Source organism: Ranitomeya imitator, chromosome 4 (assembly GCF_032444005.1).
Source record: "Ranitomeya imitator isolate aRanImi1 chromosome 4, aRanImi1.pri, whole genome shotgun sequence".
In the NCBI taxonomy this organism is placed as follows: Eukaryota; Metazoa; Chordata; class Amphibia; order Anura; family Dendrobatidae; genus Ranitomeya; species Ranitomeya imitator.
Window position 1 is genome coordinate 401,541,780 of NC_091285.1, and position 288,358 is coordinate 401,830,137.

Sequence of the window (288,358 nt, forward strand, 5' to 3'; positions counted from 1 at the left end):
GACAGGATGGGGACGCAGGATGGAGCAGCACATACCAGGATGGAAACCATATACCGATATAAATGCTCACCACCCAGGCGTAGAACGGGTTCAATAGCTAGTATATATATATATAATATATATATATATATAATCCCCTGTGGCATTGGCATATGGGGTAATAAGGGGTTAACGTCACCTTGCTTTTGTAAAGTGACATTAAGCCTGGTTAATAATGGAGAGGTGTCAATAAGACACCTATCCATTATTAATCCAATAGTAGGTAAGGGTTAAAAATACACACACACATTAAGAATAAAGTATTTTAACGAAATAATCAAACACACAGGTTTTAACATCTTTATTGCATGCTCAATCCAAGCATAGTTCTCGTTCTTCTGTAAAAAAAAATCCCCCCAAAAAAGCAACAATATCCCATACCTGTCCGCAGTAGTAGCATACATGAGTTGTGTAGTGTTTGTCAGGTTGTCATACGTCAGTTGTGTAGTGTTTGTCAGGTTGTCATATGTCAATTGTGTAAGTCATTAATTAATTTAGTAGTGCATGGAGGTGTGGCACAGTTTGAAGCAATCTTTCATACACAGGCCAGGTTTGTCATGGCAAGTGTCGCATTGATAAATGGAGTCCTTGCGTATTCCTCTTTTGTAATACCCCCGGCACCTGTTTTGCAACCTTCCTTTTTTTCCAGTTTGAGGGACCCCCCAGGAAATGCTGACCTGCTACGATATGAGCACCTTAAGTTCCGGAAGTACTGGGGCATTCCTGATTTCCAAAGATTAAGTTCTTAATCACTATCTCCTTGAACTGAAGGTATGACATAGCGGTCTGGCCTGCACATCTTGACAGCAGGAAAGTGTTGAGCATTGCCTTTGTACGATATGCATGGCCATCTTTTTGTACCACACATTGGCCTTTTTCAAAGCACTGTATGGCTGGAAGAGTTGATCAGAAAGATCAACACCCCCCATGTTTTTGTTGTACCCCAGTAAACAGTCCAGTTTGCTGACCTGTGCAGAGGTACCTTGTACAGTGCTGAGGGTGCTGCAGTTGCCGTGTTTGGTGGCCAAGAAAAATACATCCCTCTTGTCCTTGTGCTTGACCATCAGCAGGTGGTCGCTACATTGGGCTCTGCTGTCACATGTTCTGAGCATCTGTCCAAGTAGCATTTTCAGGAGGCCTTTCTCATTTTTGCGGACAGTACCACAGGCTACAAGATGCGGTACCTTGTGCAGAGAGGGTTTTATAGAGTGGGATGCTGGTATACAAGTTATCCGTGTAGAGGTGATAACCTTTATCCAGCAATGGGTGCACCAAATCCCAAACAATTTTACCACTCACTACCAGGACAGGGGGGCATTCAGGAGGTTCAATCTCGGTGTCCTTCCCTTCATAAACTCTAAACCTGTGGATGTACCCTGAGGTACTCTCACACAGCTTATAGAGTTTAATTCTATACCTGGCCCTCTTGCTAATGTGGCACCCCTAGGGGTATTTGCCACAAAAATAGTTACTGACAGTAAGTACAAATACTAAAATAGCAAGACTGCACTACCACCTCCGGCCAGAAGGGGGAGCTCCAGAGACTCCCCTTGATCCATTCTGGTCTGAGAGAAGAAATGGCAGTTGGGCCAAGGAGCTGATAGTGAGAGGTCATACAGTTGAATCTCTAACAGCCCTGTGACTGTTACCAGGCCTAAATCACCGGCCTGAGGAGAAGAGGGATAGAGAAAAAGGACATTGTGAGAACCGGGTAGCATTAATCACTACCCAGAACAGGCGCAAAGACGGATACCGGATCCGTGGCTGTATTCATTATATATAATACAGCAACCGGAAAAACGTGAGGTGATATCAGCTTCACTAGGGTCGGATGCAGCAACAGACACAGAGTTCAGCGGTACTCCCAGAGGGGGTAAACCGATAAAAGGACTCGGGTTGCCCGTCGAACCAGGACCCGGAGGGGACAGATTGGGCCGGCAGCCAGTTCACATACAGCAGCAGGGCCACACAGAAATTGCGCACAATAAGAGGCGAAGACCCCGGCAGGGTCAAAGTAACTCAGAGTTCCCATACAGACTCCGGTGACAGGACTGGTTGTAAATCCTTTTATGTTAAAGTAAACTGGTTAAACGTTTCAGTGCCTCAGTCTTTCATTTGGACAATAGCCATCTATCCAGGATCAGGATCGTCACCGCTGGGAGAACCTGCTGCTGATCAAGTAAGTGCCTGTCCCCTCATGATACCCCTTACACTGTGCATTGCCTGAGGCCACAGCACCGGGTCAAGCCACCCGTGACATCCCCCTCAAGAGACAGACTCCATTGGTCCGGTGCTGGGTATCCCGGTCTCCTGGGCGTCACAATATGCAGGTACTGACGGAATTTGAGCCTCCCCTTAAAATGAATAAAGGACTCATCCACATAGATGTCCCTTTGGGGCACATACACTTCAGCAAACTTTTTGTTGAAGTGTTCAATGACCGTCCGAACTTTGAACAGACGGTCAATGTTGGAGTAATTTCATTGGGGAAACTGTGCATTATCCATATAATGCAGGAATTTGTGGATGCCCTCAAAATGTGTCAGGGCCATGGCCATTCACATCAGTGGAGTGTTGTATAAAACATCGTGACAGCAGGAAATTGTTGTGCATTGCCATCTGTATGATGTACATGGCCAGCTTCTTGCACCACATCTTGACCTTTCCAAAAGCACTGTATGGCTGGAGGACATGATCAGAAAGATCAATGCCCCACAGAATATTAGAGTGTTGTATAAAACATCAAAACTCCATTATTGCTGAAGTTCTGGCTTCTTCAGGATCCCCATGTGAAGGATAAGGCCCCAAAACTGCATAATTTTAACTGTGTCTACAGGAGACCAGTTAGAAAATGATGAATCAGGGTTTTTTTTTGCAAAAATTGATGAGCATACATATTAGTTTGGCCCACCATCAGGTTAAAAAAATCCTCAGAGGAAAATGTGGGATCTTTTCCTCGCTATCAGTGTCGAAAGCAAGGAAAGCATATGCCTCTACCACTGAATAGCGTTGTTGGTATAAACGGAGCAAGATGACGAGCAAGATGACATTTTTTTATGAATATGGTGATTATGTCAGTACTTTATTTAACTGTTTGTGTGTGTGTGAGATAGTGCTTGGTGTAAACTTATTTGTCTCAAAATAAACCGCTAAAAGATGTGTGCACGGAGGTGACGAAAGAGAAAAATGTCTAAAACAGCAGGCATGAGCTCTGATGAGTGAACTGCATCACTTATCATTGTTCGGCAGTTGCTGGATGTGCGCACAGGGGTGGCGCAAGGGTGGGTGATAAACAAAAATTAAAGACAGCAGGCACGATCTCTGATGAGTGAACTGCATCACTTATCAAAGTTCAGCGGTTGCTGGATGTGCACACGGGGCTGGCGCAAGGGGGTGAGAAAGAAAAATGGAAAACAGCAGGCACAAGCTCTGATGAGTGAACTGTGTCACTTATCAAAGTTCAGCAGCTGCTGGATATGTGCGCAGAGGTGGCACCAAGAGGGGGTGAAAAAGAAAAGTGGAAAACAGCGAGCACGAGTGTTGATCGGCGAACTGCACCGCCAATCAATGCTCGACAGCTGCTAAAGATGTGCATGGAGGCGGCACAATGGGAGTGGAGGGGGTAAAAAGAGGGGGAAAGGGAAGGGGGAAGAAGGAGATCAAAACACTTGCAGTTGTTGTCTCTCATCTTTCATGTCTTCCTTCGTCTCTGTTCTTTCTTGTTTCTTCAGCAGGGATTGTGGTGTCACAGGCTGCTGTGTCACCACAAGGCCCAGCACAGCACAGATCCTGTAGCGTGACCGCTCTGCAGGAATCTTCAGCCAGTGTGAGGACCTGCAGTGCGGTCACAGACAAGTCACAGAGCAGTCATGCCCTGTCATTGCTGCGATCAAAGGTGACATCAATTGCACCAATCAGAGCTGGCCCTGGTGATGCTAGCATTGCCAGGCAATAGCAGAGGATCGGAGCTCACAGCCAGGTCACAGTGCGGTCACACCACCACTATGCCCTGTGATTGGCATGATCGATATAATCGTCGATCGTGCCAGTCAGCGGGTCCAGGCGATGTCTGGTGTTGCTAGGCACTGGCTTAGGATCGGTACTCTTACAGCTCTGATCCTAGGCAGGTCACAGGCAGGGCACAGTGCAGTCAAACCGCGGCTGTGCCCTGCGACTAGTGTGATCGATGTAAAGGATAATCGCACCAATCGGAGTCAGTTATGGTCATGCCTGGCGTTGTCATGCTTCAGCTTAGGATTGTTGCTCACGGAGCACTGATCCTAGGCTGGGACATCAGTGTTTCAGGCAATCTAATTGGCTGAAACACTAAGAAATGCTGCGATTGGCTGATCAGAATTGAAAAGCCAATCAAAGTGATCGTGGTTATAGGAGGGCAGCGACATCCCCTAAGATGATGGCACCATCTAGCCAGAGGTAAAATGGGGCTGGAATTTTAATGCGATCACCATAACGATCCATTCATAGTCAAATAGGCCCAGGTCACATAGACGGATCATTACGTCCGATGTCAGAAAGGGGTTAACCTAACTGAAGGTTCTGCTCATGTTGCAGGCTTCATGTATTAAAGTGGCTTCCTGACTATTTTGTATCAGCCCTCTTTACTAACTAGCAGATAATTTCTGAACCCAACTCAAGGGTACCTGTGTAAGTCCAGATCCTTGTATCGGTTTGAAAGAGTTAAAGCCCGGGTATCTTCTGGAATCATGAAGATAAAGTGGCTAGTTCCTTTCCAAAGAAGCCATAAGAAGATCTGCCAGGCTACCACGCACAGTGTCAGTGTGAAAGTCTAGACTTGATTCTAAGAGTTGAATCTGCATTTGATAGCTATGCATGGAAACTCTATAGGTCAAAATCAACATTTTGCTAAGTTCCTAATGGGATTGGTCAAGAGATTTAAAAAATGTTGAGAAAGCAGGGAATACATTATACTATTAAGAAAACTTTTAATCAACTGCTAAACCAACCATTTTTTGAGCACTACTGCTCCAGTAGTCACTTCTGTATTGCCTACAGTCACAGGATGACTGCAGCCAATCACTGAGATCAGCAGTGAGGACAACATAGTCAGAACATGACTGTTTAGGCTAATGATTGGCTACAGTGGGCCCCTGAGATTGTCACCTAACCTCAACTTTATTGAGCATGCTTTTCAGTGAGCATGCTTTTCACTTAGCATAGTCAAAACTAAAGGCAAAAATTTGGAGATGCTCATGGCAGACATTGGCTGCCCTTGGTTTATGTCCAAGTATCTAAAATTACACATATTTATTATCTTAGTTTGTCCCATTGCATTTACACCTGTGAAAATAGAGAAGCCATGATAAAAATGAGTGTGTAGTAATTTCTAGGGAGTTTATGCAATATTTTTGTCAAAACCCTTGAAACTTTGATCACATCTTGTTACTTTCAGAGTCTGGGGGTTTTCATGTATACCAAAGGTATTTTTGTGTTCCTTTCTTTTCCTTCTGTCTTTCATTTATGACTGTATGGACTCAGCTTTAGCCCTGTGTCTCACCATCTGTCAGTGGGCACTCTGTTCTGTTGTGGTTCTGGGTTACACTTGGTGTATAGTTGAGGGTGCAGTTAAGGACACTCAGGGTCGGCCTTCATTGAGTGGGAGCGCCATCGCGTAATTTTAGGGTGCCAACCTCCTCTTCAGGCAGGGACAAATCAGGGTCAGGTTCAGGATTTTCTAGTACGTATACAAACCTGTGGTGTGCAGGTTTAACATGTCCCCTCATTTGTTGATCCCCATGTGAGTGTTAGGGCTCAGTCATAACACATGCCATGAATACCTCACCAGAACCACTATCCATACATAAATCCATGACCAGTCCAGAACCGCTATCGGTGCATAAACACAAGAATCTAGCTTAGCATAACCATCAATTGTAATGTCAAGTCAGTCACATATACACTTGTATTGCATGAACCTACAACTCCGAGTATCTTCTTAACAATGGTATGGACCAACTGCGAGCTGTTGTAAGAGCCATTATCAGACTGTGGACCATCCTGGAACCACAGAAATGATGACCGGCATTCTCGTAAACATTTACGTCTAGGTACCTTATTAGTGACATCCTCTCTGATAGAGTTGTTCTCTTTCTCATTCTTCTTGTCTCTGTAGGTTTCCTCTTCTCCATTCTTCTGCAGAGCATCACTACATGGTGCCTTTAAAAATGAGTGTTATTAAAATGTCCATTGCAAACAATATCTGTCCATACTCTGCCTAAATATGCCTCCTGTGGTTTATGACCTCTGTGCTGTCTGCCCTTATGAGCAACACCTGCAACACTGCCGGCTTAATGAGCTATAAACACCATTCTGTCTGCCAGTATCAGCTATAACCACCATACCTTCCACCCTTATGAACCACAGCCTATACAGTAGCTGTCCCCTTTCAACTATTTATTCTTAGACACTCTATATCTCCACACTGTCCACCTACCATCCCTACCTCTCTCCGTACTGTGCTCCCAATTTCACGCTGCCTCCTTTCCATATCCATTCTGTGCACCCTCTTCACAATATGCCCTTATACTGCCATGGTGCCCTCTCCACTGCGCCTTGTACACAGTATATGTATGGTTGCCACCACAACCCCATATATAGTATGATGACTCCCACAGAGTACCCCATACCGTATGATGGCCTTCCAGTCCTCGATACAGTATAATGTCTCCCACAGCCCATTACATGCAGTGTAATGTCACCCATAGCACCTCACACAGTATGATATCCACTACAGCACCCCAATGTACGGTATGATGTCCACCACAGCCTTCTAATCAGTATGGTCACCACAGCCCTTATACAGTATAGTCTCCCTCGCAACCGCCTATACAGTATGCTTGCCACAGCTCACAATTTAACGTCCCCCCACAGATCACTATACAGTATAGACACCACAACCCCAATATAAGGTCCCCAACATCCCCCAAAACAGCATGATCACCAAAGATCAAAGTATAATGTCGCCCACAGCTCCCTATACAGTGTTGTTATTATAGCCCCTTATACAGTTAATAATTTAAGAAAGAATAGAAGTACAGAGAGGAACATCAAGTGCATGTATACTAATGCCAGAATCCTCGCCAACAAAATGGACGAATTAGAACTAATGTTGTTGGAGCATAATTATGACATGGTCGGGATATCTGAAACATGGCTGGATGAGAGCCATGACTGGGCTGTAAACTTGCAGGGTTATAGTCTGTTCAGAAATGACTGAATGGATAGGCGAGGAGGAGGGGTGTGTCTATATGTAAAATCATCCCTAAAACCCATCCTGCGTGATAATATAGGGGAATCTGTTGTGAATTCTGTTGTCGAACTCCCTCCTGTGGTCGTGAATGGTACTTCGGCGAGTTCTGTCTATGGGCTCCCTCTGGTGGCTGTGAGTGAAGCTGCTGCTTCTGAGGTTCCTTACACAGGTGACGTGGTTTATCCTTTGGTTGACTGCTCTATTTAACTCCTCTCAGATCGTTACTCCATACCAGCTGTCAATGTTTTTGCATTCGTTCAGTTCGCTCCTGGATCTCTCTGGTGATCTGCCTTCTCCTGCAGAAGCTAAGTTCCTGATAGTCATTATTTGTTCATTGTTTTCTTGTCCAGCTGGTTTTCATGATTTTGTCTTGCTAGCTGGAAGCTCTGGGATGCAGAGTGGCCCCTCCGCACCGTGAGTCGGTGCGGAGGTCTTTTTTGCACACTCTGCATGGTCTTTTGTAAGTCTGGCCTCCCTTTGCTGAAACCTGTTTCATTTCTGCGTTTGTGACTTTCATCTTTACTCACAGTCAATATATGTGGGGGGCTTCCTTTGCCTTTGGGGAATTTCTCTGAGGCAAGGTAGGCTTTATTTTCTATCTCTAGGGCTAGATAGTTCTTAGGCTATGATGAGGCGCCTAGGTCTGGTCAGGAGCGCTCCACGGCTATTTCTAGTGTGTGTGATAGGAGTAGGGCTTGCAGTCAGCAGAGCTCCCACATCCAAGAGCTCGTCCTGTATGAGGTTTAACTATCAGGCAGGGGCGGATTATAAGAGGGTCAATCTGGGCGGTAGCCCAGGGCCCAGTGGTGTGGGGGGGCCCTGGGCTACCGCACAGATTGCCCGCCGGCCGCCGCCATCATCAGGGCATTACTCGCAACTCGCAAGTCGCATCATCATATGACAGCACACACACAGTGAGTCACTGACACAGTCGCACCCCCGGCCGTGACCCACCCACCCAACCGCCTGCCTGCCCCTGTCAGAAGACTGGTGTGTTGCCGCCTCCGGCGCCGCGGTGGCGACGCGCCGACGCGTAACCTCCTCCTCCTGCTGAGTCCTGATTTATGTGCCGAGTGCCGGGCCCGTGCGGCCGGCCGCCGTGCCCCTGCCGTGCTGTCACTCTCATTGCCCATGCCGTGCCGGGAGCCCCCCCCGGACCCGGTGGGCAGAGAGAGGGGGCCCGCATCGGGCCCCGTCTCATCTGCTCACCGGGCCCCTAGCGGCGCTGCCTGCGGCGGTTAGTTTCCTATTGCCGTGCGGGCGCGCCCGCACGGCAATAGTTAACAGCCGTCGGCCGCAGGCGCAGCGCACACGTCGCCGGCGTCTGACGTCATTCTCAGTCGCTGGCGAGTGCGCGCTGCTGGAGGGAGCTCACCGCCTGGATCGTTGGTAAGGTGAGGACTGGAGAATTATTATTATTATTTTTTTTTTTTAATAATCTGGAGTGGAGATATAATTATAACGGTGGAGAAGTCGGGGGTGGGGGTGATGGGGGGGATGGGGGGGATGGGGTGGCAGGTGCAGAATGCTGGGAGCAGGAGGACACAGTCTGGGACTGGGGCAGTCTGATATCTGGACACACTGGGTCTGGGGGGGCAATGATGCTGGAGGAGGGGACACAGTCGGGACTGGGGGCCTCAAATGATTGCATTGCTATTGCTGGACACTGGGGGGGGCAATGCAGGAGACACTGGGGGGGAATGCTGGAGGACACAGTCTGGGGACTGGCTGGGCAGATGATTGCTGGACATACTGGTGCAATGATGCTGGAGGAGGAGGACACAGTCGGGACTGGGGGCCTCAAATGATTGCATTGCTATTGCTGGACACTGGGGGGGGCAATGCAGGAGACACTGGGGGGGAATGCTGGAGGACACAGTCTGGGGACTGGCTGGGCAGATGATTGCTGGACATACTGGTGCAATGATGCTGGAGGAGGAGGACACAGTCGAGACGGGGGGCCTCAAATGATTGCATTGCTATTGCTGGACACTGGGGGGGCAATGCAGGAGACACTGGGGGGGAATGCTGGAGGACACAGTCTGGGGACTGGCTGGGCAGATGATTGCTGGACATACTGGTGCAATGATGCTGGAGGAGGAGGACACAGTCGGGACTGGGGGCCTCAAATGATTGCATTGCTATTGCTGGACACTGGGGGGGGCAATGCAGGAGACACTGGGGGGGAATGCTGGAGGACACAGTCTGGGGACTGGCTGGGCAGATGATTGCTGGACATGCTGGTGCAATGATGCTGGAGGAGGAGGACACAGTCGGGACTGGGGGCCTCAAATGATTGCATTGCTATTGCTGGACACTGGGGGGGGGGCAATGCAGGAGACACTGGGGGGGGGGGAAATGCTGGAGGACACAGTCTGGGGACTGGCTGGGCAGATGATTGCTGGACATACTGGTGCAATAATGCTGGAGGAGGAGGACACAGTCGGGACTGGGGGCCTCAAATGATTGCATTTGCTATTGCTGGACACACTGGGGGGGGGCAATGCAGGAGACACTGGGGGGGAAATGCTGGAGGACACAGTCTGGGGACTGGCTGGGCAGATGATTGCTGGACATACTGGTGCAATGATGCTGGAGGAGGAGGACACAGTCGGGACTGGGGGCCTCAAATGATTGCATTTGCTATTGCTGGACACACTGGGGGGGGCAATGCAGGAGACACTGGGGGGGCAATGCAGTAGACACTGGGGGGGGCAATGCAGGAGACACTGGGGGGAATGCTGGAGGACACAATCTGGGGACTGGCTGGGCAGATGATTGCTGGACATGCTGGTGCAATGATGCTGGAGGAGGAGGACACAGTCGGGACTGGGGGCCTCAAATGATTGCATTGCTATTGCTGGACACTGGGGGGGGGCAATGCAGGAGACACTGGGGGGGAATGCTGGAGGACACAGTCTGGGGACTGGCTGGGCAGATGATTGCTGGACATACTGGTGCAATGATGCTGGAGGAGGAGGACACAGTCGGGACGGGGGGCCTCAAATGATTGCATTGCTATTGCTGGACACTGGGGGGGGCAATGCAGGAGACACTGGGGGGGAATGCTGGAGGACACAGTCTGGGGACTGGCTGGGCAGATGATTGCTGGACATACTGGTGCAATGATGCTGGAGGAGGAGGACACAGTCGGGACTGGGGGCCTCAAATGATTGCATTGCTATTGCTGGACACTGGGGGGGGCAATGCAGGAGACACTGGGGGGGAATTCTGGAGGACACAGTCTGGGGACTGGCTGGGCAGATGATTGCTGGACATGCTGGTGCAATGATGCTGGAGGAGGAGGACACAGTCGGGACTGGGGGCCTCAAATGATTGCATTGCTATTGCTGGACACTGGGGGGGGGGCAATGCAGGAGACACTGGGGGGGGGAAATGCTGGAGGACACAGTCTGGGGACTGGCTGGGCAGATGATTGCTGGACATACTGGTGCAATAATGCTGGAGGAGGAGGACACAGTCGGGACTGGGGGCCTCAAATGATTGCATTTGCTATTGCTGGACACACTGGGGGGGGGGGCAATGCAGGAGACACTGGGGGGGAAATGCTGGAGGACACAGTCTGGGGACTGGCTGGGCAGATGATTGCTGGACATACTGGTGCAATGATGCTGGAGGAGGAGGACACAGTCGGGACTGGGGGCCTCAAATGATTGCATTTGCTATTGCTGGACACACTGGGGGGGGGGGCAATGCAGGAGACACTGGGGGGGCAATGCAGTAGACACTGGGGGGGGCAATGCAGGAGACACTGGGGGGAATGCTGGAGGACACAATCTGGGGACTGGCTGGGCAGATGATTGCTGGACATGCTGGTGCAATGATGCTGGAGGAGGAGGACACAGTCGGGACTGGGGGCCTCAAATGATTGCATTGCTATTGCTGGACACTGGGGGGGGGGCAATGCAGGAGACACTGGGGGGGGGGAATGCTGGAGGACACAGTCTGGGGACTGGCTGGGCAGATGATTGCTGGACATACTGGTGCAATGATGCTGGAGGAGGAGGACACAGTCGGGACTGGGGGCCTCAAATGATTGCATTTGCTATTGCTGGACACACTGGGGGGGGCAATGCAGGAGACACTGGGGGGGCAATGCAGGAGACACTGGGGGGGGCAATGCAGGAGACACTGGGGGGGAATGCTGGAGGACACAGTCTGGGGACTGGCTGGGCAGATGATTGCTGGACATGCTGGTGCAATGATGCTGGAGGAGGAGGACAAAGTTGGGACTGGAGGCCTCAAATGATTGCATTGCTATTGCTGGACACTGGGGGGGGGGGCAATGCAGGAGACACTGGGGGGGGGAAATGCTGGAGGACACAGTCTGGGGACTGGCTGGGCAGATGATTGCTGGACATACTGGTGCAATGATGCTGGAGGAGGAGGACACAGTCGGGACTGGGGGCCTCAAATGATTGCATTTGCTATTGCTGGACACACTGGGGGGGCAATGCAGGAGACACTGGGGGGGCAATGCAGGAGACACTGGGGGGGCAATGCAGGAGACACTGGGGGGGAATGCTGGAGGACACAGTCTGGGGACTGGCTGGGCAGATGATTGCTGGACATACTGGTGCAATGATGCTGGAGGAGGAGGACACAGTCGGGACTGGGGGCCTCAAATGATTGCATTTGCTATTGCTGGACACACTGGGGGGGGGCAATTCAGGAGACACTGGGGGGGGAAATGCTGGAGGACACAGTCTGGGGACTGGCTGGGCAGATGATTGCTGGACATACTGGTGCAATGATGCTGGAGGAGGAGGACACAGTCGGGACTGGGGGCCTCAAATGATTGCATTGCTATTGCTGGACACTGGGGGGGGCAATGCAGGAGACACTGGGGGGGAAATGCTGGAGGACACAGTCTGGGGACTGGCTGGGCAGATGATTGCTGGACACACTGGGGCAATGCTGGAGGAGGACACAGTCTGGGGCAGATGATTGCTGGAGACACTGACTGGGGCAATGCTGGAGCCTGGAGGACACAGTCTGGCTGGGGCAGATGATTGCTGGACATACTGGGGCATATTGCTGGACAGGACACACTGGGGGCAATGCTGGACATACTGGGGCAGATTGCTGGATACACTGTGTGGAGGTAATATGCTGGACACACTGGGGGTAATATGCTGGCCACACTGGGGATAATATGCTGGCCACACTGGGGCAGATTGTTGAACACACTGTCATGGGACAGGATGGAGACAGATGGGGCAGGATGGGGAAATCATATGGGGCAGGATGGATATTCATGAGTGCAGGATGCGCGAACATATTGCAGGAGCCAGGAATGAGATAAACGGGGCCAGGGTGGGGAATATTATTTCCGTAGGGGCTAATTAAGGGATATTATTACTGCAGTGATGTATTTATTTTATTTTTTGAGTATACTTTTTTTAAATGGGGGGGCGGTCCTGTTACTGTGCAGAGTGACACTATATTGCCTTTTTTTCTTCATGTGGTGTAATGTTGAAATTGGGAAAATTTAAGTAATGTGTTCTGCAAGCGGAGCTCGAGATAACTGTGTTATTTCCTGCAGAAACAACAAACAAGCCCTGGCTGGAATAAATGATGGCAGTCTGTGCTTCATGACAGATGAAGGACTTCACCGCTAGAGACGTCACTGGTGAGTCAGTGTTATCTATACACTGACACTATACACTGTAAACCAGGGGTGTCAAACTGCATTTGTCGAGGGCCTCAGCTCAGACCGTGCGTGTTTTCAAGATTTCCTTTGCGTTACACAAGGTGCTGGGATCATTCTGTGCAGGTGATTAAATTATCACCTGTGCAATACAAGTAAATCCTGAAAACATGACCTGTTTGCGGCCCTCAAGGAATGCAGTTTGACACCCCTGCTGTAAACCATATACAGAGCTCCTGTGTATAATGTCGCCAGTGATCGCTGTATAACCTCTACACAGACACTGCATACCAATTACAGATCTCCTGTGAATACTGGCAGTTATGGTGACAGTATTTTGTTTTTTTATTTATTTATTACTGTCAGTATTGTAGTATTCAGTCACTATGTGGTGGTAATATGTGGTCTGGAAATGGTGTTGCGGTATTTGTCCCTTGTGTGTGCTATTTGGTCACCAAGTGGTGGTAATATGTGCTCTTGACATGGTGTAGCGGTATTTGTTCCTTGTATGTGATATTATTCGGTCACTGGTGGTAATATGTGGTCTGGCATTTGTTCCTTGTATGTGATATAATTTGATCACTGTGGTTGTAATATGGTGTCTGGTCATGGTGCGGTGCTATTTGTTCCTTGTATGTGATATTTTTCATTGTAAAAATTGAAAAATAAATCAAAATATACCTAAATTGTATTACATATTTTAACAAGTATATAATAGGTTACAGTACAGTTGGGCCCGGCCCAAAGTGTCTACCGTGTTATGGTGGCGTCTTACAAAATCTTTTGGCCAAAACAAAAGCTGCCGGCTATATGTGTGATCTGGTGATGGAACTGTTAATGTGTGATAGGTGAGAAGTGGAATTTTTTCAAGAGAGAGCGGTGGGACTGTGGACAGTTCAAGGGGTGGAGCAGTCTAAAGGGTGCCTCAAAAATTTAGCCAGTATGGGGCCCTGAAATTTCTAGTGGCAGCCCTGCCAGTCCAGGGTAAATTGCCTGGGTACACACACCAAATGCATTAGTTGTTAGAAACTTATAGTTCTTCCTTTCTTTTAGGTATTCAAAACTCAAGTACATACCATTGTGCCGCGCGCTTCCTCTTGAAAGTACCATCCAAACTGTAAGTTCTTTACAAAACACACACAGGCTGACACAGCAACCATTTTTAGTTTACTAAATTATTCAATTTTTCTCTGTTTTACACCGTATCATCCTATGCCCCTAGATGCATTCTTTACAAAAATCCGGTGCTCAGAAAAGAAAAGAGCAGCGACAGAGAACTCAACAAATACATGAAGAGGTTTCTAAAATTTCCAAGTTACAGAGTTTCTTTAAAAGAAAATCTGCAGAATCTGATGGGCCAAGTCAAAGTGATGACAATAACAAAAGCTGTGATAAAGATACATCCCCATGTCACTCATCTGATGACACAAATTCTTTAATTATATTGCCCCAAAAACCTGATGCCGAGCCAGAAAACGTAATTGAAGAACTGGAGCATGCTCAGGAAGTGGTGGAAGCTGTTTCCGAGTGTTCATCAGATATTGGGCTGTGGGGTGAAAAAATTTCAAAAGAAATGCAAGAATATTGTATTGCTAAAAGGAGCTACTTTTTTCCAAAACTCTGAGGCAGACTTCCACAACTCTGCTGTGCTTACCACTGCTAACTATCATAGGTACTGTAATAAAAAATACTTCACATATGTCAACCCCAAAACTAATGAGATGTCCTCACGAAATTGGCTATGCTATTCACCATCTCAAGGCAAATTGTTCTGTTTTCCATGTAAACTGTTTTCTAGCAAGCGTTGTGCATTTACTTATGGTTTTAATTACTGGAAACATGGTGAGGACAGGCTAGTTACGCATGAATGCAGTGAGAACCACAAGCAAGCTGTCCTGTCAGTAGTGAGCAGACAACAGACAACATGTCGGTTAGACAGTCAGATGCTTTTGCAAATGGAAAGCGAAAAACTATACTGGCGTAAAGTGTTAAAGAGATCCCTTTCAGTTATAATGTTCCTTGCTGAAAGAGGGCTTCCTTTCAGGGGGAAAAATGAAACAATTGGTTCTTCTCACAATGGGAATTATCTTGGGTTCATGGAAGTAATGGCGAATGTGGATGAATTCCTAGATGAACATATAAAACTACATGCAAATAAAGGCAGGGGGCATACGTCTTACTTGTCTTCTACTGTCTGTGAGGAACTAATACAGATTTTAGGAACCAATGTCCTATCACTTATTGTGCAGGAATTGAAGAAAGCTAAATTTTACTCAATCTCTGTGGATTCTACACCAGATGTTTCAAACTGACCAACTAACATTTATAGTCCGTTATGTTTTGCCTTCTGGACCTGTTGAAAGATTTTTATAATTCATTCCTGTTATTGGTCACACTGGCAAACAAATAGCGGAGTTGATTGTTGGTATTCTTTCAAAAAACGATATCGAGATTAAAGATTGCCGTGGCCAGTCTTATGATAATGCCGCCAATATGAGTGGAAAATACAATGGGGTCCAAACACATGTCAGGAATGTATGTCCTTATGCCACATTCATTCCCTGTGCGGCCCATTCCCTTAACCTAGTAGGGAAAAATTGTGCTGAAAGTATTCCAGAAATTTTCAGATTTTTCAATGTTTTGGAACAAATTTATGTCTTTTTTTCATCATCTACTGGTAGATGGAGAGTACTGGTAGACAAACTAAAACCCCTTGGGCTACCAGTTTTGAAACAGCTTTGTACCACAAGGTGGTCAGCTAGATATGAGGCAGTTTTAGCTTTGTACAAAGATTACTAGCCAATATGTGATATATTACACAGCATGACTACAGATCCAGACTTCAGTTCATGTAAAAATGAGGCCGAGGCTTTGGGTGAGAAGTTAAGTGAACTTGATTCTACTTTTATTCTCGTGGTGTGGCATACAATTTTGGATCGGTTTCATAAAACCAATTTGTCCCTACAAGAGGCAGGTTTAAATTTAAATACTGTTGTGGCTTTACTTCAGTCTTTGTTAGACTTTGTCAAGAGTCTGAGAGAAGAATTTGAGAAATATAAAAATGAGGCTGTCAAGATTTGTGGCCATAATATGTATAATTCGTCTGTACGTCGATTTCGGCAGAGAAATCGGCGCTATGATGATGGTAACTCAGAAGCATTTGTCTCAACCCCAAGGGATAAGTTCAAAATTGAAGTTTTTATAGGTCTCATCGACAACCTAATGAGTGGCCTGAGTCAACGTCTTGGAGCATATTCAGATGTTTGCTCCAAATTTGGCTTTTTGTCACATTTGTCAAAACTTTCTCCATCAGAGATTAAAGAGGCTGGAAGCATTCTTGTTCATTCATATCCAGAAGACCTAATGCCAGGTGTAACTGAAACAGAGTTAGTTCAGTTTTCAAAATTTTTATCCACCTCCTTTGTAAGAGAGAAGACAGGAAAAAACCAATTGTCTGAACTGAATTTGTTTCTACTTCTACACGAACATAATTTAACTCAGACATTTTGTAACACTGAAATTATACTCAGGATATATTTGAGTATGATGGTGTCAAACTGTACTGGCGAAAGGTCTTTTTCAAAACTCAAAAGAATAAAAAATGAGCTTAGGAGCCAAATGGGCCAAGAACGGTTAAATCACCTTTCTCTTTTAAGCATTGAATGCAAACTTTTGAAAACCCTTGACGTATCCCAAATAATTGATGAATACAGTGCAAAGAAATGCAGGAAAAAATGTGTTAATTTTGGCTTAAAAAGTCTCATTTAGGGTTTTACATTCCGATGAGACATAAATTCAAAGCGTAAAATTACCAAATTATAGAAATAACAAGGATGGAGGGGGATGCTTACTTTTGAAAAAAATATCCTGATAATATATTTGAATACTGTCTTTCATCAGACTTTTAGGCTATGTTCACACGTTGCGGTTTTTACCGCGGAACCGCGGCCTATTTTGATGCTGCGAGTCCGCAGCAGTTTCCATTGCGTTTACAGTAAACATGTAAACCAATGGGAAACCACAAACCACTGTGCACATGCTGCGGGAAAAACCGTGCAGAAACGCAGCGGTTTACAACCCGCAGCATGGCATTTATTTGTGCAGAATCGCAGCGATTCTGCACACATAGAAATGCATTGATTCGGTTACTTCCCGCATGGGGCTGTGCCCACCATGTGGGAAGTAAGCGGATAATGTGCGGGTGGTACCCGGGGTGGACTCTCCTCCAGGCCCTGGGAACCATATTTGTGGTAAAAAAAAAGAATTAAAGGGAACCTGTCATCTGAATTTGGCGGGACTGGTTTTGGGTCATATGGGCGGAGTTTTCGGGTGTTTGATTCACCCTTTCCTTACCTGCTGGCTGCATGCTGGCTGCAATATTGGATTGAAGGTCATTCTCTGTCCTCCATAGTACACACCTGCACAAGGCAAGATTGCTTTGCGCAGGCGTGTACTATGGAGGACAGAGAATGAACTTCAATCCAATATTGCAGCCAGCATGCAGTCAGCGGGTAAGGAAAGGGTGAATCAAACACCCAAAACCTCCGCCCATATGACCCAAAACCAGTCCCGCCAAATTCAGGTGACAGAGTCCCTTTAAAATAAAAAATAATGATATACTCACCTCTCAGTGCTGCACGCGGCCATCCGGTCTTAGGTGTGCTATGCGAGCAGGACCTGCGGTGACGTCGCGGTAACATGACCGTGACGTCACGAAGGTCCTTCCCACACAGCATCTTTGGAACCGGACAGCCCCGAGGAGATCGGGACGTCAGAGGGTGAGTAGAACCATTTTTTTTTTTTTTTTTTACATTACTGTTGATGCTGCATATGCAGCAGCAGCATCAATAGTAAAACCAGTGCAGGAGTAAAACCCGCAGCGGAAACCACAAGACAAAATGTGATAAATCTGCAGGGATAACCGCAGCGGTTTTGCCCTGCAGATTTATCAAATCCGCTGCGGGAGAAGCTGCAGGGACCCGAACCTACGTGTGCACATAGCCTTAGTCATTTACTTTAACTTATACCAAACACTATCTAGTGGTTGGTATATTTTGTGTACCATATTATAGCTTGTCTCATAAATAACTTGATATAGACAGAGAGCTTATGCTTCAGATGAAAAATAACAGCTTGTCATTTCATATACTGTATCTCATTCAGGGTGATACATTTAAGGAGGGGTTTTGAAGAGGATCCGGATAGGAGTCTATCCAGCAGGTCCAAATATTATAGGCTAATTCCAGAATGTCAGCCTTTGTGACTTCAATGCCCTACATCATCATCTAATTTTCTTTTGACTGGAGATAAGAAAACAATGAGTTTTACATTGTGCAGCAACGTGGATTCTATTACATAGAAAAAAGGCAAGTTTTGCCTAATCTGGAGGTGTTTTCTAGTTGTCTTGCATGTTGTCTCCGGGTTAGGATTGGTCTCTTGGAGGCAGCGTCGCCTTTTCCCCGTGTTTGATGTTGACCAGTCTCTATTAACACCCCTTGGTTGAAGGTTAAATTAACATATAGCATTTAGTACTGATATGCCTGAAACTATTGGTGCTGTGGTTGAGTTTACATTTTTGGAGAAGATACTTTGATCTATAGTTTCTGGTTCTGGCAGCTTTTGAAATGTGCGTGTATAAGTAATATTTAATATTTATATAAGTTGTATTTCATATTTATATAAGTTATGCATTTGACACTTTTGTCATTGATTTGACTGTATTGTAATGAAAATGTGATACTTAAGGGTAAGTTAGTTCACACAGGGCTTTTTTGCTTTTTTTTCTGCAGGAAAACCTGATCTTATAGGCAGGAAAGAAGCTGCCTCAAAAACGCAGGTTTAGGTGCATTTTTGGTTCCTTTTTTTGTTGCGTATTTGTTGCGTTTTTGGTGCGTTTTCTTTTTGTTTGTACATGCTAATGTCCTTGGATTTTCAGCAACACATATTGATACCTGCTTTTTTGCTGAGTTTTTTTCTATACCCATTCTAGTCAATGGGTGAAAAAACGCAGCAAAAACGTTGAAGGAAGTAACATGCTCTATATCCCAAAAACGCTGCAAAGCTGAAACTACTGATCACACAAAAACAATGTGTATGTATGACATTTTTGAAATCTCATAGACTTTGCTGGTATTCTAAAAAGCAGCTGAAAATTAGCATAAAAAAGGCTGAAAAAACGCCCAGTGTGAACTTACCCTAAATGTTTTTTCAACTGTTTTGCGTTGCACTTTAGATGAGAAACTTGCAAAAATTTACAACAGTCTTGTTTACAGATTAAAATTGGACTGTTCAAAACTATGGTTTAAAGTGTTTTTATTTTTGTTTTGTTTTTCTTCCTAACTGAAGGGTAAGTTGACTACATCAATGGATGTTTTACAGGTTATAGTTTCACACAGCAACTATTTTTCTTGAATAATCAGGTTCAGGTATAACATGTTGACCACCCACCCCCCGTCACATGACCACCCCCCGTCACATGACCACCCCCGTCACATGACCACCCCCGTCACATGACCACCCCCGTCACATGACCCCACCCCCATCACATGACCCCACCCCGTCACATGACCCCACCCCATCACATGACTCCACCCCCGTCATATGACCCCACCCCGTCACATGACCGGGGGGGCCCACAATCTCTGAACAGCCCGGGGCCCTGGCTACCCTTAATCCACCCCTGCTATCAGGTCATTCCTGGTGCTCCTAACCACCAGGTCATAACAGTACAGCTGGCCCAAAGTATTAATGCATCTCAATAGAGGGATAAGAGGACTTCTGAGACCATTTTTTTTTCTTTGCACTGTGTTTTGTCTTTCTTTTCCCCTAGGCCTTTGGGTGGTTCAGGACACAGGTGTAGATATGGACATTCAAGGTCTGTCCTCTTGTATGGATCATCTCTCTGCAAGGGTACAAAACATTCAAGATTTTGTGGTTCAGAATCCTATGTTAGAGCCTAAAATTCCTATTCCTGACTTGTTTTCTGGGGATAGATCTAGGTTCTTGAATTTCAAAAATAATTGTAAACTGTTTCTAGCTCTGAAACACCGCTCCTCTGGTGACCCCGTTCAACAGGTAAAAATCATTATTTCTTTGTTGCGTGGTGACCCTCAAGACTGGGCATTTTCCCTTGCGCCAGGAGATCCGGCATTGCGTGATGTTGATGCATTTTTTCTGGCGCTTGGATTGCTTTATGATGAACCAAATTCAGTGGATCAGGCAGAGAAAATCTTGCTGGCTTTGTGTCAGGGTCAGGATGAAGCGGAGGTGTACTGTCAGAAGTTTAGAAAGTGGTCTGTGCTTACTCAGTGGAATGAATGTGCCCTGCCAGCAATTTTCAGAAAGGGTCTCTCTGAAGCCCTTAAGGATGTCATGGTGGGATTTCCCATGCCTGCTGGTCTGAATGAGTCTGTCTTTGGCCATTCAGATCGATCGGCGCATGCGTGAGCGCAAAGCTGTGCACCATCTGGCGGTATTCTCTGAGCATAGGCCTGAGCCTATGCAGTGTGATAGGACTTTGACCAGAGCTGAACGGCAAGAACACAGACGTCGGAATGGGCTGTGTTTTTACAGTGGTGAATCCACTCATGCTATCTCCGATTGTCCTAAGCGCACTAAGCGGTTCGCTAGGTCTGCCACCATTGGTACGGTACAGTCTAAATTTCTTTTGTCCGTTACTCTGATTTGCTCTCTGTCGTCCTATTCTGTAATGGCATTTGTGGATTCAGGCGCTGCCCTGAATTTGATGGACTTGGAGTTTGCCAGGCGCTGTGGTTTTTTCTTGGAGCCCTTGCAATATCCTATTCCATTGAGAGGAATTGATGCTACGCCTTTGGCCAAGAATAAGCCTCAGTACTGGACTCAATTGACCATGTGCATGGCTCTTGCACATCAGGAGGATATTCGCTTTTTGGTGTTGCATAATCTGCATGATGTGGTCGTTTTGGGGTTGCCATGGCTACAGGTCCATAATCCAGTGTTGGATTGGAAATCTATGTCTGTGTCCAGCTGGGGTTGTCAGGGGGTACATGGTGATGTTCCATTGCTCTCAATTTCACCTTCCACTCCTTCTGAAGTCCCTGAGTTTTTATCAGATTACCGGGATGTATTTGAAGAGCCCAAATCTGGTGCCCTACCTCCTCATAGGGATTGCGACTGTGCTATTGATTTGATTCCTGGTAGTAAGTTTCCTAAGGGCCGTCTGTTTAATTTATCTGTGCCAGAGCACGCCGCTATGCGGAGTTATATAAAGGAATCCTTGGAGAAGGGTCATATTCGTCCGTCGTCGTCACCGTTGGGAGCAGGGTTCTTTTTTGTGGCCAAGAAGGATGGTTCTTTGAGACCTTGTATTGATTTCCGCCTTCTTAATAAGATCACAGTCAAATTTCAGTATCCTTTGCCACTGCTGTCTGATTTATTTGCTCGGATTAAGGGGGCTAGTTGGTTCACCAAGATAGATCTTCGTGGTGCGTATAATCTTGTGCGAATTAAACAGGGTGATGAATGGAAGACGGCATTTAATACGCCCGAGGGCCATTTTGAGTACCTGGTTATGCCATTCGGGCTTTCTAATGCTCCATCTGTGTTTCAGTCCTTTATGCATGACATCTTCCGAGAGTACCTGGATAGATTCATGATTGTATATTTGGATGACATTTTGGTCTTTTCGGATGATTGGGAGTCTCATGTGAAGCAGGTCAGAATGGTGTTCCAGGTCCTTCGTGCGAATTCCTTGTTTGTGAAGGGGTCAAAGTGTCTCTTTGGAGTTCAGAAGGTTTCATTTTTGGGTTTCATTTTTTCCCCTTCTACTATCGAGATGGACCCTGTTAAAGTTCAGGCCATTTACGATTGGACTCAGCCGACATCTGTGAAGAGCTTGCAGAAGTTCCTGGGCTTTGCTAATTTTTATCGTCGCTTCATCGCTAACTTTTCCAGTGTTGCTAAGCCGTTGACTGATTTGACCAAGAAAGGTGCTGATGTGGTCAATTGGTCCTCTGCGGCTGTAGACGCTTTTCAGGAATTGAAGCGTCGTTTTGCTTCTGCCCCTGTGTTTTGCCAGCCAGATGTTTCGCTCCCTTTTCAGGTGGAGGTTGATGCTTCTGAAATTGGAGCAGGGGCTGTTTTGTCGCAAAGAAGTTCTGATGGCTCGGTGATGAAACCCTGTGCCTTCTTTTCTAGAAAATTCTCACCTGCTGAGCGCAATTATGATGTGGGCAATCGGGAGTTGTTGGCCATGAAGTGGGCATTCGAGGAGTGGTGACATTGGCTTGAAGGAGCTAAACATCGCGTGGTGGTCTTGACGGATCACAAGAATTTAACTTATCTCGAGTCTGCCAAACGGTTGAATCCTAGACAGGCTCGATGGTCGCTCTTTTTCTCCCGTTTTGATTTTGTGGTTTCATACCTTCTGGGCTCTAAGAATGTGAAGGCTGACGCCCTGTCAAGGAGTTTTGTGCCTGACTCTCCGGGTGTTCCGGAGCCGGCGGGTATTCTTAAAGAAGGGGTAATTTTGTCTGCCATTTCCCCTGATTTGCGGCGTGTGCTGCAAAAGTTTCAGGCTGATAGACCTGACCGTTGTCCTACGGAGAAACTGTTTGTCCCTGATAGATGGACTAGTAGAGTTATCTCGGAGATTCATTGTTCAGTATTGGCTGGTCATCCTGGAATCTTTGGTACCAGAGATTTAGTGGCTAGATCCTTTTGGTGGCCTTCTTTGTCACGGGATGTGCGTTCTTTTGTGCAGTCCTGTGGGATTTGTGCTCGAGCTAAGCCCTGCTGTTCTCGTGCCAGTGGGTTGCTTTTGCCCTTGCCGATCCCGAAGAGGCCCTGGACGCATATTTCCATGGATTTTATTTCTGGTCATTTGGGTGGTTTGTGATCGCTTCTCTAAGATGGTCCATTTGGTACCCTTATCTAAACTGCCTTCCTCCTCTGATTTGGTGCCATTGTTTTTCTAGCATGTGGTTCGTTTGCATGGCATTCCAGAGAACATCGTCTCGGAAAGAGGTTCCCAGTTTGTTTCGAGGTTTTGGCGGTCCTTTTGCGCTAAGATGGGCATTGATTTGTCTTTTTCTTCGGCTTTCCATCCTCAGACTAATGGCCAAACCGAACGAACTAATCAGACTTTGGAGACATATCTGAGATGCTTTGTTTCTGCTGATCAGGATGATTGGGTGTCTTTCTTGCCTTTGGCTGAGTTCGCCCTTAATAATCGGGTCAGCTCGGCTACTTTAGTTTCTCCTTTTTTCTGTAATTCTGGTTTCCATCCTCGTTTCTCTTCAGGGCAGGTTGAGCCTTCGGACTGTCCTGGTGTGGATGCGGTGGTGGACTGGTTGCAGCAGGTGGTGGACTGGTGGACTGGATGCGGATTTGGACTCATGTGGTGGACAATTTGACATTGTCCCAGGAGAAGGCTCAATGGTTCGCTAACCGCCGGCGTTGTGTTGGTCCCCGACTTCGTGTTGGGGATTTGGTTTGGTTGTCATCTTGTCACGTTCCTATGAAGGTTTCCTCTCCTAAGTTTAAGCCTCGTTTCATTGGACCATATAAGATTTCTGAAGTTCTTAATCCTGTGTCATTTTGTTTGGATCTTCCAGCTTCTTTTGCCATCAATAATGTGTTCCATAGGTCGTTGTTGCGGAGATACGTGGCGCCTATGGTTCCCTCCGTTGATCCTCCTGCCCCGGTGTTGGTCGAGGGGGAGTTGGAGTATGTGGTGGAGAAGATTTTGGATTCTCGTGTTTCGAGACGGAAACTCCAGTACCTGGTCAAGTGGAAGGGTTATGGTCAGGAAGATAATTCCTGGGTTTTTGCCTCTGATGTTCATGCTGCCGATCTTGTTCGTGCCTTTCATTTGGCTCATCCTGATCGGCCTGGGGGCTCTGGTGAGGGTTCGGTGACCCCTCCTCAAGGGGGGGGGGGTACTGTTGTGAATTCTGTTGTCGAACTCCCTCCTGTGGTCGTGAATGGTACTTCGGCGAGTTCTGTCTATGGGCTCCCTCTGGTGGCTGTGAGTGAAGCTGCTGCTTCTGAGGTTCCTTACACAGGTGACGTGGTTTATCCTTTGGTTGACTGCTCTATTTAACTCCTCTCAGATCGTTACTCCATGCCAGCTGTCAATGTTTTTGCATTGGTTCAGTTCGCTCCTGGATCTCTCTGGTGACCTGCCTTCTCCTGCAGAAGCTAAGTTCCTGATAGTCATTATTTGTTCATTGTTTTCTTTTCCAGCTGGTTTTCATGATTTTGTCTTGCTAGCTGGAAGCTCTGGGATGCAGAGTGGCCCCTCCGCACCGTGAGTCGGTGCGGAGGTCTTTTTTGCACACTCTGCATGGTCTTTTGTAAGTCTGGCCTCCCTTTGCTGAAACCTGTTTCATTTCTGCATTTGTGACTTTCATCTTTACTCACAGTCAATATATGTGGGGGGCTTCCTTTGCCTTTGGGGAATTTCTCTGAGGCAAGGTAGGCTTTATTTTCTATCTCTAGGGCTAGATAGTTCTTAGGCTGTGACGAGGCGCCTAGGTCTGGTCAGGAGCGCTCCACGGCTATTTCTAGTGTGTGTGATAGGATTATGGCTTGCGGTCAGCAGAGCTCCCACATCCCAGAGCTCGTCCTGTATGAGGTTTAACTATCAGGTCATTTCTGGTGCTCCTAACCACCAGGTCATAACAGGAATCTAATGAAAATGTAGAGTCCATGTGGGTGGAGATAAGGGGAGGGGGAAAAAATAATAAATTACTGATAGGGGTTTGTTATAAATCTCCAAAAATAATGGAAGCAATGGAGAATATCCTCGTAAAGCAAATAGATGAAGCTGCAACCCAAGGAGAAGTCATTATTATGGGGAACTTCAACTACCCTGAAATAGATTGGGGAACAGAAACCTGCAATTCCAGCAAAGGTAATCGGTTTTTGAGAACTATGAGAGACAATTACCTTTCACAACTGGTTCAGGACCCAACAAGAAATGGGGCACTGCTAGACCTAATATTAACCAACAGGCCAGACCGCATAGCAAATATAAGGGTTCGGGGTCACTTGGGGAATAGTGATCACAAAATAATAAGTTTTCATTCATCCTTTAATAAGATGTGTAGTAGGGGGGTTACAAGGACACAAAACTTCAGGAGGGCAAATTTCCAACAGATGAGAGATGATCTTGGTGCAATTAACTTGGACGTAATCCTGAGACATAAAAATACACAAAGAAAATGGGAGACATTTATTAACATCCTGGATAGGACCTGTGCACAGTATATACCGTATGGGAATAAACATACTAGAAATAGGAAGAAACCAATATGGCTAAATAGAACTGAAAGGGTCGCAATAAGTGACAAAAAGAAAGCATTTAGAGAATTAAAGCAAGTAGGTAGTGATGAGGCATTAAATAAATACAAAAAATTAAATAAATTCTGTAAAAAGCAAATCAAGGCAGCAAAGATTGAGACAGAGAGACTCATTGCCAGAGAGAGTAAAAATAATCCCAAATTATTCTTTAAGTACGTAAATAGTAAGAAACTTAAAAATGATAGTGTTGGCCCCCTTAAAAATAGTCTGGGTGAAATGGTGGATGAGGAAAAAGCCAATATGCTAAATGACTTTTTTTCATCAGTATTTACACGAGAAAATCCCATGGCAGACAAAATGACTAGTGATAAAAATTCCCCATTAAATGTCACCTGCTTAATCCAGCAGGAAGTGCGGCGGCGTCTAAAAATCACTAAAATTGACAAATCTCCGGGCCTGGATGGGATCCACCCCCATGTACTGCAGGAACTAAGTACAGTCATTGATAGACCATTATTTTTAATCTTTAAAGAGTCCATAATAACAGGGTCTGTACCACAGGATTGGCGTATAGCAAATGTGGTGCCAATATTCAAAAAGGGGACAAAAACTGAACTCGGTAATTATAGGCCAGTAAGCTTAACCTCTACTGTGGTTAAAATCCTGGAGGGCTTTCTAAGGGATGCTATACTGGAGTATCTGAAGAGGAATAACCTCATGACCCAGTATCAGCACGGGTTTACTAGGGACCGTTCATGTCAGACTAATCTGATCAGCTTCTATGAAGAGGTAAGTTCTGGACTGGACCAAGGGAACCCAGTGGACGTAGTGTATATGGATTTTTAAAAAGCTTTTGATACGGTGCCACACAAAAGGTTGATACATAAAATGAGAATAATGGGGATAGGGGAAAATATGTGTAAGTGGGTTAAGAGCTGGCTCAGGGATAGGAAACAAAGGGTGGTTATTAATGGAGTTCACTCGGACTGGGTCGCGGTTAGCAGTGGGGTACCACAGGGGTCAGTATTGGGCCCTCTTCTTTTTAACATATTAATGACCTTGTAGGGGGCATTCAGAGTAGAATTTCAATATTTGCAGATGACACTAAACTCTGCAGGGTAATCAATACAGAGGAGGACAATTTTATATTACAGGATGATTTATGTAAACTAGAAGCTTGGGCTGATAAATGGCAAATGAGCTTTAATGGAGATAAATGTAAGCTCATGCATTTGGGTAGAAGCAAAAAGATGAATAACTATGTGCTTAATTCTAAAACCCTGGGCAAAACCATCAATGAAAAAGACCTGGGTGTATGGGTGGATGACAAACTCATATTCAGTGGCCAGTGTCAGGCAGCTGCTACAAAGGGAAATAAAATAATGGGATGCATTAAAAGAGGCATAGATGCTCATAAGGAGAACATAATTTTACCTCTATACAAGTCACTGGTTCGACCACACTTAGAATACTGTTCACAGTTCTGGTCTCTGGTGTATAAGAAAGACATAGCTGAACTAGAGCGGGTGCAGAGAAGAGCGACCAAGGTTATTAGAGGACTGAGGGGTCTGCAATACCAAGATAGGTTATTACACTTGGGGCTATTTAGTTTGAAAAACGAAGACTAAGGGGTGATCTTATTTTAATGTATAAATGTATGAGGGGACAGTACAAAGACCTTTCTGATGATCTTTTTAATGATAGACCTGAGACAGGTACAAGTTGGCATCCTCTACGTCTGGAGGAAAGAAGGTTTAAACATAATAACAAACGCGGGTTCTTTACTGTAAGAGCAGTGAGACTATGGAACTCTCTGCTGTATAATGTTGTAATGAGTGATTCATTACTTAAATTTAAGAGGGGACTGGATACCTTTCTGGAAAAGTATAATGTTAAAGGGTATATATACTAGATTCCTTGATAGGGCGTTGATCCAGAGAACTAGTCTGATTGCCTTATGTGGAGTCGGGAAGGAATTTTTTTTCCATAAAATGGAAATTACTATTTGTGACATGTTTTTTTTTTGCCTTCCTCTGGATCAACATGTTAGGGCGTGTTAGGTTAGGCTATGGGTTGAACTAGATGGACTTAAAGTCTTCGTTTAACCTTAATAACTATGTAACTATGTTACAGTGTGATGTGCAGAGTGCAGGCAGTTTTAGTGACTTACTGACACTGCTCACTTTTGGAGATGGTCGCAGGCACAGCACCGTCAGCCAAATTTTTTTTTTCAGGGAGTCAACCGTTATTGCCATAGGTGGCTGCCTACCCTTGCCTGCCCATCGTTCCGTCCCTGGTTGCATGGTCTGCGTATAAATTGTTAACATTTTTTTCATGATACTTATGGTGTCTCATAATATAATTTTCCATTTAAAGCAAATAATTACTTTTCATTGAGCTCTACCTGGAACGGGTAAACCTTTAGTTTAGTTCACAGCATTAAAAAAGTGTCCTCCTTTCATGAAAATGTTATATATTATGAATTACAGTATGTTCACAGCACACACATTTCTATGGTTATATTGATGTTTGCTCAGTGCTATATATCACCCTGCATCCAGGCATGGGCAAACAGCAGGTTTTCCTTCTAATTCCATTTTACCTGCAGACCACATATTTCAATACAATTATTTAAACTGTTCACTTTGATTAAGAACTAAATATTTACATACATATTGCATATAACAACACATTTATCTTTATTCTTCATCACAAGACCCCATCTGTGTACTGAATAATTTCACAGGACTATACCAGCAAGCAATTACCTAGTGAAATATTTTGAATTCTAACATTATTAGCCAATAGCCATTGTTTAAAATGAGATTAGAGGGAGAGAATTTACAGGCATCACATTCTATTATCGCAGGAATATAACTGCATTTATCTCTTCTTGGTATATATTTAGATATATTCTCAAAGGCATCAAATAATAATCATGCTGTATTATACTGTATTATGTTATATGGTGCAGAGGTATAATCAATGACATGTAATGTAAAGTTATAAAATTATGGATTATAACATTCCCACTTTTGTGTGTGTGATTTGGAAAACTAACCTCTATTTTGAAGGCGCTAACAGCAAGATTATAAGCAGATCATATTATACTATGTATTAGATATTGGTGTATTAGAGGAAAGATAAATAATGACTTTACTTATGTTGGATTTTTTTTCTTCCGAGTTACAAAACTGTTTCTGTACTCATAAAATAGTATTATTTGTTTCCTTGGAATTCTTGCGTTTTAATATATAATTGAATGTAGCTGATGATTTAGTGGATTTAATAGATGTTTAGACATAATTGGGGCATATGCATTGTCATGTTGCAGCTATGCAGGTAAATGAAACTTCCAGTAGATGGCAATAGAGTGGAAGGATAGTAACAAGTCTGCGAGAGCAAACCTGCATTGCTGCAGTGAAGCTACCACCAGGTGGCAGGAGAATAGTCAAACAAGCTGAATCAAAATCTAGACCGTCACACAGTACAAAGGGAAAAAGCAAGCACAGAGTCAGTGGAGAGCAAAAGGGCCAATACCAGACAAAAGGCAGAAGTACCAGGGACCAGAGACAAAGTCAAGTCAGAGTCAAAGCTGAGTCAAACACCGAGAAATCCAACAGCAATCAGGAAACACAAAAACAGGATGGGCAGGGAAGGAAGAATAGACATGGGCAAGGTCAGAAAGTGCAGCAGGACCAATCAGGGTACTACCAGAGTCAGATACACATGCCGTAGGCAGAAAATATAACTGACACTGCCTGCAGGATACAGCAGAGCTAAAAAAGAAGGTGAAGAGCATGGAAGTAGTGAAGCATAAATATCTGACTAAATATAAAAAATCTTAACATAGTCAATATCTTTGTATCTCTGAACGTCTTAAAAAAGAAAAAATTCCTGCTATTCCATTTGATTGGGCTAAACCTCTATGCCTCTAATGTCTCCTCCACCTCCCCAAATACATCCTACATTATTCTTAGTTGTTTTCCTTCATGTAGAATTAACCTACAAGGAAAGAAAGGGTTTATTTTAATTCCGATATTTTTGTCCCATTGACTTGCATTGGTATTGGGTATCGGTATCGGCGATATCCGATATTTTTTGGATATCATAGTAACATAGTAACATAGTTAGTAAGGCCGAAAAAAGACATTTGTCCATCCAGTTCAGCCTATATTCCATCATAATAAATCCCCAGATCTACGTCCTTCTACAGAACCTAATTGTATGATACAATATTGTTCTGCTCCAGGAAGACATCCAGGCCTCTCTTGAACCCCTCGACTGAGTTCGCCATCACCACCTCCTCAGGCAAGCAATTCCAGATTCTCACTGCCCTAACAGTAAAGAATCCTCTTCTATGTTGGTGGAAAAACCTTCTCTCCTCCAGACGCAAAGAATGCCCCCTTGTGCCCGTCACCGTCCTTGGTATAAACAGATCCTCAGCGAGATATTTGTATTGTCCCCTTATATACTTATACATGGTTATTAGATCGCCCCTCAGTCGTCTTTTTTCTAGACTAAATAATCCTAATTTCGCTAATCTATCTGGGTATTGTAGTTCTCCCATCCCCTTTATTAATTTTGTTGCCCTCCTTTGTACTCTCTCTAGTTCCATTATATCCTTCCTGAGCACCGGTGCCCAAAACTGGACACAGTACTCCATGTGCGGTCTAACTAGGGATTTGTACAGAGGCAGTATAATGCTCTCATCATGTGTATCCAGACCTCTTTTAATGCACCCCATGATCCTGTTTGCCTTGGCAGCTGCTGCCTGGCACTGGCTGCTCCAGGTAAGTTTATCATTAACTAGGATCCCCAAGTCCTTCTCCCTGTCAGATTTACCCAGTGGTTTCCCATTCAGTGTGTAATGGTGATATTGATTCCTTCTTCCCATGTGTATAACCTTACATTTATCATTGTTAAACCTCATCTGCCACCTTTCAGCCCAAGTTTCCAACTTATCCAGATCCATCTGTAGCAGAATACTATCTTCTCTTGTATTAACTGCTTTACATAGTTTTGTATCATCTGCAAATATCGATATTTTACTGTGTAAACCTTCTACCAGATCATTAATGAATATGTTGAAGAGAACAGGTTCCAATACTGACCCCTGCGGTACCCCACTGGTCACAGCGACCCAGTTAGAGACTATACCATTTATAACCACCCTCTGCTTTCTATCACTAAGCCAGTTACTAACCCATTTACACACATTTTCCCCCAGACCAAGCATTCTCATTTTGTGTACCAACCTCTTGTGCGGCACGGTATCAAACGCTTTGGAAAAATCGAGATATACCACGTCCAATGACTCACCGTGGTCCAGCCTATAGCTTACCTCTTCATAAAAACTGATTAGATTGGTTTGACAGGAGCGATTTCTCATAAACCCATGCTGATATGGAGTTAAACAGTTATTCTCATTGAGATAATTCAGAATAACATCCCTCAGAAACCCTTCAAATATTTTACCAACAATAGAGGTTAGACTTACTGGCCTATAATTTCCAGGTTCACTTTTAGAGCCCTTTTTGAATATTGGCACCACATTTGCTATGCGCCAATCCTGTGGAACAGACCCTGTCGCTATAGAGTCCCTAAAAATAAGAAATAATGGTTTATCTATTACATTACTTAGTTCTCTTAGTACTCGTGGGTGTATGCCATCCGGACCCGGAGATTTATCTATTTTAATCTTATTTAGCCGGTTTCGCACCTCTTCTTGGGTTAGATTGGTGACCCTTAATATAGGCTTTTCATTGTTTCTTGGGATTTCACCTAGCATTTCATTTTCCACTGTGAATACCGTGGAGAAGAAGGTGTTTAATATGTTAGCTTTTTCCTCGTCATCTACAACCATTCTTTCCTCACTATTTTTTAAGGGGCCTACATTTTCAGTTTTTATTCTTTTACTATTGATATAGTTGAAGAACAGTTTGGGATTAGTTTTACTCTCCTTAGCAATGTGCTTCTCTGTTTCCTTTTTGGCAGCTTTAATTAGTTTTTTAGATAAAGTATTTTTCTCCCTATAGTTTTTTAGAGCTTCAATGGTGCCATCCTGCTTTAGTAGTGCAAATGCTTTCTTTTTACTGTTAATTGCCTGTCTTACTTATTTGTTTAGCCACATTGGGTTTTTCCTATTTCTAGTCCTTTTATTCCCACAAGGTATAAACCGCTTACACTGCCTATTTAGGATGTTCTTAAACATTTCCCAATTATTATCTGTATTCTTATTTCTGAGGATATTGTCCCAGTCTACCAGATTAAGGGCATCTCTAAGCTGGTCAAACTTTGCCTTCCTAAAGTTCAGTGTTTTTGTGACTCCCTGACAAGTCCCCCTAGTGAAAGACAGGTGAAACTGTACAATATTGTGGTCGCTATTTCCTAGATGCCCGACCACCTGCAGATTTGTTATTCTGTCAGGTCTATTAGATAGTATTAGGTCTAAAAGTGCTGCTCCTCTGGTTGGATTCTGCACCAATTGTGAAAGATAATTTTTCTTGGTTATTAGCAGAAACCTGTTGCCTTTATGGGTTTCACAGGTTTCTGTTTCCCAGTTAATATCCGGGTAGTTAAAGTCCCCCATAACCAGGACCTCATTATGGGTTGCAGCTTCATCTATCTGCTTTAGAAGTAGACTTTCCATGGTTTCTGTTATATTTGGTGGTTTGTAACAGACCCCAATGAGAATTTTGTTACCATTTTTCCCTCCATGAATTTCGACCCATATGGACTCGACATCCTCATTTCCTTCGCTAATATCCTCCCTTAAAGTGGACTTTAGACAAGACTTTACATAGAGACAAACCCCTCCTCCTCTCCGATTTTTACGATCCTTTCTAAACAGACTGTAACCCTGTAAGTTAACTGCCCAGTCACAGCTTTCATCTAACCATGTCTCAGTTATTCCCACTATGTCAAAGTTACCTGTAGATATTTCTGCTTCTAGTTCTTCCATCTTGTTTGTCAGGCTTCTGGCGTTTGCGAGCATGCAGTTTAGAGGATTTTGTTTTGTTCCAATCTCCTCGCTGTGGATTGTTTTAGAAATGTTCTTACCTCCCTTCTGAGTATGTTTTCCTGGATCTTCTTTGTTCAAGTCTAATGTTTTTCTTCCCGTCCAATCTTCTTCTAGTTTAACGCCCTCCTGATGAGTGTAGCGAGTCTTCTGGCGAATGTGTGTTTCCCAGGTTTGTTGAGGTGTAGTCCGTCTCTGGCGAGGAGTCCATCGTACAAGTAATTCACACCGTGGTCCAGGAATCCGAATCCTTGTTGTCTGCACCATCGTCTTAGCCAGTTGTTTGCATCAAGGATCCTGTTCCATCTCCTGGTGCCATGCCCGTCTACTGGAAGGATAGAAGAAAAAACTACCTGTGCATCCAGTTCCTTTACTTTCTTCCCCAACTCATCAAAGTCTTTGCAGATTGTCGGTAGGTCCTTCCTTGCCGTGTCATTGGTGCCAATATGTATCAGAAGAAATGGGTGGACGTCCTTGGAGCTGAAGAGCTTTGGTATCCTATCGGTCACATCCTTGATCATCGCACCTGGAAGGCAGCATACTTCTCTTGCAGTTATGTCCGGTCTGCAGATGGCTGCTTCTGTGCCTCTCAGTATTGAGTCTCCCACCACCACCACTCTTCGTTGCTTCTTGGCTGTACTTTTTGCTGTCACTTGTTGCTGTGTGCCCTTTTCTTTTTTGTTTGATGGTATTGCTTCATCCTTAGGTGTGCCATCTTCATCCTCTACAAAGATTTGATATCGGTTCTTCAGTTGTGTGGTTGGTGATTTCTCCATGGTCTTCTTGCTTCTTTTGGTCACATGCTTCCACTCATCTGCTTTTGGAGGTTCTCTGACACTTTTTTCACCTTCTGTGACCAGTAGAGATGCTTCTGTTCTGTCTAGAAAGTCTTCATTCTCTTTGATGAGTTTCAAAGTTGCTAATCTTTCTTCCAGACCCCGCACCTTTTCTTCTAAAAGGGCCACTAGTCTACACTTCTGACAGGTGAAATTTGATTCTTCTTCTGGTCGATCTGTGAACATGTAGCACATGCTGCAGCTCACCATATAGGTTGTCACATCTGCCATGTTGCTCCTAGATCCTGCTGACTTGCTGTGTGTTATCCTTCTTTTGTAATCTACTCAGCCAAGCTCTCTTGCAATAATGTCCTACAGGCAAAAATTCGCATTACGGCGCGCGGTTTGGTGATGCTTTCCAAGCAGCTGGTCCCGGCTGTACCCAACGATCTTCTAGCTTAGGGAGACTCTTCGCTCTTCCCAGAAGGCACCTGGAATATGCAAATTAGCCTCTTCAAGCTTGAATCCCTGGTTTGGTGATGCTTTCCAAGCAGCTGGTCCCGGCTGTACCCAACGATCTTCTAGCTTAGGGAGACTCTTCGCTCTTCGGCCGATTCAATCCGATACCGATATTTTCGGAAGGTATCGCTCAACACTAGTCTGCCCAATTCCTCAATGTGGGGTCCATTTTTAAAAAAATAAGAGTGCCATCACAGGACCCTTGGCCAACATGCACCATACAGAGCATGTTCACCCTGGAGATCTACTGGCAGGTACAGGACAGATTGCAGGAGACAGAGTTAAGAAGTCGGCCCAATGTAATGTCATGCCCAATTCCCCAATGCAAAATCCTTTTTACAAAAAGAGAGTGCCATCACAGCACCCTTGGCCAAAATGCACCGTACAGACCATGTTCACCCTGGTGATATAGTGGTTCTGGATGAGGAGGATGAGGATAAGGAGGAGGATAAAAACAAACAGACCAAATCTGGAAGCGTATGCCAATGTGTGGTTGTGAAGAGGTGCATGAGAATACACCTCCCCAAAAGAGAGAATGTATTAGAGGTTATGTTTCGCTGTTTTCACTTGGTGGTGTACAGAAGTCTTTCTCAATGCAGGAATTGTTCATTTTGATAAGAGTCAGCCTGTCAGCATTTTCAGTTGACAGGCGGATGCCCTTATCTGTAATGATTCCACCAGCGGCACTAAAAACCCTCTCTGACAGAATGCTAGCAGCATGGCAGGCCAGGACCTCCAAGGCGTAGAGAGCCAGTTCATGCCACCTGTCCAGCTTGGATACCCAATAATTAAAAGGCACAGAGGAATCACAGAGGACATTTGTACGATCTTCAAGGTACTCCCTCACCATCTTCCCAAGCATTGCACTTCTTCTGACAGCACCCCTTGCCTCTGTGCCGCCACGATGGGAGTGTCTGAGTAAACTGTCCCAGAACTTGGCCATTGTTCCCCTGCCTGAGCAGGATTATACTTCTGTCTCTCTCGCTTGGAGTCCTTCGTTGTGCAACAAACTCTGACGTCTTCTGCCAGGGTTCTCACATGGGAATTTTCTAAGTAATTCCGCTACAAGGGCCCTGTGGTACTGCAACATTTTAGTACACCTCTCTGCCTCAGGCAGAAGAGATTGAAAGTTCTCCTTGCAGAAGTGTCACAACTAGTAATGAGTGTCACCCATAATTTTGATAATCTGAGAGTCACGTCAAATGCAGTGCAACATAAAGTCAGCCATGTGTGCCAGACTGCTAACAGGCAAGACTTCCGTGTCCTCATCAACAGGATGACTGACCATGCTGTCCTCCTCCTCCTCATACTCATCCTCCTACTCCCAGTCTTCAGTCCATCCCCGCTGAACAGAAGCTAATACAGATGTGTTTGCAGAACCATCTATAGTGCATGAAAGTAGCTCCTGTTCTTCCTCCTTCTTCTCCTCCTCATTGCCTACCAATCCAAATTGAGAAGACATTAGGCTGGGCTGCGTGTAATCCTCCTGTATGTTTCCTTGCTTCATGTCCTCGTGCTCCACCTGCAATGCATCCTCTTTGATTTTGAGCAGAGAGTTTTTCAGAATGCTGAGAAGCGGGATAGTGATGCTAATTATGGCGTCATCGCTGCACACCATCTTGGTTCAATCCTCAAGGTTTTGGAGGATGTTACATATGTCTGACATCCATGTCCACTCCTGAGTTCTTATGTGTGGAGTCTGACCTGAAATTCGACCTCCTTGTTGATGTTGGTAGTCAACAAGGCCCTCTTCTGCTCACAAATCCTTTCCAACATATGCAGCGTAGAGTTCCAATGCGTGGGGACATCACACAACAGTCGGTGAGCTGGAAGCTGAAACCACTGCTGAAGCATGGCAAGGGCAGCTGAAGATGTAGCTGACTTTCTGAAATAGGCAGACAGATGGCGTACTTTCACTAGCAGATCCGGGTAGCTTTTCAGAAAACGTTGAACCATGTTGAACCACAAGGTTAAGCATATGGGCCAAGCAAGGTACGTGTGTGAGCTCACCTTGCCTCAGAGCCACCACCAGGTTACAGCCATTGTCACACACGACCATGCCTGGCTGTAGGTTCAGCGGTGTCATCCAAACACCTGACTGCTCTTTCAGCACTGTCTACAACTCTTTTGCATTGTGCAGTTTGTCACCTATGCAGATTAGCATCAGCACAGCCTGTTGCCGCTTGGCTGAGGCAGTGCTGCAGTGCTTCCAGCTTCTGACTGATGTGTTGATTTCAGACATGGAGGATGAAGAGGAGGAGGAGGAGGCGCAGAAGCTGTAAACTGTGGGGGCAACCTGATTGATGTAGGGCCAGCAATCCTCGGTGTGGGGAGGATGTGTTCCATTCCAAGGTTCGACTGGGTCCCGGCTTCCACTATGTTAACCCAGTGTGCCATCATCGAGATGTACCATCCCTGCCCACAAGCACTTGTCCACATGTCCGTGGCTAGGTGGACCTTCCCTGTAACAGCATTGTTGAGGGCACGGGTAATGTTGTGGGACACATGCTGGTGTAATGCTGGTATGGCACACCAGCAGAAAGAGTGGCGACTGGGGACTGAGTACATTGGGATGGCCGCCGCCACCAGGCAGCATTTCTAGCGCAAGCAGAAGAGAAATATTAGAATTGAGGACTGTGGCCTGTGGCGCGTTGGCTGGGTATTTCAGCTTGCGTTCCAAAGACTGGGTTACAGACAACTGAATGCTGTACTGGAACAAGGACGTGAACGTGCTTGCTGATGGTGCTGCTTGACTGTGGGCAACAACAGGTGCAGGGCTAGAGGCATCTTCATATGCACGGTGTACTGGGGATTGGCTTCTTCGCAAAACAGTGGAAGAAGCAGTGGTGTGACCAGCAGGCAGCGGTCCTGGAGCCTTGGGTTTGGCCCACAAAGTTGGGTGCTTTGCTTGCATGTGCCTGATCATGCTGGTGGTGGTCAGGCTGGTTGTTTTTCTACCCCTGCTGATGCGGGCATGGCAGGTGCTGCAAATGGCTTGCTTGGGGTTATTGGCTGAGTCTTTAAAAAATAGCCAGACTCGAGAAGATCTCACAGGTGGAATGGCAACTTCACTCATGTTGGTGTTACCTGGAATGGATGCATGCCTTCTGTCTGTGGCCACCACACTGCTTCTTCCTGCCTGTTGGGGGGATATGCCTCCTTCCCCATTTGTGCTGCTGTCCTCGCTATGCATGTCCTCCTGCCAGGTTGGGTCAGTCACTATGTAATCCACCACCTTGTCTTCCACATCCGCACTCTGCTCCTCCTCCTGACTGTCTGGCAATTGTGTCTCATCATCGTCCACCTCTTGTGACACTTTCCTACCATTGCCTTCGTGTGACCGGGGCAGGTAAAAGCTTTGGGCAGCTCTACATGCGATCTCATCTTTCCCCACTTCAAGATGACAGGCAGAGATTTCTGAATCTTGAAATGGAAAACTGAACAGCTCTTCAGAGTGTCCAAGTGTGGGATTAGTTGTCTCAGGGCACTCGGCATGGTGGGAGGAAGGAGGATCAGGGTGAGGAATATCCTGGCCACACTCACGGCTACTCAGACTTTACCATGTGGAAGACAAGGTGGTGATGGTGAATAAGTGACTGGAAACATTATCCTCTATCCAGCCAACCGTTTCACACTGCTCTGGCTTCAATAGTGGTGGGCTGCAGTCCCACAGAATCTGGAACAGGAAGGTCGAGCGAGAATATGTGGGTCTATGTTGTTGCCCATTTTCACCTTGCCCACGGCCTCGTCCTCTGGATGCACCATCAGCATCACGTCCACTTCCCCGTTCCTTGCCCCTTGCATTAACCATTTTAAATGGACTACTGCACTATTTCAAATGCTCAAAACAAATGTCTTTATTACTAGCGAAATAATATGTGATCAGTATGACTGCAAATTTACAATTTTTCAAACCCAAACACCAGGCAGGCCTCAGCCAGACCAGCAGACTGTATTAAATTAAAAAAAAATGTTTTTAAACTTAATTGATGCTAAATAGCGCTGTATAGAATTTGAGTATCACACAGCCACAAAATAAGTACACCGACCTCCAATGACCTAACTTGGAGCACAGAGATATATGATGGCTGTAATGGAAATACCACACTGGCAAATCTGTGGCCTTTCAATTTTTTGGGAGACTAAATAGCACTGTATAGAATTTGAGTTTCACACAGCCCAAAAATAAGTACACTGGCCTCCAATGCCTAAACTTGGAGCAGAGATATATGACGGCTGTAACAGAAATACCACACTGGCAAATCTGTGGCCTTTCAATTTTTTTTTAGGCTAAATAGCGCTGTATAGAATTTGAGTTTTACAGAGCCAAAAAATAAGTACACCGGCCTCCAATGCCAAACTTGGAGCAGAGATATATGAGGGATGTAACAGAAATACCACACTGGCAAATCTGTGGCCTTTCAAATTTTTTTAGGCTGAATAGCACTGTATAGAATTTGAGTATCACACAAGCCCAAAAATAAGAAAACCGGCCTCCAATGCCAAAACTTGGAACAGAGATATTTGACGAGTGTAACAGAAATACCACACTGACAAATACGTGGCCTTTCAACTTTTTTTTAGGCGAAATAGTGCTGTATAGAATTTGAGTATCACACAGCCCAAAAATAAGAAATCCGGCCTTCAATGCCAAAACTTGGAGCAGAGATATATGACAGCTGTAACAGAAATATACTGCTGTATAGAAGGCAGTAAATAAGCTGCAGCAGCAGGCAGTTATGGTGCTTTGGGAAGGATGCAGTGGGACCAATGGACACACATACAATGCCTGCAGGCCTTGCACTGATGTTGATATGCTGTGCCCTGCCTGCCTAGCGCTGCAATATCGGGACCCACGAATTAGCCCTAAAAAGGACTGTTGGTTTCTCAGGAGTTGTGGATGGAAGAGTTGCAAACCTACACTACTTCTAAAAACCACAATTCTGACCCTTTTTCGGCACCAGCTCTCCCTACTCTCGTTGAAACCGGAATAGAATGCGGCGAGCAGGGCGGTGCCAGGTCTCTTATACTCGGGATGATGCTGCGTGGCCCAGCCAATCACTGCACGACCACAACAAAGATGGCTGCGGTGTTTCATGGCCTGGCAGACAATCCCTGCACCATGATTGGGTCTCTAAAGTCCGCCAAAACTGCTGGGTGGAGACTGCAGTTACCGCCGAATAATTCCAGAAATGCTCCCTGCTCGCTGAGTACGCCGAGCATTGCAATACTCGGGCAAGTAACGAGTAGTGGCGAGCGCGTGCGCTCATCACTAGTAGCGATGTACAGTAAGTCAATGACCTGTGGGGTCAGAAGAGAGCACACAGTGACTGCACTTTCTGCAGCAGCGTATCTAGGCCGGGATAGTGAAGAAATTGCTGTACTAACATAGAGCCCATAGAGAGATAAGGATGAAGATATGGACAAACGCATACCACCCTCTCATAAGTATAGAAACATCCATATCTACATATGCATAGAATACAGTTCCCATATAGCATAATAACATTATAGGCATATGTCAAGTGCAGCACACATATTTGAAGGGAGTATATATAAAACGTTGTCTTCCACTTCATCAATATCCCGGACATCCGCTGAATAGGCTCCAGATTCGTCTTTAACAATAGGATAACCCTAAATGCAAGAGATAAAATAAAAAAATTCAAAATTAGAAAAGTCCATATCTTCATCCTTATATCTCTATGGGCTGGTAATATCTGTACTTCATATAATGTTGAGCTAAGGGATGAATTTATAATACAACAATAACTTGGGGATTTTTTGACTTGTTCATGATATTTATGTATTATTTGACATATTTATTCTTTGCTCCCTTATTTGTAATTTTGTGTGTTGATGTCCATTCTATATGACTCTTTGATACGTGGTATTGACCTTTTGGAGTAATGGGGTATTTATGGTATGGGCATGTCTGATGATTGGATTATATTGCAGCAACGGTTATGTATTGTTGCTGCTGCTCCATATATCCTTGTTGGCCTGTGACATAATATGGGGATGTTCAGCTCTGTCCCATAAATGCACTATGACATTGCATAGATGTGTATCTAAAACATCTGACACGTCACCTCTTATTAATTCAGGTGCTCAGAAAAGGGTTACCAACCCCTATATCCAAAAATTAATACAAAATCCGGCACTCAAAAAGTCATGAATAACTATTTTTCAATTTTTATTATCCCACGTAGTTAGTTATAACGTTTCGGTCTTTATGACCTTCATCAGACTGGGATATACAAGGAAACAAATATAACAGAAAATTATAATCCATATCTCATATACAAAATTACAGAGAGATATAATAATACTAGATGGTGGCCCGATTCTAACGCATCGGGTATTCTAGAATATGCATGTCCACATAGTATATTGCCCAGCCACGTAGTATATTGCTCAGCCACGTAGTATATTGCCCAGCCACGTAGTATATTGCCCAGTGACGCAGTATATTGCCCAGACACGTAGTATATTGCCCAGCCACGTATTATATTGCCCAGTGACGTAGTATATTGCCCAGATACGTAGTATATTGCCCAGCTACGTAATATATTGCCCAGTGACGTAGTATATTGCCCAGCCACGTAGTATATTGCCCAGTTACGTAGTATATTGCCTAGTGACGTAGTATATTGCGCAGCCACGTAGTATATTGCCCAGTTACGTAGTATATTGCCTAGTGACGTAGTATACAGCACAGAGCCTAGTAGTATATTGCCCAGTGACGTAGTATATTGCCCAGTGACATAGTATATTGCCCAGCCACGTAGTATATTGCACAACGACGTAGTATACAGCACAGAGCCACGTAGTATATTGGCCAGTTACATAGTATATTGCCCAGCTACGTAGTATATTGCCCAGCCAGGTTTGTCACAGGTTAAAAAATAAAAAATAAACATATACTCACCTTTCCGAGGGCCCCCACGGCAGCTTCCGGTCCCATGGTTGGTATGAGCGCAGGACCTGTGATGACGTCGCAGTCACATGACCGTGACGTCATGGCAGGTCTTTCTAGCGCAGGCACGCAGGGCCTGTGATGACGTCACGGTCACATGGCCTTGACGTCATGGCAGGTCCCTCTCGCGCAGGCGCGCAGGGCCTGTGATGACATTGCGGTCACATGACCATTACATCATGGCGGGTCCTTCTCCCATACCATCTTTGCCACCAGAACCTGCAACGGAAGATGTCGGCGAGCGACTACGGAGGGTGAGTATAGCAGTTTTTTATTTTTTATTATTTTTAACATTACATTTTTTACTATTGATGCTGCATAGGCAGCGTCAATAGTAAAAAGTTGGGGACACACAGGGTTAATAGCGGCGGTAACGGAGTGCGTTACCCGCGGCATAATGCGGTCCGTTACCGCCGGCATTACCTCGTGTTAGCGGTGACCGGAGGTGAGTATGCGGGCGACAGGCACTGACTGCGTGGAGTAAGGAGCGGCCATTTTCTTCCGGACTGTGCTCGTCACTGATTGGTCGCGGCAGCCATGACAGGCAGCTGGCAAGACCAATCAGCGAATGAATAACCGTGACAGAAGGACAGACAGAAAGACGGAAGTGACCCTTAGACAATTATATAGTAGGTAGCCAAAAAAGTCATAATGTAACAGATTTACTTTGCCGTATTAACAATAACATACAGTTAGGTCCATATATATTTGGACAGAGACAACATTTTTCTAATTTTATTTATAGACATTATCACAATGAATTTTAAACAAAACAATTCATATTCAGTTGAAGTTCAGACTTTCAGCTTTCATTTAAGGGTATCCACATTAAAATTGGATGAAGGGTTTAGGAGTTTCAGCTCCTTAACATGTGCCACCCTGTTTTTAAAGGGACCAAAAGTAATTGGACAGATTCAATAATTTTAAATAAAATGTTCATTTTTAGTACTTGGTTGAAAACCGTTTGTTGGCAATGACTGCCTGAAGTCTTGAACTCATGGACATCACCAGACGCTGTGTTTCCTCCTTTTTGATGCTCTGCCAGGCCTTCACTGCAGTGGTTTTCAGTTGCTGTTTGTTTTGGGGCCTTTCTGTCTGAAGCTTAGTCTTTAACAAGTGAAATGCATGCTCAATTGGGTTGAGATCAGGTGACTGACTTGGCCATTCAAGAATATTCCACTTCTTTGCTTTAATAAACTCCTGGGTTGCTTTGGCTTTATGTTTTGGGTCATTGTCCATCTGTAGTATGAAACAATGACCAATCAGTTTGGCTGCATTTGGCTGGATCTGAGCACACAGTATGTCTCTGAATACCTCAGAATTCATTTGGCTGCTTCTGTCCTGTGTCACATCATCAATAAATACTAGTGACCCAGTGCCACTGGCAGCCATGCATGCCCAAGCCATCACACTGCCTCCGCCGTGTGTTACAGATGATGTGGTATGCTTTGGATCATGAGCTGTACCACGCCTTTGCCATACTTTTCTCTTTCCATCATTCTGGTAGAGGTTGATCTTGGTTTCATCTGGCCAAAGAAAGTTCTTCCAGAACTTTGCTGACTTTTTTAGATGTTTTTTAGCATAGTCCAGTCGAGCCTTTTTATTCTTGATGCTTAGAAGTGGCTTTCGACGTGCAGTGAACCCTCTGTATTTACTTTCATGCAGTTTTCTCTTTATGGTAGATTAGAATATTGATACGCCTACCTCCTGGAGAGTTTTGTTCACTTGGTTGGCTGTTGTGAAGGGGTTTCTCTTGACCATGGAGATTATTCTGCTATCATCCACCACTGTTGTCTTCCGTGGGCGCCCAGGTCTTTTTGCATTGATGAGTTCACCAGTGCTTTCTTTCTTTCTCAGGATGTACCAAATTGTAGATTTTGCCACTCCTAATATTGTAGCAATTTCTCGGATGGGTTTTTTCTGTTTTCGCAGCTTAAGAATGGCTTGTTTCACCTGCATAGAGAGCTCCTTTGACCGCATGTTTATTTCACAGCAAAATCTTCCAAATGCAAGCACCACACCTCAAATCAACTCCAGGCCTATTATCTGCTTAATTGAGAATGACATAACGAAGGGATTGCCCACACCTTTCCATGAAATAGCTTTGGATTCAATTGTCCAATTACTTTTGGTCCCTTTAAAAACAGGGTGGCACATGTTAAGGAGCTGAATCTCCTAAACCCTTCATCCAATTTTAATGTGGATACCCTCAAATGAAAGCTGAAAGTCTGAACTTCAACTGCATCTGAATTGTTTTGTTTAAAATTCATTGTGGTAATGTCTATAACCAAAATTAGAAAAATGTTGTCTCTGTCCAAATATATATGGACCTAACTGTATATCACTGAATATAAATGCTGTGTGTTTTTCCTTTCAATAATTATGCAGCCTTCATGAATGATAATATATACTGTTTATTCTGATCATAAACATAATCCGTGTTATTGTTAATATGACAAAGTAAATCTGTTACATTATGACCTTTTTGGCTATATTATTATATCTCTCTGTAATTTTGTATATGAGATATGGATTATAATTTTCTGTTATATTTGTTACCTTGTATATCCTAGTCTGATGAAGGTCATAAAGACCGAAACGTTATAACTAACTACGTGGGATAATAAAAATTGAAAAATAGTTCTTCATGACTTTTTGTATTAATTTTTGGATATAAGGGTTGGTAACCCTTTTCTGAGCACCTGAATTAATAAGGAGTGACGTGTCAGATGTTTTAGATTATGATTGGCCTTTTTACACGAGCACCCTTATCTAGATCCAATTTTGCGGTATAAACTCTATTTTTCTATAAATTATTTTCTTGGTCCTTGGATTATGTCTACCATCGGTTTTTCATACAGTGAGACAGAAGTAGCTAACATTGTCTCACAGGTTACGGCCTCCAATGATTTTTTACAAGTCTCGGGCAGTGAATTCAAGTCACGTGACCTAGAGAGAGAATCCTGACATTTGGTCAGTTTTGAACTACACAGCATTACTATTGCTGAGTATATAAAAACTCAACGTATTCCAAGAGGCCTCCGTGTGTCATTACGACCGACCTTATTTCAGGATAATTCTGAGTTCTGCTCTAAATTTGAACAGATATTAAATAAATGCTCAGTGGACCTAGTGACTTTAACTTTGGATCATCTCAATAAGGAAATTAAGAATAGTCATGAAAAAGTCTCCAGTATTGAAATCCAATTAAAAGATTCATTACCGAAAGAAGAATTCAACACAGTGAAAACTCACGCTAAGGAAAATGTAGACAATTTTAAGAAGGAAACTGAGAAACGTAAACGACAGAAATGTATACGAGATACCCAGGATTATTTACAAAAAGAGTTTATAGATGGCAAGGATCCTCCCTCCATCCGAAGTTTCGAAACTACAGATATACAGATGGTTCGTCAACCTCAAGTTCGGACAACGAAAATATGGACTACAATCGATCTTTTTTAGGTTCCGGTCGGAGGTACAATCCAAGAAAAGGATGAGAAGGGGGGGGGGGGGGGCAGTGCCTTAGAGACGAATTGTCATGCCATGAACACAAGATCTCAGGTATTCAAACTAATCTAGTCGTTAATATATCACAGAAATCCTTGAATTCATCCCAGCTACGTTTGTTACAGAAAGGCTAATCTTTTTGTCCGACGTATAAATTTAATTCCTTTCAGTTGGATATTGACTCACAGAGATTCTATAGAAACATACGCTTGAAAAGCCTATTTTTATGATCAAACACTAATTGTCACAAATCCACTAGTGAATCAGATGACACCTATTAATTTGAAGGATTTAGGTTTGAAAATCCGAAGTAATTCTTCCCCCCAAAAAAACAATCCACCTGTACAGACGTTTATTGCTTTGATTGAGAGGGAAGTCTCGAATTATCATAAATGTATTATACGAGGTGATCTGACATTTCGACCTAATTTAAAAAAAGCTGAACACATGGCTCTGAAAACACTCATGAGTGACAAAGATATAGTTATAAAGTCAGCAGACAAAGGGGGCGCGATAGTAATTATGGATTATTCCATTTATCGTTCTGAGATCCTGTCCCAATTAGCCAATAGGGAGGTATATTTACCCCTTGAGAATAATCCAACATCTTCCATTAGAAATAAGATTGGATTAAAGGTAAAGGGAGAATTATCCTCACATAATATAGAAAAAAAGACTGGAGAATTTTTGACAAATGAACATCCAATAATCCCTGTATTTAATGTTTTGCCCAAAATTCATAAGAATTTAGAGAAACCCCCAGGTAGGCTGATAGTTGCTTCGACGGACTCCATTCTATCGCGACTTTCAATTTTACTTGAGAAGGTTTTGACACCTCTTGTTAAGAACACACCTGCTTTTTTACTAGATACAGGAGCTTTCTTACAAATCATTCGCAACTTGGGCAAAGTACCAGAAGGTACTCTTTTGGTGACATTAGACGTAAACAGAAAATTTTTTGATTGGACACTCAAGGCTCAAAATCAAGAAAACCAAACCAGAAAACCTTGTACTTAGCCGATACTGAATAAAACTACATTTTTATTTCTTCACTTAAAGTACTGAACACAAGACGAAAACAATTTATACACCTCCATTCAACACATAAAGGGGATTAGAGCAACTGAACAACTTTTAAGGAAATCGCAAAAAGATCCGAGAGTGATATCTTTTTTATTAGACTTATTGAGGCTTGTTTTGACAGAGAATTTTTTCATCTTTGGGGATACTTTTTATGTCCAAGTACAGGGCTCGGCAATGGGGTCTAATGTGGCCCCGCCGTATGAAAAATTGTTTCATGTCCACCTTTAAGTCTGACTATGTATATAGTAATGGGACAACTCATAAGGTCCTATGGCTTCCAGTACCATCTATATGCCGATGACACTCAGATCTACCTCTCTGGCCCAGATGTCACCTATCTGCTCTCCAGAATCCCAGAGTGTCTATCAGCCATATCCTCCTTCTTCTCCTCTAGCTTCCTCAAGCTCAATGTGGACAAATCTGAACTCATTATTTTTCCTCCATCATGCATATCTTCCCTACCTGATCTATCTATCAAAATAAATGAAATCACACTTTCCCCTGTCCCCAAAGTCCGCTGCCTCGGAGTAACCCTTGACTCTTCCCTGTCCTTCAAACCGTACATCCTGTTCTCGCCACCTCCTGTCGCCTCCAGCTCAAACATATTTCCAGAATCTGTCCTTTCCTCAACCCACACTCTACCAAAATGCTCGTGCATGCCCTAATCATCTCCCACCTCGACTACTGCAACACTACTACTGTGGCCTACCTTCTAACACTCTCGCACCCCTCCAGTCCATCCTTAACTCTGCTGCCCGACTAATTAATCTCTCTCTTCACTACACTCCTGCTTCACCTCTTTGCAAATCCCTTCACTGGCTCCCAATTTCCCAGCGTATCCAGTTTAAAATACTAACACTGACCTACAAAGCCATCCATAACCTTTTTCCCCCGTATATTTCCACGCTAATCTCTCAATATCTTCCCTCACGTAATCTCCGGTCCTCCCAAGACCTCCTCTTCTCCTCCATGCTTATTCGCTCCTCACTCAATCGCCTCCAAGACTTCTCCCGAATATCACCCATCCTCTGGAATTCAGTGCCCCAACACATCCGGTTATCCACTACTTTTGGATCCTTCAAAAGAAACCTGAAAACACACCTCTTCAAGGAAGCTTACAGCCTGTAAAGACCACACGGCCAGCTCAACACCATTGGAGCTACTGCAACTCTCGACCTACTGTCTCCTTCCCCATAATCCTGTAGAATGTATGCCTGCAAGGGCAGGGTTCTCTTCCCTCTGTACCAGTCTGTCGTTGTTAGTTTTGTTTACTGTAAGTGATATTTGCATTTTAATGTAACCCCTTCTCATGTACAGTGTTAGGGTTGGCGGAATGCACCGAATATATTTATTAGCTGAGATAGGTGCGTTCGCAACCCGGGATCCACCATGCAGGAAAGAACCTGCTGCTAAGCAAGGCGGCGAAGCAAATTAGTACAAACAAACTCTGTTACTTCACAGAGCCCGTAGTAAAGAGAACGCTGTGCCCTGTTTAGCTCACAGGGGACACAGCTACTGTGTAGAGCCGACAGTGGTCATGCAGTCCAACCAACACGCAGCTCCTCTCCGGTGGAGCCGGAATTCTAATGGCTTATTTCAGTCGGGTCCCTGACTGCATACACAAAACTCCTCGCCGGAGGTGCCAGCATTCTAGGGGCTTATTTCAGCCGGGTCCCTGACCACACACACGACCACACTGGCGCAGGGCTCGTACATATTTGATACTAGCGCATGGCCGTGTGGTCATGAGAACTTTTTATAGCTGTAGCACCTACAGGACCTTCCAAGAAAGGACCAATGGAAGGCTGCCACAGAACTTGATCAGGTACAGGACCTTCCTGGAGGACCAATGGAAGTTGCAGCAGTACCTGAGCATGTGACCCTTGATCTCCACTGGGAGATCTTACCCTGGGCATGCTCAGTGTGTGCAAAGCAGGACTTAGTCCCAGAAAAGCCTGCTCACCGCAGACCAGTGCAGGGTACAATAGTAGAGCCTGGAGAGGCAGCAGCAACCCTTTGCACACTATCAGATTCAGTGAGACGCTGGGACCGACGTCTCTGCTGAGCAGGCTCCACTGCGGCAGATGCAGAATGGGAGACTGCAGCAGACATGGTTCGAGATTCCCCCAGCACCATGGAATTAATAGTGCTATACAAATAAATAATAATAATATTAATGAACTTTATCAATCATATTGTATACTATGGCGTAGATACATTGATGAAGTGTTTTGTCTATGGAGGGGTTCATGTAAAAGTCTGCATAGGTTTTTTGACCAAATTAATTTAGTTTGGCCTGAACTCTCTTTTACGTTGAATTATAATCATACAGAGATCAATTTTTTGGATATTAAGATCATTCAGAAGTCTGACGGTACACTGATGGTAGATGTTTTTGTGAAGGATACGGATCGTAATAACCTTTTACTCTATCAGAGTTGCCATCCTAGAGCGGTTAAAAAATCTATTCCCCGCTCTCAGTTTGAAAGAGTACGTAGTATTGTAAGTGACCCAACATTGTGTTCCCAACGTTTAGATGAAATGGAAGAGAAATTCTTACAGAGGGGTTATCCACCCCGTTTATTACGACAATGTCGAAGTAATATGGGTTTAACTACAAATTCTAGGCCTTCTTCAAGGATCGCGTTTGTTCATACTTTTCATCCATACATGTATAAGCTTCACAATAAGATCCGTAAACACTGGCACATATTACAGGAGAGTTTTCCAGAAGTACAAGAATTTCAAATACCTTTTCTGCCTTGTTTTAGGCAGCCGTGTAACTTGAAAAACAAAGTTGTTAGGGAGGATGTTGGCTCCCTTTGTAGTATTCCACGATAGACATTTTTGCAAACACAACGGAAAGGTACCTTACCTTGTTTACAATGTGCACAGTGTGCACATTGAAGGGTCCAAAAATGTCCCACCGTTTAACAGGAACTGATATCCCCTTTCAAGGTTTCTATACTTGCGATTCTAAACAAGTGGAATACGCTATAAAATGTCCCTGTGGTAAAATTTACGTAGCTGAAACAATTCAGGCCATTAAGGATCGTATATCACACCATAAATCGGACATTCGTTGTGGGAAGGATCATCTCCCCATTCCACACCATTTTCGTGAAGCCGGCCATTCGGTCACACAATTACGCTTTCTAGTACTAGAACAGAAGAGGAGGTGACATAAATAAAAAAAAACTTTTGTATAGGGAAGCCTATTGGATACATTATCTGCAGAGTTTAGAGCCTACGGGACTAAACAGGGAGTAAAACCTCACAGGTCTTTTCTATCAGGATGTCTGTTATAATATTATTAAAAGGATAATAATCTGTGTACAATAGATTAAATAGGTCCTGTATTCTCTGTCTTGAGACATGTATATCATTATATTTTTTTTATTTTTTTTCATTGTTTATGATTTTTTGTTTTTCATTGATGTATCTGTTATTATGGTAGAATTGTCTTCATAGTACTTGTTGGTATTAAATGAAGATATATTCGTATGGCACTTTATTCTTTTTATTTTTTACCCGAGTAAATAAAATACAATATTCTTGTTTTGTTTCTGAATGTTTAACCCCTTTACTCCCAAGGGTGGTTTGCACGTTATGGACCGGGCCAATTTTTACAATTCTGACCACTGTCCCTTTATGAGGTTATAACTCTGGAACGCTTCAACGGATCCCGGTGATTCTGACATTGTTTTCTCGTGACATATTGTACTTCATGATAGTGGTAAAATTTCTTTGATATTACCTGCGTTTATTTGTGAAAAAAATGGAAATTTGGTGAAAATTTTGAAAATTTCGCAATTTTCCAACTTTGAATTTTTATGCAATTAAATCACAGAGATATGTCACACAAAATACTTAATAAGTAACATTTCCCACATGTCTACTTTACATCAGCACAATTTTGGAACCAAAATTTTTTTTTGTTAGGGAGTTATAAGGGTTAAAAGTTGACCAGCAATTTCTCATTTTTACAACACCATTTTATTTTAGGGACCACATCTCATTTGAAGTCATTTTGAGGGGTCTATATGATAGAAAATACCCAAGTATGGCACCATTCTAAAAACTGCACCCCGCAAGGTTCTCAAAACCACATTCAAGAAGTTTATTAACCCTTCAGGTGCTTCACAGGAATTTTTGGAATGTTTAAATAAAAATTAACATTTAACTTTTTTTCACAAGAAATTTACTTCAGCTCCAATTTGTTTTATTTTACCAAGGGTAACAGGAGAAAATGGACCCCAAAAGTTGTTGTACAATTTGTCCTGAGTACGCTGATACCCCATATGTGGGGTTTAACCACAGTTTGGGCGCATGGCAGAGCTCGGAAGGGAAGGAGCGCCATTTGACTTTTCAATGCAAAATTGACTGGAATTGAGATGGGACGCCATGTTGCGTTTGGAGAGCCACTGATGTGCCTAAACATTGAAACCCCCCACAAGTGACACCATTTTGGAAAGTAGACCCCCTAAGGAACTTATCTAGAGGTGTGGTGAGCAGTTTGACCCACCAAGTGCTTCACAGAAGTTTATAATGCAGAACCGTAAAAATAAAAAATCATTTTTTTTCACAAAAATTATCTTTTCGCCCCCAATTTTTTATTTTCCCAATGGTAAGAGAAGAAATTGGACCACAAAAGTTGTGGCACAATTTGTCCTGAGTATTCTGATACCCCATATGTGGGGGTAAACCATTGTTTGGGCGCATGGGAGAGCTCGGAAGGGAAGGAGCGCCGTTTGACCTTTCAATGCAAAATTGACAGGAATTGAGATGGGACGCCATGTTGCGTTTGGAGAGCCACTGATGTGCCTAAACATTGAAACCCCCCACAAGTGACACCATTTTGAAAAGTAGACCCCCTACGGAACTTATCTAGATGTGTGGTGAGCACTTTGACCCAATAAGAGCTTCACAGAAGTTTATAATGCAGAGCCGTAAAAATAAAACAAAAATTTTTTCCCACAAAAATAATTTTTTAGCCCCCAGTTTTGTATTTTCCTGAGGGTAACAGGAGAAATTGGACCCCAAAAGTTGTTGTGCAATTTGTCCTGAGTGCGCTGATACCCTATATGTGGGGGAGAACCAGCGTTTGGGCGCATGGGAGGGCTCGGAAGGGAAGGAGCGCCATTTGGAATACAGACTTAGATGGAATGGTCTGCAGGCGTCACATTGTGTTTGCAGAGCCCCTAATGTACCTAAACAGTAGAAACCCCCCACAAGTGACCCCATATTGGAAACTAGACCCCCCAAGGAACTTATTTAGATGTGTTGTGAGAACTTTGAGCCCCCAAGTATTTCACTACAGTTTATAACGCAGAGCCGTGAAAAAAAAAAAAATTCCCCTCAAAATTATTTTTTAGCCCCCAGTTTTGTATTTTCTCGAGGGTAAAAGGAGAAATTGGACCCCAAAAGTTGTTGTCCAATTTGTCCTGAGTGCGTTGATAGCCCATATGTGGGGGGGAACCAGCGTTTGGGCGCATGGGAGGGCTCGGAAGGGAAGGAGCGCCATTTGGAATGCAGACTTAGATGGAATGGTCTGCAGGCGTCACATTGCGTTTGCAGAGCCCCTAATATACCTAAACAGTAGAAACCCCCCACAAGTGACCCCATATTGGAAACTAGACCCCCCACGAACTTATCTAGATGTGTTCTGAGAACTTTGAGCCCCCAAGTGTTTCACTACAGTTTATAACGCAGAGCCGTGAAAATAAAAAATCTCTTTGTTTCCCACAAAAATTATTTTTTAGCCCCCAGTTTTGTATTTTCCCAAGGGTAACAGGAGAAATTGGACCCCAAAAGTTGTTGTCCAATTTGTCCTGAGTATGCTGATACCCCATATGTTGGGGTAAACGCCTGTTTGGGCACACGGGAGAGCTCGGAAGGGAAGGAGCACTGTTTTACTTTTTCAATGCAGAATTGGATGGAATTGAGATCGGTCGCCATGTCGCGTTTGGAGAGACCCTGATGTGCCTAAACAGTGGAAACCCCCCAATTATAACTGAAACCCTAATCCAAACACACCCCTAACCCTAATCCCAACGGTAACCCTAACCACACCTCTAACCCAGACACACCCCTAATCCTAATCCCAACCGCAAATGTAATCCAAACCCTAACCCTAACTTTAGCCCCAACCCTAACTGTAGCCTTAACCCTAACCCTAGCCCCAACCCTAGCCCCAACCCTAGCCCTAACCCTAGCCCTAACCCTAGCCCCAACCCTAACCCTAGCCCTAACCCTAGCCCCAACCCTAACCCTAGCCCGAACCCTAGCCCTAACCCAAGCCCTAACCCTAGCCCTAACCCTAGCCCTAACCCTAGCCCTAACCCTAGCCCCAACCCTAACCCTAGCCCTAACCCTAACCCTAACCCTAGCCCTAACCCTAGCCCTAACGGCAAAATGGAAATAAATACATTTTTTTAATTTTTTAATTTTTCCCTAACTAAGGGGGTGATGAAGGGGGTTTGATTTACTTTTATAGCGGGTTTTTTAGCAGATTTTTATGATTGGCAGCCGTCACACACTGAAAGACGCTTTTTATTGCAAAAAATATTTTTTGCGTTACCACATTTTGAGAGCTATAATTTTTCCATATTTTGGTCCACAGAGTCATGTGAGGTCATGTTTTTTGCGGGACGAGTTGACGTTTTTATTGGTAACATTTTCGGGCACGTGACATTTTTTGATCGCTTTTTATTCCGATTTTTGTGAGGCAGAATGACCAAAAACCAGCTATTCATGAATTTCTTTTGGGGGAGGCGTTTATACCGTTCCGCGTTTGGTAAAATTGATAAAGCAGTTTTATTCTTCGGGTCAGTACGATTACAGCGACACCTCATTTATATCACTTTTTTTATGTTTTGGCGCTTTTATACGATAAAAACTATTTTATAGAAAAAATAATTATTTTTGCATCGCTTTATTCTGAGGACTATAACTTTTTTATTTTTTTGCTGATGTTGCTGTATGGTGGCTCGTTTTTTGCGGGACAAGATGACGCATTCAGCAGTACCATGCATATTTATATCCGTCTTTTTGATCGCGTGTTATTCCACTTTTTGTTTGGCGGTACGATAATAAAGCGTTGTTTTTTGCCTCGTTTTTTTTTTTTTTCTTACGGTGTTTACTGAAGGGGTTAACTAGTGGGACAGCTTTATAGGTCGGGTTGTTACGGACGCGACGATACTAAATATGTGTACTTTTATTGTTTGTTTTTTTTTATTTAGATAAAGAAATGTATTTATGGGAATAATATTTTTTTTTTTTTTCATTATTTAGGATTTTTTTTTTTTTTTTACACACTTGGAAATTTTTTTTTTTACTTTTTTACTTTGTCCCAGGGGGGGACAATACAGATCGGTGATCTGCCAGTTTACACAGCACTGACAGATCACCGATCTGTCTGAGAGCAGTGCAGTGTTACCAAGTGCCTGCTCTGAGCAGGCACTTGGTAAGCCACCTCCTTCCCTGCAGGACCCGGATCCGCGGCCATTTTGGATCCGGGACTTGCTGCAGGAAGGAGGTGGGAGACCCCCGGAGCAACGCGATCACATCGCGTTGCTGCGGGGGTCTCAGGGAAGCCCGCAGGGAGCCCCCTCCCTGCGCGGTGCTTCCCTGCACCGCCGGCACATCGCAATCATCTTTGATCGCGGTGTGCCGGGGGTTAATGTGCCGGAGGCGGTCCGTGACCACTCCTGGCACAAAGTGCCGGATGTCAGCTGCGATAAGCAGCTGACACCCGGCCGCGATCGGTGGCGCTCCCCCCGTGAGCGCGGCCGATCGCGCTGGACGTAATATTCCGTCCTTGGGAATTAAGGCCCACCCCACATGGACGGAATATTACGTCCAATGGCAGAAAGGGGTTAATATACTTTTTCTTATTGTTTTTAGGCTGCCAATTGATTCTTTGTTTTTCTTGTACTATAATCACCTGATCCGCACACTCCATCGCTGAATATCGCGACCCACGGCAATCTGGAACCATTGCCTCTTCGCTCTCAGGCTGACCGCTCACTTCCGCGTTCCATAACTGCATTCCACTGAGGTAAATTGACCTTGTGACACTGCGGTGACGTATTTCCGGGTGAGCCGTCGTCTCCTGCATTCCACTTAGCATTCCAGGCACCTTTCTGGATGTTACTTCTGGGTTGGGGGCTATTTAGAGCAGAGAGGAGATCAGGGAAACATGCAGGGATACTTTGAGCCGCTCTATGCGGTGAGCAGTTATTACACCACCGGACTTTTTTGCGGTAAGCACACTTTGCCTTGAACCACTTGCTATGGTTATTAGGATGTAAGAGCACTTTTTCTTATTGGTGTTTCCTCTCTCTCTTTTCATAGAACTTCTTAAGGAGTCGTTTATACATTTTTGGTTGGTTCTTTCTTTTTACTGCATCGGTTGGTAAGCGCTGCTTTCTCTTTTTCCTGTTTGGTAACCGTCTTTTTTTGTTTTGAAGGATATGGATTTGTATTGCTAATTGCATATATCACTGAATATAAATGCTGTGTGTTTTTCCTTTCAATAATTATGCAGCCTTCATGAATGATAATATATACTGTTTATTCTGATCATAAACATAATCCATGTTATTGTTAATACGACAAAGTAAATCTGCTACATTATGACGTTTTTTGGCTATATTATTATATCTCTCTGTAATTTTGTATATGAGATATGGATTATAATTTTCTGTTATATTTGTTTTCCTGTATATCCTAGTCTGATGAAGGTCATAAAGACCGAAACGTTATAACTAACTACGTGGGATAATAAAAATTGAAAAATAGTTCTTCATGACTTTTTGAGTGCCGGATTTTGTACTAATTTTTGCATAGATATGTATGTCCAATACCTTGCCCTTCAGTATTATGGCTCCTTGGTATGTTTCTATGCGGTGCGCACGTGCAGTGCTTTACCCTGCCCGGCCGATGTCAGTGTCAGCGGTGCGCCGGCTTCCTGATTACGTGGGGCCCCACGTGTTTCCGGTTTTCGGCTGCCTGTGCTGGCGCATCTCGGCGGGTGTGAGGTGAGATGCTTTTGCGTGATGCCGCCTATGTGATTCTGGGTTCCTATTTAAACTTCTTGCCCTGATACATTCTTGCGCCCCTTGAGGAAGGTATCATTGCCGAAATGCGCATCGGGGCGGACCGGGGTCCCTGTGTGATAGTTCCATCATTCATGAGGTAATATATGGAGTTATGGGGTTGTCTGTTAGTTCACAGTAATGGGGTTTGTGCTCTATCTATGCTTTATTAGCTGGTCCTTACCAAAGAAATTATATATATATTTCCATCTCCATTGATCTATGTATACTACTGTAACCTATATCCGTCTGTATATGCCTATTGTCAGGGATTTACCCAACCATGGGCTTTTTCTTTGATGTTGGTAGCATCTGGTTGCCATCTTTTAGCCCCACACATTTGTCTGTCTGATATGACATGTTTTTATAATATTTAATAAAGTTGGTACTTTGGATTCTAGGACTGTGTGGTAGTTTTCTTATATTCCTTCTGATTTGTCACTGAAACACAGTTTTATTAGAAATGATTTGGAGTAGATAATTGGGCCTTGTGGCTGCACTACTATATTAGGCCTAAAGATTTTTACGTGGAAATCTGGCCTTCTGATTTGTCTCTGAAACACAGTTTTATCACAAACAATTTGGAGTAGCTAATTGGGCCTCGTGGCTGCACCCCAATAATAGGCCTAAAGATTTTTAAGTGGAAATCTGGACTTCTGATTTGCCACTTAAACACAGTTTTATCACAAACGATTTGGAGTAGCAAATGCTGGAAGATCGATTTCACACAGGACAGGATTCTATCTATTTAACTGACAAGTTCACTTTTAGCACCAGCACTAGCACAGGAGCGACCTCTCTGAACTGCGACACTGAGACAATGGCGCCAGCAAAATAGGAAGACCACTTTTTATTTGGCCAGGCACATGTGACTTCGGCAGACAATCACAGAAGACCTTGTGTTATGACATTGTGAATGGGTTGGCCGGAACCAAGTGTAATTAGATGTAATTTAAAACCACATGGTGAAGGGAGGAGTGCTCAGTCAGTAAGCTCACATAGAAATGACAGAAAAACAACTGGCACATCCAAACTAGTGTGAATAGGTGCATACCAAGGAGCAGCTACCTCCATGTACAATATACAAAATGGGTTCCGGCCAACCCATATGTAGGCTTTACTGAGAGAGGTGTCCACATTCACCCATGCATACAGACATTAGCCTTCGGTAAGTGTTCACATTTGGGCAGGGATGTCAGGGACCCATCAGATTAATGAGACGACCTTGACAATGGTTGATGGGCTCACAGTATTTGGCCAAAATCTGAGCAAAGCTTGTTAGGGTTGACAGAACGCACTGAATATATATTTATTATAAGAAGTTGGTGCGTTCGCAACCCGGGATTCACCGTGCAGGAAAGCACCTGCTGCTAGATATGGCGGTACAATAAAGTAGTATAAACAGACTCTGTTACTTCACAGAGTCTGTTAGCAAAGATAACGATGTGCTCTGTTTGGCTAACAGAGGAACACAGCTACTTAGTAGAGGAGATGGTGGTCATGCAGTCAAATACAAACATGAAACTCCTCGCCGGAGGTGCCAGCATTCTAGGAGCTTATTTCAGCCGGGTCCCTGACTGCATACAAACATGACCACACTGGCGCTGAGCTCATACATAAATTGATACTAGCGCATGGCCGTGCGGTCATGCGCACCTCTTATAGCTGCAGCAAGTACAGGACCTTCCTAGAAGGACCAATGAGAGGCTGCCACAGACGTTGAACACCTTCAGGACCTTCCTAGAGGACCAATAGGATTTTCGGCAGTACCTGAGCTTGTGACCCTTGATCTCCAATGAGAGATCTTACCCTGGGCATGCTCAGAAGGGGAAAAGTAGGACTTAGTCCCAAAGACGTCTGCTCGCTGCTGACCAGTACTGGCTACAATGGCAGAAGCTGGAAGGACAGCAGTAACCCTTCGCACAGTGTCAGACTGAGCATGACGCTGGGACCGACGCCTCCACTGAGCAGGCTCAACTGCAGCAGGAGAAGAATGGGAGACCGCAGCGGAGATGGCTCAAGATTCCCCCTGTGCAGAGGCAGGAACTCGACCCGTAACAAAGCGTCTCATAAATATTTTTCTTAATTTTCAAAAAGCCATTTTGCTATTCATATTTCATGTATTTCATATTCGACATGCTTTGGCATGATAGAGTGCAATCTTTTTTTGTATATTGTATATTGAGGTAGCTGCTCCTGGTATGCACCTATTCACACTAGTTTGGATGTGCCAGTCGTTTTTCTGTCATTTCTATGTTAGCTTACTGACTGAGCACTCCTCCCTTCACCATGCGGTTTTTAATGACATCTAATCACACTTGGTTCTGACCAACCCATATGTAGGCTTTACTGAGAGAGGTGTCCACATTCACCCATGCATACAGATATTAGCCTTCGGTAAGTGTTCACATTTGGACAGGGAGGTCAGGGACCCATCAGATTAATGAGACCACTTTGACGATGGTTGATGGGTTATTATTATTATTTATTGTTATAGCGCCATTTATTCCATGGCGCTTTACATGTGAGGAGGGGTATACATAATAAAAACAAGTACAATAATCTTAAACAATACAAGTCATAACTGGTACAGGAGGAGTGAGGACCCTGCCAGTGAAGGCTCACAATCTACAAGGGATGGGTGAGAATACAATAGGTGAGGATAGAGCTGGTCATGCAGCGGTTTGGTCGATCGGTGGTTACTGCAGGTTGTAGGCTTGTCGGAAGAGGTGGGTCTTCAGGTTCTTTTTGAAGGTTTCGATGGTAGGCGAGAGTCTGATGTGTTGTGGTAGAGGGTTCCAGAGTAGGGGTGATACGCAAGAGAAATCTTGTATACGATTGTGGGAAGAGGAGATAAGAGGGGAGTAGAGAAGGAGATCTTATGAGGATCGGAGGTTGCGTGTAGGTAAGTACCGGGAGACGAGGTCACAGATGTATGGAGGAGACAGGTTGTGGATGGCTTTGTACGTCATGGCTAGGGTTTTGTACTGGAGTCTCTGGGCAATGGGGAGCCAGTTAGGGGATTGACAGAGGGGAGAGGCCAGGGAATAGCGGGGGGACAGGTGGATTAGTCGGGCAGCAGAGTTTAGAATAGATTGGAGGGGTGCGAGAGTGTTAGAGGGGAGGCCACAGAGCAGGAGGTTGCAGTAGTCAAGGCGAGAGATGATGAGGGCATGGACTAGGGTTTTTGCCGATTCTTGGTTGAGGAATGAACGGATTTGTGAAATATTTTTGAGTTGAAGTTGGCAGGAAGTGGAAAGGGATTGGATATGTGGTTTGAAGGAGAGATCAGCATCAAGGATTACCCCGAGGCAGCGAGCTTGTGGGATTGGGGAGAGTGGGCAACCATTTACTGTAATGGATAGGTTCGTTGGGGGGGGGTCGCGTGAGATGAGGGAAAGATGATGAATTCTGTTTTGTCCATGTTAAGCTTGAGAAATCTAGTGGAGAAGAAGGATAAAATAGTGGACAGACATTGAGGGATTCTGGTTAGTAGGGAGGTGATATCTGGTCCAGAGATGTAGATCTATGTGTCATCAGCATAGAGGTGATACTGAAAGCCATGAGATTCTATGAGCTGTCCCAGGCCAAAGGTGTAAATGGAGAAGAGCAGGGGCCCAAGGACTGAACCTTGTGGAACTCCGACAGATAGGGGGCGAGGTGAGGAGGTGGTGTGTGAGTGGGAGACGCTGAATGTCCGGTCTGTTAGGTATGATGAGATCCAGGATAGGGCCAAATCTGTGATGCCAAGGGATGTGAGGGTCTGTAATAATAGGGAATGGTCCACTGTGTCAAAGGCAGCCGACAGGTCGAGGAGGAGGAGGACAGAGTAGTGTCACTTGCTCTTGGCAGTTAAGAGGTCATTGGTGACCTTAGTTAGGGCAGTTTCAGTGGAATGGTGTGACCGGAAGCCAGATTGTAAGCGGTCAAAGAGGGAGCAAGAAGAGAGATGGGAAGACAGTTCAAGGTAAACGTGTTGTTCCAGTAGTTTGGAGGCATAAGGGAGAAGTGATATAGGGTGATAGCTAGATACAGAGGTTGGGTCAAGAGAGGGCTTTTTGAGGATAGGTGTGATGGAGGCATGTTTAAAGCTTGAGGGGAAAACACCAGTAGTTAGTGATAGGTTGAAGAGATGGGTTAGGGTTGGGATGAAGACTGTGGTGAGGTTTGGGATGAGGTGGGATGGGAGCGGGTCAAGTGCACAGGTGGTGAGATGCGATCTTGAGAGTAGAGTGTAGAGTTGATCTTCTGTAATGGTGGAGAAGTTGGTTTTGGAGGTGGAGGGCTGGGAAGTCGGGAGGAAGGGCTCTGGGGGTTGTTGACCAAAACTGTCTCTGATGCTATCAATCTTCTACTTGAAAAATGAGGCAAAGTCTTCAGCGGAGATAAGTGGGGAGGGAGGAGGTGCTGGGGGACGGAGGAGAGAATTGAAGGTGTTGAATAACTGTTTAGGGTTGTGACGCATGTAAAGAAGCTGCGGAGACACCATCACGTGTTTCTCGACGCAAGCAGTGAATAGCCAGGCCTTTCCCCGGGAAGGAACAACCACGGGAAGGGCAGCATCCTATGAAGGAAAGCCACCTATGCCAAGCATGGTATCCATCCACAGACAGCTGTCTGTGGATGGATACCATGCTTGGCATAGGTGGCTTTCCTTCATAGGATGCTGCCCTTCCCGTGGTTGTTCCTTCCCGGAGAAAGGCCTGGCTATTCACTGCTTGCGTCGAGAAACACGTGATGGTGTCTCCGCAGCTTCTTTACATGCATCTGCATATTTCCCATAAGGGATGGGGGCAGTGTTCTGGAATCACTGCGTTGAGAAACATGTGATGGTGTCTCCGCGGTGTTGGATGTTTTGGTCTCCCCGAGGCCAATCATCAGTGCCTTTATAGCCTTTTTACTAGGCACTGCTCCTAATAGCCAGATTCCTACTCCACACTGATGAGGGGCAAAAACCCCGAAACAGCTGTCTGTGGATGGATAACATGCTTGGCATAGGTGGCTTTCCTTCATAGGATGCTGCCCTTCCCGTGGTTGTTCCTTCCCGGGGAAAGGCCTGGCTATTCACTGCTTGCGTCGAGAAACACGTGATGGTGTCTCCGCAGCTTCTTTACATGCATCTGCATATTTCCCATAAGGGATGGGGGCAGTGTTCTGGAATCAATGCGTTGAGAAACACGTGATGGTGTCTCCGCGGTGTTGGATGTTTTGGTCTCCCCGAGGCCAATCATCTGTGCCTGTTTAGGGTTGTGAGACAGAGAGGATATGAGAGATGAGAAGTAGGTTTGTTTAGCTGTGGCGAGTGTGGTCTTGAAAGTAGTGAGTGACTCTTTGAATGCGATGAAGTGCTCGTTGGAGTGGGATCTTTTCCATCTGCGCTCAGCAGCCCTGGAAGCTCTCCTCAGTTCTTTGGTCAGGCTGGTGTGCCAGGGCTGTCTGTTGATTTTGCGAGCTTTGGTATGTGTAAGTGGGGCAGCAGATTCCAAAGCTACAGCTATTGTGGTGTTATATAGAGTGGCAGCGTCATCCACATTGTGTATGGAACTTATGTCTGTGAGAGGGAGGAGGGATTCAGAGAATGAATGTAGGTCAAGATGTTTAAGATTTCTGCGAGGGTGTGAAAGTTTGTGGGGTGGGGATTGTAGGCAAGGAGTGGAGAGAGATGAGAATGTGAGAAGGTTGTGGTCAGAGAGTGGAAGAGGTGAGTTAGAGATGTTAGATAGGGAGCAGAGGCGGGTGAAGATGAGGTCCAGTGTGTGACCATCTTTGTGAGGGGCTGCAGAAGACCATTGAGTGAGGCCGAAGGAGGAAGTGAGAGATAGAAGTTTAGTGGCAGCTGAGAGGGAAGTTTCAATGGGGATGTTAAAGTTGCCCATGATGATAGTGGGGATGTCCGCAGAAAGGAAATGAAGTAGCCAGGTGGTGAAGTGGTCAAAGAAGGTGGTGGCTGGCTCTGGGGGGCGGTAAATGACAGCCAGTTGGAGTTTGGAGGGGGAGTAGATTCGCACAGAGTGCACCTCAAAGGAAGGGAGGGTAACAGAGAGTTGCAGTGGGATTGGGGTGAAGGAGCAGTTATCTGACAGGAGAAAACCAACTCCTCCGCCATGCTTGTTGCTGGGGCGGGGTGTGCGAGAAAGGTGGAAGCCACCGTAAGAGAGTGCAGCAGAGGAGGCTGTGTCAGAAGGGGTGAGCCAAGTTTCGGTGATGGCGAGGAAGGAAAGTTTGGTAGTAACAAAAAGATCATGGATGTAGGAAAGCTTGTTGAAGACAGAGCGAGCTTTGCACAGAGCTCCTGTTAGTGGGACTGGGGAAGCGGGGGCTGGGCGAATGGGTATAAGGTTAGAGAGGTTGCGGAAGTTTGTGATAGAGTGTGGATGGGAGGTAGAAATGACTGTGGGAATATGGTGAGAAGGACCAGGATTTGGAGAGATATCACCAGCAGTGAGAAGGAGCAGAGAAAGTGTTAGCAGGTGGGAGCAGGAGAGGGCATGAGGGGGCTGCCTGTGCTTTGAGACAGGGGATTGTATGTTAAGGAACAGTTCTGAGGAGGAGGTGAGATGGATGGGGAGAATTGAAGAGGGGATGAACAGTTCTTTGCTAGGAGTAGGGATTAGGGGAGTTTGCAGAAGGTGAAGAATTATAGGGGTGAAAGTGAAAATAAACAGAAACATTGTTTACAGTGACTGGCCAGTTACCTTCTGTTCCCTTCTGGTTCAATTCAGGTTTTAATTCTACTGTAATCCACACTTTTAGGACACACTTCTAGGAATCACACAGCAGACTAAATTCATTGCAGACTTTTGCTATGCAATATATGGAAAACTAAGTGCGTTCAGGTGTGAAGCAGAGACGAGTGGTCTCTGCTCATCTTGGTCAGAGAATTAAGAGTGGACCAGATGCATACAATCAAGCCTGAGTAAACAAGGTCATGTGTGGGTTCACACTATTTGGCCAAATTATGTGCAAAGTGTCTCATAAATATATTTCCTAATGTTCAAAAAGCCATTTTGCTATTCATATTTCATGTATTTCATATTCGACATGCTTTGGCACGATAGAGTGCAACCTTTTTTGTATATTGTATATGGAGGTAGCTGCTCCTGGTATGCACCTATTCACACTAGTTTGTATGTGCCAGTCATTTTTATGTCATTACTATCTGGCGCTACAACACTCATGAGCATTCAACAACTCTAGGGATGGGAATGATTCGGAGCTTTCACCAGAACAGGCATACATCCACACACACACACAAACACAGAGTTATACTAGCGCATGGCCGTGCGGCCATGCGAACCTTTTATAGCTGTGGCACTCAAGGACCTTCTTAGTGGTCCAATAGAAGCTGCTACAGGATCTGAGTGTGTGTGACCCCTGACCTCCAATAGGAGGTCGTCCTGTGGGCAAGCTCAGTATGGGAAATGCAGGACTTAGTCCCTGAAATGCCTGCTATCTGCTCATCAGTTCTGGCTACAAAGACAGAGCCTGGAAAGGCAGCAGTAACCAAGTGCACAGTATCAGCTTGAGCCAGATGCTGAAACCGACATCTCTGCTGAGCAGGCTCCACTGCGGCTGGAGCAGAGTGGGAGACCGCAGCGGACATGGTTCAAGATTCCCCCTGTGCGGGAACTCGACTCCTAACACCAATAATATCACATTCAAGGGAAAAAACAAACCGAACCATGACCAGACACCCTATTAAAATATATATATTACCACCACAAAGTGACCTATAATACCACATACAAGGAACAAATACCGCCGCAACATGTCCAGACCACATATTACCACCATAGTGACCGAATATCATATACAAGGGACAAATACCACCGCACCAAGTCCAGACCACACATTACCACCACATGTTGACCAACAATACGACATACAAGGAAAACATACCAACACAACATGATCAGACCACATATTACCACTACACAGTTGTAAGCAGGTACCGTGATGCAGGAATGCAGGGAATGTGGTTGCTTCGGTGATGCCCGGCATTCTTTCCCCTTCTTCAGGTCCCTGTGACAAACAGCTCTGCGATTAACTATTTGGTTAGGTGCTTCTCGTTCAGGTTGAACTTCATACACCGGCCCATCAGAGCCGACTCGATGCCTCACTCGATGCGGAGTCTTCTCCCATCGATAGTCCAGTTTTCCCCGAGGTCGCTTATCCCGGCAATCACCACTTAGGTCTTTTCAACTGTGTAGGTTGGGCCATGCCTCCGGCCGGGGCAGTGCTCCCACTCACCCTGTATATCCTGAACCTCCACTGGTTCCGCTGAACCGTTCCATACTGTGGCCAACATCACAAGCAGGTTAGTTACTATCATTCTTTTACTCCTTTCATTCGATACATCAAAGTTCAGACATGTTCCCTATTTTACTTTATTTATTATCCACATACCTCACGTGGATTCACTAATATTGTAGGTCTTCCCTTCCCCAGTGCTCAGCGTTCCTTGCATAAACGCCCATCCATCAACATCATAGGGCACAGGGTCGTGCACTGGTGCACACACTGCTGTGTGACCTAGCCATCAGATCTGAGCCAGCAGCTGAGCGAGACCATCACCTTTTGATCCATCTTTCCCTGCAGCTGCCATCACTTGGCGTCCTCAATACCCAGCTTTCCCTGCCGCCTGTTCAGCAAGGGAACTACCTTCAGCAAACAAAGGTAATTACAGCAGTGTAACACACGGTGAACACACTCTCTGTGGCCACTATTAGAACGAACCCGCTAAGAGGCACACTGTGCTAATTACCCTGTGTCTCTGGTGACATTAACAGCGATCTCTCACTTTCTGGTTGATAGCACAACATTATACTGTATGTCTGTTCCTGAGCCAACTTTGCATGTGAGGACAGATTTCCCTGTTTGGAATTTCTTTAGTAAATATAACCTTTATGTTTAGTAACAGCAGGTGGTATCCAAAGAGGAAGCTTGAAACTATATTATTTCTTTTGTTTCAAGTGTCAGTGGATTATCTCTTACTTGCCAAGTGACCCCCAATTCTCGGGCTAGGTGTACATTTCTTTATAGCAATCCATCTTCCAACTGAAGCCCCTCCCACTGTCTCAGAATCTTCAGAACCCCCAGGGATATAGCGTCTCTCTCTCAGGCTGGTTTCACACTTGCGTTTTAAAACGCATGCATTTAAAAAAAAACGCATGCGTTTTTGGATGTGGTGAAAAAAATGCGGCGTTTTGACGCGTTTACGTGCGTTTTTTCATGCGTTTGCGTTTTTTAAACACATGATGAGAAGTGTGTGACAGCTGCCAATCATCAAAATCAAGTAAAAATCCCACTATAAACAGAAATAGCTAGGGTTAGGGTTAGGGGTAGGGATCCTAACCCTAACCCTAAAGGGATTCTAACCCTAACCCTACCCCTAACCCTAACCCTAAAGGGATCCTAACCATAACCCTTAGGGTAAAGGGTAGGGTTAGGGTTAGAATCCCTAGGGTTAGGGTTAGGGGTAGGGTTAGGGTTAGGATCCCTAGGGTTAGGGTTAGGGGTAGGGTTAGGGTTAGGGTTAGGATCCCTAGGGTTAGGGTTAGGGGTAGGGTTAGGGTTAGGGTTAGGATCCCTTTAGGGTTAGGATTAGGATCCCTTTAGGGTTAGGGTTAGGATCTCTTTATCACCTTTATGGTAAGGGGTGGCATATCAGTGTGTTTTCTGGTTTTTTTCTATAAAAACGCATGCGTTTTTAACGCAACCAAACGCATGTGCTTAAAAACGCATGCGTTTCCATTGACTCCAATGCATTTTTTGCCGCAAAAAACGCATACGAACGCATGCGTTTTTTTGCGGCAAAAAAACGCCTCTGAAAATTACTACATGTTGCATTTCTGCAAAAGAACGCATGCAGCAAAAAACGCATGCGTTCAAAAACGCGACCAAACGCGTATAAAAAAACGCATGCGTTTTTAATGTTAAACGTAGGAAAAAAAACGCATGCGTTTTTTTGCGGTACAAACGCTGCAGATAAAAACGCAAGTATGAAACCAGCCTCACTGGCTGGGAAGTTGCATCACGGTCAAATCTGTTCTGCAGTATCTATTGTATGCAGACTGAAGAGAAAATGGAGGTATAATACAAAGCAGATGTATACTCACCAGTTCATGTGTGAGAATAATGACTTCATGATGCACAAAACCCAGCCTCATGAATTCACTATTTCTGACACCTGTCCAGGTGCGTATAGATATGCCTTGTATGACCTCCATTGTCTCTTCAGTTTGTGTGAGTAAATTACGTAGACTGAAGAGAAAATGGAGGTTATACAAGGCAGTTCTCTACTCACCAGGTCAGTTGTCATAAATAATGAGTTCAAGACGCAGAGTTTTGTGCATCATGAACTCACTAGTTATGACACATGACCTGTTCAGTATAGATGTGCTTTGTATTACCACCATTGTCTCTTCAGTCTGTGTCACATAGATTAAGCATACTGAAGAGATTATGGAGAAAATATAAGTAATATTAGTTTTTGACAACTCATAGCTCCATACCAAACACTCAAAGCTGCAGTGTTCTACTTAATAACTCCAGGAGCTATGAGGTGGCAAAAAAATAAAGTGTATGGCGCAGTGTGTTTATTCTGTGCACGGTTTATGTTGCCGGCAGCGAAATGCACAGATAACCAAACAGTATTGGGGGCAGAAAAAATTTACAGTTATTAAAAAAAAAAATTATCTGCGCCGGCTTGTTGTAGAGTGACGGAACTGGGGGGTGTCTAGCTGTGAGGCCTGGCTGGCTGAAGACGAGGTAGGGGTTGCAGGAGAAGGGCCAATTAATCCAGTGGGGTCAGGAAGTTCAGGGATGGTGCTAGAGGCATGGGAAGGCAGAGACACACTGGAAGGGTTAGACAAACCTGACATTACAGAAACATTGGGAGGTGAGGGGGAGGGATAGCGATAGTCAGCTGCTTATTCTTTTTCCTTTTTGGGATCGGTGCTGCGGTCTGGGGAGCCTCGGTGGGCTCATTTCTTGTGTCCCTGTCATGGTGGCCGACCTGTCCTGATCCGGGTGCTGCTGCTGCATGGTGGTGGCAGTGGAGGATGTCCAAGCAGGAGCAGCAGTTGGCATGGTGGTGGCGGTGAGCTGTCCAACAGCACTCGGTATGGTGGTGATGCTGTAGTGGTGTCCAGCAGTGCTTGAAATGGTGGTGGCCATGGAGTGGTATGGCAGAGCTTGGCATTGAGGTCAAGCATGACAGTGCTGGCACAGGTGGAAATGCCACCCCTGGCTGCTGAAAATACCGAGTCTGCTGCATAGCCTGCACGTAAGCAGCATTGCAGGCGTGCATGACACTAAGCTGGAGATCAGGAGTAAGGTGTTCCGACATGCCCTTTTCTATTTGATTAAAAAAACGATGTGCTGGCCTCTGGAGGTCAGCTTTCACTTGGTGAAATGCTTCTGGTGACATCCTGGATAGGTGTATTCATATGGTTTAAGCAACTATCCAGTCTGTCTCCCATCGCCTTGAGTCCATCATGAAAGATCGAGCTCAAGTGCAAAAACTCGGGTATGAGTGACCTGTCCGAGGCCCTCTGCCGGTTGGAAGAGCCCCAAAAAAAGAGGCAGAGGACTGGGACAGGGGAACACCTAATAGACCAGCTTCCTGGCCTCCAGTCTGTGTTGCAGGCCCACTTGCTGCTGCGCTGTTGGATGGCTGGGACCGGTCCGTGGCTGTTTGATGAAGGACCGCTCCAGAACCAGGGTCAAGAGTGCTGCTCCAGGTGATGTGAAACAAAGCAAAAAAAAAAAACATTAGTACAAAACATTTATAATAGTAAAAGCACCAACTCCTGTGGAATTGAAAAATACAGATTAGGCAATACAACACAATCCAATGCAAGACAAAATACTTATGTTCTCTGGGCAAGGAGCGGTCTCAAAAATGCCAGCATGCGGTGATGCTTATATTTTCTGATCCTTGATCCAGAACCACTGAGAACCGGCTCTCATGACGAAGGTCCTTGTTGAAGCGATCCTTCATCGAACGCCAACGTATTCCGACTTTAAGCACTGTTTAAAAAATATGGTTGGACAATGCACTTTTGGCCGGGATCACACAACTGTGTGTGATCATAGAAACAGTTGTGTGATCCCGGCCAAGGTCACTGCTGCATCACACCGCATTGCAATACTCACGAAATGCCTTGTGGACCCGAGCTGGGGCATTGTCTCAGCCATCCCACATCGCTTGGGTCACCTCATTCCATAGTCGCCAGATCGTTATGTTGTCCGAGTGCTGCGGAACCCGGGTGTCTCAGAACGGGACTCGCTCATGGACCAGGGAGATGAGGATGTCATTGTCAATGAGGTCCTCATCCCATTCTGGAACCTAGAAAATAAATAAATACATTAATGTTTGAGACATTAACATAAGGAAAAGAAAGAAAACAACAGAGACAGAAAACAGACAAGAATATTCAAAGACAAGAAAAAAAAATGAGTCAAGAACAAAAAGGTAAAGAAAGAGCAAAGTATAGAAATGAACAGTGAAGAATAGTAAAGTCAGGATACAATAAATAGAGTACAATCAGTCAGGTATACTTACACGCCACCTTGCCACACGACCGTGTCCACGCTGCTCCTGCTCAGCCTCTGCTACAGTTGAAGAACTGGTCTGAAAAAGAAAAAAAATTGTCACATGTGTAGATGTGACAGAGAATACTTACTAATCTGAAGAGGTGAGTACTCACTTCACTCTCATTTACACCTTGTTCAGGCCCAAGACGCTCCTCAGAAGAACACGATGACATTCTGATGCATGCAGCAAGAAAAAAAAGACAGAAATTATTAGGACATATAGAGAAAGAAAAAAGAAAATACAGACATTGGCTTTGATACTCACATTGTTCAAAGTGTAGATTCCTCACAGCTTCAGAGCTTGTTCTCTTGTTCCCAGTCTGCTGAGTAGTGACCTGCAAATGCCCACTCCCTCCTTTCATCAGTTTGTATGTGGGGGGGTAGCTAATCAGTGTCTAGACTGGTTTTCCTGTAGTAAAACGCATGCGTTCACAAATGCAAGCAAACACATTTGCTTGCGAATGCATACATTCTCATAGACTGAAATGTGTTTTTTCGCCGCATTCCTTCCGCTAACAACCGCATACGTTTCTAAGCGGAAAATTCACGCCCCTGAAATTACAACATGTAGAGTTTACCGCGTCAAGCCGCAGACAACGAAACGGTGCATGCATCGTAAAATGTGGTAAAACGCATCCAATCGCAAGCACCTGCGTCCCTAATGTTAAACATAGGAATGCGGCATAAACGCTGCGGACACAACATCAAATGTGAAACCAGCCTAATACAGTGATCACCAGTGATATTATACACAGGAGTGCTGTATATAGTGTATAGTGTACAGGTAATATAGGGATCACCAGTGACATTATACACAGGAGCTCTATATATACTGTCAGTGTACAGTTAATACAGTGATCACCAGTGACATTATATACAGGATCTCTGTATATAGTGTATAGTGCACAGGTAATACAGTCATCACCAGTGGCATCATACACAGGAGCTCTGTATATAGTGTCAGTGTAAAGGTAATACAGTGATCACTGGTGACATTTTACACAGGACCTCTGTATATAATATACTGTGTATAGTGTCAGTGTACAAGTAACACACTGACTCACCAGTGACGTCTCTAGGTGAAGTCCTTCATCTTCGCTTTTTGTATTCATCCAGCACAGACCACCATCACTTCTTTCAGCCAGAGCTCATCTCTGCAGGAAATCACACACTTATCTAGAGCTCCACTTGCAGAACATATTAGTTAATTTTTCCCAAGTTTTACACTACACCATATGAAGAAAAAAAGATGACATAGTGTCGCTCTGCACAATAGCAGGACCACCCCCATTTTAAAACAGTATCCTCAAAAAATAAAATAAATACATCACTGCAGTAATAATATCCCTTAATTCGCCCCATGGTAATAATATCCCCCATCCTGGCTCCATGTATCTCATTCTTGGCTACAGCCATATGTTCTCCCATCCTGCTCTTATGAGTATCCATTCTGCCCCATATGATCTCACCATCCTGCCCCATCTGTCTCCATCCTGCCCCATCTGTCCCATGATCCTGCCCCATCTGTCTCATAATCTTGCCCCATGATCCTACTCCATCTGTCTCCATCGTATCAAGCTTGCCCCATGATCCTGCACAATGTGTTTCCATCCTGCACCATGATACTGCTCCATCTGTCTCCATCCTGCCCCATGACCCTGCCCAATCTGTCTCCATCCTTCCCCATGACCCTGCCCCATCTGTCTCCATCCTGCCCCATATTCCTGCCCCATCTGTCTCCTTCCTGCCTCATGTCTCCATCTTGCCCCAATGTCTCCATCCTGCCCCCATTTCTCCATCCTGCCTCCGTGTCTCCATCCTGCCTCCGTGTCTCCATCCTGCCTCCGTGACTCCATCCTGCTCCATGTTTCCATCCTGCCCCCATGTCTCCATTCTGCATCATGTGTTTACATCCTGCCCCCATGTCTCCCATCCTACCCCCCTGTCTCCCATTCTGCCCCGTGTTTCCATCTTGCCTCAGTGTCTCCATCCTGCCCCGTGTCTCCATCCTGCCCCATGTCTCCATTCTGCATCATGTGTTTACATCCTGCCCCGTGTCTCCCATCCTGCTCCCATGTCTCCCATCCTGCCATGTGTCTCTCATCCTGCCCCCAGGTCTCCCATCCTGTCCCCATGTCTCCATCTTGCCCCCGTGTCTCCATTCTGCCCCGTGTCTCCATTCTGCCCCATGTCTACAATCTGCCCTATGTCTCCATTCTGCACCCTGTGTTAACATTCTGCACGTGTCTCCCATCCTGCCCCAGCGTCTCCCATCCTGCCCCATGTCTCAATTTTGCCCCGTGTCTCCATTCTGCACCATTTGTGTTTACATCCTGCCCCCGTGTCTCCCATCCTACCCCGTGTCTCCATTCTGCCCCGTGTCTCCATTCTGCTCTTAGCTTGCCGCTTTCAATAAAAATGAAACCAAAAACTTTGATGTCATACGCCGGCGATGTGCAAACTGAAATCAGGTGCCAGCCCCAAATTGGCTGGCGGCTTTTAACTATTACCGTGCGGGCCCGCACGGCAGTAGAGTTTAACTAAACCTGTGTCTCGGATGTAGGTTCAGTTACTGCACCAGCAGAATTTTGCCGCTGGGGCCCGATGAGCAGAAGAGACAGGGCCCTATGCGGGCCCCCTCTGCTCATCGGGCCCCATAAGCCAGTCAGGGCAGTAATGCCCTGACGACGGCCCTGCCTGTACACATCTGTTCATATACCCTCAATGCATTAAATAGCCCTCTGTGTCTGTACTTGTACACATACTGGCTCGTGAACGGAGATCATGTAGTGTTATGTTAATACCCTATTTATTATATTGACGGCTTGTCCATACAACACAAGCACTTTTTACCAATCATCTTGTCTCCCCTATTTCCTCATAGATTGAACATTTGCAAGCATGACCCTCACTCCTTTTATTATCTGTGGATTTATGTATTGTTCCATAATGTCTTTATTGTCTGTACAAGTCCCCTCTAAAATGTTAAGTGCTGCATAATATGTTGGTGCTGTAGAAATAAAAATTATTATTATTATTTTTATTATTTATTCTCTATCTCACATTTAGAGGAAGTAACAGCTATATTTTTTTTTAATAATTATACTAAGTGTACAGTAAGCTGTAGTTACAATGTACTATCTAATTATTAATAATATCTATAATGCAATAAAATAAAATACCTAAATTCTTTGGAGACCTATATTGTAATCTGCTATTAAGTACCTCATCTCAGGTCCATAGTAAATAAAGTTTTGCTTTGTGTAAAATAATGCAATATAATAAGATTAAAGATACACAGAGATGTTCGCATTTATTCCTGATCTTTCTTTATGCCCTCAAGTATGGTTCCCTTGACTTTTACAAATTAATTCTCAAATAAATCTATAGAAGAGTGCCTCATAAACCATTGCATTCATCACATTTACTGCTATTTTAGACTATAGCTCTGTTTTTTTCTAGAGTTTAAAGCAAGGATTGAAGTCACAGTATGATCAGCAGAATACTCCTGAGACATTATGTTAAGACAGGGCTGCTAAGAGCATTGTGGTGATTTACATTAAAGTCAGGCGTTAATTTTTAAAAATGGGCTTTCACTTTTCTATTTAACCAACAAATCTTCAAATCCATAAATTCCTTTCCCATCTATTACCCTGACAGTAAGTGTTATCATTTATGTAATGCCCTCTCCAACTTTTTTTGCTCACAAAATGCCTTGTCAAGAAATGTAAATCATTGCATCAATCATAATGTTTTTGTTGGGAGGGAAATTGAATGTACGATGTTGACAAATGGCAATGTGTCATATTGTTGGATTGATTGTAACTTTTCATTCCTTTTACAGGGAAATACAGAAAGAACCTCTGGTCACGGATTTTTTTCCCATCTTAAATCCATCAAAACAATTTTTAAAAATGTGTATGAAATATGAATTCTTTGCATAAAAACTTTTGTGCATGTGTCTATGCACTCTTCAATATTGAAATAGCAACAACAAAAAGGAAAAGTTGTGAAATTATGGAAATCATAGGATCGATAGACATTTTAATGATATGCAAATGATGAAAAAACAGCAGAAACTTAAAAAATATCCTGATATATTCAGTATCAATTAGGAATGCTATACACTTAAAAGTACGCACTTACATACCTTGGTATGATATCAATGAGGTTATTAATGGCTGACTAAAGAATGTTATTCTATGCTGAATGCACTTGGGCACACAAATCATCAAAATTCACTGCTGGCAGCTTTGCAATTTCCAACCATTGAGGTCACAGATGTTCTTGATCAGAGACAAGTCTGGAGACACTGCAGGTCATGGTAGCACCTTTAGGCCATGCGGGCTGCTCATTGTAGCACAAGCAATATGTGAGCTAGCATAGCTTTGAAAGATGGCTCCATAGACAGTTTTACTTTCCCTTGTGAAGGATTCTTTAAGGTGTTGCCCAAGTCTACAAAATAAATCCGATTATCACTGCATGCAAGACAAAAATGTAATTGTCATTACTGATGAGTAGGTTTGAGCGACTTTTACTTTTTTAGGGTCGAGTCTGGTTTAGCGAAACCCGACTATCTCAAAAGTCGAGTCGAGTGCAATCGGCCGATTATCTCGAAAAGTCGGGGATCGACCGAAACACGAAACCCAATGCAAGTCAATGGGGAAGCATAGTCGGCAGTGAGTGGGGGCCAGGAAAACACCTACAGTGCCCAATTTAATGGCAAAAACATCCATTCTTGTTACTGAAGCTTGTCAATCTTAATTTACCTTATATTAATAGTTAGACATTGGAAATTGGGGGTCATTTGGCTAAAGTTGTGGGGGGGTAAGGCTGGTTCAAGTATTTAGTGGGCCCAGGAAATGTGGACCACGTCACGGCAGTGGAGCAGGGAGAGGTAAGTATTTAAATTTTGCAAGTGCTGTGATCCTGAGCAAGCAGGGGGGCCCACTCGTTGGCATTGCCACTGGCACAGGGCCACTCAAAGTACGGCGGTGTGTTTGCACGGCAGGGGCGCCTCCCACCGGCAGCAACACTTTTGCGTACTATGAGAGGCCCTGTGCCAGTGACGTCGCCAACGATTATTCCCCCCACCTGATGAAGGAACCTGCACTTTCATCTGCACCTTCCTCTTTGTCCCCATGTAAGGTGGTATGGTATGCGGGAAGGGGAACCTGACTTTCAGCAGGGTCACATTCTGGCTGTGTAGCGTGCACGGGGAATGTAGCGTTCTGGGTCAATGTCCCAGCAGACTCATCTATCACTGGCTGGGCAATGGGTAGAATGAGGAGGAAACATAGATATAGGCCCAAATAATAAAGTGGGCGAAATGCAGTTCAAAATTGGTAACAGGACTAACCAGGCGGCATTGCTTTGTTCAGTGGAGGACAACTGTAATGAGAGGCTGACACAGTGAGTAGGCCCAAATCAGTAAGTAGGCTAAATGCAGTTCAAAATTGGAAACAGAACTAAACAGGCGGCACTGGTTTGTTCAGTGGAGGAGAACAGCAAGGAGCGGCAAACACCGTTAGTAGGGCCAACAAAACAAGTAGGCCAAATGCAGTGTTATATTAAAAACAATTTAACGAGAGCCTCAAAGTTGAAGCTAAGGAAAGGCAACCTGGAGAACACCTTGGAGCGGCAGACACCGTTTCTAGAACCCAAACCCAATTTGTAGGCCTAATGCAGTGTTATATTAACAACTACTTAACGAGTGTCTCAAAATTGAAGCTAAGGAAAGGCAACCTGGAGAACAACTTGGAGCGGCAGACACCGTTTCTAGAACCGAAACCCAACTTGTAGGCCTAATGCAGTGTTATATTACCAACTACTTAACGAGAGCCTCAAAATTGAAGCTAAGGAAAGGCAAACTGGAGAACACCTTGGAGCGGCAGACACCGTTTCTAGAACCGAAACCCAACTTGTAGGCCTAATGCAGTGTTATATTACCAACTACTTAACGAGAATCTCAAAATTGAAGCTAAGGAAAGGCAACCTGGAGAACACCTTGGAACGGCAGACAACGTTTCTAGAACCCAAACCCAACTTGTAGGCATAATGCAGTGTTATATTACCAACTACTTAACGAGAGCCTCAAAACTGAAGCTAAGGAAAGGCAACCTGCAGAACACCTTGGAGCGGCAGACACCGTTTCTAAAACCCAACCCAACTTGTAGGCCTAATGCAGTGTTATATTAACAACTACTTAACGAGAGCCTCAAAATTGAAGCTAAGGAAAGGCAACCTGGAGAACACCTTGGAGCGGCAGACAACGTTTCTAGAACCCAAACAAAACTTGTAGGCCTAATGCAGTGTTATATTACCAACTACTTAACGAGAGCCTCAAGATTGAAGCAAAGGAACGGCAACCTGGAGAACACCTTGAAGCTGCAGAGACAGTTTGTAGACCCCAACTAAACTTGTGGCCCCAATGCACTTTTAAAATTCTGACAGGCTGAAAACCTGACAATTGCAGCTCACTTTTTTTAAGAGTAGGACAGCTGTATTGAGTGGCGCAGACAGACACTGCTAGTATATCTTACACCACAAAGTTTGCTTGCTGCAGGTTTAAAAAAGGTTACATGGGTACACGGGCAGCATTGTTGTGGTCAGCGGAGGACAATTTGAAGGATGGACCGCAGACAGACTTAGTAGGCCTAAAATAAAAAAAATAGGCTCAATGCAGGTTCAATAATGTTGCAGGGGTGCACAGGCAGCATTGGTGTGGTCAGCGGAGGACAATGTGAAGGGTGGGCCGCAGACAGACTTAGTCGGCCTAAAATAAAAAAATAGGCTCAATGCAGGTTCAATAATATTGCAGGGGTGCACAGGCAGCATTGCTGTGGTCAGCGGAGGACAATTTGAAGGCTAGGCCGCAGACAGACTTAGTAGGCCTAAAATAACAAAAATAGTTTTAATGCAGTTTCAATTATATTGCAGGGGTGCACAGGCAGCATTGGTGTGGTCAGCGGAGGACAATTTGAAGGATGGACCGCAGACAGACTTAGTAGGCCTAAAATAAAAAAATAGGCTCAATGCAGGTTTAATAATGTTGCAGGGGTGCACAGGCCGCATTGTTGTGGTCAGCGGAGGACAATTTGAAGGATGGGCCGCAGACAGACTTAGTAGGCCTAAAATAACAAAAATGGGCTCAATGCAGGTTCAATAATGTTGCAGGGGTGCACAGGCAGCATTGGTGTGGTCAGCGGAGGACAATGTGAAGGGTGGGCCGCAGACAGACTTAGTCGGCCTAAAATAAAAAAATAGGCTCAATGCAGGTTCAATAATATTGCAGGGGTGCACAGGCAGCATTGCTGTGGTCAGCGGAGGACAATTTGAAGGCTAGGCCGCAGACAGACTTAGTAGGCCTAAAATAACAAAAATAGTTTTAATGCAGTTTCAATTATATTGCAGGGGTGCACAGGCAGCATTGGTGTGGTCAGCGGAGGACAATTTGAAGGATGGACCGCAGACAGACTTAGTAGGCCTAAAATAAAAAAATAGGCTCAATGCAGGTTTAATAATGTTGCAGGGGTGCACAGGCCGCATTGTTGTGGTCAGCGGAGGACAATTTGAAGGATGGGCCGCAGACAGACTTAGTAGGCCTAAAATAACAAAAATGGGCTCAATGCAGGTTCAATTATGTTGCAGGGGTGCAGAGGCCGCATTGGTGTGGTCAGCGGAGGACAATTTGAAGGATGGACCGCAGTTAGACTTAGTAGGCCTAAAATAAAAAAATAGGCTCAATGCAGGTTCAATAATGTTGCGGGGTGCACAGGCAGCATTGGTGTGGTCAGCGGAGGACAATTTGAAGTAGTGTCTGACACAGTTAGTACTCCAAAATAATAAATAGATGTTAATGTCTCTCAAAAAAAATGGTGGCATACTTAGGTACAGAGGTGGGCTCCTCTGCTGACTTTCAGACATTGTTATTTGGCGCAAAGTATTTACTGGTGTAAATGTAGGACAGGGCCCCTGAATATTTCAACTAGCATCATACATGTCAACAATTTGGTATTGTCCGTGCCAGGCATTGAAGGATTTCACCGCATAGACTAAACAGTGGTGGAGCAGTGAGAGATAATTTTGCAAGTGGTAGAGCACGTTTGAGCTGGGGAGGACACTCTCTCGTGGCCGGCGGTACTGGCCCAGGGCGCCTCATGTTACAATGGTGTGTCTGACGTTGGGTGCGCGCCACCACCGCCAGAGACACTTCATTGTACTATGAGGGACCCAGTGCCAGTGCCGTCACCCAAAAGTGGGCACACCCATCTATTCAGACAAACGGCACTCTCACGGGTGCTGGTGCCAAGTGGTGACCACGGCCCCGTGGGGGTGTCAGCCCATCTAGGGAGGTGTAAACATGTCGTATGCTGGACATACAGCAGCTGCAAAATATGAGATTGAAACAGTGAGTAAGACCTGTCTGAAAGCAAGACTTTTTTACAGGAAAGCTAGGTGTCAGCCGGGAAAGGTGGGGCAAAATAATTAGAAATCCATGAGTGGTTCATTTTAATGAAGGTTAGATCATCTACATTTTGGGTAGCCAGATGAGTCCTTTTTTCGGTCAGTATTGAACCAGCAGCACTGAATACTCTTTCTGATAGCACACTAGCTGCTGGGCAAGCAAGCTCCTGCAATGCATATTCGGCCAATTCAGGCCAGATGTCTATTTTGGATGCCCAGTAATCAAATGGGAATGAAGGTTGATGGAGAACATCGATAAGGGAGGAAAAATAGTTTGTAACAATACTGGACAAATGTTGTCTCCTGTCACTTTGAATTGATGCTGCAGTACCTGTCCTGTCTGAGGTCATTGCGAAATCACTCCACAACCTGGTCAGAAAACCCCTCTGTCCAACGCAACTTCTGATTTGTGCACCTCTAACACCTCTGCCCTGTTGCCTCCTGCAGCTCGTGTGAGAACCATCACCGGCGCTGTGTGCTGGTAATGCCTGAATCAAACGGTCTACAAGAGTTGCTTGTTTGGTTGCTAAGATTTGTTCAAGGTTCTCATGTGGCATGATATTTTGCAATTTCCCTTTATAGCGTGGATCCAGGAGGCAGGCCAACCAGTATTCGTCATCGGTCATCATTTTTATAATGTGTGAGTCCCTTTTGAGGATACGCAAGGCATAATCCGCCATGTGGGCCAATGTTCCAGTTGTCAAATCACAGTTTGTGCTGGGTTGAGGAGCACTTTCGGGCAAATCAACATCACTTGTCTCCCTAAAAATCCCTGAACCTGGCCTTGCAACGCCAGCAGTTTCTATTGCCCCCTGAGAAGCTTCCTCATCCAAAAAATACTCATCCCCATCATCCTCCTCGTCTTCCTCCTCCTCGACCGCCACCTCGTCCAGTAGACTTCCCTTACCAGACAATGGCTGACTGTTATCAAGGCTTCCCTCGTCCTCGGCTGTAGACACCTGCTCCTTTATGTGCGTCAAACTTTGCATCAGCAGACGCATTAGGGGGATGATCATGCTTATTATGGTGTTGTCTGCACTAACAAGCCGTGTGCATTACTCAAAACACTGAAGGACTTGACACAGGTCTTGTAGCTTCGACCACTGCACACCTGACAACTCCATGTCTGCCATCCAACTACCTGCCCGTGTATGTGTATCCTCCCATAAATATATATAACAGCACGCCTCTGCTCGCATAGTCTCTGAAGCATGTGCAGTGTGGAGTTCCACCTTGTTTCAACGTCGATGATTAGGCGATGCTGGGGAAGGTTCAAAGATCGCTGATGGTTCTGCATACGACTGGAGTGTACGGGCGAACAGCGGATGTGCGAGCAAAGTCTGCGCACCTTGAGGAGCAGGTCGGGTAACCCTGGATAACTTTTCAGGAAGCACTGCACCACCAGGTTTAAGGTGTGAGCCAGGCAAGGAATGTGTTTCAGTTGTGAAAGGGCTATGGCAGCCATAACATTCCTTCCGTTATCACTCACTACCTTGCCTGCCTCAAGATGTACAGTGCCCAGCCATGACTGAGTTTCTTGCTGCAAGAACTCGGACAGAACTTCCGCGGTGTGTCTGTTGTCACCCAAACACTTCATTGCCAATACAGCCTGCTGATGCTTGCCACTAGCTGTTCCATAATGGGACACCTCGTGTGCAACAGTGGCAGCTGCGGATGCAGTGGTCGTGCGACTGCGGTCTGTGGACGAGCTCTCGCTTCTGCTGGAGGACAAGGAGGCGGAGGAGGAGGGGGGACGAACGCCTACAGCCAACTGTTTCATAGACCGTGGGCTAGGCAGAACTGTCCCAATATTGCTGTCCCCTGTGCACCCTGCATCCACCACATTAACCCAGTGTGCCGTGATGGAGACGTAACGCCCCTGGCCATGCCTACTGGTCCATGCATCTGTTGTCAGGTGCACCTTTCTACTCACAGGTTGCCTGAGTGCATGGACAATGCGGTCTTTTACATGCTGGTGGAGGGCTGGGATGGCTTTTCTCGAAAAGAAGTGTCAACTGGGTAGCTCGTAGCGTGGTACAGCATAGTCCATCAGGGCTTTGAAAGCTTCGCTTTCAACTAACCGATAGGGCATCATCTCTAATGAGATTAGTCTAGCAATGTGGGCGATCAAACCCTGTGTACGCGGATGCGAGGATGAGTACTTCCTTTTCCTAACAAGAGTCTCTTGTAGGGTGAGCTGGACTGGAGAGCTGCATATGGTGGAACTAGCGGGGGTGCCGGTGGACATGGCAGACTGAGAGAGGGTTGGTGATGGTATTCGTGCTGTTGGCCTACATACAGTGTTTCCTACCATGAACCTGGTGATTCCCTGACTGCTTTGGCCTTGCGGCGAAACCTCCACATTTACTGCAGGTGGTGTGGTAAACGGTGGGCTTACAGTGAGGGAAGGGATGTAGCATTGCTGACTAGCTTCATTGTGAGAGGGTGCCACAACGTTAAGGAACGTTTGGTAGTTAGTCCAGGCTTGCAAGTGCATGGTGGTTAAATGTCTACGCATGCAACTTGTATTTAGATTTTTAACATTCTGACCTCTGCTGAAGGTCCTTGAGCATTTCTTACAGATGACTTTGCACTGATCATTTGGATCTTTGTTAAAAAAATGCCAGACTGCACTCTTCCTGCTATCGGATACCTTTTCAGGCATTGCACACTAAGCTACTTTAACCAGATGGCCACGCTGTCCTACAACTGTTTTTGGTTTTGCCACACGTTTTTGGCCAGATACGGGCCTGCCAGATGGAACCTGTTGCGATGTTATTGCCTGCTGCAGCTCTTCCTCCTCCGCTTCAGAGCTACTGCCGGCTGCACCCTGCTCCTCCAATGGCTGCCAATCGGGGTCAACAACTGGGTCATCTATGACCTCATCTTCTATGTCCTGTGCACCTTCCTCTGTGTCACCGTGTAAGCCAGTGCAATAGCGTTCGTGACGGGGCTCCATAGTCGCCTGACGCATCCTTCTCTGTTGTTCTGGGTGAAGAAGACAAGGAAGCGACTTGTCCCTGACCAGGAACATCCACTGACGATGCGCTGCTTTTGCATTTTGCACTTTCCGAAGAGGAGGTGAAAGAGGTAGAGGCAGAGTCAGCAAGGAAAGCCAAAACTTGTTCCTGCTGCTCCGGCTTTAAAAGCCGTTTTCCTACTCCCAGAAAAGGGAGCGTTCGAGGCCTTGTGTAGCCAGATGATGACAATGGCTCAACAACTCGAGACTTAGGTGCTATATTGCTTTTCCCACGACCACCCGATGCTCCACCACCACTACCATCATTACCAGCTGGGAATGACCACCCATGGCCACGACCTCTTCAGCCAGACTTCCTCATTCTTTGAAAAATGTCACCAAACAAACGGTATTTGGTACTGTAAAACCAGTTAGAAGGTATACGCAAACTTGTGGTGAATTTAAATCTCCCTTTATAGGTGTGTGAGACTGGAGGGAAAATCAGGCCCACTGTATAACAGTACACAGCTTCAGTGGCAGACAGTGGCTGACAGTTATGCTATCAGGACTGACACAGAAGCACATACTGGCAATAACAATCTCCCCTTTTTTATATGGGAGATTAGTGAATAAATCAGGCCCACTGTTGAACAATATATTTTCTGTGGCAGAAAATGACAGACAGATGCCACAGACAGAACTGGCACAGATGCAGATTTGCCAATATTAGTCTCCCCTTTTTTTATTTTTTCTGGGAGACTAGTGAATAAATCTGGCCCACTGTTGAACAGTATATTTTCTGTGGCAGAAAATGACAGATGCCACAGACAGGACTGGCACAGATGCAGATTTGCCCATATTAATCTCCCCCTTTTTTATTTTTTCTGGGAGACTAGTGAATAAATCTGGCCCACTGTTGAACAGTATATTTTCTGTGGCAGAAAATGACAGACAGATGCCACAGACAGGACTGGCACAGATGCAGAGTTGCCAATATTAATCTCCCCCTTTTTTATTTTTTTCTGGGAGACTAGTGAATAAATCTGGCCCACTGTATTACAGTATATTTTCTGTGGCAGAAAATGACAGATGCCACAGACAGAACTGGCACAGATGCAGATTTGCCAATATTAATCTCCCCTGTTGTGAATTCTGTTGTCGAACTCCCTCCTGTGGTCGTGAATGGTACTTCGGTGAGTTCTGTCCATGGACTCCCTCTGGTGGCTGCGAGTGAAGCTGCTGCTTCTGAGGTTCCTTACACAGGTGACGTGGTTTATCCTTTGGTTGGCTGCTCTATTTAACTCCACTCAGATCGTTACTCCATGCCAGCTGTCAATGTTCCTGCATTGGTTCAGTTCGCTCTTGGATCTTTCTGGTGACCTGTCTTCTCCAGCAGAAGCTAAGTTCCTGATAGTTATTATTTGTTCATTGTTTCCTTGTCCAGCTGGTTATCATGATTTTGTCTTGCTAGCTGGAAGCTCTGGGATGCAGAGTGGCATCTCCGCACCGTTAGTCGGTGCGGAGGTCTTTTTGCACACTCTGCGTGGTCTTTTGTAGTTTTTTGTGCTGACCGCAAAGATACCTTTCCTATCCTCTGTCTGTTTAGTAAGTCTGGCCTCCCTTTGCTGAATCCTGTTTCATTTCTGTGTTTGTGACTTTCATCTTTGCTCACAGTCAATATATGTGGGGGGCTGCCTTTTCCTTTGGGGAATTTCTCTGAGGCAAGGTAGGCTTTATTTTCTATCTCTAGGGCTAGCTAGCTCTTAGGCTGTGAAGAGGCGTCTAGGGAGAGTCAGGAACGCTCCACGGCTATTTCTAGTTGTTGTGATAGGATTAGGACCTGCGGTCAGCAGAGCTCCCACATCCCAGAGCTTGTCCTGTGTGAGTTTAACTATCAGGTCGTGCCGGGTGCTCCTAACCACCAGGTCCATAACAGTACAGCTGGCCCAAAGTATTAATGCATCTCAATAGAGGGATAAGAGAAGTTCTGAGACCATTTTTTTTTCTTTGCACTGTGTTTTGTCTTTCTTTTCCCCTAAACCTTTGGGTGGTTCAGGACACAGGTGTAGTTATGGACATTCAAAGTCTGTCCTCTTGTGTGGATCATCTCACTGCAAGGGTACAAAACATTCAAGATTTTGTGGTTCAGAATCCTATGTTAGAGCCTAGAATTCTTATTCCAGATTTATTTTCTGGGGATAGATCTAAGTTTCTGAATTTCAAAAATAATTGTAAACTGTTTCTAGCTTTGAAACCCCGCTCCTCTGGTGACCCCGTTCAACAAGTAAATATCATTATTTCTTTGTTGCGTGGTGACCCTCAAGACTGGGCATTTTCCCTTGCGCCAGGAGATCCTGCATTGCGTGATGTTGATGCATTTTTTCTGGCGCTTGGATTGCTTTATGATGAACCAAATTCAGTGGATCAGGCAGAGAAAATCTTGCTGGCTTTGTGTCAGGGTCAGGATGAAGCGGAGGTGTACTGTCAGAAGTTTAGAAAGTGGTCTGTGCTTACTCAGTGGAATGAGTGTGCCCTGGCGGCAATTTTCAGAAAGGGTCTTTCTGAAGCCCTTAAGGATGTCATGGTGGGATTTCCCACGCCTGCTGGTCTGAATGAGTCTATGTCCTTGGCCATTCAGATTGATCGGCGCTTGCGTGAGCGCAAAGCTGTGCACCATCTGGCGGTATTCTCTGAGCATAGGCCTGAGCCTATGCAGTGTGATAGGACTTTGACCAGAGCTAAACGGCAAGAACACAGACATCGGAATGGGCTGTGTTTTTACTGTGGTGAATCCACTCATGCTATCTCCGATTGTCCTAAGCGCACTAAGCGGTTCGCTAGGTCTACCACCATTGGTACGGTACAGTCTAAATTTCTTTTGTCCGTTACTCTGATTTGCTCTCTGTCGTCCTATTCTGTTATGGCATTTGTGGATTCAGGCGCTGCCCTGAATTTGATGGACTTGGAGTTTGCCAGGCGCTGTGTTTTTTTCTTGGAGCCCTTGCAGTATCCTCTTCCATTGAGAGGAATTGATGCTACGCCTTTGGCCAAGAATAAGCCTCAGTACTGGACTCAATTGACCATGTGCATGGCTCCTGCACATCAGGAGGATATTCGCTTTTTGGTGTTGCATAATCTGCATGATGTGGTCGTTTTGGGGTTGCCATGGCTACAGGTCCATAATCCAGTGTTGGATTGGAAATCTATGTCTGTGTCCGGCTGGGGTTGTCAGGGGGTACATGGTGATGTTCCATTGTTGTCAATTTCACCTTCCACTAATTCTGAAGTCCCTGAGTTTTTATCAGATTACCGGGATGTATTTGAAGAGCCCAAATCCGGTGCCCTACCTCCTCATAGGGATTGCGATTGTGCTATTAATTTGATTCCTGGTAGTAAGTTTCCTAAGGGCCGTCTGTTTAATTTATCTGTGCCAGAGCATGCCGCTATGCGGAGTTATATAAAGGAGTCCTTGGAGAAGGGTCATATTCGCCCGTTGTCGTCACCATTGGGAGCAGGGTTCTTTTTTGTGGCCAAGAAGGATGGCTCTTTGAGACCTTGTATTGATTACCGCCTTCTTAATAAGATCACAGTCAAATTTCAGTATCCTTTGCCGCTGCTGTCTGATTTGTTTGCTCGGATTAAGGGGGCTAGTTGGTTCACCAAGATAGATCTTCGAGGGGCGTATAATCTTGTGCGAATTAAACAGGCTGTGAAGAGGCGTCTAGGGAGAGTCAGGAACGCTCCACGGCTATTTCTAGTTGTTGTGATAGGATTAGGGCCTGCGGTCAGCAGAGCTCCCACATCCCAGAGCTTGTCCTGTGTGAGTTTAACTATCAGGTCGTGCCGGGTGCTCCTAACCACCAGGTCCATAACACTCCCCCTTTTTTATTTTTTCTGAGAGACTAGTGAATAAATCTGGCCCACTCTTGAACAGTATATTTTCTGTGGCAGAAAATGACAGACAGATGCCACAGACAGGAAAGGCACAGATGCAGATTAGCCAATATTAATCGCCCCTTTTTTATTTTTTTCTGGGAGACTAGTGAATAAATCTGGCCCACTGTATTACATTATATTTTCTGTGGCAGAAAATGACAGATGCCACAGACAGGACTGGCACAGATGCAGATTTGCCAATATTAATCTCCCCCTTTTTTATTTTTTCTGGGAGACTAGTGAAAAAATCTGGCCCACTGTATTACAGTATATTTTCTGTGGCAGAAAATGACAGACAGATGCCACAGACAGGACTGGCACAGATGCAGATTTGCCAATATTAATCTCCCCTTTTTATTTTTTTCTGGGAGACTAGTGAATGAATCTGGCCCACTGTATTACAGTATATTTTCTGTGGCAGAAAATGACAGATGCCACAGACAGGACTGGCACAGATGCAGATTTGCCAATATTAATCTCCCCCCTTTTTATTTTTTCTGAGAGACTAGTCAATAAATCTGGACCACCGTTGAACAGTATATTTTCTGTGGCAGAAAATGACAGACAGATACCACAGACATGACTGGCACAAATGCAGATTTGCCAATATTAATCTCCCCCTTTTTTATTTTTTCTGGGAGACTAGTGAATAAATCTGGCCCACTGTTGAACAGTATATTTTCTGTGGCAGAAAAAGACAGACAGATGCCACAGACAGGACAGGCACAGATGCAGATGTGCCAATATTAATCTCCCCCTTTTTTATTTTTTCTGGGAGACTAGTGAATAAATCTGGCCCACTGTTGAACAGTATATTTTCTGTGGCAGACAATGACAGACAGATGCCACAGACAGGACTGGCACAGATGCAGATTTGCCAATATTAATCTCCCCCTTTTTTTTCTGGGAGACTAGTGAATAAATCTGGCCCACTGTATAACAGTATATTTTCTGTGGCAGAAAATGAGTGACAGATACCACAGACAGGACTGGCACAGATGCAGATTTGCCAATTTTAATCTCCCCCTCTTTTTTTATATGGGAGACCAGTGAATAAATCAGGCCCACTGTATTACAGTATAGTTTCTGTGGCAGAAAATGACTGACAGAGATACCGCAACAGGACTGGCGCAGATTCACTGATTGGCAATATAAATCTCCTTTTTAGGTGTGGGACAGTGCAGAAAAATACAGGCCCACTGTTTTACACTACACAGTTTCAGGGGCAGAAAGTGGCTTGAAGATATGTAAAAAAAAAAAAAAAAGGGACTGTACTACAATTGCTATCTCCCTACAATAATCTCAGAAAAGAATGGCAGGCAGCAATAAAAAGGACTGCTGCACACAAAAGTGTGGACAAACACACAAGATAGCTGTGCAGAAAGGAAGGAGCAACAGGATTTGTGCTTTGAAAAAAGCAGTTGGTTTGCACAGCGGCGTACAAACAGCAATGCAGCTATCAGGGAGCCTTCTAGGGCAGCCCAATAAGCTACAGAGCTGATGAAGAAAAATCTAGCCTCCACTGTCCCTGCAAAGAAAAGGTGGTGTTGGACAGTGGAAATCGCTACAGCACAAGTGGTTTGGGGGTGAATGTACCCTGCCTAACGCTATCCCTGCTTCTGACGAAGCGACAGCAACCTCTCCCTATGCTCACATCGGCAGCAGTAAGATGGCGGTCGGCGTGCACGCCCCTTTATAGCCCCTGTGACACCGCAGAAAGCAAGCCAATCGCTGCCATGCCCTTCTCTAAGATGGTGGGGACCAGGGCCTATGTCATCACGCTGCCCACACTCTGCGTCCACCTTCATTGGCTAAAAAATGGCTCTGAACGCGTCATATGAAACGCGACTTTGGGGCGAAGGTCGCCGGCCGCGTGGCCAATCCCACACAGGGATCGGGTCGGGTTTCATGAAACCCAACTTTGCCAAAAGTCGGCGACTTATGAAAATGACCGATCTGTTAGGCTCAACCCTACTGATGAGGATTTACCTCATTTTCTGCCTTGCCACCTTGCTGTGCACCATGTTAGCCTTTGAGAAAAGTGGCATGAAATCAATAGAACACCTATAGCTCAATGTCTATTTCAAAGCCCAATGTCATGCAAGCTCCTTGTTATGTTTGTGTAGATATCTTATGACCTCTTAGTATTTGTATGTGATGTCTAATTTCACTGGCATTACAGAATGCATCACCATGTGCCATTTTGTGAATCTTGACAAGACTATGTTTGCAATGCCTTGAAAAGGCCTTCACAAGGGAACATTACAGCAGTCCTACTCCTGGGATTAAGGTGTGGGAGGCATAAGGTACTTTGACTGGCTCTTCTAGTTTCTAGTCTACAGGTACATTAACAGTTCGGTGTTACATTGATTTTGTCATGAAACTATTTGTATAACCATCTCTTCAAGTTATCCCAGGAGCCATTTTTTTAACATGTCAATGCCAGCCTACATGTTGCTCATGCTACTGTGAGCAGAATACAAGGCAAAAACATGCTTCCGTTGCCAGTAGCATCTTGTCTAGCAATGAGCACATCTGGATTATCATTGGTCTCCAATTTCAAATGAAGCAGCTAGCAGCAGATCTTGATGATTTGTGTGCCCAAGTGCATGCAGCATGTCAGAACATTCATCAGAAAACCATTATACAGTTAATTGATAACATGCCAAGGCATGTAAGTGTGTGGATTTCTGTGCATAATTCTCATAATAATTATCTCATCATTTGTATATCATTTACATGTCTATTGATCTTGTGAGCTTTATAATTACATGACATTTTCTTCTTGATCTTGCAATTTCAAAAATTGAGGAGTGTATAATAACGCAAATGGCCAACACTTCACAGGATATTTAAGCTAGATTTATGTACAGACTTGTGGCAAATTCTCAGGCTGAGGTTCAAAAAAATAAAAATGTAAGTTTATGTCATATATTTATTTAATATGAAAAAGGCAGAAGTGATTATTTCTTGAAGACATGTGATAGATCTGGATATGATCCATATATAGGACACTATCATAGGTCTTATCCAGGGTAAACTCATCGCCGAATGGTATTGCTCTGAGTTTAGGCGATGGGCCACTGAAGTGACCTGGAACGATGAGCATATAATCTTATTCGTATTCGGGAGGGGGATGAGTGGAAAATGGCATTTCTCACTGCTGAGGGTTTATTTGAAAACTTGGTTAAGCCCTTTGGTCTCACCAATGCGCCAGCTGTGTTTCAGGATTTCATTAATAATGTTTTTTCTGACTTTATTGGCCGCTTTGTGGTGGTGATATATGTAGATGACAGCCTGGTATTTTCATCTGACAAGGAATCTTACTTAGGTCATCTGTGTGCAGTTCTCCAGAGGTTACAGGAAAACTTGCTGTTCACTAAACCTGAGAAGTGTGTATTTTTTGTCCAAGAGCTGTCCTTTCTTGGGTAATTTTGTCTGCTAAAGTGTTCCGCATGGACCCTGGAGAGGTACAGGCTATTGTTGATTGGGTTCAACCCATAGACCTGAGAGGTCTTCAGTGATTTTGGGGATTTGCTAATTATTATCAGAGATTTATTAAAGGGTTGTTTCAGGTGGTCAAGCCTCTCACTGATCTCACTCGTAAGGGGGCTGATCTTAAAAACTGGTCAGTCTCGGCACTTACAGCATTTTCTTCTTTGAAAAAAATGTTATATGTCTGCTCCTGTGCTGGTCCAACCCGATCCATATGAACCATTCATTGTTGAGGTAGACTCATCAGAGGTGGGAGTGGGGGCGGTGTTGTCTCAGGGACCCGCCACTTTGACTAACTTGAGTCTTTGTGCATTTTTCTCCAAGAAATTTTCTCCTGCTGAGAGAAATTATTATGTCAGGAATTTGGAGTTATTAGCCTTAAAACTGGCTTTTGAAGAATCGAGGCACTTTTTGAACGGGGCTGTTCACCGGATTGCGGTGATTACGGACCATAAGAACCTGTCCTACATTGAGTCGGATAAATGCTTAACTCCTAGGCAGGTGAGGTGGTCGCTTTTTTTTCACAGTTCCATTTTTCCATCATCTTTCGGCCTGGTTCCAAGAATGTCAAGGCCAATGCCTTGTCTTGCAGTTTGGATACAGTATCACCTCCTGAACCTCCTTCCTCCATTCTTCAGCATGGGGTGGTCCTTGCTTGAGTGCCCTCCGAGTTGGAGCAGGAGATTCATGAGGTTCAGTCTCTTGCTCCTCCGTCATTGCCTGAGAATAGCTCTTTGGCCCTGTTCAGTATCGGTTTAGGGTTATCCGGAAGTTTCATGACTCTGCTCTCAATGGGCATCCAGGGGTCTCGGCTACCCAGAGAGCTATGGCTAGACTGTTCTGGTGGTCCTTCATGTTTTCTGACATCGCCAGGTTTGTGTCTGCTTGGGATACGTGTGCCTGTGCTAAAAGCTCCCATAACCGGCCAGCCAGGGAATTGGTGCAATTGCCAATTCCAGATAGACCTTGGACTCATTTGTCCATGGATTTTATCACTGATCTCCCTCCTTCCAATGGCAAAACTGTGGTTTGGGTAGTGGTGGACATATGTATCAAACAGGCACATTTTGTACTGTTGGCAGGCCTCCCTAATGCTGAAACTTTATCCAAGTTATTTATTGAGCATGTTGTGCAGTTGCATGGTGTGCCTCGCCTCTGAATTTGGGGTCTGATAGAGGGGTACAATTTGTGTCCAAGTTCTGGAAGGCTTTCTGTAAGATAATGAGTATTGATTTGACCTTCTCCTCAGCCTATCATCCTCAAACCAAGTTGGAGAGAACCAACCAGTCACTTGAACAAATTTTGCTGCGGAGTCTTGACACATCTCGGCAAGATGATTGGTGCTCCTCACTGCCGGTGGCGGAATTCGGTTTCAATAATCGGGTTAATCAGTCCACTGGTACTTCTTCGTTTTTTTTTGTAAATATGGTTTTCAGCCCCATTTTGGTGAATTTTCCAGGCTGGATTTGGGGTGTTCAGGGGCTGATTCGGCAGTTCAAAGGTTGGAAGAGGTGTGGAGGAAGGTTCGGAAGAACATTGGGGTGGCTCAGTGCAAACAAAAGCATTTTGCTGATAAGCGACAATCTGTGGGACCTAAGTTGCTAGTGGGGGACAAGGTGTGGTTGTCTGCCAGGAACGTACATCTGAAGGTTCCTTCCGTTAAGCTGGGTCCTTAGTTTATTGGTCATTACGAGGTCATTGAGGCTGTCAAGCCAGTTGCTGTCTGTTTACATTTACCTCTGTCACTTCGGATCCCCAATGTGTTCCATAAGTCCTGAATTAAGCCATGTGTACCTTCCTCTGCTGGGTCGCCATCCCACTGCCTCCTGTCTCTGTGGATGGTCAGACTGAGTATGAAGTTAAAGGGATTGTTGATTCTCGGAGGGTTTGCAGTTCGCTTCAGTACTCGGTCCATTGGAGGGGTTACGGTCCTGAGGAGCGATCTTGGGTTCCAGCTCCTTCAATCCATGCTGATCGTCTGGTTCGGGCATTTCATGCATGTTATCCTGGAAAACTTTGGGGTCCTATGGCACCCCCTTGAGAGGAGGATACTGTCATGATCCAGTCTGGGTTTTGAGTCCTGTCTGCTCTTTTCCCAGACTGATCATGTCAAGGGTTAACTTTGCTCTGCCTCATTCTGGGTTTAGGTTTGCTATTTACTGTATGAGCAAATGAAAAAAATATCTATATTTTTGTGAAGTGTTGGAAATGTATTTGAGGTCTATCGAGCATGTAGAATATATACTGCATACACCTTGTAACATGTCTTTTAATCTTTGTGCCATTTTCAAAGTTGTCTTAAAAAACAAAATTGTTATTTATGACCTGTATTATATCTTTCTGCGATCTTGTCAACATTTGTCCTGACATATTTGGAAACCTTTTTTTACTAAAGCGCTTCTATGAGCAAGGTGACTTTTATTCCAAATCCTTTAAATGGTCTGCATTGACTGATTGTGTGTTTTTGTAAAGTGTTTATAAGTATTTAGAGGGTTTAGCTGTAATCTCTTAGACAGTGGAGAGATAGTTTCCATGCTCATCTTTAAGACCCAAAAGCTATTGTAAGACAGGATACCAAGGACTTCTGAATGATAGTACCTTCATTGCCTTTGTGAAGGATTTAAATTCTAAATTTCCCTTCAGAAATAACCCCTCTATAGATAGCGTAACTTGGTTAGTAATAAGAATTGGGAATATTTGTAGCATGTCCATGTTTCGGAAAAAAGCCAAATGCATTTAATATTTTCTCTTAAGAAACAATGGTACAACTGATTCTCTTCACTGGTACAGCTAACTAGCAATGCTCCAAAGCCTTCAAAGCCATAGTCCTCCTTTAATGATGTGATGGCGCATAAAATTCATAAGTAATTACATTTCTACTCTTTATCATTATCAGATTAAGTAGGGATGAGCGAGTACTAAAATGCTTGGATGCTTGTTATTAGAACAAAGCAATTTCTAATGCTCGGATGCTTGTTTCGAGTAATAAGTATTATGGGAGTCAGTGGGAATTCCAAACATTTTTCCAGCAGACCCTAAAAGGATGCCTGGGCAGCAGTGAAAATGCCGAAATAGATGGAAAAAGGGCTGAATGGAAGGAGAACAGCATGAGGAAGACTCCGGGAACATTCTCTGACTCTCAGATCACTGCTGAGAACAATAGTGCAATATGTTTACTCCACTTTAAAGGGAACCTGTCACCCCGTTTTTTGAGATTGAGCTATAAATACTGTTAAATAGGGCCTGCGCTGTGTGTTCCTATAGTGTATGTAGTGTACCCCGATTCCCCATGTATGCTGAGAAATAACTTACCAAAGTCGCCGTTTTCGCCTGTCAATCAGGCTGGTCAGGTCGGGAGGGCATGGTGACATCGGTGGTTCTTCCTCAGCTTTACGTTGGTGGCGTAGTGGCGTAGTGGTGAAGACACAGCGCGCGATCTGCGCTGTAATCCCTTGCATCGGTGGGGGCGGCCATCTTCCTGGGGCCGCGCGTGCGCAGATCGAGTGCTCTGCTGCACGGGGCTTCAGGAAAATGGCCGCGGGATGCCGCGCGTGCGCATTAGAGATCGCGGCGGCCATTTTCCCAAAGCCGAGTTTGCATCTCGGCTTTGGGAAAATGGCCGCCGCGATCTCTAATGCGCACGCGCGGCATCCCGCGGCCATTTTCCTGAAGCCCCGTGCAGCAGAGCACTCGATCTGCGCACGCGCGGCCCCAGGAAGATGGCCGCCCCCACCGATGCAAGGGATTACAGCGCAGATCGCACGCTGTGTCTTCACCACTACGCCACTACGCCACCAACGTAAAGCTGAGGAAGAACCACCGATGTCACCACGCCCTCCCGACCTGACCAGCCTGATTGACAGGCGAAAACGGCGACTTTGGTAAGTTATTTCTCAGCATACATGGGGAATCGGGGTACACTACATACACTATAGGAACACACAGCGCAGGCCCTATTTAACAGTATTTATAGCTCAATCTCAAAAAACGGGGGTGACAGGTTCCCTTTAAGAACTGACAATAAAACATTCAAAATGAACAAGAAATTGGAGTTTACAGAAAAAAATGTTCAGAAACATCATATATAATGACTTGTATATAAGGCAAATTTTAAGAGATTTTAAAAAATATGTAATTTACGTAAACCAAATTAAAATTATTAAAACATTGGAACTTTCAGTGTAATATAAGAAGTAAGCAAGAACTGTCAAAAATATGACAGAAGAAGGACTCAGACACACCATGTATTAGAGATAAAGGAGGGCCTTTTACACATTCTGTTCAAGTTGTCATGTAGTGGTACTCATAGACTCATAAGGCTATGTGCACACGCCCGGAATTTCCACGGAAATTTCCGCGGCAATTCCAGAACTCCCTGCCGTGGAAAAAACGCATGCGGAATTGGCATGCGTTTTCCCGCTAAACACCAGCATTTTACAAGCGTAATTAGCTTGCAGAATGCTAAAGTTTTCCAAGCGATCTGTAGCATGCTTGGAAAACTGATTGACAGGTTCGTCACACTTGTCAAACATAGTGTTTGACAAGTGTGACCAAATTTTTACTATTCACGCTGCCTATGTAGCATCAATAGTAAAAAAGATCTAATGTTAAAAATATAAAACCCAAAAATCGTGATATTCTCACCTTCCGGAGTCCCCGGCAATCTTCCCGCTCCTTTCGATGCTCGCGTTCCCAGTAATGCCTAGCGGCAATGACCCCGGATGACGTAGCGGTCTCGCAAGACCGCACGTCATCACAGGTCATTGCCACAAAGCATGCTTGGGAACGCAAGCATTGTGAGGAGAGGGAAGACTGCGGGGGATGCCTGGAGGTGAGAATATCATGATTTTTTATTTCAATTCTTTTTTTAACAATTATATGGTTCCCAGGGCCTGGGGGAGTCTCCTTTCCTCCACCCTGGGTACCAACCACACATGATCCGCTTACTTCCCGCATGGTGGGCATAGCCCCATGCGGGAAGTAAGCGGATCAATGCATTCCTATGTGTGTGGAATCCCCATGATACAGCACAAAGAATGAACATGCTGTGGTTTTTTCCGGAATGTGATTCCACCCCGGAAAAAAACGCAGCATGTGCACAAAAAATGCGGAATGCATTCTAATAATAGGATGCTTAATGTATGCGTTTTCTTCACAGTTTTATCGCGTTTTTATAGCCAAAAACGTGAAAAAAAATCAAAAATTCCTGAACACATAGCCTAAAGGTTATGCACTAAGTGGAAAGGTTGCCAAAAATTACAAACAGGGTCATCCAAACACCCTTGAAGGCAACGACTGCAGTACCTCATTCAAATATTGTGAACAAGTTGAGGTACTTGTATAGTCATTAAATCTCTGCAGACAGGGAAAAGCCTGCCAAAAATTATAAGCAGGGTCATCTATACACCCTTGAAGGTACCAAATGGAGTAAAAAAGGGGAGAAGCCAGCACTACTTATGGTCAGAACGCAATACATAAAGTGCACATGCACATATTGATTACTAACTGTATTTCAAAATGAGACATTTATCAAACAATTGATCAATTCTTTGAGCCACCCTGCCACGCCAAGGCATTCTCATAATGGGGCAGTCCTACTCTACATTTTTTATATTCGCTGTGCCATTACGGCCTCCTACATGTATTAGAAGCAAGACCACATTAAATGCAAACTGTACCTGAAGCGTTTCTGAATCACTCCCATGGCACCAGAAAAGGCAAGCGCAGATAAAGGTTTACCAGGTCCGAATATAGACATTTCATGTTCAACCTCCACACTGCCTAATCAGCACCCTAGATGAAGGGTGAGACAGGCTTAGACACAGGTGCACAATCAACCAGAGCCTAGGGCAGGGCTGCTGTATGTGTGTACAGCAGCCTAGGTCAATCACAATGAACACAGAAAGAATGGCGTGCATAACCCAGCATGCACGGCAACTGTGGTGGTCAACCACAAACCAATATTACAATAAAAAAGGGTGAGAAGCCGGCACTGCTTATGGTCAGAATGCAATACATAAAGTGCATATGCACATATTGATTTCTAACTGTATTTCAAAATGCGACATTTAGCAAACAATTGATCAATTATTTGAGCCACCCTGCAACGCCAAGGCATTCTCATAATGGGGCAGTCCTACTCTATAATTTTTATATTCACTGTGCCATTATGGCCTTCTAAATGTATTAAAAGCAAGACCACATTAAATGCAAACTGTACCTGAAGCGTTTCTGAATCACTCCCATGGCACCAGAAAGGGCAAGCGCAGATAAAGGGTGACCAGGTCCGGACATATACATTTCAGGTCCAACCTCCACACTGCCTAACCAGCACCACAGATGAAGGGTGAGACAGGCTTAGACACAGGTGCACAATCAAACAGAGCCTAGGGCAGGGCAGGGCTGCTGTATGTGTGTACAGCAGCCTAGGTCAATAACAATGAACACAGAAAGAATGGTGTGCATAACCCAGCGTGCACGGCAACAGTGGTGGTCAACCACAAACCAATATCAAAATAAAAAAGGTGAGAAGCCAGCGCTGCTTGTGGTCAGAACGCAATGCATAAAATGCACATGCACATATTGATTTATAACTGTATTTCAAAATGAGACATTTAGCAAACAATTGATTTTCATGGGCCAGTTGAATGGTCACCAAGGTCTCGTGATCTGACCACCTTAGACTTTTATTTTTGGGGTCATCTAAAGGAAATTGTCTATGCTGTGAAGATACAAGATATGCAGCATCTGAAACAATGGATGCTGGAAGCCTGTGCCAGCATTTCTACTGTGGTGTTGCTATCAGTGTGTCAAGAGTGGGAGAAGAGGGTTGCATTGACAATCCAATACAATGGGCACCACTTTGAACACATTTTGTAAAAGGTCATAAATGTGTAAATAACTCATGAAAGAATAAAGTTACGTTAAAGCCAAGCACACCATTGTTTTTCTTGTGAAATTCTCAATAAGTTTGATGTGTCACATGACTCTTTTCACATTGAAAAAATAAAGTTGTATCCAAAATGGCCGACTTCAAAATGGCTGCCATGGTCACCACCCATCTTGAAAAGATTTCCCCCTCCCATATACTAATGTGCCACAAACAGGAAGTTAATATCACCAACCATTCCCATTTGTATTTTGATCATGCAGTTGATTTATTCCTACACTCATGAAGGCTTTGCATGAAGTGCAAAGCAAGGAAAATATTATAAGTATAGTCATCAAGTCATCCATAGACCTTTGAAGGTAACAACTGGTGGGCCTGATTCAAATATTGAAGATAAAAAATAATTTATGTGCTGCTCTCATTTGGTAGTGTGGAAAAGTTGGGGCAACTCCAAGCTTTGTTTATTTTTATCAGAGTGAGCCTTTTAGCACTTTTTGTTGACAGGCGAAAGCACCTGTCTATTTTAATCCACACCTCTTGCACAGAAAACCTGCCCAGACAAGATGATAGTGACAGGCACAAAACCTCATGAACAGCTCTTGCCAGGCATCCAGCTATGAGACCAAATAGTTGAAGGTCACAGAGAAATTTGGGTGTATGCTGGTTTTGTCGGCCATGTACTACTTGACCATCTTTAAAAACTTTTCTCTCCTTGTCAAAAATACCCAATCATCAGGTCCTAGACACTGGGAAGGTGTCATGAAATTGGCCCAGGCCTTTGACAATGTACCCCTGCCTCTGCTGTTCCTGGTGTGTATCTTCCTCACCTCTCCTCCTTGGTTGGGCAAGGAAGCTTGCCCCTTACCACTAGCATTGTCTGATTGGAATTTTTACAACATATTTTCCACAAAGACCTTCTGGTATAACAACATTTTAGTAGACTCTCCACCTTTGGCATGAGTCTAGCAGGGTGATTAATCTTTTTTTGGTCAAGATGAATGTAACACAAAGGTCACAGTCAAGGCAGCAGTTTTTAAAGTATTTAAAGTCTGCCACATGTGCCAAGGTCCCTACAGCCAACTCTTCCCTGTCTCCAACATGATGACTACTCTCCTTTTCCTCTCTCCATCTCTTTCTCCTAAATCCCTTACTCAGCCCATACACGGAGGAAACATTGGCCGAAGCTTGTGGGGGGTACTCGCCTATGCTGCACTAGTAACCAGCTCCTGGTCCTACTCATCCTCAACCTCCACTTCCATGGTACGCATGCACAGCTTCATGTTTAATTGTCAGCAGCGACTGTTTAATAAGGTACAAAAGCAGGATCATTGCGTTGATTATGGTGCCATAGTAGCTCACCATTTTTGTAGAGTCCCCAAAGTCTTTGAGAACCGCACAAGCATCAGACATTCATGCCCACTCTTCAGTTGTTATATGCAAAGCCTGACCAGAATACAGATGAGTGTGTTGGAGCTGGCATTCCACAACTGGCCTCGGCTGCTCACAAAGTCTTGCCAGCATATGCAGTTTCATCATGTGTTGACATCACACAGCAGATGGTGAGCTGGCACTTGCATGTGTTGCTACAGTACAGCCAGAGTTGCGGCAGCTGTAGCTGACTTGTGGAAATGGGCACTGATGCAGCGTACCTTGACCAGAAACTCTGGCAAATCTGGGTAGATTTTCAGAAACTGATGAACTAGAACGTTGAGCACCTGGGCCAAGGATAGTTCATGTGTCAGCTTGCCAAGCTTCACAGCCGCCACAAGGTTATGACCATTATGTCACACGACCATGCCTGGTTGGAGGTTCAGTGGTCAGAGCCACAGATCTGTCTGGTCTGTTATTCCTTTCAAAAACTATACCCTGGTGTGTAGTTTGTCACCTAGACAAACTAACTTCAGCAGATCATGTAGCTGCTTCGCTGCAGCAGTGCTGCAAAGCTTTCGGCAGATGTGGACAACATGCTCTAAGATAGCTCATCGGAGATGGAGGATGAGGAGCAGCAGGAGGGGGTGCAGAAACTGGTGTAGGTGTAGAGGTTTCATTTCTCTGAAAGTTCACCCAGTGTACTTTCAGGGAAATGCAGCATCCCTGGCCACAAGCGCTTGTCCACTTGTCAGTCGTTAAGTAGGCAATCCTAGTAACTGCATTGGTAAGGGCACAGGTGATGTTCCTGGACACGTGCTAGTAAGAGGCGGTAACGCCACATCGGTAGAAATTGTGATCTCTTGGACCAAATACTGAGGGACCATATTTGTATACCTGTAGCTGGCCAATTTTGTTTTTTATTTCAAACCAACAAAATTTCACACAAGCCTAGTTCTACAGTATATATGACAATAGTCAACTTTTGAACAGCCAAATTTGTATGCCTGCAGCAGGCCAATTTTGGATTTTATTTCTAACTAAGTTCTACAGTATATATGACAATAGTTAATTTTTGAACAACCAACTTTGTGTAATGTTACAATAACTGTGTGTTATGACCTGGTGGTTAGGACAATAATGGACCAGGTGGGTAAGAGCACACGGAAAGACCTGATAGTTAATAATAATACAGGACAAGCTCTGGGATGTGGGAACTCTGCTGACCGTAATCCCTAATCCTATCACACACACTAGAAATAGCCGTGGATTGCTCCTAACTAGTGTTGAGCATTCCGATACCGCAAGTATCGGGTATCGGCCGATACTTGCGGTATCGGAATTCCGATACCGAGATCCGATACTTTTGTGGTATCGGGTATCGGTATCGGATACATAGAGATGTGTAAAATAAAGAATTAAAATAAAAAATATTGATATATTTACCTCTCCGGCGGCCCCTGGACTCAGCGCGGGTAACCGGCAGGCTTCGTTGTTCAAAATCAGCGCTTTTAGGACCTGAGAATCACATCCCGGCTTCTGATTGGTCGCGGGCCGCCCATGTGACCGCCACGCGACCAATCACAAGCCGCGACGTCACCGCAAGCTATTAACGCGCTCATTTTTGAAAAATGAGCGCGTTAATGACTTTCAAAGACGTAGCGGCCTGTGATTGGTCGCGGCCACGCGACCAATCACAAGCCGCGACGTCACCGCAAGCTATTAACGCGCTCATTTTTAAAAATGAGCGCGATAATGGCTTTCAAAGACGTAGCGGCTTGTGATTGGTCGCGTGGCCGCGACCAATCACAAGCCGCGACGTCACCGCAAGCTATTAACGCGCTCATTTTTAAAAATGAGCGCGTTAATGGCTTTCAAAGACGTAGCGGCTTGTGATTGGTCGCGTGGCCGCGACCAATCACAAGCCGCGACGTCACCGCAAGCTATTAACGCGCTCATTTTTAAAAATGAGCGCGTTAATGGCTTTCAAAGACGTAGCGGCTTGTGATTGGTCGCGTGGCCGCGACCAATCACAAGCCGCGACGTCACCGCAAGCTATTAACGCGCTCATTTTTAAAAATGAGCGCGTTAATGACTTTCAAAGACGTAGCGGCTTGTGATTGGTCGCGGCCACGCGACCAATCACAAGCCGCTACGTCTTTGAAAGTCATTAACGCGCTCATTTTTAAAAAAAACACGCAGAGGGCGCAAAAGACCCTCCGCACCGACTCACAGTGCGGAGGCGCTCCCTCTGCGTCCCAGAGCTTCCAGCAAGCAAGATAAAAATCAAAATAGCAAGCTGGACAGAAAAATAGCAAACAAGAGAAAAACAAGCAGGAACGTAGCTTCTGCTGGAGAAGACAGGTCACAAGAACGATCCAGGAGCGAACAGACCAATACTGGAACATTGACAGGTGGCATGGAGCAATGATCTAAGTGGAGTTAAATAGAGCAGCCAGCTAACGAATTAACCTCGTCACCTGTGGAAGGAAACTCAGAAGCCGCAGCCCCACTCACAACCACCAGAGGAAGCCCATGGACAGAACCAGCCGAAGTACCATTCATGACCACAGGAGGGAGCTTGACAACAGAATTCACAACAGTACCCCCCCTTGAGGAGGGGTCACCGAACCCTCACCAGAGCTCCCAGGCCGACCAGGACGAGCCAAATGAAAGGCACGAACCAGATCGGCAGCATGAACATCAGAGGCAAAGACCCAGGAATTATCTTCCTGACCATAACCCTTCCACTTGACCAGGTACTGGAGTTTCCGTCTCGAAATACGAGAATCCAAAATCTTCTCCACCACATACTCCAACTCCCCCTCAACCAACACCGGGGCAGGAGGATCAACGGATGGAACCACAGGCGCCACGTATCTCCGCAACAACGACCTATGGAATACATTATGGATGGCAAAAGAAGCTGGAAGGGTCAAACGAAATGACAAAGGATTGAGAACCTCAGAAATCCTATACGGACCAATGAAACGAGGCTTAAACTTAGGAGAGGAAACCTTCATAGGAACATAACGAGACCACAACCACACCAAATCCCCAACATGAAGTCGGGGACCCACACAGCGCCGGCAGTTAGCGAAACATTGAGCCTTCTCCTGGGACAATGTCAAATTGTCCACCACATGAGTCCAAATCTGCTGCAACCTATCCACCACAGTATCTACACCAGGACAGTCCGAAGACTCAACCTGCCCTGAAGAGAAACGAGGATGGAAACCAGAATTGCAGAAAAACGGCGAAACCAAAGTAGCCGAGCAGGCCCGATTATTAAGGGCGAACTCAGCCAAAGGCAAAAAGGACACCCAATCATCCTGATCAGCAGAAACAAAGCATCTCAGATATGTTTCCAAAGTCTGATTAGTTCGTTCGGTTTGGCCATTTGTCTGAGGATGGAAAGCTGAGGAAAAAGACAAATCAATGCCCATCCTAGCACAAAAGGATCGCCAAAACCTCGATACAAACTGGGAACCTCTGTCCGAAACAATGTTCTCCGGAATGCCATGTAAATGAACCACATGCTGGAAAAACAACGGCACCAAATCAGAGAAGGAAGGCAATTTAGACAAGGGTACCAAATGGACCATCTTAGAGAAGCGATCACAAACCACCCAAATGACCGACATCTTTTGAGAGACAGGGAGATCCGAAAAAAAAACCCATAGAAATATGCGTCCAGGGCCTCTTCGGGACCGGCAAGGGAAAAAGCAACCCACTGGCACGAGAACAGCAGGGCTTAGCCCGAGCACAAGTCCTACAGGACTGGACAAAAGAACGCACATCCCATGACAAAGACGGCCACCAAAAGGATCTAGCCACCAAATCTCTGGTACCAAAGATTCCAGGATGACCAGCCAACACCGACCAATGATCCTCAGAGATAACTCTACTAGTCCATTTATCAGGGACAAACAGTTTCTCCGCTGGGCAACCGTCAGGCCTATCAGCCTGAAATTTTTGCAGCACTCGCCGCAAATCAGGGGAGATGGCAGACAAAATTACCCCTTCTCTGAGAATACCTGCCAGCTCAGGAACACCCGGAGAGTCGGGCACAAAACTCCTTGACAGGGCATCAGCCTTCACATTCTTAGAGCCCGGAAGGTACGAAACCACAAAATCAAAACGGGAGAAAAATAGCGACCAACGAGCCTGTCTAGGATTCAACCGTTTGGCAGACTCAAGATAAGTTAAATTCTTGTGATCCGTCAAGACCACCACGCGATGCTTGGCTCCTTCAAGCCAATGACGCCACTCCTCGAATGCCCACTTCATGGCCAACAACTCTCGATTGCCAACATCATAATTGCGCTCAGCAGGCGGAAACTTTCTAGAAAAGAAGGCACATGGTTTCATCATCGAGCCATCAGAACTTCTTTGCGACAAAACAGCCCCTGCTCCAATCTCAGAAGCATCAACCTCGACCTGAAACGGGAGCGAAACATCTGGCTGGCACAACACAGGGGCAGAAGAAAAACGACGCTTCAACTCCTGAAAGGTTCCACAGCCGCAGAAGACCAATTGACCACATCAGCACCCTTCTTGGTCAAATCAGTCAACGGTTTAGCAACACTAGAAAAATTACTGATGAAGCGACGATAAAAATTAGCAAAGCCCAGGAACTTTTGCAGACTCTTCACAGATGTCGGCTGAGTCCAATCATAAATGGCCTGGACTTTAACAGGGTCCATCTCGATAGTAGAAGGGGAAAAATTGAAACCCAAAATTGAAACCTTCTGAACTCCAAAGAGACACTTTGACCCCTTCACAAACAAAGAATTAGCACGAAGGACCTGGAACACCATTCTGACCTGCTTCACGTGAGACTCCCAATCATCCGAGAAGACCAAAATATCATCCAAATATACAATCAGGAATTTATCCAGGTACTCTCGGAAGATGTCATGCATAAAGGACTGAAATACTGATGGAGCATTGGAAAGCCCGAATGGCATAACCATGTACTCAAAATGGCCCTCGGGCGTATTAAATGCTGTTTTCCATTCATCGCCCTGTTTAATACGCACAAGATTATACGCCCCTCGAAGATCTATCTTGGTGAACCAACTAGCCCCTTTAATACGAGCAAACAAATCAGACAGCAGCGGCAAAGGATACTGAAACCTGACTGTAATTTTATTAAGAAGGCGGTAATCAATACAAGGTCTCAAAAACCATCCTTCTTGGTCACAAAATAGAACCCTGCTCCTAACGGTGATGACGACGGGTGAATACGACCTTTCTCCAAGGATTCCTTTATATAGCTCCGCATAGCGGCGTGTTCTGGCACAGATAAATTGAACAGTCGGCCCTTAGGAAACTTACTACCAGGAATCAAATTAATAGCACAATCGCAATTCCTATGAGGAGGTAGGGCACTGGATTTGGGCTCATCAAATACATCCCGGTAATCCGACAAAAACTCCGGGACTTCAGAAGGGGTGGATGACGAAATAGACAAAATGGAACATCACCATGTACCCCCTGACAACCCCAGCTGGACACAGACATAGATTTCCAATCCAATACTGGATTATGGACCTGTAGCCATGGCAAACCCAAAACGACCACATCATGCAGATTATGTAACACCAAAAAGCGAATATCCTCCTGATGTGCAGGAGCCATGCACATGGTCAATTGGGTCCAGTACTGAGGATTATTCTTGGCCAAAGGCGTAGCATCAATTCCTCTCAATGGAATAGGATACGGCAAGGGCTCCAAGAAAAAACCACAGCGCCTAGCAAACTCCAAGTCCATCAAATTAGGGGCAGCGCCTAAATCCACAAATGCCATAACAGAATAGGATGACAAAGAGCAAATCAGAGTAACGGACAAAAGAAATTTCGACTGTACCGTACCAATGGTGGCAGACCTAGCGAACCGCTTAGTGCGCTTAGGACAATCGGAGATAGCATGAGTGGAATCACCACAGTAAAAACACAGCCCATTCCGACGTCTGTGTTCTTGTCGTTCAGCTTTGGTCAAAGTCCTATCACATTGCATAGGCTCAGGTCTATGCTCAGATAATACCGCCAAATGGTGCACAGCTTTGCGCTCATGCAAGCGTCGATCGATCTGAATGGCCAAAGACATAGACTCATTCAGACCAGCAGGCATGGGAAATCCCACCATGACATCCTTAAGGGCTTCAGAGAGACCCTTTCTGAAAATTGCTGCCAGGGCACATTCATTCCACTGAGTGAGTACAGACCACTTCCTAAACTTCTGACAATATATCTCTACCTCATCCTGACCCTGACACAAAGCCAGCAAGATTTTCTCTGCCTGATCCACTAAATTTGGTTCATCATAAAGCAATCCAAGCGCCAGAAAAAACGCATCAACATCACGCAATGCCGGATCTCCTGGCGCAAGGGAAAATGCCCAGTCTTGAGGGTCGCCACGTAACAAAGAAATAATGATTTTCACTTGTTGAACAGGGCCACCTGAGGAGCGAGGTTTCAAAGCAAGAAACAATTTACAATTATTTTTGAAATTCAGAAACTTAGATCTATCCCCAAAAAACAAATCAGGAATTGGAATCCTAGGCTCTGACATCGGATTCTGAACCACAAAATCTTGAATGTTTTGTACCCTTGCAGTGAGATTATCCATCCAAGAGGACAGACCTTGAATGTCCATATCCCCACCTGTATCCTGAACCACCCAGAGGTCTAGGGGAAAAAAAGGCAAAACACAGTGCAAAGAAAAAAAAATGGTCTCAGAACTTCTCTTATCCCTCTATTGAGATGCATTAATACTTTGGGCCACCTGTACTGTTATGACCTGGAGGTTAGGACAATAATGGACCAGGTGGGTAAGAGCACACGGAAAGACCTGATAGTTAATAATAATACAGGACAAGCTCTGGGACGTGGGAACTCTGCTGACCGCAATCCCTAATCCTAACCCACACACTAGAAATAGCCGTGGATTGCTCCTAACGCTCCCTATGCAAGTCGTCACAGCCTAAGGAACTAGCTAGCCCTAAAGATAGAAAAATAAGCCTACCTTGCCTCAGAGAATTTCCCCAAAGGAAAAGGCAGCCCCCCACATATAATGACTGTGAGTAAGATGAAAATCACAAACACAGAGGTGAAATAGATTTAGCAAAGAGAGGCCCGACTTACTGAACAGACAGAGGATAGGAAAGGTGACTTTGCGGTCAGCACAAAAACTACAGAAAACCACGCAGAGGGCGCAAAAGACCCTCCGCACCGACTCACAGTGCGGAGGCGCTCCCTCTGCGTCCCAGAGCTTCCAGCAAGCAAGACAAAAATCAAAATAGCAAGCTGGACAGAAAAATAGCAAACAAGAGAAAAACAAGCAGGAACTTAGCTTCTGCTGGAGAAGACAGGTCACAAGAACGATCCAGGAGCGAACAGACCAATACTGGAACATTGACAGGTGGCATTGAGCAATGATCTAAGTGGAGTTAAATAGAGCAGCCAGCTAACGAATTAACCTCGTCACCTGTGGAAGGAAACTCAGAAGCCGCAGCCCCACTCACAACCTCCAGAGGAAGCCCATGGACAGAACCAGCCGAAGTACCATTCATGACCACAGGAGGGAGCTTGACAACAGAATTCACAACACTGTGTTAAACTGCATGCTTGACTAATTGAATCTAGGAAAACTTTTGGAATTTTTTTTTAAATGTTATATACAACTATAATGTTACAATAAAAGCCTTAAACTGCATGGATGATTAATTGAATCCAGAAAAAATCTAGTTTTATATTGATCCGTAATATTACCACTCTAATCTTACAATAACTGTGTTAAAATGTATGGATGACTAATTGAATTCAGAAGAACATTTTGAACACTTTTTTGTTTTAGATACCACCATAATGTAACACAAAGCACTTAATACTCTATGGATGAGTAATTCAATCCAGAAAAATTTAAAAAGCTATTCTGGAGTGTTATATATAGAGTTGAGCAACTTTTACTTTTTTAGGATCGTTTCAGGTTTTGCGAAACCCGACTTTCTCAAAAGTCGGGTCGGGTGAGATCGGCCGATTATTGCAAAAAGTTGGGGGTCAACTGAAACACGAAACCCAATGCAAGTCAATAGGGAATCAAAGTCGGCAGTGAGTGGAGGACAGGAAAACACCTACAGTGCCCATTTTAATGACAAAATCATCAATTCGTATTTCTTAAGCTTGTCAATCTTAATTTACTTTATAATAATAGTTAGGCATTGAAAACGGGCTCATTTGGCTAAAGTTGTGGGGGGGTAGAGCTGGCTCAAGATTTTCGTGGGCCCAGGAAATGCGGAATACGTCACGGCGGTGAAGCAGGGAGAAGTAAGTATTTCAACCTTGCAAGTGCTGTGATCCTGAGCAAGCAGGGGGGGCCCACTAGTTGGCACTGGCACAGGGCCCCTCATAGTATGGCGGTGTGTTTGATGGCAGGTGGCGCCTCCCACTGACAGAGACACTTTTGTGTACTATGAGGGGCCCTGTGCCAGTGCCAAAGAGTATGCCCCCCCACCTGATGAAGGAACCTGCACATTCATCTGCACCTTCTTCTTTGTCCCCGTGTAAGGTGGTATAGTATGCGGGAAGGGGAATCTGACTTTAAAGGGCCACTGTCACCCCCTCCAGCTGTTATAAACTAAAAGAGCCAACTTGTGCAGCAGTAATGCTGCATTCTAACAAGGTGGCTCTTTTAGCTTTAGGTTCAAGTATACACCAAATAAAGCTTTTTTATACTTAGCCACAATTCCTGGCTCTAGCCAGGGAGGCGGGTCCTCACTCCCCAGCTCTAACCGCTCCTCTGCCGTCACTCCAATCTTAATGCGCTTTCGGCACCACCCCCTCAGCGCTGTGTACGTTTCAAAACCGGCACCTGCGCAGTGTACTGCTGTGCTGCGCAGACGCAGTAAGCTCTGGCCGTCTGACGTCCCAGCCAGTCCTGCAGACTGCGCCTGCGCGGGCATTGCAGCCAGCCACCTTTGGAATCCCCGCCCCGCACTGTGTTATGCATTATGCACAGTGCAGGGCGGGGATTCCAAAATGAGCTGGCCGCAATGCCCGTGCAGGCGCAGTCTGCAAGCCTGGCTGGGACATCAGACGGCCAGAGCTTACTGCGTCTGTGCTGCACAGCAGTACACTGCACAGGCACCGGTTTTGAAATGTACACAGCGCTGAGGGGGCGACGCCGAAAGCGCATTAAGATTGGAGTGATGGCAGAGGAGCGGTTATAGCTGGGGAGTGAGGACCCACCTCCCTGGCTAGAGACAGGAATTGTGGCTAAGTATAAAAACGCTTTATTTGGGGTATACTTGAACCTAAAACTAAAAGAGCCACCTTGTTAGAATGCAGCATTACTGCTGCACAAGGTGGCTCTTTTAGTTTATACCTGCTAGAGGGGGGGTGACAGTGGCCCTTTAAGCAGGGTCAGATTCTGGCTGTGTAGAGTGCAAGGGGAATGTAGTGGACTGGGTCAATGTACCAGCAGACTTATCTAGCAGTGGCTGGCCAATGGGCAGGATGAGGAGGAAACACAGATATAGGCCCAAATAAGAAAGTAGACTAAATCCAGTTCAAAATTGGTAACAGGACTAAACAGGCGGCATTGCTTTGTTCAGCGGAGGACAACTGTAGTGAGAGGCTGACACAGTTAGTATGTCCCAAAAAGTAAGTAGGCTAAATGCAGTTCAAAATTGGTAACAGGACTAAACTGGCGGCATTGCTTTGTTCAGCGGAGGACAACTGTAATGAGGGGCCTAGACAGTTAGTAGGCCCAAATAAGAAAGTAGGCTAAATGCAGTTCAAAATTGGTAACAGGAGTACACAGGCAGCATTGCTTTGTTCAGTAGAGGAGAACTGTAATAAGTGGCTCAGACAGACTGAGCAGGCCTAAAATAAAAAAGTAGGCTAAATGCAGTTCACAATTGGAACAGGAGTACACTGGCGGCATTGCTTTGTTCAGTGGAGGACAACTGTAATAAGAGGCTAACACAGACTTAGTAGGCCTAAAATAAAAAAGTAGGCTAAATGCAGTTTACAATTGGTAACAGGAGTACACAGGCGGCATTGCTTTGTTCAGTGGAGGACAACTGTAATAAGTGTCTCAGACAGACTTAGTAGGCCTAAAAGAAAAAAGTAGGCTAAATGAAGTTCACAATTGGTAACAGGAGAACACAGGTGGCATTGCTTTGTTCAGCGGAGGACAACTGTAATAAGTGTCTGACACAGTTAGTAGGCCAAAATAATAAAGTGGGCTAAATGTCAGCCAAAAAAACATTCATAAATAAACTGGTGGCATAGCTAGGTACAGGGGTGGGCTTCTCTGCTGAGTAGAAGACAGTGGTAGTTGGCGCAAAGTATTAACTGGTCTAAATGGAGGCCAGGGCCCCTGTATATTTTTATTATCATCTATAATTTCAACAAATTTGATTTGGCAGTGCCATTGAAGGATTTAACAGCACAGACTACACAGTGGTGGAGCAGGGAGAGGTAAGTTTTGCAAGTGGTAGAGCACTGTTCGAGCTGGGGGGAATACTCTCTCGTGGGCGGCGGTACTGGCACAGGGCCCCTCATATTACGATGGTGTGTCTGATGTTGGTTGTGCACCACAACCATCAGAGACACTTCATTGTACTATGAGGGACCCAGTGGCAGTGCCGTCGCCCAAGAGTGGGCACACCCACCTGTCCAGGCAAACGGCACTCACACGGGTGCTTGCGCCAAGCTGTGACCACGGCCCTGTGGGGGGAGTCAGCTCATTTAGGGAGGTATAAAAATGGCCTATGGTGGACATTCAGCCGCTGCAAATGGAGGAGTTGGAGCAGTCAGTAAGAGGAGGCCAAAAGCAAGACATTTTTAAGGCAAGCTACGTGTCAGCAGGGGAAGGTGGGGCAAAATAATTTGAAATCCATGATTGGTTCATTTTAATGAATGTTAGATCATCAACATTTCGGGTAGCCAGACGTGTCCTTTTTTCAGTGTCAGTATTGAACCAGCAGCACTGAAGCCTCTTTCTGATAGCACAGTATCAGCTGGGCAAGCGAGCTCCTGTAATGCATATTCTGCCAATTCAGGCCAGGTGTCTATTTTAGATGCCAAGTAATCAAAGGGGAATAACCTGTGAGTAGTGTTGAGCATTCCGATACCGCAAGTATCGGGTATCGGCCGATACTTGCGGTATCGGAATTCCAATACCGAGATCCGATACTTTTGTGGTATCGGGTATCGGTATCGGATACATAGAGATGTGTAAAATAAAGAATTAAAATAAAAAATATTGATATATTTACCTCTCCGGCGGCCCCTGGACTCAGCGCGGGTAACCGTCAGGCTTCGTTGTTCAAAATCAGCGCTTTTAGGACCTGAGAATCACGTCCCGGCTTCTGATTGGTCGCGGGCCGCCCATGTGACCGCCACGCGACCAATCACAAGCCGCGACGTCACCGCAAGCTATTAACGCGCTCATTTTTAAAAATGAGCGCGTTAATGGCTTTCAAAGACGTAGCGGCTTGTGATTGGTCGCGTGGCCGCGACCAATCACAAGCCGCGACGTCACCGCAAGCTATTAACGTGCTCATTTTTAAAAATGAGCGCGTTAATGACTTTCAAAGACGTAGCGGCTTGTGATTGGTCGCTGCCACGCGACCAATCACAAGCCGTGACGTCACCGCAAGCTATTAACGCGCTCATTTTTAAAAATGAGCGCGTTAATGGCTTTCAAAGACGTAGCGGCTTGTGATTGGTCGCGGCCACGCGACCAATCACAAGCCGCGACGTCACCGCAAGCTATTAACGCGCTCATTTTTAAAAATGAGCGCGTTAATGACTTTCAAAGACGTAGCGGCTTGTGATTGGTCGCGGCCACGTGACCAATCACAAGCCGCGACGTCACCGCAAGCTATTAACGCGCTCATTTTTAAAAATGAGCGCGTTAATGGCTTTCAAAGACGTAGCGGCTTGTGATTGGTCGCGTGGCCGCGACCAATCACAAGCCGCGACGTCACCGCAAGCTATTAACGCGCTCATTTTTAAAAATGAGCGCGTTAATGACTTTCAAAGACGTAGCGGCTTGTGATTGGTCGCGTGGCGGTCACATGGGCGGCCCGCGACCAATCAGAAGCCGGGACGTGATTCTCAGGTCCTAAAAGCGCTGATTTTGAACAAAGAAGCCTGCCGGTTACCCGCGCTGAGTTCAGGGGCCGCCGGAGAGGTAAATATATCAATATTTTTTATTTTAATTCTTTATTTTACACATCCCTATGGATCCCAGGGCCTGAAGGAGAGTTTCCTCTCCTTCAGACCCTGGGAACCATGAGAATACCTTCCGATACTTGATGTCCCATTGACTTGTATTGGTATCGGATATCGGTATCGGCGATATCCGATATTTTTCGGGTATCGGCCGATACTATCTGATACCGATACTTTCAAGTATCGGACGGTATCGCTCAACACTACCTGTGAGGGAGAACATCGATAAGGGAGGAAAAATAGTTTGTAACCATACTGGACAAATGCTGTCTCCTGTCACTTTGAATTGTTGCAGCAGTACCTGTCGTGTCTGCGGTCATTGCGAAATCACTCCACAACCTGGTCGTAAAACCCCTCTGTCCAACACCACTTCGAATTTGTGCACCTCTAACACCTCTGCCATGTTGCCACCTACAGCTCGTGTGAGAACCATCACCGCCTATGTGTGCTGGGAATATCTGAACCAAATGGTCTACAAGAGTTGCTTGTTTGGTAGCCAATATTTTCTCCAAGTTCTCATGTGGCATGATATTTTGTAATTTTCTTTTGTATCGTGGATCCAGGAGGCAGGTCAACCAGTAATCGTCATCGGTCATCATTTTGATAATGCGGGGGTCCCTTTTTAGGATACCAAGGCATACTGTGCCATGTGGGCCAATGTTCCAGGTGTCAATTCACTGCTTGTGCTGGGTTGAGGAGCACTTTCTTGCAAATCAACTTCACTTGTGGCCCGCAAAAACCCTGTACCTGACCTTGCAACGCCACCAGTTTCTATTGCCCCCTGAGAAGCATCCTTCTCCCATAAATATTCATCCCCATCATCCTCTTCCTCCTCCTCCACTTCATCCGCCACCTCATCCAGGAGAGTTCCCTGACCAGACAATGGCTGACTGTCATCAAGGCTTCCCTCCTCCTCGGCTGCAGGCACCTGCTCCTTGATGTGCATCAAACTTTGCATCAGCAAATGCATTAGTGGGATGCTCATTCTTATGATGGCGTCGTCTGCACTTACCAGCCGTGTGCATTCCTCAAAACACTGAAGGACTTGACAGAGGTCTTGGAGCTTCGACCACTGCACACCACTGCACACTGGCAGCTGCGGATGGAGTGGTCGTGCGACTGCACTCTGTGGACGAGCTTTCACTTCTGGAGGAGAAGGAGGAGGAGGGGTGGCAAATGCCTACAGCCAACTGTTTCCTAGACCATGGGCTAGGCAGAACTGTCCCACTATGGCTGTCCCCTGTGGACCCTGCATCTACCACATTAACCCAGTGTGCCGTGATGGACACGTAACGTCCCTGGCCATGCCTACTAGTCCATGCATCTGTTGTGAAGTGCACCTTTCTACTGACTGATTGCCTCAGTGCATGGACAATGCAGTCTTTGACATGCTGGTGGAAGGCTGGGATGGCTTTTCTCGCAAAGAAGTGTCGACTGGGTAGGTCAAAGCGTGGTACTGCGGAGGCCATCAGGGCTTTGAAAGCTGCGCTTTCAACCAAACGGTAGGGCATCATCTCTAACGAGATTAGTCTAGCAATGTGGGCGTTCAAACCCTGTGTATGCGGATGAGAGGATGAGTACTTTCTTTTCCTAGCGAGAGTCTCTTGTAGGGTGAGCTGGACTGGAGAGCTGCATATGGTGGAACTAGTGTTGGGGGTGGTGGACATGGCAGAATGAGAGAGGGTTGGTGATGGTATTCTGGATGTTGTCCTACCTACAGTGTTTCCTACCAAGAACCTTGTGATTCCCTGACTGCTTTGGCCTTGTGACGATACCTCCACATTTGCTGCTGGTGGTGTCCTAACCGGTGGGCTTACTGTGAGAGAAGCAATGTAGCATTGCTGACTACCTTCATTCTGAGCAGGTGCACCAACGGTACTGGACGTTAGGTAGTTAGTCCAGGCTTGGAGGTGCATGCTGGTTAAATGTCTATGCATGCACATTGTATTTAAACTTTGGAGATTCTGTCCTCTGCTAAAGGTCTTTGAGCACTTCTTACAGATTAATTTGCAATGATCATTTGGATCTTGGTTAAAAAATGCTCACACTGCACTCTTCCTACTATGGATTACCTTTTCAGGCATTGCACGCTGTGCTACTTTCACCGGATGGCCACGGTGTCCTAAAACTGTTTTTGGATTTGTCAAACATTTTTGGCCAGATACGGGCCTGCCAGATGAAAGCTGTTGCGATGTAGATGGCTGCTGTGGATCATCCTCCTCTGCTTCGGAGCTACTGGCAACGGCACCCTCTTCCCCCAATGGCTGCCGATCTGGGTCAACAACTGGGTCATCTATCACCTCCTCTTCAATATCATGTGCACCTTCCTCTGTGTCACCGTGTAAGGTGCTATAGCGTTCGGGACTGGGCACCATAGTCTCATCAGGGTCAGATTCTGGCTCAGTACACTGCGAGGGCAATGTAGTGATATGAGTCAATGGAACAGCATAATAATCTAGCTGTGGCTGTGCATCTGTGCACTCCATGTTCGATTCATCTTGTAATGGGCTTTTAACAATTTCCCTCTCTAACCCAGGCACGGTATGTGTAAAGAGCTCCATGGAGTAAACTGTAGTTTCGCCTGCCGCATCCTTCACTTTTGGTTTGGGTGTAGGACACAAGAAGCGACTTGTTCCTGATCGGGAGCATCCACTGACGACTCACTGGTTTTAGATTTTGAACCTTCTGAAGAGGAGGCAAAAGAGCTAGGGGTTGAGTCAGCAAGGAAAACCAAATTTTTTCCTGCTGCCCCGCCTTTAAAAGCTGTTTTCCTACTCCCAGATAAGGGAGGCTTCGAGGCCTTGTGTAGCCAGACGATGACGCTGGCTCAACAGCTCTAGCCTTTGGTGCTATTTTGCTTTTCCCACTGCCACCAGATGCTCCACCACCACCAACACCACCATCAGTACCAGCTGGCAACGCCCGCACACGGCCTCTTCCACCAGACGTCCTCATTTTTGGAAAAATCTAACCACAATAACAACCGTTATATGGTACTGTGAAACAAGGTAGAAGGTGTATAAACTTGTGGAGAATTTTTATCTCCCTTTTTTTTGGGGGGAGACTGCAACAAAACTTAGGCGTAGTGTATTACACTACACAATGTAAGTGGCAGAACGTGGCTGGAAGATGTACGACAAACTAACAGAACTGTGACGTAGATCCACTTAGTGCCAATTTAAATCTCCCTTTTATTTGGGGGAGACTGCAACAAAAAATCAGGCCCAGTGTATTACACTACACAATGTAAGTGGCAGAACTTGGCTGGAAGATGTATAACAAACTAACAGAACTGTGACGTAGATCCACTTAGTGCCAATTTAAATCTCACTTTTATTTGGGGGAGACTGCAACAAAAATCAGGCCCAGTGTAATCATACAATTATTAGGTTCTGTAGAAGGACGTAGATCTGGGGATTTATTATGATGGAATATAGGCTGAACTGGATGGACAAATGTCTTTTTTCGGCCTTACTAACTATGTTACTATGTTACTATGTATTACACTACACAATGTAAGTGGCAGAACTTGGCTGGAAGATGTAGAACAAACTAACAGAACTGTGACGTAGATCCACTTAGTGCCAAAAATAGAAGGGCTGTAGTAAAATTTCAATCTCCCTACAATGATCTCAGGAGTCAGGACAAGTATGGCAGCAATAAAAAGGACTGCTGCACACAAAAGTGTGGACAAAGAAACAAGAGAACTGTGCAGAAAGGAGCACCAGGATTTTTGATTTTATAAAAGCAGTTGGTTTGCACAGCGGCGTACAAACAGCAATGCAGCTATCAGGGAGCTTTATAGGGCAGCATAATAAGCTACAGAGCTGATGCCCCAAAAAAAAAACTCCACTGTCCCTGCAAAGAAAAGGTGGGAATGGACAGTGGAAATTGCTACAGCACTACGGTGTTCATTTTAGGACATGGTCACAAATCAAAGTCAAACATCAGAAATACTCTGTCTGATACCTCATTCTGATACTTGAGTCTGATACCTGAGTCTGATGCCTGAGTCTGATACCTGAGTCTGATACTTGACTCTGATACCTGACTCTGATACCTGACTCTGATACTTGACTCTGATACCTGACTCTGATACCAGAGTCTGATACCTGACTCTGATACCTGACTCTGATACCTGACTCTGATACCTGACTCTGATACCTGACTCTGATACCTGACTCTGATACCTGACTCTGATACTTGACTCTGATACTTGACTCTGATACCTGACTCTGATACCTGACTCTGATACCTGACTCTGATACCTGACTCTGATACTTGAGTCTGATACATGAAATTAGTAAAATTAGTAAAATTAGCTAAAATTAGTACCTGGGATCACTTGAGCTTGTGGTGCAATGGTAAGGCCAACGGCTGTAGTGTCTAGACGCAGGATCCGTTTTTTTTCCGCCGGATCCGTTTTATTTTTCTGCCGCCTCCGTTTTTTTACGCCGGATCCGATTTTTTTTTACGTTGGATCTGTTTTTTTTACGCCGGATCCAGGTGTTTTTACGCCGGATCCATTTTTTTTTCGCCGGATCCGTTTATTTTACGCCGGATCCGTTTTTTTTTTGCCTGATCCGTTTTTTTTCCCGCCAGATCCTTTTTTCTTCCGTCGGATCTGTTTTCTTCGCCGGATCCGTTTTTTTACGCCGAATCCGTTTTTTTTTCGCCGGATCGTATTTTTTTCGCCTGATCCATGTTTTTTACGCCAAATCCGTTTTTTTTTTGCCGGATCCGTTTTTTTCTGTCGGATCTGTTTTTTTTACACCATTTCCATTTTTTATGCCGGATCCGTTTTTTTTTTACGCCGGATCCGTTTTTTTTTTTTTTACACCGGATTTTTTTTTTTTTGCCGGATCCGTTTTTTTTCACCTGATCCATTTTTTTTTACGCCGAATCCGTTTTTTTCGCCTGATCCATTTTTTCTTCCAGATCCGCCTGATCAGTTTACTTTTGCGTTGTATCCGTTTTTTTACGCCGGATCCATTTTTCTTCTGCCGGCGGAAAAAAAACGGATCCGACGTAAAAAAAACGGATCCGGCGTAAAAAACGTTTTTTTTTACGCCGGATCCGTTTTTTCCGGCGGCAGAAAAAAAAACGGATCCGGTGTAAAAAAACGGATTCGGCGTAAAAATTAATGGATCAGGCGTGAAAAAAAAACGGATCCGGAAGAAAAAAATGAATCCGGCGAAAAAAACGGATTCGGCGTAAAAAAACGGATCCGGAGAACAAAAACGGATTTGGCGTAAAAAAACGGATCCGGCGAAAAAAAACGGAGCCGGAAAAAAAACGGATCTGGCGAAAAAAAAAACGGATCCGATGTAAAAAAAACGGATCCGGCGTAAAAAATGGATATGGCGTTAAAAAAAACGGATCCGGCGTAAAAATAAACGGATCAGGCGTAAAAAAAAAAACGGATCCGGAAGAAAAAATGAATCCGGCGGAAAAAACGGATTCGGCGTAAAAAAACGGATCCGGCGAAAAAAAAACGGATTTGGCGTAAAAAAAACGGATCCAGCAGAAAAAAAATGGATCCGGTGAAAAAAAACGGATTTGGCGTAAAAAAACGGATCCGGCGGAAGAAAAACCGATCCGGCGTAAAAAAAACGGATTCGGCAAAAAAAAACGGATCCGGCGTAAAAAAAAAATGGATCCGGCGGAAAAAAAACGGATCGGGCAGAAAAAAAAGGATCTGGCGTAAAAAAAAAGGATCCGGCAAAAAAAAAAAAAACAGATCTGGCAGAAAAAAAAAGGATCTGGCGAAAAAAAACGGATCGGTGTAAAAAAAACGGATCCGGTGTAAAAAAAACGGATCCGGGGTAAAAAAAGGATCAGGCAGAAAGAAAACAGAGCCGGCAGACAAAAACGGATCCGGCGTACAAAAACGGATCCGGAAAAAAAAACGGATCCTGAGGAAAAAAAACGGATCCTGCAGAAAAAAACGGATCTGGCGGAAAAAAAACGGATCCGGCCGACAAAAACGGATCCGGCAGAAAAATAAAACCGATCCGGCGGGAAAAAAAGGATCGGCGGAAAAAAAACGGATCCTGCGTCTAGAGGCTACAGCCGTCGGCATTACCATTGCACCACAAGCTCAAGTGATCCCAGGGACTAATTTTAGCTAATTTTACAAATTTTACTAATTTCATGTATCAGAGTCAAGTATCAGAGTCAAGTATCAGAGTCAAGTATCAGAGTCAGGTATCAGAGTCAGGTATCAGAGTCAGGTATCAAAGTCAAGTATCAGAGTCAGGTATCAGAGTCAGGTATCAAAGTCAAGTATCAGAGTCAGGTATCAGAGTCAGGTATCAAAGTCAAGTATTAGAGTCAGGTATCAAAGTCAAGTATCAGAGTCAAGTATCAGAATCAGGTATCAAAGTCAAGTATCAGAGTCAAGTATCAGAGTCAGGTATCAAAGTCAAGTATCAGAGTCAAGTATCAGAGTCAAGTATCAGAATGAGGTATCAGACAGAGTATTTCTGATGTTTGACTTTGATTTGTGACTTTGATATGTGAAAGTCAGGTATCAGAATCAAGTATCAGAATGAGGTATCAGACAGAGCATTTCTGATGTTTGACTTTGATTTGTGACCATGTGTGAAAGTCAGGTATAAGAGTCAAGTATCAGAATGAGGTATCAGACAGAGTATTTCTGATGTTTGACTTTGATTTGTGACCATGTCCTAAAATGAACACCGTACAGCACAAGCAGTTTCAGGGTTAGTCTTCCCTCTATAACTATATCCCTTCTTCTGATGAAGCAGCAGCGACCTCTCCCTATGCTAAGATCAGCAGAAGTAAGATGGCGGTTGGCGTGCACACCCCTTTTTAGCCCCTGTGATGCTGCAGAAAGCAAGCCAATCACTGTAATGCCCTTCTCTAAGATGGTGGGGACCGAGACCTATGTCATCACGCTGCCCACACTCTGCGTCCTCCTTCATTGGATGAGAAATGGCACTGAAAGCGTCATACGTGTTAGGAGTCGAGTTTCCTCTGCTGCACAGGAGGAATCTCGATCCGTGTCTGCTGCGGTCTCCCATTCTGCATCGGCCGCAGTGGGGTCTGCTCAGCGGAGGTATCGCTCCCAGCGTCTTGCTGAGTCTGATTCTGTGCAGAGGGTTACTGCTGCCTTTTCTGGCTCTCCTGTTGTACCCTGCACTGATCTGCGGCGAGCAGGCTTCTCTGGGACTAAGTCCTTATTTTCACACACTGAGCATGCCCAGGGCAAGATCTCCCGTTGGAGATCGAGGGTCACATGCTCAGGTACTGCAGCACATTCCATTGGTCCTCCAGGAAGGTCCTGAAAGGGCAAAACTTCGGTAGCAGCTTCCTGTGCTGCAACTATATAAACTGCGCATGACCGCACGGCCATGCGCTAGTATTGTCTTGTAAATATGTGTGTGTGTTGTGAGTGAAAGTGGCTCTTTAAATAACCCTCCCTATTGGATGACTGTTTGCGGAAGGTGTATGTTTGCTATCTAGCGCCCGACTTATCCTACAGCACGTAACACACATTACAGCTACCAGTTGCTGTGTCCGCCAGTACGGCGCCGTGAGCTTGCTCTGCGCTTACCTGACCCAAGCCTGGGTGGTTAGTGGCGTCCGTCAGTGCAGCACCGCATGCACTCTTGTGCCTTTATATTATTATTTATGTTCCTCTGACACCCCACTTGCGGTGTCGAGCGCATGGGGTCTTCTGAACTCAAATCCTCAGTCTCGGGTTTGAGATTAGTGACTCCTTGCTTGCGCTCTATGTGCGGTACCGCGGTCCTGTGACGCAACAGGGTCGCTTCCTTCACACAGGGTGAAGCTAACCCATGTGTGTATTCTTATAGTACCGCCATATAGTCCGTCTTTACTAGCAGCAGGGTTTTTACCTGCACGGTGGACCTCGGACTGCGAACGCACCTAGTTCCATTTCATCTTGTACTTGGTGCGTTCCGCCAGTCCTTAACATAATACTAGCGCCAAGGTCTGGCTAGTAAATGGCGGATATTCAGCAATCTTTGCGGTGTATCCAGCAGCTGGAGGGTAGGTTGGGGGCTCTCGAGAGCTCAACCTCAGCTGTGGATGCTACCGCAGTTGCTGTACAGGCTGCTAGCGTGGCTGCAGCAATCTTGTCCACTGCCACCCCTGTTCCGACATTATCTCGCCTCCCGTTGCCAGAAAAATTTTCTGGAGATTGCAAAACTTGTAGGGGATTCGTGAGTCAGTGCTCTATCCATCTCGAGCTCCTGGCTGCACGTTTTCCTACAGAGCAGGCTAAGGTGGGATTTATTGTGTCTCTCTTGTCGGACAGGGCGTTGGAGTGGGCTACGCCGCTGTGGGAGCGAGGTGATCATGTGGTGCAGAGTGCTCCGTTATTTCTGAGCACTCTGAAAAAGGTCTTTTTAGGACCTCAAGTCACCCATGACACAGCGCTCCAACTACTGGCATTAACTCAGGGTGAGTCCTTGGTCAGCCATTTTTCCGTCCGCTTCCGTACATTAGCTTCCGAGCTGGAGTGGTCGGATAAAGCCCTTATTCCCATATTTTGGAGGGGCCTGGCTGATCACGTTAAGGACGCTCTGGCCACTAGGGAGATTCCTGCCACACTGTAGGAATTAATAACCGTCTCTACTCGTATTGATCTCCGTTTTAACGAGCGGAGGTTAGAGCGAGCCCAGTGTAGGCAGAGGTTTCAGCTGGCTCCCACCTTCGCCAAACCTTTGGAATCTCCAGTCCAGGCATCCGAGTCACATGAGGCCTTAGAGGTGACACGAGCGGGATCCAAATCTCAGTCCGCCCGTGCACATAAGGTCCGTCATGTTTGCCAGCAGTCAGGACATCTTGCCTCCAAGGGTCCTCAGCGGTCGGGGAAACGTCAGCGTCTAGTGGCAGTTGGAGGAGGTACACTAGACATGGCGACGTTTGCCTCAAAATTGTCCTTCAAGGGGACAATTACCATAGGCCCATCCACTCTTATGGTCGAGCTATGCGTGGATTCTGGGGCAGAGGGTAACTTTATGTCTTCCGCATTTGCCCAGTGTCACGCAATACCCTTGGTGATGCTCGCCAAGCCAGTAACCGTTCGAGTGGTAAATGGGTCAACACTACCCTCACAGATTACCCACCAAACCATTCCTTTCACGCTTTCTGTGTCTCCATCACATCAGGAGATAATCTCCCTATTAGTCATTCCTGAGGGAATTGATGAGGTCCTGTTGGGGATACCATGGCTTCGCTACCATTCTCCTCATATTGAGTGGTCCTCAGGGAGAATTTTGGGATGGAGTAAATCCTGCGAGGGTAGATGTCAGAGGGAGTGCGTTCAAATTGCTATTACACAGGTACCCGCAGATCTTTCCTCTCTCCCCAAGCACTATTGGCCCTATGCTGACGTGTTCTCCAAAAGAGCTGCGGAGACCCTTCCGCCTCACCGCCCCTATGACTGTCCTATTGACCTCTTGCCTGGTGCTGAGCCTCCCCGGGGTCGAGTCTATCCGTTATCTCTCCCGGAGACGGAGGCAATGTCTCAGTACATCCAAGAAAATCTGGCAAGAGGATTCATTAGGAAGTCAGTGTCACCGGCAGGGGCTGGGTTCTTCTTCGTACAGAAGAAGACTGGAGACTTACGTCCATGCATAGACTACAGGGGTCTTAACGCCATCACCGTTAAGAACAAGTACCCTTTACCCCTGATATCTGAGCTGTTTGGTAGGCTACGGGGAGCGAGGGTATTTACAAAGTTACATCTGCGGGGTGCTTACAACCTGATTCGCATCCGTGGGGGGGATGAATGGAAGACGGCTTTTAACACCAGGGATGGGCACTATGAATATCTGGTGATGCCCTTCGGGCTCTGTAATGCCCCAGCCGTTTTCCAAGACTTTGTGAACGACATCTTCCGGGATATGCTCACCACCTCGGTCGTAGTCTATCTGGATGATATTCTCATCTTTTCTCCAGATATTGACTCCCATCGGAGAGATGTTTGCAAAGTCTTCGACCTCTTACGGGCAAACTCCCTCTACGCCAAGTTGGAGAAGTGTGTGTTTGAGCAGGAGTCCTTGCCCTTCCTTGGTTATATCATCTCTGCCCAGGGATTGGCTATGGATCCTGCCAAGCTACAGGCTGTAATGGACTGGCAGGAACCCCATTCTCTTAAAGCGGTGCAGCGCTTTATGGGGTTCATTAATTACTATCGCCAGTTCATTCCACACTTCTCAACTTTGGTAGCTCCCTTGGTTGCCCTCACCAAAAAGGGAGCAAATCCCAAGTTGTGGTCAGAGGAGGTCTCCAAAGCCTTTCTCTCGATCAAGACTCATTTCGCTAGCGCTCCCATCCTACATCGCCCCGATGTTGATAAACCATTTATCTTGGAGGCGGATGCCTCATCTGTTGGTGCTGGAGCAGTCCTTTTCCAAAAGGATGCTCAAGGTCGGAAGCATCCTTGCTTCTTCTTCTCCAAGACCTTCACACCAGCGGAGAGGAATTATTCCATCGGGGACAGGGAGTTGCTAGCCATGAAGTTGGCTTTTTCAGAGTGGAGACATCTCTTGGAGGGAGCTCGCCTTCCCTTCCAAGTCTTCACTGACCACAAGAACTTGGTATATCTACAAACGGCCCAGCGGCTGAATTCTCGCCAGGCTAGATGGTCCCTGTTCTTCTCCCGGTTCCATTTTACTCTCCATTTTCTCTCCGGGGAGAAGAACGTTCGTGCCGACGCTCTCTCCCGCTCCGTAGTGTCATCTGAGGAGGAGGAGGAGGAGCCTCGGCTTATTGTCCCTTCTGAGAGCCTGAGAACTGAAGCTCCGGGTTCGCTAGAGTCTGTGCCCCCGGGCAAGACTTTCGTGCCAGCTAACTTGCGACCGGAGGTTCTCTCTTGGGCTCACTCCTCTAGAGTGGGTGGGCATTTTGGGACCAAGAGGACATCTGAGCTTTTAGCGAGAACATACTGCTGGCCGCATATGGCCCGAGATGTCAGGGACTATATTCAGGCGTGTGTTTCTTGCGCCCAGAATCGGTCTCCTCGGCAACGGCCTGCTGGGTTGCTTTACCCTCTACCGGTGGCAGACAGGCCCTGGGAGATGGTCGGGATGGACTTTGTGGTGGGCTTACCCAAGTCGCGTGGCTGCTCCATTATTTGGGTTGTCACCGACCATTTCTCTAAGATGGTGCATTTGGTGCCGCTTCCTCGGTTACCTTCAGCACGGGCCTTGGCGGTGTTGTTCATTAAGCACGTTTTCCGATTGCACGGTATGCCTGATAAGATTGTCAGCGATCGGGGTCCCCAGTTCGCATCTCAGTTTTGGAAAGAGCTCTGCCGTTTACTCAGCATAGAGTTAAACCTCTCCTCTGCATACCATCCCGAGACGAATGGGTTGGTGGAGAGAACCAACCAGACTCTGGTGACATATTTGCATAATTTCGTCTCTGCTAGGCAGGACGACTGGGCATCTTTGCTACCTTGGGTGGAATTTGCCTTGAACAACGCCGTAGCCGATTCCACTGGTCAGACTCCTTTTCTCCTTAATTACGGCCAGCATCCGCGTGTCCCTGTGCCCATGCCCGTGTCATCCACCAATTCTAGGGTGGCAGACTGGGCGGTGGAGGCACGTGACATCTGGGACCACACACAGGATGCCATCCGGGCCTCCAAGGAGAGAATGAGGGTTTCGGCTGATACACACCGGCGCCCCGCTCCAGTCTTTGCTCCTGGCGACTTTGTGTGGCTCTCCGCCCGTAACATCAGGCTGCGAGTTGAGTCCACTAAGTTTGCTCCTCACTACATTGGCCCGTTTAAGGTTCTGGAACAGGTCAACCCTGTGGTCTACCGTTTGGCTATTCCTCCACGCCTTGGTATCACCGATACTTTTCACGTTTCCCTCTTAAAGCCCGTTTGTTTGTCCCGGTTTTCTGAGTCATCTGCTGGGACATCGGGTTCATCCACGGATGAGTTTGAGGTGAATGCTATTGTGGGGTGCAAGGTGGTACGTGGCAAGAAATTTTATCTGGTGGACTGGAAGGGTCACGGCCCAGAGGATAGAACCTGGGAGCCTGTGGATCACATTCGGGCTCCGCTGCTTATTGCAGCTTTTGAGCGTAGTGAGGCTCAAGGAGGGGGGGGGCCCTAGGAGGGGGGGGTAATGTTAGGAGTCGAGTGTCCTCTGCTGCACAGGAGGAATCTCGATCCGTGTCTGCTGCGGTCTCCCATTCTGCATCGGCCGCAGTGGGGTCTGCTCAGCGGAGGCGTCGCTCCCAGCGTCTTGCTGGGACTGATTCTGTGCAGAGGGTTACTGCTGCCTTTTCTGGCTCTCCTGTTGTACCCTGCACTGATCTGCGGCGAGCAGGCTTCTCTGGGACTAAGTCCTTATTTTCACACACTGAGCATGCCCAGGGCAAGATCTCCCGTTGGAGATCGAGGGTCACATGCTCAGGTACTGCAGCACATTCCATTGGTCCTCCAGGAAGGTCCTGAAAGGGCAAAACTTTGGTAGCAGCTTCCTGTGCTGCAACTATATAAACTGCGCATGACCGCACGGCCATGCGCTAGTATTCTCTTGTAAATATGTGTGTGTGTTGTGAGTGAAAGTCGCTCTTTAAATAACCCTCCCTATTGGATGACTGTTTGCGGAAGGTGTATGCTTGCTATCTAGCGCCCGACTTATCCTACAGCACGTAACACACATTACAGCTACCAGTTGCTGTGTCCGCCAGTACGGCGCCGTGAGCTTGCTCTGCGCTTACCTGACCCAAGCCTGGGTGGTTAGCGGCACCGCACGCACTCTTGTGCCTTTATATTATTATTTATGTTCCTCTGACACCCCAGTTGCGGTGTCGAGCGCATGGGGTCTTCTGAACTCAAATCCTCAGTCTCGGGTTTGAGATTAGTGACTCCTTGCTTGCGCTCTATGTACGGTACCGCGGTCCTGTGACGCAACAGGGTCGCTTCCTTCACACAGGGTGAAGCTAACCCATGTGTGTATTCTTATAGTACCGCCATATAGTCCGTCTTTACTAGCAGCAGGGTTTTTACCTGCACTGTGGACCTCGGACTGCGAATGCACCTAGTTCCATTTCATCTTGTACTTGGTGCGTTCCTCCAGTCCTTAACAATACGAAATGCGACATTGGCGCGAAGATCGCCGACCTCATGGCTGATCCCACACTAGGATCAGGTCGGGTTTTACGAAACCCGACTTTGCCGAAAGACAGCGTCTTTTGAAAATGTCCAATCCGTTTCGCTCAGCCCTATCAGCCACAATGATCTTGGGGCTCTTCTTTACCTTTCACACCTAGGTTCTGCTACCACGATTGCTCAATTTGTCTGGATGGCCAGGTCTAGGAAGACTTCTGGTGGTCACAAACTTCTTCTATTTAAGGATTATGGAGGCCACTGTCCTCTTAGGAACCTTGAGTACTGCAGAAATTCTTGTGTAACCTTGGCCAGATCTGTGCCTTTGCACAATTCTGTCTCTTAGCTCTTTGGCCAGTTCCTTTGACCTCATGATTCCCATTTGGTCTGACATGCACTATGATCAGTGAGGTCTTATACAGACAGGTGTGTGCCTTTACAAATCAAGTCCTAATGTGATGATCCAGACTGGGTTTTGTATTTTGCCTTTCTTTCCCGGTCTGATCATGTCAAGGGTTAACTTTTCTCCATACCGCTTTGGCTTCAGGCTGGCTATTTCTGTTCACTGCATCCTGCAGGTGGTGTCAGTTACAGTTCTGCCAACAGTGTGAGTAGCTGACTCTGTTACACCCTGACTCATTCTGCTGTTTTTCCTGACTCGACCCGTGTCTATGTTATACCCTGATCCCTGTCCTGTCTCTGTGTGTCCCCTTTGTGATTAGAATTCTTGGTACTTGAACTCGGCTTGGACCCTGACCTGCTTTTGTCTCTTGTCTTTGGCATATCAGCTTCTGACCATTTCTGATCCCCTGGCTTGTCTCTGACCCTGAGTTTGCTTATTCCTTTGGTACTGCGCTACAGTCTTGGATTTTATCTGACTTTTTTGACTTGGCTTCTGTCACCTTGTGGTAGCTTTGCTGCTGCACAGCAGGTCTGCTTCATCTGTGTGCATGACCTCTCTCCACTCTATGGCCACCTAACAGAGCTAGCTTCTACCTGCATTGCAGCAGCGTGATACCTATCAGTTTAATTAAAAACAGCTGGACTCCAGTGAAGGTGTAGAACCATCTCAAGGAGGATCACAAGGAAATGTACAGCATGTGACTTAAATATGAGTGTCTGAGCAAAGGGTCTGAATACTTATGACCATGTGATATTTCAGTTTTTCTTTTTTAACAAAATGTGCAAAAATGTCTACAGTTCTGTTTTTTTTCCAGTCAAGATGGGGCGCAGAGTGTACATTAATGAGAAAAAATGAACAATTTTGAATTTACCAAATAGCTGCAACGAAACAAACAATGAAAAATTTAAAGGGGTCTGAATACTTTCTGTACCCACTATATATTTATATTTTTTTTACTGTGATGGAGATATATTTCTCCATTAGGATTCAGTTCTGATGAGCCTAACCATCTATATATTATATTAAATTAAATGTCTAACATCTATATCATATGTTATCTGATAACGGGTTATTCCCCAAATAAATCCAGTAACCACCAATCCTGATAAGGGATAACTTACTTAGCATTATAGGCACCACATAGTCTTCCGTACAGTGTAATGGGCCCCATATATTTCTCCACAAAGCATTATGGACACTACATAGTGCTCCATACAGTATTATGGGCACCACATAGTGCTCCATATAGTATAACAAGCCCCATAGAATGCTTCATAAAGAATAATGGGACCCTTATAATGCTCTATACAGAATAATGGACCCCATATAATGCTCCATACAGAATAATGGAACCCATATAATGCTCCATACAGAATAATGGACACTATGCAATGCGCCATACAGAATAATGGGCCCCGTATAATTCTCCATACCGAATGTGCCCCATATAATTATCCATACAGAATGGGCCCCATGTAATGGTCCGCACTGGTACCAGGCTCTCCTGACTTACAGACCCCATAATGTGCTGGTGACCTCAACGGTGAGTGGGCACTAGCACATACCTGGTGATGATGCTGGCACTAGCTGCTCCCAAGGGCCCCGCTCCATCTCTGCCACTGACTGGAGCAGTATAAATAGAGTATAACATTTGGCTAATGAAAAAAATTGGCAAGAATACTAGAACACACAAATTCGCCCACGCCACATGGACTTCTTAAACTGCAGTATCAATATAGCAATGCTATTGATATCCAACCAAGTCTGTCTGTATGCTTTTGATCCACAACTGGCATACTATAAATGATGTATAATATTTCACTGCTGAAAAAAATTTGCAGTTTTACTGTAGCTGAAAAATTCGCACACCTCAGATGAACTGGTTAAACTGCAGGAGCAATATGCTGATGCTATTGAGATCCAACTAAGTCTGGTTTTATGCTTTTGAAACCCAACTGATGCAGCAAAAATGGCCTATAATATTTCCCTGCTCAGAAGCATTTGCAGGATTAAGAGCAAATACAATATTATTAGCTTTCAGAAGGGCTTCTGGTATGAGTTGCAGCAGAAAGGAAGGAAGTGCAATTAGCCCTATCCTGTCCAACTTTATCCCTTCTCCACAATCTCTCCATAAGTGCTGCTAACAGCAGTATTAATATTCATTATAATTAGCCCTAAAAAGGGCTGCTGTTGTACTTGAAAGAAATATAAGTGTGGTTGAATCCCTACCAAATATGCAGCTACAATTCTGTTCTTCTTTCAGCAGTACCTCTCCATGCCTGTCTTTGGGTTACAGAGTTCCAAGTAGAGATAAAAGACCAATGACGCTATGCGGCCAGCCAATTCCAGTTATTATAGAAACTTGATTCCAGCTCACCCAGTTGCTCTATGCTCATCCACCTGGGGCTCAGACACCAGTCTCACCCTGGCCTCACATCAAGGGAAATAGAAAAAATTGGAGTCTGGCTCAACAGGACTAGATTTTCCATTTCTTTTTATTTTTCAAAAGAAAATTTGGTGCATACAAAAGAAAGATTTACATGGTCGACATGACCCAATTGATGCATTTCAACTGCACTAAGCATGAGTCATGAGTAAGACTGCCTAGTGTTGTATTAGTGCAGCAGTGGGACCAGTGCTCTCACCTGCTAATTCCCTACTTAGGAATAGGTGCAGGGCAAGCGAGGGCTTAGGTATCCTGCTCAGTGACAGGTTGAAAAAACCTGTATGGAGACATCAGGAAGATCAGGGCACATCCTTAGGTGAGTGCAGGAGGTGTCCATTTCCCCGTTCCCTATCGGAGGGCCCACCGTTTTTAAAGCGTCCGCGGTGTTCCCTTGTGAGTCTCGCCGCTTTATGATCGACCACCTGTTTGATTGTGTCATGCTTGGACAGCCACTTTGTGACAAGAGGAGAGCACAAACAGGCACTAACCAAAGTAGAAAGAGAAGTGGGAGGCCCCGTTGCACAACTGGGCAACAAGACAAGTACATTAGACTCTGTAGTTTGAGAAATCGATGCCTCACAAGTACTCAACTGGCAGCTTCATTAAATAGTACACAGAACACGCCAGTGTCAACATCTGCAGTGAAGAAACAACTCCGGGATGCTGGCCTTCAGGGCAGAGTGGGAAGGAAAAAGCCATATCTGAGACTGGCTAATAAGAGGAAAAGATTAATATGGGCAAAAGAGCACAGACACTGGACAGAGGAAGATTGGAAAAAAAAGTGTTATGGACAGACGAATCCAAGTTTGAGGTGTTTGGACCACACAGAAGATCTAAGGATCCTGCTCGGCGACAGGTTGATAAAACATGTATAGGGACATCAGGAGATCAGGGCACATCATTAGGAGAATGCAGGAGGTGTCCATTTCACCTTTCCCTATCACAGGGTGCACCATTGTTAAAGTGTCCCCGGTGTTTACTTGTGAGTCTCGCCGCTTTGTGACCACCCACCCATTGGGTCGTGTCATGCTTGGACAATCACTTGGTGACATTATGACCAACCATCCCATTTCTTCTAGTGAGCCATGGCTCAAATGCAGGCCTTTGCCCAACTGCTTCAGACCCTCACCAACGAGTTTAAGGTGCTGCGTGGTGAGGTGGTGTAACAGCTGCAGCAGTTGTTGGGGTTCTGGCCTCGGCTTAGGTATAGGCCAAACCAGAACCCAAAATATATCTGCATGACAGGTTCTCTGGAGAGAGAGATACATTTTTGGTTTTTAAGGAGGCCTGTAAGCTATACTTCAGGCTCCGCCCTCATTCATCAGGGAGTGAGGAACAATGGGTGGGAATCATCATTTCCCTTCTTAAGGGTGATCCCCAATCCTGGGCCTTCTCCGTACCGACTGGTTCTCCATCTGTATGGTCGGTGAACGAGTTTTTTATGGCTCTGGCGCTGGTGTATGGTGATCCTGATGGCATCCCTCTGGCAGAATCCAGACTCCGTAAGATCAAGCAGGGGGGCCGGCCGGCTAAGGAGTATTGTTCAGAGTTCAGGAGGTGGGCCACAAATACACAGTGAAATAACCCTGCTCTTAGGAGCCATTTTGTGCAGGGCCTGTCCCCAAGGTTGCAAGATACTTTGGTGCAGCACGCCGCCCCCAGGTCATAGGAGGCCGCCATGTCCCTTGCCATTCGGGTAGATAGGCGCTTGAGGTAGAGACATACACCAAACGTGCCCCCAGTCGTCCTTGCTAGGGAGGGGGACACACCTCAGCAGGTGGATGAACCCATGCAGGTGGGAGGAGTTGTTTCCCAAATGGTGTTGTCTGCAGTTTGCCGTGATGTGGGGGCATGTTTTTACTGTGGGCAGACTAGTCATTTTATTGGTGTCTACCCAGCTCACGCCAAAATACCTGTACCACCTAAGACACCGCTTCCCCCTGGTCGTGTGGAGGGAGGTGACCAGGGAGTGTATATTTCCTCCATTTCTTCTTCTCAGTGTACCCTGTCAGCTGAAATAGTAGTTGGCAGGGTAACTGAGTGCATACCAGTGATTGTGGACAGTGGAGCAGGTGTCAATCTGGTGGATGCTCTTTTTGTCCAGACCCATGGCTTGAGGTGTAGGACATTAACTAAACCCCTAAGAATCCAGGCCATTGACTCCGTACCACTCAGCCAGGAGTGGGTGACCCAGGTTGTGGATGACATACACCTGCATATAGGGACTCGTCATGAGGAGTCCCTGTAATGCTACGTCTTTGGGGAATGCCAACACCCATTGTTTTAGGACTCCGTTGGTTGAAAAAACACAACCCGGTCATAGATTGGCAGTCAAGGGAAGTGGTCAGCTGGGATCAGTCTTGTGAGGTCTGCTGCACAGGGCAACTGTCTCTGCCATCCTTCTACAACCTACCGCTTCTTCTCCAGTGGCCTCAGCAGAGGTGGCTGCCAGGGAGTAGAGGCAGGACTCAACCCTCACCACATGCTAACCCTGAGTGTCATAGTCCCCTTAGGAGGAGGGGTCGAGAAGCGTGGTGGTTCCCTCTGAGCTTGGTGGGGGTGTGAGTGTGGTGACACAGGAGGACGCCTCTGTTGTCAATTCCTCAAAGAATTCATTGTCTTGTAGTAGACGTGTGCGTGAAAATAAACATTCAGGTCCGGACCTGTGTGTGAATGAGTACGTATGGGTGTCCACCAAAAACATCAGGTGGAAGTGTGCTACTGGGACCTGGAGTTCCAGGGTGATTGTGCCATATCGAGATTCGGCCATTCTCAGCCTGGGGACTTTTCCAGTTATGCATGTACACAACTCATTCCCCAGGTTGGCGCTCTGGAGATTTATGGAGCCTCCAGAGCCTACATTGTTGGCATTTTCATCAGGCCGCGTTTGCCATAAACCTGAGAGTCAGGTGACTGCCGAGGTGAACTCAGATGGATCGAGGCGTCCTCATCGTAGGTTGTCATCTGGTGAGGTCCGGTGTTGAGTGTCCAGAGGCCCCTTATTGAAATGGGGGTACTGTCACGATCCATGTTTGGATCTGTGGTAGATCTGTTTTTCCTTTGATTAAAACCTTTTTTCCTTTCTGGTCATTGGGGGTTAATGCAGTTTCCCACCCTGGTGGCCGCTGGTGTTATTGCATTGCATTGCTACTGGGTCAGCTGATGTTGGTGCTAACCACTCCCATCATCCTTCTTAAGGTCACCTGATGCATCAGATGACTGTTGGTTATACAGGTCCTTTTGGAGACCAACCTGGGTGAAGAAAGAGCTGGCTGAGTACTGTGGTTCTTCAGCTCAATTCTTATCTGGTGCCTTACTCTGCTTTGCGGTGCATTGCAGCAAAGAAAGCTAAGTGTGGTGTTATTGCTTCTTTGTCCCTTTGTTGTCTTTATCTTCCCCTGTGTTGCATTAGTGCAGCGGTGGGACCAGTGCTCTCACCTGCCAATTCCCTACTTAGGGATAGGTGCAGGGCAAGCAAGGGCTTAGGTATCCTGCTCAGCAACAGGTTGAAAAAACCTGTATAGGGACATCAGAGAGATCAGGGCACATCCTTAGGTGAGTGCAGGAGGTGTCCATTTCCCCATTCCCTTTCGCAGGGCATACTGTTGTTAAAGTGTCCCTGGTGTTCCCTTGGGAGTCTCGCCGCTTTGTGACCGACCACTCTAACCAAAGTAGAGAGAGAAGTGGGAGGCCCCGCTGCACAACTGGGCAACAAGACGAGTACATTAGAGTCTGTAGTTTGAGAAATCGACGTCTCACAAGTACTCTACTGGCAGCTTGATTAAATAGTACACGGAAAACGCAGTGTCAACATCTGCAGAGAAGAAGCGACTCCGGGATGCTGGCCTTCAGGGCAGAGTGGCAAAGAAAAAGCCATATCTGAGACTGGCTGATAAAAGGAAAAGATTATTATGGGCAAAAGAGCACAGAGTCACCAGATCTCAACCCCATTGAGCTGTTGTGGGAGTAGCTTGACCGTATGATAAGCAAAAAGTGCCCATCAAGCCAAACCAACTTGTGGGAGGGGCTTCTGGAAGCATGGAGTGAAATTTCTCCAGATTACCTCAGCAAATTAACTGCTAGAATGCCAAAGATCTGCAATGCTGTAATTGCTGCAAAGGGAGCATTCTTTGACGAAAGCAAACTTTGAAGGAGAAAATTATTATTTCAAATAAAAAAAAATGTTTTCAAGCCTTGTCAATGTCTGGACTAGATTTTCAATTCATTTGGCAAGTCATTTGATTATTAAAAGTATGAGTTTTCATGGAAAACACAAAATTGTCTGGGTGACCCTAAACTTTGGAACCGTAGTGTGTATATATATATATATATATATATATATATATATATATACATATATAAAATATAGATTTGTTCCTTGCTTGTATATTATATGTTTTAATGAATATCTAATAAAACCTTACTGATTTTATATAAATGTTTGTGAGTGGTTCATGGATACCTTGTATCTACTGTATATAGGTGATACATGTTTCAATCCACTGCATATTTACAAATAATTACTAATTGGGAGATGGGTATTAAGATGTCTCTAGCCAGATTTATTGGGGTATGCTTTTTGAATATCTGCCTCTATTTTCTCTGGTGCCTCGGAGTCTTGGAGAGAGCATTCAAACTCTGTGAAGACCTTTGTCTTTAAGCCCATAAACCTAAAGCATTGTTAATAGCGAACAGAAAATTCCTATTTGAAAAATGAACAAAATTATCCTATACTAAGTCCTAGTGTCTTGTAGTCTTTTGTATGTAAACTATAGAAATGCCAAAGATAATTGCTGGCTGACCACTAATTTACTTGCAGGGGCACCGCTATAATACACTATAGTGGATGTAGTGGATCCAAGAGATCCCATTAGCCTATATTAGAAGACCAGTGCTATCAATGACACATACTAACTGGTGGCACAGTAGGAGATTTTGCATTGGTGCCCACAAGTTTCAAGTTATGTTTCTACGTCAACATATGCATGCACCTGATATAGGAGAATTGTAAAGTAATTTGTATCGCTTATCTCAAAGAAACAAGGGGAAGCTTGATCCATGTATATTTCCAATCAAAGAACCCATGAATTATGATTTCCCATACTCTGTTTAGCATTATCACAGTTAATTTAGATATCTAAGAACTAAGAACCTGTGATTTGTCATTATTGTCTTTTTACCATCAACAACTTTTTATTTTCACTTACGTAGTGACCTGCACAGTAATAATAAAAAAGGGGTTAAAGGTAAGATCAATGTACACATAGTATGGCAATATACTGTTTCTTGCAGTGAAGAAGAACTAATATTTTTATGTAAGACAGGACATTCATCATATATTTTCTAAGTCAAGTGCAGCTTTAAGCAACTGAGTATTAACATTACTGTCAAGAAAGATATTAATGTCAAAGGAAATCTACCTTTTGCTGTCCATTTTTTACTCCAAGACCATGACCCTTTCAGAAGAGGAGACTGGCACTGTGATTGTGTGTGCTAGTCACCTGGAAAGCTTTCTCTTTAAAACACTTTATTGGTAATCACACAGAGGCAGTCCATCATTTACTGTGGCCTGTACATTATTATGTCAGATGGAAGCCATTACATTTTGCCAGGTAGACTCCGGTCTTCGCCAACTACAAATCATCACTGTGCTGCTTTGAGAATTTCTATACTTATTCACCTGACCAAACTGTTACATGTGAATCAGCTCAGCTTGTTTCTAACAAAACCATTCTAACTTTATTTAGTATCAGCGAGGCAGTTAATCTTCCATTTATGTATGCTGGTTTGTAAATCTTCAGGGTCATTTAGAGACAATGAATTATTCAAGTATAAGCCTCTGCTTTTATCATTGACGGGTAATGAATACTGGAGCCCTAGGTGCAAATACAAAACACATCTCAGAGAGAGAAAAAGAATACATTTTATACTAGTGAAAAATCAGGAAAAATATTAACCAAAGAACACCCCAACATAAGCGCTGTTATAAAGAACACCCCTAATACATTAAAGGGAACTGTCACCCCGAAAATCGCGGGTGAGGTAAGCCCACCGTCATCAGGGGCTTATCTGCAGCATTCTGTAATGCTGTAGATAAGCCCCCGATGTTACCTGAAAGAGGAGAAAAAGACGTTATATTATACTCACCCAGGGGCGGTCCCGCTGCTGGTCAGGTCGGATGGGTGTCTCCGGTCCGCTGCGGCACCTCCCATCTTCATTACAAGACGTCCTCTTCTGATCTTCAGCCACGGCTCCGGCGCAGGCGTACTTTGCTCTGGCCTGTTGAGGGCAGACAAAGTACTGCAGTGCGCAGGCGCCGGGCATCTGACCTTTCCGGCGCCTGCGCACTGCAGTACTATCCTCTGCCCTCAAGAGGGCAGAGCAAAGTACGCCTGCGCCGGAGCCGTGGCTGAAGATCAGAAGAGGACGTCTTGTAATGAAGATGGGAGGCACCGCAGCGGACCAGAGACACCCATCCGACCGGACCAGCAGCGGGACCGCCCCTGGGTGAGTATAATATAACGTCTTTTTCTCCTCTTTCAGGTTACATCGGGGGCTTATCTACAGCATTACAGAATGCTGTAGATAAGCCCCGGATGCTGGTGGGCTTACCTCACCCGCGATTTTTGGGGTGACAGGTTCCCTTTAATCCCTTCATTAAGGACATAATTTCCAGACCAATACTCTTAAACCAAACTGTCTCATCACATCTCATATGAAACATCACTCACCTGATATCTCATACAGAATATCCAAACACATCAAGCCTATACAGTTCCAAAAAATTCCTATAACATGAATTACATACAGGCCTCACCGAAAGTGTTAGCAGTGCACCCTTGGAATTGTTCAAGAAAATTAAGTATTTCTCCAAGAAACTTATTGCAATTACACATGTTTTGTTATACACATGCTTATTTCCTTTGTGTGTATTGGAACAACACACATAAAAGAGAAAAAAGGTGAGTATTGGAGTTTTGTGTGAAATAATGTCCAATTTGACCTTTTTTCCCTATGTTTTTGTTGTTCCAATACAAATGAAATAAACATCTGTATAACAAAACATGTGTAATTGCAATAAGTTTTTTGGAGAAAGATATTTTCTGGAACAGTTTCAAGAGTGCCAACCCTTTCGGCCATGACTGTAATTACTTTCTTCAGAAACATTCAGTTTCAGCAGTATTCTTAATCAAAGCATCGTTCACGCATGTTACACAACCACATAAAATTCCAACTTACAGAACATTTTCTCATACTCCAGTGTCAGTACATAGGGCAGCTTAACCCCTTTTTGACATCAGATGTAATGATTCGTTCATGTGCCCTGGGCCTATTTGACCAGGGATGGATTATTATGTCTAAGCAATCTCCCTGTGAGGAAATAGACAGTGTGTGCAGTGCATACCTTCTAGAGAGCTAGAGGACTGTACCGAAGAAGACTGTGCTTACCGTGCACACACTTCAGAGGGGGACAGAAGGAGAGAGTAGCAGGCTGAAGCGGTGGTGTGAAAAGACACAGACAAGGACCTGGTGGGTCACGAGACCAGAGTGGGAAGGTCCTAAAGAAAAGAGCTAGTACCCGAGTGTACTGGGGGGGGCGCAAGGCTTAAAATAAGAGCTGGCAATGCCGGGAGCGGAGTCAAACATGCCAAGGTCAGTAACAGGAGGACAGCGCAGGACAAAAGGAGAGAGACCAAAACGTAGTTAGAACCAAACAACAAAGTACAGACTCAACAGGCAATAGCCTGTTCAATAGCGGCATCTTCTCTCTTTCTCCTTAAAGGTGATGGTGACAACCTCCATAGCCGTAGCCTCAGGGATAGGCCCGACCTCACCTCCACTGGAGAACAATGGTGTTTCAAATTGCATAATGCCGCTCGACCGTAGTCTGCGATCCATATGAACTGCTTAGATCATGGCATCTTCCAGGGAGTCAGGTGGAGGAAGAAGTGCCAAGGTATCCTTCAGACATTCAGACAGGCCTCTATGAAACAAACCCCGGAGGGTGGCATCATTCCAAGAAACCTCAGCAGCTCAACGTCTGAATTCTGAACAAAACCACTCGGCTGAGTGTTTCCCCTGACAGACACTCATCATCATGTCCTCAGTCATGCGCACGCTATCAGGCTCATCATAAATGTGCCCTAGAGTCTCAAAAAATGCATCCACAGACACTCTCCCAAGGGCTGTAGAGGGGAAGGAAAATGCCCAGGCTTTCGGAGTCCCCTTAAGTAGATACATAACCACTCCCACCCTCTGTTTCTCATCCCCAGAGGAGAGTGGTCTCAGGGAGAAAAAAAGCTTACAGCCATCCTTGAACACTCTGAATTCTTTTTTATTACCAGAAAACATATCTGGAAACTTGACTGGGGGTTTCGAGAGAAATTAAAGCAATGTCACTAGACCCACCCCTGAATCCAAAAGGCCAGGGCCCCCTGAACAGTATCAGCAACCTGCTGGTGGGACTGAGCTAGGGCACGCTCCTCCAAGTTTAGCTTCTGCAGCACATGAGTCAGCTCTTTCACCTGGCCCAACAAAGCCTGCATTGGGTCCATACTACAGGAGGGGGGGGAAGGTTCTGGTCAGTTATAATGTGAGGAAACAGACAGTGTGTGCAGTGCATGCATACCAGAGAGGGCGAGAGCTGTAATGAAGAAGACTGTGCTTACCGTGCGCACTGTAATGAATGGAAACGGAGGCACAGAAGTTGAAGTTCACATTCGTTTTTATTAGGATTTAATGTGGAACCTTGGGACCACGGTCTGGGGGGCTCCGAAGAGGGCGTGACTACGTGAGCCCCAGACACCCGTGGTAAGTCCCCTCGAACAGGGTCAAAATGGAATGCGAGGGGGACAAGGTGTTACCTCCAGTTAGACCCCAAACTCGTAGCAGCTGTCCCAGCGGGACAAACGGACATACAGGGTAAGGGGGAGATGTAGAGCCAACCAGGTGATACCGGGTGGACGGATAAAAGCATGTTCCAGCGGTACTGGCGGTGTCCAGAGATGAGGATGGCAGATTGCCGGGACGAGACGAATCTGGCGTAGACAGAGCGAACGTTGTCCAAGATAGCCAGATAACCGGTAGCTGATAATCTGTGGAGACAGAGAGTATAAGCAGAGCACCGACAGAGGACTTCAGACACAGAAGCACATGCTGACAGGAACCGGAAGAAGCAACAGTGGATACTTGTTGCTCCGGCGCCCTCCCTATGGTGGAGGAGCTAGAAATAGCAATGAACAACACACCATTGGCCAGAAGCATCTTTTTAAATAATGTGTGCTGTCTCTTTAAGAGACCGGGAGTGAGCGCGCACGTGACCTAAACACTCTGCCTGAGAACCTGCTGGCAGCATGCCAGGAAGCAGGAGAGGAGGGAGGGGCAGAGGCTGCATCCTGAATGCGTGGAGCCAGCACAGAGCGGGAGTCCTGACGGGGAACCCGCAAAGGTACAGAAACCTAACCGGGTGTAACATGCACACTCCAGAAGTGGAGAGAAGGAAAGAGTAGCAGGCTAAAGCGGCGGTGTGAAGAGACACAGTCAACGACCTGGTGGGACATGTGACCTGAGATGGAAGGTCATAAAGAAAAGTGCTAGCACCTGACTGTACTGGGGGACGCAAGGCTGAAAATAAGAGCTGGCAATGCTGGGAGCGGAGTCAGACAAGCCAAGGTCAGTAACAGGAGGACAGCGCAGGACAAAAGGAGAGAAACAAAAATGTAGTTATGTATCAAGCCAGAGTCAATTAACCATAGAACCAAATAACAAAGTACAGAATCAACAGGTAATAGCGAAGTGGGGGCAAGACCGAATCAGCAACAGGAAATATTCCCTCAGAGCAGGCACAAACACACAAAACACCAGGGTCAACTTAACTCAGCCAAGGGCAGGAGTATAACTGACAGGGACTCGAGCTAGCCAAGGCTCCCAGAACCAGAAAGAGGCCACAAATAATTAAGCCCCTAACACGTCAGTCCAAAAATTACCATAGGATCATGACATTCTCATACACACGGGAGGTGTGCGGGCGATCACCGACGAGTGTCAGCTGATTCTGACAGCTGACACCCAGCACTGAGTGTCAGTAGTGGTCAAAGACCGCTCCCGGCATTTTAACCCCCGAAATGCTGAGATCGAACACGATCGCAGCATTCCGGGAGCAGGCAGAGGGATGAAAGCTCCTCTGCCTTTGGATCGGAGACCCCGTGGCATGACACAGGGTCCCGATCGTTGCCATAGTGAGTAGATGTCGCCATGACAACATCCGGGTCACCACAGCTAGGAAACTTGCTGATCATGCTCAGTGCAGAGCTGATAGTTACTGCAACATGGAGATGCTGCTTCATCCCCATTTTGCAGAAGAGATCAGCCTGCAAAAAATGATTAACCCATAGTAGAGCAATGTAAAAAAGTTAGAAAAAAGTAAAAAAAAATGTTTTAATTAAAAATAATAATAAAAAAATCAAAAGATATTGTACCTCAAAATTAAATATTTGAATGAAAAAGCAAACAAACAATAAAAGTACACATATTTAGTATCACTGCATCTGCAATGACCCGACCTATAAAACTGTCCCACTAGTTAACCCCTTCAGTGAACACAATAAAAAAGATAAAAAGCAACGCAAAAAAATGCTTTATCATCTTACCGCCAAACAAAAAAGTGGAATAAAACACGATAAAAAAACAGATATAAATAAACATGGTGCCACTGAAAACTTAATTTTGTCCCACAAAAAAACAAGCTGCCATACAGCTCCATCAGCGGAAAAATAAAAAATGACACCTGGCAGAATAAAGTGTAATAATTATTTTTTTCTATAAAATAGCTTTTATTGTATAAAAGCGCCAAAACATAAAAAAATATAAGTGAGATATCGCTCTAATCATACTGACCCAAAAAATAAAACTGCCTTATTAAGTTTACCACACACATAATAGCATAAACCCCTCCCCCAAATAAATTCCTGAATTGCTGTTTTTTGTTCGTTCTGCCTCACAAAAATCAGAGTAGAAAGTCATGTGCCCGAAAATGGTGTCAGTAAAAACGTCAACTCGTCCCGCAAAAAACAAGACCGCACATGACTCCGTGGGCCAAAATATGGAGAAATTATAGCTCTCAAAATGTGGTGATGCAAAAAATATTTTTTTTAAATAAAAAGTATCTTTTAGTTTGTGACAGCATCCAAACTTAAAAACCCAATATAAATCCCCTAATCACTTATACCACATGAGGAATGGAGTCTAAAATAAATAAAACCAATTCTTCACATGCTGTTGATTTTTCATTCTGCCTCCCAAATACTGCAGTAAGGCTCGGCGCACATTTATCCTGCGCTCTACGTTGAGCTCTTGCACCAGGATTTCTATGTAAATCTCTGAAATACGTGATTCACGTGGAACCTCAGGGGAAGATTCCCTATAATGAGGCAATTGGAGGCATTGTGGACGCTTTCTGACCTGTGATCCAGCAGTGTTAGTCTTTTTAGGATTGCCTAAAAGTGCAGTCGGTGACAGTTTTGTGCACTTCTGAAAAAAAGGACACAGCAGAACAGAGGCCAGACGGAGTCTAGAGTAACTCTGCTGCCTCATTATAATGAATGGACCCCTTGGGGGTTTCATCTGAATCACATCACTCAGAGATTTAGTGTCACGCCGTTCTGTCTGTATATGGTTTTCGGTGTGACAATGCATGTCTTTGCTTTAACCCTTTGCTCCTTTACCCCTAATTGAGCTGGGATACTGTTGGCTGTTACCTGTATAGAGCCTGCTCAGTTCCCTGCTCTGCTGCATAGCCGTACATGCACTGGCGGACACAGGAAGACGAGGGCCCCTGTGCAAGAATAATATAGGGGCCCTTTGCAGCCCCAAAGCTCCTAAAAATGCAAAATTGGACCTGCTTTGGGTGCAGAAATGGGCCCCCTTACCTTTTGGGCTCCTGTGCGACTGCACAGGTTGCACCAATAATATGTCCGCCTCTGCGTACATGGGTGGTTAGGTCTTTGCTCTGCTGCATTGCCTTCTGCATGTGCAGTCCCTGGTTGCCGCTGTGGAAGCTGTCCGCAGGTTATGAGGTCATTTACAGCTGGTGCATGACTTTTCACGTGTGTCTTGGCGTGCAGTCGCTGCCAGGTGCCCTGAGCCTCAGTTCCTGCACTGATTGTTCTGTAATGGTTTTTGTTTGTGCTAAGGGCGTGCACGGTCACACCTCCCCTGCTTTTATCAGGGTTAGAGTGTGTACATGAGATGCTGTCCCCAGCCAATTGCTATGGGGCAGCTCCTATATATAGTTCCCCTGCCGTATGGGTGGGGCCTGAGCTACTCACAAGCTCCTGAACTTTGCTATGTGTGTTCCTGCACCTCTCCTGTCTATGTTTTGGTACCAAAGTCCTTGCCTTGATTCCTGTTATGTCCTGTTCTGGCGCCTGTCCTGGAGGCGGTATATCCCGGCCTGAATCCTTGATCCTGTACTTGTCCTGTATCTGACCCTGTCTGAACTGGATTTGCTGTGTTATGTTCCTGGAATCCCTCTGTGTCTGGAGCCTCGCACCCAATGACTTTGAGTCTCTTGTAACCGTTGTTTCTGCTGAGCATCTACTACTCTGTGCTCTGGCTACCATGCGGTGCTAGCTCCTAACAGGCCCAGCAATCCTGTGGTTCTAGCACCATCCCGCTTTAGTTCCTTCCTAGGTCTAATGCCTGGTGTTGTGAATTCTGTTGTCAAGCTCCCTCCTGTGGTCATGAATGGTACTTCGGCTGGTTCTGTCCATGGGCTTCCTCTGGTGGTTGTGAGTGGGGCTGCGGCTTCTGAGTTTCCTTCCACAGGTGACGAGGTTAATTCGTTAGCTGGCTGCTCTATTTAACTCCACTTAGATCATTGCTCCATGCCACCTGTCAATGTTCCAGTATTGGTCTAGTTCACTCCTGGATCGTTCTTGTGACCTGTCTTCCCAGCAGAAGCTAAGTTCCTGCTTGTTTTTCTCTTGTTTGCTATTTTTCTGTCCAGCTTGCTATTTTGTTTTTTGTCTTGCTTGCTGGAAGCTCTGGGACGTAGAGGGGGTGCCTCCGCACCGTGAGTCGGTGCGGAGGGTGTTTTTGCGCCCTCTGCGTGGTCTTTTTGTAGTTTTTTGTGCTGACCGCAAAGTTACCTTTCCTATCCTCAGTCTGTTCAGTAAGTCGGGCCTCACTTTGCTAAATCTATTTCATCTCTGTGTTTGTAATTTTCATCTTTACTCACAGTCATTATATGTGTGGGGCTGCCTTTTCCTTTGGGGAATTTCTCTGAGGCAAGGTAGGCTTTATATTTCTATCTTTAGGGCTAGCTAGTTTCTTAGGCTTTGACGAGTTGCATAGGGAGCGTTAGGAGCAATCCACGGCTATTTCTAGTGTGTGTGATAGGATTAGGGATTGCGGTCAGCAGAGTTCCCACATCTCAGAGCTCATCCTATATTATTAGTAACTATCAGGTCATTCCGTGTGCTCTTAACCACCAGGTCCATTATTGTCCTAACCACCAGGTCATAACAGTACAGGTGGCCCAAAGTATTAATGCATCTCAATAGAGGGATAAGAGAAGTTCTGAGACCATTTTTTTTTCTTTGCAGTGTGTTTTGTCTCTCTTTTCCGCTTTACCTCTGGGTGGTTCAGGATACAGGTGTAGATATGGACATTCAAGGTCTGTCCTCTTGTATCAATTATCTCACTGCAAGGGTACAAAACATTCAAGATTTTGCGGTTCAGAATCCGATGTTAGAGCCTAGGACTCCAATTCCTGATTTTTTTTTTGGTGATAGATCTAAGTTTCTGAATTTCAAAAATAATTGTAAATAGTTTCTTGCTTTGAAACCTCGCTCCTCAGGTGACCCTGTTCAACAGGTGAAAATCATTATTTCTTTGTTACGTGGCGACCCTCAAGACTGGGCATTTTCCCTTGCGCCAGGAGATCCGGCATTGCGTGATGTTGATGCGTTTTTTCTGGCGCTCGGATTGCTTTATGATGAACCTAATTCAGTGGATCAGGCAGAGAAAATCTTGCTGGCTCTGTGTCAGGGTCAGGATGAGGTAGAGATATATTGTCTGAAGTTTAGGAAGTGGTCTGTACTCACTCAGTGGAATGAATGTGCCCTGGCAGCAATTTTCAGAACGGGTCTCTCTGAAGCCCTTAAGGATGTCATGGTGGGATTTCCCATGCCTGCTGGTCAGGATGAGTCTATGTCTTTGGCCATTCAGATCGATCGACGCTTGCGTGAGCGTAAAGCTGTGCACCATTTGGCGCTATTGTCTGAGCATAGACCTGGGCCTATGCAGTGTGATAGGACTTTGACCAGAGCTGACCGACAAGAACACAGACGTCGGAATGGGCTGTGTTTTTACTGTGGTGATTCCACTCATGCTATCTCCGATTGTCCTAAGCGCACTAAGCGGTTCGCTAGGTCTGCCACCATTGGTATGGTACAGCCAAAATTTCTTTTGTCCGTTACTCTGATTTGCTTTTAGTCGTCCTATTCTGTTATGGCATTTGTGGATTCAGGCGCTGCCCTGAATTTGATGGACTTGGAGTTTGCCAGGCGCTGTGGTTTTTTCTTGGAGCCCTTGCAGTATCCTATTCCATTGAGAGGAATTCATGCTACGCCTTTGGCCAAGAATAAGCCTCAGTACTGGACCCAATTGACCATGTGCATGGCTCCTGCACATCAGGAGGATATTCGCTTTTTGGTGTTGCATAATCTGCATGATGTGGTCGTTTTGGGGTTGCCATGGCTACAGGTCCATAATCCAGTATTGGATTGGAAATCTATGTCTGTGTCCAGCTGGGGTTGTCAGGGGGTACATGGTGATGTTCCATTTTTGTCTATTTCGTCATCCACCCCTTCTGAAGTCCCGGAGTTTTTGTCGGATTACCGGTGTAACAGGCCAAAGTAACCCCGTCCCAGATTAACCCCGGGTATAATTTGGCCTAGGCCAGAGTATACCCCGGGGTATAAACTGGCCTAGGCCAAACTATACCCGGGCATAAAATGGCCTAGGCCAAACTATACCCCGGGGTGTAAAATAGCCTAGGCCAAAGTATACCCCTCCAGGCCAGATTATACCCCCCAGGGTAAGCTGAGGGAAAGCTGCTCATTCTTCTAGGTCACAGCTCCCCCTCCCATCGGGCACTGCTCCTTTTCAAGCTCCTCCACCTCTGGTGACGCCAGGGATCTCCCTTTCTAAGCCCCACCCCCTCCCTATAGTCACATGTGACATGAAATCTTCAGCCCTGCTCGGGCCAGCTCGTTGTCTTGGCGCCTTGGATATGCTTGGAAAAGGGCTTTGTATACCTAGGGGGCACTGACGAGCACTGAGGGGTGGGTGGGGAACCCCTTTACTGGTTGCTATGGGATATAGCATGATCACTCTATCCTAGCAACACCTTGGATACGCTTGGAAAAGGGGTTTATCTATCTTGGGGGCCCCATTGCAGCACTGCGGGTGGGTGGGGAAACCTTTTACTGGTTGCTATGGGATTTTACATGACCAATTTATCCTAGCAACGCCTTGTATACGCTTGGAAAAGGGGTTAATCTACCTTGGGGGCACTCTCGCAGCACTTAAGGATAGGTGGTTAACCCCTTAGGTGGTTGCTATGGGATTTTACATGACCACTTTATCCTAGCAACGGCTTGTATACGCTTGGAAAAGGGGTTTATCTACCTTGGGGGCACCCTTGCAGCACTGCGGGTGGGTGGGGAAACCTTTTACTGGTTGCTATGGGATTTTACATGATCACTCTATCCTAGCAACGCCTTGAATACGCTTGAAAAAGGGGTTAATCTACCTTGGGGGCACTCTCGCAGCACTTAAGGATAGGTGGTTAACCCCTTAGGTGGTTGCTATGGGATTTTACATGACCACTTTATCCTAGCAACGGCTTGTATACGCTTGGAAAAGGGGTTTATCTACCTTGGGGGCACCCTTGCAGCACTGCGGGTGGGTGGGGAAACCTTTTACTGGTTGCTATGGGATTTTACATGATCACTCTATCCTAGCAACGCCTTGAATACGCTTGAAAAAGGGGTTTATCTACCTTGGGGGCACTCTCGCAGCACTTAAGGATAGGTGGTTAACCCCTTAGGTGGTTGCTATGGGATTTTACATGACCACTTTATCCTAGCAACGGCTTGTATACGCTTGGAAAAGGGGTTTATCTACCTTGGGGGCACCCTTGCAGCACTGTGGGGAAGCCGGGGAACCCTTTTACTGGTTGCTATGGGATTTTACATGACCAATTTATCCTAGCAACGCCTTGTATACGCTTGGAAAAAAAACTATACCCCTCCAGGCCAGATTATGTAACTAATCTGGGGTTAAAGTTGCCTAGCCCAATTTATACCTCTCAGCTCATATTATACCCCAATGAAATCATTTGCATTGAGTGATATACACAAGAATTACTTAATGCTTCAACATTTTATTGAGAAACCAAACTGACAATTCTTAAAGAGTACCTCCCACTATACAAAACTTTTGGGAGGGGGGGCAATAATTTCTCATTAGCTATAAGTCACTTATCATGCAATGCAATTATCTGGGGCAACAAATCGCCCAACAGTCATTCTGTGTATTATGACATTTAGTCTAGCATGTCCTTGCTACCAAATTAATGTTTAAAGCTAAACACTGATAACAACATTGAAATGATCGTGCTTATTTTCAAGATACAGTGCATGTTCAGTTGTTGACTGCAGATTGAAGCTTGCAGGATATGTCAACCAATCCATGGAGTCACCGACGTTTGTGTAGATTATTATGTCGCAACTCAACAGATTCGCCGTGGTCATGATCTCTGCATCAGTTGCCCAGACTCCATCACGAGAGATTCCAGAGATGTTCACATATTCATTCACATTTTGGTTCAAGTAGTCCTGTAGTTTTTTTGTCAAGTCAGTTTTCATATGGTGGATGACTTTATCTCTGAGAAGGGAATGGTTGTCCTCTGTTCCTGTCAAGATGTAGCTGATGGCCCGGAAGAAGCAGTTTCCATCACCTTTGGTTTTATATGTACGCCGTGGTTGTTCAAGGTCTCGTCTGCATCCACAGTATACAACCTTACTAAACGTAAGGCCAAGAGTGGTGCTAAGATACTTCCTTCTTGAACTTGGTAGTAGGTTGAAAGCCTTAGTTTGCTTATTTTTCTGTGTGGCAGAGTCACTGGAATAATCATCATCGGATGGTGGAGAAGCCTCTTTATCCTGGTAAATCTTTAGGTTGCTGGTGTGGTATGTGTTGCTTAATATCTTGCCAGTTTTGTTGTTCTTAAGTTTTACTCGTCCCTTGGTCAAGGATTCCACAACTAAATAAGGTCCAATCCAGCGTGGTTCCATCTTTGAACCTATGCGTTGAATACGGCGCTGATTCTTGATATAAACTATGGTACCAGCAGTGATTTCTTTGTTACTTTTGTGTCGGCGATCAAAGGCACACTTCTGGTGTTCTTGAGCAGAGTGGATGTTGGTACTGACGTCTGAGTGCAGCTTTTTAAGAATGCTTGACAGTGTATTTAGCACATCAGGGGTGGCATGATCTGAAATGGGCATGGGATCCACCGTATCATCTTTTGAGGGATTAAGGTCCATGGGAAGCTTGGCCTTCCGTCCATACATGACCTCAAATGGAGTAACCTTGGTTGAAGCATGCACAGATGTGTGATAGGCAAACAGAACACCAGGGATGAATTGATCCCAGTTGTTTCCTTGGTCATTGACAAGCTTACTAAGAGCTTCTTTAAGTGTCCGATTATCACGTTCCCGCTGGCCATTTGTTTGTGGGTGGTATGCAGATGAAATACGGTGATCTGTTTGAAAATGTTCCATCAGGTTGTCAATGATCGAGTTTACAAACTCTCGTCCCTGGTCGCTAATCAGAGTCTCCATACAGCCAAGGCGACAGATAACGGAGTACAAAAAATTTGCCACTGACTTGGCACTCTTATCTGGGACAGCTGTTGCTTCAGTCCATTTGGAGAAATGATCAGTGGCAGCAACTATATATTTGTTGCCATTTGATGTTTCCTGAAGAGGGCCAATCATATCAATCCCAACTAAGCTCCATACTTTTCCAGGCACTGATATACTGTTGAGTGGTGGAGCTTCCTTTGTGATTTTGGGATTTATAACAAAACATTTTTGACAGGCTTTCACATACTGGTGAACGTCATTTTTCATTCCCTTCCAGTAAAACCGGTCAGAGATTTTGGCTAAAGTTTTATCTCTGCCAAAATGGCCCCCAGATATTGGGTTGTCATGACAGGCCTTCAGGATATTTGGCAGTCGACTTTTAGTAAGAACCTCCTTTTCCCTATGATAAACAATTCCTCCTTGGGTTCGATATGGCTTTGCTGTTTGTCTAAACTGGGACTTGGCATTTGCACGTTTCTCAGGAGGTAGATCGTAGGTATACTGAGGGTACCTTTGTTCTGTTGCAGTGTAGAATCTCAAAAGCTGGTCATACAATTGATCTTCCATGGTTGTCAAAATTGGAAAAGATTTGGTGTCATAGAGAGCAGAGAGGTGTCATAGAGAACATACAAAACAAGTTATCATTAACTATGCACTGACAGGACAGCGCCATCTACTGTCAGTTCAGATCTGCACACTTTTCAACAAATAAGCAATAGGGTGAGAAAAACAGTGAAGTGATAACATTATGGCCTAGAGAAATACTATAAAAACTATTTTATACCCCCTGGTATAAAGTTTATCCCCCGGGGGTATACTATGGCCTAAGTCAGCTTTTGAATTTTTGTGCTGTTTCCTTCCTCAGTAAAAGGGTTCCCCGGCTTCCCCACAGTGCTGCAAGGGTGCCCCCAAGGTAGATAAACCCCTTTTTCAAGCGTATTCAAGGCGTTGCTAGGATAGAGTGATCATGTAAAATCCCATAGCAACCAGTAAAAGGTTTCCCCACCCACCCGCAGTGCTGCAAGGGTGCCCCCAAGGTAGATAAACCCCTTTTCCAAGCGTATACAAGCCGTTGCTAGGATAAAGTGGTCATGTAAAATCCCATAGCAACCACCTAAGGGGTTAACCACCTATCCTTAAGTGCTGCGAGAGTGCCCCCAAGGTAGATAAACCCCTTTTTCAAGCGTATTCAAGGCGTTGCTAGGATAGAGTGATCATGTAAAATCCCATAGCAACCAGTAAAAGGTTTCCCCACCCACCCGCAGTGCTGCAAGGGTGCCCCCAAGGTAGATAAACCCCTTTTCCAAGCGTATACAAGCCGTTGCTAGGATAAAGTGGTCATGTAAAATCCCATAGCAACCACCTAAGGGGTTAACCACCTATCCTTAAGTGCTGCGAGAGTGCCCCCAAGGTAGATTAACCCCTTTTTCAAGCGTATTCAAGGCGTTGCTAGGATAGAGTGATCATGTAAAATCCCATAGCAACCAGTAAAAGGTTTCCCCACCCACCCGCAGTGCTGCAAGGGTGCCCCCAAGGTAGATAAACCCCTTTTCCAAGCGTATACAAGCCGTTGCTAGGATAAAGTGGTCATGTAAAATCCCATAGCAACCACCTAAGGGGTTAACCACCTATCCTTAAGTGCTGCGAGAGTGCCCCCAAGGTAGATTAACCCCTTTTCCAAGCGTATACAAGGCGTTGCTAGGATAAATTGGTCATGTAAAATCCCATAGCAACCAGTAAAAGGTTTCCCCACCCACCCGCAGTGCTGCAATGGTGCCCCCAAGATAGATAAACCCCTTTTCCAAGCGTATCCAAGGTGTTGCTAGGATAGAGTGATCATGCTATATCCCATAGCAACCAGTAAAGGGGTTCCCCACCCACCCCTCAGTGCTCGTCAGTGCCCCCTAGGTATACAAAGCCCTTTTCCAAGCATATCCAAGGCGCCAAGACAACGAGCTGGCCCGAGCAGGGCTGAAGATTTCATGTCACATGTGACTATAGGGAGGGGGTGGGGCTTAGAAAGGGAGATCCCTGGCGTCACCAGAGGTGGAGGAGCTTGAAAAGGAGCAGTGCCCGATGGGAGGGGGAGCTGTTACCTAGAATAATGAGCAGCTTTCCCTCAGCTTACCCTGGGGGGTATAATCTGGCCTGGAGGGGTATACTTTGGCCTAGGCTATTTTATACCCCGGGGTATAGTTTGGCCTAGGCCAAAGTATACCCGGGGTATAATCTAGCCTAGGCCACTTTAACCCCGGGTATAGTCTGGCCTGGGGGTATAATCTGGCCTGTTACACCGGGATGTATTTGATGAGCCCAAATCCAGTGCCCTACCTCCACATAGGGATTGCGATTGTGCTATCAATTTGATTCCTGGTAGTAAGTTTCCTAAGGGCCGACTGTTCAATTTATCTGTGCCAGAGCACGCTGCTATGCGGAGTTATGTAAAGGAATCCTTGGAGAAGGGTCATATTCGCCCGTCGTCGTCACCATTGGGAGCAGGGTTCTTTTTTGTGGCCAAGAAGGATGGTTCTTTGAGACCTTGTATTGATTACCACCTTCTTAATAAGATCACAGTCAAATTTCAGTACCCTTTGCCGCTGCTGTCTGATTTATTTGCTCGGATTAAGGGGGATAGTTGGTTCACCAAGATAGATCTTCGTGGTACGTATAATCTTGTGCGTATTAAACAGGGCGATGAATGGAAAACAGCATTTAATACGCCCGAGGGCCATTTTGAGTACCTGGTTATGCCATTCGGGCTTTCCAATGCTCCATCAGTATTTCAGTCCTTTATGCATGACATCTTCCGAGAGTACCTGGATAAATTCCTGATTGTATATTTAGATGATATTTTGGTCTTCTCGGATGATTGGGAGTCTCATGTGAAGCAGGTCAGAATGGTGTTCCAGGTCCTTCGTGCTAATTCTTTGTTTGTGAAGGGGTCAAAGTGTCTCTTTGGAGTTCAGAAGGTTTCATTTTTGGGTTTCATTTTTTCCCCTTCTACTATCGAGATGGACCCTGTTAAAGTCCAGGCCATTTATGATTGGACTCAGCCGACATCTGTGAAGAGTCTGCAAAAGTTCCTGGGCTTTGCTAATTTTTATCGTCGCTTCATCAGTAATTTTTCTAGTGTTGCTAAACCGTTGACTGATTTGACCAAGAAGAGTGCTGATGTGGTCAATTGGTCTTCTGCGGCTGTGGAAGCTTTTCAGGAGTTGAAGCGTCGTTTTTCTTCTGCCCCTGTGTTGTGCCAGCCAGATGTTTCGCTCCCGTTTCAGGTCGAGGTGGATGCTTCTGAGATTAGAGCAGGGGCTGTTTTGTCACAAAGAAGTTCTGATGGCTCGGTGATGAAACCATGTGCCTTCTTTTCTAGAAAGTTTTCACCTGCTGAGGGCAATTATGATGTTGGCAATCGAGAGTTGTTGGCCATGAAGTGGGCATTCGAGGAGTGGCGTCATTGGCTTGAAGGAGCCAAGCATCGTGTGGTGGTCTTGATGGATCACAAGAATTTGACTTATCTCGAGTCTGCCAAACGGTTGAATCCTAGACAGGCTCGTTGGTCGCTATTTTTCTCCCGTTTTGATTTTGTGGTTTCGTACCTTCCAGGCTCTAAGAATGTGAAGGCTGATGCCCTGTCAAGGAGTTTTGTGCCCGACTCTCCGGGTGTTCCTGAGCCGGCGGGTATTCTCAAAGAGGGGGTAATTTTGTCTGCCATCTCCCCTGATTTGCGGCGGGTGCTGCAAAAATTTCAGGCTGATAGATCTGACCGTTGCCCAGCGGAGAAACTGTTTGTCCCTGATAAATGGACTAGTAGAGTTATCTCTGAGGTTCATTGTTCGGTGTTGGCTGGTCATCCTGGAATCTTTGGTACCAGAGATTTGGTGGCTAGATCCTTTTGGTGGCCGTCTTTGTCGCGGGATGTGCGTTCTTTTGTGCAGTCCTGTGGGACTTGTGCTCGGGCTAAGCCCTGCTGTTCTCGTGCCAGTGGGTTGCTTTTGCCCTTGCCAGTCCCGAAGAGGCACTGGACGCATATCTCTATGGATTTTATTTTGGATCTCCCTGTCTCTCAAAAGGTGTCGGTCATTTGGGTGGTTTGTGATCGCTTCTCTAAGATGGTCCATTTGGTACCCTTGTCTAAATTGCCTTCCTCCTCTGATTTGGTGCCATTGTTTTTCCAGCATGTGGTTCGTTTACATGGCATTCCGGAGAGCATCGTTTCTGACAGAGGTTCCCAGTTTGTTTCGAGGTTTTGGCGAGCCTTTTGTGCTAGGATGGGCATTGATTTGTCTTTTTCCTCGGCTTTCCATCCTCAGACAAATGGCCAAACCGAACGAACTAATCAGACTTTGGAAACATATCTGAGATGCTTTGTTTCTGCTGATCAGGATGATTGGGTGTCCTTTTTGCCTTTGGCTGAGTTCGCCCTTAATAATCGGGCCAGCTCGGCTACTTTGGTTTCGCCGTTTTTCTGCAATTCTGGTTTCCATCCTCGTTTCTCTTCAGGGCAGGTTGAGTCTTCAGACTGTCCTGGTGTAGATACTGTGGTGGATAGGTTGCAGCAGATTTGGACTCATGTGGTGGACAATTTGAAATTGTCCCAGGAGAAGGCTCAACGTTTCGCTAACTGCCGTGTTATGTCCTGGTGGTCAGGACAATAATGGACCTGGTGGTTAAGAGCACACGGAATGACCTGATAGTTACTGATAATAAAGGACGAGCTCTGGGACGTGGGAACTCTGCTGACCGCAATCCCTAATCCTATCACACACACTAGAAATAGCCGTGGATTGCTCCTAACGCTCCCTATGCAACTCGGCACAGCCTAAGGAACTAGCTAGCCCTGAAGATAGAAAAATAAAGCCTACCTTGCCTCAGAGAAATTCCCCAAAGGAAAAGGCAGCCCTCCACATATAATGACTTTGAGTAAAGATGAAATTACAAACACAGAGATGAAATAGATTTAGCAAAGTGAGGCCCGACTTACTGAATAGACTGAGGATAGGAAAGGTTGCTTTGCGGTCAGCACAAAAACCTACAAAAAGACCACGCAGAGGGCGCAAAAAGACCCTCCGCACCGACTCACGGTGCGGAGGCGCTCCCTCTGCGTCCCAGAGCTTCCAGCAAGCAAGACAACAATAAAAATAGCAGGCTGGACAGAAAAATAGCAAACCAAAGAAAAACAAGCAGGAACTTTTCTTCTGCTGGGAAGACAGGTCAAAAGAACGATCCAGGAGTGAACTAGACCAATACTGGAACATTGACAGGTGGCATGGAGCAAAGATCTAAGTGGAGTTAAATAGAGCAGCCAGCCAATGAATCAACCTCGTCACCCGTGGAAGGAAACTCAGAAACACCCACCAGAGGAAGTCCATGGACAGAACCAGCCGAAGTACCATTCATGACCACAGGAGGGAGCCCGACAACAGAATTCACAACAGTCCCCCCCCCCTTAAGGGGGGGGGTCACCGAACCCTCACCAGAGCCCCCAGGCCGACCAGGATGAGCCAAATGAAAGGCACGAACCAGATCGGCAGCATGAACATCAGAGGCAAAAACCCAGGAATTATCTTCCTGACCATAACCCTTCCACTTGACCAGGTACTGGAGTTTCCGTCTCGAAATACGAGAATCCAAAATCTTCTCCACCACATACTCCAACTCCCCCTCAACCAACACCGGGGCAGGAGGATCAATGGATGTAACCACAGGCGCCACGTATCTCCGCAATAACAACCTATGGAACACATTATGGATGGCAAAAGAAGCAGGAAAGGCCAAAACGAAATGACACAGGATTGATAACCTCAGAAATCTTATACGGACCAATGAAACGAGGCTTAAACTTAGGAGAGGAAACCTTCATAGGAACATAACGAGACGACAACCAAACCAAATCCCCAACACGAAGTCGGGGACCCACACAGCGCCGGCGGTTAGCGAAACGTTGAGCCTTCTCCTGGGACAATGCCAAATTGTCCACCACATGAGTCCAAATCTGCTGCAACCTATCCACCACAGTATCTACACCAGGACAGTCCGAAGACTCAACCTGCCCTGAAGAGAAACGAGGATGGAAACCAGAATTGCAGAAAAACGGCGAAACCAAAGTAGCCGAGCTGGCCCGATTATTAAGGGCGAACTCAGCCAACGGCAAAAAGGACACCCAATCATCCTGATCAGCAGAAACAAAGCATCTCAGATATGTTTCCAAAGTTTGATTAGTTCGTTCGGTTTGGCCATTTGTCTGAGGATGGAAAGCCGAGGAAAAAGACAAATCAATGCCCATCCTAGCACAAAAGGATCGCCAAAACCTCGAAGCAAACTGGGAACCTCTGTCAGAAACGATGTTCTCCGGGATACCATGTAAACGAACCACATGCTGGAAAAATAATGGCACCAAATCAGAGGAGGAAGGCAATTTAGACAAAGGTAGCAAATGGACCATCTTAGAAAAGCGATCACAAACCATCCAAATGACCGACATCTTTTGAGAGATCCGAAATAAAATCCATAGAAATATGCGTCCAGGGCCTCTTCGGGACCGGCAAGGGCAAAAGCAACCCACTGGCACGAGAACAGCAGGGCTTAGCCCGAGCACAAGTCCCACAGGACTGCACAAAAGAACGCACATCCCGTGACAAAGACGGCCACCAAAAGGATCTAGCCACCAAATCTCTGGTGCCAAAGATTCCAGGATGCCCAGCCAACACTGAACAATGAATCTCAGAGATAACTCTACTAGTCCATCTATCAGGGACAAACAGTTTCTCCACTGGGCAACGGTCAGGTCTATCAGCCTGTAATTTTTGCAGCACCCGCCGCAAATCAGTGGAGATGGCAGACAAAATACCCCCTCTTTGAGAATACCCGCCGGCTCAGGAACACCCGGAGAGTCAGGCACAAAACTCCTTGACAGGGCATCAGCCTTCACATTCTTAGAGCCCGGAAGGTACAAAACCACAAAATCAAAACGGGAGAAAAATAACGACCATCGAGCCTGTCTCGGATTCAACCGTTTGGCAGACTCAAGATAAGTCAAATTCTTGTGATCTGTCAAGACCACCACGCGATGCTTGGCTCCTTCAAGCCAATGACGCCACTCCTCGAATGCCCACTTCATGGCCAACAACTCTCGATTACCAACATCATAATTACGCTCAGCAGGCGAAAACTTTCTAGAAAAGAAAGCACATGGCTTCATCACCGAGCCATCAGAACTTCTTTGCGAAAAAACAGCCCCTGCTCCAATCTCAGAAGCATCAACCTCAACCTGAAACGGGAGCGAAACATCTGGCTGGCACAACACAGGGGCAGAAGAAAAATGACGCTTCAACTCCTGAAAAGCCTCTACAGCTGCAGAAGACCAATTGACCACATCAGCACCCTTCTTGGTCAAATCAGTCAACGGTTTTGCAACACTAGAAAAATTAGCGATGAAGCGCCGATAAAAATTAGCAAAGCCCAGGAACTTTTGCAGGCTCTTCACAGATGTCGGCTGAGTCCAATCGTAAATGGCCTGGACTTTAACAGGGTCCATCTCGATAGTAGAAGGGGAAAAAATGAACCCCAAAAATGAAACCTTCTGAACTCCAAAGAGACACTTAGACCCCTTCACAAACAAGGAATTCACACGAAGGACCTGGAACACCATTCTGACCTGCTTCACATGAGACTCCCAATCATCCGAAAAGACCAAAATATCATCCAAATACACAATTAGGAATTTATCCAGGTACTCTCGGAAGATGTCTGGCATAAAGGACTGAAATACTGATGGAGCATTGGAAAGCCCAAATGGCATAACCAGGTACTCAAAATGGCCCTCGGGCGTATTAAATGCTGTTTTCCATTCATCGCCCTGTTTAATACGCACAAGATTATATGCCCCTCAAAGATCTATCTTGGTGAACCAACTAGCCCCTTTAATACGAGCAAACAAATCAGACAGCAACGGCAAAGGATACTGAAATTTGACTGTAATTTTATTAAGAAGGCGGGAATCAATACAAGGTCTCAAAGAACCATCCTTCTTGGCCACAAAAAAGAACCCTGCTCCTAACGGTGATGACGACGGGCGAATATGGCCTTTCTCCAAGGATTCCTTTATATAACTCCGCATAGCGGCGTGTTCTGGCACAGATAAATTGAACAATCGGCCCTTAGAAAACTTACTACCAGGAATCAAATTAATTGCACAATCGCAATCCCTATGAGGAGGTAGGGCACTGGCTTTGGGCTCATCAAATACATCCCGATAATACGACAAAAACTCTGGAACTTCAGAAGGAGTGGAAGACGAAATAGACAAAAATGGAACATCACCATGTACCCCCTGGCAACCCCAGCTGGACACAGACATAGATTTCCAGTCCAATACTGGATTATGAACATGTAGCCATGGCAACCCCAAAACGACCACATCATGCAGATTATGCAACACCAGAAAGCGGATATCCTCCTGATGTGCAGGAGCCATGCACATGGTCAATTGGGTCCAGTACTGAGGCTTATTCTTGGCCAAAGGCGTAGCATCAATTCCTCTCAATGGAATAGGATACTGCAAGGGCTCCAAGAAAAAACCACAGCGCCTAGCATACTCCAAGTCCATCAAATTCAGGGCAGCGCCTGAATCCACAAATGCCATAACAGAATAGGATGACAAAGAGCAAATCAGAGTAACGGACAATAGAAATTTAGACTGTACCGTACCAATGGTGGCAGACCTAGCAAACCGCTTAGTGCGCTTAGGACAATCGGAGATATCATGAGTGGAATCACCACAGTAAAAACATAGCCCATTCCGACGTCTGTGTTCTTGCCGTTCAGCTCTGGTCAAAGTCCTATCACATTGCATTGGCTCAGGCCCATGCTCAGATAGTACCGCCAAATGGTGCACAGCTTTACGCTCACGCAAGCGTCGATCGATCTGAATGGCCAATGACATAGACTCATTCAGACCAGCAGGCATGGGAAATCCCACCATGACATCCTTAAGGGCTTCAGAGAGACCCTTTCTGAAGATTGCTGCCAGGGCACATTCATTCCACTGAGTGAGCACAGACCACTTTCTAAACTTCTGACAATATATCTCCGCTTCATCCTGACCCTGACACAGAGCCAGCAAGATTTTCTCTGCCTGATCCACTGAATTAGGTTCGTCATAAAGCAATCCAAGCGCCAGGAAAAACGCATCAACATCACGCAATGCCGGATCTCCTGGCGCAAGGGAAAATGCCCAGTCTTGAGGATCACCACGTAACAAAGAAATAATAATCTTTACTTGTTGAACAGGGTCACCTGAAGAGCGAGGTTTCAAGGCAAGAAACAATTTACAATTATTTTTGAAACTCAAGAACTTAGATCTATCACCAAAAAACAAATCAGGAATTGGAATCCTAGGCTCTGACATCGGATTCTGAACCACAAAAACTTGAATGTTTTGTACCCTTGTAGTGAGATTATCCATCCAAGAGGACAGACCTTGAATGTCCATGTTTACACCTGTGTCCTGAACCACCCAGAGGTAAAGGGGAAAAGAGAGACAAAACACACTGCAAAGAAAAAAAAATGGTCTCAGAACTTCTCTTATCCCTCTATTGAGATGCATTAGTACTTTGGGCCACCTGTACTGTTATGACCTGGTGGTCAGGACAATAATGGACCTGGTGGTTAAGAGCACACGGAATGACCTGATAGTTACTGATAATAAAGGACGAGCTCTGGGACGTGGGAAATCTGCTGACCGCAATCCCTAATCCTATCACACACACTAGAAATAGCCGTGGATTGCTCCTAACGCTCCCTATGCAACTCGGCACAGCCTAAGGAACTAGCTAGCCCTGAAGATAGAAAAATAAAGCCTACCTTGCCTCAGAGAAATTCCCCAAAGGAAAAGGCAGCCCCCCACATATAATGACTGTGAGTAAAGATGAAAATACAAATACAGAGATGAAATAGATTTAGCAAAGTGAGGCCTGACTTACTGAACAGACTGAGGATAGGAAAGGTTGCTTTGCGGTCAGCACAAAAACCTACAAAAAGACCACGCAGAGGGCGCAAAAAGACCCTCCACACGGACTCACGGTGCGAAGGCGCTCCCTCTGCGTCCCAGAGCTTCCAGCAAGCAAGGCAACAATAAAAATAGCAGGCTGGACAGAAAAATAGCAAACCAAAGAAAAACAAGCAGGAACTTATCTTCTGCTGGGAAGACAGGTCACAAGAACGATCCAGGAGTGAACTAGACCAATACTGGAACATTGACAGGTGGCATGGAGCAAAGATCTAAGTGGAGTTAAATAGAGCAGCCAGCCAACGAATCAACCTCGTCACCCGTGGGAGGAAACTCAGAAACACCCACCAGAGGAAGTCCATGGACAGAACCAGCCGAAGTACCATTCATGACCACAGGAGGGAGCCCGACAACAGAATTCACAACACCGCCGGCGCTGTGTGGGTCCCCGACTTCGTGTTGGGGATTTGGTTTGGTTGTCATCTCGTTATGTCCCTATGAAGGTTTCCTCTCCTAAGTTTAAGCCTCATTTCATTGGTCCGTATAAGATTTCTGAGGTTCTCAATCCTGTGTCGTTTCGTTTGACCCTTCCAGCTTCTTTTGCCATCCATAATGTGTTCCATAGGTCGTTGTTGCGGAGATACGTGGCGCCTGTGGTTCCATCCGTTGATCCTCCTGCCCCGGTGTTGGTTGAGGGGGAGTTGGAGTATGTGGTGGAGAAGATTTTGGATTCTTGTATTTCGAGACGGAAACTCCAGTACCTGGTAAAGTGGAAGGGTTATGGTCAGGAAGATAATTCCTGGGTCTTTGCCTCCGATGTTCATGCTGCCGATCTGGTTCGTGCCTTTCATTTGGCTCGTCCTGGTCGGCCTGGGGGCTCTGGTGAGGGTTTGGTGACCCCTCCTCAAGGGGGGGTACTGTTGTGAATTCTGTTGTCAAGCTCCCTCCTGTGGTCATGAATGGTACTTCGGCTGGTTCTGTCCATGGGCTTCCTCTGGTGGTTGTGAGTGAGGCTGCGGCTTCTGAGTTTCCTTCCACAGGTGACGAGGTTAATTCGTTAGCTGGCTGCTCTATTTAACTCCACTTAGATCATTGCTCCATGCCACCTGTCAATGTTCCAGTATTGGTCTAGTTCACTCCTGGATCGTTCTTGTGACCTGTCTTCCCAGCAGAATCTAAGTTCCTGCTTGTTTTTCTCTTGTTTGCTATTTTTCTGTCCAGCTTGCTATTTTGTTTTTTGTCTTGCTTGCTAGAAGCTCTGGGACGCAGAGGGAGCACCTCCGCACCGTGAGTCGGTGCGGAGGGTCTTTTTGCGCCCTCTGCGTGGTCTTTTTGTAGTTTTTTGTGCTGACCGCAAAGTTACCTTTCCTATCCTCAGTCTGTTCAGTAAGTCGGGCCTCACTTTGCTAAATCTATTTCATCTCTGTGTTTGTAATTTTCATCTTTACTCACAGTCATTATATGTGGGGGTTGCCTTTTCCTTTGGGGAATTTCTCTGAGGCAAGGTAGGCTTTATATTTCTATCTTTAGGGCTAGCTAGTTTCTTAGGCTGTGACGAGTTGCATAGGGAGCGTTAGGAGCAATCCACGGCTATTTCTAGTGTGTGTGATAGGATTAGGGATTGCGGTCAGCAGAGTTCCCACGTCTCAGAGCTCGTCCTATATTATTAGTAACTATCAGGTCATTCCGTGGCTCTTAACCACCAGGTCCATTATTGTCCTAACCACCAGGTCATAACAGCCTGGAGACTGACGACCGCAGTCTGGAACCTGATGACCGCTGCCTGGAGCTTGGAGCGTGATGACTGTGGTGGTGCCTGTAGGTCGTGTCGGATGTCCGGGAACCGGATGACTCCTGTCTGATGTCTGATGTTGACACTGTGTCCAGATGTCCTGATGTCCTGTCTGTACCCTGATGTCCTTGTGTACCCTGATGTCCCGATGACCTCATGTACCCTGATGTCCTGATGACCTCATGTACCCTGATGTCCTGACATCATGTCTGTGTCTTGATGTCTTGCCGGCATCCTGATGACCCTGTGTACCCTGATTTCCTGCCTGTGTCCTGATGTCCTGCCTATGTGTGCCTCGGTGATCCGATGGTGCCTTGGGGTCCACTGGGTGGTACCCTTCTGGGAGGTGTGGAATCAGGAGCCTGACATAGTCATGTTTGGTTTATGTACTGTATGACTTTACTTTAGTACACTTTGCTTTCTGTATACCTGAAGTTGTGCGGTGTAATCAAGTTCTACGTGTCTCTTTCCTTGTCCACATGCTCAGCTGCCACAGAACCAGGTCACTGCCCTCCCCGAGTTCAGGTAGGCCCGGGTCCCCCTCTGCGGTATAAAGGGTCCGCATTGCGTGCCACACAATCGTGGTCGGTCGGCGTGCAGCTTAACATGACATTTAGATTGAAACCCCAAAATAAATGGTCAGCTTAGAGTGTTGGATAAATGTGATCCCAAACATTATGTAAAATGTTCCCAATATAAGCTTCAACTCAATCCACAAAAAAATCAAGCCATAAACACAACCACAAGCATAACACAACAGACAACCATGCTCTCTAGATATACCCTATCAGGGGACCCTTGATGCCCACTACCTACCAGTGGAGGTTGGCACCCTATACAGAATCAAGATTGGCGCCCCCACTCAACGTCGGCTTACCCTAATTCTCCTGTTACGGCCCTACATATGTGTCACACTTGGGCTCACAGATGCTCAACAGGAAATAATTGGGTAAAAGTAAGCTATAACCGATATTGCCTATTATAGTGTCAGGCACAAAAAATTGATTATTGATAGGGTGAGTGACACAGACATACAAAATGCAAAACAGTGCAAAATAAAGTGCTAACGTGAACAAAAAATAGCCTTCCTACACTGCTCCCTATTCTCAATTCCTGCCTTGCTGTGGGGGTTGGCACCCTACTGTACAGCGGAAATGGCGCCCCCACTCCACGTCGGCTATCCCTTGGATTTCCTATGGGTAGCTATAAAGAATGGCAGGAAAAATATGCCTTGTTGTCAACTTGATATGTCATGATGTAAAAAACCAAAATATACACAGACAACAGGTATAATGTTAAACCTCCAGCAACCTAACAATGTACACTAGTGATATATCAACAGACGAAAGAGTATGCAAATCTTTTAAAGAATAACATGATGTACCTCAATGATCAACAATGCTTCGATTTTGCATGGAAATAAAGGCCCCATTCGTGATTATTATCATAAATACCAAATAATCAATCGGTATGGCCTAAACAAATTCAATCTCATTAGTCTATCAGTGTACATAGGTATTGATAAGGTAAAGCAGTGAGCAAGTAATAATACTCATCATTCGGAAGATGTCATAGTACGCCTCAATGCGTTTTACCTTCACGGATCATCAGGAGGCCATGATGTATGGATATATCATGGAGTCATCCACTAACTCTCACTTATATAGATTTGAGTGCTGGTAAATAATTACCGCTAGGGTTGAGCGAAACGGACCGGTCATTTTCATAAGTCGCCGACTTTTGGCAAAGTCGGGTTTCATGAAACCCGACCCGATCCCTGTGTGGGGTCGGCCATGCGGTACGCGACCTTCGCGCCAAAGTCGCTTTTCGATGACGCATTCAGCGCCATTTCTAAGCCAATGAAGGTGGACGCAGATTGTGGGCAGCGTGATGACATAGTTCCTGGTCCCCACAATCTTAGAGAAGGGCAAGGCAGTGATTGGCTTGATTTCTGCAGCGTCACAGGGGCTATAAAGGGGCGTTCCTGCCAACCGCCATCTTACTGCTGCTGATCTGAGCATAGGGAGAGGTTGCTGCCGCTTCGTCAGAAGCAGGGATAGAGTTAGGCAGGGTACATTAACCCCCAAACCGCTTGTGCTGTAGCGATTTCCACTGTCCAACACCACCTTTTGTTTGCAGGGACAGTGGAGGCTACATTATTTTTCCTCAGCGCTGTAGCTCATTGGGCTGCCCTAGAAGGCTCCCTGATAGCTGCATTGCTGTTTGTACGCCGCTGTGCAAACCAACTGCTTTTTTCAAAGAACAAATCCTGTTGCTCCTTCCTTTCTGCACAGCTATCTTGTTTGTTTGTCCACCGTAAAACAAGTGGGAGATTAAGATTGGCATTTCTGCCTCAGTGCTAGTCCTTTGTGTGGCATCTGTCTCTCATTTTGTGCCACAAAAAAACCTAGTGTGTAACACTGGGCCCGATTTTTTGACAATTCTCCCAGGAAAAAAATTAAATAGTGGGAGATTAAGATTGGCCATTCTGCCTCTGTGCCAGTCCTTTGTGTGGCATCTGTCTCTCATTTTGTGCCACAGAAAACCTAGTGTGTAACACTGGGCCAGATTTGTTGACAATTCTCCCAGAAAAAAAACTAGTGGGAGATTAAGATTGGCAATTCTGCCTCAGTGCCAGTCCTGTGTGTGGCATCTGTCTTTCATTTTGTGCCACAGAAAACCTAGTGTGTAACACTGGGCCTGATTTCTTGACAATTCTCCCACAATAAAGTAGAACAAGTGGGAGATTAAGATTGGCATTTCTGCCTCAGTGCCAGTCCTGTGTGTAGCATCTGTCTCTCATTTTGTGCCACAGAAAACCTAGTGTGTAACACTGGGCCAGATTTTTTGACAATTCTCCCAGAAAAAAAAATAGTGGGAGATTAAGATTGGCCATTCTGCCTCTGTGCCAGTCCTGTGTGTGGCATCTGTCTCTCATTTTGTGCCACAGAAAACCTAGTGTGTAACATTGGGCCTGATTTCTTGACAATTCTCCCACAATAAAGTAAAACAAGTGGGAGATTAAGATTGGCATTTCTGTCTCAGTGCCAGTCCTGTGTGTGGCATCTGTCTCTCATTTTGTGCCACAGAAAACCTACTGTGTAACACTGGCCAGATTTTTTGACAATTCTCCCAGGAAAAAAATAAAATAGTGGGAGATTAAGATTGGCCATTCTGCCTCTGTGCCAGTCCTGTGTGTGGCATCTGTCTCTAATTTTGTGCCACAGAAAACCTAGTGTGTAACACTGGGCCAGATTTTTTGACAATTCTCCAAGAAAAAAAAATAGTGGGAGATTAAGATTGGCATTTCTGCCTCAGTGCCAGTCCTGTGTGTGCCATCTGTCTCTCATTTTGTGCCACATAAAACCTAGTGTGTAACACTGGGCCTGATTTCTTGACAATTCTCCCACAATAAAGTAAAACAAGTGGGAGATTAAGATTGGCATTTCTGCCTCAGTGCCAGTCCTGTGTGTGGCATCTGTCTCTCATTTTGTGCCACAGAAAACCTAGTGTGTAACACTGGGCCTGATTTCTTGACAATTCTCCCAGGATAAAAAAAACAGTGGGAGATTAAGATTGGCAATTCTGCCTCAGTGCCAGTCCTGTGTGTGGCATCTGTCTCTCATTTTGTGCCACAGAAAACCTAGTGTGTAACACTGGGCCTGATTTCTTGACAATTCTCCCACAATAAAGTAAAACAAGTGGGAGATTAAGATTGGCATTTCTGCCTCAGTGCCAGTCCTGTGTGTGGCATCTGTCTCTCATTTTGTGCCACAGAAAACCTAGTGTGTAACACTGGGCCAGATTTTTTGACAATTCTCCCAGAAAAAAAAATAGTGGGAGATTGAAATTGGCATTTCTGCCTCGGTGCCAGTCCTGTGTGTGGCATCTGTCTCTCATTTTGTGCCACAGAAATCTAGTGTGTAACACTGGGCCTGATTTCTTGACAATTCTCCCACAGTAAAGTAAAACAAGTGGGAGATTAAGATTGGCATTTCTGCCTCTGTGCCAGTCCTGTGTGTGGCATCTGTCTCTCATTTTGTGCCACAGAAAACCTAGTGTGTAACACTGGGCCTGATTTCTTGACAATTCTCCCAGGAAAAAAAAACTAGTGGGAGATTAAGATTGGCAATTCTGCCTCAGTGCCAGTCCTGTGTGTGGCATCTGTCTCTCGTTTTGTGCCACAGAAAACCTAGTGTGTAACACTGGGCCAGATTTTTTGACAATTCTCCCAGGAAAAAAAAAATAGTGGGAGATTAAGATTGGCATTTCTGCCTCAGTACAGAAAAAAAAGAGTATATTTCAGCTTACCCTTAGTTCATCTGTCTGATGTGGTAAGTATCCATCCGAGCACGGAAACAAAGTGTTGCTGCCACAACACTGGTCGACGTGTAGAGAAGGGAAATGTGGATCTAGCTCCAGGAATAAAATGTAAAAGCTTTATTAGTTCACATTAAAATGCTGCTGAGACATGACCGGCATAGTGGGTAAAGTAGAGCAACCAGCACCCGACTGGACGCATTTCGAGCAACAAATGGGCCCTTAGTCCTCAGTAGTACTACTTCCTTTCTCTACATTTCTGCCTCAGTGCCTGTCCTGTCTGTGGCATCTGTCTTTCATTTTATGCCACAGAACATACACTGTATAAGAGTGGGCAACATTTCTTCAATATTCTCCCTGAAAAAATAAAAAGGGGGAGATTTTTATTGGTAGTGTGTGCATCTGCATCATTCCTGTTAGTGGCATATCTGTCTGCCACTGAAGCTGTGTACTGTTATACATTGGGCCTGATTTTCCCTGCAGTCTCACCCACCTATAAAGGGATATATAAATCCAGCAGAAGTTTGAGTTTACCTTGTAACTGGTTTTACAGTAACAAATACCATTAGTTTGGTTACGTTTTTCAAACAATGAGGAAGTCTGGTGGAAGAGGTCGTGGCCGTGGGCGGTCATTGCCAGCTGGTAATGATGGTAGTAGTGGTGGAGCATCAGGTGGTCATGAGAAAAGCAATATAGCACCTAAGTCTCGAGTTGTTGAGCCAGCTTCGTCGTCTGGCTACACAAGGCCTCAAACGCTCCCTTTTCTGGGAGTAGGAAAACCGCTTTTAAAGCCGGAGCAGCAAGAACAAATTTTGGCTTTCCTTGCTGCCTCTGCCTCTAGCTCTTTCGCCTCCTCTTCTGAAACTGCTAAATGTAAAAGCAGCGCGTCGTCAGTGGATGTTAAGGGTCAGGGACAAGTTGCTTTCTTGTCTTCTTCACCAAGAACAACAGAGAAGGATGCGTCAGGTGACACAACGGGTTACTCCATGGAGCTCTTTACACATACCGTTCCTGGGTTAGAAAATGAAATAGTTAACAGGCCATGCCCATTACAAGTTGAATCGGACATGGAGTGCACAGATGCACAGCCACAGCCAGATTACTGTCCTATTCCTTTGACTCAGACCAGAACATTGCCCTCGCAGTGTACTGATCCAGAACCCGACCCTGATGAGACTATGGTGCCTGTTATGGTCTGGTGATTATGGAGCGACATGAGACTAGCTCTGAGCAGGTGGTATCTATACTGACCGCAGACCCTAAGCTCAACACACAACTAGAAGCAGCCGTGGATTGCTCCTAACGCTCCCTAGGCAACTCGTCACAGCCTAAGAGCTAGCTACCCCTAAAGATAGAAGCAGGAAAACTATCTTGCCTCAGAGAAAATCCCCAAAGGAAAGACAGCCCCCCACATGTAATGACTGTGAGAGGAGAAGGAAATGACATACGTAGTATGAAACAAGATTGAGCACAGGAGGCCACTTCTAGCTAGAAAGGAAAGTACAGAAAAGTGCTCTGTGCGGTCAGTAGAAAAAAACTAGAAAAAGTCCACCGCAGAGAAATGCAAAAAATCTCCACACCTAACTAAAGGTGTGGAGGGCAAACTCTGCTGCCCAGAGCTTCCAGTTTAGCTAAATAGATCCATACTGATAAACTGGACAAATGAGCAAAAAACAAGACAGTACAAAACAACAAGTCCACAATAAGTGAACTGCAAAGGACATGGAAGGACTTAGCTTTGCAGAACTTGGTCAGAGTGTCAGGAGAATCCAAAGAGCAATGACTCCAGGCAGAGACAGTTGACAACTGGCATTGAATGAGGGCTAAGGCCAGACTAATATAGCCGAGCCCAAAAGACAATCAAAGGAAACAGCTGAGAAGGCTAAATCCAAGAAGCAGTCATACCACTAAAGACCACAAGAGGAGCCCAAGAGCAGAACTCACAAAAAACTACTTACAACCAAGAACGGAATTCACAACAGGTACCCCATCACGAACGCTATACCACCGGCTTACACGGTGACACAGACGAAGTTGCACACGAGATAGAAGAGGAGATCATAGATGACCCAGTTGTTGACCCCGATTGGCAGCCATTGGGGGAACAGGGTGCAGGCGGCAGTAGCTCTGAAGCGGAGGAGGAGGAGCTGCAGCAGGCATCAACATCGCAACAGGTTCCATCTGCCAGGCCCGTATCTGGCCAAAAACGCGTGGCAAAACCAAAACCAGTTGTAGGACAGCGTGGCCATCCGGTTAAAGAAGCTCAGTCTGCAATGCCTGAAAAGGTATCCGATAGTAGAAAGAGTGCAGTCTGGCATTTTTTTAAACAACATCCAAATGATCAGCGCAAAGTCATCTGTCAAAAATGTTCAACTACCTTAAGCAGAGGTCAGAATCTTAAAAGTCTAAATACAAGTTGCATGCGTAGACATTTAACCACCATGCATTTGCAAGCCTGGACTAACTACTAAATGTCCCTTAAGGTTGTAGCACCCTTGGCCAATGAAGCTAGTCAGCAACGCTACATCCCTTCCCTCACTGTAAGCCCCCCATTTCCCGCACCACCTGCAGTAAATGTGCAGGTTTCGTCGCCAGGCCAAAGCAGTCAGGAAATCACCAGGTTCGTGGTAGGAAGCACTGCATGTAGGGCACCAGCAAGAATACCATCTCCAACCCTCTCTCAGTCTGCCATGTCCACCGGCACCCCCGCTAGTTCCACGATCTGCAGCTCTCCAGTCCAGCTCACCCTACATGAGACTCTCGTTAGGAAAAGGAAGTACTCATCCTCGCATCCGCGTACACAGGGTTTGAACGCCCACATTGCTAGACTAATCTCATTAGAGATGATGCCCTACCGGTTAGTTGAAAGCAAAGCTTTCAAAGCCCTTATGGACTACGCTGTACCACGCTACGAGCTACCCAGTCGACACTTCTTTTCAAGAAAAGCCATCCCAGCCCTCCACGAGCATGTAAAAGACCGCATTGTCCATGCAGTCAGGCAATCTGTGAGTAGAAAGGTGCACCTGACAACAGATGCATGGACCAGTAGGCATGGCCCGGGGCGTTACCTCTCCATCATGGCACACTGGGTTAATGTGGTGGATGCAGGGTCCACAGGAGACAGCAATATTGGGACAGTTCTGCCTAGCCCATGGTCTATGAATCAGTTGGCTGTAGGCGTTCGCCCCCCCTCCTGCTCCTCCTCCTCGTCCTCCAGCAGAAGCGAGAGCTCGTCCACAGACCGCAGTCGCACGACCACTCCATCCGCAGCTGCCACTGTTGCACACGAGGTGTCCCATTACGGGACAGCTAGTGGCAAGCGTCAGCAGGCTGTATTGGCAATGAAGTGTTTGGGCGATAACAGAAACACTGCGGAAGTTCTGTCCGAGTTCTTGCAGCAAGAAACTCAGTCATGGCTGGGCACTGTACATTTTGAGGCAGGCAAGGTAGTGAGTGATAATGGAAGGAATTTTATGGCTGCCATAGCCCTTTCACAACTGAAACACACTCCTTGCCTGGCTCACACCTTAAACCTGGTGGTGCAGTGCTTCCTGAAAAGTTATCCGGGGTTACCCGACCTGCTCCTCAAAGTGCGCAGACTTTGCTCGCATATCCGCCATTTGCCCGTGCACTCCAGCAGTATGCAGAACCATCAGTGGTCTTTGTACCTTCCACAGCATTGCCAAATGATCGATGTTCCAACAAGGTGGAACTCCACACTGCACATGCTTCAGAGACTGTGCGAACAGAGGCGTGCAGTTATGTATTTGTGGGAGGATACACATACACGGGCAGGCAGTTGGATGGCAGACATGGAGTTGTCAGGTGTGCAGTGGTCGAAGCTACAAGACCTGTGTCAAGTCCTTCAGTGTTTTGAGAAATGCACATGGCTGGTTAGTGCAGGCAACGCCATAATAAGCATGAGCATCCCCCTAATGCGTCTGCTGATGCAAAGTTTGATGCACATAAAGGAGCAGGCGTCTGCAGCCGAGGAAGAGGGAAGCCTTGATGACAGTCAGCCATTGTCTGGTCAGGGCAGTCTACAGGACGAGGACTTCGATTTCTCAAGTGCATTTAACTCCCTGCAGCCACTTTTACTACACAAAAAGATGACTGATATGAAGGTTGAGGAGGGGATGAGAAATTGGATAACTGACTACCTATCAGATCGGCCACAGTTTGTACAGATGGGAGCAGTGGTGTCAAGCAGATTATTGAGCAGTGTAGGTGCCCCCCAGGGAACGGTGCTTGTGCCCTTTCTTTTCACTCTGTATACTTCAGACTTTCAGTAGAAATCTGAACTTTGCCACCTTCAAAAATTTTTGGATGACTCCGTGGTTGTGGGATGCATTAGGGGAGATCAGGGGGATGAGGAATACAGAAGGGTGGTGTCGAATTTCGTGGATTGGTGCAATGGTAACTATCTACAACTAAATGTTAAGAAAACTAAGGAGTTGGTGGCCAACTATAGCAGGATAAAGATGGAATGCTTACCGATCACTATTGCTGGTCAGGAGGTAGAGCAGGTGGAGAGTTACAAATATTTGGGGGTCCATTTGGATAGCAAACTGGACTGGAGATGCCACTCAGAGTTTGTCTACAAGAAGGGGATGAGCAGACTGTATTTCCTAAGGAAACTGAGGTCTTGTAATGTGTGTAGCAAAATGTTAGAAATGTTCTACCAATCTGTAGTGGCAAGTGCCATCTTTTTTGCAATCACATGCTGGGGTAGTAGTGTGCGGGCCTCTGATGCTAATAAGCTGAATAAGATTATTAAGAAGGCAAGTTCTGGTGTGGGCTGTAATCCGGACTCTTTTGGGGAGGTAGTGGAGAAAAGAACTCTGAAAAAGTATATGGCAATTATGAACAATAATGCACATCCATTATCTGAGCTATTCATGAGACAGAAGAGCACCTTCAGTAACCGGCTAATACTTCTGAGGTGTAAGAAGGAAAAATATAGGAAATCGTTTGTGCCAACTGCCATGGGAATGTACAACAATAACATTAGGGTTAAACCACCAAGGTGAATGTCTACTTATTTCTCTACATTTCAGTTCACTCATTGTGTATGTCCTATTCTAATGTATAATGTATAATGTTCTTCTGTCAACTCTACTGTCATGTCAACTATGTATTTCTTTTATGATTTTTATGATTTAAGTTGTGCTGCTGTGATACTATAATTTCCCACGGGATCAATAAAGTGTATCGTATCGTATCGTAGCGGGCGAAGAGGAGGAGGACGAGGAGGATGATGGGGATGAGTTATTTTTGAATGCGGAAGCTTCTCCGGGGCCAATAGAAACTGGTGGCGTTGCAAGGCCGGGTTCAGGCTTTTTGAGGGAGACAAGTGACGTAGATTTGCCAGAAACTGCCCCTCAGCCCAGCACAAGTGCAGATTTGACAACTGGAACTTTGGCCCACATGGCGGATTATGCCTTACGTATCCTCAAAAGGGAACCACGCATTATTAAAATGATGACCGATGACGATTACTGGTTGGCCTGCCTCCTTGATCCTTGCTATAAAGGCAAATTGCAAAACATCATGCCACATGAGAACCTCGAACAAATATTAGCAACCAAACAAGCAACTCTTGTAGACCATTTGATTCAGGCATTCCCAGCACACAGCGCCGGTGATGGTTCTCACACGAGCTGCAGGGAGCAACAGGGCAGAGGTGTTAGAGGTACACAAATCAGAAGTGGCATTGGACAGAGGGGTTTTCTGACCAGGTTGTGGAGTGATTTCGCAATGACCGCAGACAGGACAGGTACTGCAGCATCAATTCAAAGTGACAGGAGACAACATTTGTCCAGTATGGTTACTAACTATTTTTCATCCCTTATCGATGTTCTCCCTCAACCGTCATTCCCATTTGATTACTGCGCATCCAAAATAGACACCTGGCCTGAATTGGCAGAATATGCTTTGCAGGAGCTTGCTTGTCCAGCAGCTAGTGTCCTATCAGAAAGAGTATTCAGTGCTGCTGGTTCAATATTGGCCGAAAAAAGGACTCATCTGGCTACCCAAAATGTTGATGATCTAACCTTCATTAAAATGAACCACTCATGGATTTCGAATTATTTTGCCCCACCTTTCCCGGCTGACACCTAGCTTTCCTATAAAAAGGACTTGCTTGTGGACTGGTCTTACTGAATGTTCCAATCTCTTAATTTGCAGCTGCTGTTTGTCCAGCATACGACATGTTTACACCTCCCTAAATTGGCTAACTTCCCCCACGGGGCCGTGGTCTCGCCACTTGGTGCAAGCACCTGTGAGAGTGCCGTTTGTCTGAAGAGGTGGGTGTGCCCGCTTTTGGTCGATGGCATTGCCACTGGGTCCCTCATAGTACAATAAAGTGTCTCTGGCGGTGGTGGTGTGCACCCAGCGTCAGACACACCGTTGTAACATGAGGGGCCCTGGGCCTTTACCGCTGGCCACAAGAGAGTTCCCCCCAGCTCAAACAGTGCTCTACCACTTGCAAAATTATCTCTCACAGCTCCACCAATGTTTAGTCTATGCGCTGACATCCTTCAATATAATAATAATAATAATAATTTTTATTTATATAGCGCCAACATATTGCGCAGCGCTTTACAAATTATAGAGGGGACTTGTACAGACAATAGACATTACAGCATAACAGAAATACAGTTCAAAACAGATACCAGGAGGAGTGAGGGCCCTGCTCGCAAGCTTACAAACTATGGGGAAAAGGGGAGACACGAAAGGTGGATGGATGCCTGGCACTGACAATACCAATTTGTTGACATGTATGATGCTAGTTAAAATAGTCAGGGTCAGTATCCTATATTGACACCAGTAAATACTTAGCGCCAAATTACTATGTCTGAAACTCAGCAGAGGAGCCCACCCCTGTACCTAAGTATGCCACCCTTTTTTCTGGGTTTTGTTGTTTTGTGAGACATTAACATCTATTTCTTTTTTGGGAGTACTAACTGTGTCAGACACTCCTTCCAATTGTCCTCCGCTGACCACACCAATGCTGCCTGTGTACCCCTGCCACATAATTGAAGCTGCTTTGAGCCTATTTTTTTAATTTTAGGCCTACTAAGTCTGTCTGCGGTCCCTCCTTCAAATAGTCCTCCGCTGACCACACCAATGCTGCCTGTGTACCCCTGTAAGATAATTCAAACTGCACTGAGCCTAATTTTTTTTCATTTTAGGCCTACTAAGTCTGTCTGCGGTCCCTCCTTTAAATTGTCCTCCGCTGACCACACCAATGCTGCCTGTGTATCCCTGCAAGATAATTCAAACTGCATTGAGCCTCATTTTTTTATTTTAGGCCTACTAAGTCTGTCTGCGGTCCCTCCTTTAAATTGTCCTCCGCTGACCACACCAAGGCTGCCTGTGTATCCATGCAAGATAATGCAAACTGCATTGAGCCTAATTTTTTTATTTTAGGCCTACTAAGTCTATCTGCGGTCCCTCCTTCAAATTGTCCTCCGCTGACCACACCAATGCTACCTGTGTACCCCTGCAAGATAATTCAAACTGCTTTGAGCCTATTTTTTTCAATTTTAGGCCTACTAAGTCTGTCTGCGGTCCCTCCTTCAAATTGTCCTCCGCTGACCACACCAATGCTGCCTGTGTACTCCAGCAAGATAATTCAAACTGCTTTGAGCCTATTTTTTTAAATTTTAGGCCTACTAAGTCTGTCTGCGGTCCCTCCTTCCAATTGTCCTCCACTGAGCACACCAATGCCGATCGTGTACCCATGTAACCTTTTTTCAACCTGCAGTGAGCCAACTTTGTGGTGTAAGGCCTACTAGCAGTGTCTGTCTGTGCCACTCAATACAGCTGTCCTCTTAAAAAAAGGACCTGCTATTGTCAGGTTTTCAGACTATCGGAATTTTAAAACTGCAGTGGGGCACTGGGGCTACAAGTTTGGTTGGGGCCTACTAACAGTGTCTGCCGCTCCAAGGAGTTCTCCAGATTAACGTTCCTGACCTTCTATCTTCAGGCTCTTGTTAAATAGTTGTTAAATGGAAGAAATGCAGTGGGGCTCCAAGTTTGGTTGGGGCCTACTAACAGTGTCTGCCACTCCAATGTGTTCTCCTGGTTTCCTGTCCTGAACTTCGATCTTCAGGCTCTCATTAACTAGTTGTTAATATTACACTGCATTTGGCCTATTAGTGTGGTTGGGGCCTACTAACTGTGTATGCCGCTCCGTGCTGTTCTCCTGGTTTCCTGTCCTGAACTTCCATTTTCAGGCTCTCGTTAAGTAGTTGTTAATGTTACACTGCATTTGGCCTACTAGTTGGGTTGGGGCCTACTAACAGTGTCTGCCGCTCCTTGCTGTTCTCCTCCACTGAACAAAGCTGTGCCGCCTGTTTACTACTGTTGCCAATTTTGAACTGCATTTAGACTATTTACTGATTTGGGCCTACTCTCTGTGTCAGCCTCTCATTACAGTTGTCCTCCACTGAACAAAGCAATGCCACCTGGTTAGTCCAGTTACCAAGTTTGAAATGTATTTAGCCCAGTTTATTATTTGGGCCTAGATCTGTGTTTGCTCATCATCCTGCCCATTGCCCAGCCAGTGCTAGATGACACTGCTGGTACATTGACCCAGACCGCTACATTCCCCTTGCACGCTGCACAGCCAGATTCTGACCCTGCTGAAAGTGAGGTTCCCCTTCCCGCATACTATACCACCTTACACGGGGACAAATAGGAAGGTGCAGATGAAAGTGCAGGTTCCTTCATCAGGTTGGGGGGCTCACTCATTCGCATTGCCACTGGCACAGGGCCCGTCATAGTACGCAAAAGTGTCGCTGCAAACACACTGCCTTACTTTGAGGGGCCCTGTGCCAGTGGCAATGCGAACGAGTGGGCCCCCCATGCTTGCTCTGGATCACAGCACTTGCAAGTTGAAATACTTACCTCTCCCTGCTCCACTGCCGTGACGAGGTCAACATTTCCTGGGCCCACTAAATACTTCACCCAGCCATACCTCCCACAAATTTTGCTAAATTACTCCCAATGTCCAATGCCTAACTATTATTATAAGGTAAATTAAGATTGACAAGCTTCAGTACCAAGAATGGATGTTTTGGCCATTAAAATGGGCACTGTAGGTGTTTTCCTGGCCTCCACTCACTGCCGACTATGCTTCCCCATTGACTTGCATTGGGTTTCGTGTTTCGGTCGATCCCCGACTTTTTGCGATAATCGGCCGATTTCACTCGACTCGACTTTTTAGATAGTCGGGTTTCGCGAAACCCGACTCGACCCTAAAAAACTAAAAGTTGCTCAACCCTAATTACCGCCACTAGAGAGATATCTCAATCAGTCCCAGAATTGTCTGCAGTACAGGTTCATCTAAAGACAGGACATCCAGATAATGGATGTCAGACTGCTGCTGATATGGCACTTTAGTGCTGGGCTGCACATGATGTCTAAATGTGCTCTCCGCCATGTTGTTGTGGCGCAACTAACCTGAAAACTAAATGCCTTCAACACATGTGGCGTTGCCTCTGGTGTGCCGCTCCACCGGAATTGTCCCCCGCGTGCTTTCCAGCTGGAGCGCACATCACCGCGCTTTCAGCAATGCGCATGATCGGAAACGATCAGCGCTACCTAGATATGTAACTGCGCATGTCCCGAATTCATAGTTGCTATGCAACAGGCAGACCGCAAGCATCAGCATTTAGTTTTCATGTTAGTTCCTCCACAACAACATGGTGGAGAGCACATTTAGACATCATGTGCAGCCCAGCACTATAGTGCCATATCAGCAGCAGTCTGACATCCATTATCTGGATGTCTTGTCTTTAGATGGACCTGTACTGCAGACAATTCTGGGACTGATTGATATATCTCTCTAGTGGCGGTAATTATTTACCAGCACTGAAATCTATATAAGTGAGAGTTAGTGGATGACTCCATGACACATCCATACATCATGGCCTCCTGATGATCCGTGAAGGTGAAACGCATTGAGGCGTACTATGACATCTTCTGAATGATGAGTATTATTACTTGCTCACTGCTTTACCTTATCAATACCTATGTACACTGATAGACTATGGAGATTGAATTTGTTTAGGCCATACCGATTGATTATTTGGTATTTATGATAATAATCACGAATGGGGCCTTTATTTCCATGCAAAATCGAAGCATTGTTGATCATTGAAGTACATCATGTTATTCTTTAAAAGATTTGCATACTCTTTCATCTGTTGATATATCTCTAGTGTACATTGTTAGGTTGGTGGTGGTTTAACATTATACCTGTTTTCTGTGTATATTTTGTTTTTTTACATCATGACATATCAAGTTGACAACAAGGCATATTTTTCCTGCCATTCTTTATAGCTACCCATAGGGAATCCAAGAGATAGCCGACGTGGAGTGGGGGCGCCATTTCCGCTGTACAGTAGGGTGCCAACCCCCCACAGCAAGGCAGGACTTGATAATAGGGAACAGTGTAGCAAGGCTATTTTTTGCTCACGTTAGCACTTTATTTTGCACTGTTTTGCACTTTGTATGTCTGTGTCTCTCACCCTATCAATAATCATTTTTTTGTGCCTGACACTATAATAGGCAATATCAGTTATAGCTTACTTTTACCCAATTATTTCCTGTTGAGCATCTGTGAGCCCAAGTGTGACACATATGTAGGGCAGTAACAGGAGAATTAGGGTAAGCCGACGTTGAGTGGGGGCTCCAATCTCATAGTAACATAGTAACATAGTAACATAGTTAGTAAGGCCGAAAAAAGACATTTGTCCATCCAGTTCAGCCTATATTCCATCATAATAAATCCCCAGATCTACGTCCTTCTACAGAACCTAATTGTATGATACAATATTGTTCTGCTCCAGGAAGACATCCAGGCCTCTCTTGAACCCCTTGACTGAGTTCGCCATCACCACCTCCTCAGGCAAGCAATTCCAGATTCTCACTGCCCTAACAGTAAAGAATCCTCTTCTATGTTGGTGGAAAAACCTTCTCTCCTCCAGACGCAAAGAATGCCCCCTTGTGCCCGTCACCTTCCTTGGTATAAACAGATCCTCAGCGAGATATTTGTATTGTCCCCTTATATACTTATACATGGTTATTAGATCGCCCCTCAGTCGTCTTTTTTCTAGACTAAATAATCCTAATTTCGCTAATCTATCTGGGTATTGTAGTTCTCCCATCCCCTTTATTAATTTTGTTGCCCTCCTTTGTACTCTCTCTAGTTCCATTATATCCTTCCTGAGCACCGGTGCCCAAAACTGGACACAGTACTCCATGTGCGGTCTAACTAGGGATTTGTACAGAGGCAGTATAATGCTCTCATCATGTGTATCCAGACCTCTTTTAATGCACCCCATGATCCTGTTTGCCTTGGCAGCTGCTGCCTGGCACTGGCTGTTCCAGGTAAGTTTATCATTAACTAGGATCCCCAAGTCCTTCTCCCTGTCAGATTTACCCAGTGGTTTCCCATTCAGTGTGTAATGGTGATATTGATTCCTTCTTCCCATGTGTATAACCTTACATTTATCATTGTTAAACCTCATCTGCCACCTTTCAGCCCAAGTTTCCAACTTATCCAGATCCATCTGTAGCAGAATACTATCTTCTCTTGTATTAACTGCTTTACATAGTTTTGTATCATCTGCAAATATCGATATTTTACTGTGTAAACCTTCTACCAGATCATTAATGAATATGTTGAAGAGAACAGGTCCCAATACTGACTCCTGCGGTACCCCACTGGTCACAGCGACCCAGTTAGAGACTATACCATTTATAACCACCCTCTGCTTTCTATCACTAAGCCAGTTACTAACCCATTTACACACATTTTCCCCCAGACCAAGCATTCTCATTTTGTGTACCAACCTCTTGTGCGGCACGGTATCAAACGCTTTGGAAAAATCGAGATATACCACGTCCAATGACTCACCGTGGTCCAGCCTATAGCTTACCTCTTCATAAAAACTGATTAGATTGGTTTGACAGGAGCGATTTCTCATAAACCCATGCTGATATGGAGTTAAACAGTTATTCTCATTGAGATAATCCAGAATAACATCCCTCAGAAACCCTTCAAATATTTTTCCAACAATAGAGGTTAGACTTACTGGCCTATAATTTCCAGGTTCACTTTTAGAGCCCTTTTTGAATATTGGCACCACATTTGCTATGCGCCAATCCTGCGGAACAGACCCTGTCGCTATAGAGTCCCTAAAAATAAGAAATAATGGTTTATCTATTACATTACTTAGTTCTCTTAGTACTCGTGGGTGTATGCCATCCGGACCCGGAGATTTATCTATTTTAATCTTATTTAGCCGGTTTCGCACCTCTTCTTGGGTTAGATTGGTGACCCTTAATATAGGGTTTTCATTGTTTCTTGGGATTTCACCTAGCATTTCAATTTCCACCATGAATACCGTGGAGAAGAAGGTGTTTAATATGTTAGCTTTTTCCTCGTCATCTACAACCATTCTTTCCTCGCTATTTTTTAAGGGGCCTACATTTTCAGTTTTTATTCTTTTACTATTGATATAGTTGAAGAACAGTTTGGGATTAGTTTTACTCTCCTTAACAATGTGCTTCTCTGTTTCCTTTTTGGCAGCTTTAATTAGTTTTTTAGATAAAGTATTTTTCTCCCTATAGTTTTTTAGAGCTCCAATGGTGCCATCCTGCTTTAGTAGTGCAAATGCTTTCTTTTTACTGTTAATTGCCTGTCTTACTTCTTTGTTTAGCCACATTGGGTTTTTCCTATTTCTAGTCCTTTTATTCCCACAAGGTATAAACCGCTTACACTGCCTATTTAGGATGTTCTTAAACATTTCCCATTTATTATCTGTATTCTTATTTCTGAGGATATTGTCCCAGTCTACCAGATTAAGGGCATCTCTAAGGCTACGTTCACACTAGCGTTGCGCCGCCCTGCGTCGGCGACGCAACGCGCGATGCACGGAAAAACGCGCGCAAACGCGCGCAAAAACGCGCGCGACGCGACGCTAATGTGAACGTAGCCTAAGCTGGTCAAACTTTGCCTTCCTAAAGTTCAGTGTTTTTGTGACTCCCTGACAAGTCCCCCTAGTGAAAGACAGGTGAAACTGTACAATATTGTGGTCGCTATTTCCTAGATGCCCGACCACCTGCAGATTTGTTATTCTGTCAGGTTTATTAGATAGTATTAGGTCTAAAAGTGCTGCTCCTCTGGTTGGATTCTGCACCAATTGTGAAAGATAATTTTTCTTGGTTATTAGCAGAAACCTGTTGCCTTTATGGGTTTCACAGGTTTCTGTTTCCCAGTTAATATCCGGGTAGTTAAAGTCCCCCATAACCAGGACCTCATTATGGGTTGCAGCTTCATCTATCTGCTTTAGAAGTAGACTTTCCATGGTTTCTGTTATATTTGGGGGTTTGTAACAGACCCCAATGAGAATTTTGTTACCATTTTTCTCTCCATGAATTTCGACCCATATGGACTCGACATCCTCATTTCCTTCGCTAATATCCTCCCTTAAAGTGTACTTTAGACAAGACTTTACATAGAGCCAAACCCCTCCTCCTCTCTCGATTCTGTATAGGGTGCCAACCTCCACTGGTAGGTAGTGGGCATCAAGGGTCCCCTGATAGGGTATATCTAGAGAGCATGGTTGTCTGTCGTGTTATGCTTGTGGTTGTGTTTATGGTTTCTATTAATATTTAACCCCTTAGTGACAGAGCCAATTTGGTACTTAATGACCGAGCCAATTTTTGCAATTCTGACCACTGTCACTTTATGAGGTTATAACTCTGGAACGCTTTAACGGATCCCGCTGATTCTGAGATTTTTTTTTCGTGACATATTGTACTTCATGTTAGTGGTAACATTTCTTTGATATTACTTGCGATTATTTATGAAAAAAACGGAAATATGGCGAAAATTTTTAAAATTTTGCAATTTTCAAACTTTGTATTTTTATGCCCTTAAATCAGAGAGATATGTCACGAAAAGTAGTTAATAAATAACATTTCCCACATGTCTACTTTACATCAGCACAATTTTGGGAGTTATATTGGTTAAAATTTGACCAGCAATTTCTCATTTTTACAACACCATTTTTTTTTAGGGACCACATCACATTTGAAGTCATTTTGAGGGGTCTATGTGATAGAAAATAATGAAGTGTGACACCATTCTAAAAACTATACCCCTCAAGGTTCTCAAAACCACATTCAAGAAGTTTATTAACCCTTTACGTGCTTCACAGGAACTGAAACAATGTGGAAGGAAAAAATGAACATTTAACTTTTTTTGCAAACATCTTAATTCAGAACCATTTTTTTTATTTTCACAAGTGTAAAAACAGAAATGTAACCATAAATTTTGTTATGCAACATATCCTGAATACGCCAATACCCCATATGTGGGGGTAAACCACTGTTTGGGCGCACCGCAGAACTTAGAAGTGAAGGAGCGCCGTTTGACTTTTTCAATGCAGAATTGGCTGGAATTGAGATCGGACGCCATGTCACGTTTAGAGAGCCCCTTATGTGCCTAAACAGTGGAAACTCCCTACAAGTGACACCATTTTGGAAACTAGACCCCTTAAGGAACTTATCTAGATGTGTGGTGAGCACTTTGAACCCCCAAGTGCTTCACAGAAGTTTATAACGTAGAGCCGTGAAAATAAAAAATCGCTTTTGTTTACACAAAAATGATCTTTTCACCCACAAATTCTTATTTTCACAAGGGTAACAGGAGAAATTAGACCACAAAAGTTGTTGTGCGATTTCTCCTGAATACGTCGATACCCCATATGTGAGGGTAAACCACTGTTTGGGCGCACCGCAGAGCTTGGAAGTGAAGGAGCGCCGTTTTACTTTTTCAATGTAGAATTGGCTGGAATTGAGATTGGACGCCATGTCGCGTTTGGAGAGCCCCTGATGTGCCTAAACAGTGGAAAACCCCCACAAGTGACCCCATTTTGGAAACTAGACCCCTTATGGAACTTATCTAGATGTGTGGTGAGCACTTTGAACCCCCAAGTGCTTCACAGAAGTTTATAACGTAGAGCCGTGAAAATAAAAAATCGCTTTTGTTTACACAAAAATGATCTTTTCACCCACAAATTCTTATTTTCACAAGGGTAACAGGAGAAATTAGACCACAAAAGTTGTTGTGCGATTTCTCCTGAATACGTCGATACCCCATATGTGAGGGTAAACCATTGTTTGGGCGCACCGCAGAGCTTGGAAGTGAAGGAGCGCCGTTTTACTTTTTCAATGTAGAATTGGCTGGAATTGAGATTGGACGCCATGTCGCGTTTGGAGAGCCCCTGATGTGCCTAAACAGTGGAAAACCCCCACAAGTGACCCCATTTTGGAAACTAGACCCCTTATGGAACTTATCTAGATGTGTGGTGAGCACTTTGAACCCCCATGTGCTTCACAGAAGTTTATAATGTAGAGCTGTGAAAAAAAAAATCAAATTTTTTCTACAAAAATGATCTTTTTTGCCCACAAATTTTTATTTTCACAAGGGTAACAGGAGAAATTAGACCACAATAGTTGTTGTGCAATTTCTCCTGAGTACGCTGATACCCAATATGTGGGGGTAAACCACTGTTAGGGCGCACTCCAGAGCTTGGAAGAGAAGGAGCGCCGTTTGACTTTTTCAATGTAAAATTGGCTGGAATTGAGATTGGACGCCATGTCGCGTTTGGAGAGCCCCTGATGTGCCTAAACAGTGGAAACCCCCCACAACTGACACCATTTTGGAAACTAAACCCCTTAAGGAACTTATCTAGATGTAAGGTGAGCACTTTCATCCCCCATGTGCTTCACAGAAGTTTATAACGTAGAGCCGTGAAAAAAAAAATCGCATTTTTTCTACAAAAATGATCTTTTTGCCCACAAATTTTTATTTTCACAAGGGTAACAGGAGAAATTAGACCACTATAGTTGTTGTGCAATTTCTCCTGAGTAGGTCGATACCCAATATGTGGGGGTAAACCACTGTTTGGGCGCACCACAGAGCTTGGAAGAGAAAGAGTGCCGTTTTACTTTTTCAATGTAGAATTGGCTGGAATTGAGATCGGACGCCATGTCGCGTTTGGAGAGCCCCTGATGTGCCTAAACAGTAGAAAACCCCCACAAGTGACCCCATTTTGGAAACTAGACCCCCCATGGAACTTATCTAGTTGTGTGGTGAGAACTTTGAATGCCCAAGTGCTTCACAGAAGTTCTTAATGCTTCTTCCGGGGGCGCTGGGACTGTGACGTGGGAGGACACACTTCGTAGAAAACCTGCATTGGTAATTATTTGGACCCTTTCTCCCTTGTGCCATATCTTTGTATGATTTTTCAGTATAGGCCTATTTACACATGGGGAGATAAGAGGGTTTATATGACTGCCGTTACGTTACCTCAGATTGTGAGGTGTCAGCTAGGGATGCTTCTGTGCACCTATACTTGTATATGTAAAATAGGTAGTCGACTATTATAGACTGTATCACATGGTATTCTTGTTTGGTGTTCCTCGCCACCCTCCCATGAGATATAACTAGGATGATATCTTGTAGCTTTTTTTAGATGTTTGTATATTATTTGTATTTTTTCTGTAATAAATTTCTTATTTTTTATCTTTATGTATGGTTGGCTTCTTTATAGATGACAGGGATTTACTGCCATCTTGTGGTTTATATACATGCTAGGAAGTACCATTTGTTACTAAGCTGGACCTTTTTGGTTTCATGAGAACTTTGAATGCCCAAGTGCTTCACAGAAGTTTATAATGCAGAGTCATAAAAATATATATATATATTTTTCCACAAAAAAGATTTTGTAGCCCCCAAGTTTTTATTTTCACAAGGGTAAAAAGAGAAATTCGACCCCATAAGTTGTTGTCCAATTTATCCCGAGTACGCTGATGCCCCATATGTGGGGGTAACCCACTGTTTGGGCGCAGGGCAGAGCTCAGAAGGGAGGGAGCACCATTTGACTTTTTGAGCGCAAAATTGGCTGTCGTGTTTGGAGACCCCCTGATGTACCTAAACAGTGGAAACCCCCCAATTCTAGCTCCAACCCTAACCCCAACACACCCCTAACCCTAATCCCAACCTGATCCATAATCCTAATCACTAACCCTAACCATAATCACAACCCTTACCCCAAAACAACCCTAATGTCAACCCTAACCATAACCCTAATCAAAGCCCTAAATCCAACACACCCCTAATCCTAATCTCAACCCTAACCTCAAACCTAACCCTAATCCCAATACACCCCTAATCCCAACCCTAACCCTAATCCCAAGCGTAACCCTAATGCCAACCCTAACCCTAATACCAACCCTAATCCAAACCCTAACCCTAATCCCAACTCTAACCCTAACTTTAGCCCCAACCCTAGCCCTAACTTTAGCCCCAACCCTAACCCTAGCGCTAAGGCTACTTTCACACTTGCGTCGTTTGGCATCCGTCGCAATCCGTCGTTTTGGACAAGAAACGGATCCTGCAAATGTGCCCGCAGGATGCGTTTTTTGCCCATAGACTTGTATTGCCGACGGATTGTGACGGATGGCCACACGTCGCGTCCGTCGTGCACTGGATCAGTTGTGTTTTGGCGGACCGTCGGCACAAAATAACGTTCAATTAAACGTTTTTTTGTACGTCGCATCCGCCATTTTTGACCGCGCATGCGTGGCCGTAACTCCTCCCCCTCCTCCCCAGGACATAGATTGGGCAGCGGATGCGTTGAAAAACTACATCCGCTGCCCACGTTGTGCACAATTTTCACAACGTGCGTCGATATGTCGGGCCGACGCATTGCGACGGCCCCGTACCGACGTAAGTGTGAAAGAAGCCTAACCCTAAATTTAGCCCCAACCCTAACCCTAAATTTAGCCCCAACCCTAACCCTAAATTTAGCCCCAACCCTAGCCCTAACCCTAGCCCTAACCCTAACCCTAGCCCTAACCCTAGCCCTAACCCTAGCCCTAACCCTAGCCCTAGCCCTAACCCTAACCCTAGCCCTAACCCTAGCCCTAACCCTAGCCCTAACCCTAACCCTGGCCCTAACCCTAACCCTAGCCCTAACCCTAACCCTAACCCTAGCCCTAACCCTAACCCTAATTTTAGCCCCAACTGCTGTTCTCCTGCCGGCCAGCAGATGGAGACAGAAGGCGCGGGCACACTGTGCATGCGCCCACCATTTTCTTTTGCCGGCGGCCAGGAGGAGCAGCAGGAAGATCCAGGGACACAGGTGAGTATGATAGGGTCCCCGAATCCCCCTATTTCTCTGTCCTCTGATGTGCGATCACATCAGAGGACAGAGAATTACACTTAACTTTTTTTTTTTTTGTTTGCGATCGCCGGTAAACAGTTAATTACCGGCGATCGCAAAACAGGGGTCGGTAAAACCGAACCCGATCATGCTCTTTGGGGTCTCGGCTACCCCCGGCAGCCGAGACCCCAAAGATTCTCGTGGGGCCGGCCGGCGGGAGCACTGCGCATGCGCCCGCCATTTTGAAGATGGCGGCACCCACCGGGAGCCACGAGGAGCATCGGGGGAGATAGGTAAGTATCGGGGGGGCTACCTGTGACCCCTTTTCTCTGTCCTCCGATGTGCGATCACATCAGAGGACAGAGAAATTAAAAAAAGATCGCTTTTTTTTTTTTTGGCGATCGCCGGTAAACGGTTAATTACCGGCGATCGCAAATGCGGGGTCGGTAAAAAAAACCCCGAATCATGTTCTCTGGGGTCTTGGCTACCCTCGACAGCCGAGACCCCAGAGAAAATCCGACTCTGGGGGGGCGCTATTTACTTTTTCCACAGCGCCGTTAATTAACGGCGCTGTGCTTTAAGTACCCTTAGCGGCCGCCGTTAAAAGGCGTATCGGCGGTCGCTAAGGGGTTAATAAAGGTATTTGTTTATATTTGTTTATACTTGAATTTCCTCTGACCTATATAAAGTATAGCATTCTTGTTTTTCACAAAAAAATCAAGCCCTCACTCAGGTCTGTTATCTGTTAGCGGAAATATAGAGAGCTTCCACGTTACTGGTAGCACAAAGGCTCTGGAAAAGTGAAGTGCCTCCTCACCTGCCAAAAGAAATTTGCAAATTCTCAGCTCCGAAATCCAAATGCCCCCTCCTTTCTGAGCCCCACAGTGCGCCTAAAACCCATATTGCATCATTGTTTGGCATTTCTGAAGCAATGAGAGCCCACCTAACTTTCGGTTGCATTACTCCAGAAGCACGGGTTGGGTATAACGTACTGGTAACTGCAACGTACTGGTCACCACAGCGTAATGGTCACTACAACGGCAGTTTGCAATTTTCATTCAGCAACATTCATTGCTGCTAGTTTCTGGAAAATACCCATGGAGTCAAAATCATCACTACATCTGTAGATTAATTCCCCAAGGTTATAGTATCCCAAATGGGATAACTTGAGGGGGGATTCTGCTCTTTTAGCAATTTGGGTCTCTGTATATGGTGTCTGCAAACTGTTCTAGGAAAATCTACCCTCCAGGAGGCAAATTGTTATGACCTGGTGGTCAGGACAATAATGGACCTGGTGGTTAAGAGCACACGGAATGACCTGATAGTTACTGATAATAAGGACGAGCTCTGGGACGTGGGAACTCTGCTGACCGCAATCCCTAAACCTATCAAACACACTAGAAATAGCCGTGGATTGCGCCTAACGCTCCCTATGCAACTCGGCACAGCCTAAGAAACTAGCTAGCCCTGAAGATAGAGAAATAAAGCCTACCTTGCCTCAGAGAAATTCCCCAAAGGAAAAGGCAGCCCCCACATATAATGACTGTGAGTAAAGATGAAAATACAAACACAGAGATTAAATAGATTTAGCAAAGTGAGGCCCGACTTACTGAACAGACCGAGGATAGGAAAGGTTACTTTGCGGTCAGCACAAAAACCTACAAAAAGACCACGCAGAGGGCGCAAAAAGACCCTCCGCACCGACTCACGGTGCGGAGGCGCTCCCTCTGCGTCCCAGAGCTTCCAGCAAGCAAGACAACAAATTAAATAGCAAGCTGGACAGAAAAATAGCAAACCAAAGAAATACAAGCTGGAACTTAGCTTCTGATGGGAAGACAGGTCACAAGAATGATCCAGGAGAGAACAGACCAATACTGGAACATTGACAGGTGGCTTGGAGCAAAGATCTAAGTGGAGTTAAATAGAGCAGCAGCTAACGAATTAACCTTGTCACCTGTGAAACTCAGAAACACCCACCAGAGGAAGTCCATGGACAGAACCAGCCGAAGTACCATTCATGACCACAGGAGGGAGCCCGACAACAGAATTCACAACAGTACCCCCCCTTGAGGAGGGGTCACCGAACCCTCACCAGAGCCCCCAGGCCGACCAGGATGAGCCAAATGAAAGGCATGAACCAGATCGGCAGCATGAACATCAGAGGCAAAAACCCAGGAATTATCTTCCTGACCATAACCCTTCCACTTGACCAGGTACTGGAGTTTCCGTCTCGAAACACGAGAATCCAAAATCTTCACCACATACTCCAACTCCCCCTCAACTAACACCGGGGCAGGAGGATCAATGGATGGAACCACAGGCGCCACATATCTCCGCAATAACGACCTATGGAACACATTATGGATGGCAAAAGAAGCAGGAAGGGCCAAACGAAATGACACAGGATTGATAACCTCAGAAATCTTACACGGACCAATGAAATGAGGCTTAAACTTAGGAGAGGAAACCTTCTTAGGAACTTAACGAGACGACAACCAAACCAAATCCCCAACACGAAGTCGGGGACCCACACAGCGCCGGCGGTTAGCGAAACGTTGAGCCTTCTCCTGGGAAAATGTCAAATTGTCCACCACATGAGTCCAAATCTGCTGCAACCTATCCACCACAGTATCTACACCAGGACAGTCTGAAGACTCAACCTGCCCTGAAGAGAAACGAGGATGGAAACCAGAATTGCAGAAAAAGGCCAAACCAAAGTAACCGAGCTGGCCCGATTATTAAGGGCGAACTCAGCCAACGGCAAAAAGGACACCCAATCATCCTGATCAGCAGAAACAAAGCATCTCAGATATGTTTCCAAAGTTTGATTAGTTCGTTCGGTTTGGCCATTTGTCTGAGGATGGAAAGCCGAGGAAAAAGACAAATCAATGCCCATCCTAGCACAAAAGGCTCGCCAAAACCTTGAAACAAACTGGGAACCTCTGTCAGAAACGATGTTCTCCGGGATACCATGTAAACGAACCACATGCTAGAAAAATAATGGCACCAAATCAGAGGAAGAAGGCAATTTAGACAAAGGTACCAAATGGACCATCTTAGAAAAGCGATCACAAACCACCCAAATGACCGACATCTTTTGAGAGACGGGAGATCCGAAATAAAATCCATAGAAATATGCATCCAGGGCCTCTTTGGGACCGGCAAGGGCAAAAGCAACCCACTGGCACGAGAACAGCAGGGCTTAGCCCGAGCACAAGTCCCACAGGACTGCACAAAAGAACGCACATCCCGCGACAAAGACGGCCACCAGAAGGATCTAGCCACCAAATCTCTGGTACCAAAGATTCCAGGATGCCCAACCAACACTGAACAATGAATCTCAGAGATAACTCTACTAGTCCATCTATCAGGGACAAACAGTTTCTCCGCTGGGCAACGGTCAGGTCTATCGGCCTGAAATTTTTGCAGCACCCGCCGCAAATCAGGGTAGATGGCAGACAAAATTACCCCCTCTTTGAGAATACCCGCCGGCTCAGTAACACCCGGAGAGTCAGGCACAAAACTCCTTGACAGGGCATCAGCCTTCACATTCTTAGAGCCCGGAAGGTACGAAACCACAAAATCAAAACGGGAGAAAAATAACAACCATCGAGCCTGTCTCGGATTCAACCGTTTGGCAGACTCAAGATAAGTCAAATTCTTGTGATCTGTCAAGACCACCACGCGATGCTTGGCTCCTTCCAGCCAATGACACCACTCCTCGAATGCCCACTTCATGGCCAAGAATTCACGATTACCAACATCATAGTTACGCTCAGCAGGCGAAAACTTTCTAGAAAAGAAAGCACATGGCTTCATGACCGAGCCCTCAGAACTTCTTTGCGACAAAACAGCCCCTGCTCCAATCTCAGAAGCATCAACCTCAACCTGAAACGGATGTGAAACATCTGGCTGGCACAACACAGGGGCAGAAGAAAAACGACGCTTCAACTCCTGAAAAGCCTCTACAGCCGCAGAAGACCAATTGACCACATCAGCACCCTTCTTGGTAAAATCAGTCAACGGTTTAGCAACAGTAGAAAAATTAGCGATGAAGCGCCGATAAAAATTAGCAAAGCCCAGGAACTTTTGCAGGCTCTTCACAGATGTCGGCTGAGTCCAATCGTAAATGGCCTGGACTTTAACAGGGTCCATCTCGATAGTAGAAGGGGAAAAAAATGAACCCCAAAAATGAAACCTTCTGAACTCCAAAGAGACACTTTGACCCCTTCACAAACAAGGAATTCGCAAGAAGGACCTGGAACACCATTCTGACCTGCTTCACATGAGACTCCCAATCATCCGAAAAGACCAAAATATCATCCAAATACACAATCAGGAATTTATCCAGGTACTCTCGGAAGATGTCATGCATAAAGGACTGAAATACTGATGGAGCATTGGAAAGCCCGAATGGCATAACCAGGTACTCAAAATGGCCCTCGGGCGTATTAAATGCTGTTTTCCATTCATCGCCTTGTTTAATACGCACAAGATTATACGCCCCTCGAAGATCTATCTTGGTGAACCAACTAGCCCCTTTAATACAAGCAAACAAATCAGACAGCAACGGCAAAGGATACTGAAATTTGACAGTAATTTTATTCAGAAGGCGGTAATCAATACAAGGTCTCAAAGAACCATCCTTCTTGGCCACAAAAAAGAACCCTGCTCCTAACGGTGATGACGACGGGCGAATATGGCCTTTCTCCAAGGATTCCTTTATATAACTCCGCATAGCGGCGTGTTCTGGCACAGATAAATTGAACAATCGGCCCTTAGGAAACTTACTACCAGGAATCAAATTAATTGCACAATCGCAATCCCTATGAGGAGGTAGGGCACTGGCTTTGGGCTCATCAAATACATCCCGATAATCCGACAAAAACTCTGGAACTTCAGAAGGAGTGGAAGACGAAATAGACAAAAATGGAACATCACCATGTACCCCCTGACAACCCCAGCTGGACACAGACATTGATTTCCAATCCAATACTGGATTATGGACCTGTAGCCATGGCAACCCCAAAACGACCACATCATGCAGATTATGCAACACCAGAAAGCAGATATCCTCCTGATGTGCAGGAGCCATGCACATGGTCAATTGGGTCCAATACTGAGGCTTATTCTTGGCCAAAGGCGTAGCATCAATTCCTGTCAATGGAATAGGATACTGCAAGGGCTCCAAGAAAAAACCACAGCGCCTAGTATACTCCAAGTCCATCAAATTCAGGGCAGCGCCTGAATCCACAAATGCCATAACAGAATAGGATGACAAAGAGCAAATCAGAGTAACAGACAATAGAAATTTAGACTGTACCGTACCAATGGTGGCAGACCTAGCGAACCGCTTAGTGCGCTTAGGACAATCAGAGATAGCATGAGTGGAATCACCACAGTAAAAACATAGCCCATTCCGACGTCTGTGTTCTTGCCGTTCAGCTCTGGTCAAAGTCCTATCACATTGCATAGGCTCAGGCCCATGCTCAGATAGTACCGCCAAATAGTGCACAGCTTTACGCTCACGCAAGCGTCGATCGATCTGAATGGCCAAGGACATAGACTCATTCAGACCAGCAGGCATGGGAAACCCCACCATGACATCCTTAAGGGCTTCAGAGAGACCCTTTCTGAAGATTGCTGCCAGGACACATTCATTCCACTGAGTGAGCACAGACCACTTTCTAAACTTCTGACAATATATCTCCGCTTCATCCTGACCCTGACACAGAGCCAGCAAGATTTTCTCTGCCTGATCCATCCAAGAGGACAGACCTTGAATGTCCATGTTTACACCAGTGTCCTGAACCACCCAGAGGTAAAGGGGAAAATAGAGACAAAACACACTGCAAAGAAAAAAAAATGGTCTCAGAACTTCTCTTATCCCTCTATTGAGATGCATTAGTACTTTGGGCCACCTGTACTGTTATGACCTGGTGGTCAGGACAATAATGGACCTGGTGGTTAAGAGCACACGGAATGACCTGATAGTTACTGATAATAAGGACGAGCTCTGGGACGTGGGAACTCTGCTGACCGCAATCCCTAAACCTATCAAACACACTAGAAATAGCCGTGGATTGCGCCTAACGCTCCCTATGCAACTCAGCACAGCCTAAGAAACTAGCTAGCCCTGAAGATAGAGAAATAAAGCCTACCTTGCCTCAGAGAAATTCCCCAAAGGAAAAGGCAGCCCCCACATATAATGACTGTGAGTAAAGATGAAAATACAAACACAGAGATGAAATAGATTTAGCAAAGTGAGGCCCGACTTACTGAACAGACCTAGGATAGGAAAGGTTACTTTGCGGTCAGCACAAAAACCTACAAAAAGACCACGCAGAGGGCGCAAAAAGACCCTCCGCACCGACTCACGGTGCGGAGGCGCTCCCTCTGCGTCCCAGAGCTTCCAGCAAGCAAGACAACAAATTAAATAGCAAGCTGGACAGAAAAATAGCAAACCAAAGAAATACAAGCTGGAACTTAGCTTCTGATGGGAAGACAGGTCACAAGAACGATCCAGGAGAGAACAGACCAATACTGGAACATTGACCGGTGGCATGGAGCAAAGATCTAAGTGGAGTTAAATAGAGCAGCAGCTAACGAATTAACCTCGTCACCTGTGAAACTCAGAAACACCCACCAGAGGAAGTCCATGGACAGAACCAGCCGAAGTACCATTCATGACCACAGGAGGGAGCCCGACAACAGAATTCACATCAGCAAATAGCGCTCAGTTACTCAGTATGGCTAAGTAGTACCGTACAGCCACATATGGGGTATTGCCACATTTAGTAGAAATTGTGGGACAAATTTTGGTGCCATATTTATCCACTTCAGATGTGAAAATGTAAAATCTGGGGCTAACACTAAATTTTGGTGGTAAAAATGTAGTTATTTTTTCTTCACTGCCTAATGGTATAAAATTCTGTGGAACACCCGTGGTGTCAGTATGATCAATGAACCCCTAGATGAATTGATTGAGAGGTGTAGTTTGTAAAATGAAGTCACTTATGGGGATCTCTGCTGTTTTGCCACCTTATGGGCTCTCCTAGTGGGTCATGGCACTTGCAAGCCATAACAGTAAAATCTGGTGCTCCATGCCTTCTGAGCTTTGCACTGTGCCTGAAAAATATTTCCAGATTACATGTAGGATACTGGCGCACTCAGGAAAAAATGGAGCTCAGTTTGTTGTAAAAAAATCTTATTGTCCCTTAGAAAAATTAAAAACTTGGGGCTAAAACAACATTTTAGTAGTAAAAATGTACTTTATTCTTTCTTCACCGCTCAGTGGTATAAAATTCTGTGAGGCAAATATGGTGTCAATACGATCACTGCTCCACTAAATCAATTCACTGGGGTGAATAGTTTGTAACATCTGTTTATATATAGGGGGATTCTGTTGTTCTGGCACCTCAGGGGCTCTGCCAATGTAACATTACCCCCTTAAATCATTCCAGCAAAATCTGAACTCCAGTATGGCACCTCTTCCCTTCTGAGCTTTGCACTGTGCCTCAAAAGCCGTATTCCACCACATATTGGATATCAGCATACTCAGGAGAAATTGCACAATTGCATGGTGAAATTTGTCTTGTTGCCCTTATGAAAATGCAATATTTTGTGCTGAAAACATGCTTGTGGGGAAAATTTGATTTTTCTTTATTTTTACAGCTTAACGTTATAAACTTCCGTGAAGCACCTGAGAGTTCAATTTGCTCACCACACATCCAAATCAGTTCTCTGAGGGGTTTAGTTTCCAAAATAGTGTCACTTGTTGGTGATTTGTATTGTTTAGGCACATTATAGGCTCTCCAAACACGACATGACATCCGCCATTTGTTCCAGCAAATTTTGCATTCAAAAAGTCAAATTGTGCTCCTTTCTTTCCCAACTCTGCCGTGCTCCAAAACAGTGGTTTTCTCCCTCATAAGGAGTATCAGCATGCTCAGGCAAAATTACATAACAAATTTTTTGATTCATTTTACTCTGTTACCCTTTTTAAAATAAAAAAAAACGGATCTGAAATAATTTTTTTGTGAAAAACATAAATGTCCATTTTTTTAAAAAACATTCCTGCCTGTGAGCATCTGAAGGGTTAATAGACTTCTTGAAAGTGGTTTTGAGCACCTTGATGGGTGACATTTTTAGAATGTTGTCAATTTTGGGTATCTTCTTTCATATAGACCCCTCAAATGACTTCAAATGTGATGTGGTCCCTTAAAAAATGGTTTTGAAATTTTGTTTGAAAAATGAAAAATCGCTGGTCAACTTTTAACCCTTATAACTTCATAATGAAAAAAAAATTCTGGTTCCAAAATTGTGCTGATATAAAGTAGAAATGTGGAAAATGTTATTTATTAACTATTTTGTGTGACATATCTCTGCAATTTAAGGGCATGAAAATTAAAAATGTTAAAATTGTGAAATTTCCTAAATTTTCCCAAATTTCCATTTTTTTCGCAAATAAATGTAAGTCATACCGAAGAAATGGACCATGTATTTTTCTATAGAGAAATAAAACTTATACACATACCATCACAGGACATGCCAAAGCTATAATCTTTTTGCATATGCTGGGTATATGTTGACTCATGGGCATAGCACTTTATACATTATTAAAAACTCACGATGTATGCCTGAGACATGCTTGCTAAGCAGGATTTAAACAGATCAATTTAATAATTGTTTTTCTCCTACAATCCTGTATATACAGGCATTTGAGCTTCTTCTGCAAAGTTTTACATTGCATGGTATGCTTGGTTTTATTGTGATTAGGGGACATAAAGGTCCCACCACCAGTGTCGGAATGCCCGTGCTTGCTCCTCCTAAGTGAAATAAAGAATAATAATTATTTACTGCAGCTTTGCAGATTTTTATGTTGAGTCAACCTGGAAAAGATCAATTAGGTCTTTAAGAAATAGATTGTTACCCAGAAGAATTTTTTTTCCCAGGGGCAAAAGTGGAGTGACTCATAATCTAAATACAATCACTCCAAGGCAGAAGACACCACAATGGTCAAGGCCCAGTGACATCCCTTTCATGAAGCTTAGGGATAACCTATTGGTGCTTTGACATTTGCATAGGCTGCTACCTATGCATTAACCAGAACTTAATTTCTATGTTTTGCCCACCTCACCTAGATTTCTAGCATGAACTTCCATGAGGTACAACACGAGATTGAAAAAATAAGTGTATGCACAGGTGCTCTCCGCTGAGTTTCGCATCAACAAATAATTCCTAGGTGCCCAACTGGTCACCACTCCAGATGAAGTAGCATTAAATAAATATGACCATATATTTACAATTGTATGGTGAATGAATACTCAGGGGAATAGAAGGAATAAATTAAGAGCAAAATTTGAAACTTTTGCCTAGGTATTTGTTCATTTACAGGCAACTGTTGTGACTTAATCAAGGTAGAAGCCACGTTGCGTACCAGCTCAATGGCATCCTTCAAAAACTAATAAAAATACATGCTATACTTGATGTTAGCACTATTTGTAGTAGTTTAATTTTAATTTTATTTTTAACCTGGTGTCTTCTCCCTTTTGTTTAAAAATCGGAGAAGGTCGACATGCAATATTTTGTGCAGGTGCTTTGGCCTTGATGAACATTTATTTGCTTTCAGCATACATTTTTTTGGTACTTTTCCGCACACTTTTTACAATACTGCTATACAAAACAATATTTGGACTGTGCTAATGATTGCTTGATTGCTTTGTGACCTTTTGTCCAACCAAATTACATTTCTATATGCTCTTTCCAAAAGATAATTTTAATAATATTAATGTTAGAAGATTGTCAGTACTATTACATAATTTGCTACTTATTCTAAATTAGATAATTATATTTATTAATCTTATTTGGTCATTATAGCAGCATTTAAAAATGGCTGCATACCATCTGCTAGTAATCACATAGAGAGATAGATCAATAGGGGGGTCACATGGTGTTACAAGTACTGATATCTTTAATAACTATAAACTAAGCCCTGCACACATGAAAACCAATAGATTGTACCAGTTTGTCCCCTTTCCAAAACAGAAATTCTATCAGATATGAAGCTAATTATGGGAATAATATTCATTTTGCCAGCATGTTAGACTCAGTGGGTAACTTTTGTTAGCATAATATTTGCATAAAGTAATCCGCATAAACATTTAGACCAGCAGTTATCTTGAAGGCTTCCAAAAGATTGTTTGCAGATCTTTTTTTATTTTAAATCTGCCATTAAAATAATTAACGTAGTATAATATAGCACTCCAAATCGGAAAATGTAATATCTGTTTTCTCTTATTTGTTTAATAAAAGGAGACTTTATTGGACTTTTAAAGCCTCATGTTTATTTGCAAGGCATGGATTTCCCTGGGGTTGGTGCTCTGTGGGGCATTGTCTAGTATAATGTTTCCAAAGAATAATGCAGCTGCAATAGGGAGCAGATTTAACAGGTTTCAGATAAAGGTTAAGTATTAAACCGTAATTCAAAGTGACAGCGATGAAGCAGGGAAGTCAGGGTCAGTTGTGGTCAAATTTAAAGGGAGAAATTTCTGGTGTCAAAAAGTTGAAAGTTGTGTCAAACATAGTTATTTGCAAAAATGATTAACTATGTCATCCTCGCTATCATCCATATTCCTTAAAGTTGTCCATATTTTACATCTGTATGGGCTTGCTCACACGAAGAGTGCCATCCGATATTTTATTAGATAGTATTCAGATAAATGTTATTTTATAGGGCAATGATGATCAGCGTTCTTTTCCCCATGCGGATTCTGCATGAGAAAAAAAAATTGCAGCATGCTGCATCTCCGCAAATCAAATTATGAGTACTCATTAAAGCAGCACTCCTCCCGTCAAAGTTTTTATCCTCTTAATATACAGTATTGTAATCATTATATTATATAGCACTATGTACTTACAATTGCTAATTTTACCTTTCTACCAATTTAATTATTCTCTTTTATCTGCTCTGTGTAGAAACCTGAAATCTCTTGTTCCTGCATGACTTATTCCCCTCTTTAACTCCTAACCCTGCTGCTCCATTCCTCCCCCCTACTATAGACTTTTGCAGTGATTCATAGCTTGTGCAGAGAAATTTGATCTTCTGGTACTACATAGAGCTTAGAAGCTAGTCAGTTTTGATCATGTGATGTAATAGACCTAATGGAAAACAGAAGAATTAACTGAGTAGAAGGGCAACATGAGCAATTGCAAGTACACACTGCTATATAAAATGAAGATTGCAACATATTAAGATGTTAAAAACTTTGATGGGAGCTCTTCTTTAAAGTCTATGGGTGCATGTAAAACATCAGACTGCACTCGGAATGCACTCAAATGTCCTCTGAGTGCAGTCTGATTTACGCACACAAAGACAATGGAGAAAATGAAGACATGCAAAAGAATTCGGATCACAGCAAACTGACAATTGGCTTAAACTCTGATCATAATAGATTCAATTCTCTTGGAAGAGAGAATCATTACTCATGTTAGCTAGTCCAATGACATCTGTGTTACATCTATTGTTTATACTAGAGTTGAGCGACCTTGACCTTTTTAGAGTCGAGCCGGGTTTTGCGAAACCCGACTATGTCCAAAGTCGGGTCGAGTGAAATCGGCCGATTATGACGTAAAGTCGGGATCGACCGAAACACGAAACCCAATGCAAGTCAATGGGGCAGCATAGTCGGCAGTGAGTGGGGGCCAGGAAAACACCTAGAGTGCCCATTTTAATGTCAAAACCATCCATTCTTCTTAATGAAGCTTGTCAAGCGTAATTTACCTTATAATAATTGGAAGGCATTTGAAATTGGGGGTCATTTGGCTAAAGTTGTGGGGGGTAGGGCTGGTTCAAGTAATTAGTGGGCCCAGGAAATCTGGACCACGTCACGGCAGTGGAGCAGGGAGAGGTAAGTATTTCAACTTTGCAAGTGCTGTGAACCTGAGCAAGCAGGGGGGGCCCACTCGTTGGCATTGGCACTGGCACAGGGCCCCTCAAAGTACAGCGGTGTGTTTGCACGGCGGGGGCGCCTCCCACCGGCAGCAACACTTTTGCGTACTATGAGAGGCCCTGTGCCAGTGACGTCGCCAACTAGTATTCCTCCCCCCACCTGATGAAGGAACCTGCACTTTCATCTGCACCTTCCTCTTTGTCCCCGTGTAAGGTGGTATGGTATGCGGGAAGAGCAACCTGACTTTCAGCAGGGTCACAATGTTGTTGTGTAGCGTGCACGGGGAATGTTGCGTTATGGGTCAATGTACCAGCAGACTCATCTATCACTGGCTGGGCAATGGGCACGATGAAGTGGAAACACAGATATAGGCCCAAAGAAGAAAGTGGGCTAAATGCAGTTCAAAATTGGTAACACAGGAATAACCAGGGGGCATTGCAGTGGAGGACAACTGGAATGAGAGGCTGACACAGAGAGTAGGGCCAAATCAGTAAGTAGTCGAAATGCAGTTCAAAATTGGCAACCGTAGTAAACAGGCGGCACAGCTTTGTTCAGTGGAGGAGAACAGCAAGGAGTGGCAGACACCGATAGTAGGCCCCAAACCAACTAGTACGCCAAATGCAGTTGTTCCATTTAACCACAATTTAATGAGAGCCTGAAGATAGAAGCTCAGGAAAGGCAACCTGGGGAACACCTTGGAGTGTAACACACCATCTCTCTCCACCCCATACCCATTTTGTATGGCCTAATGCAGTGTACTTTTCTACAACTACTAAACGAGAGTCGGAAGACCGAAGCAATGGCAAGGAAACCTGGGGAACACCTTAGAGTGTAACACACCCTCTCTCTACACCCCATACCCAATTTGAAGGTCTAATGCAGTGTAGTTTCCAAGAACTACTAAACGAGAGCCGGAAGATCGAAGCTCAGGAAAGGCAACCTGGGGAACACCTTGGAGTGTAACACACCCTCTCGCTACACCCCATACCCAATTTGAAGGCCTAATGCAGCGTAGTTTCCAACAACTACTAAACGAGAGCCGGAAGATCGAAGCTCAGGAAAGGCAACCTGGGGAACACCTTGGAGTGTAACAAACCCTCTCTCTACACCCCATACCCAATTTGTAGGCCTAATGCAGCGTAGTTTCCGACAACTACTAAACGAGAGCCGGAATATCGAAGCTCAGGAAAGGCAACCTGGGGAACACCTTGGAGTGTAACACACCCTCTCTCTACACCCCATACCCAATTTGTAGGCCTAATGCAGCGTAGTTTCCGACAACTACTAAACGAGAGCCGGAATATCGAAGCTCAGGAAAGGCAACCTGGGGAACACCTTGGAGTGTAACACACCCTCTCTCTACACCCCATACCCAATTTGAAGGCCTAATGCAGTGTAGTTTCCAAGAACTACTAAACGAGAGCCGGAAGATCGAAGCTCAGGAAAGGCAACCTGGGGAACACCTTGGAGTGGAACACACCATCTCTCTACACCCCATACCCAATTTGAAGGCCTAATGCAGCGTAGTTTCCAACAACTACTAAACGAGAGCCGGTAGATCGAAGCTCAGGAAAGGCAACCTGGGGAACACCTTGGAGTGTAACACAACGTCTCTCTACACCACGGAAGGGATGATTCTTAGGAAGGAAGGCTGTTGGAAATAAGCATTGCGCGTCCGAGGGTGATTAGATTCTTATTAGGTATATACTCACCCTCGGACGCGCCCTGCTTCTTTATTTGGAATGAATGTTTATTTGCAATGTGGTGTTGACTTTCTCTATTATTTTGGTAATTAATGATTTTATTATTTTCATTATTTTGCATCTTATCGGCAATAATATAAAGAAGACGCGACAGGACAACACTCGGTGGATGCCATATGTGTGTTTTCAATTTAAAAAACCTTTCAGTTAACTACTTGCAGGAGAAAGTAATTGTAGCTGGTGGCCATTTTTAGTACTGTACCAGATTTTAGCTGTTTGTTTGTTTTTAATGTCAAAATGTCTGCATTTGATATCTCACCAGTATTTTCTTTTTTATAAGCAAAATCCTTTTTTTTTTATTTTATGATGTTGGTTCAAGGGGTACACGGGCAGCAGTAGACAGGTCAGTGGAGGCCTAGTGGAAGGAGGGACCGCAGACAGGCTTCGAAGCCCTAACATAATAAATTGGGCTGCCTGTAGGCAATTTAAAATTGGTTCCAGGGGAACACGGGCAGCAGTAGACAGGTCAGTGGAGGCCTAGAGGAAGGAGGGACCGCAGATGCGCCAATGTTTCCCCCATACCAAATTTGTAGGCCTAATGCAGTGTAGTTTCCAACAACTACTAAACGAGAGCCGGAATTTCGAAGCTCAGGAAAGGCAACCTGGGGAACACCTTGGAGTGTAACACACCCTCTCTCTACACCCCATACCCAATTTGAAGGCCTAATGCAGTGTAGTTTCCAACAACTACTAAACGAGAGCCGGAATATCGAAGCTCAGGAAAGGCAACCTGGGGAACACCTTGGAGTGTAACACACCCTCTCTCTACACCCCATACCCAATTTGAAGGCCTAATGCAGTGTAGTTTCCAAGAACTACTAAACGAGAGCCGGAAGATCGAAGCTCAGGAAAGGCAACCTGGGGAACACCTTGGAGTGTAACACAACGTCTCTCTACACGACGGAAGGGCTGATTCTTAGGAAGGAAGGCTGTTGGAAATAAGCATTGCGCGTCCGAGGGTGATTAGATTCTTATTAGGTATATACTCACCCTCGGACGCGCCCTGCTTCTTTATTTGGAATGAATGTTTATTTGCAATGTGGTGTTGACTTTCTCTATTATTTTGGTAATTAATGATTTTATTATTTTCATTATTTTGCATCTTCTCGGCAATAATATAAAGAAGACGCGACAGGACAACACTCGGTGGATGCCATATGTGTGTTTTCAATTTAAAAAAACTTTCAGTTAACTACTTGCAGGAGAAAGTAATTGTAGCTGGTGGCCATTTTTAGTACTGTACCAGATTTTAGTTGTGTGTTTGTTTTTAATGTTAAAATGTCTGCATTTGATATCTCACCAGTATTTTCTTTTTTATAAGCAAAATACTTATTTTTATATTTTCTGATGTTGGTTCCAGGGGTACACGGCCAGCAGTGCCCTGGTCAGTGTAGTAGTAGTTGAAAGAATGGACCGCAGACAGGCATCGAAGGCCTAAAATAAAAACACATGGCTGTAGGCAATTTTAAATTGGTTCCAGGGGTACACGGACAGCAGTGGTGTGGTCAGTGGAGGCCTAGTGGAAGGAGTGACCGCAGACAGGCATCGAAGGCCTAAAATAATAACACATGGCTGTAGGCAATTTTAAATTGGTTCCAGGGGTACACGGGCAGCAGTGACCTGGTCAGTGTAGTAGTAGTTGAAAGAATGGACCGCAGACAGGCATCGAAGGCCTAAAATAAAAAAATTGGGCTGGCTGTAGGCAATTTTAAATTGGTTCCAGGGGTACACGGGCAGCAGTGGTGTGGTCAGTGGAGGCCTAGTGGAAGGAGTGACCGCAGACAGGCATCGAAGGCCTAAAATAATAACACATGGCTGTAGGCAATTTTAAATTGGTTCCAGGGGTACACGGACAGCAGTGGTGTGGTCAGTGGAGGCCTAGTGGAAGGAGTGACCGCAGACAGGCATCGAAGGCCTAAAATAATAACACATGGCTGTAGGCAATTTTAAATTGGTTCCAGGGGTAGACGGGCAGCAGTGACCTGGTCAGTGTAGTAGTAGTTGAAAGAATGGACCGCAGACAGGCATCGAAGGCCTAAAATAAAAAAATTGGGCTGGCTGTAGGCAATTTTAAATTGGTTCCAGGGGTACACGGGCAGCAGTGACCTGGTCAGTGTAGTAGTAGTTGAAAGAATGGACCGCAGACAGGCATCGAAGGCCTAAAATAAAAAAATTGGGCTGGCTGTAGGCAATTTTAAATTGGTTCCAGGGGTACACGGACAGCAGTGGTGTGGTCAGTGGAGGCCTAGTGGAAGGAGTGACCGCAGACAGGCATCGAAGGCCTAAAATAATAACACATGGCTGTAGGCAATTTTAAATTGGTTCCAGGGGTACACGGACAGCAGTGGTGTGGTCAGTGGAGGCCTAGTGGAAGGAGTGACCGCAGACAGGCTTCCAAGGCCTAACATAACAAACTTGGGCTGGCTGTAGGCACTTTTAAATTGGTTCCAGGGGTACACGGGCAGCAGTGGTCTGGTCAGTGGAAGTCTAGTGGAAGGAGTGACCGCAGACAGGCTTCCAAGGCCTAACATAACAAACTTGGGCTGGCTGTAGGCACTTTTAAATTGGTTCCAGGGGTACACGGGCAGCAGTGACCTGGTCAGTGTAGTAGTAGTTGAAAGAATGGACCGCAGACAGGCTTCGAAGGCCTAACATAACAAACTTGGGCTGGCTGTAGGCACTTTTAAATTGGTTCCAGGGGTACACGGGCAGCAGTGGTCTGGTCAGTGGAAGTCTAGTGGAAGGAGTGACCGCAGACAGGCTTCCAAGGCCTAACATAACAAACTTGGGCTGGCTGTAGGCACTTTTAAATTGGTTCCAGGGGTACACGGGCAGCAGTGGTCTGGTCAGTGGAAGTCTAGTGGAAGGAGTGACCGCAGACAGGCTTCCAAGGCCTAACATAACAAACTTGGGCTGGCTGTAGGCACTTTTAAATTGGTTCCAGGGGTACACGGGCAGCAGTGACCTGGTCAGTGTAGTAGTAGTTGAAAGAATGGACCGCAGACAGGCATCGAAGGCCTAAAATAAAAAAATTGGGCTGGCTGTAGGCAATTTTAAATTGGTTCCAGGGGTACACGGGCAGCAGTGGTGTGGTCAGTGGAGGCCTAGTGGAAGGAGTGACCGCAGACAGGCATCGAAGGCCTAAAATAATAACACATGGCTGTAGGCAATTTTAAATTGGTTCCAGGGGTACACGGGCAGCAGTGACCTGGTCAGTGTAGTTGTAGTTGAAAGAATGGACCGCAGACAGGCATCGAAGGCCTAAAATAAAAAAATTGGGCTGGCTGTAGGCAATTTTAAATTGGTTCCAGGGGTACACGGGCAGCAGTGGTGTGGTCAGTGGAGGCCTAGTGGAAGGAGTGACCGCAGACAGGCATCGAAGGCCTAAAATAATAACACATGGCTGTAGGCAATTTTAAATTGGTTCCAGGGGTACACGGGCAGCAGTGACCTGGTCAGTGTAGTAGTAGTTGAAAGAATGGACCGCAGACAGGCATCGAAGGCCTAAAATAAAAAAATTGGGCTGGCTGTAGGCAATTTTAAATTGGTTCCAGGGGTACACGGACAGCAGTGGTGTGGTCAGTGGAGGCCTAGTGGAAGGAGTGACCGCAGACAGGCATCGAAGGCCTAAAATAATAACACATGGCTGTAGGCAATTTTAAATTGGTTCCAGGGGTACACGGGCAGCAGTGACCTGGTCAGTGTAGTAGTAGTTGAAAGAATGGACCGCAGACAGGCATCGAAGGCCTAAAATAAAAAAATTGGGCTGGCTGTAGGCAATTTTAAATTGGTTCCAGGGGTACACGGACAGCAGTGGTGTGGTCAGTGGAGGCCTAGTGGAAGGAGTGACCGCAGACAGGCATCGAAGGCCTAAAATAATAACACATGGCTGTAGGCAATTTTAAATTGGTTCCAGGGGTACACGGACAGCAGTGGTGTGGTCAGTGGAGGCCTAGTGGAAGGAGTGACCGCAGACAGGCTTCCAAGGCCTAACATAACAAACTTGGGCTGGCTGTAGGCACTTTTAAATTGGTTCCAGGGGTACACGGGCAGCAGTGGTCTGGTCAGTGGAAGTCTAGTGGAAGGAGTGACCGCAGACAGGCTTCCAAGGCCTAACATAACAAAATTGGGCTGGCTGTAGGCACTTTAAATTGGTTCCAGGGGTACATGGGCAGCAGTGTATGGTCAGTGGAAGTCTAGTGGAAGGAGTGACGGCAGACAGTCTTCGAAGGCCTAACATAACAAAATTGGGCTGACTGTAGGCACTTTTAAATTGGTTCCAGGGTAACACGGCCAGCAGTGGCCTGGTCAGTGTAGTAGTTGTAGAAAGAAGGGACCGCAGACAGGCTTCGAAGGCCTAACATAAAAATGTCAAAACAATGGTATTGTCAGTGCCAGGCATTGAAGGATGTCAGCGCCTAGACTACACATTGGTGAAGCTGTGAGAGATAATTTTGCTAGTGGTAGAGCACTGTTTGAGCTGGGGGGGGGAACTGTCTTGTGGCGTTACAGGCACAGGGCCCCTCATATTACAACGGTGTGTCTGACGTTGGGTGCGCACCACCACCGCCAGAGACACTTTATTGTACTATGAGGGACCCAGTGGCAGTGCCGTCGACCAAAAGCGGCCACACCCACCTCTTCAGACAAACAGCACTCTCAAGGGTCCAAGCGCAAAGTGGCGATAGCACGGCCCCGTGTGGGGAGTTTGGCCATTTCGTGAGGTGGAAACATGTCGTATGCTGGACAATCAGGTGAAGAAAATTACGAGATTGGAAAAGTCATTCAGAATAGTCCACAGGCAAGACCTTTTCATAGGAAAGCTAGGTGTCAGCCGGGCAGGGTGGGGCAAAAGATTTTGAAATCCAGTTGTGGTTCATTTTAATGAAGGTTAGATCATCTACATTTTGGGTAGCCAGACGAGTCCTTTTTTCTGTTAGTATTGAACCTGCAGCACTGAATACTCTTTCTGATAGGACACTAGCTGCCGGGCAAGCAAGCTCCTGCAATGCATATTCTGCCAATTCTGGCCAGGTGTCTAATTTGGATGCCCAGTAATCAAATGGGAATGACGGTTGAGGGAGAACGTCGATAAGGGATGAAAAATAGTTTGTAACCATACTGGACAAATGTTGTCTCCTGTCACTTTGAATTGATGCTGCAGTACCTGTCCTGTCTGCGGTCATAGAAAAATCACTCCACAACCTGGTCAGAAAACCCCTCTGGCCAACGCCACTTCTGATTTCTGCCCCTCTAACACCTCTGGTCTGCTGGCCCCTGGAGCTCGTGTGAGAACGATCACGGGCGCTGTGTGCAGGGAATGCCAGAAGCAAACGGTCAACAAGAGTTGATTGTTTTGTTGCTAATATTAGTTCCAAGTTCTCATGTGGCATAATATTTTGCAATTTGCCTTTATAGCGAGGATCAAGGAGGCAGGCCAACCAGTAATCGTCATCGTTCATCATTTTTGTAATGCGTGTGTCCCTTTTGAGGATACGCAAGGCATAATCCGCCATGTGGGCCAAAGTTCCCGTTGTCAAATCTGCGGTTGTGCTTGGTTGAGGGGCAGTTGCAGGCAAATCTACGTCACTTGTGTCCCTCAAAAAACCAGAACCCGGCCTTGCCACGCCACCAATTTCCCGTGCCCCCGGGAAAGCTTCCTCATTAAAAATATACTCATCCCCATCATCCTCCTCATCCTCCACCTCCTCTTCGCCCGGTACCTCGTCATGTACACTGCCCTGACCAGACAATCGCTGACTGTCATCAAGGCTTTCCTCTTCCTCTGGTGCAGACGCCTGATCCTTTATGTGCGTCAAACTTTGCATCAGCAGACGCATTAGGGGGATGCTCATGCTTATTATGGCGTTGTCTGCACTAACCAGCCGTGTGCATTCCTCAAAACACTGAAGGACTTGACACATGTCTTGAATCTTCGACCACTGCACACCTGACAACTCCATGTCTGCCATCCTACTGCCTGCCCGTGTATGTGTATCCTCCCACAAAAACATAACAGCCCGCCTCTGTTCGCACAGTCTCTGAAGCATGTGCAGTGTTGAGTTCCACCTTGTTGCAACGTCTATGATTAGGCGATGCTGGGGAAGGTTCAAAGAACGCTGATAGGTCTGCATACGGCTGGAGTGTACAGGCGAACGGCGGATATGTGCGCAAAGTCCACGCACTTTGAGGAGCAGGTCGGATAACCCCGGATAACTTTTCAGGAAGCACTGCACCACCAGGTTTAAGGTGTGAGCCAGGCAAGGAATGTGTTTCAGTTGGGAAAGGGAGATGGCAGCCATGAAATTCCTTCCGTTATCACTCACTACCTTGCCTGCCTCAAGATCTACAGTGCCCAGCCACGACTGCGTTTCTTGCTGCAAGAACTCGGACAGAACTTCCGCGGTGTGTCTATTGTCGCCCAAACACTTCATAGCCAATACAGCCTGCTGACGTATGCCAGTAGCTGCCCCATAATGGGAGACCTGGTGTGCAACAGTGGCAGGTGCGGATGGAGTGTTTGTGCGACTGCGGTCTGTGGACGAGCTCTTGCTTCTGCAGGAGGACGAGGAGGAGGAGGAGGAGGGGGTGCGAACGGCTACAGACAACTGTTTACTAGACCGTGGGCTAGGCAGAACTGTCCCAAACTTGCTGTCCCCTGTGGACCCTGAATCCACCACATTTACCCAGTGTGCCGTGATGGACACGTAACGTCCCTGGCCATGCCTACTGGTCCATGCATCTGTTGTCAGGTGCACCTTTGTGCTCACAGATTGCCTGAGTGCATGGACGATGCGCTCTTTAACATGCTGGTGGAGGGCTGGGATGGCTTTTCTGGAAAAAAAGTGTCGACTGGGTAGCTCGTAGCGTGGTACAGCGTAGTCCATCAGGTCTTTGAAAGCTTCGCTTTCAACTAACCGGTAGGGCATCATCTCTAACGAGATTAGTCTAGCTATGTGGGCGTTCAAACCCTGTGTACGCGGATGCGAGGCTAAGTATTTCCTTTTTCTAACCATAGTCTCATGTAGGGTGAGCTGGACTGGAGAGCTGGAGATCGTGGAACTAGCGGGGGTGCCGGTGGACATGGCAGACTGAGAGACGGTGGGAGATGGTATTGTTGCCGCCGGTGCCCTAGATGCAGTGTTTCCTACTACGAAACTGGTGATTCCCTGACCCTGACTGCTTTGGCCTGGCAAAGATACCTGCACAGATACAGCAGGTGGTGCGCTAAATGGTGGTCCTACACTGCCGGAAGGGATGTTGCGTTGATGACTAGCTTCATTGGCCGAGGGTGCAACAACCTTAAGGGACGTTTGGTAGTTAGTCCAAGCTTTCAAATGCATGGTGGTTAAATGTCTATGCATGCAACTAGTATTGAGACTTTTCAGATTCTGACCTCTGCTTAAGGAAGTAGAACATTTTTGACAGATGACTTTGCGCTGATCAATTGGATGTTGTTTAAAAAAATGCCAGACTGCACTCTTTCTAGCATCGGATACCTTTTCAGGCATTGCAGACTGAGCTTTAACCGGATGGCCACGCTGTCCTCCACCAGGTTTTGGCTTTGCCACGCGTTTTGGGCAAGATACGGGCCCGGCAGATGGAACCTGTGGCGATGTTGATGCCTGCTGCGGCCCCTCCTCCTCCTCTGCTTCAGAACTGCTGCCTGCACCCTGTTCCCCCAATGGCTGCCAATCGGGGTCAAGAACTGGGTCATCTAATAACTCTTCTTGTACCTCCTGCGCAACTTCGTCTGTGTCACCGTGTCGTTCGGTGGTATAGCGTTCGTGATGGGGCAACATAGTCTCATCAGGGTCTGATTCTTGATCAGCACCCTGCGAGGGCAATGTTGTGGTCTGAGTCAAAGGACCAGCATAGTAGTCTGGCTGTGGCTGTGCGTCAGTGCACTCCATGTCAGATTCAATTTGTAATGGGCATGGACTGTTAACTGCTTCACTTTCTAAGCCAGGGACGGTATGTGTAAAGAGCTCCATGGAGTAACCCGTTGTGTCGCCTGCTGCATTCTTCTCTGTTGTTGTTTTTGCTGAAGAGGACAAGGAAGTGACTTGTCCCTGACCGTGAACATCCACTAACGACGCGCTGCTTTTACTTTTACCAGTTTCACGAGATGAGGCAAAAGAGCTAGAGGCTGAGTCAGCAAGATAAGCCAAAACTTGCTCTTGCTGCTCCGGCTTTAAAAGCGGTTTTCCTAATCCCAGAAAAGGGAGCGTTCGAGGCCTTGTGTAGCCGGACGACGAACCTGGCTCCACAGCTCCAGACTTAGGTGCAATATTTTTTCCCCCACGACCACCTGATGCTCCACCACTACCACTACCCTCATTACCAGCTGACAATGAACGCCCCCGGCCACGACCTCTTCCACTAGACTTCCTCATTGTTTTAAAAACGTAACCAAACTAACGTTATTTGTTGCAGTCACACAACTTACACGGTGAGCTATAACTTCAGTATGATTTAGCTACCCCTTTACAGGTTGGTGAGACCACAGCGAAAATCAGGCCCAATGTTACACACTCTTTTTTTGGTGGCTGCAAATTAGAGAGATGCCCCACACGCAGGACTGTCACTGAAGCACAAATGTTAATATTAATGTCACACTATTATTTTTTTTTTATTTTTATTTTTTTCAGGAACACTTTAGAAACCCCCCCAAAAAAAAAAAAAAGATTTTTGCAGGGAGAATTTAGAAAACAAATGTAACAAACTATATGCTTTCTATGGGCCACTGAGTGAGAGATGACGCACACAGGAATCAGGAGTGGCACACAAGCCCAGAGGCCAATATTTTTCTACCAATGATTGATGGAGTTATTTTCTCTGGTAGATTTTGGAACCCAAATCAAGGAAAAAAAATGTAGGCTTTCTATGGACCACAATTGGAGAGAGAGAGAGAGAGAGAGAGAGATGGCACACCCAGGAGTCAAGACTGGCACACAAGCAGAAAGGCCAATATTAATCTCCCACTGTTTTTTTTTTTTTTTTTTTTTTTTTTTTTTTTTCAGGGAGACTTTAGAAAAAAAAATAATAAAAAAAATATGATTTTATCAGGAAGAATTTAGAAACCAAATAAAATAAAATGATTTTTTCAGGGAGAATTTATAAAACAAATAAAAACAAAAATAGGCGTTCTATGGCCCACTGACTGAGAGAGAGAGAGAGAGAGATGGAACGCTTAGTACTGGCACACAAGCCCAAAGGGCAATATTAATCTCCCTTTTTTTTTCCAGGGAGAATTTCTAAAACCCAAAAAAAAAAAAAAATAGGCTTTCTATGGCCCACTATTTGTGAGAGAGATGGGACGCTCAGGACTGGCACAGATGGCACGCTCAGGACTGGCACAGAAGCCCAGAGGCCAATATTAATCTCCCTTTTTTTCTGGTAGAATTTATAAAACCAAAAAAAAATTTAAATAGGCTTTCTATGGCCCACTATTTGTGAGAGAGATGGCACGCTCAGGACTGGCACAGATGGCACGCTCACAACTGGCACACAAGCCCAGAGGCCAATATTAATCTCCCTTTTTTCAGGGAAAATTTATAAAACAAAAAAAAAAAATAAATAGGCTTTCTATGGCCCACTATTTGTGAGAGAGATGGCACGCTCAGGGCTGGCACAGATGGCACGCTCAGGACTGGCACACAAGCCCAGAGGCCAATATTAATCTCCCTTTTTTTCAGGGAGAATTTATAAAACCCCCCAAAAAAATAAAATAGGCTTTCTATGGCCCACTATTTGTGAGAGAGATGGGACGCTCAGGACTGGCACAGATGGCACGCTCAGGACTGGCACAGAAGCCCAGAGGCCAATATTAATCTCCCTTTTTTTCTGGGAGAATTTATAAAACCAAAAAAAAATTTAAATAGGCTTTCTATGGCCCACTATTTGTGAGAGAGATGGCACGCTCAGGACTGGCACAGATGGCACGCTCACAACTGGCACACAAGCCCAGAGGCCAATATTAATCTCCCTTTTTTCAGGGAAAATTTATAAAACAAAAAAAAAAATTAAATAGGCTTTCTATGGCCCACTATTTGTGAGAGAGATGGCACACTCAGGGCTGGCACAGATGGCACGCTCAGGACTGGCACACAAGCCCAGAGGCCAATATTAATCTCCCTTTTTTTCAGGGAGAATTTATAAAACCAAAAAAAAAAATTAATAGGCTTTCTATGGCCCACTATTTGTGAGAGAGATGGCACGCTCAGGGCTGGCACAGATGGCACGCTCAGGACTGGCACACAAGCCCAGAGGCCAATATTAATCTCCCTTTTTTTCAGGGAGAATTTATAAAACCCCAAAAAAAATAAAATAGGCTTTCTATGGCCCACTATTTGTGAGAGAGATGGCACACTCAGGACTGGCACACAAGCCCAAAGGCCAATATTAATCTCCCACTGTATTTTTATCAGGGAGAATTTATACACCCCACAAAAAAAAATACAGAAAAATGAAAAGGCTTTCTATGGCCCACTATGTGAGAGAGATGGCACACACAGGGATGGCACTCTAGCAGAAATGCCAAATTGCCAATCTTAATCTCCCACCAAAAAAAAAAAAAAAAAAAAAACAGGGAATGTCCTACAATTACTATCTCCCTGCCTGCAGTAATCTCAGCCAGGTATGGCAGGCAGCTACTATCTCCCTGCCTGCAGTAATCTCAGCCAGGTATGGCAGGCAGCAATAAGGAGTGGACTGATGCACAAATGAAATAAAAAGTGTGGACAAACAAAAAAGATAGCTGTGCAGAAAGGAAGGAACAAGAGGATTTGTGCTTTGAAAAAAGCAGTTGGTTTGCACAGCGGCGTACACACAGCAATGCAGCTATCAGGGAGCCTTCTAGGGCAGCCCAATGAGCTACAGCGCTGAGGGGAAAAAAAAAAAAAAAAAAAAACTTCCACTGTCCCTGCACACCGAGGGTGGTGTTGGACAGTGCAAATCGCTGCAGCACAAGCGGTTTTGTGGTTAATGGACCCTGCCTAACGCTATCCCTGCTTCTGACAAAGCGGCAGCAACCTCTCCCTAAGCTCAGATCAGCAGCAGTAAGATGGCGGTCGGCGGGAACGCCTCTTTATAGCCCCTGTGACGTCGCAGACAGCAAGCCAATCACTGCAATGCCCTTCTCTAAGATGGTGGGGACCAGGACCTATGTCATCACGCTGCCCACACTCTGCGTTTACCTTCATTGGCTGAGAAATGGCGCTTTTCGCGTCATTGAAACGCGACTTTGGCGCGAAAGTCGCGTACCGCATGGCCGACCCCGCACAGGGGTCGGATCGGGTTTCATGAAACCCTGACTTAGCCAAAAGTCGGCGACTTTTGAAAATGTTCGACCCGTTTCGCTCAACCCTAGTTTATACATTACCAGTAAATAAAATTTACAAGACCAAATACAGATTTTTTCATGTTATCTACTTCCAAACCGCTCATAAATGATAAACATCCAGGTGGTCCGTGTTCTACTCTGCAGTGACATTGTAAAATATCACTACATAGTATGGACCAACACATGCTCGTGCAGCTGTAGGAGCAGGGTGTGAACTGTCAGACACAGCCAGATTCCACAGACATAATTTATTACTATCTCTGCTTCCCGATCAAAACAAACACTATGCACAGCAAATAGGAAATGCTGACAGCATTCCTTCTTTGGGTCCAGTGGCCATATATTTTCTATTTTCTGTGTGTAGGGAGGAAGCATGGAGCTGTGTGGGTCCCAGAACACCCATTCAGCACTGTTATACAGTCAGCAGGCTGAATGACTTCTCTAACTAGGGGTAATATACCTTCCCACTTTCAGGGAAAATCAGATAAAAAATTAAGTATTTAAATGATGAAATGGCCCCACCTTCAAGGTCTTTTAATACCTTATTGGGAGCATACTATGTGAAATAAATTAAAACTAAATATGTAAATAAATAAAAAGCAGGAATAAAATATATAAAAAAAATTAAATCCCAAATCGCTGTTACTTGTCCCACCCCAATGAAAAAAAAACAAAAAAAGCAACAACAACAGAGTGTTATGTTAAAGTAATTATGTAAATGGAAATTCAATTTAAAATTTATTTCAATGGTCCTTTGTGGTTATAAAAAATTGAATAACATACTCATATTTCCTTTTATTTTTCCACAGACATCACTTGATATTGGCAAAAAAAAATTAAAAATAGAGCATAAAAATATCACAGAAAAGATGCCCATGCATCAAAAAAATCACTGCAAATATTATTTGAACAAGCTCTTTAACCATCTGTACGAAAAAAAACTTGAAAATGTGCCTTGTAAAGAATAGGAGTAAATAGCGTGTTCTTGAATTGGTTAATAATTGCAATGTATCTGGAAAACTTAAATGACATTTGGATGAACTATATGGGATGTGATTTTTCTTTTGCATAGCCATAGATTTGAATAGTCAATCACTATGATTCTACCAAGTAAAATAACGGCACCTATACTACCTCCGATACCAGTGCCGTTCCAGCAGTCTTGTCACTGGCTCTCCCAGGGCTCATGTGACATTGCTGTGTCATGCAATCCCTGTGGCCAATCTGTGGCCACTTCCTTCCCATATCCTCTGAATAATTCAGGCATCTGGAGGAAGTCTGAGAGCAACCGCAAGTTGGACTTTCACCTGATATCAGTTGCATCCAATGAAGAGGGGAGTGAAAAGGCTGCAGAGATCATGTGACATAATAATTAGGGTTGAGTGACTTTTACTTTTTTAGGGTCGAGTCGGGTTTCGCGAAACCCGACTATCTCAAAAGTCGAGTCGAGTGAAATCAGCCGATTATCGCGAAAAGTCGGGGTTGGGGATCGATGGAAACACGAAACCCAATGCAAGTCAATGGGGAATCATAGTCAGCAGTGAGTGGAGGCCAGGAAAACACCTACAGTGACCATTTTAATGCTAAAAACATCAATTCTTGGTAATGAAGCTTGTCAATCTTAATTTACCTTATAATATTAGTTAGGCATTGGAAATTGGGGGTCATTTGGCTAAAGTTGTGGGGGGTATGGTTGGTTCAAGTATTTATTGGGCCCAGGAAACGTGGACCATGTCACGGCAGTGGAGCAGGGAGAGGTAAGTATTTCAACTTTGCAAGTGCTGTGATCCTTAGCAAGCGGGGGGGGGGCACTCGTTCGCATTGGCACTGGCACAGGGCCCCTCAAAGTACGGCGGTGTGTTTGCACGGCGGGGGTGCCTCCCACCGGCAGCGACACTTTTGCGTACTATGAGGGGCCCTGTGCCAGTGACGTCGCCAACGAGTATTCCTCCCCCCACCTGATGAAGGAACCTGCACTTTCATCTGCACCTTCCTCTTTGTCCCCGTGTAAGGTGGTATGGTATGCGGGAAGAGGAACCTGACTTTCAGCAGGGTCAGAATCTGGCTGTGTAGCGTGCAAGGGGAATGTAGTGGTCTGGGTCAATGTACCAGCAGAGTCATCTAGCACTGGCTGGGCAATGGGCAGGATGAGGAGGAAACACAGATATAGTCCCAAATACAAAAGTAGGCTAAAAGCAGTTCAGGCAGCATTGGTGTGGTCAGTGGAGGACTATTGGAAGGAGGGACAGCAGACAGACTTAGTAGGCCTAGCATAAAAAAGTAGGCTCTATGCACTTTTAAATAGGTTCCAGGGGTACACAGGCAGCATTGGTGTGGTCAGTGGAGGACTATTGGAAGGAGGGACCGCTGACAGACTTACTAGGCCTAACATAAAAAAAGGTGGCTCAATGCAGTTTCAATTATCTTGCAGCGGTACACAGGCAGCATTGGTGTGGTCAGTGGAGGACTATTGGAAGGAGGGACCGCAGACAGACTTAGTAGGCCTAACATAAAAAATGTGGCTCTATGCACTTTTAAATAGGTTCCAGGGGTACACAGGCAGCATTGGTGTGGTCAGTGGAGGACAATTGGAAGGAGGGACCACAGACAGACTTAGTAGGCCTAACATAAAAAAGGTGGCTCTATGCACTTTTAAATATCTTGCAGGGGTACACAGGCAGCATTGGTGTGGTCAGTGGAGGACAATTGGAAGGAGGGACCACAGACAGACTTAGTAGGCCTAACATTAAAAAAGGTGGCTCTATGCACTTTTAAATAGGTTCCAGGGGTACACAGGCAGCATTGGTGTGGTCTGTGGAGGACTATTGGAAGGAGGGACCACAGACAGACTTAGTAGGCCTAACATAAAAAAGGTGGCTCTATGCACTTTTAAATATCTTGCAGGGATACACAGGCAGCATTGGTGTGGTCAGTGGAGGACAATTGGAAGGAGGGACCGCAGACAGACTTAGTAGGCCTAACATTAAAAAAGGTGGCTCTATGCACTTTTAAATAGGTTCCAGGGGTACACAGGCAGCATTGGTGTGGTCAGTGGAGAACTATTGGAAGGAGGGACCGCAGACAGACTTAGTAGGCCTTACATAAAAAAGTGGCTCTATGCACTTTTAAATAGGTTCCAGGGGTACACAGGCAGCATTGGTGTGGTCAGTGGAGGACTATTGAAAGGAGGGACCGCAGACAGACTTAGTAGGCCTTTAAATAAAAAAAGTAGGCTGTATGCACTTTTAAATAGGTTCCAGGGGTAAATAGGCAGCATTGGTGTGTTCAGTGGAGGACTATTGGAAGGAGGGACCGCAGACAGACTTAGTAGGCCTTTAAATAAAAAAAAGTAGGCTCTATGCACTTTTAAATAGGTTCCAGGGGTACACAGGCAGCATTGGTGTGGTCAGTGGAGGACTATTGGAAGGAGGGACCGCAGACAGACTTAGTAGGCCTTACATAAAAAAGTGGCTCTATGCACTTTTAAATAGGTTCCAGGGGTACACAGGCAGCATTGGTGTGGTCAGTGAAGGACTATTGAAAGGAGGGACCGCAGACAGACTTAGTAGGCCTTTAAATAAAAAAAGTAGGCTCTATGCACTTTTAGATAGGTTCCAGGGGTACACAGGCAGCATTGGTGTGTTCAGTGGAGGACTATTGGAAGGAGGGACAGCAGACAGACTTAGTAGGCCTAGCATAAAAAAGTAGGCTCTATGCACTTTTAAATCGGTTCCAGGGGTACACAGGCAGCATTGGTGTGGTCAGTGGAGGACTATTGGAAGGAGGGACCGCTGACAGACTTAGTAGGCCTAACATAAAAAACGGTGGCTCAATGCAGTTTCAATTATCTTGCAGGGGTACACAGGCAGCATTGGTGTGGTCAGTGGAGGACTATTGGAAGGAGGGACCGCAGACAGACTTAGTAGGCCTAACATAAAAAATGTGGCTCTATGCACTTTTAAATAGGTTCCAGGGGTACACGGCCAGCATTGGTGTGGTCAGTGGAGGACTATTGGAAGGAGGGACCACAGACAGACTTAGTAGGCCTAACATAAAAAAGGTGGCTCTATGCACTTTTAAATACGTTCCAGGGGTACACAGGCAGCATTGGTGTGGTCAGTGAAGGACTATTGAAAGGAGGGACTGCAGACAGACTTAGTAGGCCTTTAAATAAAAAAAGTAGGCTCTATGCACTTTTAAATAGGTCCCAGGGGAACACAGGCAGCATTGGTGTGTTCAGTGGAGGACTATTGGAAGGAGGGACAGCAGACAGACTTAGTAGGCCTAGCATAAAAAAAGTAGGCTCTATGCACTTTTAAATAGGTTCCAGGGGTACACAGGCAGCATTGGTGTGTTCAGTGGAGGACTATTGGAAGGAGGGACAGCAGACAGACTTAGTAGGCCTAGCATAAAAAAGTAGGCTCTATGCACTTTTAAATAGGTTCCAGGGGTACACAGGCAGCATTGGTGTGGTCAGTGGAGGACTATTGGAAGGAGGGACCGCTGACAGACTTACTAGGCCTAACATAAAAAACGGTGGCTCAATGCAGTTTCAATTATCTTGCAGGGGTACACAGGCAGCATTGGTGTGGTCAGTGGAGGACTATTGGAAGGAGGGACCGCAGACAGACTTAGTAGGCCTAACATAAAAAAGGTGGCTCTATGCACTTTTAAATAGGTTCCAGGGGTACACGGCCAGCATTGGTGTGGTCAGTGGAGGACTATTGGAAGGAGGGACCACAGACAGACTTAGTAGGCCTAACATAAAAAAGGTGGCTCTATGCACTTTTAAATAGGTTCCAGGGGTACACGGCCAGCATTGGTGTGGTCAGTGGAGGACTATTGGAAGGAGGGACCACAGACAGACTTAGTAGGCCTAACATAAAAAAGGTGGCTCTATGCACTTTTAAATATCTTGCAGGGGTACACAGGCAGCATTGGTGTGGTCAGTGGAGGACAATTGGAAGGAGGGACCGCAGACAGACATAGTAGGCCTAACATTAAAAAAGGTGGCTCTATGCACTTTTAAATAGGTTCCAGGGGTACACAGGCAGCATTGGTGTGGTCAGTGGAGGACTATTGGAAGGAGGGACCGCAGACAGACTTAGTAGGCCTTACATAAAAAAGTGGCTCTATGCACTTTTAAATAGGTTCCAGGGGTACACAGGCAGCATTGGTGTGGTCAGTGGAGGACTATTGAAAGGAGGGACCGCAGACAGACTTAGTAGGCCTTTAAATAAAAAAAGTAGGCTCTATGCACTTTTAAATAGGTTCCAGGGGTACACAGGCAGCATTGGTGTGTTCAGTGGAGGACTATTGGAAGGAGGGACCGCAGACAGACTTAGTAGGCCTTTAAATAAAAAAAAGTAGGCTCTATGCACTTTTAAATAGGTTCCAGGGGTACACAGGCAGCATTGGTGTGGTCAGTGGAGGACTATTGGAAGGAGGGACCGCAGACAGACTTAGTAGGCCTAACATAAAAACAGGTGGCTCTATGCACTTTTAAATAGGTTCCAGGGGTACACAGGCAGCATTGGTGTGGTCAGTGGAGGACTATTGGAAGGAGGGACCGCAGACAGACTTAGTAGGCCTTACATAAAAAAGTGGCTCTATGCACTTTTAAATAGGTTCCAGGGGTACACAGGCAGCATTGGTGTGGTCAGTGAAGGACTATTGAAAGGAGGGACCGCAGACAGACTTAGTAGGCCTTTAAATAAAAAAAGTAGGCTCTATGCACTTTTAGATAGGTTCCAGCGGTACACAGGCAGCATTGGTGTGGTCAGTGGAGGACTATTGGAAGGAGGGACCACAGACAGACTTAGTAGGCCTAACATAAAAAACGGTGGATAAATGCAGTTTCAATTATCTTGCAGGGGTACACAGGCAGCATTGGTGTGGTCAGTGGAGGACTATTGGAAGGAGGGACCGCAGACAGACTTAGTAGGCCTAACATAAAAAATGTGGCTCTATGCACTTTTAAATAGGTTCCAGGGGTACACGGCCAGCATTGGTGTGGTCAGTGGAGGACTATTGGAAGGAGGGACCACAGACAGACTTAGTAGGCCTAACATAAAAAAGGTGGCTCTATGCACTTTTAAATATCTTGCAGGGGTACACAGGCAGCATTGGTGTGGTCAGTGGAGGACAATTGGAAGGAGGGACCGCAGACAGACTTAGTAGGCCTAACATTAAAAAAGGTGGCTCTATGCACTTTTAAATAGGTTCCAGGGGTACACAGGCAGCATTGGTGTGGTCAGTGGAGGACTATTGGAAGGAGGGACCGCAGACAGACTTAGTAGGCCTTACATAAAAAAGTGGCTCTATGAACTTTTAAATAGGTTCCAGGGGTACACAGGCAGCATTGGTGTGGTCAGTGGAGGACTATTGAAAGGAGGGACCGCAGACAGACATAGTAGGCCATTAAATAAAAAAGTAGGCTCTATGCACTTTTAAATAGGTTCCAGGGGTACACAGGCAGCATTGGTGTGTTCAGTGGAGGACTATTGGAAGGAGGGACCGCATACAGACTTAGTAGGCCTTTAAATAAAAAAAAGTAGGCTCTATACACTTTTAAATAGGTTCCAGGGGTACACAGGCAGCATTGGTGTGGTCAGTGGAGGACTATTAGAAGGAGGGACTGCAGACAGACATAGTAGGCCTAACATAAAAACAGGTGGCTCTATGCACTTTTAAATAGGTTCCAGGGGTACACAGGCAGCATTGGTGTGGTCAGTGGAGGACTATTGGAAGGAGGGACCGCAGACAGACTTAGTAGGCCTTACATAAAAAAGTGGCTCTATGCACTTTTAAATACGTTCCAGGGGTACACAGGCAGCATTGGTGTGGTCAGTGAAGGACTATTGAAAGGAGGGACTGCAGACAGACTTAGTAGGCCTTTAAATAAAAAAAGTAGGCTCTATGCACTTTTAAATAGGTTCCAGGGGTACACAGGCAGCATTGGTGTGTTCAGTGGAGGACTATTGGAAGGAGGGACAGCAGACAGACTTAGTAGGCCTAGCATAAAAAAAGTAGGCTCTATGCACTTTTAAATAGGTTCCAGGGGTACACAGGCAGCATTGGTGTGTTCAGTGGAGGACTATTGGAAGGAGGGACAGCAGACAGACTTAGTAGGCCTAGCATAAAAAAAGTAGGCTCTATGCACTTTTAAAATAGGTTCCAGGGGTACACAGGCAGCATTGGTGTGGTCAGTGGAGGACTATTGGAAGGAGGGACCGCTGACAGACTTACTAGGCCTAACATAAAAAACGGTGGCTCAATGCAGTTTCAATTATCTTGCAGGGGTACACAGGCAGCATTGGTGTGGTCAGTGGAGGACTATTGGAAGGAGGGACCGCAGACAGACTTAGTAGGCCTAACATAAAAAAGGTGGCTCTATGCACTTTTAAATAGGTTCCAGGGGTACACGGCCAGCATTGGTGTGGTCAGTGGAGGACTATTGGAAGGAGGGACCACAGACAGACTTAGTAGGCCTAACATAAAAAAGGTGGCTCTATGCACTTTTAAATAGGTTCCAGGGGTACACGGCCAGCATTGGTGTGGTCAGTGGAGGACTATTGGAAGGAGGGACCACAAACAGACTTAGTAGGCCTAACATAAAAAAGGTGGCTCTATGCACTTTTAAATATCTTGCAGGGGTACACAGGCAGCATTGGTGTGGTCAGTGGAGGACAATTGGAAGGAGGGACCGCAGACAGACTTAGTAGGCCTAACATTAAAAAAGGTGGCTCTATGCACTTTTAAATAGGTTCCAGGGGTACACAGGCAGCATTGGTGTGGTCAGTGGAGGACTATTGGAAGGAGGGACCGCAGACAGACTTAGTAGGCCTTACATAAAAAAGTGGCTCTATGCACTTTTAAATAGGTTCCAGGGGTACACAGGCAGCATTGGTGTGGTCAGTGGAGGACTATTGAAAAGAGGGACCGCAGACAGACTTAGTAGGCCTTTAAATAAAAAAAGTAGGCTCTATGCACTTTTAAATAGGTTCCAGGGGTACACAGGCAGCATTGGTGTGGTCAGTGAAGGACTATTGAAAGGAGGGACTGCAGACAGACTTAGTAGGCCTTTAAATAAAAAAAGTAGGCTCTATGCACTTTTAAATAGGTCCCAGGGGTACACAGGCAGCATTGGTGTGTTCAGTGGAGGACTATTGGAAGGAGGGACAGCAGACAGACTTAGTAGGCCTAGCATAAAAAAAGTAGGCTCTATGCACTTTTAAATAGGTTCCAGGGGTACACAGGCAGCATTGGTGTGTTCAGTGGAGGACTATTGGAAGGAGGGACAGCAGACAGACTTAGTAGGCCTAGCATAAAAAAGTAGGCTCTATGCACTTTTAAATAGGTTCCAGGGGTACACAGGCAGCATTGGTGTGGTCAGTGGAGGACTATTGGAAGGAGGGACCGCTGACAGACTTACTAGGCCTAACATAAAAAACGGTGGCTCAATGCAGTTTCAATTATCTTGCAGGGGTACACAGGCAGCATTGGTGTGGTCAGTGGAGGACTATTGGAAGGAGGGACCGCAGACAGACTTAGTAGGCCTAACATAAAAAAGGTGGCTCTATGCACTTTTAAATAGGTTCCAGGGGTACACGGCCAGCATTGGTGTGGTCAGTGGAGGACTATTGGAAGGAGGGACCACAGACAGACTTAGTAGGCCTAACATAAAAAAGGTGGCTCTATGCACTTTTAAATAGGTTCCAGGGGTACACGGCCAGCATTGGTGTGGTCAGTGGAGGACTATTGGAAGGAGGGACCACAGACAGACTTAGTAGGCCTAACATAAAAAAGGTGGCTCTATGCACTTTTAAATATCTTGCAGGGGTACACAGGCAGCATTGGTGTGGTCAGTGGAGGACAATTGGAAGGAGGGACCGCAGACAGACTTAGTAGGCCTAACATTAAAAAAGGTGGCTCTATGCACTTTTAAATAGGTTCCAGGGGTACACAGGCAGCATTGGTGTGGTCAGTGGAGGACTATTGGAAGGAGGGACCGCAGACAGACTTAGTAGGCCTTACATAAAAAAGTGGCTCTATGCACTTTTAAATAGGTTCCAGGGGTACACAGGCAGCATTGGTGTGGTCAGTGGAGGACTATTGAAAGGAGGGACCGCAGACAGACTTAGTAGGCCTTTAAATAAAAAAAGTAGGCTCTATGCACTTTTAAATAGGTTCCAGGGGTACACAGGCAGCATTGGTGTGTTCAGTGGAGGACTATTGGAAGGAGGGACCGCAGACAGACTTAGTAGGCCTTTAAATAAAAAAAAGTAGGCTCTATGCACTTTTAAATAGGTTCCAGGGGTACACAGGCAGCATTGGTGTGGTCAGTGGAGGACTATTGGAAGGAGGGACCGCAGACAGACTTAGTAGGCCTAACATAAAAACAGGTGGCTCTATGCACTTTTAAATAGGTTCCAGGGGTACACAGGCAGCATTGGTGTGGTCAGTGGAGGACTATTGGAAGGAGGGACCGCAGACAGACTTAGTAGGCCTTACATAAAAAAGTGGCTCTATGCACTTTTAAATAGGTTCCAGGGGTACACAGGCAGCATTGGTGTGGTCAGTGAAGGACTATTGAAAGGAGGGACCGCAGACAGACTTAGTAGGCCTTTAAATAAAAAAAGTAGGCTCTATGCACTTTTAGATAGGTTCCAGCGGTACACAGGCAGCATTGGTGTGGTCAGTGGAGGACTATTGGAAGGAGGGACCACAGACAGACTTAGTAGGCCTAACATAAAAAACGGTGGATAAATGCAGTTTCAATTATCTTGCAGGGGTACACAGGCAGCATTGGTGTGGTCAGTGGAGGACTATTGGAAGGAGGGACCGCAGACAGACTTAGTAGGCCTAACATAAAAAATGTGGCTCTATGCACTTTTAAATAGGTTCCAGGGGTACACGGCCAGCATTGGTGTGGTCAGTGGAGGACTATTGGAAGGAGGGACCACAGACAGACTTAGTAGGCCTAACATAAAAAAGGTGGCTCTATGCACTTTTAAATATCTTGCAGGGGTACACAGGCAGCATTGGTGTGGTCAGTGGAGGACAATTGGAAGGAGGGACCGCAGACAGACTTAGTAGGCCTAACATTAAAAAAGGTGGCTCTATGCACTTTTAAATAGGTTCCAGGGGTACACAGGCAGCATTGGTGTGGTCAGTGGAGGACTATTGGAAGGAGGGACCGCAGACAGACTTAGTAGGCCTTACATAAAAAAGTGGCTCTATGAACTTTTAAATAGGTTCCAGGGGTACACAGGCAGCATTGGTGTGGTCAGTGGAGGACTATTGAAAGGAGGGACCGCAGACAGACATAGTAGGCCATTAAATAAAAAAGTAGGCTCTATGCACTTTTAAATAGGTTCCAGGGGTACACAGGCAGCATTGGTGTGTTCAGTGGAGGACTATTGGAAGGAGGGACCGCATACAGACTTAGTAGGCCTTTAAATAAAAAAAAGTAGGCTCTATGCACTTTTAAATAGGTTCCAGGGGTACACAGGCAGCATTGGTGTGGTCAGTGGAGGACTATTAGAAGGAGGGACTGCAGACAGACATAGTAGGCCTAACATAAAAACAGGTGGCTCTATGCACTTTTAAATAGGTTCCAGGGGTACACAGGCAGCATTGGTGTGGTCAGTGGAGGACTATTGGAAGGAGGGACCGCAGACAGACTTAGTAGGCCTTACATAAAAAAGTGGCTCTATGCACTTTTAAATACGTTCCAGGGGTACACAGGCAGCATTGGTGTGGTCAGTGAAGGACTATTGAAAGGAGGGACTGCAGACAGACTTAGTAGGCCTTTAAATAAAAAAAAGTAGGCTCTATACACTTTTAAATAGGTTCCAGGGGTACACAGGCAGCATTGGTGTGTTCAGTGGAGGACTATTGGAAGGAGGGACAGCAGACAGACTTAGTAGGCCTAGCATAAAAAAAGTAGGCTCTATGCACTTTTAAATAGGTTCCAGGGGTACACAGGCAGCATTGGTGTGTTCAGTGGAGGACTATTGGAAGGAGGGACAGCAGACAGACTTAGTAGGCCTAGCATAAAAAAAGTAGGCTCTATGCACTTTTAAAATAGGTTCCAGGGGTACACAGGCAGCATTGGTGTGGTCAGTGGAGGACTATTGGAAGGAGGGACCGCTGACAGACTTACTAGGCCTAACATAAAAAACGGTGGCTCAATGCAGTTTCAATTATCTTGCAGGGGTACACAGGCAGCATTGGTGTGGTCAGTGGAGGACTATTGGAAGGAGGGACCGCAGACAGACTTAGTAGGCCTAACATAAAAAAAGGTGGCTCTATGCACTTTTAAATAGGTTCCAGGGGTACACGGCCAGCATTGGTGTGGTCAGTGGAGGACTATTGGAAGGAGGGACCACAGACAGACTTAGTAGGCCTAACATAAAAAAGGTGGCTCTATGCACTTTTAAATAGGTTCCAGGGGTACACGGCCAGCATTGGTGTGGTCAGTGGAGGACTATTGGAAGGAGGGACCACAAACAGACTTAGTAGGCCTAACATAAAAAAGGTGGCTCTATGCACTTTTAAATATCTTGCAGGGGTACACAGGCAGCATTGGTGTGGTCAGTGGAGGACAATTGGAAGGAGGGACCGCAGACAGACTTAGTAGGCCTAACATTAAAAAAGGTGGCTCTATGCACTTTTAAATAGGTTCCAGGGGTACACAGGCAGCATTGGTGTGGTCAGTGGAGGACTATTGGAAGGAGGGACCGCAGACAGACTTAGTAGGCCTTACATAAAAAAGTGGCTCTATGCACTTTTAAATAGGTTCCAGGGGTACACAGGCAGCATTGGTGTGGTCAGTGGAGGACTATTGAAAGGAGGGACCGCAGACAGACTTAGTAGGCCTTTAAATAAAAAAAGTAGGCTCTATGCACTTTTAAATAGGTTCCAGGGGTACACAGGCAGCATTGGTGTGTTCAGTGGAGGACTATTGAAAGGAGGGACCGCAGACAGACTTAGTAGGCCTTCAAATAAAAAAAAGTAGGCTCTATGCACTTTTAAATAGGTTCCAGGGGTACACACGTAGCATTGGTGTGGTCAGTGGAGGACTATTGGAAGGAGGGACCGCAGACAGACTTAGTAGGCCTAACATAAAAACAGGTGGCTCTATGTACTTTTAAATAGGTTCCAGGTGTACACAGGCAGCATTGGTGTGGTCAGTGGAGGACTATTGGAAGGAGGGACCGCAGACAGACTTAGTAGGCCTTACATAAAAAAGTGGCTCTATGCACTTTTAAATAGGTTCCAGGGGTACACAGGCAGCATTGGTGTGGTCAGTGAAGGACTATTGAAAGGAGGGACCGCAGACAGACTTAGTAGGCCTTTAAATAAAAAAAGTAGGCTCTATGCACTTTTAGATAGGTTCCAGGGGTACAAAGGCAGCATTGGTGTGTTCAGTGGAGGACTATTGGAAGGAGGGACAGCAGACAGACTTAGTAGGCCTAGCATAAAAAAAGTAGGCTCTATGCACTTTTAAATAGGTTCCAGGGGTACACAGGCAGCATTGGTGTGGTCAGTGGAGGACTATTGGAAGGAGGGACCGCTGACAGACTTAGTAGGCCTAACATAAAAAAAGGTGGCTCAATGCAGTTTCAATTATCTTGCAGGGGTACACAGGCAGCATTGGTGTGGTTAGTGGAGGACTATTGGAAGGAGGGACCGCAGACAGACTTAGTAGGCCTAACATAAAAAATGTGGCTCTATGCACTTTTAAATAGGTTCCAGGGGTACACGGCCAGCATTGGTGTGGTCAGTGGAGGACTATTGGAAGGAGGGACCACAGACAGACTTAGTAGGCCTAACATAAAAAAGGTGGCTCTATGCACTTTTAAATATCTTGCAGGGGTACACAGGCAGCATTGGTGTGGTCAGTGGAGGACAATTGGAAGGAGGGACCGCAGACAGACTTAGTAGGCCTAACATTAAAAAAGGTGGCTCTATGCACTTTAAAATAGGTTCCAGGGGTACACAGGCAGCATTGGTGTGGTCAGTGGAGGACTATTGGAAGGAGGGACCGCAGACAGACTTAGTAGGCCTTACATAAAAAAGTGGCTCTATGCACTTTTAAATAGTTTCCAGGGGTACACAGGCAGCATTGGTGTGGTCAGTGGAGGACTATTGAAAGGAGGGACCGCAGACAGACTTAGTAGGCCTTTAAATAAAAAAAGTAGGCTCTATGCACTTTAAATAGGTTCCAGGGGTACACAGGCAGCATTGGTGTGTTCAGTGGAGGACTATTGGAAGGAGGGACCGCAGACAGACTTAGTAGGCCTTTAAATAAAAAAAGTAGGCTCTATGCACTTTTAAATAGGTTCCAGGGGTACACAGGCAGCATTGGTGTGGTCAGTGGAGGACTATTGGAAGGAGGGACCGCAGACAGACTTAGTAGGCCTAACATAAAAAATGTGGCTCTATGCACTTTTAAATAGGTTCCAGGGGTACACAGGCAGCATTGGTGTGGTCAGTGGAGGACTATTGGAAGGAGGGACTGCAGACAGACTTAGTAGGCCTAAAATATAAAAATGTTGGCTCTATGCACTTTTAAATAGGTTCCAGGGGTACATAGGCAGCATTGGTGTGGTCAGTGGAGGACTATTGGAAGGAGGGACCGCAGACAGACTTAGTATGCCTAACATAAAAAAGGTGGCTCTATGCACTTTTAAATAGGTTCCAGGGGTACACAGGCAGCATTTGTGTGGTTAGTGGAGGACTATTGGAAGGAGGGACTGCAGACAGACTTAGTAGGCCTTTAAATAAAAAAAAGTAGGCTCTATGCACTTTTAAATAGGTTCCAGGGGTACACAGGCAGCATTGGTGTGGTCAGTGAAGGACTATTGGAAGGAGGGACCGCAGGCAGACTTAGTAGGCCTAACATAAAAAAGGTGGCTCTATGCACTTTTAAATAGGTTCCAGGGGTACACAGGCAGCATTGTTGTTGTTGTCAGTGGAGGACTATTGGAAGGAGGGACCGCAAACAGACTTAGTAGGCCTTTAAATAAAAAAAGTAGGCTCTATGCACTTTTAAATAGGTTCCAGGGGTACACAGGCAGCATTGGTGTGGTCAGTGGAGGACTATTGGATGGAGGGACCACAGACAGACTTAGTAGGCCTAAAATAAAAAAGTTGACTCTATGCACTTTTAAATAGGTTCCAGGGGTACACAGGCAGCATTGGTGTGGTCAGTGGAGGACTATTGGAAGGAGGGACCACAGACAGATTTAGTAGGCCTAACATAAAAAAGGTGGCTCTATTCACATTTAAATAGGTTCCAGTGGTACACAGGCAGCATTGGTGTGGCACACCCCCTGAGGAAGGAGCCGCGTTTAGGCTCCGAAACGCACGTCGGGGTTGGCTCAGGTCCCCCACCGGCCAATACATCAGGTAAACACCTCTCTGTACTCTATGCTGGTACGTGGCCGGTAGGCAGTGAAATCTTTTTGCTACATGTGCACTTGCACCTTATTGTTTATATATTGTCTTTGGCTTTAGTGTTAGTTACCAGTGCCCTATTGAGTGTGTTTGTTTACATTACTCATTGGAGTATATATTATGGGACATGATGTGCTGATAAGGTGGGGAGTATCTTGTAGCCCTGTGTTTTACTGCCGTACAGTTTTCTCACTAGCCCCCACTTGTTCTGATGTATTTTGTCCGTTGTTCAATTTTATAAATTTGTATGTTTAATAAAGGTATTATTTATGGGATTTTTGGACTGTGGTTCTTTGTGGAGTATTAGGATTTCTGTTTACAGTTGTCCCTATTGTTTAGTCCAAATATGCACACATGATATATTATTAATAATATTGGTACTTTTTTACTTCTAATCTGTGTGTAATATGTGTGTCACAACTTTATTATACATTGGTGTGGTCAGTGGAGGACTATTGGAAGGAGGGACCGCAGACAGACTTAGTAGGCATAACATAAAAAAGGTGGCTCAATGCAGTTTCAATTATCTTGCAGGGGTACACAGGCAGCATTGGTGTGGTCAGTGGAGGACTATTGGAAGGAGGGACTGCAGACAGACTTAGTAGGCCTAAAATAAAAAGAAGGAGGCTCTATGCACTTTTAATTAGGTTCCAGGGGTACACAGGCAGCATTGGTGTGGTCAGCGAAGGACTATTGGAAGGAGTGTCTGACACAGTTAGTACTCCAAAATAATACATAGATGTTAATGTCTCGCAAAAAAACAAAACCAAAAAAAAAGGGTGGCATACTTAGGTACAGGGGTGTGCTGCTCTGTTGACTTTCAGACATTGTTATTTGGCGCAAAGTATTTACTGGTGTAAATGTAGGACAGGGCCACTGAATATTTTAAGTAGCATCATACATGTCAACAAATTGGTATTGTCAGTGCCAGGCATTGAAGGATTTCACCGCATAGACTAAACAGCGGTGGAGCAGTGACAGATAATTTTGCAAGTGGTAGAGCACAGTTTGAGCTGGGGGGGGCACTCTCTCGTGCCCGGCGGTACAGGACCAAAGCCCCTCATGTTACAATGGTGTGTCTTACATTGGCTGCGCGCCACCACCGCCAGAGACACTTCATTGTACTATGAGGGACCTGGTGCCAGTGCCGTCGACCAAAAGTGGGCACACCCACCTCTTCAGACAAATGGCACTCTCACGGGTGCTTTAGCCAAGTGGCGAGACCACGGCCCTGTCCTCCTCCTCTTCACCCGCCACCTCATCCAGTAGAAGACTTCCCTGACCAGACAATGGCTGACTGTCATCATGGCTTCCCTCGTCCTCCGCAGCAGATGCCTGCTCCTTTATGTGCGTCAAACTTTGCATCAGCAGACGCATTAGGGGGATGCTCATGCTTATTATGGCGTTGTCTGCACTAACCAGCCGTGTGCATTCATTAAAACACTGAAGGACTTGACAGAGGTCTTGTAGCTTCGACCACTGCACACCTGACAACTCCATATCTGCCATCCAACTGCCTGCCCGTGTATGTGTATCCTCCCACAAATACATAACAGCACGCCTCTGTTCGCACAGTCTCTGAAGCATGTGCAGTGTGGAGTTCCACCTTGTTGCAACGTCGATAAATAGGCGATGCTGGGGAAGGTTCAAAGATCGCTGATGGTTCTGCATACAGCTGGAGTGTACGGGCGAACGGCTGATGTGCAAGCAAAGTCTGTGCACCTTTAGGAGCAGGTAGGGTAACCCCAGATAACTTTTCAGGAAGCACTGCACCACTAGGTTTAAGGTGTGAGCCAGGCAAGGAATGTGTTCCAGTTGTGAAAGGGCTATGGCAGCCATAAAATTCCTTCCGTTATCACTCACTACCTTGCCTGCCTGCCTCAAGATGTACACTGCCCAGCCATGACTGAGTTTCTTGCTGCAAGAACTTGGACAGAACTTCCACGGTGTGTCTGTTGTCGCGCAAACACTTCATTGCCAATACAGCCTGCTGACGCTTGCCACTAGCTGTTCCATAATGGGACACCTCGTGTACAACAGTGGCAGCTGCGGATGGAGTGGTCGTGCGACTGCGGTCTGTGGACGAGCTGTCACTTCTGCTGGAGGATGAGGAGGAGGGGGGCGAACGCCTACAGCCAACTGTTTCCTAGACCGTGGGCTAGGCAGAACTGTCCCAATATTGCTGTCCCCTGTGGACCCGGCATCCACCACATTAACCCAGTGTACCGTGATGGACACGTAACGCCCATGGCCATGCCTACTGGTCCATGCATGTGTTGTCAGGTGCACCTTTCTACTCACAGATTGCCTGAGTGCATGGACAATGCGGTCTTTTACGTGCTGGTGGAGGGCTGGGATGGCTTTTCTCAAAAAGAAGTGTTGACTGGGTAGCTCGTAACGTGGTACAGCATAGTCCATCAGGGCTTTGAAAGCTTTGCTTTCAACTAACCGGTAGGGCATCATCTCTAACGAGATTAGTCTAGCAATGTGGGCGTTCAAACCCTGTGTACGCGGATGAGAGGATGAGTACTTCCTTTTCCTAACGAGAGTCTCTTGTAGGGTGAGCTGACTGGAGAGCTGCATATGGTGGTACTAGCGGGGGTGCCGGTGGACATGGCAGACTGAGAGAGGGTTGGTGATGGTATGCTGTTGGCCTACATACAGTGTTTCCTACCAAGAACCTGGTGATTCCATGACTGCTTTGGCCTTGCGACGAAACCTCCACATTTGCTGCAGGTGGTGTGGTAAATGTTGGGCTTACAGTGAGGGAAGGGATGTAGCGTTGCTGACTAGCTTCATTGTGAGAGGGTGCAACAACGTTAAGGGACGTTTGGTAGTTAGCCCAGGCTTGCAAGTGCATGGTGTTTAAATGTCTACGCATGCAACTTGTATATAGACTTTTAACATTCTGACCTCTGCTGAAGGTCCTTGAGCATTTCTTACAGATGACTTTGCACTGATCATTTGGATGTTGGTTAAAACAATGCCAGACTGCACTCTTCCTACTATTGCATACCTTTTCAGGCATTGCACACTGAGCTACTTTAACCGAATGGCCACGCTGTCCTACAACTGGTTTTGGTTTTGCCACATGTTTTTGGCCAGATACGAGCTTGCCAGATGGAACCTGTTGCGATGTTGATGCCTGCTGCGGCCCCTCCTCCTCCGCTTCAGAGCTACTGCCGGCTGCACCCTGTTCCCCCAATGGCTGCCAATTGGGGTCAACAACTGGGTCATCTATGACCTCCTCTTCTATGTCCTGTGCACCTTCCTCTGTGCCACCGTGTAAGCCGGTGCTATAGCGTTCATGACGGGGCTCCATAGTCGTATCTGGGTCAGATTCTGGATCAGTACACTGCGAGGGCAATGTTGTGATCTGAGTCAAATGAACAGCATAAGAATCTGGCTGTGGCTGTGCATCTGTGCACTCCATGTCCGATTCATTTTGTAATGGGCATGACCTGTTAACAATTTCCCTTTCTAACCCAGGAACGGTATGTGTAAAGAGTTCCATGGAGTAACCCGTTGTGTCGCCTGACACATCCTTCTCTGTTGTTCTGGGTGAAGAACGCAAGGAAGCGACTTGTCCCTGATCGGGAACATCCACTGACGACGTGCTGCTTTTACATTTTGCACTTTCCGAAGAGGAGGCAAAAGAGCTAGAGGCAGAGTCAGCAAGGAAAGCCAAAACTTGTTCCTGCTGCTCTGACTTTAAAAGCGGTTTTCCTACTCCCAGAAAAGGGAGCGTTCGAGGCCCTGTGTAGCCAGACGATGACGGTGGCTGAACTGTTATGACCTGGTGGTTAGGAGCACCAGGAATGACCTGATAGTTAAACCTCATACAGGACGAGCTCTGGGATGTGGGAGCTCTGCTGACCGCAAGCCCTAATCCTATCACACACACTAAAAATAGCCGTGGAGTGCTCCTGACCAGACCTAGGCGCCTCGTCACAGCCTAAGAGCTATCTAGCCCTAGAGATAGAAAATAAAGCCTACCTTGCCTCAGAGAAATTCCCCAAAGGTAAAGGAAGCCCCCACATATATTGACTGTGAGTAAAGATGGAAGTCACAAATGCAGAGATGAAACAGGTTTCAGCAAAGGGAGGCCAGACTTACTAAATAGACAGAGGATAGGAAAGGTAACTTTGCGATCAGCACAAAAACCTACAAAAGACCACGCAGAGTGTGCAAAAAAGACCTCCGCACCGACTCACGGTGCGGAGGGGCCACTCTGCATCCCAGAGCATCCAGCTAGCAAGACAAAATCATGATAACCAGCTGGACAAGAAAACAGTGAACAAATAATGACTATCAGGAACTTAGCTTCTGCAGGAGAAGGCAGGTCACCAGAGAGATCCAGGAGCGAACTGAACCAATGCAAAAACATTGACAGCTGGCATGGAGTAACGATCTGAGAGGAGTTAAATAGAGCAGCCAACCAAAGGATAAACCACGTCACCTGTGTAAGGAACCTCAGAAGCAGCAGCTTCACTCATAGCCACCAGAGGGAGCCCATAGACAGAACTCGCTGAAGTACCATTCACGACCACAGGAGGGAGTTCGACAACAGAATTCACAACAGTACCCCCCCCTTGAGGAGGGGTCACCGAATCCTCACCAGAGCCCCCAGGCCAATCAGGATGAGCCAAATGAAAGGCACGAACAAGATCGGCAGCATGAACATCAGAAGCAAAAACCCAGGAATTATCTTCCTGACCATAACCCTTCCACTTGACCAGGTACTGGAGTTTCTGTCTCGAAACACGAGAATCCAGAATCTTCACCACATACTCCAACTCCCCCTCGACCAACACCGGGGCAGGAGGATCAACGGAGGGAACCATAGGCGCCACGTATCTCCGCAACAACGACCTATGGAACACATTATGGATGGCAAAAGAAGCTGGAAGGTCCAAACGAAATGACACAGGATTAAGAACTTCAGAAATCTTATTTGGCCCAATGAAACGAGGATTAAACTTAGGAGAGGAAACCTTCATAGGAACGTGACGAGATGACAACCAAACCAAATCCCCAACACGAAGTCGGGGACCAACACAACGCCGGCGATTAGCGAAATGTTGAGCCTTCTCCTGGGACAATGTTAAATTGTCCACCACATGAGTCCAAATCTGCTGCAACCTGTCCACCAACGCATCCACACCAGGACAGTCCGAAGGCTCAACCTGCCCTGAAGAGAAACGAGGATGGAAACCAGAATAACAGAAAAAAAGGAGAAACTAAAGTAGCCGAGCTGGCCCGATTATTAAGGGCGAACTCAGCCAAAGGCAAGAAGGACATCCAATCATCCTGATCAGCAGAAACAAAGCATCTCAGATATGTCTCCAAAGTCTGATTAGTTCGTTCGGTTTGGCCATTAGTCTGAGGATGGAAAGCCGAAGAAAAAGACAAATCAATGCCCATCTTAGCGCAAAAGGACCGCCAAAATCGCGAAACAAACTGGGAACCTCTGTCCGAGACGATGTTTTCTGGAATGCCATGCAAACGAACCACATGCTGGAAAAACAATGGCACCAAATCAGAGGAGGAAGGCAATTTAGATAAGGGTACCAAATGGACCATCTTAGAGAAGCGATCACAAACCACCCAAATGACCGACATCTTTTGAGAAACAGGGAGATCAGAAATAAAATCCATGGAAATATGCGTCCAGGGCCTCTTCGGGATCGGCAAGGGCAAAAGCAACCCACTGGCACGAGAACAGCAGGTCTTAGCCCGAGCACAAGTCCCACAGGACTGCACAAAAGAACGCACATCCCGTGACAAAGAAGGCCACCAAAAGGATCTAGCCACCAAATCTCTGGTACCAAAGATTCCAGGATGACCAGCCAACACCGAACAACGAACCTCAGAGATAACTCTACTAGTCCATCTATCAGGGACAAACAGTTTCTCCGTAGGACAACGGTCAGGTCTATCAGCCTGAAACTTCTGCAGCACCCGCCGCAAATCAGGGGAGATGGCAGACATAATTACCCCCTCTTTAAGAATACCCGCTGGCTCCGGAACACCCGGAGAGTCAAGCACAAAACTCCTTGACAGGGCGTCAGCCTTCACATTCTTAGATCCCGGAAGGTATGAAACCACAAAATCAAAACGGGAGAAAAAGAGCGACCATCGAGCCTGTCTAGGATTCAACCGTTTGGCAGACTCGAGATAAGTCAAATTCTTGTGATCCGTCAAGACCACCACGCGATGTTTAGCTCCTTCAAGCCAATGTCGCCACTCCTCGAATGCCCACTTCATGGCCAACAACTCCCGATTGCCCACATCATAATTGCGCTCAGCAGGCGAGAATTTTCTAGAAAAGAAGGCACATGGTTTCATCACCGAGCCATCAGAACTTCTTTGCGACAAAACAGCCCCTGCTCCAATTTCAGAAGCATCAACCTCAACCTGAAAAGGGAGCGAAAAATCTGGCTGGCACAACACAGGGGCAGAAGCAAAACGACGCTTCAATTCCTGAAAAGCCTCTACAGCCGCAGAGGACCAATTGACCACATCAGCACCTTTCTTGGTCAAATCAGTCAATGGTTTAGCAATACTGGAAAAATTAGCGATGTAGCGACGATAAAAATTAGCAAAGCCCAGGAATTTCTGCAAGCTCTTCACAGATGTCGGCTGAGTCCAATCGTAAATGGCCTGAACTTTAACAGGGTCCATCTCGATAGTAGAAGGGGAAAAAATGAAACCCAAAAATGAAACCTTCTGAACTCCAAAGAGACACTTTGACCCCTTCACAAACAAGGATTTCGCACGAAGGACCTGGAACACCATTCTGACCTGCTTCACATGAGACTCCCAATCATCCGAAAAGACCAAAATGTCATCCAAGTATACAATCATGAATCTATCCCGGTACTCTCGGAAGATGTCATGCATAAAGGACTGAAACACAGATGGAGCATTAGAAAGCCGGAATGGCATAACCAGGTACTCAAAATGGCCCTCGGGCGTATTAAATGCCGTTTTCCATTCATCACCCTGTTTAATTCGCACAAGATCTATCTTGGTAAACCAACTAGCCCCCTTAATCCGAGCAAATAAATCAGACAGCAGCGGCAAAGGATACTGAAATTTGACTGTGATCTTATTAAGAAGGCGGTAATCAATACAAGGTCTCAAAGAACCATCCTTCTTGGCCACAAAAAAGAACCCTGCTCCCAATGGTGAAGACGACGGACGAATATGACCCTTCTCCAAGGATTCCTTTATATAACTCCGCATAGCGGCGTGCTCTGGTACAGATAAATTAAACAGACGACCCTTAGGAAACTTACTACCAGGAATCAAATTAATAGCACAGTCGTAATCCCTATGAGGAGGTAGGGCACCAGACTTGGGCTTTTCAAATACATCCCGGTAATCTGATAAAAACTCAGGGACTTCAGAAGGAGTGGAAGGTGAAATTGACAGCAATGGAACATCACCATGTAACCCCTTGACAACCACAGCTGGACACAGACATAGATTTCCAATCCAACACTGGATTATGGACCTGTAGCCATGGCAACCCCAAAACAACCACATCATGCAGATTATGCAACACCAAAAAGCGAATATCCTCCTGATGTGCAGGAGCCATGCACATGGTCAATTGAGTCCAGTACTGAGGTTTATTCTTGGCCAAAGGCGTAGCATCAATTCCTCTCAATGGAATAGGATACTGCAAGGGCTCCAAGAAAAAACCACAGCGCCTGGCAAACTCCAAGTCCATCAAATTCAGGGCAGCACCTGAATCCACAAATGCCATTACAGAATAGGACGACAGAGAGCAAATCAGAGTAACGGACAAAAGAAATTTAGACTGTACCGTACCAATGGTGGCAGACCTAGCGAACCGCTTAGTGCGTTTAGGACAATTGGAGATAGCATGAGTGGATTCACCACAGTAAAAACACAGCCCATTCCGACGTCTGTGTTCTTGCCGTTCAGCTCTGGTCACAGTCCTATCACACTGCATAGGCTCAGGCCTATGCTCAGAGAATACCGCCAGATGGTGCACAGCTTTGCGCTCACGCATGCGCCGATCGATCTGAATGGCCAAAGACATAGACTCATTCAGACCAGCAGGCGTGGGAAATCCCACCATGACATCCTTAAGGGCTTCAGAAAGACCCTTTCTGAAGATTGCCGCCAGGGCACATTCATTCCACTGAGTAAGCACAGACCACTTTCTAAACTTCTGACAGTACACCTCCGCTTCATCCTGACCCTGACACAAAGCCAGCAAGATTTTCTCTGCCTGATCCACTGAATTTGGTTCATCATAAAGCAATCCAAGCGCCAGAAAAAACGCATCAACATCACGCAATGCAGGATCTCCTGGCGTAAGGGAAAATGCCCAGTCTTGAGGGTCACCACGCAACAAAGAAATAATGATTTTTACCTGTTGAACGGGGTCACCAGAGGAGCGGGGTTTCAAAGCTAGAAACAGTTTACAATTATTTTTGAAATTCAAGAACCTAGATCTATCCCCAGAAAATAAGTCAGGAATAGGAATTCTAGGCTCTAACATAGGATTCTGAACCACAAAATCTTGAATGTTTTGCACCCTTGCAGTGAGATGATCCACACAAGAGGACAGACCTTGAATGTCCATATCTACACCTGTGTCCTGAACCACCCAAAGGTCTAGGGGAAAAGAAAGACAAAACACGGTGCAAAGAAAAAAAAATGGTCTCAGAAGTTCTCTTATCCCTCTATTGAGATGCATTAATACTTTGTGGCCAGCTGTACTGTTATGATCTGGTGGTTAGGAGCACCAGGAATGACCTGATAGTTAAACCTCATACAGGACGAGCTCTGGGATGTGGGAGCTCTGCTGACCGCAAGCCCTAGTCCTATCACACACACTAAAAATAGCTGTGGAGCGCTCCTGACCAGACCTAGGCGCCTCGTCACAGCCTAAGAGCTATCTAGCCCTAGAGATAGAAAATAAAGCCTACCTTGCCTCAGAGAAATTCCCCAAAGGTAAAGGAAGCCCCCCACATATATTGACTGTGAGTAAAGATGGAAGTCACAAACGCAGAGATGAAACAGGTTTCAGCAAAGGGAGGCCAGACTTACTAAATAGACAGAGGATAGGAAAGGTAACTTTGCGATCAGCACAAAAACCTACAAAACACCACGCAGAGTGTGCAAAAAAGACCTCCGCACCGACTCACGGTGCGGAGGGGCCACTCTGCATCCCAGAGCTTCCAGCTAGCAAGACAAAATCATGATAACCAGCTGGACAAGAAAACAGTGAACAAATAATGACTATCAGTAACTTAGCTTCTGCAGGAGAAGGCAGGTCACCAGAGAGATCCAGGAGCGAACTGAACCAATGCAAAAACATTGACAGCTGGCATGGAGTAACGATCTGAGAGGAGTTAAATAGAGCAGCCAACCAAAGGATAAACCATGTCACCTGTGTAAGGAACCTCAGAAGCAGCAGCTTCACTCATAGCCACCAGAGGGAGCCCATAGACAGAACTCGCCAAAGTACCATTCACGACCACAGGAGGGAGTTCGACAACAGAATTCACAACACTGAACAACTTGAGACTTAGGTGCTATATTGCTTTTCCCATGACCACCTGATGCTCCACCACCACTACCATCATTACAAGCTGGCAATGACCGCCCACGGCCATGACCTCTTCAACCAGACTTCCTCATTCTTGGAAATATGTAACCCAACTAACAAACGGAATTTGGTACTGTAAAACCAGTTACAAGGTGGACGCAAAATTGTTGTGAATTTAAATCTCCCTTTACAGGTGTGTGAGACTGCAGGGAAAATCAGGCCCGCTGTATTACAGTACACAGTTTCAGTGGCAGACAGTGGCTGACAGATATGCCACTACCATCACTGACGCAGATGCACAGATTTGCCAATATTAATCTCCCCTTCTTTTTTGGGGGGATGGGAGACTAGTGAATCAATCTGGCCCACAGTTTTACAGTAGTATTTCAGTGGCAGACAGTGGCTGACAGATATGCCACTAACAGGACTGACGCAGATGCACAGATTTGCCAATATTAATCTCCCCTTCTTTTTTTGGGGGGATGGGAGACTAGTGAATCAATCTGGCTCACAGTTTTACAGTAGTGTTTCAGTGGCACAAAATGACAGACCGATACTATAGACTGGACTGGCACAGATGCACAGATTTGCCAATATTAATCTCCCCTTCTTTTTGGGGGGGATGGGAGACTAGTGAATCAATCTGGCCCACAGTTTTACAGTAGTGTTTCAGTGGCACAAAATGACAGACCAATACCACAGACTGGACTGGCACAGATGCACAGATTTGCCAATATTAATTTCCCCTTCTTTTTTTGGGATGGGAGACTAGTGAATCAATCTGGCCCACAGTTTTACAGTAGTGTTTCAGTGGCAGACAGTGGCTGACAGATATGCCACTAACAGGACTGACGCAGATGAACAGATTTGTCAATATTAGTCTTCCCATCTTTTTTTGGGGGGATGGGAGACTAGTGAATCAATCGGGCCCACAGTTTTACAGTAGTGTTTCAGTGGCAGACAGTGGCTGACAGATATGCCACTAAAAGGACTGATGCAGATGCACAGATTTGCCAATATTAATCTCCCCTTCTTTTTTGGGGGGAAGGGAGACTAGTGAATCAATCTGGCCCACAGTTTTACAGTAGTGTTTCAGTGGCAGACAGTGGCTGACAGATATGCCACTAACAGGACTGACGCAGATGCACAGACTTGCCAATATTAATCTCCCCTTCTTTTTTTGGGGGGATGGGAGACTAGTGAATCAATCTGGCCCACAGTTTTACAGTAGTGTTTCAGTGGCACACAATGACAGACCGATACCACAGACTGGACTGGCACAGATGCACAGATTTGCCAATATTAATCTCCCCTTCTTTTTTGGGGGGGATGGGAGACTAGTGAATCAATCTGGCCCACAGTTTTACAGTAGTGTTTCAGTGGCAGACAGTGGCTGACAGATATGCCACTAACAGGACTGACGCAGATGCATAGATTTGCCATTATTAATCTCCCCTTCTTTTTTTGGGGGGGATGGGAGACTAGTGAATCAATCTGGCCCACAGTTTTAAAGTAGTGTTTCAGTGGCACAAAATGACAGACCGATACCACAGACTGGACTGGCACAGATGTACAGATTTGCCAATATTAATCTCCCCTTTTTGTTTTTATATGGAAGACTAGTGAATAAATCTCGACCATTGTTTTACAGTATTGTTTCTGTGGCACAAAATGACTGACAGATACAACAGAATGGATTGGCACAGATGCACTGATTGGCAATATAAATCTGCCTTTTTAGGTGTGGGACAGTGCAGAAAAATACAGGCCCACTGTTTCACACTACAGTTTCAGGGGCAGAAAGTGGCTTGAAGATATATATAAAAAAAAAAAGGGACTGTACTACAATTACTATGGCTACATTCACATTAGCATCTTGCGGTGGTGCATCGGGTGCCACCGCGGCGACGCATGCGTCATGCGCCCCTATATTTAACATGGGGGCGCATGGACATGCGTTTGCATGCGTTTTGTGATGCATGCGTCTTTTTTGCCGCAAGCGTTAGGGTGCAGAGGACGCAGCAAGATACATTTTTTTTGCGTCCAAAATCCGGCAAAAAAAGGACGCATGCGTCGCAAAACTATGCGTTTTGCATGCGTTCTTGTTTGCGTTGTGCGTTGCGTCACCAACACAGCAGCGCACAATGCAAATGTGAACGTAGCCTATCTCCCTACAGTAATCTCAGAAAAGATGGCAGGCACCAATAAAAAGGACTGCTGCACACAAAAGTGTGGACAAACAAACAAGATAGCTGTGCAGAAAGGAAGGAACAACAGGATTTGTGCTTTGAAAAAAGCAGTTGGTTTGCACAGCGGTGTACACACAGCAATGCAGCTATCAGGGAGCCTTATAAGGCAGCATAATAAGCTACAGAGCTGATGCACCAAAAAAAACCTCCACTGTCCCTGCAAAGAAAAGGTGGTGTTGGACAGTGGAAATCGCTACAGCACAAGCGGTTTGGGGGTTTATATTCCCTGCCTAACGCTATCCCTGCTTCTGACGAAGCGGCAGCAACCTCTCCCTATGCTCAGATCAGCAGCAGTAAGATGGCGGTCGGCGTGCAAGCCCCTTTATAGCCCCTGTGACGCCGCAGAAAGCAAGCCAATCACTGCCATGCCCTTCTCTAAGGTGGTGGGGACAGAGAACTATGTCATCATGCTGCCCACACTCTGCGTCCTCCTTCATTGGCTGAGAAATGGCGCTGAACGTGTCATATGAAACGCGACTTTGGCGCGAAGGTCACGTACCGCATGGCTGACCCCACACAGGGATCGGGTCAGGTTTCATGAAACCCGACTTTACCAAAAGTCGGCGACTTATGAAAATGACCGATCCGTTTCGCTCAACCCTAATAATAATGTCTCACAGGCTCCGGTAGAGCCAGTGCATGTACCTAGAACGACACCAGCATCGGAGATGAATATAAGTGTTATTATTTTACTTGGGGTAAACATAGTGATTGAGAAAAGGTTGTCTGAGTTGTGAACTATTCATTTAAAAATGTGCAAGACTTGGGAGTATGCACAGTTTGGAATATATTGTTGTGCCAACTACTATGTAAGGTAGATGAAATCTGTAAACACTGATCTTCCATACATGAGCTCCATCTGTAAGCTGCAATTCCATCTAGTCATAAATACTAATTTTTGCAGTCTGTGTTGTGGTTAGTAATCATCTTTAATATGTATTTGCAACTTTAGATTTGTATAAAATGTACATAACTCCGGCATTAGATAATACTTTAAGGCAGATAGAAAAAAAATGTATAAAGCTAAATTTTCTATCATAATGCAAGAACATTCATCAACTTTTAGGAAGGTAAATGCTGTTCGAAATACATCTTTATTATTGGTCTTTTCAACTATGTAATGGCCCTAGCATAAAACACCTCAAATGCCAATCACTGCACAAAATGACAGTTTAATATCAACATCATATTTCTTAACAGCCTATTTCTCCCTAAAATTCACATTTTCATTTCCATATACTGTATCTCGGAAGAATGGAGCACTCATGCGCTGAGACTGTCACAAACCTGTAAAAAGAATTTGGATATGAAATTTACATGTTTGGTTTGACGTCTTTCTCCAATTTTTAGAATATCTCCATTTCTATGTTATTTTTTTCTCTTTCTTCCATTAGTATTTTTGTGATTATTAAAAATATTGCAAATATAGCACCCTGCATTACCATAGTGAACAATGTGGAAAGAGGTAATAAGACGAAATGTAAATAGAGAGGTTTGCTATGAACACTACAATTTGATACCAATGTTAACTGACAGGACTGATAACTGATCCTATAGGTATCGGGTGATTGTGGTTTTGAGGTGCACAACATACTGTACATCTAGGAGGGTGACAAAGGAGTTGAATAAAAAAAATAGGGGTATCCACACACAAAACAAAAATCTAATTAAACTAAATGGATGCCAAAACCTATTTAACCAATAATGGACGTGGTAACAGTTCAGTACAAAAAACACATGAAAATCCGATAAGAAAAATGTACACAAGAACCGAAGGTATAAAAAATACAAATTTTATTTAAAAAGAAAACACAAAAACAAAAATGCAAACATGATAGGCATTAAAAAGTAGGAAACCAAAACTTGGCACAGCAACCCACCATACTAACAAAAGAGGTACTATAGAAAACCAGACAAACCAATATGATGCACATGATAAATCTATAAATACAATGTAAAACATCTCTAAACATGGGAATACTCATAAGAAGAGTTCCAATATGTGCAAATAGTTACCTCTGGTGGGTGCCAACGCCTGCCCCTACGCAAGTTTCGGCGAACAGCCTTCTTCTGGGGGTGGCATCACACCAGTAAGAGCAAGATTATATAGTTTAAAACAACATAACAATTAAACAATAAACGAAACAACCCAACAAACCCTCTCTATGGCCGAGAAACTGCACGGACTTGATACTACACACATTAAGGATCACCCCGGGGGGGGGGGGGGGAGGGGGGGAGTGTGAGATAACACCTGTGTGCACACCAATCATAAAACCAGACTGCCACACACAGCATGTCGCACTGAGGTGTACCGCCCATCCAATTTACATATCAGTATATATCACACTATGGGAGTGGGTTGCACCCTATACAACTAATGGCTAATCGAATAACAAGAGGTGTATCCCAAAGTCAGGATCATCCAAAAGGAACACCCCCATAAGAAAATAGTACCTATAAGCTATGGAAAACAACACATGAAGATAAGAAGAATATATAGAATAGTGTTGCAGATACTAGCAGCGCACGCAGCCTCGCCCGATGAGGAGAGAGACATCGGGGAGCACGTCAGAGTCAGCGATCCGGCCACGAACCAGGCCCTGCTTGCTGTGAGTGAGGGTCAGGTCACATGACTGGAGCGCCGAGTCAAAAGACACGCCCCGCGATGCTCCCAACCCACAATGGCGACAGTGCATGCGCACATCTGCACACTGCGAACAGCGCCCAATCAAGAGGTATGTTACCAAGGTGCCCAAACAACATGCATGCTCAATCATGTACCAATCACTCACATACATACCTCTACCAGAGAACCCTTAGCATGGGGTGAACACCATGCTGAGGAAAGTGTATTAGCAAAAATACCATGCTTCTATAAAAGTGACAGATATCTAAAGAATAAATGCATAAAATTATTATAAGGCCAACAATGTGGCTATGCTACAAATATACAATACAATGAACATCAGTGGTGCAACAATGGGCACCACTGATATATATATATATATATATATATATATATATATATATATATATATATATATACATATATAATAAACATCAATAGTGCAATGATAGGCTAACAAATAAAAAACATAACACCCGCGAATTGTAGAGCCAAACAATATGGCTGCTCTACAAATATATAATATAGTGAACATCAGTAGTGCAATAATACACACCACAAATATATAATATAATAAACAACAGTACTATAGTGAACAAGTGAAAAAATAACGTTACACACGCACATCGTGAGCATCACATATATTACAAAAGTCCAAGAAAAATGACATAATATAAATTCTTCAAATACATCTTCATCCGTTCAGAAAAAAGATGAATAACGCCTCCAAAACAAAATATAGAAGGAATAGCAGCAAGCCCCGAAAACAGCCGGTTAGCTCATGGGAGGGTACATACATACAAAACACTTGGCTCTGAAACAAATAATAAAACAACAATAAATGTTAATAAAATATAAAACAAACATGATTAAAAAATGATGTGGAATGATCAGAGAAAGGGAACAAAGCTAAGGGCTTCATTAAGCCCATTTGGATATATTGACCCCAGGGTCCAGATCCACCTCGTCTCCAGGCGAGCCAAGGACCAACTGACTTCCCCTCCCCTAGACCCTAACACAATGCGGTCTATGCCCCTTACCCGAAGACCCGTCAGGTCACATTGATGAAACAATTTGAAATGTCTTGGTAGAGTACGTAAGCGATCCACATCTCTCTCCTCTTTCGCGGCAGCAATATCGCGAACATGCGCTCTTGTTTGAACTTATAGTGCCCTAGTTGTCAGGCCTATATAGATTTTATTGCATGGACAACGGGCCAAATAAATAACAGCCCTAGTTGAACATGTAATTGTTTGAGTGATTTTAAATTCCTTGCTGCCATCAGAGGAGTGAAACGTGGTAGCATATTCACTGTTGCGGCAGGCTACACATTTTCCGCAAGGGGAACATCCCCATTTACTTCTATGGGGCTGTGCGAAAGGAAGCACAGATTGATCACTTTTGTTGTAATGGCTCTGTACCAAGATATCTTTAAAATTACGAGCCCTTCTTGCAGTGATGCTTGGTTTAGGAGGCAGATGTGTCTGGAGTGTCTGATCGGCCAAAAGAATTGGCCAATATTTTGTGACAATTTTTTGCATCAAATTCCATTGTGAGTGGTACCTAGTGATTAACCTAACCTTATTGCTTTCCATATCAAAATTATTCTTCTCTGAATTTGATGTATACAAGAGATCATGCCTATTTTGTTTCCGGGCATGGTTATAGGCCTTCTTTATTTGTCTGTTACTGTAGCCTCTTGCACAAAAACGGTCCTTCAAATCCAGTGCTCTTTTCTCGAAATCAGCATCCGATGAACATAATCGACGTATCCTCAAAAATTGTCCAGTGGGTATAGACCTAATAACCTGTGGAGGATGTGCAGATTGTGCATGCAAAACCGAATTGACCGATGTCTCTTTGTGAAACAGGTCCGTTTGTAAAAACCCATTACCGTCCCATTTTACCATTACCTCTAGGAAGTCTAGTGCTTCCATGTGAGTTTTATATGTGAAACACAAATTGATGTTATTGATGTTAAGATCCTCAAAAAAAGTTACAAGTGCCTGTGGACTTCCCTGCCAGATCAGAAATACATCGTCAATGTACCGCGCCCAAGGCAGGTGGTAGTATGACTGACAAGACTGGATTACAATCATATAAATGTTTTTTGTACAGAGCTTTAATATGTTGGTAATATTATCCTGTGGAGTACCTGACACCAAATCAAAAATTTTCCGCTTTTACTCATATTTCAGCTGCTCATCTGAGAAAAGTTGTTTTATTTTAAATCAGCCATATGGTCTCTCAGACATATTGTAATGCTTAATATTAAATATGAGCCAATTGATTAGTGGAGGATGGAGTTCGAGACTAATTTCTTGAAACTCTTCACTTCACGTGAACTCTAACATTTTGAGATTCGATTCGCAGTTTGCAAAAAAAATAAAATAAAACTTGTCCGGCATCATTTTCCATACTGCTGAAGTATCAGAGAGCAGGCAAATGTGATTTTGCATTGCCGCGCTGTCCTCCCCATAATACCCTGCATCTATGAAATCTTTTGGATTATCATACCTTGTATAGTGGTGGTCAGGACTGGGCCATCGCAGATCAGCATTTCCCAGTGGAGCACAGTTAGTGCTGCAGAGTTGTTTTACATCTCCAGAGTAACTAAGTCTCTCTCTTCTGTATAGAGTAAGCGCTTATGTTCAGAGGGGTCCTCTCTCTCACCTATAAAGTGTAAGCTCTTTTGATCAGCAGTGTCCTCTCTCTCAAGAGAACCTGTATCTGATATCTGTGGCAGGTATAGTGTAATGGTTAAGTGCATGGGAGACTGGGGTTCAAATCCTGGCTCTGTCCTGTTGGAAATAATATACCAATAGTGGTCCTTGGGCAAGACTACTAACACTATAGTGCCTCAGTAAACATGAAAGTGTCATGAGCAAAGAGAGTCATCCCAGCTCAGGCGTCACCCGGATTAAAAAGGTCTGCGTCAGATGTCGAGGGATCAGAAAAATCTGATGATAAATGGGCTACTGGAACAAACCATACATGGACAAGGCAAGAGAACCTGGATCTGTTTTTAAAAAACAATATAACTGGCTTCTGTCTTGAAAAAGTGAAGTGTATAATAAAAATATAGATATTGTAACTTCTGAGACTTTTGTTTATTAACAAATAATGTACTGACATATAGAGCTATATTTACATCATGTCTGAAAATGAAAAAAATTAGAATTTTAACAAGAGAAAATACTCAGACACAATATTGCAACCTTTGATTTACTGTTAGAGTTTCTGCCTTCCATATCATGGCAACTAAAATTCAAATCCAGTAGTAACAAACGATATAGTAAGAAGATGACAAATTAAAAAGAATGTGCTTGATTTTGATTTTTGTACTAATAATTGATTATTTCAATAAATGATTTTTAATCCAAAATGGCATGTACTATTTTAACATGTATAGCATTTTTTTTTATTTTTTAGCAGCTTCTGGGGGCTGCCATTTTCATCTGCTGATGTGCCATGGGTTTCAGATTCTGACAGCTGACACCCAGCACTCTGTCCCAGGAGTGGTCCCGCACCGCTCCCAGCACTATATCCCCTTAAATGCTGTGGTCGAATTCGATCACTGCATTTTGGGAGCAGGAAGAGGGAAGATAGCCCCTCTACCCTTGGATTGGAGACACTACAATGTCATCACTGTGTCCCGATTGTTGCTGTGGTGACCTGATATTGTCATGATGACATCTCGGTCACCAGACACTAGGAAATTAGTTAGATGATATGTTAGGGCTAGCGGAACACACCAAATAATTATAAGGGTGGTATAAGGTGCGTTTGTAGCCCGTGGTCAACTGTGCAGAGATGGAACCTGCTGCTGAGTAATGACGGACTATATGGTGGTATAATGTGGATACACACACGGGTTAGCTTCACCCGGTATGAAAGAAGTTGAGTCACAGGTCCACGGTACCGCACAAAGAGCACAAGCAAAGAGTCACAGAACTCTGTCCCAAGACTCAGGGAAAGAGTTCCTCTAGACCTCTTGCGCTCAACACCGCTACTGGGGTGTCAGAGATCAATAAAACTAAATATTTACTGCACAAGAGTGTGTGCAGTGTCACTCTGGTGGACGGCACTAACCACCCAGACTTGGGCCAGGAAAGCGCTCTATTAGTGCACGGCACCACACTGGCGCTCACTGCTATCAGATGCTGTATCGTGTGCTACCTGTGCGGGATAGCACTGTTGGGCGTTAGGTAGCTTCCACCATTCGCGAACAGTCAACAACACTAGGAATGGGAATGATTCGGAGCTGTGATCCATCGACAGGCATATATCCACACACACTCACATTAATAAGTTTAAACTAGTGCATGGCCGTGCGGGCATGTAAACCTTTTATACCAGGACCTTCCTAGTGGTCCAATAGGAGCTTCTACAGGACTTGAGCATGTGAGCTCCAACCACCAATGAAAGGTCATCCTTTGGGCATGCTCAGAAGAAGAAAAGCAGGACTTAGTCCCAGGGATGCCTGCTCACTACTGATCAGTACTGGTTACAATGGCTGCACCTGGAAGGACAGCAGTAACCAGCTGCACAGTATCAGCTTGAGCCAGACGCTGGGACCAACGTCTCTGCTGAGCAGGCTCCACTGCGGCTGGAGGAGAATGAGAAACCGCAGCGGAGATGGTTCGAGATTCCCCCTGTGCAGTGGCGGGAACTCGTCACCTAACATGATGCGCATGGCACTAACTCGTAACTAACTTGTGTTTGCAAGGCTGACATGCTATAAGATATACTGTAGCAAGTCTGCTACATTGCTATACCTTATAGATGGGTCCAGACTGCAGAAAGTGAAAGTTTCATAGTGGGACTAAGTAAAAAAAGGTGTAAAAATATTTTCTTTAAAATTACAAAATCATTAACCCCTTAACGACCAGATGTATTTTTGGTTTACCATTTTCATTTTTTGCTCCCCTTCTTCCCAGAGTCATAACTTTTTTATTTTTTAGTCAAAATGGCCATGTCATGTATTCTTTTTTCAGAACAAGTCGTACTTTTGAATGACACCATTGGTTTTACCATGTAGTGTACTTGAAATTGGGAATAAAATTCCAACTGCGGTGAATTCGCAAAAATGAGATCTCATCTCCTGAGATCTTGGTGGCGAGATCTCCATCTGCGCATGCACCTACCCTGGCTGCAATTTTCCTGGAATCCACTGCACAGGAAACCATGGAACTGCGGGGGCTCTGGCCTTTAACAAAATGTCGGCAGTGCCCCCTGCAGCACCGTGGAGACACCTGAAGCAGCACCAGACACCCCCACCAGAGCAGCAGACACCCCCGCAGCACCGCCAGGCACCCCCGCAGCAGCACCAGACACCCCTTCATCCCAGCCTGTGGCCTGCAGCAATGGTATCAGTTAGATATATCAGCATTATAAGATACACCCCCATTTTCCCAAAAAATTTTGGGGAAAAAAAAGTGCATCTTATAATCCAAAAAATACGGTGTACAGAATGCATTCAGACCATTACAGAGCAGCATTGCTGGTCATATATTTACAGACAGACAATGCTCACAGTGACACACTCTTGAGAACTGTTTATTTAATGTCTGAAAGCCTTTACATCACAAACAGTTCTTTTTTTATCTATGTTTGTTGTTTGTTATTGTAAAACATGGAGGTTTATTTAACCTCTGTCTGTGGTGGTTTTATCTAATCCTTGTGGACTTTTCTCATCGTTTGATGTTTGCCTGGTATCTCTGTTTCATTATATCTAAAAAGCTGGCCACTGGACGGGGAAAGGTGAGGCCAAAGTTACTACATAAATCACTATATAAGGCCAGGGAAACATGACTAAGATAGAAGCAGAAACTTGGTTACCTGTACATGTGTACAGTGTTGTGATACCTGCATAAGTGGAGACACCCGTGCAGTGTTGTGAATTTCCCAGGGGTTCTCTGTCTTGGTGTTGCTTTTCTAATATTCCAGATGGATGATGTTTAAAAGCTCCTTGCTGATGAAGTGAGAATATGTACTTAATCTTCATATGTACTTAATCATTATATGTATTTAATCCTTATATGTACTTAATGTACATATATGTACCTTATATGTAATATACAAAAGTGTGCGCAATCATACTATTCAATCATACTATTCCTTTAATTTTATACTTTAAAATAAAATGGCTTTATATCGCAAGTAGTGGCCTTCTTTAAAGCCGTAACTGAACTTGGCAATACATGTTAAAAACTTGGCAATACATGGAAGTGCAAGCTAAATTCCACAGTCAGAGGTTGACAGCAGCATTTAACGGGTTAACAGCCATGGGTACTTCGCTATTCCACCCGTGGCTATTAGAGGGGTATGCCAGCCGTTCAAAACAGCTGACATGTGCCGGGACTGATGTGGGCTTACAGCCAGAGCCCACATCAGAGAAGGAAGTCTGACATCGGGTACATTTACACCCAATGTCAGAAAGGGGTTAAAAATATACAGTATATATATATATATATATATATATATATATATAAATTTATGATAAAAAAATGTATTTATGAAAAAATATAAACAATAAAAACACACATGTTTGGTATTGCCGCGTCTTGAGCGACCCAACCTATAAAACTGTTCCACTAGTTAACCCCTTTAGTGACCACCCTAAAAAAATTAATAAGAAACAAGGCAAAAAAAAGCCTTATCATCATACTGCCAAGCAAAAAGTGGAATAAACATGATAAAAAAGACAAATGTAAATAAAACATAAAAATGGTACGGCTGAAAACACTATCTTGTCCCACAAAAAAGCAAGCTATCATAAATCTCCATCAGCAGAAAAATTAAAAAGTTATAGCTTTTAGAACAAAGCATTGCAAAAATAATTATTTTTTCTATAAAAGTTTTTATTGCGTAAAAGCGGCAAAACATGAAAATACTGTATAAATGTGGAATCACTGTAATTCTACTGATGATGCAAGTTAGATAAATAGGGTGCACCTCCAATAATTTAGGTAATGAGAAAACATATGAATATCAGGATGCTACACCTGGTGTGGAAATGAAGTATAAACTAGGGAGGAAAAGACCAAAACAAAGAATTGTGTGCACAACTGGTGCAATACAAAAATACAGCTTTATTGGGTACCAAAGACATACAAAAAGTGAAACATTAAAACTATCTAAAACATATAAACTGCATAGCAATCATCCAACACACCTGAATTATGTATTTGACATATACATAGGGCAGAATGTAACATTTGGGGATACAATGATATAGAGGGTGGAGTGAAAATATCACTTATGAAAAATAAAGGTCACATAAATGTGGTTATATGAGCGGTAACCCAAAACACCAGTGACAAATAATACCCCTAGACTAACAATACACCAATAAATACAGACCCCCACTGAAGAAGTAATATGGGGATGTATGATAATAAAAGATAGCAAAGACACCTTTAAGTCACTATTGCAAGCCCCTGGGGCAAATAATAATAATAATAATAATAATAATCTTTATTTATATAGCGCCAACATATTCCGCAGCGCTTTACAGTTTAACAGTTTCAAACACAAAAGTCATAAGTAACAACGTTAACAATACAATAATTAAAGCAAAATAAGACGACCCTGCTCGTGAGAGCTTACAATCTACAATGAGGTGGGGGAGATACAAAGTACAGGTGTGTATTTACAATGATGTATTTACAATCCTGGTCCAGCCATCTTCAGGGGTTGGGGAATAGATGCGGATAGTGAATGGGCTACACACACACAAACATAACATAACTTTGATTAGTGAACGTGATAGGCCGCTCTGAACAAATGTGTTCAAAGGATGGAAGCCTGTAGAACTCCTATACAGTGGGTACAGAAAGTATTCAGACCCCTTTAAATTTTTCACTCTGTTTCATTGCAGCCATATGGAAAATTCAAAAAAGTTCATTTTTTCATATTAATGTACACTCTGTACCCCATCTTGACTGAATAAAAACAGAAATGTAGAAATTTTTGCAAATTTATTAAAAAAAACAAACTGAAATATCACATGGTCATAAGTATTCATACCCGTTTGCTCAGTATTGAGTAGAAGCACACTTTTTGAGCTAGTACAGCCATGAGTCTTCTTGGGATTGATTCAATAAGTTTTTCACACCTTGATTTTAGGATCCTCTGCCATTATTCCTTGCAGATCCTCTCCAGTTCAGTCAGGTTGGATGGTGAACGTCGGTGGACAGCCATTATCAGGTCTCTACAGAGATGCTCAATTGTGTTTAGGTCAGAGCTCTGGATGGGTCAGTCAAGAATGGTCACATAGTTATTCTGAAGCCACTCCTTTGTTATTTTAGCTGTGTGTTTAGGGTCATTGTCTTTTGGAAGGTGAACCTTTGGCCAAGTCTGAGGTCCAGAGCACTCTGGAGGAAGTTTTCATCCAGGATATCTCTGTATTTGGCCGAATTCATGCTTCCTTCAATGGGAACCAGACATGCTGTCCCTGTAGCTGAAAAACACCCCCATAGCATGATGCTGCCACCATCACTTTTCAATGTTGGGATTGAGAAATGCCTGGTTTTCTCCATACATACTGCTTAGAATTATCACCAAAAATGTCTATCTTCATCTCATTAGACCAGAAAATCTTATTTCTCATAGTCTGGGAGTCCTTCATGTGTTTTTTAGCAAACTCTATGCAGGCTTTCATATAACTTGTACTGAGGAGAGGCTTCCGTCTGGCCACTCTGCCATAAAGGCCTGTCTGATGGAGGGCTGCAATGATAGTTGACTTTGAGAAACTTTCTCCCTACTCCCTACTGTGTCTCTGGAGCTCAGCCACAGTGATCTTGGGGTTCTTCTTTACCTCTCTCACCAAGGCTCTTCTCCCATGATTGCTCAGTTTGGCTGGATGGGCAGTTCTAGGAAGACTTCTGGTGGTCCCAAACTTCCTCCATTTAAGGATTATGGAGGCCACTGTGCTCATAGGAAACTTGAGTACTGCAGAAATTCTTTTGGATCCCTGGCCGGATCTGTGCCTTGCCACAATTCGGTCTCTGAGCTCCTTAGCCAGTTCCTTTAACCTCATGATTCTCATTTGATCATGCACTGTGGGCTGTGAGGTCTTATACAGACAGGTGTGTACCTTACCAAATCAAGTCCTGTCAGTTTAATTAAACACAAACTGACTCCAATGAAGGAGTAGAACCATCTCAAGGAGGACCACAAGGAAATGGACAGCATGTGACTTAAATATGAGTGTATGAGTGCTTGAGCAAAGAGTCTGAATACTAATAACCATGTGATATTTCAGTTTTTCTTTTCTTAACAAATTTGCAAAAAATTCTACATTTGTGGGTTTTTTCAGTCAACATGTTGTGCAGAGTGTACATTAATGAAAACAATGAAGTTTTATTGAATTTACAAAATGGCTGCAAAGAAACAAAGAGTGAAAAATTTAAAGGTGTCTGAATACTTTCCGTACCCACTGTATGTGAGTTATAAGGCCTATTAACAAAGTAATCATGCCTCACAAAACCAGATGAAAAAAGTATCCAAATATGGTAGAGATAGAGAGGACATGGGGATGCATGGTATAGAGGTCACAAAAGAAGGATCAAAAAGCGGCGGGGGGTGGGGGGGCTTAACCCCTTTACCCCCAAGGGTGGTTTGCACGTTAATGACCGGGCCAATTTTTACAATTCTGACCACTGTCCCTTTATGAGGTTATAACTCTGGAACGCTTCAATGGATCCTGGTGATTCTGACATTGTTTTCTCATGACATATTGTACTTCATGACAATGGTAAAAATTATTTGATAGTACCTGCGTTTATTTGTGAAAAAAACGGAAATTTGGCGAAAATTATGAAAATTTTGCAATTTTCCAAATTTGAATTTTTATGCAATTAAATCACAGAGATATGTCACACAAAATACTTAATAAGTAACATTTCCCACATGTCTACTTTACATCAGCACAATTTTGGAACCAAAATTTTTGTTGTTGTTAGGGAGTTATAAGGGTTAAAAGTTGACCAGCAATTTCTCATTTCTACAACACCATTTTATTTTAGGGACCACATCTCATTTGAAGTCATTTTGAGGGGTCTATATGATAGAAAATACCCAAGTGTGACACCATTCTAAAAACTACACCCCTCAAGGTGCTCAAAACCATATTCAAGAAGTTTATTAACCCTTCTGGTGCTTCACATGAATTTTTTGAATGTTTAAATAAAAATGAACATTTAACTTTTTTTCACAAAAAATTTAATTCAGCTCCAATTTGTTTTATTTTACCAAGGGTAACAGGAGAAAATGGACCCCAAACATTGTTGTACAATTTGTCCTGATTATGCCAATACCCCACATGTGGGGGTAAACCACTGTTTGGGCGCATGGCAGAGCTCGGAAGCGAAGGAGTGCCATTTGACTTTTCAATGCAAAATTGACTGGAATTGAGATGGGACGCCATGTTTCGTTTGGAGAGCCCCTGATGTGGCTAAACATTGAAACCCCCCACAAGTGACACCATTTTGGAAAGTAGACCCTCTAAGGAGCTTATCTAGAGGTGTGGTGAGCACTTTGACCCAACAAGTGCTTCACAGAAGTTTATAATGTAGAACCGTAAAAATAAAAAATCATATTTTTTCACAAAAATTATCTTTTCGCCCCCAATTTTTTATTTTCCCAAGGGTAAGAGAAGAAATTGGACCCCAAAAGTTGTTGTACAATTTGTCCTGAGTACGCTGATAGCCCATATGTGGGGGTAAACCACTGTTTGGGCGGATGGGAGAGCTCGGAAGGGAAGGAGCGCCGTTTGACTTTTCAATGCAAAATTGACAGGAATTGAGATGGAACGTCATGTTGCGTTTGAAGAGCCACTGATGTGCCTAAACATTGAAACCCCCCACAAGTGACACCATTTTGGAAAGTAGACCCCCTAAGGAACTTATCTAGAGGTGTGGTGAGCACTTTGACCCACCAAGTGCTTCACAGAAGTTTATAATGTAGAACCGTAAAAATAAAAAATCATATTTTTTCACAAAAATTATCTTTTTGCCCCCAATTTTTTATTTTCCCAAGGGTAAGAGAAGAAATTGGACCCCAAAAGTTGTTGTACAATTTGTCCTGAGTACGCTGATAGCCCATATGTGGGGGTAAACCACTGTTTGGGCGGATGGGAGAGCTCAGAAGGGAAGGAGCGCCGTTTGACTTTTCAATGCAAAATTGACAGGAATTGAGATGGGACGTCATGTTGCGTTTGAAGAGCCACTGATGTGCCTAAACATTGAAACCCCCCACAAGTGACACCATTTTGGAAAGTAGACCCCCTAAGGAACTTATCTAGAGGTGTGGTGAGCACTTTGACCCACCAAGTGCTTCACAGAAGTTTATAATGCAGAGCCGTAAAAATAAAACAAAATTTTTTTCCCACAAAAATTATTTTTTTAGCCCCCAGTTTTGTATTTTCCTGAGGGTAACAGGAGAAATTGGACCCCAAAATTTGTTGCCCAATTTGTCCTGAGTGCGATGATACACCATATGTGGGGGGAACCACTGTTTGGGCACATGGGAGGGCTCAGAAGGGAAGGAGTGCCATTTGAATGCAGACTTAGATGGAATGGTCTGCAGGTGTCACATTGCGTTTGCAGAGCCCCTAATGTACCTAAACAGTAGAAACCCCCCACAAGTGACACCATTTTGGAAAGTAGACCCCCTTAGGAACTTATCTAGATGTGTGCTGAGCGCTTTGACCCACCAAGGGCTTCACAGAAGTTTATAATGGAGAGCCGTAAAAATAAAACAAAAATTTTTTCCCACAAAAATTATTTTTTAGCCCCCAGTTTTGTATTTTCCCGAGGGTAACAGGAGAAATTCGACCCCACAATTTGTTGTCCAATTTGTCCTGAGTGCGCTGATACCCCATATGTGGGGGGGAACCACTGTTTGGGCGCATGGGAGGGCTCGGAAGGGAAGGAGCTCCATTTGGAATGAGGACTTAGATGGAATGGTCTGCAGGTGTCACATTGCATTTGCAGAGCCCCTAATGTACCTAAACAGTAGAAACCTCCCACAAGTGACACCATTTTGGAAACTAGACCCCCTAAGGAACTCATCTAGATGTGTTGTGATAGCTTTGAACCCCCAAGTGTTTCACTACAGTTTGTAACGCAGAGCCGTGAAAATTAAAAAAAAAAATCTTTCCCCCCAAAATTATTTTTTAGCCCCCAGTTTTGTATTTTCCCGAGGGTAAGAGGAGAAATTCGACCCCAAAAGTTGTTGTCCAATTTGTCCTGAGTACGCTGATACCCCGTATGTTGGGGGAAACCACCGTTTGAGCGCATGGCAGAGCTCGGAAGGGAAGGAGCGCCATTTGGAATGCAGACTTAGATGGAATGGTCTGCAGACGTCACATTGCGTTTGCAGAACCCCTAATGTACCTAAACAGTAGAAACCCCCCACAAGTGACCCCATATTGGAAACTAGACCCCCCAGGGAACTAATCTAGATGTGTTGTGAGAACTTTGAACCCCCAAGTGTTTCACTACAGTTTATAACGCAGAGCCGTGAAAATAAAAAATCTTTTTTTTTCCCACAAAAAATATGTTTTAGCCCCGAGTTTTGTATTTTCCCAAGGGTAGCAAGAGAAATTGGACCCCAAAAGTTGTTGTCCTATTTGTCCTGAGTACGCTGATACCCCATATGTTGGGGTAAACCCCTGTTTGGGCACACGGGAGAGCTCGGAAGGGAAGAAGCACTGTTTTACTTTTTCAACGCAGAATTGGCTGGAATTGAGATCGGACTCCATGTCGCGTTTGGAGAGCCCCTGATGTGCCTAAACAGTGGAAACCCCCCAATTATAACTGAAACCCTAATCCAAACACACCCCTAACCCTAATCCCAACAGTAACCCTAACCACACCTCTAACCCTGACACACACCTCACCCTAATCCCAACCCTATTCCCAACCGTAAATGTAATCTAAACCCTAACTGTAACTTTAGCCCCAACCCAAACTGTAGCCCTAGCCCTAACCCTAGCCCTAACCCTAATCCTAACCCTAGCCCTAACCCTAGCCCTAACCCTATCCCTAGCCCTAGCCCTAGCCCTAACCCTAGCCCTAACCCTAGCCCTAACCCTAACCCTAGCCCTAACCCTAACCCTAGCCCTAACCCTAACCCTAACCCTAGCCCTAACCCTAGCCCTAACCCTAGCCCTAACCCTAGCCCTAGCCCTAGCCCTAACCCTAGCCCTAACCCTAGCCCTAACTCTAACCCTAAATAAATACATTTTTTTAATTTTTCCCTAACTAAGGGGGTGATGAAGGGGGGTTTGATTTACTTTTATAGCGGGTTTTTTAGCGGATTTTTATGATTGGCAGCCGTCACACACTGAAAGACGCTTTTTATTGCAAAAAATATTTTTTGCGTTACCACATTTTGAGAGCTATAATTTTTCTATATTTTGGTCCACAGAGTCATGTGAGGTCTTGTTTTTTGCGGGACGAGTTGATGTTTTTATTGGTAACATTTTCGGGCACGTGACATTTTTTGATCGCTTTTTATTCCGATTTTTGTGAGGCAGAATGACCAAAAACCAGCTATTCATGAATTTCTTTTGGGGGAGGCGTTTATACCGTTCGGCGTTTGGTAAAATTGATAAAGCAGTTTTATTCTTCGGGTCAGTACGATTACAGCGACACCTCATTTATATCATTTTTTTATGTTTTGGCGCTTTTATACGATAAAAACTATTTTATAGAAAAAATAATTATTTTTGCATCGCTTTATTCTCAGGACTATAACTTTTTTATTTTTTTGCTGATGATGCTGTATGGTAGCTAGTTTTTTGCGGGACAATATGACGCTTTCAGCGGTACCATGGTTAGTTATATCTGTCTTTTTGATCGCGTGTTATTCCACTTTTTGTTCGGCGGTATGATAATAAAGCGTTGTTTTTTGCCTCGTTTTTTTTTTTTTTCTTACGGTGTTTACTGAAGGGGTTAACTAGTGAGCCAGTTTTATAGGTCGGGCCGTTACGGACGCGGCGATACTAAATATGTGTACTTTTATTGTTTTTTTTTTTTTATTTAGATAAAGAAATGTATTTATGGGAATAATATTTTTTTTTTTTCATTATTTTGGAATATTTTTTTTTATTTTTTTTTACACATTTGAAATTTTTTTTTTTTACTTTTTTACTTTGTCCCAGGGGGGGACATCACAGATCAGTGATCTGACAGTTTGCACAGCACTCTGTCAGATCACTGATCTGACATGCAGCGCTGCAGCCTTCACAGTGCCTGCTCTGAGCAGGCTCTGTGAAGCCACCTTGGATCCGGGGCTGGAGGGAGCAGGGAGGGAGGTGAGACCCTCGCAGCAACGCGATCACATCGCGTTGCTGCGGGGGGCTCAGGGAAGCCCGCAGGGAGCCCCCTCCCTGCGCGGTGCTTCCCTGTACCGCCGGCACATCGCGATCATCTTTGATCGCGGTGTGCCGGGGGTTAATGTGCCGGGGGCGGTCCGTGACCGCTCCTGGCACATAGTGCCGGATGTCAGCTGCGATAAACAGCTGACACCCGGCCGCGATCGGCGGCGCTCCCCCCGTGAGCGCTGCCGATCGCATATGACGTACTATTGCGTCCTTGGGAAGTAAAGCCCACCCCACATGGACGCAATAGTACGTCTAATGGCAGAAAGGGGTTAAAAATGAAAATTGCAAGTAGGGGCAGAGAGAGACATGTAAAGGATACAGTAAATTAATCTACAGAAAGATATGTGTATACATGGCTATTTCAGATACTCAAGAACAGCTCCAAGCCACCATATGAGGCCATAACAGGTACATAGCCCCAGGGATCCGGGGTGTGGGGAAAGACCCCATGCGTATCGCTGTTTGCAACAGCTACATCAGGAGAAGTATACTCTCAGATCCAAATGCTTAAGGATAAAAGTAAAAACTTAATTAAGGAAGCATTTACCACTGTGTAGTATTTAGACTATTGGTCCATAGTGGGGGGTGTGTAAGTGGTACTCGCGTGGGATACCAGATAGCTGCGAGGCCTAAAGTCTAGAGCAGAGGTGTATCTAAGTTTTCTGGCATCCGGGGCAAGAATTCATTTTGGTGCCCCCACTCCCCTCCCAAGGACATATGCGATTAGCACACTTAGTTATGTACCCACGAGCTCCTCTCCCTAATGCTCTCAATGTTCAGTGAAAAACTGAGAGAAACAGAAGAGAAGCTCGTTGTCACAGGACCATAAGTATGAAAATCGCATATGAGTGAAGCGTCCATGTGATGACTACTGGAACCTGCAGAGCTGAATCCTGACATCGCAGGCGTCTGAATTCTCACAACTAATGCACTGCACACATTTAGGATTCTCCCTTGCCGGTGGACATTCATGATAGCACAAGCATGTGATTTGAATAATTCTTGTATAGAGAAATGACACCACAAACAAAATAATGCTAAATTGGTGAATGGCAATACATTAAGCAGCAAGTAACGTTTCGACCTAGTCCTGGTCTTTTTCAAACATCGCTTAAACTCCTGTTAGTTGAGTTACTGCCACTCTATTTCCAAGGCAGGGGGAAGGCTGGTGTATGGGTCCTGGTGGCCGAACGAGGCTGTCCTTCAAAATGATGCAGCGGTGGCACCACCAGAGTTTAAAGGGAACCTGTCACCCCCAAAATCGATGGTGAGGTAAGCTCACCGCCATCAGGGGCTTATCTACAGCATTCTGTAATGCTGTAGATAAGCCCCCGATGTTACCTGAAAGAGGAGAAAAATAGGTTAGATTATACTCACCCAGGGGCGGTCCCGCTGCTAGTCCAGTCAAATGGGTGTCTCAGGTCTGCTCCGGCGCCTCCTATCTTCATTCCATGACATCCTCTTCTGGTCTTCACGCCACGGCTCCGGCGCAGGCGTACATTGTTTGCCCTGTTGAGGGCAGAGCAAAGTACTGCAGTGCGCAGGCGCCGGGCCCCTCTGACCTTTCTGGCGCCTGCGCACTGCAGTACTTTGCTCTGCCCTCAACAGGGTAGACAAAGTACGCCTGCGCCGGAGCTGCGGCATGAAGACCAGAAGAGTACATCATGGAATGAAGATGGGAGGTGCTGTACCGGACCTGAGACGCCCACCGGAGCGGGACCGCCCCTTGGTGAGTATAATCTAATGTCTTTTTCTCCTCTTTCAGGTAACTTAAGCCCCTGATGACGGTGAGCTTACCTCACCATCGATTTTGGGGGTGACAGGTTCCCTTTAAGCGATGTTTTAAAAAGACCAAGACTATGTCGAAACATTACTCGCTGCTTAACGTATTGTCAATCACCAATTTGGCATTATTTTGTTTGTGGTGTGATTTCTCTATACAAGAATTAAATGTTTCACTTTGCATCCACTTGAGTGTGACTGATTAACTCCTTCTGATGATTTTTTGGATGATTCCGGTTCAACCAGCACCTCTAATTTTTGTGAGCTGGGTGCACCTTCCTCTTTCTCCTGATTTGTATACTTCTGACCACATTCCGACTAGACTTGCCCAGCCTCACTCAGTTCATTTTCATTGAGTGACGCCACACATGTCTAGTCAGCACATGACTAAGTAAATCGCCAACATGAGAGAATCCTGACAGCGTGCAGGGCACACTGTGAGAATTCAGAAGTCTGCAGTCACAAAGAATGACTGAAGACTCTTTATAAACCTAGACATCCCCTTTAATTCTCCTAACATAAATAAAAACATGTGTTAGTATCACAAATAACATTTACATCCAGGTACCTTATGGATGACGTCGTCTCTGGAGTCGTTCTCCTTCTTTTATTCATCTTGTCCAGACCCCATGATGAGTTTTCTCATCCACAGCTCATCTCTGCAGACTTCCATCTTCTCCGCTCTTTCGCAGAAAATCGCCACATGATGCCCTTAAAGATAGAAGTGTCATTATAATGCTCCTGAATAAAAAATTGCCCCTCACTATATTGTCTGCCAAAATATGACCCCCACATTGCCCCTCTTATGGTACATGCTCGTCACACTGACCTCTCTTTTCCATACTGGCAACTCTCTTCATACTGTCCTCTCATACTGTGTCCCCCTATAGGGCCAAGTATTTATACTGTACTCTCATCACACTCCCCCTCCTTGGTATACTGTCCACTTCTCGCTGTGCCCTTGCACTGTCCCTCCATGCTACGCCCCACTACTCAGTTTCTATTCTGTGTCCACTCACTTTTCTTCCCCATACTGTCTCCTCACACTAATTTCCTCCCTCCTCATACTGTCTCCTCTCACATCCCCCCTGTTCACCATGCTGTCTCCTCATATATTTACCCCCTCACTTTCTATACTGCCTGCTCACCTGACTCCCCATACTGTTTCTGTATACATCCCATCACGCTCACTCCCCTGTTGTGAATTCCGCTCTTGGGCTCCCTCCGGTGGTTGTAAGTGGCACTTTTGTGAGTTCTGCTCTTGGGCTCCCTCTTGTGGTTTCAAGTGGTATGGCTGCTCCTTGGAGTTAGCTGTCATCAGCTGCCTTCACTTATCTTCTCTTCTGCTCGGCTATTTAGGCCTGGCTGTTCCTTCAGCCAGTGCCACTTGTAAATGGTTTCTGGTTGGATTCACATCTCTTTGGATTTCCCTGTTTTCCTGACCAGTTCAGCAAAGCTAAGTTCTTGCTTGCTCTGTTCTGTTCACAGATTGTGGACTTATCCGTTTAGTGCTTTCTATGTTTGTCCAGCTTATCAGTATGAATTAATTCTGTCTTGCTGGAAGCTCTGGGAAGCAGATTTACCCTCCACACCTTTAGTCAGGTGTGGAGATTTTTTGAAAACTCTGCGTGGATTTTTGTAGTGTTTTATACTGACCGCACAGTATTCCATCCTGTCCTATCTATCAAGCTAGACGGGCCTCCTGTGCTCATCCTGGTTTCATTCTGTGTATGTCTTTTCCCTCTCCACTCACAGTCATTATTTGTGGGGGGCTAATCTATCCTTTGGGGATTTTCTCTGAGGCAAGATAGTTTTCCTGCTTCTATCTTTAGGGGTAGTTAGCTCTTAGGCTGTGACGAGATGCCTAGGAAGAGTTAGGAGCATTCCGCGGCTACTTCTAGTGTTGTTTTGAGCTTAGGGACTGCGGTCAGTACAGTTACCACTTCCTTCAGAGCTCGTTCCATGTTGCTCCTAAACCACCGCATCATAACAGTACAAGTGGACACAAATGAATTAAATGCAGCTCAAAAGAAGGAAAAGAAAGTTCTGAACCATTTTTTTTTCTGTGCTCTAGTTTGTCTCTTTTTTCCTCTTGATATCTGGGTGGTTCAGGATATATGCTCTGGCATGGATGTTCAGGGTTTGTTTTCTCGTGTGGATCAACTTGCTGCAAGAGTACAGAATATCCAAGATTATGTTGTCCAGACTCCGGCTTTAGAGCCTAGAATTCCTACTCCTGATTTGTTTTTTGGGGACAGATCCAAGTTTTTGAACTTTAAAAATAACTGCAAATTGTTTTTTGCTTTGAAACCCCGTTCTTCTGGTGATCCCATTCAGCAAGTAAAAATCATCATATCCTTGCTGCGTGGTGACCCTCAAGACTGGGCTTTTTCTCTTGAAACAGGGGATACGGCATTATTGAATGTAGATGCATTTTTTCAAGCACTCGGATTATTGTATGATGAACCTAATTCTGTGGATCATGCAGAAAAAACCCTGTTGGCCTTGTGTCAAGGTCAGGAAGCGGCAGAATTATACTGCCAGAAATTTAGAAAATGGTCTGTGCTCACTAAATGGAATGAGGAGGCTCTGGCTGCTATTTTCAGAAAAGGTCTTTCTGAAGCCCTTAAAGATGTTATGGTGGGCTTTCCTACGCCTGCCGGTTTGAGCGAATCTATGTCTCTAGCCATTCAGATTGATCGGCGTCTGCGCGAGCTCAAAGCTGTGCACCATATGGCAGTGTCCTCTGAGCAAAGTCCTGAACCTATGCAATGTGATAGGATTTTGACTAGAACAGAATGGCAGGAATTCAGACGTCAGAATAGGCTGTGTTTTTACTGTGGTGATTCGGCTTTTCATTTGGCTCATCCTGATCGGCCTGGGGGCTCTGGTGAGGGTTCGGTGACTCCTCCTCAAGGGGGGGGTACTGTTGTGAATTCCGCTCTTGGGCTCCCTCCGGTGGTTGTAAGTGGCACTTTTGTGAGTTCTGCTCTTGGGCTCCCTCTTGTGGTTTCAAGTGGTATGGCTGCTCCTTGGAGTTAGCTGTCATCAGCTGCCTTCACTTATCTTCTCTTCTGCTCGGCTATTTAGGCCTGGCTGTTCCTTCAGCCAGTGCCACTTGTAAATGGTTTCTGGTTGGATTCACATCTCTTTGGATATCCCTGTTTTCCTGACCAGTTCAGCAAAGCTAAGTTCTTGCTTGCTCTGTTCTGTTCACAGATTGTGGACTTATCCGTTTAGTGCTTTCTATGTTTGTCCAGCTTATCAGTATGAATTAATTCTGTCTTGCTGGAAGCTCTGGGAAGCAGATTTACCCTCCACACCTTTAGTCAGGTGTGGAGATTTTTTGTAAACTCTGCGTGGATTTTTGTAGTGTTTTATACTGACCGCACAGTATTCCATCCTGTCCTATCTATCAAGCTAGACTGGCCTCCTGTGCTCATCCTGGTTTCATTCTGTGTATGTCTTTTCCCTCTCCATTCACAGTCATTATTTGTGGGGGGCTAATCTATCCTTTGGGGATTTTCTCTGAGGCAAGATAGTTTTCCTGCTTCTATCTTTAGGGGTAGTTAGCTCTTAGGCTGTGACGAGATGCCTAGGAAGAGTTAGGAGCATTCCACGGCTACTTCTAGTGTTGTTTTGAGCTTAGGGACTGCGGTCAGTACAGTTACCACTTCCTTCAGAGCTCGTTCCATGTTGCTCCTAAACCACCGCATCATAACACTCCCCGTACTCTGTCCATATACATTTTTTGTATCGCTACACATACTGTGTCTGCATATGTTCCCCCATTCGCTCCCCATACTGTCTGCACCCATCCCTCCATACTGTTTCCTCATATATGCCCCCATCCCCAGTACTTTTTCCTCATACATGCCCTCATTCCCCCATACTGTTTGCACGAACATGCCCCCCATTACCCCATACTGTTTCATCATACATGTGCGGCGCCCCAGGGTCCTGGTCATCGCAGTGGTATTGCTTTCCTCTCGGGGAGAGTGATGCTACGTTTGGAGGCAAAGAAGGATAACTTCATCCAGGTATCACAAACATGCAACACATTTCACACTCCAGGCCACCAGGGGGAGCTCCGGACCATATTTATTAGGTCACTCCCCATATATATATAACTGGTAGTCTGTAGGGAAAGTTAGTCAGTTCCAGACAGAAGTGAGTTCCTGACAGAGCTCCAGACTGGAGTTCTGGAGGGAGTTCTAGACAGTAGTCTGAGGAAGATGGAAGGTTAAAGGAGCTGTGCATGCTCTCTGAACTACAGCTCCCAGAAAGAGACATGGAAAGGCAGAATTATATTGCAGCGAGCGTGAAGGAAAGCAAAGCAAAGGAGAGGATACCAGAAGGGGACAAGCCCCACTCAAGCTGTCTCCTTCTGAGGCGCAACATCCCGGTAGCTGGAACACCGAGGGAGTAAGGACCTCAACGCCTTATTTCACAGACTGGCAGGACAGCTAATTGCAGGTTACCTGTCCACACCTACACCCAGGAGGCATGGTGACACCTACAGAGCCGTGTTATCTAAGAGACCCTATAAACAGGCTCAAGTCACCAGTCATATGGGTATTGTCCTATCCTATATGGGGGACAGAGAGTGCGAAACATCGCATCTCTGAGACCCTTATGTGAAGCCATAGGCAGTAAGGGACTACACTACCACAGCACAAAGGAAGGCTACTGATTTCCACCTGGACAAGGGGACTCTGGACTTGCCTCCGAACCGGCTGGACTCTGCCTGCCCTGTGATCTGGTGCTCTGGACTGTGGATGCTGAAGTCTTCAGTAAAGGTAAAGAGACTGCAACCCTGTGTCCTCGTTCTTCACTGCACCATTCATCATTCACCATCTATACACTGGGAGCCTTGGGGATACACTTCACCTGTGGGAAGTATACCATCTAGCTGCCATAACATCACCCCAGCGGACCCCTTAAAGCAGCATCTGTCACCCTGACCGAATACCACAGGTGGCATCAAGAACATTCCCCTTAAAGACTTTTCCCTTTTACTCGGACGTCCCAGGGTGACGGACCCGGTCAGCCACCCTGACATCCCCCTGTGAACTGCAGGACCCGGTACTGAGTACCTCACGGACCTTGGGGGCGATCCATTTTGGCATCACAAACAGGATCTATTATACCCTGTGAATTGGGTCATGTGCGCCTAAAGACTGTGTCAGAACTGTGCCCAACCGTGATTTGTGCTAAAAGACTGTGCGACTAATGAACTGCAATTTGCTGCCAAAAATTGCTGCCAAAACCGCTGCCATTACAGCATCATGTGGCGTGCAGGAGGAGTGCAGCATGTCATCGTGCGCATAGCCTGGAAGAATGGTGCTAAAGTGGAACCAGCCCCTTACAGATACTACTATGTCTGAGAGATATGCCCATCAACAAGAAAGATCCACCTCCTGGTCTGGGATGGTGGAGGGAGAAGAAGGAACCGCCCTCCAGAAGAGGAGGAGCAAAACCAACAGGAAGACGTCGACACAGACCTGGTTGGCAACATGGCGAGCGGAGGTCACCCAGAGGAGGGGGAGAAAACCCACAGCTGTCCCAGCCAATGGGATGACAGCAAGACCCTGCCAGGCTTCATGAACCCAGAGGTTTTTGGAGCAGAGGTGGAAGAGCTGTGTCATCAGCTCCGGAGCTCGTGGTATCGCGCGGCCGCCATTGTCCAGGAGCAGCAACGCAGCCAGCTACCGGAGCCCCAGCCTGCAGAGGAGGAGACTGGCGCCAGAGACACCGCGGCAGCGGGTAAGACCACTGACCCTGCCCCGGTAGCCGACGACCCGACCCTGCTCGTGGCAGTTGATGCCCCTTCACCACAATCTGGTCGGGTGGATTTACAATGTGGGACGTTACAGATCTACGGAAGGTATGTATATTGTTGGTTTATTATTTTTTATTTGTTACAGAGCGAGGGTCTTCAGTGAGTGGATTGAGCGTACAATAAAATATTACAACAAACGGTGTGTTTATTTCATTAAAATACTTTTTAATATTGTGTGTGTTTTTTTTAACTCTTTCATACAATTGGATTAATAATGGATAGGTGTCATAATTGACACCTCTCCGTTATTAATCTGGCTTAATGTCACCTTACAATAGCAAGGTGGCATTAACCCTTCATTACCCCATATCCCACCGCTACATGGCAATGGGAAGAGAGTGGCCAAGTGCCAGAATAGGCGCATCTTACAGATGTGCCTTTTTTGGGGGGGCTGGGGGCAGGTGTTTTTAGCCAGGGGGGGCCAATAACCGTGGACCCTCTCCAGGCTATTAACATCTGCCCTCAGTCACTGGCTTTACTACTCTGGCGGAGAAAATTGCGCGGGAGCCCACACCAATTTTTTCCACGATTTAACCCTTAAATTTAAGAGCTAGAGCACTGAAAATTTGCACATACACACTACAAACATTAGTAGTGTGGAATATGCAAAAAAAGGGGGATATGACATGGTTTACTGTATGTAAACCATGTCTCAAATCATGTCGGGTTTTGGCAGGAGAAATGAAAAGCCGGTAATTGAATTACCGGCTTTTCTGCTATATCGAGCTGAAGTTAATATAAATATATATATATATATATATATATATATATATGTGTCTGAATGACATATATATATATATATATATATATACATACAGTATATATATATATATATATATATATATAAAACGAAACCCGACTTTTAAGTAGAGATATCCGACCGCACGAAACCCGACTTTGCTAAAAGTCGGCGACTTTTGAAAAGTGCCGATCTGTTTCGCTCAACCCTAGACTGAACCACAACTTAGGCCCAGTGTATATAACAATGCAATCTAAGTGGCAGAAAGTGGCTGGCTGATATACGACAACCAACAGGACAGAAGTATATCCACTTTGTGAGAATTTGAATCTCCCTCTTTTTTTTGGGAGACTGAACCACAACTTATGCCCAGTATGCATAACAACGCAATCTAAGTGGCAGAAAGTGGCTGGCTGATATACGACAAACTAACAGGACAGAAGTATATCCACTTTGTGAGAATTTGAATCTCCCCTTTTTTTTGGGAGACTGAACCACAACTTAAGCCCAGTGTACATAACAACGCAATCTAAGTGGCAGAAAGTGGCTGACTGATATACGACAAACTAACGGGACAGAATTAAATCCACTTTGTGAGAATTTGAATCTCCCCTTTTTTTTGGGAGACTGAACCACAACTTAGGCCCAGTGTATATAACAACACAATCTAAGTGGCAGAAAGTGGCTGGCTGATATACGACAAGTATAGTATCTAGCGATTGGATAAAACATAACCTTTATTAGGTCTAAATATAAAATTAGTAAACACAACATATAAACAGGGGAAGGAAAAACCCTTGTGCCAATGTGACCCTAACCAACACAGAATGGGGAAAGAAAACAAAAAAATACTGACAGTACCGTTGGACACCTTTGCCGTTAAGTTGACTAACTAATACGCTGTTGCGTTGTTCAACTGACTAATAGTTTATTCCAGCGATAGGTATTGTACTATATATAATAAACACACATATAGTATATGTTATAGGCTGTGCATAATACCTAGATATGTTATCTTGGTGTACCGTGGGTCTGTTCCACATAAATATCAAAGGTCATAGTACTGGTCACTGGTCATATGCCATAGTTACTTAATCTAATTGATCCCAATGTGACACACTTATTTTTTCTTTTACTCTAGATTATTTACCATAGGCATATATCAGTGTTCACTGATCATAACCGTTAGGACTCAAATATAACCAGACTGTGTAAATATCATTTTTGAACGGTACCATATGCACTAGGTACCATATATGACTGTCAGTAAATATAGCAGCATGTGAGAGGCTTACAATCACAAATTGACCGAAACAAGTGTCACTATATTAAAACAAGACAGGGACCACGCAGCCCCATGAGCAATATTCATGAGCATCCCCCTTGTATATATTAGTGCAGTCCAAGTACTAATTAAGCAATCTTTGTTGTCACCAGGCACTAGTTTGTGCCGCTTTTTGCATAAGACACAATTATATGTATCGATCTCACCCAATGTTGGAGAGAATCATCCTGCCTCTAAAAGGGTGAGAATGCCTCTATTAGAAATGGCGTCTCCCATGGGCAAACAGCAATGCAGCTATCAGGGAGCCTTATAAGGCAGCCTAATAAGCTACAGAGCTGATGCACAAAAATATAACGTCCACTGTCCCTGCAAACAAATGGTGGTGTTGGACAGTGGAAATTGCTACAGCACAAGCAGTTCCGGGGCTTAATCTTCCCTCTCTAACTACATCCCTTCTTCTGATGAAGCTGCGGCAACCTCTCCCTATGCTACGATCGGCAGAAGTTAGATGGCGGTCAGCGTGCACGCCACTTTATAGCCCCTGTGACACCGCAGAAAGCAAGCCAATCACTGTCATGCCCTTCTCTAAGATGGTGGGGACCGAGACCTATGTCATCACCCTCATCATTTCCCGACTTGACTACTGCAACATCCTTTTCTGTGGCCTCCCTGCTAACACCCTTGCACCTCTCCAGTCCATCCTTAACTCTGCTGCCCGACTAATCCATCTCTCTCCTTGCTACTCCTCCGCTTCCCCCCTCTGCAAATCTCTTCACTGGCTCCCATTCCCTCAGCGTATCCAGTTCAAATTGCTAATACTGACCTACAAAGCCATCCACAACCTGTCTCCTCCATATATCTCTGAACTAATCTCTCGATATCTTCCCTCACGTGACCTCCGGTCCTCCCAAGACCTCCTTCTCTCCTCCACACTTATTCGCTCCTCATCCAATCGCCTCCAAGACTTCTCCCGAATATCCCCCATCCTCTGGAACTCTCTGCCCCAACACGTCCGACTATCAACCACAGTCGGAACCTTCAGACGGAACCTGAAAACTCATCTCTTCAGGAAAGCCTACAGCCTGCACTGACACCGCTGCTGCCTCATCACCAACGAAGCTACCGCCTCACCAACACCGGAGCTACCGCCTCACCAACACCGGAGCTACCGCCTCACCAACACCGGAGCTCCTGCAACCCTCAACCTACTGTCTCCTTCCCCATAATCCTGTAGAATGTAAGCCCGCAAGGGCAGGGTCCTCGCCCCTCTGTATCAGTCCGTCATTGTTAGTTTGTTTACTGTATGTGATATTTGTAACTTGTATGTAACCCCTTCTCATGTACAGCACCATGGAATCAATGGTGCTATATAAATAAATAATAATAATAATAATAAAATCACGCTGCCCACACTCTGCGTCCTCCTTCATTGGCTGAAAAATGGCGCTGAAAGCGTCATACAAAACGCGACTTTGGCGCGAAGGTTGCCGACCTCATGGCAGATCCCACACTAAGATCGGGTCGGGTTTCATGAAACCCGACTTTGTCGAAAGTCGGCAAATTTTGAATTTGTCCGATCCGTTTCGCTCAACCCTGGTTCTGTATATCGAGTCCGCAAACTATTCTAGGAAAATCTGCGCTCCAGGAGGCAAATAGCGTTCCATCCCTCCCAAGTCTCGCCGTGTGACTAAGTAATACTGTGCAGCCACATATGGAGCATTGCCACGTTCAGCAGAAATTGTGGGATGGATTTTGGTGCCATTTTCACCCACTTCTTGTATGAAAATGTAAAATCTGGGGCTAAAACTAAATTTTGGTGGTAAATATGTAATTATTTTTTCTTCATAGCACAATGATATAAAATTCTGCGATACACCCATGGTGTCAATACGATCATTGCACCCCTAGATGAATTTGATGGGAAGTGTATTCTGTAAAATGGGCTCACTTATGAGGGGTCCTGCTGTGCTGGCACCTCAGGTGCTCTTCCAGTGGGTCATAGCACTCGCAAACCATAACAGTAAAATCTGCACTATAGTATAGTGCTCCTTCCTTCCCTTCTGAGCTTTGCATTGTGCCTGAAATGCATTTCCCAAATATTTGTATTCACCTTCTGGAAAAAATGGACCTCAGTTTGTTGTAAAAAATTCCTATTAGCCCTTAGAAAACACTTGGGGCTAAAACCACATTTTAGTGGTAAAAATGTAATTTATTCTTTCTGCATCGCTTAATGGTATAAACTACTTTGAGGCACATGTCAGGTCAATATGATCACTGCATCCCTAGATTAATTCATTGTTGGGAGTGTAGTTTGTAAAATGAGCCCACACATGGGGGGTTTCTGTTGTTCTGGCACCATAGTGGCTCTGCCAATGTGTCACGGCACTCTCAAACCATTCCAGCAAAAACTGAACTCCAATATGGTGCTTCTTCCCTTCAAAGCTTTGCACTTCTTGGGTGTCGAGTTCCCACCTCTGAACAGGGGGAATCTCAAACCATCTCCGCTGGGGTCTACCACTCTCCTCCAGCTGCAGTGGAGTCTGCTCAGCAGAGACGTCAGTCCCAGCATCTAGCTCAGGCTGATACTGGATGACTGGTTATTACTGCCCTTCCAGGCTCTGTCCTTGTAGCCAGCAATGTTCAGCAGCGAGCCGGTCTTTCTGGGACTCAGTTCTGCTTTTCACATACTGAGCATGCCCACGGGACGACCTCTCATTGGAGGTCGGGGGTCACATGCTCAGGTCCTGTTGCGGCTCCTATTGGTCCATCTGGAAGGTCTTGTTGTACTGCCGCTATAAAAGGTTTGCATGGCCGCTCGGCCATGCGCTAGTGTATACTTGAAAACGTGTGTGTGTTGATGTGTGAAAGTCGCTCATTAATCATCCCCTCCCTTGTGTGTGACTGCTTGCGTAAGGTGGATGTTTGCTATCTAGCGCCCGACAGAGCCATAAGTACTAAACACACGATACAGCGTCTATTGCTGTGACCGCGAGTGCAGCACCATGGGCTATTAGCGCGCTTCCCTGACCCTAGTCTGGGTTGTTAGTAGCGTCCGCCAGTGCGGCACTGCTCGCACTCTTGTGCTTAAAATTACTATTTTAGTTATACTCTGACACCCAGTAGCGGTGTCGAGCGCAAGTGGTCTAGACGAACTCCAATCCTGAGTCTTGGGATTGAGTTCTGTGACTCCTTGTTTGCGCTCTTTGTGCAGTATCGTGGCTCTGTGATGCAACAGGGTTCACTTCTTTCATTCAGGGTGAAGCTAACCCGTGTGTGTACCTGATTGTACCACCATATAGTCCATCATTGCTCAGCAGCAGGTTCCATCTCTGCACGGTGGACCCCGGGCTGTGAACGCACCTTATACCATCTCTCTAATTATTTGGTGCGTTCCGCTAGCCCTAACAGCACTATGCATCAAAAGTAGTATCCCCCCATATATGGGGTATCAGCGTACTCAGGAGAAGTTGCACAACAAATTTTATGGTGCAATTTCTTCTGTTACCCTTATGAAAATGCAAAATCTGGGGCTAAAAAACATTTTGTGGGGAAAATGTGATTTTTTCATTTTCATGGCTCAACGTAAGAAACTTCAAGTTTAATGTGCTCACCATGCATCAAGATGAGTTCCTTGAGGCGTATAGTTTCCACCTTGGTGTCACTTGTGTTTTTTTTTCGCTATTTAGGCACATTCAGGGATCTCCAAACATGACAAAGTGTTCACTTGTTGTTCCAGCAAATTTTCCATTCAAAAAGTCAAGTGGCACACCTTCCCTTTCGAGCCGTGAGTCCAAAACAGTGGTTGACATACGGTGTATTGGCATGCTCTGAAGTAATTGCACAACACATTTTGAGATCCATTTTTTCCTGTTACCCTTGTGAAAATTAAAAAAATTGCGTCTAAAAAATATTTTGGAGAAAAGTTAAATGTTCATTTTTTTCCACATTCCAAAAATTCCTGTGAAGCACCTGAAGGATTAATAAACTTCTTGAATGTAGTTTTGAGCACCTTGAGAGGTGTAATTTTTAGAATGGTGTCACTTTTGGGTATTGTCTGTCATATAGACCCCTCAAAGTCATTTCAAATGTAATGTGGTCCCTAAAAAATATGGTTTTGTACATTTTGTTGAAAAAATGAGAAATTGGTCAAATTTTAACCCTTATAACTTCCTAACAAAAGAAAACTATGTTTCAAACTTAGTACTGATGTAAAGTTGACAAGTGAGAATTGTTATTCTTTAACTATTTTGTTTGATATCACTCTGATTTAAGAGCATAAGAATTAAAAGTTTAAAAAAGCTCCAAATTTTCACATTTCCATTTTTTTTTTTACAAATAAACACAAGTCATATCAAATAAATTTTACCACTATAATGAAGTATATGTTATGAAAAAAACAGTCTCAAAATCAGTGGGATCCATAGAAGGGATCCAGAGTTATTACATCATAAAGTGAAACTGGTTAGAAATGTAAAAATTGGCCTGATCATTAACGTGCAAACCACTTTGGGGTGGTAAAGGGGTTAAAAGTTTTTTTTTTAATTTTTGAATAACTCAATCTATTTTGTCATGTGATCTACTAGAAAGCAAGAAAGAAAATTTTAAGTCTGTCGAAATAGCAAAAAAAGAGCAAATTCTGCATTTTTAAAATTTACTTTATTAATTATATGGTAAAAATAAGCTTCCAATATGATTCTCCAGATCAGTATGATTACGGTGATACCACAATTGCATAACTTTTTAAAATTTAAATGGTAAACAAAAAATGAGGACATTTGGAAAAAAATTTCCGCTTGTGTCGGCATTTTCCGAGAGCCATAACATTTTATATTTTTCGTTGATGGGGCTGTGTGAGGGCTTGCTTTATGTGCCTTGAGTCAATTTTTTACGGATGGCATTTTGGGAAAGATACGACGTTTTGATCACCTCTTACTGCATTTCTTTGCACTTTTTCTGTGAGCGAAAATTCACAATTCTGGTGTTTTTATTTTTCTTCTTGTTATGCTGTTCATTGATCGAGATAATTACCGTATTTTTCGCTTTGTAAGATGCACTTTATTTCCCCCAAATTTGGGGGGGAAATGGGGGTGCATCTTACAAAGCGGATATACCGCTTATGGTTACAGGCTGGTATGAGAGGGTGTCCACCACCGCTGCAGCAGTTGTCTGCCGCAGTTGTATGCCGCTGCTGCCGCAGTTGTCTGCTGCCACCCAGGATGATGCTGGAGTTTCCACTCCGGTGCTCTGGGGGGGCTCTGGCGACATTTTGTGAAAGGCCAGAGCCCCCTGGCAGTTGGTCTAGGCTTTCCTGTGCGACGGACTTTGGGAAAATGGCCGCCGGAATCTCGGGAGATGAGATTTCAGCGCTGAGATCTCATCTCTCGAGATCCTGGTCCCAAGATCTCCATCTGCGCATGCGCCGCCTCCCGGCGGACAAGAAAGCATGGACGATCTGCTGGGGGGCTCTGGCCTTTCACAAAATGTCAGCAGAGCCCCCCGCAGCACCGGAGACGCCCCCACAGCACCGGAGACACCCCCACAGCACCAGAGGCACCCTTGCAGCACCAGAGACAGCCCTGCAGCACCGGAGCCCCCCTGCAGCACAGGACACCTGCACACCCCCTCATCTCAGTCTGCAGAAGCACTTCACTCCTGTCTCCAGCAGCGACCCGGGACCCTGATCCACTGCAGCCACAACCCCCGGTAAGCAATAAGATGCATGGATTATAAGAAACACCACCAATTTATTTAAAAGATTTTTTCCTGTTTTTCTCCTCAAAATTTGGGGTGCGTCTTATAATCCGGAGCATCTTACAAAGCGAAAAATACGGTAATTAGATATTTTAATGAATCTGACTTTACCGGACATGGATATGTATTGATTGTGTTATGTGCAGCAATACTGCAGTATTGCTGTATTTAGCAAAAGTCCCAGTCTCCTATTTTATCAGATTATTGCCATGAGAGACACAGGACTTTCAGCAGAACCCCAGCTGTCATAACATCCCACTGATGCCCCGCAATCGCTTAGCTTGGAAAACTTCTTGATCAAAGACAAAAGTGTATGTAAAAAAATGTAAGTTTTAAAATACAGGCAGTATTATATTTCTGAAAATCTGCTGTAGTTTTCTAGTTTACTATGAACTTTGTAAATTAAAGACTTAGCAGGAAACGATGACAGATGAGATTCCAGAAAATTCTATCTCTATTTAGTATCTGAAAAAAGTCTAAGAAGCATAAAAAATGTGTTTGCCTGCTAGTGCCACGTACTGTATGAAAACTGGGAAAGTCTGAAATGAAATCTTTAAGGAGTACAGAATGGATTAACTCAGTGATCATGGTCAGAGGCGTATCTAGGGTTTCTGGCACCCGGGGCAAGAATTCATTTTGGCGCCCCCCCCCCTCTCCCCCCCCCAGCACATATGCGATTTGCGCACTTAGTCATGTACCCACAAGCTCCTCTCCCTAATGCTCTCAATGTTCAGTGAAAAACTGAGAAGCAGAAGAAAAGCTCGTTGTCACCAGACCATAAGTGTGAAAGTCACATATGAGTGAGGTGTCCATGTGACGACTACTGGAACCTGCTGACCTGAATCCTGACATCGCAGACTTCTGAATTCTCACAACGAATGCACTGGACACTTTTAGGATTCTCCCTTGCTGGTGGACGGTCATGTCAGTACAAGCATGTGATTTGTATAATTCTGAACACATTCCGACTAGACGTGCCCGGCCTCGCTCAGTTCATTTTCATTGACGGAGGCCACACATGTCTAGTCAGCACGTGACCACATGTATGTAAATTGCCAGCACGAGAGAATCCTGACAGCGTGCAATGAGCACTGTGAGAACTCAGAAGTCTGCAGTCACGAAGAATGACTGCAGACTCATTACAAACCTGGACATCCCCTTTAATGCTCCTAACATAAATAAAAACATGAGAGTTAGTCAGTATCACAATTAACATTTACATCCAGGTACCTTATAGATGATGTCGTCTCTGGAGTCGTTCTTCTTTTCTTCATCTTCACGATGCCCTTAAAGATACAAGTGTCATTATAATGCTCCTGAATGAAAAATTGCCCCTCACTATATTGTCTTCACAAAATATGACCCCCACACTGTCCCTCTTATGGTACATGCTCTTCACACTGACCTCTCCTTTCCATACCGGTCCCCTCTTCACACTGTCCTCTCACACTGTGTACCCCATATAGGGCCCAGTATTTATACTGTACTCTCTCATCACACTCCCCCTCCTTGGTATACTGTCCCCTCCTGGCTGTGCCCTTACACTGCCCCCATGCTACGAACCCACTACTCAGTTTCTATTCTGTGCCCCATCACCCCCTTTGCTGTTCATTTTGTGTCCTCAAATCTCCCATCTCCACTCCAATTCAACCCCACACAATAAATCCCCCCATTACCCACACAGCCCCTCATCACCCCCATCTCCTGATCCCCCACACAGCCCCTCATCAACCCCATCTCCCCCTCATCACCCCTACACAGTCCCTCATCATCCTCCCATTCCCCACAGGCCCTCATCATTCCCCAAAAAGGCCCTCATCACCCCGCTTCTCCACAGAGCCCCTCATCATCCCCCCATTCCCCACAGGCCCTCATTATCACCCACACAGCCTCTCATCCCCCATTCCCCACACAGCCCATCACCCCCATACAGCCCCTCATCACCCCCCTTCTCCCCCAAAGCCCCTCATCACCCCCCTTCTCCCACACAGCGCCTCATCATTCCTTCTTTTTCCACACTGCCCCTCATCATGCTCCATTCCCCACACAGCCCCTCATCATCCACTTCACAGCCCATCATCATTCCCCACACAGCTTCTCATCATCCACTACACAGCCCCTCATCATTATCCCTCCATTCCCCACAGCCTCTCATCATCCACTACACAGCCCCTCATCATTATCCCTCCATTCCCCACAGCGTCTCATCATCCACTACACAGCCCCTCATCATTATCCCTCCATTCCCCACAGCCTCTCATCATCCACTACACAGCCCCTCATCATTATCCCTCCATTCCCCACAGCGTCTCATCATCCACTACACAGCCCCTCATCATTATCCCTCCATTCCCCACAGCGTCTCATCATCCACTACACAGCCCCTCATCATTATCCCTCCATTCCCCACAGCGTCTCATCATCCACTACACAGCCCCTCATCATTATCCCTCCATTCCCCACAGCGTCTCATCATCCACTACACAGCCCCTCATCATTATCCCTCCAATCCCCACAGCGTCTCATCATCCACTACACAGCCCCTCATCATTATCCCTCCAATCCCCACAGCGTCTCATCATCCACTACACAGCCCCTCATCATTATCCCTCCATTCCCCACAGCCTCTCATCATCCACTACACAGCCCCTCATCATTATCCCTCCAATCCCCACAGCTTCTCATCATCCACTACACAGCCCCTCATCATTATCCCTCCATTCCCCACAGCATCTCATCATCCACTACACAGCCCCTCATCATTATCCCTCCAATCCCCACAGCTTCTCATCATCCACTACACAGCCCCTCATCATTATCCCTCCATTCCCCACAGCATCTCATCATCCACTACACAGCCCCTCATCATTATCCCTCCAATCCCCACAGCTTCTCATCATCCACTACACAGCCCCTCATCATTATCCCTCCATTCCCCACAGCTTCTCATCATCCACTACACAGCCCCTCATCATTATCCCTCCAATCCCCACAGCCTCTCATCATCCACTACACAGCCCCTCATCATTATCCCTCCATTCCCCACAGCGTCTCATCATCCACTACACAGCCCCTCATCATTATCCCTCCATTCCCCACAGCGTCTCATCATCCACTACACAGCCCCTCATCATTATCCCTCCATTCCCCACAGCGTCTCATCATCCACTACACAGCCCCTCATCATTATCCCTCCATTCCCCACAGCGTCTCATCATCCACTACACAGCCCCTCATCATTATCCCTCCATTCCCCACAGCGTCTCATCATCCACTACACAGCCCCTCATCATTATCCCTCCAATCCCCACACACCTCGGTAATCTCCTCACATGGCTGCATGCTGCAGACCCTCAGTCCTCCTCACACGACTCCAGCAGCTTCCTGGTTCCTGCTATCTGTCTTCACTGGACTGAAGGAGGCCCCGCCCCTTCCGGTGACATCTTACCTCAGCTCCATTCTAGACAGGCACTGCAGTCAGATGTTCAATTGTACTCATGTCCGTAAGATACGAGTACAATTGAACACTGGGAGCCGCGCGCTGCAGCGTCTCTGTGCCGGATGTCAGCTTGACAGTCCGACACAGAGAACAGCTGACTCCGAGTGCAGGGGCGGCAGAATGCAGCTGCCAGGGGAGACATTTGGCAGCCCAACTGCGCCCCCCTGCCAGCTGCGCCCGGGGCACATGCCCCGGCTGCCCCCCCCTAGATACGCCACTGATCATGGTGGTACATTTGTGTTTTCTGTGTACTTTAATCCCTCCTGTGCTGGAAGGACAAATGCTATGAGTCATTTTGATGAAATTTGAATGGGAACTGAATGACTGGGAGGATTAAGATTATCATGTTTTCTCCTCTATCCTTTATTGTTCTTAAAAAATAAACTTTATAAAATCTCTTACTAATGTATATGTGGAATGCTAACAGAACAGATTATGTCTGTCATATATGAAGCTTCAAAACTTAATTGCATGAGGCTATAACTAATATCCAAGCTTTGTGATTATTAACTTACATGAAATGGCTCATATAAAGACGAAGTGCACAAGGCATTGCCAAGGTCCCTATGGTACTAAACTATAGAGCTGCAGGTACTTTGTGTGCGTCTAATGGGTTCCATATTGTTTAATATTCTCTCTTAGGAGAAATGTTTCAAATGGAGAATACTTGGAAAAAATGTGACGAAACAAACAAAGGTTATTCACACAGTCCATTACATTCTTTTTTCAAAAATCTATAAGCCTCTATATGAAATCTGAATCACAGTGGCCCATTTATTCTAATGGGTGTTATCATTATAAACTCATACAACAAGGATCTGTAATGTGATGCTGTGTGTTATTAGTCATAACATTAAAATCACATGTCTAATATTATGTCCCCATTGTGCCTCCAAAACAGTTTTTTGTGTGTCCTTTAAATAGGAACTGTTCTTTCAATAAGTTTTGCATACATCAGTAGTACATACAAATAAGAAACTTTGTAATATATGTTAACAGGGATTATTTTTTTTTTACTTATGAGCCACTACCCTGCTGCTTGTTTTTGAACTCATCATTCCCACAAAAAAAAATATCTAAATGCACTTCTTAGTATTCTCTATCGAGAGGGGAGGAGAAGTGAGAAGCAGAATGAGAAAACAAAAAGAGGAAGACAAAGAATATTGTGCTGAGCTTTCCAACAAGTCTTTTACTTCCCTTCAGAGCTGTATGCATATCTACACAGCTCAGTGCTGCTGTGTAATTTACTGCATGATGCTGCAGGTTGTCTATGTGTGCAAACTTTGAAATGAGGAGCAGGAATCCCTCTCTGTGTGTTTATAGTATGGGAGTTATCAAAACAGCTAAGATGAGTTAAGAAAATAAAAAAAATGCAGTTTTCTTGAGCAATGGCTTCAAAATGACTTTGTAACCCAACACAATGCAGAGTCACTCATGTTAGTGAGTTGGGCTGTGAGGAGGCCCAACACTGGAGATGTCAGCTTATGGTGGGTGACCATGTACAACACTGACCAGTAGGGATGGGTGACCCCAAACGGTAATGTTCGAGGGTCATACTGAACACCTAGTGTCCATGCACGAACCACAAACATAGACTTCTCTAGGAAATCCATGTTACTGTTTGAGTTCAGCAGCCTGGACATTGGATTTTTCCCACTCTGATACTGTATCTGTGTTACAGCACAAGAAACACTGACTCTCACCGGCGGTATGTTTGTCACCGCTGGTCAGAGCGTTGTGGTTCCCATGCTGTCAAACAGATGATAGCATGTGAGCCAGCAGCTGTGACGGGCAGTAAAAAGGTTATCATGATTACAGGTGTCGACTGATGAGATTACTACTCTAATCAGTGTAAACATTCTTTCGCTGATTGCAGCGAGAGCAGGAAAGCTTAATAAAAGTATTCATCAGCTGGGGTCTGTGCAATAAATAAATAAAAAAAATAGGGTGCGCTCCCTTCTGTTTTTGATAACCAGCGCAGGTAAAAGGTGACAGCTGTGGGCCATAGACACTAGCTGTCAGCTTTATACTGATTGGTTATCAATAGTGTTGAGCGATACCGTCCGATACTTGAAAGTATCGGTATCGGATAGTATCGGCCGATACCCGAAAAGTATCGGATATCGCCGATACCGATACCCGATACCAATACAAGTCAATGGGACACCAAGTATCGGAAGGTATCCTGATGGTTCCCAGGGTCTGAAGGAGAGGAAACTCTCCTTCAGGCCCTGGGATCCATATTAATGTGTAAAATAAAGAATTAAAATAAAAAATATTGATATATTTACCTCTCCGGAGGCCCCTGGACATCACCGCTGGTAACCGGCAGCCTTCTTTGTTTAAAATGAGCGCGTTTAGGACCTGAGAATGATGTCGCGGCTTCTGATTGGTCGCGTGCCGCTCATGTGACCGCCACGCGACCAATCAGAAGCCGCGACGTCATTCCTCAGGTCCTAAATTCCTAGAATGAGGAGTTTAGGACCTGAGGAATGACGTCGTGGCTTCTGATTGGTCGCGTGGCGGTCACATGAGCGGCACGTGACCAATCAGAAGCCATGACGTCATGGGAGTCCCTAAACGCGCTCATTTTAAACAAAGAAGGCTGCCGGTTACCAGCAGTGATGTCCAGGGGCCTCCGGAGAGGTAAGTATATCAATATTTTTTATTTTAATTCTTTATTTTACACATTACTATGGATCCGATACGATACCTGATACCACAAAAGTATCGGAACTCGGTATCGGAATTCCGATACCGCAAGTATCGGCCGATACCCGATACTTGCGGTATCGGAATGCTCAACACTAGTTATCAAAAATAGAGGGGTCGCTATGCAGTACTTTTTAATTATTTAAACAAATAATTTAAAGCATGGGGTCCCCTATTTTTGACAACTAGCCAAACTAAAGCAGACAGGTGGTATTCTCAGACTGGAAAGGGGTCATGGATGTTTGCCCTATCTGAAAAAAAAAACAGCTTGCAGCCGCCACCAATTAGATGCATTCTTGTGCTTTGCTCTTCTCTTTCCACTTGCCCTGGTGCGGTGGCAAGTGGGGTGATAGTATTGAGGTTGATATCAGCTGTTTTATGGCCACTGACATCAAGCCCAGGAGTTAGTAATGGAGATGTGTCTACAAGATGCCTCTATTACTAAACCCAGAGTCACATTGTAATAAAAACACAGCCAGAATAAAATAATAAAATAATAAAATAAAATTGCTTTATTTGAAATAAAAACTCCCCACCCTCCTTTACCCATTTATTACTGTAAAATAAAAAAAATATAGCACACCGTATTCCTCACCTGTCTGCCTATAATTCATTAATGGCCATGTCCCACGAGGATCCAGATGGTTTGAAGAGCAGTCATATTAGTAAAAGAGGGTAGGGAATTTTGATTTCAACTAAAGGAGTCTGTGTGTTTATTTCAAATAAAGTAATTTATTTTGACTATCTTCATTAAAATATGACTATGGGATTAGTAATGGGGGCATCTTATAGATGCCTCTCAATTTCTAACCCCTGGGCTTTATTTCAGCTGATATTACAAAGCTGACATAAACCCCATAACTATTACCCCACTTGCCCCTACACCAGAACAAATGGAAAGAGCAAGGCTAAGTGCCAGAATTGGCGCATCTAATGGATGTGCTATTTCTGGGGTGGCTAAGAGCTGATGTTTTTAGTCTGGGATTGAGCTAATGTTCATTGCCCTTTCCTAAGCTATTAATATCAGATCGCAGATGTCTGTTTAGCCTTTGCTGGCTATTGAATATAGGGGGACCCCCACATAATTGTTTTGGGGGCTCTTCCCTAAAATAACCAGTAAACAAACGCTATGAGTTAATATTAATAGCCTGAGAACTTTTAGGGCTATTGGCCTGTTCCCAGAATATTAACATCGGCCCTCAGGCATCATGTTTCTGTGACGCCCAGGAGACCGGGATACCCAGCACCGGACCAATGGAGTCTGTCTCTTGAGGGGGATGTCACGGGTGGCTTGACCCGGTGCTGTGGCCTCAGGCAATGCACAGTGTAAGGGGTATCGTGAGGGGACAGGCACTTACTTGATCAGCAGCAGGTTCTCCCAGCGGTGACGATCCCGATCCTGGATAGATGGCTATTGTCCAAATGAAAGACTGAAGCACTGAAACGTTTAACCAGTTTACTTTAACATAAAGGGATTTACAACCAGTCCTGTCACCGGAGTCTGTATGGGAACTCTGAGTTACTTTGACCCTGCCGGGGTCTTCGCCTCTTATTGTGCGCAATTTCTGTGTGGCCCTGCTGCTGTATGTGAACTGGCTGCCGGCCCAATCTGTCCCCTCCGGGTCCTGGTTCGACGGGCAACCCGAGTCCTTTTATCGGCTTACCCCCTCTGGGAGTACCGCTGAACTCTGTATCTGTTGCTGCGTCCGGCCCTAGTGAAGCTGATATCACCTCACGTTTTTCCGGTTGCTGTATTATATATAATGAATACAGCCACGGATCCAGTATCCGTCTTTGCGCCTGTTCTGGGTAGTGATTAATGCTACCCGGTTCTCACAATGTCCTTTTTCTCTATCCCTCTTCTCCTCAGGCCGGTGATTTAGGCCTGGTAACAGTCACAGGGCTGTTAGATATTCAACTGTATGACCTCTCACTTTCAGCTCCTTGGCCCAACTGCCATTTCTTCTCTCAGACCAGAATGGATTAAGGGGAGTCTCTGGAGCTCCCCCTTCTGGCCGGAGGTGGTAGTGCAGTTTTGCTATCTTAATATTTGTGTTTAGTGTCAGTAACTATTTTTGTGGCAAATACCCCTAGGGGTGCCACATTCCCCCTTAGTTAAGAACAGTACTCCGGGACTGTGGGACGATAACATTTTGAAATAACAATTAATATGTACAGAGTCTTAAAAATGAAAAGTTACAAAAAACCACTCAAGGAAACAAAAATAGAGTTCTGTAAAAAGTCACTTCAAATAGCGTCCATTAATACAGTTCTACCCTTGAAGGTACTCAATAGAAAGTCTAAAGAAAGTTCAAAAAGAGCAAAAAGTAAAGTTCAAAAAGCAGTCTTTCCGGAGCTTTGATTTAGTGCCTCCGGGCTGATAACAAGTTCAAGAATATGCAAGAAGTTCATACAGACAAGTCTCTGTAGGTACTGGGCTTAAACGTTGCAGACTGATAACAATGACTATACTACATTTTCTGTTTAACTATATACGGCATAACATATATACAATTCACATTATGAGCTTTATAGTTGGTAATCTGCATACCTGGCCGGTAATTGACCCTGGGTACTACGCTGTGATCTACGTAATAGCGGTATCTCTTCATGTGGAGTACTACTGTCTACTGCGGATGTAGTATCTGCCCGCCCTGCTAAAGATAATTCCACGACTATGGAGTTGGCAAGTCCACCGTGAATGGGATTACTCTGACCAGGAATCTGTTCTTCCTGGCCTGGAACCTCCTGTAGTACGGGGTCAGCCTCCTCCTGTCTTGGGACTTCTGGTATTGGGTTCGGTGTTGGGTAAAAGGCCACCATGGGAACCACTACTCCACCATGGTATGTTAGTAGGGTTTTGGGAAAGTCTCCTATACAGGTGTGATACATTTCCTCTTCTTTTTCCTTTACTGGTTGGACCTGCATGGGTTGAATAACTTCTGGTTCTGGCTGGACAACTTCTGGCTCTTTCAATGCTTCCGGACATAATTTAAGATTGTCTCTTGACACTAGTACAGATGTTAAGCCTCCGTTTTTGCTAATGAGACACATTTTAGGATTATCCATTCTTGTTGGTAAAACTGTGTAGGGTACGGCTTCCCACTGATTGTCTAGTTTATTGGTTCGACGATTTCTCTTGAGCACTTGGTCACCCGGTCTTAATGGGGTCGCTAGAGCATTCTGGTTGAAAGTTCGCTCTTGTCTTTCTCTAGTTTGCTGAAGGCTTCTTTCCACACTCTCTTGCACTTGGCGATACTGCTTTTGCCGTATGATATCCCAATTGGAGTCTTGAACTTCTGCGTCTGGTTTCAGAATTCCCATTTCTAGATCAATTGGTAATTGGCCGGGTCTTGCACGCATAAGGTAAGCTGGGGTGCAGTTGGTGGAGCTCACCGGGACATGATTATACAGATCCACCAAGTCAGGCAATTTCTCTGGCCATTGATTCCTTTCTGTCTCAGGTAAAGTCTTTAGTAGGTCTATTACAATATGGTTCATCTTCTCGCATAAGCCGTTTGTTTGTGGATGATAGGCCGTCGTCCGGATCTTTTTGCAACCATACATATTACAGAATTCTCTGAAGATCTCTGATTCAAAGGCTGTACCTTGGTCGGTGAGAACCTGTTCCGGATATCCATGGGGTCTACAAAAGTACGTTTGGAACGCTTTGGCTGCTGTTTTTGCTGTCAGATCTTTTACAGGTACTACTACCAAGAAGCGTGAATAATGGTCCACGATGGTCAAGGCATAGACATAGCCAGACCGGCTTGGTGTCAACTTCACGTGGTCCATGGCTACAAGTGGTTGTTTGGTGATTATGGGCTGCAGTGGTGCTCTTTGGTTCTTTTGATCGTTTCTTCTGAGGTTGCACGGGCCACAATTTCTGCACCACTGTTCGATTGATTTTCTCATCCCGACCCAATAAAATCTTTCTCTTAGAAGTACTTCTAACTTTTTCCAACCGAAGTGACCAGCACCATTATGGTAAGCTTCGAGGACCATCTTGACATCTTGTTTAGGCACGATAATCTGCCAAACCAATTCATGTGTTTTCGGATTGGTGTACCTTCTACAGAGCTTCCCTTGATACAGGAACATTTTGCCTCTCTCTTTCCAGAGTTGATGCGTCTCTTCTGGGGCATCCTCATCGGGATATGCACTTTGCTCAGTTAACAGTTCCTTCACCAACTTCACAGCCGGATTGCTGTCTTGGGTGTCAGCCCATCTATGGTGTGCTAACGGATTAAAATTCACCTCTTGTTGTTTCTGATAGGTACTTGACTGATGATGTTTTGCCTTGGGATGATGGAAGGCTGGTAGTTCAATTTCTTCAAGCTCCCCTGTTTCTTCTTCTACATCTCTCAAGTGTGGCATCCGGGATAGGGCATCGGCATTTCCATTCTTGCGACCTGCTCGATACTTGATCTTGAAGTTGTAATTAGATAACCGGGCTATCCATCGCTGTTCTAACGCACCTAATTTGGCTGTGTCCAGGTGGGTCAACGGATTGTTGTCAGTATAGACAATAAATTCTGCAGCAGCCAGATAGTGTTTGAAACGTTCAGTCACAGCCCAAACTACTGCCAGTAGTTCCAATTTGAAGGAGCTATAATTTTCTGGATTTCTTTCAGTAGGCCGGAGCTTTCTACTTGCAAAGGCGATGACTTTCTCCCGACCTTCTTGCTTTTGTGACAGCACCGCTCCTAGTCCCACATTACTGGCATCGGTGTAGAGGATGAAAGGTTGATGGTAATCTGGGTATGCCAGAACCTCTTCTCCGGTTAGTGCCTTCTTTAGTTGTTCAAAGGAGTCTTCCCTTTCATCGTTCCACTGAAAAGCAGGGTTTCGGTTTGAAGGCTCCTTCTTCTGCCCTACCAAGGCGTCTTGCAAGGGTGCTGCCAATTTGGTAAATCCTTTTATAAATCTGCGATAGTAACCCACCAATCCCAGGAATTGCCTCACTTCTTTTGCGTTGGTAGGTCTTGGCCAATCCCTTATGGCGCTTATTTTCTCGGGATCCGGTGCTACTCCCTCCGAACTCACGATGTGTCCCAGGTACTGTACCTTTGGCTTGAGAAGGTGACATTTGGATGGCTTGATTTTCATGCCATACCTGGATAAGGCTTCGAACACTTCTGCCAGGTCTATTAAGTGTTGTTCGTAAGTCTTTGAGTAGACGATCACATCATCTAGGTACAGGAGGACGGTCTCGAAGTTCTTGTGTCCGAGGCAGCATTCCATCAGCCGCTGGAAGGTACCGGATGCGTTGCAGAGTCCGAATGGCATGCGATTAAATTCACATAGACCCATTGGTGTGGTGAATGCCGTCTTTTCCTTATCTCTCTCAGCCACAGGGACTTGCCAATACCCGCTTGTTAAGTCTAAGGTGGAAAAATAATTAGCAGATTTCAAAGCAGTCAAGGACTCTTCTATCCTAGGCAAGGGGTAGGCGTCTTTATGGGTGATGTTATTAATCCGCCGGTAGTCTACGCACATTCTCATGGTTCCGTCCTTTTTTTTGACAAGCACTAGAGGGGCCGCCCAGGGGCTACAGCTGTCTCTTATTACCCCGGCCTGTTTCATTTCCCTCAGCATATCTTTTGCACATTGATAGTGAGCGGGCGGTATGGGTCTATATCTTTCTTTTATTGGGGGATGGTCACCTGTGGGGATTGTGTGTTCTACCCCTTCTATCCGTCCGAAGTCCAATGGGTGTTTACTGAAGACTTGTTCATATTCCGTCACTAGCCTATACACCCCTTGTTTTTGATGGGTAGGTGTTGAATTTATGCCCACGTGTAGCTGTTGGCACCAATCCTCCATTTCTCCATCTGAGCCATTGCCTTCCACCTGACAGGTTGGTTCTAAGGGCTCAATGGTTGTGATGGCATTGTTGTCAACAGTATATAGCTTTGCCATTGTAGCATACCTTGGCAAAGTGACCTCTTCCTCTCCACAGTTCAAAAGTCGTACCGGCACTCGTCCCCGGTGTACCTCGACTATCCCTCGTGCTGTGAGTATAGTGGGCCTGCTGTCGGTGTACACTGGTTCTATTAAGGCTTGATAATCTCGTCCCTTAGTACCAATGGCTGCTCTACACCATACCAGCATTTCTGTTTTTGGTGGGATTACAATAGACGTTGAATCACTTACCCTCACACTGCCGATTTCTCCACCTGCAACTTCTACCTGTTGCCTTAACATCAATACTTTTATTTCCCTCCGGAGAACTCTCTGCTGGCAGGATTGGGCAGTTTGGGCAGTTTCAGCAATTTGCTGTAAGACAGAAATGACTTCGGAAAAGCAGTTCTCTAACACATTCATTCCTATCAATACAGTTGGTTCACAGTTCCGCCGGTCAACATCAACAACAATTATACCCTGTTTCTTCAATTCTACTTTACCAATCTTTATGGTCATCTCCCTGAATCCTAGTTTCGGCACCAACTTACCATTACTGGCCCATATATCTAGTTCAACATCAGAGGGCCCTTTATCAATATCTGTATCAGCCCAGTACCTCTTATAAAGGATATACGGTATAGATGAAATCTGGGAACCTGTGTCCAGCAAAGCGTTGAGGGGCATTCCGTCCAGCACGATAGGGATAATGGGTCGTCCTCCGATGTACCTGTCGTGCCAGGGTGTTGGGCCTTGAAAGTTCCTTCCTGCGAAGCGGCCCGCATTCCCAGGGGATTCCCGTTTAAATCACAATCTCGTGCAAAGTGGCCTGGCTGCTGGCAATGGCGGCAAATGGCCTCTCCATGTCGGGTATCTCCAGGGTCTCATCCATGGAACACCTTCTCTACGGTTTGACAACTCCATCTTGGGTCCTCTCATCTCCTGCATGGCTTTAGCCATTGAAGCAACAACATCAGTTAAAGAGTCAAGCTTTTGTTGAAGAGCCTCATTAGTACTGGGCCCCAGGGGCTTAGCAATGGCCCCGGACATAGCTGATGTCACTGGCACTCCCTGTTGTTGAGGTGCCTCTGCCATAGGTTGCGCAGGATCCTGATCCCGAGGTGCCTCTGCCAGCTGGAGACGTATAGCGCTCTCCTTTAATTGAGCAAATGTCAATTCAGGGTTCTTAAAAACAAGCATGCTCACATGCCCCCGGTGAGAAGGGGTGTAGAGTCCCTCCATAAATTGATCTCTTAGCAGTTTATCCGCTCCGGTGTTAAAAATGGGTTCAGCCAGTGTAAGTGATTTAAGGGCTTCCTGCAGGTTTAAGGCAAAGTCTCTCACGCCCTCATTAACTTTTTGTTTGCAATTAAAGAATCGTATTTTAGCTTTGCTGCTGGCAGTGGTTTCAAATGTAGCTTTTAATCCAGCAAATATGCGTTCAACAGTGCCTTTTAGATCAGCTGCCCATGCTGTGACTTCTCGCTTAGCATGGCCACTTAACTGCATCATCAGGAGACTAACACGCTGAACTTCACCCACAGGGAACATGTCAAAATGGGCCAGCATCTTTTCTCTGAAATCGTCAAGGGTATTAGGCTCACCTTCATACATTGGAAGCCACGGGCCACCTGGGGTATATGGCATCAGCACCGGCATGATGGGCGCCACTCCTTGCACCGCTGCGCTACCAGACGCTCTATCGACACTCTGTCTTTCAGCTGCATTAGCGCCGCCGGGTGCTGTGGCGTCTCCGTGCTGCGACATACTGTGCCCCCTTAGTTAATCCGGATCCTTCCGGTCCTCCGCTTCCGTCGGGATAGTGTAGATTCGTTCCGCTGTGCAGCAGGATTGGTTTTCCCCTTGCTCTGACGTCAGAGCGCTCAGCTTGGTGCCGCCCACAATGACACGCCCCCTGCTGCTCCCGCCCGCCGCGCGCTCTGTAATGGCGGATTCTGAAGTTTTTCAGTTAGACTGGGGCTCAGGTAATGGCGTAGCTCAATTAACAGTCTCGCGCCTAACGGTTATGAGGTGATTACCTCAGGGGATGGCGGCCATCTTTACTCCATTATAACCAATGGGGAAAAGTCACTTTCAATAGTTTTTAATGGGAAATGGAATTTTCTTTAATAAAGTCAATTTTCACGATTTTTCATCCAAGTTTTCAAAGTTTTGGGCTCCAATCACGGCACACAATACCCGGTATATGGGCTGGCTCTATCCTGTTCGTGACGCCAATTGTGACGCCCAGGAGACCGGGATACCCAGCACCGGACCAATGGAGTCTGTCTCTTGAGGGGGATGTCACGGGTGGCTTGACCCGGTGCTGTGGCCTCAGGCAATGCACAGTGTAAGGGGTATCGTGAGGGGACAGGCACTTACTTGATCAGCAGCAGGTTCTCCCAGCGGTGACGATCCCGATCCTGGATAGATGGCTATTGTCCAAATGAAAGACTGAAGCACTGAAACGTTTAACCAGTTTACTTTAACATAAAGGGATTTACAACCAGTTCTGTCACCGGAGTCTGTATGGGAACTCTGAGTTACTTTGACCCTGCCGGGGTCTTCGCCTCTTATTGTGCGCAATTTCTGTGTGGCCCTGCTGCTGTATGTGAACTGGCTGCCGGCCCAATCTGTCCCCTCCGGGTCCTGGTTCGACGGGCAACCCGAGTCCTTTTATCGGCTTACCCCCTCTGGGAGTACCGCTGAACTCTGTATCTGTTGCTGCGTCCGGCCCTAGTGAAGCTGATATCACCTCACGTTTTTCCGGTTGCTGTATTATATATAATGAATACAGCCACGGATCCGGTATCCGTCTTTGCGCCTGTTCTGGGTAGTGATTAATGCTACCCGGTTCTCACAATGTCCTTTTTCTCTATCCCTCTTCTCCTCAGGCCGGTGATTTAGGCCTGGTAACAGTCACAGGGCTGTTAGATATTCAACTGTATGACCTCTCACTTTCAGCTCCTTGGCCCAACTGCCATTTCTTCTCTCAGACCAGAATGGATTAAGGGGGAGTCTCTGGAGCTCCCCCTTCTGGCCGGAGGTGGTAGTGCAGTTTTGCTATCTTAATATTTGTGTTTAGTGTCAGTAACTATTTTTGTGGCAAATACCCCTAGGGGTGCCACATTTCCCTCTGCTGTTTATGAAAATTATGGGGTTCCCCAAGCAATTTTTTTTTTTATAAAATGTTTCATTTATTCAATAAAAACACAGATTGGAGCACCAGAACTCTAATGTTTCTAATGTTCGGGGTCCGTAGCAGACACCCTGTGCTGTGTGGGGTACTGAACCCCAAATTTGGACTTTTAACAGGAAGTGCATCAGATACTCCTAATAAAGCTTGGTGAAAGGCTGCATCACAGCCAATCACCAAGCTTTATGAGTGTGGGCACTTCCTGCTTAATCACACTCATGAAATGTATTGGCATGGCTGTGATTGACTGTCGCAGAATGTGAGACAGCCTATATAAAGGCAGGATTGATGTTGCATCGCCATTTTCAGCATTGTCAGACAAGAGAAAAGAGAGCAGTACAGCTTAGTGCATACAGCCCCTATTAATCTACTCATTACAGCCTGATTAAAATTTGTGGTACAACCGAGTACACAGTGAAGATCCAGCTTTGTGTATTGTGGCTGCCCAGCCTGGTGCACAGTGTACTTCCAGTGTCATATATACTGCTAAACTGATTCATCCTGGTGCACAATCAACTGCTGGTGTTGTTTACACACAGACACTAGGACGTTGGGAATCTTTTCGGAGGCCCAAGTAATGCTGACAGAATGGTGAGGCCACAAGATACTGAAAAGGTGATAGATTGAATGGTTGAAAGTGACTCTAGTTCCTTGGCAAAGTCTTCCACCTGTTTCCCTGCAGAAAGTGCAGATTTGGCACCTGAGGACCATGGTCATGAACATTCTTCCACCTTTCGTTCCTGCAGAAAAGTTAAGCTGTCTGAGCCACAAGTTGTGCAGCAGTCCCTTCTGCTGTTTGAGGACTCCGCTGGATGTGGTTCCATAGTTCATTCACCTGGACCTGTCCCACAAGTGGAAGAGACTGAGTGCACTGATGCCCAACAACTTGCTAGGTCAGAGGAAAAGTATGTGGGAGGGCCAGTGCATATGGTCAATGGGCCACTGCAGGATATCTCAGAGGATTAGGAATCACAGGTACCAACTGGTGCATCTTTTTGCAGTTTGCCAAATGCAAGGAGGGCAGGGTGAGGAGTGGTTTGAAGCTGATGCAAGGATGATGAGGTCATAGATACTACATGGAGCAAAGGCCATCATAGTGACGTGCTCAGTTCTGCCCCCATACAGTACCCTCCAACTTTGTAATGTCACCAATAGTGTGCCATCACACTATATACTGCCCCCATAGTGTTCCCTCACAATATACAGTATATTTTTCCCCATAGTGGGCTATCACACTATATACAGCCCCTGATAATATGCCCTCACACTGTGTTAGGGGTCGAGTTCCTGCCTCTGCACAGGGGGAATCTCGGTCCATCTCCGCTGCGGTCTCCCATTCTTCTCCTGCCGCAGTGGAGCTTGCTCAGCAGAGACGTCGATCCCAGCGTCTCGCTCAGTCTGACTCTGTGCTTAGAGTTACTGCTGCGTTTCCTGCTTCTCCCATTGAAGTCAGTGCTGGGCAGCGGCGAGCGGACGTTTCTGGGGCTAAGTCCTGCTTTTTACATTATGATCATGCCCAGAGTAAGATCTCTCAGTGGAGATCGAGGGTCACATGATCAGATACTGCAGCTAAGGTCCTTGTAGCTGCTAGGACTAAATCCTGCTTTGCAGTCTGAGCATGCCCAGGGCGAGATCTCTCAGTGGAGATCCAGGGTCACATGCTCAGGTGCTGCAGCACTCCATTGGTCCTTCTTTGGAAGGTCCTAAACATGCTGCAGCTATTTAAGCCTCGCATGGCCGCATGGCCATGCGCTAGTATTGTCTTTTGTAAATGTGTGTGTGTTGTGAGTGAAAGTCGTTCTTTAAAATCCCCTCCCTATTGTATGACTGCTCGCGGAAGGTGGGTGATTGCTACCTAGCGCCTGACTTAGCCATCAGCACGGTACACACATTACAGCGTTTTATTGCTGTGACCGCCAGTGCGGCGCCGTGCGCTTTCTCTGCGCTTTCCTAACCCAAGCCTGGGTGGTTAGTGGCATCCGCCAACCCAAGCCTGGGTGGTTAGTGGCATCCGCCAGTGCGCACTCTCGTGCCTCTAAATATATTCTCTTGGTGCGGTACCGCGGCCCTGTGACTCAACAGGGTTTGCTTCCTTCACACTGGGTGAAGTTAACCCAAGTGTGTATTCATATTGTACCGCCATCTCGTCCGTCTCTACTAGCAGCAGGGTTTTCACCTGCACGGTGGACCTCGGACGGCGAATGCACCTAATACCATTACACCTTATACTTGGTGCGTTCCGCCTGTCCTAACACACTGTATACTGCCCCACATAGTGTGGTCTCACTATACTAACACTCCATACTATTCCCTATAATTATGCTGACCCCCTATTCTGTTCACTTTTTATACTGAGCTCTATACTGTGCTATGACTCTCTATACTGACTCAACCCTAAACTGTTCCTTCACTCTCTACACTGACCCCTCATACTCTACTCTTACTCTCTATACTGACCCTCCATACTGTGCAATCACATCTGCAAGGTGAGCATGAGAGATAATTGGAGCTCATCCAACATCAGAAGAGCCTGCATGAACAGAGGTTCATTTGTGCTTGCATTTTTAAGACACAAATACAAATAAATGATGTCCTTTCAATTTTCAAAGACACCAGTATGGTTATGTGCTCTGGACAAGGGAGTGGGAAATGAAAATAAAAAATAACCTTTCTCCTGTTGCCACACCCAGTGCCTAGTGGCAAATACTGGCCTTGTCGTCACCACTTGCCACAAGCTGAAAGTCCTTGAACTGACAGGCCTTAATTTATCACTCCATTAGATCACAACTTGCATAGGCTAAGATGCTGACACTCGTCAAATTTACAAGCGTGTATTTCTGCACTCATTCTCAATTTTGAATAAATTGAGATATTCTGAAAATTTTTGTTTCCATTTTTTTTTATCATTGGTGCTGCAATTTCAGTGTTGAGGAGTGTATGTTCTTTCATTAATTTGTACCTGTAAATTTAGCACAGACTATTATTTATTTACCTGTCTCGAAAAAAACAGTAATTAATAAAATCCATAATGTTAATCTTCAGGTAAATACCATTCTAAACACATAAGGGTGTCGGATATTTTTGTTGCCATAAGAAAATTAAGTTATATTTTCCCTGCAGCTTTTCGCTTCCAGTCTAGTGGGTGGCACTGGGACAATGAGAAGTCAGCAATTTCCACACACAGTGATCTAGCTTTTAGTTACGTCCACCACCCTTAGACCAATATCCTCCTCACTCAGCACACACACTACAAAGCACAATGTTACTTATAATTAGTGTTGAGCGATACCTTCCGATATCGGAAAGTATCGGTATCGGATAGGATCGGCCGATATTCAAAAAATATCGGATATCGCCGATACCGATACCCGATCCCAATGCAAGTCAATGGGACTAAAATATCGGAATTAAAATAAACCCTTTCTTTCCTTGTAGGTTCATTCTACTTGAAGGAAAACAACTAAGAATAATGCAGGATGTATTTGGGGAGGTGGCGGAGACATTAAAGTCATAGAGGTTTAGCCCAATCAAATAGAATAGCATGTTTTTGTTTTTTTTTAAAGACGTTCGGAGTGACAAAGATATTGACTATGTAAATTTTTTTTTAATTTTGTCAGATATTGATGTTTCACTATTCCACGCCCTTCCCCTTCTTTTTTTTTTACTTTTCCCACACTTTCATCTTCATCATCATCAGCATCTTTGACATCAACTTCTTCTTCACCTTATTCATCTTCTTCATCCTTTACCTTTTTTTTTTGTTGATTACATTCTTCATATTCATTTTATTCATCTATTATTATTCTTCCTATTCTACATATTCATTTTATTCAACTGTTATTATTCTTCCTATTCTACTTCTTTATCATATTCTCATTTGTGACAGGCATTCCCGTAGTTGTTATCTATAAAAGTTGGAAGATTACACCTTCCGTTCTGCCAGTCACAAAAGTTACATTTGTCCTCGTTCAGTTTGGCCTGCAGCATCAGGCTTTATCCAGGGGCACCACGAGGAGGAACGGACTCACCCCCATACACTGCTTAGTCTTCTTCTGCATATAATTTAGATAATATCTTTTGCTCTGATATTAAGTGTTATGCTTAATGTTCTTCTGCTCTTTGTTCTGCAGCCTCTTGTTCTTCTGCTTCTCGGTCTTCCATGTCGTCGTCTCCGGGGTCGTCGTCTCCAGTGTCGTTGTCTCCGCCGTCGTCGTCGTCGTCATCGGGGTGGTCTTTCTGGTCGTCGACGTTAGGGTCTTCAACTTGGAAATGTAGCAGAAGGTACAAGAAGGCTGAGAAAATGCCAAGAACCAGCTGATGGAACTGGAACTCGGATGGCTACCCGAAGGTTCAAGAGCCTATGGAACTACCGAGGACCAGCTGACGTTACTGGAACCCGGTTACTAAGCAGGAGGTACCCGTGCTAAAAAGCACTACCAAGGACCGCCTGACGTTGGCGGAACTCGGATACCCAGAAGGAGGCACCTAAGCCAAAGGCTCTGCCCGGAACCAGCTGACGGTACTGGAACCAGGATGGGGAGCAGAAGGTACAAGAGCAAAAGACACTGCCGAGAACCAGCTGACGGTACTGGAACCCGGATGGGTAGCCGAAGGTCCAAGAGCCAATGGAACTACCGAGGACCAGCTGACGTTACTGGAACCCAGTTACTAAGCAGGAGGTACCCGTGCCTGAAAACACTACCAAGGACCACCTGACGTTGGTGGAACTTGGATACCCAGAAGGAGGCACCTAAGCCAAAGGCTCTGCCCGGAACCAGCTGACGGTACTGGAACCAGGATGGGGAGCAGAAGGTACAAGAGCAAAAGACACTGCCGAGAACCAGCTGACGGTGCTGGAATCAGGTGGTGGACCCGAAGGCCCACAGGAGAGGAGAGAGCAGCTAGGCCGCGAGGCAGCCGCAGTTATCGAACCCCAACAGTCCTACAGGGGGAGCTGGGCCTACTGGCACTACAGAACCAGCCTTGACTACCAATTCATGCAGCCCACATAGGAAGCTCCTAAACTGGAGGCACCCTGGAGTTGGCTAACCCGACCGCACCACGACGGGGCAAGCATAGGCGTCTCAGCGAGTTTGACACAACCCGGAAACAGCTGACGGTGCTGAAACCAGGTTTGGCACGAGGGAGTACCTGTGACAAAAACACTGCCGAGAACCAGCTGGCGATGCTGGAACCCGGATGCGTTGCCCCAGTGTGCAAGAGCCAATGGCACGACCGAGGACTAGCTGACGGTGCTGGAACCCGGTTACTAAGCTGTAGGTGCCCGCGCTTAAAAACACTACCAAGGACCGCCTGGCATTGGCGGAACTCGGATACCCAGGAGGAGGCACCTAAGCCAAAGGCTCGGCCCGGAACCAGCTGACGGTGCTGGAACCAGGTGGTGGACCCGAAGGCCCACAGGAGAGGAGAGAACAGCTAGGCCGCGAGGCAGCTGCAGTTACCGAACCCCAACAGTCCTACAGGGGGAGCTGGGCCTACTGGCACTACAGAACCAGCCTTGACTACCAATTCATGCAGCCCACATAGGAAGCTCCTAAACTGGAGGCACCCTGGAGTTGGCTAACCCGACCACAACACGACGGGGCAAGCATAGGCGTCTCAGTGAGTTTGACAGTCCCCGGAAACAGCTGACGGTGCTGGAACCAGGCTGGGCACGAGGGAGTACCCGTGACAAAAACACTGGCGAGAACCAGCTGGCGGTGCTGGAACCCGGATGCGTTGCCTATTAAAGATTGTCTTCCTAGAGCCCCAACTTGCGGTGTTGGAGCAAAGGGTAAGCAGGGGGAGCAGAGTGTAGGCCGAAGCCTGCACTGGAGGCAGCTTTGTGTCTGCGTTGCGTTTGCAGGACACTTTGCCGGCTACACAGTGGGGGAACAGCTGGCGTTGCTGAACCCCACTGACACAATGGCGGGTGTTTTTCTCTGTGCAGCTAGCACTTGCGGGCAAAAACTAGCGATGTTAGAGCCCGTGGTGAAGCAGGAGGAGAAGGAGAGGAGCAGAGTGTAGGCCGAAGCCTAGTTGAACCAATTTCAAAGGAAACCTTTAACCCCCCCTCAGGTGTTACAAAGTACAAGAGACACACCTTGTGCAGTATTAATGCTCACAAGTGAAAGGTTGCTCTATTAATTAGTCTACTTGCACACGCTGAATGAAAGACGTACACAATTTAGCCCATTGTACAGTCAAACTGTAGTGGATGCGTGACTTGGCTTTTTAAAGAGACGCAGCACAGGTGTCCCAAATAACGCCTTGGTGCTTGGCGCAGCTTCCTGAGCGTTGTTATTTGCTGTACAGGAGTCTGCGCTCTTGTGTTATCCCTCGGCAATGCCCTGTTAGCGCTGCCCGTCTTATGACCTCATTTCATGTTGGCCGGTGCGGTTAACGATGGCCATTAATCCCAGACCCACAGTGCCTTTTCATAAAGTCACACTGCGGTGCTGGGATTCGTGGCCTTGAGCAGTAAATGTTTTCGCCGCTCACACACGTCCTTACACCTGCTTCAGACTGGGCGGCCTCTGCTGATCCCTTCTCGCATGCCGCGGCCATGAGGCTGCACAGTCTGAAGAAGGCGGAAGGAGATGAGTGACGACAGGCGAACATATGCACTGCTCGTGCCCATAAACCACACCCTCGCTGACAAAATAAATAAGAAACCGAGGGGCGTTGTTTGGAGCAGGGCGGACGCACAGGCGCAGCCAGCTAACCAATGATGTCAAAAGACGGGAAGCGCTACCAAGGCTGGTGCTGCGTATCATTAGAAAGGAAAGTCACACCTCAGGGACAGTGGAATGGTCTCAATGAGACACATTTTGTACGTGTTGAGTTCCACGTGGGCAAGTAGAAAAAGTCAGCCACCTTGTACAAATGCAGCAGTACTGCTGTACAAGGTGGCTGTTATACATAGAAACACCTGGGGGTGGTGGGCAGGCTTCCTTCAATTTCAGTTCATGTGCCTGCGTGGCGTTTGCAGGTCATGTTGCCGGCTACACAGCAGGGGAACAGCTGGCGTTGCTGAACCCCACTAACACATTGGCTGGTGTTTTTCTCTGTGCAGCTAGCACTTCCGGGCAAAAACTAGCGGTGTTTGAGCCCAGGGTCAGCAGGAGGAGGAGAGGAGCAGAGTGTAGGCCGAAGCCTAGTTGAACCAATTTCAAAGGTAACCTTTAACCCCCCCTCAGGTGTTGCAAGGTACAAGAGCCACACCTTGAACAGCATTAATGCTGCACAAGTCAAAGGTTGCTCTATTAATTTTGCTCCTTGCACACGCAGAATAAAACACGTACACTATTTAGCCCATTATACTGTCAAACAGTAGTGGAGGCGTGACTTTTCTTTTTAAGAAGACGCAGCACAGGTGTCAAAATTTACACCTAGGTGCTGGGCGCAGATTCCTTAGCGTTCTTATTTGCAGTACAGGAGACTGCGCTCTTGTGTTATCCCTTGGCAATACCCTGTTAGTGCAGGCCGTCTTATGACCTCATTTCATGTTGGCCGGTGCGGTTAACGATGGCCATAAATCCCAGACCCACAGTGCCTTTTCATAAAGTTACACTGCGGTGCTGGGATTCGTGGCCTTGTGCAGTAAATATGTTCGCCGCTCACACATGTCCTTACACCTGCTTCAGACTGGGCGGCCTCAGCTGATCCCTTATCGCCTGCCACGGCCATGAGGCCGCACAGTCTGAAGAAGGCGGAAGGAGGGGAGTGAAGACAGGCGAAGATATGCACTGCTCGTGCCCATCAATCACACCCTCGCAGTCATAATATATGAGACAACGAGAGGCGTTGTGTCGGGCAGGGCGGACGCACAGGCACAGCCAGCCAACCAATGATGTCAGAAGACGGGCAGCGCTAACAATGGGGGTGATGCGTGTCATTAAAAAGGAAAGTCACACCTCAGGGACAGTGGAATGGTCTCAATGAGACACATTTTGTACGTGTTGAGTTCCACGTTGGCAAATAGAAAAAGTCAGCCACCTTGTACAAATGCAGCAGTACTGCTGTACAAGGTGGCTGTTATACATAGAAACACCTGGGGAGGTGGGGCCTGGTTCCCTTTAATTTCAGTTCAGTTGCCTGCATGGCGTTTGCAGGACACGTTGCCAGCTACACAGCAGGGGAACAGCTGGCGTTGCTGAACCCCACTGACACATTGACTGGTGTTGTTCTCTGTGCAGCTAGCTCTTCCGGGCAAAAACTAGCGGTGTTTGAGCCCAGGGGCAGCAGGAGGAGGAGAGGAGCAGAGTGTAGGCCGAGGCCTGCACTGGTGGCAGCTCTTGGTCTGTTGTGCCAGCGTGGCTTGTTCTGGACACGATGCCGGCTACACAGCAGGGGAACAGCTGGCGTTGCTGAACCCCACTAACACATTGGCTGGTGTTTTTGTCTGTGCAGCTAGCACTTCCGGGCAAAAACTAGCGGTGTTTGAGCCCAGGGGCAGCAGGAGGAGGAGAGGAGCAGAGTGTAGGCCGAGGCCTGCACTGGTGGCAGCTTTTGGTCTGTTGTGCCAGCGTGGCTTGTGCTGGACACAATGCCGGCTACACAGCAGGGGAACAGCTGGCGTTGCTGAACCCCACAAACACATTGGCTGGTGTTTTTCTCTGTGCAGCTAGCACTTCCGGGCAAAAACTAGCGGTGTTTGAGCCCAGGGGCAGCAGGAGGAGGAGAGGAGCAGAGTGTAGGCCGAAGCCTAGTTGAACCAATTTCAAAAGTTACCTTTAACCCCCCCTCAGGTGTTGCAAGGTACAAGAGCCACACCTTGAACAGCATTAATGCTGCACAAGTCAAAGGTTGCTCTATTAATTTTGCTCCTTGCACACGCTGAATAAAACACGTACACTATTTAGCCCATTATACTGTCAAACAGTACTGGAGGCGTGACTTGGCTTTTAAAGGAGACGCAGCACAGGTGTCAAAATTTACACCTAGGTGCTGGGCGCAGATTCCTGAGCGTTGTTATTTGCTGTACAGGAGTCTGCGCTCTTGTTATCCCTTGGCCAAGCGCTGTGAGCGCTGCCTGTCTTCTGACCTCATTTCATGTTGGCCGGTGCGGTTAGCGATGGCCATGAAACCCAGACCCGCAGTGTCTTTTGTTTAAGTCACACTACGGGGCTGGGATTCGTGACCTTGCGCAGTAAATTTTTTCGCCTGTCACTCATGTTCTTACACCTGCATCAGACAGGGCGGCCACAGCTGATCCCTTCTCGCATGCTGCGGCCATGAGGCCGCACAGTCTGAAGAAGGCGGAAGGAGATGAGTTAAGACAGGCGAAGATATGCACTGCTCGTACCCATCAATCACACCCTCGCAGTCAAAATAAGTAAGACAACGAGGAGCATTGTTTAAGGCAGGGCGGACGCACAGGGGCAGCCAGCCAACCAATGATGTCAGAAGACGGGAAGCGCTACCAAGGGTGGTGCTGCATATCATTAGAAAGGAAAGTCACACCTCAGGGACAGTGGAATGGTCTCAATGAGACACATTTTGTACGTGTTTAATTAAACGTGGGCAAGGAGAAAAAGTCAGCCACCTTGTACAAATGCAGGAGTACTGCTGTACAAGGTGGCTGTTACACATAGAAACACCTGGGGGTGGGGGGCAGGCTCCCTTCAATTTCAGTTCATGTGCCTGCGTGGCATTTGCAGGTCACGTTGTCGGCTACACAGCAGGGGAACAGCTGGCGGTGTTGAACCCCACTAACACATTGGCTGGTGTTCTTCTCTGTGCAGCTAGCATGTCTGGGCAAAAACTGGCGGTGTTTGAGCCCAGGGTCAGCAGGAGGAGGAGAGTAGCAGAGTGTAGGCCGAAGCCTGCACTGGTGGCAGCTTTTGGTCGGTTGTGCCAGCGTGGCTTGTGCTGGACACGATGCCGGCTACACAGCAAAGGAACAGCTGGCGGTGCTGAACCCCACTAACACAATGGCGGGTGTTTTTCTCTGTGCAGCTAGCACTTCCGGGCAAAAACTAGCGGTGTTAGAGCCCAGGGTCAGCAGGAGGAGGAGAGGAGCAGAGTGTAGGCCGAAGCCTAGTTGAACCAATTTTAAAGGTAACCTTTAACCCCCCCTCAGGTGTAGCAAGGTACAAGAGCCACACCTTGTGCAGCATTAATGCTGCACAAGTCAAAGGTTGCTCTATTAATTTTGCTCCTTGCACACGCTGAATAAAACACGTACACTATTTAGCCCATTATACTGTCAAACAGTAGTGGAGGCGTGACTTGTCTTTTTAAGGAGACGCAGCACAGGTGTCCAAAATAACACCTTGGTGCATGGGCGCAGCTTCTTGAGCGTTGTTATTTGCTGTACAGGAGACTGCGCTATTGTTATCCCTTGCCCATGCGCTGTGAGCGCTTCCTGTCTTCTGACCTGATTTCATGTCGGCCGTTGCGGTTAGCGATTGACATGAATCCCAGACCCACAGTGTGTTTTCAAAAAATCACACTGCGTGGCTGGGATTCGTGGCCTTGTGCAGTAAATATGTTTGCCGCTCACACATGTCCTTACACCTGCTTCAGACTGGGCGGCCTCATCTGATCCCTTATCGCATGCCGCGGCCATGAGGCCACCCAGTCTGAAGAAGGCGGAAGGAGATGTGTGAACACAGGCAAATATATGCACTGCACATGCCCATCAATCACACCCTCGCTGTCCAAAAAAATAAGACACCGAGGGGCGTTGTTTCGAGCAGGGCAGACGCACAGGTGCAGCCAGCTAACCAATGATGTCAAAAGACGGGAAGCGCTACCAAGGGTGGTGCTGCGTATCATTAGAAAGGAAAGTCACACCTCAGGGACAGTGGAATGGTCTCAATAAGACACATTTAGTACGTGTTTAATTAAACGTGGGCAAGGAGAAAAAGTCAGCCACCTTGTACAAATGCAGCAGTACTGCTGTACAAGGTGGCTGTTATACATAGAAACACCTGGGGGGGTGGGGCCTGGTTCCCTTTAATTTCAGTTCAGGTGCCTGCATGGCGTTTGCAGGACACGTTGCCAGCTACACAGCAGGGGAACAGCTGGCGTTGCTGAACCCCACTGACACATTGACTGGTGTTGTTCTCTGTGCAGCTAGCACTTCCGGGCAAAAACTAGCGGTGTTTGAGCCCAGGGGCAGCAGGAGGAGGAGAGGAGCAGAGTGTAGGCCGAGGCCTGCACTGGTGGCAGCTTTTGGTCTGTTGTGCCAGCGTGGCTTGTGCTGGACACGATGCCGGCTACACAGCAGGGGAACAGCTGGCGTTGCTGAACCCCACTAACACAATGGCGGGTGTTTTTCTCTGTGCAGCTAGCACTTCCAGGCTACAACTGGCGGTGTTATAGCCCAGGGTCAGCAGGAGGAGGAGAGGAGCAGAGTGTAGGCCTAAGCCTGCACTGGTGGCAGCTTTTGGTCTGTTGTGCCAGCGTGGCTTGTGCTGGACACGATGCCGGCTACACAGCAGGGGAACAGCTGGCGGTGCTGAACCCCAGTGACACAATGGTGGGTGTTTTTCTCTGTGCAGCCAGCATTTCCGTGCCCCAACTGGCGTAGTTAGAGCCCAGGGTCTGCAGGAGGAGCAGAGTGTAGGCGGAAGCCTACTTGAACCAATTTCAAAGGTAACCTTTAACCCACCCTCAGGTGTTACAATGTTGAAGAGCCACACCTTGTGCAGCAGTAAAGCTCCACAAGTTAAAGGTTGCTCTTTAAGTTTTGCTCATTGTACACGCAGAATGAAAGACGTACACAATTTAGCCCATTGAACAGTAGTTCAGTTCTGTATTGGAGGCGTGACTTGTCTTTTTAAGGAGACGCAGCACAGGTGCACATAAATAACGCCTTGGTGCTGGGCGCAGCCTCCTGAGCGTTGTTATTTGCTGTACAGGAGTCTGTGCTATTGTGATCCCTTGGCCATGCGCTGTGAGCGCTGCCTGTCTTCTCACCTCATTTCATGTTGGCCGGTGCGGTTAGCAATGGCCATGAATCCCAGACCCGCAGTGTGTTTTCAACAAATCACACTGCGTGGCTGGGATTCGTGGCCTTGTGCAGTAAATATGTTTGCCGCTCACACATGTCCTTACACCTGCTTCAGACTGGGCGGCCTCAGCTGATCCCTTATCGCCTGCCACGGCCATGAGGCCGCACAGTCTGAAGAAGGCGGAAGGAGATGAATTAAGACAGGCAAACATATGCACTGCACATGCCCATCAATCACACCCTCGCAGCCAAAATATATGAGACAACGAGGGGGGTTGTGTCGGGCAGGGCGGACGCCCAGGCACAGGCAGCCAAACAATGATGTCAGAAGACGGGCAGCGCTACCAAGGGGGGTGGTGCGTGTCATTAGAAAGGAAAGTCACACCTCAGGGACAGTGGAATGGTCTCAATGAGACACATTTTGTACGTGTTGAGTTCCACGTTGGCAAGGATAAAAAGTCAGCCACCTTGTACAAATGCAGCATTACTGCTGTACAAGGTAGCTGTTATACATAGAAACACCTTGGGGTGGGTGGCAGGGTCCCTTTAATTTCAGTTCATGTGCCTGCGTGGCGTTTGCAGGTCACGTTGCCGGCTACACAGCAGGGGAACAGCTGGCAGTGCTGAACCCCACTAACACATTGGCTGTTGTTTTTCTCTTAGCAGCTAGCACTTCCGGGCCAAAACTAGCGGTGTTTGAGCCCAGGGGCAGCAGCAGGAGGAGAGGAGCAGAGTGTAGGCCGAAGCCTGCACTGGTGGCAGCTTTTGTTCTGTTGTGCCAGCGTGGCTTGTGCTGGACACGTTGCCGACTACACAGCAGGGGAACAGCTGGCGGTGCTGAACCCCACTGACACATCAGCTAGTGTTTTTTCTGTGGTGTAGACAACACTTCCAGGTGGCAACTGACAGTGTTGAAACCCAGGGAATCAAAGAGGAGCAGAGTGTAGGCCGAAGCCTGCAGTGGAGCAAGTTGAAAGGGAACCTTTAACCCCCCCCCCCCCCCCCTCCCCAGGCATTTGTTGCTGAAAGAGCCATCTTGTACAGCAGTAATACTGCACATGGAAAATGGTGGCTCCTAAAATTATGCTCCTTGCAAACGCTGAAGTACACACTCATATAATGTATCCCCTCACACCGTCAAACCGTCCCGGAAGTGGGACTTTCCTTTGTAATGTATCTACAAAAAAGGTTGCACTCTATCGTGCAAAAGCATGTCTAATATTAAATATATGAAATATGAATCGCAAAATGGCATTTGAACATTAGGAAAATATTTAAGAGACGCTTTGCTCAGAATTTGATAAAATCATTTCCTTTGTAATGTGACACAGCACAGCCGTCATTCCAACCTCCTTGGTGCCGTGCGCCACCTCCTCAACGTTGTTTGGTTCTGTCACGGAGCCCGCGCTGTAATGTTATCCCTTGGCCATGCACAGTTAGCGGTGCCCGTCTTCTGACATCATTTAGGTGTCAGGCTGGCAGTGCCTGTGCGTCCAAGCTGCCCGAGATCCAACCTCGCAGTGTCATCTAATGTAATCCCACTGCGGGCCAGGGATCCATGGGCATGCACAGTGCATATCATCGCCTCTCACTCCCCTCCTTCCTGCTTCTTCATACTGTGCGGCGTCACGGCCGTGGCATGCTATTAGGGATCAGCTGACGCCGCCTAGTCTGAAGAAGCGTGAAGAGAAGGGGAGTGAGAGGCTAGTATATGCACTGCGCATGGCCATGGATACAAGGCCCACTGTGGGATCACATTAGACGACACTGCGAGGTGGGATTTCGGGCAGCGTGGACGCACAGGCGCAGCCAGGACGACAACAAATGATGTCAGAGGACGGGCTGTTGTGAGTTCTGTTTTTGGGCTCCCTCTGGTGGTTACTGATGGTACTGGGTGATTTGTGTTCTGCTGTCTCCTGTCACCTGTTCTATTAGTATTTGGGAGTTTCCTATTTAACCGGGCTTTCTTGTCATTTCCCCGCCGGCTAACAAGGTTATCAGAGTGTTTTGTTACCTCAGCTTCTGGCTTCAGTAATCTTCAGGACAAGCTAAGTTTTTGATTTTCTTGTTCCACGTTTTGCTTTATTTTTGTCTTGTCCAGCTTGCATATAATTGTTTCTTTGCTGCTGGTTGCTCTAGTGGGCTGTAATTGCTCCTCATGTTCCATGAGTTGGAACATGAGTTCAAGTAATTGCAGGATGGTTTTTTGAAGGGTTTTTTGCTGACCGCGCAGTTTACTTTTGTATCCTCTGCTTTCTAGTTTTAGCGGGCCTCATTTTGCTGAATCTGTTTTCATACTGTGTATGTGCCTTCCTCTCATTTCACCGTCATTATATGTGGGGGGCTGCTATTTCTGTGGGGTATTTCTCTGGAGGCAAGAGAGGTCTGTGTTTCTTCTAATAGGGGAAGTTAGATCTTCGGCTGGTGCGAGACGTCTAGGATCAACGTAGGCACGTTCCCTGGCTATTGTTATTTGTGTGTTCAGGTTTAGGGTCGCGGTCAGCTCAGGTTCCATCACCCTAGAGCTCGTTGGTGCTTGTCCTTTTGTGATTCCCTGCCATTGGAATCATGACAGTATAGCCGGCCAAAATGTTTGGGCTGAAGTAGGAGGAAAAGTAGTCTGAGGAAGTTTTTTTTTTTTTTTTTCTCTCCTCTGAGGTTGCTGCCTAGCCTTAAATGCAGCCTGGCTGATTTTTTTTTTTTTTTTTTCCTCCTCTTAATCCTTGAATGGCTCTGACCTTAGCTGTTTATCATGGACGTCCAGAGTTTAACTTCCAGCTTGAATAA